A 252,064-nucleotide genomic window follows, 5' to 3' on the forward strand; every position below is an offset into this window, starting at 1 on the left:
TAACCCTTTTTTGGTTACTACATGATTCTATATGTCTTATTTCATAGTTTTGATGCCTTCACTATTCTTCTACATTGTAGAAAATAGTAAACATAAAGAAAAACCCTTGAATGAGTCCAAAATTTTGGTTGGTATTGTACTTCACATGCAGTCCATTGTCCTTTTCAACCTTTGTGTAATGAAGAACTCAATGAACGGCTGATATTCCACTTCTGTTTGGGATAAATGCACGGTTCCATTTTGTCTGGAAGGGAAACCATTTCTAAATCGCCAGTACTACATGCTTTACGATGACTACTGCCAAGTTTATGCTGTTCTAAACTGTCATCCAACACATTCCCTAACTGCATAGATCCACAATTTTAGAGCCACTCAAAATAGTAGGGTAGATCCTCGTAGTTTGAAAATGTAATGGTCCTCAAGTAAATGTATTGGTCCCAAATTGTCAACAAATCATCAAGCCCTAAATGAGTTGAATGAGGTATGCATGTCCCAGGCTACAACAAAAATGTGTGCTGTTGGGGGTACTGGAGAACTGGAGTTGGGAAACACTGCTGTGGAACCCTGTAGAGCACCCGGGGAGAGGAATTATGCACACCCAACATTTGCTCACAAGCTTGATGGAAAAATATGGCTACAGAAACAATGTCTTCTCTCTGTTTGCTGCTTCCAAAAGTGTGTTTTATGAAACATTTCTGGAGCAGGTTGCCCAGCAGAAGGAACCCTCACTGTGGCCAACCCACTCAGAGAGGGAGGGACGGAGGAAGTCGGTGTGGATGGGGGGGGGGGTCTGAGGTCCCATCCTTTAATTCTTCCAGGGCTTTCAGCCACAGATGGGGGAACAAAGCACTCCATGGGGTCAGAAGGTAGAGGAGAGTGTCTTAGACACAAGTAGTCTGTCACGTACAGCCTCCTCTCCTCTCACAGCCTACATACCAGTGGAGGCTGCTGAGGGGAGAACGGCTCACGTCCAGAACGAAGCAAATGCAACGGCATCAAATACATGGAAACCATATGTTTGATACCATTCCACTGATTCCGCTCCAGTCAATAACACGAGCCTCCCCATTTAAGGTGCCACCAACCTGTGATACATACAGTTGGGCCTACATGTACTATACCCAACCGGATGTTACTGCTCCCTCCCTTATCATGTGAAGTAGATGCAGTATGTGACAGGCACTATTCCCAGTAGAATGCTATGGCTACATCCTGGAGTTCTCTGAATTCTCATGTAAAGCACTTGGAGGCGCTCAATGAATGTATTTCAATCCATTATAGTGTATCAATAGCTGTGGCTCCTCTGATCTGAAGGTTGTCTGCCTGAGTAATTCAGTGCATATGGATCCGCATCTCAAGGCTGTATATAGAAATAGGGAGACAGTTGGAGCGGCAGCTACTGCAGTGAAGCTAAAGCCAGGTACTAAGAGCTGCCTGGCGGGTGTATTAGCTGGCTAATAGGAGAGAGATGGAGAGAGAGGCAGAAAGCTAGAAGCTGCTGGATTGAGTTAACATGAATAGCTTAGTGAAATCATGCTGGCAAAGAGTTAGTCTCTCCCAGAAAGAGACCAGCCAATAAGGGCAGAGCTAGAGCCTGTCAATCATCACTGGTCACCTCCCCTCTCCAGGCACTGCTCTATCACTCACTTCCACTGGGATCTCACTGTGACACACACACAGAACCAGTAGTCCCACGTCCACACACATTGGTCATACACACAGTTTCAGGTGATAAACCTCCAGGAACTATGTGTGTGTATGTGTGAGGTGTGCAACACACTGCAAAGTGGGCCTTAAACCTCTCTGAGCCAGACTGCTAGAACATGCTGTACCCTAATGAGTGCACACTCACAAGGGGAGGGAGGGTTTTATTGGGCCCTTACATCATAGTGGAAAGAACATTGTCTTGCCCATATTCCTGTCTGAGGTTAACGGGCAACATCCATCTCTCTCTCTCTCTCTGTGGGAGAGATTGGCTAGCTGTGAGAAGTAGGCCCACTGGGACTTTTTCCTCTCTCCCTGTGCTGCTGTACAGTAGCTGCTGATTATAACCTCATGTGTCCCTGTGAGACAGAGAGGCTGTGTGTGTGTGTGTTCCGCTCCAGCCCCTTGTGAGGTACAGTAGCACTATAAACCAACACTGTGAGAATGCATTTCATAATGTATGTCTTTTAACATATATCCACTATGTCCATCTGTCTCACACGGAACAGGCTGTTTGTAATTCATGACGCCTCAGGTGCAGTTCTGATATTCTACCACCAGACTGCGCAAAGCATCAGTCTTGACCTGAAGTGGTCCGTCACCGTTTGTAGAAACTGCAACATGGCTTTGGGACCATTACCAGAGGAAAATCATCACGACTTTTCAATCCAACGGTGATGTAAGCATGACAGGACTTTCCTTACTGAAACTTAACAACACACCACCTCTGAGTCACACAGAGAGAGAGACACAGAAGATGAACAGCTCCTGTGTTTCTAATTTTAATAGAAAAACAAAAAGTATTGAAAAATCAAATGAAAAAGAAAGGATCCATTAATGATGATGACATAAGCATGATCAGCGCTGTGTCTCCCAGGCAACCATACCTCTTTTCCTTTCAACCCACTTTTCAGTCCATGAAAGGCTGTGTGTGTGTGTGTGTCTGTGTGTGTGTCAACAGAGGGTGACTCCACTCTGCCAGTAAGCTTCAATACTACAGAGTTGAAGAGAAGCGGCGACTGAGCGACCAATGCGGAGGAAAGAGTAATGAACACTGCAGGTGCACATGAATAAGTCCAGCAGCAGGAACCAAACAACCCACGGCTGCTGGTTCCTACATTCATCCAAACCCATCAACACCACAGCCTACCACAGCCTAACACACTTACATAACACTGGGCTAACAAAATGACAGGAATACAATGGCATCTCTGTGTGTTTGTGTCTAGCTGCTTTGGTCTGTACTTATGTGTGTGTGTGAATATATGAGTGCATCTATGAATATGAGGTTGAGTGTGTGGAGATGTGTGTACAGTATGTGTTTCGTCTCACAAAGCCAGGGTCTAGTGTAGTAGTGTTGAGGGTATATTTAAGAGGACAGGTTGTGTAGAGACCCAGGAGCTCTGGCCTATAGAGCTGTAGCCTGCAGGAGGTGATGCATTATGATAGAAGGCATATAAAAAAAAAAACATTACAATTCTAATTAAATTAAAAAAAACTTAACTGGATGAACAGAATTTTAAAAAGAAAAAGGTCCTTCAAAGGGCAGAAGTTCAGAGCTCCAAAAGAACCCACTCACTCTTCTTTCTCTTATTAAAATATCAGGGGTTCTCTCTTTTCCCTCCCTCCCACTCGGCTCACTCTAGCAGCAAGCCTCAGTTCTGTGACGAGGGCTGGTGGGGGTTATGGAAGTGCCCCCCCTCTATCTCCATCCACATCTCTGCTCCTCGCAGGCGAAGCACAACATCCAGAGCCATGGAGGGTGGAAACCAGGAGGGTGTCTCCCAGACAGATTGGACTCCACAGCCACAGCAGACACTGCGCTATGACCTAACACCCAGGCACAAGAAATCTATGGTCTCCCGAGACTGTGATGCCGACGACGAGTCATGAGGTGGTGGTATACACAGAATTGGACCAGGGACCACTGTACAGTTCACTGGGGTGGTAGTTGGGGTAGAGGGGTGGGGGTAGTATCTCTCCATAGTCCTGCAGGGGAGCAGGAACACTGGCCTGGCTGTAGTGAGTCCACATTTCGTCTCTCCCTCCAGCAATCCACTAAGGGACCCAATGTGACGAGGGCCAAGAGGGAGGCAACAGTCTTTGAGGATAGCATTCTCTCTCTCTCACACACAAAATACAAGCTCACACCAACACATACAGAATCACAAGGCAGTCAAACATACACACACAAACACACACAGATTCTCTCACATGCACCCATACACACTCTGGGAGGCTCTTGTAGGGGGTTGAGTCGGGGGCCTGTGTGCTATGTCCCGTCCTCCGCCTCTTCCTCCTCCGAACAGTAGTCCTGTCCCTGTGGACACACCACAGATGAGAGATGAGACCAAGAGAAGAGAGATGATAGAGGGAGGACAGATAGCATCACTGTAGGAGAGATGGAGACGAGAGATAAGACAGGGGTGAAGTGGATAGGAATAATGTAGTGTCTTTTAAAGGCCCAATCTGGATGTAGCTCAAGTTGAAGTATTTCCTGCTAGTCAGATCCAGCCTATAGCAGCTCCCAATCCCACAGGAGACTGTCTCTTTAAATGTTCAGGCCCTGCTGCCCAGTCCCTCCCCTTCCCCCCACCTTCTCAATCTTCTCATCCAGCATCCTGAAGAACTCCTGCTGGCTCTCTGACGTGTGGATGCTGTGAAGGAAAGGGAGAGAGTGAGAATGAGAAAGAGCGAGAGAAAGAAAAAGGAAGTTAGAGGGGGAGGAAACAGGAGGCAACAAACACACCACAAGAATTTTCCATAACACCCCCCCACACAGGAGACACAAACACACACATTTCTAAACCCCTGCTTCGGCGAGAGCCTTTGTGGTTGTGGAGGAATTTGAATAATCATTTTATAGAGAGCTCACCCAGGAGTCTATAATCCAAAGACAAACTAAATACTGATACAGCACCCAATATGTCCACACACAATGTCACCAAACAGGAAATAGAGCCCCATTACACGTTTGGAAACAAGAGACACTAACCACTCAGCTACCAGCGACACTACAATGATAATAAATCACACTGTCTGATAGCATTTACACATGCTGTATAAAACCACCGCAGTGCAGTGATTACGTGATAGGTGATAACGTGTGCACGCATTAGAGGTCTGGCCTGATTAATCGGAATGGCCGATTAATTAGGGCCGATTTCAAGTTTTCACAACAATCGGAAATCGGTATTTTTGGGCGCCGATGTGCAGATTTTTAATATTTTTTATATATACCTTTATTTACCTAGGCAAGTCAGTTAAGAACACATTCTTATTTTCAATGACGGCCTAGGAACGGTGGGGGCAGAACGACAGATTTTCAGGGGCAGAACGACAGATTTTCACATTGTCAGCTCGGGGGATCCAATCTTGCAACCTTACAGTTAACTAGTCCAACGCAATAACGACCTGCCTCTCTCTCGTTGCACTCCACAAGCACCTGCCCGCCCATGACTACTCTGGACGGCTCTGACTTAGAATACGTGGATAACTACAAATATCTAGGTGTCTGGCTAGACTGTAAACTCTCCTTCCAGACTCACATTAAGCATCTCCAATCAAAAATTAAATCTAGAATCGGCTTCCTATTTCGCAACAAAGCTTCCTTCACTCATGCTGCCAAACATACCCTCGTAAAACTGACCATCCTACCGATCCTCGACTTCGGCGATGTCATCTATAAAATAGCCTCCAACACTCTACTCAGCAAACTGGATGTAGTCTGTCACAGTGCCATCTGTTTTGTCACCAAAGCCCCATATACTACTCACCACTGCGACCTGTACGCTCTCGTTGACTGGCCCTCGCTTCATACTCGTCGCCAAACAATCTACAAGTCTCTGCTAGGTAAAGCCCCGCCCTATCTCAGCTCGCTGGTCACCATAGCAGCACCCACTCGTAGCACACGCTCCAGCAGGTATATCTCACTGGTCACCCCCAAAGTCAATTCCTCCTTTGGTCGCCTTTCCTTCCAGTTCTCTGCTGCCACTGACTGGAACGAACTGCAAAAATCACTGAAGCTGGAAATTCCCATCTCCCGCACTAGCTTTAAGAACCAGCTGTCAGAGCAGCTCACAGATCACTGCACCTGTTCATAGCCCATCTGTATACAGCCCATCTATCTACCTCATTCCCATACTGTATTTATTTATTTTGCTCCTTTTGCACCCCAGTATCTCTACTTGCACATCCATCTTTTGCACATCTACCATTCCAGTGTTTAATTGCCATATTGTAATTACTTCACCACTATGGCCTATTTATTGCCTTAACTCCCTTATTTGACCCTATTTGCACTCACTGTATATAGACTTTGTTTTCTTTTTTTCTACTGTATTATTGACTGTATGTTTGTTTTACTCCATGTGTAACTCTGTGTTGTTGTATGTGTCGAACTGCTATGCTTTATCTTGGCCAGGTCGCAGTTGCAAATGAGAACTTGTTCTCAACTAGATTATCTGGTTAAATAAAGGTGAAATAAATCAAATAAAAAAATAAACAAGCATACAAGTATCTAAGTATCTGACTGAGCGGTGGTAGGCAGAAGCAGGAGCGTAAACATTCATTCAAACAGCACTTTTGTGCATTTTGCCAGCAGCTCTTCGTTGTGCGTCAAGCATTGCACTGTTTATGACTTCAAGCCTATCAACTCCCGAGATGAGGCTGGTGTAACCGAAGTGAAATGGCTAGCTAGTTAGCGCGCTAATAGAGTTTCAAAAGTCACTCGCTCTGAGCCTTCTAGTAGTTGTTCCCCTTGCTCTGCATGGAAGCTATACTGTTACACTGGCAATACTAAAGTGCCTATAAGAACATCCAATAGTCAAAGATAATGAAATACAAATGGTATAGAGGGAAATAGTCCTATAATAACTACAACCTAAAACTTCTTACCTGAGAATATTGAAGACTCATGTTAAAAGGAACCACCAGCTTTCATATGTTCTCATGTTCTGAGCAAGGAACTAAAACGTTAGCTTTCTTACATAGCACATATTGCACTTTTACTTTCTTCTCCAACACTTTGTTTTTGCATTATTTAAACCAAATTGAACATGTTTCATTATTTACGTGAGGCTAAATTGATTTTATTGATGTATTATATTAAGTTAAAATAAGTGTTCCTTCAGTATTGTTGTAATTGTCATTATTACAAATAAATAAATAAATATAAAAGAGTTGTCCGGTTAACCGGTATCGACTTTTTTGGTCCCCCAATAATCGGTATCGGCGTCGAAAAATCATAATCGGTCGACCTCTAGCACGCATACAGCGTTATCACACACACAATCTGCCACACACACATTATGACTCACTTTGTCCTGTTGGCGTTGGCTCCAGAGCCTTCTTTCGGCTGTTTGCCCCTGTACTGTACAGAGCTTTTCTCCTAAAAACACACACACATACACAATCAGCTCACAGTTCCTACCCCCCCTGAGACTACACAGAGAGAGCCTCGGGAACCCATGTAGTAGGTTAGAGGCTGGGGAGAGAATAGCTACCTGCCCCCTGCCAGCTTGGGTCCTAAGGATGAATAACCTGGCCCAGCTGTGGCCCTAAGGCTGGGGATAGAGAGGCTGCCTACCCCTGCTTCTTGTGCCTTGGAGCTGGGAAGAGAGATGCTGCCTGTGACTGAGTCATGTAGAGTTAGGCCCTCCCTGTACATGCTGGCAGGGAAGCTAGGAGACTGGTAGGCCAGGGGGCCTGACCGGGGGAAAGACCTCACTGGGCTGGATCATTAGATATGCTGGCTGTGCTCTGGAGGAACAAGACATGCATGCTAACTACAGGCATTTCATGGATATGTAGCATCCACACATAAATCTGTGTGTGTGTGTGCGCACTTTGATTCTGCAGGATTAAATGTGCGTCTGTGAGAAACGGTTCCCTGTGAGTACTTTTTGTTAATCTGTCAAAATGTTTTAAAGGTCACGTCTGAAAATGAGGTTATTTGTTCTGCTGCATGTTTTAAGCCAACTGTGGCATATGAGGAAACTAATGCCCCTATGACGACGGCAGCACAGTCACAACAATGGTGGAATAAAGAGAATGCAATGACAATCAACAGTAGGGTAGGACTTTCATTTCTCTTTGGAGTTTTGATTCCTTTCTTTTTCTTCAATTGTTACCTCATCCAAATGGGTGTGCACTTTTCTGGTTATTTTACAGCATTTGTAGGAAAGACTAAATCATAGATATTGGACCATGAAGGAAGGGGTCAAAACAACCTTATGAAACTCCTACATTCCATACACACCAACACGCTGTCTCTACCTGCTTGGGAGGCACCACGGCTGTGTGTGTTTGCATTCGTGTAGCGTGTGCATCTCTGTGTGTGTGTGTGTGGGGTCTTATGTGGAGGTGTGCATTGAGCACAAACACTGTCTGTTTGTATGTGTTGATGGGCTGTCAAAGAGAACTGTTTGTTGCATGTTGATGGACAGTCCGAGAGACATACATGTGTGTGTGTGTGTGTCTCCTCTCTCACCAGGTTCTCCTGGTTACGTGCATTCACCCGGTCCTCCTCTCCACGCATGTACTTCACCTCCTCCACTCCTTTCATCTTGTACTCGTCTGTACGGAGAGAGAAAAACAGTACAGTTAGACAAATAAATAACTACTCCTGCATATCAGTGGCACTGAAAAGACACACAGAGAGAGAACCCCACCCAACAGTGGACATAACAGGTATCTATATTTTCTGAGTAGCTGCCTAGGTTTTTCTGACAAAGCAGCACTCACCCACCAACACTGACACACACCGCTAATAAAACACACACTGTCTTATCTGCTCCATTCGGTGTATTTCACCCTTTCTCTCAAATACTCATATCAGACTGATAGTGAGACAGTAGGAGGGAGGAAAGGCACCTGCCATGTGCAGCCAGTCTATCTGAAATGTATCATCTGCAGCCAGTATACTGTTCTACTCCTCTTCCTCTCACTGTCCTACTCACTCTCTTCCTCTCCTACTCACTCTCTTCCTCTCACTCTCTTCCTCTCACTCACTGTCCTACTCACTCTCTTCCTCTCACTGTCCTACTCACTCTCTTCCTCTCCTACTCACTCCCTTCCTCTCCTACTCACTCACTGTCCTACTCACTCTCTTTCTCTCACTGTCCTACTCACTCTCTTCCTCTCACTCTCGTCCTCTCTTCCTCTCACTGTCGTACTCACTCTCTTCCTCTCACTGTCGTACTCACTCTCTTCCTCTCACTGTCGTACTCACTCTCTTCCTCTCACTGTTGTACTCACTCTCTCCCTCCCACTGTTGTACTCACTCTCTTCCTCCCACTGTCGTACTCACGCTCTTCCTCCCACTGTCGTACTCACGCTCTTCCTCCCACTGTCGTACTCACGCTCTTCCTCCTTTTTTGCACCCAAAAAAAGTTAGTGCAAAAAGGGTCAATGGACTAACCGGACTAACTATTTAGTAGTCTTGGGGGTAGAAGCTTATCAGGGTCCTGTTGGTTCCAGAGTTGGTGCATCGGTACCACTTGCTGTGCGGTAGCAGAGAGAACAGTCTATGACCTGGGTGGCTGGAGTCTGACAATTGTTAGGGCCTTTCTGACACCGTCCTGGTATAGAGGTCCTGGATGGCAGAGAGCTCAGCGCCATTGATGTACTGGGTCGTACGCCCTACCTTCTGTAGCGCCTTGCAGTCGCATGCCAAGCAGTTGCCATACCAAGCGGTGATGCAGCCAGTCAGGATGCTCTCAATAGAGCAGAAACTTTCGAGGATCTGAGATCCCATAGCAAATCCTTTTAGCCTCCTGAGGGGGAAGAGTTGTTGTCGTGCCTTCTTCACGACTGTGTTTGTGTGTTTGGACCATGATAAATCCTTATTGATGCGAACACCGAGGAACTTGAAGCACTCGACCCACTCCACTTCAGCTCCGTCAATGGGGGCGTGCTCGGCCCTCTGTTTCCTGTACTCCACAACCAGCTCCTTTGTCTTGCTAACATTGAGGGAGAGGCTGTTGTCCTGGCATCACAACTGGTCTCTGACCTCCTCCCAATAGGCCGTCTCATCGTTGATCAGGCCTACCACAATGTTAACCTGTTTAAAGGTCTTACTCACATCGGTTACGGAGAGCGTGATCACACAGTCGTCCGGAACAGCTGGTGCTCTCATGTATGGTTCAGTGTTGCTTGCCTCGAGGCGAGCATAGAAGGCATTTAGCTCATCTGGTAGGCTTGCGTCACTGGGCAGATCGTGGCTGGGTTTCCCTTTGTAATCTGTGATAGTTTGCAAGGCCTGGCACAGAGAGGGGGAGGAGAGATAGAGAGAGAGGGATGTTCTCTACTGCTGCCTGCCTGGGGAATGCAAACATGTCAGAGCAAAGCAGCCTGTCTGCACACGCCGACACACACACACACACAGAATTAAGCCAACCATCAGTCACTGTGGCTTAGTAACAGAGACAGGTAACGGAGGAGAAAAACGACTAACACTGAGCAGACATCAAAGGTACGTAAACACACTGAAGATGAGCCTATAAAAGGAAAAAGAAAAATGACAATATTTCATGGATACAAAAATGGATCTATACAATGGATCGATCTGTCATACCCTGGTCCCAGATCTGTACAGGTATGTGCTTGTATGGCATGACAATAATAATGAAAGTCAGTTGGCAGAAGCACATACAGATCTGGGACCAGGATACATTAGGCCATATTGGAGAGGATGTGCATCAGTGAGTGTGTCTCCATTGGCACTGACTGACAGATGATGGGGTGAAAAAGAGATACTAATTTCCACTGTGGCGACAGGGCTGCTTGCTTCATCATGATGATTTTGGGGCAAAGGACATTTTAGAGACAGGAAAAAGGTCTCTCTGATGTGGACATCTTTATCATTAGGAGCCGGGACCCTGTGTCGACCTTCAGGATATCTCTGTGAAAATCCTCGCTCTCTGTCAGTTGAAAGTAGTGTGTGTGTGTGTCTGAGTCAATTTGAGCATGAGTGTGTGTCCATTTGAGTGCACTACATGCACGGTCAGGCTGAGTGGAGTGGCCAGGGTAGTCTGTGTCATTCTCCCCTTCCTGCAGTCTGTCAATCAGAGCCTCCTGCCTGGCTCCCTTCCAGCCCTGACTCTCTCCAAAAGCCTCAGCAGATATGACATTTACATTGCCACTGCCCCGCCCTGCCTGTGTTAGTGAAATAACAATATACTAAAGTCAGACCAGAAGTCATTATTACTGCCCTGCCCTCAGCCTGCCCGGCCTGGTCCACCGACTCACTAGGACTATGCCAAAGGGGCTTCATTTAATTTCATAGCAGGAAAGATTCGTCTCATATTACATTACAGCTCAAGTCTAAAGATAGTTTTTTATTCACATGTTATCTAAAATCAGTTAGATAAGTTAGATAAGTTCTGAAATACAACTTCTGTTGAAGTTCTGAATGTCGATACAACAATAGCAACATAGCGACTATATTTACACTACAATACAAGCAATACACCCACTCACAACAGTCTGGCCAACTACAAATCAAATCGCAAAACTGCAACAAGACAACAACTGACAAGGTAACACACTCCGTTGTAGCAGACACACACGCTACTACTCTGATTATAAACTAACTTCAAACAGGCTGCAATCAGAAAGTGTTGCTATTTTCTGTCTTCTCCCCTGGTGTTTGGGTAAGGGAGCTCAGCCTTTCCTGTTATTGTGCGAGGGAGCAAAGGAGCATAAGCAGGAGACTGCCGTCACCTCAACACTCCTAACTGCGACACACACACACACACACCAGGCACTCAAACAATGACACATTTTGACTGGCACACAATCTGTTGGATCAGATCACTGTGATTGATATGAGTGTTGCTCATTTTACCAGACACACTAAGCCTCCTGTTCTATCAATAGGAGCCTAATGAGCTGAACTGGGAAGAAGGGATGACGAGCAGAAGGACGTGGGAGAGAAAAAGAAACGAGCGACGGAGAGAATCAACGTGCTGTGGCTGGGCGGTCGGTTGTAATCCACAGGCAGTATCCAGGTCAACAGTTCTCTTCCTCCCTCTCTGTGACCATCAACATCAAACAGACAGTTGATAGAATCATCTATCCAGCACCCTCCATGCCCTGCCCACTAGTGCTGCAGAGAGAGCACAGCCCCATTTAACGTCTACCACCATCTTCTAGTGGGAGGCAGGCTGCAGTCTAGCAGATGAGCTGTCACCAACCATTCACATAACACACTGAGGAAGAGTGATGGAGGAGGGGGACACAAGGCCGTGACCAAATGCTGTGATGAGAGGGAGGGGGAAAAGGGATGGGGAGTGAAAGGGAGAGAGATGGCGAAGTGGCTGGGAAGAATGTGGAAAGGAAGGAGAGATGGTCTAATACGGAGAAAGAGAAAGGAAGGCAAGAAAGTGAGGCCTTGGAAGGGAAAGGGAGGAGGAGATGAAAAAAGGAGGGGGAAAACTTGAATCTTTAACCCACGTCATCATCCTCTCTCAAGGGACATTCCCTCTCCCCCTTCAGGGAGGGAGGGAGGGAGGGGAGGGAGGGGTCAGAGAAGGTCAGAAGGTGAGACAGACAGAGGGACAGACAGAGCGAGAGAGAGAGTGGGAGGGGCACAAATAAGGCCAGACTCATGGGTCTGACAGCCGGTGAGAGAGGGATAAAGAAAAAGAGAGAGAGAGACGGAGGGAGGAAGAGGGAGAGGCAGCAGAGGGAGAACAGAACGAGGCCTCCTGTGGCTCGTCATCTGCCATTTCCTGTGTGGTTATTCCAGCGTGCTGCTCCTAATTCTTAAATCTGTCGCTAATCCCTCATCCTCTCTCTCTCCCAGCCTGTCCAGCAGGCAGCTATAATTGATGCTGTTAACTAGATACACTTTCTCAACCCTCTCTCTATGTCCAAGCTCTAAAACATGAAGTACTAAGAGGACACACAACACCAAAACCACTCAGCTATCCTAGAGGCTACTGCACTAAGTAGTATTCACACAGGGTAGGAGGAATAGATTGGGAAACATGATACAAATATTCCCTAAAAATCTCTGCAGCCCGGTTTGGAAACTTGGCATTGGTTAATAAAATGTATAGCTAATTATAATGTACTTGTAGACTAGAGACTAGACTAGAGACTAGACTTCTTCAGGCAGAAGTTTGCATCCTGTAGCTCCAACTCCAAAAAGTTCTGGGACACTGTGAAGTCCATGGAGAACAAGAGCACCTCCTCCCAGCTGCCCACTGCACTGAGACTAGGTAACATGGTCACCACCGATAAATCCATGATTATCGAAAACTTCAACAAGCATTTCTCAACGGCTGGCCATGCCTTCCGCCTGGCTACTCCAACCTCGGACAACAGCTCCCCCCCCCCCGCAGCTACTCGCCCAAGCCTCTCCAGGTTCTCCTTTACCCAAATCCAGATAGCAGATGTCCTGAAAGAGCTGCAAAACCTGGACCCGTACAAATCAGCTGGGCTGGACAATCTGGACCCTCTATTCCTGAAACTATCCGCCGCCATTGTCGCAACCCCTATTACCAGCCTGTTCAACCTCTCTTTCATATCGTCTGAGATCCCCAAGGATTGGAAAGCTGCCGCAGTCATCCCCCTCTTCAAAGGGGGCGACACCCTGGACCCAAACTGTTACAGACCTATATCCATCCTGCCCTGCCTATCTAAGGTCTTCGAAAGCCAAGTCAACAAACAGGTCACTGACCATCTTGAATCCCACCGTACCTTCTCCGCTGTGCAATCTGGTTTCCGAGCCGGTCACGGGTGTACCTCAGCCACGCTCAAGGTACTAAACGATATCATAACCGCCATCGATAAAAGACAGTACTGTGCAGCCGTCTTCATAGACCTTGCCAAGGCTTTCGACTCTGTCAATCACCGTATTCTTATCGGCAGACTCAGTAGCCTCGGTTTTTCGGATGACTGCCTTGCCTGGTTCACCAATTACTTTGCAGACAGAGTTCAGTGTGTCAAATCGGAGGGCATGCTGTCCGGTCCTCTGGCAGTCTCTATGGGGGTGCCACAGGGTTCAATTCTCGGGCCGACTCTTTTCTCTGTATATATCAATGATGTTTCTCATGCTGCGGGCGATTCCCTGATCCACCTCTACGCAGACGACACCATTCTATATACTTCCGGCCCGTCCTTGGACACTGTGCTATCTAACCTCCAAACGAGCTTCAATGCCATACAGCACTCCTTCCGTGGCCTCCAACTGCTCTTAAACGCTAGTAAAACCAAATGCATGCTTTTCAACCGTTCGCTGCCTGCACCCGCACGCCTGACCAGCATCACCACCCTGGATGGTTCCGACCTTGAATATGTGGACATCTATAAGTACCTAGGTGTCTGGCTAGACTCTAAACTCTCCTTCCAGACCCATATCAAACATCTCCAATCGAAAATCAAATCAAGAGTCGGCTTTCTATTCCGCAACAAAGCCTCCTTCACTCACGCCGCCAAACTTACCCTAGTAAAACTGACTATCCTACCGATCCTCGACTTCGGCGACGTCATCTACAAAATTGCTTCCAACACTCTACTCAGCAAACTGGATGCAGTTTATCACAGTGCCATCCGTTTTGTCACTAAAGCACCTTATACCACCCACCACTGCGACTTGTATGCTCTAGTCGGCTGGCCCTCGCTACATATTCGTCGCCAGACCCACTGGCTCCAGGTCATCTACAAGTCCATGCTAGGTAAAGCTCCGCCTTATCTCAGTTCACTGGTTACGATGGCAACACCCATCCGTAGCACGCGCTCCAGCAGGTGTATCTCACTGATCATCCCTAAAGCCAACACCTCATTTGGCCGCCTTTCGTTCCAGTTCTCTGCTGCCTGTGACTGGAACGAATTGCAAAAATCGCTGAAGTTGGAGACTTTTATCTCCCTCACCAACTTCAAACATCTGCTATCTGAGCAGCTAACCGATCGCTGCAGCTGTACATAGTCTATTGGTAAATAGCCCACCCATTTTCACCTACCTCATCCCCATACTGTTTTTATTTATTTATTTTTATTTTTCTGCTCTTTTGCACACCAATATCTCTACCTGTACATAACCATCTGATCATTTATCACTCCAGTGTTAATCTGCATAATTGTAATTATTTGCCTACCTCATGCCTTTTGCACACAATGTAGATATAGACTCCCCTTTTTTCTACTGTGTTATTGACTTGTTAATTGTTTACTCCATGTGTAACTCTGTGTTGTCTGCTCATACTGCTATGCTTTATCTTGGCCAGGTCGCAGTTGCAAATGAGAACTTGTTCTCAACTAGCCTACCTGGTTAAATAAAGGTGAAATAAAAAAAAGACTGGATATAGAGTGAGACTAGAGGAGAGGTATAACAGGTAACATAGCCAGCGGGCCAGTGTGTGTGGAGTAGACAGGAAGGATATCCTATAGCATCTCACTATATTTCCAAATAATAGCCTTCAGGTGGGAAGGATGTTTTACAGTTGAAAGTAGCCAGGGTTAGAATAGTGGGAGAATATAGGAGTGTGTATAGTGTGTACTGACCGGAGAAGAGGTCTCCGTTGCTGTAGGCCTTGCCCCGGCCTTCCTCATCACTGGGCACGGCCGACACCTGCTTAGCCGAGGTGCAGCCCATCGCCTCACTCTCTGGCTCCTCTCCTCATGGCACTCTCACCTGGAGATAAAAAGAGAGGGAGAGGGAGGTGAGGGGAGAGAGAGATATGGTTAAAATCCATAGCAGCTATTGAGAGAGAACTATATTGGTTAACACAGGCATTGTATTTTAGTGACGACTGGGACAAACCAGCCTCTGAGCCTGTCACTGTGGAGCAGGAGTGTCAGTCACGCACACAGTGTCACAGGCAATACACTGTCACAAGCACAGACTGTCAGTCACACACAGTATTGTTGTCACAGGCACAAAGGAAAACACTGTCACAGGCAGACTGGCAGACAGTCAGTGTTACACCCGCAATAGATTATAACAGACACAGCAAGGCAGCATCAGACACCACCGACACCTCAGAACAAGGCAGTATCAGACACCACCGACACCTCAGAACAAGGCAGTATCAGACACCACCGACACCTCAGAACAAGGCAGTATCAGACACCACCCACACCTCAGAACAAGGCAGTATCAGACACCACCCACACATCAGAACAAGGCAGTATCAGATACCACCCACACCTCAGAACAAGGCAGTATCAGAACACCACCCACACCTCAGAACAAGGCAGTATCAGAACACCACCCACACCTCAGAACAAGGCAGTATCAGAACACCACCCACACCTCAGAACAAGGCAGTATCAGACACCACCCACACCTCAGAACAAGGCAGTATCAGACACCACCCACACCTCAGAACAAGGCAGCATCAGATACCACCCACACCTCAGAACAAGGCAGCATCAGACACCACCGACACCTCAGATCAAGCCACTGGCAGTCCAATAATAGAGGCCCTGAGCCCTGTCGCTGAGACAGCGAGAGGAAGAAATAGAGAGAAACAGGTTGAAGGAGAGGTAGAGTAAAATAGAGAGCGAACAATAAGAGGGCAGAGAATAGATGAGTAGAGAGAAATGTTCCAGAGCATCAACAGGCTGCCGACACTCCTCCTCCCTCCTCTATTTTCCTCCCCTCGTTTGAAGTTGACAGGAGGTCAGTGTCCACTTCAGAGCCAGCCTCCCTATGAGCTGGCTTTCCACTGCACAAAGCAACAGGTGTGCAGAGAGGAGTGTGTGTCTGTGTGTAGACTGAATTTTGAGTGGGAGAGTGTGTGCACTGTGGTGTCTTATGTTTGCATGTGTGTATAAGCGGTTTGTGAAATCTGTGTGTGTAGTTTTGATGTGTGTCTTTCACAGCTTTCTTGGCTAAATAACATGAATCTCCTGATGTGAGCTTACACGGGTCTTTCTTAAAGGTACAGCGAGTGTGAAGGGATTCTTCTGGGGGCTGGCTATGCACGCATGCACACAGACACACGGCTATCTCATTGGCAGGAGCTCAGACAGATCAGGCCAGAACAGCCCGATCCTGCCTGACTACAGAGGATGGGTCGGTGTCTGACAGAGTTATCTGTGGCCTGACGGTGAGGCCTTCCCCTGCAGCCCAGGCTGCTTAGGTACTGTGGACTGCCTGTTCGTGTCAGAGCTGGAGCAACTCAATTATGGCTCAGACCACGGAGTCTGTCTGGACACATCTCTTAGAGTGCAGACGGTGTGTGGGTGAGGGGTAAAATGCTGAAACGTGGCTTGCAGCCTTGCTGATCCTTGAGTGAGCGAGTGAACTTCTTATGACTGAATCATACGGGATAATTCTGAAAATTCCAGTTGCATAAATGGATGTCTAGTTAGGAATCTCTCCGTCTTCTGTGTAGAATCCTAGCCAGGTCAGTGTTAATGGTGTTTGGGCTGTGTGTTAAAGCAGAGAGCGTTGAGTTAGCACAGATGGCATGTGTACAATGCAGGCCTGTCAGCTAGGAACAGATGTGGAAGTGTGTCAATGGGACAAGCTTACGCTACCAGTTAAGACCCTGACACCAGCCGGATCCAGCACTCACTCACACACACACACGATGATATCAATACACAGATACAGGTAACTGCCAAAATAAAGGAAACACTTGAGTAATTGAGGGATACTAAGTATATTGAAAGCAGGTGCTTCCACAGGTGTAGTTCCTGACTTAATTAAACAATGAACATCCCATCATGCTTAGGGTCATGTATAAGAAGTATTTTGGCTAGCATGGCTGGAAGAGATCTCAGGGACTTTGAAAGAGGGGTCTCAAAGGAGCATAGGGGATTTAAAGGGTGTGTGTTTCAGTCACCAGATCTCAACCCAATTTAACACTTAAATTAAGGCACCAAAATATGGAATTTCCTGTGGAAGAATGGTGTTGCATCCCTCTAATAGAGTTCCAGACACTTGTAGAATCTATGCCAAGGTGCATGGGCAGAGATATGCCTAACTAACAAACAAACATGCAAGTTGCAAACCCACTCTAAATATTCTGCCGTTAGGCTTATCCCTACATTATACCAAAAGTCTACAGCTACTGTACACTAAGAAAATACTATTAGATTGCTTACATCATAGATACTTATTTACTCAAGGATCAGCAAAAGGCTGCAAGCCACATTTCAGCATTTTACCACACACACACACACACACACGCACACACACAGGTCTGAGTAGTTGAACTCAGATAACACTGAGGGGATGTGTACATGCACAAGTGTGCTTGCGTAAACACATGCGTAAACAAGCTCCGTAGTGTGTCCACTACGTTCTAAGACACACACAGGCTCAGTAGTGTGAACCTCCTCAAACACACTGCTGTGCCAGAAGCTATCTGAGCCACCGCAGAGCCTGAAAAACTGGCTGTGGGCCCGCCTATCCTGGAAAGGGAATGAGAGAAGGAGGGAGTGAAGGAGAAAGAAGAAAGAGGAAGGGCTAGCCGAGCCTTCCAGGGAAGTCGGGTTCAAAGGCCAGGTCTCTAAGACCCATCGTCAGCCATGATAGTGACAGGGACAGAGCCAGCAATTGGACAAGGGCTGAGACTGATAGACCCTGCATTGTGTCTGTCTCTGACATAACAGGACACTCAGCCAAAGCACCATAATATTTACACTAGCCAGCAGCAACCCCTGTACCTCTTCTCTCTTCCTTGTCCCAGTTTAAACACTACATCAGCCTGACAAGCCGGCAAGCCGTGCCAACACACACACACACACGCGTGCGCTTGGAGCCTTGTACACTCCGACAAGCAAGACCTGTTCTGAGTCTGGTGTTACTGTTCCTTGTGCATGTCTCCACTCTCTTGTGTTGTGCTGTGAGTACCTCTTTCCACTCTCCCTCTGTTGTAGTGGGCACAAGTGGCTGGGGGGAAGGAGGAGGATGTACAAATAACAGCTCCTCTGTTTGGGAGAACTCTGTCATGTGACAATGAGATGGGCAGATAGAGAGAGACACTGAGGCATAGAGATAGTCAGAGTGAGGCAGATACAGACAGGCAGGGAGGGAGTGAGACGAGAGAAGATTCAAGACATGTTGTTACGTACACGTTGGCACCAGGACAGAACTTTGTTTTTTTGTCAGGCCAATTAAGCCAACTGAGTTGGAAATTAGATGTCTGCATGGCTCACTAGATTTCCTGTTCGGTCTCTCCTCTGTGGCTTAGGGCAAGACAGAGGGGGAGAGAGAAGGAATGAGAGAAAGAAGGAAAGAGCCAGAGAGGAAAGTGTGAATGAGTAGAGCTCAGAGGGCCACTGTTACTTTAATTAATCAGAAGGGTAATTGAACCCGAATGTTGAGTTAAAGGGATACTTCGGAATTTTGGCAATGAGATGCCCTTTATCTACTTCCCCAGAGTCAGATGAACTCGTGGATACCATTGTTAGCAGATACCCATAGACTTCCAGTCATTGCGCTAACTCTAGTTAGCATTGGCTCGCAAAACTACCTCTAACTTCCTTCATAATTGACTCAAGCGACATAAAAATGGCATCCATGATTTCAACGGACTCTGGGGAAGTAGATAAAAGGCCTCTTTGCCAAAATCCCCAAGTATCCCTTTAAAGTTTAGATTCATTTAACCTAGTGTTCAGCCACAGCCCCAGGGAGCCATACAAAATACGACTTTGGACATTTTCCTAAGACAGAGGTTCATAAAAGGGAAAACTAGGAGAACCACAATGACAGAGAAAACCATACAGCATTGGTAGTTGCTTCAGCCTCAACTATTCTACAGATGTTCACACAGGGCAGTGTTTAGGATTATGGCCAGGAGTTTTATAGTAGGGACCCAGGGTTTTCCCCTCCTCATGTCACATGGTCAGGGTAACACTCCTGACCCTATTCATTGCCGTATCACAGTGGCCTGGCCTGTGTGTCAGACTGTATCAGTGTCCTGGTACAGTAGTATCTCTGTGTATCTTTCTTTACTCATTCACCATGTTATCACCTTCTCTAGAACCTACTCCCTGCTCCCTCTCAGACATGCCCTCCCAGCTCAACAAACAGCAGAGCTCAGGTCAACCACGCCTGTTGTTCCCCCATCTCGCTCTCTCTGCTTAGCGGACAAATACAGAATTTCTATGAATATTCATTAGCAATCATTACCACTGCACCAAATATATTTTAAAATCAGGATCTAATTGCATCTCTGCTGTAGGATAATTGGTGAAGCACTTTCCTGTGTGTGACTGACCAGGGTTGGTTTGTATTGTATTGGACCTAATTTGCAGAGGAGAAACCCTGAATAATGGAACAGAGTTGGAACATGAGTGAAAACGAGCAAATTCCAGGTCATAATTCATTCGGCAAGAAGATCTTTTCACTGCTTTGCACTGCAAACGAGTACAGACTTTTTCCACCTCTCACTGTACAATGCTGTGTTCTGTGTTCTCTTATCTGGTTGTACTCTGAGATCCATATCTTTGAGTGTGGTCCAGGTTATCTGGCCTTCAACAGAGCAACACCCATCTGCTGTTCTGGGCACCCAATGCAACGCCTCTCTAGCACCACTCTCTGCACTGCTGGTCTCCTGCTTCAGCAGCAAGCAATATGTGCCAAGTCCCTCTGTCCAAAACAAAGTAACATACCCTGGTCTGTCCATATGTACCACTATGTACACACTGACTCAGATTTGGGGAGAGAAACACACACAGCAATGTGAATCACGCAGCCTGCAATGTGTGAGCTTTGTGAGTCAGTACCTAGAGGGATCAGGTTGTGCTGGCCTTGTGCTTTAGACACTGCACCTGACACCTAATGCCACTCAGCAATGCCAATGTGCAGGGACAGACCACCACACTCAGCATGTGCAAAGGTACTAACACACACGCAGTCAGGACACACACACAACCCCAATAATAACACAGTCCCCCCACCATCACACACACACACAGGCCTCCCAGTAACTATGGAAACCCAGCCTCCTCCTCAGAGTGATGTCACATTGACATTGCATCATATCAATCTTAATTAGGGTTGCACTCCCCCTCTGCCAAATACAGGCCAAAATCACAACCTGAGAGCCAGAGACAGTGAGAACATGGAGTGAGAGAGCACAAATGGAGAGATTGAGAGGCAGAGAGATGGACAGATGAGCAAGGACTGGACGGCTAATAATAGATTGATCCCTCTTTCACACGGTGCCTGGAAGACGCTAACTTCAGAGCGAACTGTGCTCTGTCTTAATTCACCGCCAGATCTAAAGCCATAAGCGAGCTGCAAATAATACACATCGCATTTATGGAGGATAGAGAGGGAGAGGGGGTGAGAGGCAGGCAGATAGAGGCAGACAGATATAGCCAGACAGAAATGTAGAATAGAGGAGGAGGGAAGAGGGCAGGCTGATCATCCAACCACAACAGAGTTCAAGGAGTATATTACCCAATGTATAAGAGTTCAACTAGCCAGATATAGTGGCTAAGCAATTACACCCATATTTATGCATGTGCATTGATCCAGCTATTGCAGTAGACCAGCAGCAGGGGATTGAATCTGGCCATTGACCAGCAAATCAGTATAACAGGTGCACAGACTACTGTTATGTTAATGTTAAACAGAAGACTCTATTCTTATGGAGATGTTGATGTAACGTAAACACTGAAAGGTATCCTACGTTGCCCAATACAAGCAAATCAGTGGCCAGATAACATTGAGCTGTCGCTGTCTCGAGGACGAGATATGATAGCCACTGTCATGTAGCCACAGACAGAAGTGGACATGAACAATAACCCCCAATCCACCCTATTGAGTCAACTTTCAGTCTCTCAGAGGAACCGTAAGATCTCGATTCAAGTCATGTGTGTGAATTAAGAACGAACCAAGTGACAGCAGAGCGGGCGACCGAGGTCTAGCCTGTCGGGGCATAGTTGCTGCTATTCTGAACACACAGCTGTGTCCAGCTGCGCTGCAGAGAGACACTGGGCGCATTGTTTCCCGCAGGGAAAGGGAGAGTAGCGGCTCTACGTGTGTACACACAGATACACATAGTATAACAGTTTCTACACTATCGTGTCTGTCTTTATGCCAGCCCAGGTGTTCTCTCTGTTTTTGCTGCTTTTAGTCCAGAAACAAACGGCCTAACAAACGAGAGGGAGGAGAGAAAGAGAAAGCGACGGGGCAAGGGGGGCAGCGCCTCGAGGATTAAAAACATGACATTTTGGTAAACGCATTGAGATCGAACGGTAACCAAAACACGGCTACTACTCCATTTCCACTATTTTCTCCTTGAGTCCACTCCTGACCCATGTAGTAAACACAGACATGTCCGAGAGCCGAACCCAAGACACAGGAAGGAAAGCGCCGGGCAATCACAGCCCGACTCAGGAAACAACAACAAAAGAGAAGACTACGACAGAAATACATTATATGTCAATTATACGCAGCTAATAACCTGTTGAAACTAATAGCGAGTATTTTTTAATGTATCTAGATACTTACTTTACTGAACCGGTTCCGCTCGGTCCACTTTAGATTCGCCGAGCTTCACGCGGACAGTCGGGCGGGAGCTAACGCTGTGGAGTGGCTGGGAACAGTATGACCACCACACTGAACGTAAACTCTGGTTTGCGTCGTTTTACCAGGATGCCACTATTTCGCGCAGTAATGCAGCCATCTTGCTGAGGACTTTACTGTAATGTAAATATCCGGGTTACTTGTTGGCAATAAAAATATAGCAGATATTTTTTGGAACTCAAGATAATATTTATTCGTGGCAACAACAAAAAAACATTAATTTTACAACAGAAGAAATCAGTGGCATATGTGAGTTGGGCTACTTTTCTAGGAAATGACAGATTTACATGTAAATGTTTTTATGTAGTACTGTGTCCAAATTAAAAGTGCTCAAAAATGCATGACATTTGTTTCTCAAAATTGACCAAGATCATGGATGGAGAATTATAGTTCAACCATACAAGCTCAGTAGTTGTTCTCTGGAGAGACAAGTGGAAGCTCTGAGAAAATGGAAGCCATTGACTCTAGTACAGTATAAAATCAATAGACCCATAGGGGCCCCATTTCAATATAGTGGCAGCCCTACAAAATGTTATCCCCCTCACTGGCAGAACGACAGAAACATTCTATTAAATGTGATAATAGGATTACACAGCATGATCCATGCAGATTGAGCCTCAGAAATGATTCATAAATATTGTATAATATTAAAAACATAACATACAGTTGAAGTCAGAAGTTTACATACACTTAGGTTGGAGTCATTAAAACTTGTTTTTCAACCACTCCACAAATGTATTGTTAACAAACTATCATTTTGACAAGTCGGTTAGGACATCTACTTTGTCCATGACACAAGTAATTTTTCCAACAATTGTTTACAGATTATTTCACTTATAATTCACAGTATCACAATTCCAGTGGGTCAGAAGTTTACATACACTAAGTTGACTGTGCATTTAAACAGCTTGGAAAATTTCAGAAAATTATGTAATGGCTTTAGAAGCTTCTGATAAATGTCAATTAGCCTGAGTCAATTATGTACCTGTGGATGTATTCCAAGGCCTACCTTCAAACTCAGTGCCTCTTTGCTTGACATCATGGGAAAATCAAAAGAAAATACCTCAAAAATAAAATTGGAGACCTCCACAAGTCTGATTCATCCTTGGGAGCAATTTCCAAACGCCTGAAGGTACCACGTTCATCTGTACAAACAATAGTACGCAAGTATAAACACCATGGGACCACGCCGCCATCATACTGCTCAGGAAGGAGACGCATGCTGTCTTTTAGAGATAAATGTACATTGGTGCGAAAAGTGCAAATCAATCCCAGAACAACAGCAAAGGACCTTGTGAAGATGCTGGACGAAACTGGTACAAAAGTATCTATAGCCACAGTGAAACAAGTCCTATATCGACATAACTTGAAAGGCCGCTCAGCAAGGAAGAAGCCACTGCTCCAAACCCACCATAAAAAAGCCAGACTACGGTTTGCACATGGGGACACATGTCCCCTACACATGGGGACAACTATCGTACTTTTTGGAGAAATGTCTGGTCTGATGAAACAAAAATAGGACTGTTTGGCTATAATGACCATTGTTATGTTTGGAGGAAAAAGGAGGAGACTTGCAAGTCGGAGAACACCATCCCAACCGTGAAGCACAGGGCTGCCAGCATCATGTTGTGGTGCTGCTTTGCTGCAGGAGGGACTGGTGCACTTCACAAAATAGATGGCATCATGAGGCGGGATAATTATGTGGATATATTGAAGCAACATCTCAAGACATCAGTCTGGAAGTTAAAGCTTGGTCGCAAATGGAACTTCCAAATGGACTATGACCCTAAGCATACTTCCAAAGTTGTGGCAAAATGGTTTTAGGACAACAAAATCAAGATATTGGAGTGGCCATCACAAAGCTCTGACATCAATCACATTGAACATTTGTGGGCAGAACTGAAAAAGTGTGTGCGAGGAGGCCTACAAACCTGACTCAGTTACACCAGCCCTGTCAGGAGGAATGGGACAAAATTCACCCAACTTATTGTGGGAAGCTTGTGGAAGGCTACTCGAAACGTTTGACCCAAGTTAAACAATTTAAAGGCAATGCTACAAAATACTAAATGAGTGTATGTAAACTTCTGACCCACTGGGAATGTGATGAAAGAAATAAAAGCTGAAATAAATCACTCTCCTACTATTCTGACATTTCACATTCTTAAAATAAAGTGGTGATCCTAACTGACCTAAAACAGGGTATTTTTACTAGGATTAAATGTCAGCAATTGTGACAAAGTGAGTTTAAATGTATTTGGCTAAGGTGTATGTAAACTTCCGACTTCAACTGTAGATATTGAAACCACTGATGTATGTCTCCCTAAGCATGAGCAGACCAGCTGGCAGGTGTCTTCACGGACATTTTCAATCTCTCCTTGTCCCAGTCTGTAATCCCAACATGTTTCAAGCTGACCACCATTGTCCCTGTTCCAAAGATCGCCAAGGTAACCTGCCCTAAATGACTATCGCCCTGTAGCACTCACATCTGTAATTAGGAAGTGCATTGAAAGGCTGGTCATGACACACATCAACACCATAATCCCAGACACCCTACCCTAGACCCACTGCAATTTGCAAACCTCCCCTACAGATCCACAGATGACGCAATCTCAATTGCACTTCACACTGCCCTATCCCACCTGGACAAGAGGAAAAATAACTGAAAATGCTGTTCATAGACTATAGCTCAGCATTCAACATCATAGTCCTGTCCAAGCTAGGGACCCTGGGACTGAACCCCTCCCTCTACAACTGGGTCCTGGACTTGCTGACGGGTCAGCTCCAGGTGTTGAGGCTAGGCAACAACACCTCAACCATGTTGACCCTCAACACAGGGGCCCCTCAGATGTGTGTGCTTTAGTCCACTACTGTACTCCCTGTTCACCCACGACTGCATGGCGCGCATGACTCCAACACCATCATTAAGTTTGGTGACGGTGAGATGGTTAGACTTAGCAGTGTGGTACCAGGACAACAACCTCTCCCTTAACGTCAGTAAGACCAATGAGCTGATAGTGGACTACAGGAGAAAGAGGGGGAAGCACACCCCCATCTACAATTGACAGGGCTGTTGTGGATTTGGTTGAGAGCTTTAAGTTCCTTGGCGTCCACAACACTAAGGACTTAACATGGTCCACACACACCTGCACAGTTGAAGAGGGCACGGCAGCGCCCTTTCCCTTCAGGAGGCTGAAAAGATTTGGCATGGGCCCCAGATCCTCAAAAAGTTTTACAGCTGCATCATCAAGGACATCTTGACAGCAAAGAGCTACAAAGGGTGGTGCGGACAGCCCCAATACATGACTGGGGCCGAGCTTCCTGCCATCCATGATCCCTGTATCAGGCGGTGTCAGAGGAAGGCCTGAAAAATTGCCAGACTCCAGCCACAGACGGTTTCACTCTGCTACCGTCCGGAAAACGGTACCGGAGCATTGACTCTTGGACCAACAGGCCCCAAGACAGCTTCTACCCCAAAGCCATAAGACTGCCAAATAGCCAGACTGCTAAATAGTTAATCAATGGTACTCAAACTACCTGCACTGACCCTACGCACACTCACTAGACTTTATATACACACACACACACACCATATACATGCTCACACACACACACAAATTCAAACAATACATATGCACACACTTTTACACTCATTTGCTGCGGCTACTCTGTTCTATATTTTACTTCTATTATTATCATCATCATCATCTATCTGGATGCCTAGTCACTTTACACTGCCTTCATGAACATACAGTACCCTACCTCAAGTACCTCTCTGCACATTGATCTGGTACTGGTTCTCTCTGCACATATCTCCAATCTTGTGTATTATATTCTTCGTGTTAGTTACTATTACATTTTATTAAACTCTGCATTGCTGGGAAAGGTTTGTAAGCAAGCATTTCACTGTAAAGTCTACACCAGTTGTATTCAGCGCATGTGAATTAAAATGTTATTTAATGTCTCTATTCCCTTTTAAATCTTAACCTGAAGGAGGTTATTTTAGGTTATTACCAGACAACTGAAGGACAGGTTATTTTAGGTTATTACCAGACAACTGAAGGACAGGTTATTACCAGACTATGGTAATACTGCTCTGAATATCAACAAAAAGAGAGTGGACTGTATGGTTCCACTAATGTCCAGCCATGTAGCCTAATAGTCTAAAACCAAGAGAAACCTCTAGTCTAATAATCCTATCGCATTATGTTTTTGAGACAGATGACAACACACTTTTCAATTTCCTTATCAATTTAATTAAAGTTCATTATGTTGTTGGCTTTTTTGTTTCCTTGGTCATCCAGTATGTCATCAAGCTCCAGTCAGACCAGTAAGATGTCTCAAACAAGGATCCCCTCTGCTGGTCAGCTGGTGGTACTGTCTGCCCTCTTGGGTAGCCAGTACCTGGTGTCTCTCATACCGACCAGAACCTGAGCAAAGCAGCACTGTATTTCAAACCATCGTGGAAATAACTGACAAATACATATTTACAGTCACATATAACGTCGTCTCTTCCTGGAGAGTGCCAGTGCTAAGTGATTCTCAGCATCAGCCTTTGATAGACTGCAGTCCCTCACAGTCAGGTAGCTTAATATTGACCCCACAAATTAGGCCCACAAAATAAAATAGTCAATGTTCCAACAACTTATCAGTTAATCATTACAGTTAAATAAACCAATCAACCAGTGGATTATAATTCAACCAGCATTTGGAATCTGCTCCCACATGTCAGTGACCTGGAAAAGCATTTGGAGGAAGACAATATGTGAAAATAAGACAAAACCAGAAAATAGTGAATAATCAGAGGTTCATACTGCCAGACAGTAGATATCTGGGCTGTAGAAGAAGTCACTGTATTCCACCCTGGTAACCAACCGTTCCTTATCAAAACATCGCCCCACTAAAACCTTATTCTTTATGAGGCACAGTCCACTGACCCCAGGCCTGTACGGTGGCTGGGACAGACCGGAGGAGGGGGAACGGTGGAAGTTGTCAAAGCTCATCCTCCATCTGCTGAAACGCTTCTAAGTCCTCTCGCCAATCAGCCATCATGGCTTCCACTGATTTTCTGCTAGAGTCCTTGTCAACCTCAGGCTCCTCCTCTGGCTCAGGGTTCCTCTTAATGGCAGGTCCCACATCTTCCTCAGGAGTCACTTCCTCATTGTGGGGAGCTGATTCATCCTGCTCCACAGTCCTCACGTGTGACTGGTCGAGAGTTGCGGCAGGGACAGGTGAAGTTTGGTCTGTTGAACAGTCTTCCTCCTCCTCCTGAACATCCCTCCCTGAGGAAGGACAGAGGGGTGAGCTCAGTCCATTTTCAGACCACTTTCCACCACAATATATGAACTGTGTCCTGCACAGTCATCCATATAGTATCCTACAATACATACACAGCCATACACCGTTTCCTACTCACTATGCATGTACATTTAACACAAGCACCCATCAGTCATTCCCAGACAGAAACAGGGCAGTGTTGCAGTTTACAAGAGGCAGCGAACAATAAACAGAATGGTACTGACGAGTCATGTGCAGAACAGACCAACAGTAATATTCTTCTGAGGGGTTCTGACATTGCCAGCTATATACACACAAGACTAACCTGCACTGAGCTGCTCTACCACACACAGAATAATGGAGGAGAGAGGAAAGAGATGAGGGTGATACTTACTGCTTTCCAGCAGGATGCCAGGGAGAGGTTCACCTTTGAATATAGAGGCTGTTAAACCAAAGGGTGAAGGGAAAAGAAAGATAGAAGAGGAAAGTTACACTGTTACAGTCCACCACGGGGAAGGAGAGGAGGAGGAAGGAAAATGGAAAGAAGGGAGCCGTTTCCTGTATCACACATCAAACTGGGTGCTTACCACCCCCTACCGCCACTAAGGCCAGTACTGTAAAGTGGCCACAGGCCCACTATTTTGGTTCACCACTAAACCCTGAAATACTGGCCATTTTTAGATCTTTACAGAATCAAATATAGTCCCTAAAATCAGCTGAAATCCCACAAAACTATACAGAAGATGGAAAGACACTGTCCTGTCTTTGTTTAGTCACTAATGTCCAACTGCCCCCTCCAGTGGATCTAACCTCTGTCTCTGGCCTTGTCGCTCAGCAGCACCTCCACCTCCCTGTACTCCTTGAGAGCCTCCAACAGGATATTGCCTTCCTTGTAGAAGAGGAAGAGGAGGGGCAAAGTGACGTCGTCTGTGTTGCGGCCGTCGCCGGCCATCTGGAAGAGGGGAGCAGTGTCACTGCTGCTACCCTCGTTGTCATCTGTGGAGGACGGGGGTAATTAGCAAGGTTAAACATGATACTATAATTTAGCAATGAGGCACGAGAACGTGTGGTATATGGCCAATATACCATGGCTAAGGGCTGTTCTTAGGCACACCCTTAGCCATGGTATATTGGCCATATACCACAAACCTCCAAGGTGCCTTATTGCTATTATAAACTGGTTACCAGTGTAATTAGAGCAGTAAAAATAAATGTTTTGTCATTCCCGTGGTATATGGTCTGATATACCACGACTGTCAGTTAATCAGCATTCAGGGCTCAAACCACCCAGTTTATAAATAGTAATGCATCAGTTTATTAAAGGCTATATAAAACATTATGAAAGTGTTATGAATTTATAAAGGTTAGAAAAATGATTATAGTTAGTGCAGCCTTCTTGAAGAAGATTCCTTCAAATTGAGATCAGTTGGTCCTCCTCACCGATGACGATGCCTCCGATGGCCCCAGCCTTCATGATGTGTCTGGCCTTCTCAGCAAACATACATTGGCCCCGCTGCAGCAGAGCAATGCGGCCCTGTACAAAGGCAGCGTTGCTCAGTTCCGCACAGCCACTGTATGGTTCAGCCACTGTCACAAACCCACGAACCTACAGACGAAGAGAAGGTGGGGGTGGACATGTTAAAACATCACTCAGAACGACAAAAATAGAGAACATCTGGCACCTAGGGACAAGACAGGAAAAACCAACAAGCAAAGGTGTCCATCCATTGGAAATTGACACACTGAAGAAACTCACCCCCATGATGCTCTTGGAAAGATCTGTGCCAAACTGCGCTGGGCCAGAAGTCAGCACCACTCTGCCGAAGAAGGGGTGGGAGACTATCTGCACAGCGCGCGGAGGGAGCTGCTCCTTCTGCTGCTGGCTGGACAGCTCCATCATCTCCTGCATGAAGCGCATGCCGTCCTCTGCTGCCACAGCACTGACCGCCTAGAGAGAGACCGAGGGAAGGGGAGAGAGAGGAAAGGAGATGGAGAAAGAAAGGAGAGGGCAGTAGATAGAGTAGGGGAAGAGACTGAGTAACTCATATGGGGGGTTGGCAATGGTCTTATGATATCATTCAAACTCTCCCGGCTTGTCCTGTGAATTAATCATTTACCTGTGTAGCGTGTTGGACCAGCTGCACTCTGCCGTCTTTAAGGTGTATAAGGCTGACTCCCATCCTCCTCAGCAGCTCCAGGTGATCAGGGTTGTTGGCCATGAAGTCCTGAGCCCTCAGAGGTGGGCGACCCATCCCCGGCTCACTGGATGAGAGGGTGAAGGGCATCAAAGTTCACATTCAGTATGGTTGTGACAGGAACAATATTCAGTTTAACATGAACCTCACATTAGACATATACTCCCCTATGTATATAATTGGACAGTGAAGCTAAAATGTACAGTGCCTTGCGAAAGTATTCGGCCCCCTTGAACTTTGCGACCTTTTGCCACGTTTCAGGCTTCAAACATAAAGATATAAAACTGTATTTTTTTGTGAAGAATCAACAACAAGTGGGACACAATCATGAAGTGGAACGACATTTATTGGATATTTCAAACTTTTTTAACAAATCAAAAACTGAAAAATTGGGCGTGCAAAATTATTCAGCCCCTTTACTTTCAGTGCAGCAAACTCTCTCCAGAAGTTCAGTGAGGATCTCTGAATGATCCAATGTTGACCTAAATGACTAATGATGATAAATACAATCCACCTGTGTGTAATCAAGTCTCCGTATAAATGCACCTGCAATGTGATAGTCTCAGAGGTCCGTTAAAAGCGCAGAGAGCATCATGAAGAACAAGGAACACACCAGGCAGGTCCGAGATACTGTTGTGAAGAAGTTTAAAGCCGGATTTGGATACAAAAAGATTTCCCAAGCTTTAAACATCCCAAGGAGCACTGTGCAAGCGATAATATTGAAATGGAAGGAGTATCAGACCACTGCAAATCTACCAAGACCTGGCCGTCCCTCTAAACTTTCAGTTCATACAAGGAGAAGACTGATCAGAGATGCAGCCAAGAGGCCCATGATCACTCTGGATGAACTGCAGAGATCTACAGCTGAGGTGGGAGACTCTGTCCATAGGACAACAATCAGTCATATATTGCACAAATCTGGCCTTTATGGAAGAGTGGCAAGAAGAAAGCCATTTCTTAAAGATATACATAAAAAGTGTCGTTTAAAGTTTGCCACAAGCCACCTGGGAGACACACCAAACATGTGGAAGAAGGTGCTCTGGTCAGATGAAACCAAAATTTAACTTTTTGGCAACAATGCAAAACGTTATGTTTGGCGTAAAAGCAACACAGCTGAACACACCATCCCCACTGTCAAACATGGTGGTGGCAGCATCATGGTTTGGGCCTGCTTTTCTTCAGCAGGGACAGGGAAGATGGTTCAAATTGATGGGAAGATGGATGGAGCCAAATACAGGACCATTCTGGAAGAAAACCTGATGGAGTCTGCAAAAGACCTGAGACTGGGATGGAGATTTGTCTTCCAACAAAACAATGATCCAAAACATAAAGCAAAATCTACAATGGAATGGTTCAAAAATAAACATATCCAGGTGTTAGAATGGCCAAGTCAAAGTCCAGACCTGAATCCAATCGAGAATCTGTGGAAAGAACTGAAAACTGCTGTTCACAAATGCTCTCCATCCAACCTCACTGAGCTCGAGCTGTTTTGCAAGGAGGAATGGGAAAAAATGTCAGTCTCTCGATGTGCAAAACTGATAGAGACATACCCCAAGCGACTTACAGCTGTAATCGCAGCAAAAGGTGGCGCTACAAAGTATTAACTTAAGGGGGCTGAATAATTTTGCACGCCCAATTTTTCAGTTTTTGATTTGTTAAAAAAGTTTGAAATATCCAATAATGTCGTTCCACTTCATGATTGTGTCCCACTTGTTGTTGATTCTTCACAAAAAAATACAGTTTTATATCTTTATGTTTGAAGCCTGAAATGTGGCAAAAGGTCGCAAAGTTCAAGGGGGCCGAATACTTTCGCAAGGCACTGTAATTTCCAGAATTTATTCTAAAAATAGAATGTGTTTCTGAACACTTCTACATTCATGTGGGTAGTACCATGATTACAGATAATCATGAATGAATCGTGAATAATGATGAGTGAGAAAGTTAGAGGCATAAATATCAAATCCCCCCCAAAATGCTAGTGACTCCAAAATGACAACACATTGTCTACCATTCATTTCTATTGGGCACAAAATAACCTGAAAACACAACCAAAACAAAGTTTGTAGTCTCACACGCTTGATATAGTCACTGCATGCTACGAATATGGGACCAAATACTAAACTTTTTACTAAATGTAATACACTATAAGTGAATTTGTCCAAATTCTTATGACACCTTCAAATTGGGAGACTAAACACACTACATGACCAAAGGTATTTGGACACCTGCTCGTCAAACATCTCATTCCAAAATCATGGGCATTAATATGGAGTTGGTCCCCCATTTGCTGCTCTAACAGCCTCCACTCTTCTGGGAAGGCTTTCCACTAGATGTTGGAACATTGCTGCGGGGACTTGCTTCCATTCAGCCACAAGAGCATTAGTAAGGTCGGGCACTGATTTTGGGCGATTAGGCCTGGCTTGCATTCAGTGTTTACAATTCATCCCAAGGGTGTTCGATGGGGTTGAGGTCAGTGCTCTGTGCAGCCAGTCAAGTTCTTCCACACCAATTTCTGTATGGACCTTGCTTTGTGCGCAAGGGCATTGTCATGCTGAAATAGGAGAGGGCCTTCCCCAATCTGTTGCCACAAAGTTGGAATCACAGAATCGTCTAGAATGTCATTGTATGCTATAGCATTAAGATTTCCCTTCACTGGAACTAAGGGGCCTAGCCCAAAGAGAATATTTTCCACAGGTCCAGAATCCAATGACGGCAAGATTCACACCACTCCAGATGGCATTGTGCATGGTGATTTTAGACTTGTGATTTTAGACTGCTCGGCCATGGAACCCCATTTCATGAAGCTCCAGATGAACCGTTCTTGTGTTGACGTTGCTTCCAGAGGCTACGTACTTCAGCACTCGGCGCTCCCCGTTCAAAGAGCATGTGTGGCCTAGCACTTCACGGCTGAACCGTTGTTGCTCCTAGAAGTTTCCACTTCACAATACCAGCACTTACAGTTGACCAGGGCAGCTCTAGCAGGGCAGAAAATTGATGAACTGACTTGTTGGAAAGGTAGCATCCTATGATGGTTGAAAGTCACTGAGCTCTTGTCATTCTACTGTCAATGTTTGTCTATGGAGATTGCATGGCTAAGTGATCAATTTTATACATGTCAACAGGCTGAAATAGCCAAATCCACTCATTTGAAAGAGGTTTCTACATACTTTCGCATATATAGTGTACATAAAGTGCATTCATTAATAAAACGGTAAAACAGATATGTAAGAAGAAAAAAACTAATAAAACATTACATTCGGTACTGTCGTCTCATTAAACATTTGATCTCAATTCCAAAATTCTGGAGTATAGAGCTAAATTGTAGTTTTAGCTTCACTGTCCAAATAAATACATAGGGGATGTATGTATAAATGTCCCTTACTGGTGAATGGCAGGACGGGGACAACTCTTGTCCACAGCACTCCTGATTGGATCTCGGAGGTTCCGTGGAAAGGCGGGGTCGGGGAAAAGGAGGTGTGTGTTGGGACAGGTCCAATCAAAGTTAGAGTCATCCAACTCCTCCTCTGACTAAGACAGAGTGGGAGAGAGCAAACATGACTAACTATCATTTGAATATTATTAGATGTACTATCATTAGAATTCTAGCTGATCACAGCAGGTAATCTTACTACACCCACCCAAAGAGATTTGACATAGGCGGAGAGATGAGGCAGAGATGGAGCCTGTACCGTGGCGTTGGCGGGAGAGGGGGCGTGAGGAGCAGTGGACAGGGACAGGGGCAGAAGGTGTGCCTCGGTGGTGAAGATATAATCCTCAACATTAAACGTCAGATCTTCCTCTTCCGCAAACAGCAGGAACAGGTACTTGAACATCTCTGCCAAGAAGAAGGAGTCCATTCTGAGAGGGGAGGAGTTAGGAAGAGAGAGGATTCGTGATATTTGGGGCAGCAGGCCAACAGAGCAGACACCACATAAACTATTTTGATTGAACTACATGGCTGGCACACTGTTGATCAGCCACTAAAACCATCCACCTCTTAACCGCCCATCATTAAATCCCTCCCTGTCCCCGGGGTATTCCCCTGGGTCTGGGCTCTCACCGGTCCTCGTGGCTCCCGGTGCGAACGTCCTTCATGGCAGCAAAGCCACAGGGGACCCGGGCAAATCGATTCAGGTTGTCCAGCACCGTGCGGCCTACCTCCAGGTAGTAGGGGTCTTTGGTAGCCTAGAGGGGGTACAGTGGGACCAGGGTTAGACACTGTCCTACTGAATCAGGCAATAAGGAAGGCCACTAAGATCAAATGTACAGTGCATTCGGAAAGTATGCAGATCCCTCAACTTTTTCCACCTTTTGTTATTCTAAAATGGATTAAATTGTTCCACCCCCCCTCATCAGTCTACACACAATACCCTATGTTGACAAAGTAAAAAAAAAACAGGTTTCTAAAAGCTGACAATACCACATTTACATAAGTATTCAGACCCTTTACTCAGTAGTTTGTTGAAGCCCCTTTGGCAGCGATTATAGCCTCGAGTCTTCTTGGGTATTTTTAAAAACGTTTTATTTATTTAACTAGGCAAGTCAGTTTACAATGACGGCCTACGGCTGGGCCAATTGTGCGCCTCCCTATGGGACTCCCAATCACGGCTGGTTGTGATACAGCCTGGATTCAAACCAGGGTGTCTGTAGTGACGCCTCTAGCACTGAGATGCAGTGTCTTAGAGCATTGCGCCACTCGGGAGCCCCGGGTAAGAAACTACAAGCTTGGTACACCTGTATTTGGAGAGTTTCTCCCACTCTTCTCTGCAGATTCTCTCAAGCTCTGTGAGGTCGGATGGGGAGCGTCACTACACAGCTATTTTCAGGTCTCTCCAGAGATGCTCGATCGGGTTCAAGTCCGGGCTCTGGCTGGGCCACTCAAGGATATTCAGAGACTTGTCCCGAAGCCACTCCTGCGTTGTCTTGGCTGTGTGCTTAGGGCCGTTGTCCTGTTGGAAGGTGAACCTTCACTCCAGTCTAAGCCAGAGTGCTCTGGAACAGGTTTTCATCAAGGACCTCTCTGTACTTTGATCCGTTCATCTTTCCCCTCGATCCTGACTAGTCTCCCAGTCCCTGAAAAACATCCCCACAGCATGATACGGCTACCATGCTTCACCGTAGGGATGGTGCCAGGTTTCCTCCAGACGTGACGCTTATCATTCAGGCCAATGATTTCAAGCTTGGTTTCATCAGACCAGAGAATCTTGTTTCTCATGGTCTGAGAGTCTTTAGGTGCCTTTCCAAATCACATCCAATCAATTGAATTATCACAGGTGGACTCCAATCAAGTTGTAGAAACATCTCAAGGATGATCAATTGAAACAGGACCATTTCGAGTCTCATAGCAAAGGGTCTGAATAGATGTAAATAAAGTATCCGTTTTTTAATTTAATTTTTTTTTAAATTATCAACAATTTCAACCAACCAATTTTCGCATTGTCATTATGGGGTATTGTGTGTAAATTGATGAGGAAAACATTTCATTTAATCCATTTTAGAATAAGGTTGTAACGTACCAAAATGTGGAAAAAGTGATGTATCGTTATGTCAACTTCTAGACTGCATGTCTCCACAGTCCTTACCTTGTACAGGAAATAGGTGCTCTCTGCAAACTCAGGTCTTAGTGGATGCTGAGCCCAATGTACCCTGAAATCAGTGGTGAATGCCTGGGGAAGACATAGAGAGGGGTGTTAAAGGTTACAGCCTGAGTGAGTACAAAGAAAGAGGTAGAGATGGAGCATAAAAGAGAGCTTACCTCTGGGAGGAAGTTGTGTTTCTTGGTGACTTGATAGAGCATCTCATGGGTCTCAATGGCCGGCCGGATATCTCCCTTCAACACCTGGGGGATTCATTAACAATGTTAGGAGAGTAAAATTCTTAATTGGTCTCCCTAATCTCAGCACCAGGTCTATGTACTAAAACCCCTGCTTAGGCAGCTGGTCTGTTAGTGATGCCAGGCTGAGTGTCTCACCTGCAGCCCAGGGAAGAAGGCCAGGAGGGAGTCCATCCAGGTGCGAGCAGGCAGCAGAGGCTTGTGGATGTGAACGTCCAGCAGGAGAGGAGGCTGGCTGATGTACTTCATTATAGACGCATAGTGCTGGAAACACAAATAATGAGAACATTTGACAAGCTAAGGATGAGAATCGTTAACAGCATACTTTGTGTGGATTGAACAATAAGGGCATAAAAGCATTCCATTATCCAAGCCAGAGTAAGGTTACAGTGTGAGGTCACTCACAATGTTGAAGCGCTGCAGAAACAGGTCATCTCCCAGGAGAATATAGGCCTTGAGCAGGTACTCATAATACGAGTCAATCCCTGCTCCCACTCCGCTGTCTGGAACAATACAACACAACAGTGTACCATTTCATACTGCAGAAACACAAGTACAGAACATCAGCTCCAACCGCCTTGCCTGTTCACTTCTATCACACCCAATACATTGTCCGTCACTGGATAAATCCAAGGAAATCCTCCTTTACAATACAGTAGATAGCAGTTGTGGCCTGGGACTGGTTCCCTCTCTCACCCCTGCGGACCCACTCTCCTGAGTGGATGTTGATGGTTGTTCCCACCAGGTTGCTATTCCTCTGCCTCTTCTCCCACAGGAAGTCGAGGGCTCTCCGTGCATGGACCTGTGTAGAATACAATGAATCAATATCATTCAGACACACTGGCATATAGGATAATCAACAATGAAGGTCTAGTCGTGCCGTCTACTAGTATTAGTCCTGATCTGAACAAGGTTTAAAGTAAGAGATGATTGTCTGTTTTTACCTCAAACACAGGGTCCCCAGTGAAGCGACTCAAGGCAGCGAACTCCAGGATAATTGTGCCAGCACAAGCTGTACAGGTGTCCGTCTCTGTGCCCGTCCGACTCTCAGGACTCCTGAGGCCATGCTTCAAGTTTACCTGTTGAGTGGAATAAAAAGGCTCAATATATTGGTCATAGACTCAAATCCACAGCTGTGTCCAAAGACATTGTTCAGGTGAACTATACAGCCATAGAAAACCAGGCTGCGGAAAACTGTAGCAGCTGTATGCAGAGCACTGAAGCAGATAATACAATTATGCAGTCATAATTGGAGAGGGCTGTGTGTGTGTACACATGAGTGTATATGGTCAGGACATATCCCAACAGCTGTGGTCTTATGTATAGTCTGAGGGCTCACCCTGGGGTAAGGCAGGCCACTGCTGGTGTTGAAGGCAGGCAGGAGTCTGAGACCCACGTCTTTGGCCATGTGGAGCAGCTCATCCTGGTACCACTGCATGTGATACCCTGTATCCTTCAGCATCACCGCCATGGAGTGGCCCCCTAGCAGCCCTCTGGAAACATGAGGAAAGTCACAATGGTCACACAATAGTATGTGGACAACCCTTTAAATTAATGGATTTGGCCATTTCAACCACACTCATTGCTAACAAGTGTATAAAAGAGCACACAGCCATGCAATCTCCATTGACAAACATTGGCAGTAGAATGTTCTTACTGAAGAGCTCACTGACTTTCAACGTGGCACTGTCATAGGATGTCACCTTTCCAACAAATTTCTGCCCTACTAGAGCTGCCCTGGTCAACTGTAAGTGCTGTTATTCTGAAGTGGAAATCGCCTGTCCTCGGTTGCAACACTCACTACCGAGTTCCAAACTGCCTCTGGAAGCAACGTCAGCATAGGAACTGTTCATCAGGAGCTTCACGAAATGGGCTTCCATGGCCGAGCAGCCACACACAGGGCTAAGATCACCATGTGCTATACCAAGCGTCGGCTGGAGTGGTGTAAAGCTTGCAGTCATTGGACTCTGGAGCAGTGGAAACGCGTTCTCTGGAGTGATGAATCACCCTTTACCCTCTGGCAGTCTGACGGACAAATCTGGTTTTGGCAGATGCCAGGAGCACGCTACCTGCCCGATTGCATAGTGCGAACTGTAAAGATTGATGGAGGAGGAATAATGGTCTGGGGCTGTTTTTCATGGTTCGGTCTAGGCCCCTTAGTTCCAGTGAAGTTAAATCTTAACGCTACAACATACAATTACATTGTAGATGATTCTGTGCTTCCAACTTTAGTGGCAACAGTTTGGGGAAGGCCCTTTCCTGTTTCAGCATGACATTACCCCTGTGCACAAAGCGAGGTCCATACAGAAATGGTTTGTCGAGATCGGTGTGGAAGAACTTGACTGGCCTGCACAGAGCTCTGACCGCAACCCCATTGAACACCTCTGGGGTGAATTGGAACGCCGACTGCGAGCCAGACCTAAACGTCCAACATCAGTGCCTGTCCTCATGAATGCTCGTGGCTGAATGAAAGCAAGTCCCTGCAGCAATGTTACATCACACATACACAGTTTGTTTGCTGTTGTATTTGTGCTGTTGCCAGTGTCTTCTGTCTGTATCGTCTGTTTTGTCTTAAATCGTTTTTTTTTTTTTATCCCAGCCCCCATCCCCACAGGAAGCTTCTTGCCAGGCTATTGTAAATAAGAATGTTCTTCTTCACTGACTTGCCTGGTTAAAAAAAAGAATAATAACATTTCCATCCCCTCAATAATTGACTTTATTTTTCTTTTTTCTTACCCCAGCACACGGATGTTGGTCTCAAAGACAGACACCACGATGTCATTGTCCAGTCGCACATCTCTCAACACTCTCCTCACCGCTTCTTCAAACTCTGTCGTCTTATTTAAGAGCTGTAAGTAAACACAGAATTAAATATATGAAAATCATTGTCTACCCAGAGGTTAGATAATCCAACTAATCCAACTAAGGAGGTTGGTAAAACAAACTAAAGATGAAACCTAGGCCTCCCGGGTGGCACAGTAGTTAAGGGCACTGTCCCTGGGTTCGCGCCCAGGCTCTATCGTAACCGGGCGCGACCGGGAGGTCCGTGGGGCGACGCACAATTGGCCTAGCGTCGTCCGGGTTAGGGAGGGATTGGTCGGTAGGGATCTCCTTGTCTCATCGCGCACCAGCGACTCCTGTGGCGGGCCGGGCGCAGTGCACGCTAGCCAAGGTTGCCAGGTGCACGGTGTAGCCTCCGACACATTGGTGCGGCTGGCTTCCGGGTTGGATGCGCGCTGTGTTAAGAAGCAGTATGGTTGGATGCGCGCACCAGCGACTCCTGTGGACTGGAAGCAGTATGGCTTGTGTATCGGAGGACGCATGACATTCAACCTTCGTCTCTCCCGAGCCCGTACGGGAGTTGTAGCAATGAGACAAGATAGTAGCTACAACAATTGGATACCACGAAATTGGGGAGAAAAAGGGGTAAAATTGAAAAAAATAATATTAATAATACAAAAAAATATGAAACCTACCACTAGAGTGTCCAAGGTGTCGATGAGGGTGAGAGAGAACCTTAAAACACACAAAGACAAATCAATCAGCATCAATTATAGTCCCTTATGGCTAGAAGATATCAACAGAGAGTTAGGGTATTCCAATGCCAGCAGGACTGTCTCCAGGCACTCACTTCCCCAGTGCGTCGTCCACGTCTCCCCGACTGGGCTCCTGCCCACGCACCCTCCCCCGACACGTCAGAGGCATCAGCTCATCTGCTGGGTATGCATGGTCCTGGAAAACACAACCAATAATATATATTTTTTTATATTTAACCTTTATTTAACTAGGCAAGTCAGTTCAGAACAATTTCTTATTTTACTGCCTACTCCGGCCAACCCTGGGCGAATGGTGCACCGCCCTATGGGACTCCCAATCACAGCCGGATGTGATGCAGCCTGGATTCGAACCAGGTATTGCAGTGTCTCAGACCACTGCGCCACTCGGGAGCCAATAAAGATCCATGGTAGTGTGTAGAGGTCGACCGCTCATGATTTTTCAACGCCGATAACGAAAATTGGAGGGCCGATACCGATTAATCAGACAATATATATAATAATTACAATAATACTGAATGAACACCTACTTTAACTTAATACATAAATAAAAATCGATTTAATCTCAAATAAATAACGAAACATGTTCAATTTGGTTTAAATAATGCAAAAACACTGTTGGAGAAGTAAAAGTGTAATATGTGCCCAATTAAAAAAGCTAACATTTAAGTTCCTTATTCAGAACATGAGAACATATGAAAGCTGGTGGGTCCTTTTAACATGAGTCTTCAATATTCTCAGGTAAAAAGTTTTAGGTTGTAGTTATTATATGACTATTTCTCTCTATACCATTTGTATTTCATATACCTTTGACTATTGGATGTTCTTATAGGCACGATAGTATTGCCAGCCTAATCTTAGGAGTTGATAGGCTTGAAGTCATTAACAGCGCTGTGCTTGAAGCATTGCGAAAAGCTGCTGGCAAACGGAGGAAAGTGCTGTTTGGATGAATGCTTACGAGACTGCTGCTGCCTACCACCGCTCAGACAGACTGCTATATCAAATCATAAACTTAATTATAATATAATAAAACACAGAAATACGAGCCTTAGATCATTAATATGGTTAAATCAGGAAACTATCATTTCGAAAACAAAACATTTATTCTTTCAGTGAAATATGGAATAGTTCCGTATTTTATTGAACGGGTGGCAACCCTGTCTAATTACTGCTGTTACATTGCACAACCTTCAATGTTACGTCATAATTATGTAAATATCTGGAAAATTAATTACGGTCATTGTCAGTAAGAAATGGTCTTCACACAGTTCGCAACGAGCCAGGCGGCCCAAACTGCTGCATATACCCCGACTCTGGTTGCACAGAACGCAAGAGGAGTGACAATTTCCCCAGTTAATATTGCCCGCTAATATGAATTTCTTTCAAATAAATATGCAGCTTTAATTTTTTTAAACTTGTGTATTGATTTTAAGAAAGGCATTAATGTTTATGGTTAGGTACATTGGTGCAACAACGGTGCTTTTTTCACGAATGCGCTTGTTAAATCACCCATTTGGCGAAGTAGGTTATGATTTGATGATAAATTAACAGGCACCGCATTGATTATTTGCAACGCAGGACAAGCTAGTTAAACTAGTAATATCAACCATGTGTAGTTAACTAGTGATTATGTTAAGATTGTTTTTTTATAAGATAAGTTTAATGCTAGATAGCAACTTACCTTGGCTCCTTGCTGCACTCACGTAACATGTGGTCAGCCTGCCAAGCAGTCTCCTCGTGGAGTGCAGTGTAATCGGCCATAATTGGCATCCAAAAATGAAGATTTCCAACTGTTATGAAAACCTGAAATCGGCACTAATTAAATGGGCCATGCCAATTAATCGGTCAACCTCTAGTAGTTTGTAAACATATGTCATATAGAACGTAACATCTTATTGACATACAGTAGGTCTAAATAAGGTTCAACTATCAAAAAAACTACCACACCAAAATCAAAATCAAGTTCCTGGCAAATAAAGCACACACTCTGCATTCTGTCTGGGCTACACCACCCCACATTCATTTGATTGCATTAATGGGGTTTAGTCTTACACCTTTTAGCACTGTAATAAAAATGATTTACAGATCCAGTTGGCACCACACTTTCAGTGTGTGCTCTGTGCTGACAGACTGTCTCCTGTTACAAAGTTAGAGAGGAGACATGGGTACTCTAGGTAGTTTTGCACATATAGATATAGATTATCTTCCATGTCATAGTAATCTCAATAGGCGATATCCCAGTGTGGATACAACACCCGGTTTTGGGACCACTAATTAGGAAATATTTTGATAACAGTATGGGTTTCCCTGTTCATATAGACAAGGTTTAAAAAATAAATAAAACAGCACTAACCGGTTTCTCTCGTTTGTCTCATTCCCCTGTTTTCTTTTGTTTTCTGTGAATGTGATAGGAGTGTTGTGTGAGTGTGTAAATAAGATAGACATTTGAATAATACGATGACTGAAATTGAGTTAATAAAGGCCTCCCGAGTGGCGCAGTGGTCTAAGGCACTGCATCGCTGTGCCACTAGAGATTCTGGGTTTGAGTCGCAGCCGGGAGACCCATGGAGCGGCACACAATTGGCCCAGTGTTGTCAGGGTTAGGGGAAGGTTTGGCCAACAGGGATATCCTTGTTCCATCGTGCACTAGTGACTCCTGTGGCAGGCTGTGCACACTGACACCGCCAACAGTGATATCCTTGCCCTCCTGTGGCGGGCCGGGCGCAGTGCGCTCTAACCAAGGTTGCCAGGTGCACAGTGTTTCCTCCGACACGTTGGTGCGGCTGGCTTCCGGGTTGGATGCGCGCTGTGTTAAGAAGCAGTGCGGCTTGGTTGGGTTGTGTTTTGGAGGATGCATGGCTTTCGACCTTCGTCTCTTTTGTTGTAGCGATTAGACAAGATAGTAACTACTAACAATTGGATACCACGAAATTGGGGAGAAAACGTTTGTTTTTTTAAGTTAAAAGGAGCCACCAGCTTTCATATGTTCTCATGTTCTGAGCAAGGAACTTAAACAATAGCTTTTTTACATGGCACACTTTTACTTCTCAAACACTGTATTTTTGCATTATTTAAAACAAATTGAACACGTTTCATTATCTGAGACTACATTTATTTTATTTATGTATAATATTAAATTAAAATAAGTGTTCATTGTTCATTCAGTATTGTTGTAATTGTCCTTTAATACAAATAAATAAATAAATAAAATATATATATATAAAATAAGAATAAATAAATTAAATCGGTATTGGCTTTTTTTGGTCCTTCAATAAATCGGTATCGGCATTGAGGTTGTTGCCCTGGCACCACACGGCCCAGTCTCTGACCTCCTCCCTATAGGCTGTCTCATTGGTGATCAGGCCTACCACTGTTGTGGCAAACTTAATGATGGTGTTGGAGTCGCGCCTGGCCGTGCAGTCCCGAGTGAACAGGGAGTACAGGAGGGGGCTGAGCACGCACCCCTGAGGAGCCCGTGTTGAGGATCAGCGTGGCGGATGTGTTGTTACCTACCCTTACCACCTGGGGACTAAATATTTAGTCCCAGGGTCCTTAGGTTATTGATGAGCTTTGAGGGCACTACGGTGTTGAACGCTGAGCTGTCGTGTCAATGAATAGCATCGTCACATAGGTGTTCCTTTTGTCCAGCTGGGAAAGGGCAGTGTGGAGTGCAATAGAGATTGCATCATCTGTGGATCTGTTGGAGCGGTATGCAAATTGGAGTGGGACTAGGGTATCTGGGATAATGGTGTTGATGTGAGCCATGACCAGCCGTTCAAAGCACTTCATGACAACAGACTTGCTACGGGTCGGTCATCATTTAGGCAGGTTACCTTAGTGTTCTTGGGCACAGGCACTATGGTGGTCTGCTTAAAACATGTTAGTATTACAGACTCTGACAGGGAGAGGTTGAAAATATCAGTGAAGACACTTTCCAGTTGGTCAGCACATGCTCAGAGTACAAGTCTTGGTCACCCGTCTGGCCCTGTGTCCTTGTGAATGTTGACCTGTTTAAAGGTCTTACTTACATCGGCTGCGGAGAGCGTGAATACACAGTCTTCCGGAACAGTTGGTGCTCTCATGATAGTTCCGTGTTATTTGCCTCGAAGCGAGCATAGAAGTTGTTAGCTTGTCTGGTAGGCTCGTGTCACTGGGCAGATCTCGGCTGTGCTTCCCTTTGTTATCTGTAATGGTTTGCAAGCCCTGCCACATCCGACGAGCTTCAAAGCCGGTGTAGTATGATTCGATCTTAGTCCTGTATTGACGCTTTGCCTGTTTGATGGTTCGTTGGAGGGCATAGCGGGATTTCTTATAAGCTTCCGGATTTGAGTCCCGCTCCTTGAAAGTGGCAGCTCTAGACTTTAGCTCAGAGCGGATGTTGCCTGCAATCCATGGCATGTACGTACAGTCACTGTGGGGACAACGTCATCGATGCAGTTATTGATGGAGCCAATGACTGATCTGGTGTACTCCTTAATGCCATCGGAGGAATCCCGGAACATATTCTAGTCTGTGATAGCAAAACAGTCCTGTAGCTTAGCATCAGCTTCATCTGACCACTTCTTTATTGACAGAGTCACTGGTGCTTCCTGCTTTTTTTGCTTGTAAGCAGGAATCAGGATAGAATTATGGTCAGATTTGCCAAATGGAGGGCGAGGGAGAGCTTTGTATGCGTCTCTGTGTGTGGAGAAAAGGTGGTCCAGAGTTTTTTCCCCCTCTGGTTGCACATTTAACATGCTGATAGATATTTGGTAAAAACGGATTTAAGTTTCCCTGCATTAAAGTCCCCAGCTACTAGAAGCACCGCTTCTGGGTGAGAGTTCTCTTGTTTGCTTATGGCGGAATACATACAGCTCATTCAATGTTTTCTTAGTGCCAGCCTCTGACTGTGGTGGTGTGTAAACTACGAAAAAACAGATGAAAACTATCTAGGTAGATAGAGTATCTCATAAGCTATAAACCACACTACCTCAGGCGAGCAATAGCTCGAGACTTCCTTAGAAATCGTGCAGCAGCTGTTATTTACAAAAATACATTGTCCACTGCCCCCATTATGGACGGATTGTTTTGATGGCTGTTGTGAACTAAAGATGTTGACACTATTCTCAGCATGCCCTAGTGAATGGAGAGGGTGAACTCTGCTCCTAATCCTTTTGATCTATAGGCATTTCCTTATAAATAGTGGAAACATGATGCTCGTCTTGGGTCATGTTCATTATCCCCAGATTTTAAGGTGGTAGTAGGTGACACAGTAGTTGCAGCAAAATACTAAGTATCTTGGATGTGTGCTAGATAACCATCTGACAGGGGCATGGCACAAAATGTTATTGCCAAAGTGAACCATAAAATTAGGTTCCTGGCTAGAACCTCCAAATGTCTGGATAAGAATGCAATGGGGACATTGGCAGGGGCTATTGTTCAGTGCCACTTTGCATACTCTTCCTGGTACAAAAGTGTCCCCAAGATATAAAAAAAATGAATTGCAGATATCTCTGAACAAATTAGTCAGGATTATTCTTAAACTTCCAGCACTTACGCATCTTGACTATTACCACTTTTAAAGCCTTAGACGGCTTAAAGTGGAGGAGAGTCACTCTGATAGAATTGTGTCTTGAACATAAGATTGTCCACAGTACGGTCTCCAGATACTTATGTAACTACTTTAACTTAGTAAGGGATAACCATAACTATTCAACTAGGAGTGAAACTGACGTTGTTCCTTTAAGATTTATGGGTGGTATGGGTAAAGAAACTTAAAAAAATAAAATAATCAGCTGCCATTCTTTGGAATAATCTTCCAAAGAATTTGAAACTTATAACCTCCATAGGCAGTTTCAAGTTCTCACTGAAAAAATGGCTTCATTAATGTACTTGACAAAAAGCAACATTTGTTGTAGATTTATCAAAGGCCTTAGATTCAGTTGACCATGAATTGTTGCTAGCTAGACTCAGAAACATTGGTCTCAGTGAAGGGGCAGTAAATTGGTTTAGGGACCATCTTTGACAGAACACAATGTGTTCTTACAAGTCTAGCTTTCCTGAGATTAACATAGAGGTGTGCTCCAGAGTTCCATTTTAGCTCCTGTGTTGTTCTCAATTTGTATTAATGATTTGGGAAGGGGATGCAATCAGCAAAGCTATATCTATATGCAGATGTTACAGTCGTATATTAATATGCTCCTTCTCTGGTACAGGCTGTTGAAGAGATCCAGAATGCTTTTCAGTCACTGCAGGAATCCCATTATGGTCTCAAACTGGTCTTGAACTTACAATAATATAAAAATTCATGACCTTTACCAGAGCTAGAACAACTTCGTTGACAAGCTCCATTATTGCATTAATTAATTGAGTGCAATTGTTTGTGAAGAAATCTAAAAGTCTCTCTCCTTTTGATTACAATAATTTCACAACAGAAGCTACAGCGTTAGTCATCCTGGGGCCTGTGACAGCACTTGACCCTGTATAAAACAGTCCAACCAGAAGGCAAATGAGGACATTTATGATATGAGGACATGAACCTTGGGTCTGTGTGCTTGTTTGATTAATGGCTGAGGTAAAAAAGAACTTCTAGGCCAGGCCTAATCATTCGATTTAGGAACAAAAAAGCACTAGGCCAAGTGTCAGTGTTTTGATGAACAGCTAGTGTCAATATATCAGTCACCCAGTTCAAAGCCACACAAGTCCACGATAACAGGACACAGAGGTGAAAGAAGCAAACAGGCATTAGTCTAGCTACCAAAATAGACCCACTGTCCTCAAATTAGATCTAAAGAGACCTAGATGTTTATTATATTTGAAAATAATAAAAAGTATGGGAGCAGAGCAGTGCATTTAGCCTATTACAACAAACCCAGCTGTGCCCTGGACACCATATGTGAATTGATTGCCCCCCCATCTATCTTCAGAGCTTGTGCTGCTAGGTGACCTAAACTGGGACATGCTTAACACCTACAATCTAAGCTTGATGCCCACAATCTCACACAAATGATCAATGAACCTACCAGGTATAACCCCAAATCTATAAACACGGGCACCCTCATAGATTACATCCTAACCAACTTGCCCTCCAAATACACCCCTACAGTCTTTGTAAGGAATAAATGGACTTCACACAGTTCGCCACGAGCCATGCGGCCCAAACTGCTGCATATACCCTGACTGCTTGCACGGAACGCAAGAGAAATGACACAATTTTCCTAGCTTAAAGAAATTCATGTTAGCAGGCAATATTAACAAAATATACACGTTTAAAAATATATACTTGTGTATTGATTTTAAAGAAAGGCATTGATGTTTATGGTTAGGTACACATTTGTGCAACAGTGCTTTTTTCACAAATGCACTTGTTAAATCATCACCCGTTTGGCGAAGTAGACTGTGATTCGATGAGAAATTAACAGGCACCGCATCAATTATATGCAACGCAGGACACACTAGATAAACTAGTAATATCAACCATGTGTAGTTAACTAGTGATTATGTTAAGATTGTTTTTTATAAGATAAGTTTAATGCTAACTAGCAACTTACCTTGGATTCTTGCTGTCCTCGCGTAACAAGCAGTCAGCCTGCCACACAGGCTCCTCATGGAGTGCAATGTAAGACAGGTGGTGAGAGCGTTGGACTAGTAACCGGAAGGTTGCAAAAACTAATCCCCGAGCTGACAAGGTAAAATCTGTCGTTCTGCCCCTGAACAAGGCAGTTAACCAACCGTTCCTAGGCCGTCATTGAAACTAAGAATGTGACCTTAACTGAATTGCCTAGTTAAATAAAGTTGTAAAAAAAAATAATAAGAATAATTAAAAACACAAAAATCAGCCACAATCAGTGTCCAAAAATACCGATTACAGATTGTTATGAAAACTTGAAATCGGCCATTCCGATTAATTGGTCGACCTCTAGTCCGGACCTCTGGCAGTCTCTATGGGGGTGCCACAGGGTTCAATTCTCAGGCCGACTCTCTTCTCTGTATGTATCAATGTCGTCGCTCTTGCTGCTGGTAATTCTCTGATCCACCTCTACGCAGACGACACCATTCTGTATACTTCTGGCCCTTCGTTAGACACTGTGTTAACTAACCTCCAGACAAGCTTCAATGCCATACAACTCTCCTTCCGTGGCCTCCAACTGCTCTTAAATGCAAGTAAAACTAAATGCATGCTCTTCAATCAATCACTGCCTGCACCTGCCCGCCCGTCCAGCATCGCTACTCTGGACGGCTCTGACTTAGAATATGTGGATAACTACAAATACCTAGGTGTCTGGTTAGACTGTAAACTCTCCTTCCAGACTCACATTAAGCATCTCCAATACAAAATTAAATGCAGAATCGGCTTCTTATTTCGCAACAAAGCATCCTTCACTCATGCTGCCAAACATACCCTCGTAAAACTGACCATCCTACCGATCCTCGACTTTGGCGATGTCATTTACAAAATAGCCTCCAACACTCCACTCAACAAATTGGATGCAGTCTATCACAGTGCCATCCGTTTTGTCACCAAAAAGCCCCATAACCTACCCACCAATACGACCTGTACGCTCTCGTTGGCTGGCCCTCGCTTCACTCTCGTCACCAAACCCACAGGCTCCAGGTCATCTACAAGTCTCTGCTAGGTAAAGCCCCGCCTTACCTCAGCTCACTGGTCACCATAGCAGCACCCACTCGTAGCATGCGCTCCAGCAGGTATATCTCACTGGTCACCCCCAAAGTCAATTAATTCTTTGGCCGCCTTTCCTTCCAGTTCTCTGCTGCCAATGACTGAAATTAACTGCAAAAATCACTGAAGCTGGAGACTCATATCTCCCTCACTAGCTTTAAGCACCAGCTGTCAGAGCAGCTCACAGATCACTGCACCTGTACATAGCCAATCTGTAAACAGCCCATCCAACTACCTCATCTCCATACTGTATTTATTCATCTTGCTCCTTTGCACCCCAGTATCTTGCACTTTCATCTTCTGCACAGCTATCATTCCAGTGTTTAATTGCTATATTGTAATTACTTCACCACCATGGCCTATTTATTGCCTTAACTCCCTTATCTTACCTCATTTGCACTCACTGTATGTAGACTTTTTCTTTTCTTTTTTTCTACTGTATTATTGACCGTATGTTTCTTTATTCCATGTGTAACTGTGTTGTATATGTCGAACTGCTATGCTTTATCTTGGCCAGGTCGCAGTTGCAAATGAGAACTCGTTCTCAACTAGCCTACCTGGTTAAATAAAGGTGAAATAAAAAAATAAAAATGAATACCAGTACATCTCAACAGAACATCTAAAATGTTTTGCATTATTAGATTGCTGCTAAACCACTCTCTCAGTTATGTGAAGGGGACAGGTGGTGACGAGACTTACCATATAATTGGAATAAGCATGGTCAAACATCTCAACCACTTGGTTCCTTGAGGGGAAACAAAGAAATAAGTCAGTTTAGCTCAATCTATTTTATCAGTCTGAACTTGCCACACATCTAGCCCAGGAGCAGACATCTTTCTCACTCACCTCAGCTTGAGCTTCTCCTCTCGTGACATAGACTGTCCCAGCCTGCATAAGTTGCTCAGCAATAGCAGCAACAATAGGGTCGACATTGTTGCAGGGCGGAACCACAACACCGTCCACATAACTACAACCTAGCTCTCTCAGTCAAGTACAACTGTAACCTACCATCACATTAATATAGGCCTAGACACCAAAAGTCTCTGATAAACACAAACACACTCAGATCTCATGTGCACATATTCAGAACCAGGGGACATTTCAGGCCCAGTTACTGTCTGGTCCAACGGTTAATGAATGCATCCCAATACCACATGGAGGGAGTGCTGTTTATAAGGCCTACAATACTGTTACTAATCAGCTTGTTAATGCCAATTTAGACACCATCTATGACTCACTTGTCCTCTCCAATGTCATACAGTACAAATCCAGGTTTTGGTTGAGGTGTGACAAGGGGTTGGACAAACAACTGTATCTAAAATCCTAAATCAGGCTAACATAACAAGCAATCTATATATTTGACCATTTGCAGGAATGCTGTAGCTATTATGTAAATTGATAGTGATCTGTCATAGAATGTGTCTCATAATCGAAGACAACGTTCCAGTCGTGTAAAGTACTTAAGTTTTTTTGGGGAGGTATCTGTACTTTACTATTAATACTTTTTACAAATTTTACTTCACTACATTCCTAAAGACAATAATGTACTTTTTACTCGATAGATCGTCACTGACACCCAAAAGGACAGGAAAATTGTCTAATTCACAAACTTATCAAGAGAACATCCCTGGCCATCCCTACTGCCTCTGATCTGGCAGACTCACTAAACACAAATTCTGTTTGTAAATTATGTCGGAGTGTTTTAGTGTGCCCCTGGCTATCCGTAAATTAAAACTATAAAATTGCGCAGTCTGGTTTGCTTATTATAAGGAATGTGAAATGATTTATATTTAAACTTTTGATTCTTAAGTATATTTAAAACCAAATATTTAGACTTTTACTCAAGTAGTATTTTGCTGGGTGACTAACTTTTACTGAGTCATTTTCTATGAACGTATCCTTACTTTACTCAAGTATGACAATTGGGTACTTTTTCCACGACAGCAAAGTTCTACCGGGACCTACAGCAGCGTTAACACATGCTCCTTCCTTAACTGAGTGTCCAGTTCCTTAGAACCATGTTCACCTGCTGGTCACACCCTCTGACACACACGGCACCAGGACCTACAGCAGCTTGTAACACGTTGGCAAAGCTTCAATCAACACAAAACATGATTCACATACTGCTAATACTGCTGTCTAACGTTTCCTAACTAACGGGCAATCACATTACTCAATACTGACAGAATAACGTTATTCCCCAAGCCAATCAAAACAACCTGTCCTTCCTTATTAACGTTTCTTGACATCCGTGACTTTTTGAGTAAGCAGACACCATAAAAGCCTACTGCCAGGAATACTGGCAAGCTGAATAGGTAAATTTGATCGCTTTCTGATTAGACTAACAAATAATTAGCTAAATCATTATATATTTAGTTAATTCATATATATTATCACAACAGTAACGTTAACTGGCTAACGTTATCGTTGCTATCGACAAACAGCGCTAATGGCGCTGGCGCTAGCTATCGGTCTTTCCCTGGAACAATTAGGATTATATTCATGAAGCAAGACTGTTGTTAGATCCTACTCCTTTGACAGCTCTCTTCTTTCGTTAGCCAGTTGTTGGGGCGCATAGCCAGCTACAGTAGCTAGCTGGCCAGCTTGGCCGGTAAACGACAGTCCGAAAACAAGTGAAGTAGGAAAGTCGCCGGGTCGCTTTCGGCCGTTGAGTTAGTGTATTTTGTTCTTCTTGTTAAGCACGAAAATATTGCTTTAATGATGGACCACCAGCTGACCGTCCAAGAAAAGCGAGTAGTGCTGTTTAGAAGATAAATGTCAACATCCGCATCCGGTTAGGTTTTGGTATCCACCCCTCTGCCCGCCCAATATAGTTTTGTTACACTAGTTTTGTTGTACATTTGGGGAGAATATTCTTTATAAAATTAGATGGCATATACATTTGACATTTCCTTGAATATTTGGCAGACATCCGAGTGAATCTCCCACCATTTTTGATATTCACTAAATTTCCCATCTAGCCTAGCGAACCAGACTGGTCTCATAGACTAGACGTAACATAGTAAACGTGAGTCCGAGAAGGTGATTCGTATAATATGTTACGTTTGGTATAGAAGAACAAATTCTTATTTACAATGACAGACGATGCTGCCGCCCTATCAGACTCCCAATCACGGCCAGTTGTGATTCGAACCAGGGTGTCTGTGATGCAGTGCCTTAGACCGCTGCGCCACTTGGGAGCAACTTAATGCCTCAATCACACTGACCGCAACATTGCGCAAACAAATCCAAAATATGTACCATTCAGACTACACTGCAACGCAATGCAAACCCAGCGTTCCATTGTAAATGAATGTACTTTTGAACAGTGGCGATTTTAGCATGCAAATCTTGGTGGGGCAAACAAAACAAAAAAGTGGTATGCATGCCAGCAAAGCCACTACACATTAAAACATAGCTGATATGGCAGACTTGCTTAAACAAATGTGGTTTCTACTGACAATTGAGATGTACAAACTATGGCACGGGGAAAGAGGCATTCCGTAATTTCGATGAAGACATTAATGAGCAAGCGACCACGGACGTAGTCAATATAATTATTTGTTCAGCACGTTGATTGCCATTTGGGTCTTTTCACGTCAAAAAAGATACACGTCATATAACACTATTTGACGCGTTAAATGAGCTTTTAATTTGACACGTCAAATAACGCAATTATATTCTAGAATGTTGTGTGTGCTGAATTTGCATGTGCAAGCCAAGCACCACAACTACTATCAGTAACACTGTCAAAGCTGTACAAAAAAAGTGTTTACAATACCGTGTTGGTGAAAATATACCAAATTATTAGGTTGAGGCACATGGGCTACTAACAGCTTACTACACAATATACACTAAGTATTATTTGATTGGCTACAGTATACATTTCTCCTTTGCATATTACATAATTTATGCAGCAGCATACGATACATTTTTGGACTCACCTTATGAAGGTGGCGTAGTGGTCCTTTGCTGGCAAATTGTGTCATCAAACTTTGTCATCAATGTCTGGCATTCTCGGGATTTATGGTGGGAACACAGCCACCCCATTGAACAGCAGGCTAACGTTAGTGGTTTCTTTGCAGTTAGCCACTGATTCCTTCCAAAAGAGTCATTGTCGAATTTGCGATTTCCAACTTGTTGTGTAATCTTTAAGTACAATGGCCGATGAGCACCGATATGTTTTATCTATAATTTCTCTTCATTATTTATCTTCATAATGACAAGGATTAAAAAGGATTTGCTAGTAGATTGTTGACTTGATGACAACTGATGATGACTGCTAGCTAAGACTTTGAAAGTAAGAGATTGACATGATCAGTCCAATCAAAGCGATTGTAGATATAACGTGATTTGATGTCATTCTATCTGTGGCCAATGACCTTGAGCCTTCTTGGTTGGGCACTTCTAATATAACTCTATGGCAGAACCCAAGGGGCTAAAATTTTCGAGCTCTAACCTTAGAATTGGGGTTGAAGAGACAGAAAACTGAGCCAATCAGGCACAACACTGTATTTTCTGCTGGCTAGCCCCACCACCACAGAAGACACTGAGCTAGGCTGAAACACCTGCATTTTGGAGCTGCCTTACTCAAAAAAGCAAAAAAGATAACATGTTTGTATGTGGCTTTATTAACTCAATGACATTTAAAAAAAACATTGTTTGCAAACTGATATGTGACACGTATTAATGCCAAAATAAGAAGCAAAACTTCCTCTGACACCGCCTGATAGAGAGTTCCTGGATGGCAGGAAACTTGGCCCCAGTGATGTACTGGGCCGTACGCACTACCCTCTGTAGTGCCTTGTGGCCGGAGGCCGAGCAGTTGCCATACCAGGAGGTGATGCAACCAGTCAGGATGCTCTCGATGGTGCAGCTGTAGAATTCTGAGGACCTATGACAAATCTTTTCAGTCTCCTAAGGGGGAATAGGTGTTGTTGTGCCCTCTTCACGACTGTCTTGGTGTGTTTGGACCATGACAGTTTGTTGATGATGTGGACACCAAGGAACTTGAAGCTCTCAACCTGCTCCACCACAGCCCTGTCGATGAAAACCGGGGCGTGCTCGGCCCTCCTTTTCCTGTAGTCCACGATCATCTCCTTTGTCTTGATCACATTGAGGGAGAGATTGTTATCCTGGCACCACACTGCCAGGTCTCTGACCTCCTCCCTATAGGCTGTCTCATCATTGTCGGTGATCAGGCCTACAACTGTTGTGTCATCGGCAAACTTAATGATGGTGTTGGAGTCGTGCCTAGCCAAGCAGTCACGAGTGAACAGGAAGAACAAGAGGGGGCTGAGCACGCACCCCTGAGGGGCCCCCATGTTGAGGATCAACGTGGCGGATGTGTTGTTACCTACCCTTATCACCTGGGGGCAGCCCGTCAGGAAGTCCAGTATCCAGTTGCAGAGGGAAATATTTAGTCCCAGGGTCCTTAGCTTAGTGATGAGCTTTGAGAGCAGTATGGTGTTGAACGCTGAGCTGTAGTGTCAATGAATAGCATTCTCACATAGGTGTTCCTTTTGTCCAGGTGGGAAAGGGCAGTGTGGAGTGCTACACTGGGAAGGGAAACACAGCCTCAAGCTGCCCAGTGACACAAGCCTACCAGACGAGCTAAATTACTTCTATGCTCGTTTCGAGGCAAGTAACACTGAAAAATGCATGAGAGAATCAGCTACGAAGAATATAGATGAACACTCTCTTGGTAAATAGTGTGGTCGACAGCTTATCATGAGATACTCTACCACAGGCGAGCACAACCTTGAGTCTTCCTTAGATATTGTGCACCACATGTTGTTTATATTTCAGAGGTTTTCAAAGCTCCAATATCAACAGTTTTTAATCAACATAAATGTGTTTTCTGCCATGAAGCTCTATACACCCCTAGAAACCCTAATATTTTAACAAGCCATGTCTGGTCGTGGAATCCCCAAAACATATTTTTTTTGTTTTTGGTAGCTCAGACTTGTGGCTTGACACAAAATATATTTGTGGTGAATGAGACATATTTGTGCAATCCCACACCCCTGGTGGCCATGGGGTGCTTCAGTAGCGCCTCCCAAAGATGCAATTTTTCCAAACTTTAATGATTCATAAGTCAAAAACAGATGAATTTATGTAAGTTTTAATGAAGATACACATTCATTTACAGGCATATTATAATGATATCAGTGATTATATTGATACGAATCTGATTAGGGTTAGAAAAATGTACTTCAAACTGTTGTTAAATGTGTCGTTCATAACTTATCCGGTTTAGGAAAGAAAATGTGTCATTATTCTTACATAAATTATAAAAAAAACAGATATTGCATAAGCAAACGTCAACGTGATTCAAATTAAAGACAGATGCCGCTACAGTAATTTATGAATAGTATCAAAAATAAATGGAAATCTGACAGAATCACATGATACCCTTCCTACAAAGAAAGTATCAATGTCACGTGACGTCATGCGACGTAACCTTACTGGAAGAACACAGCAGTGTATCACGCCCTGACCTTAGTATTCTTTGTTTTCTTTATTATTTTGGTTAGGTCAGAGTGTGACATGGGTGATGTATGTGTTTTTGTTCCTGTCTAGGTGTTTTGTATGTCTATGGGTGTTTACTAGTCTAGGTGTTATGTATGTCTATGGTTGCCTAGATTGGTTCTCAATTAGTTGTCTCTGATTGGGAATCATATTTAGGCAGCCATATTCCTTGGGTATTTTGTGGGTTATTGTCTATGTGTTAGTTGCCTGTGTCTGCACTTATCATATATATATATATAGCTTCACGGTCGTTTTGTTGTTTTGTATAGTTTGTTTAAATGTTCTTCGTTTCATTAAATAAGAAGAATGTATTCACATCACGCTGTGCCTTGGTCTCCTCCATTCAACGAACGTGACAGAATAACCCACCAAAAAAGGACCAAGCAGCGTGCCAAAGAGGAGTGGACATCGTGGACCCGGGAGAAAGAGGAGTGGAGGTCATCCTGGACCTGGGAGGAGGTAATGGCAGGGGACAAGACCCTGCCATGGAAGCAGGTGGAGAAAGCACAGGAGGAACGGCGACGTTATGAGGGTACACGGCTAGCACGGAAGCCCGAGAGGCAGCCCCAATATTTTTTTTTGGGGGGGGGGGGGCACAAGAGGAGATTGGCTGAGTGAGGTGGAACGCATGGTGTCTCCAGTGCGCATTTCTGGGCATCCAGCCAGGAAGGAGGGTGCCGGCTCAGCGCTCCTGGTCTTCAGTATACCACCATGGACCAGGATATCCTGCGCCGGCTCTGCGTACTGTGAGTCTGCACAGCCCTGTACGTCCTGTGCCAGCACCCTGCATTTGCAAGGCAAGTATAAACATCCAGCCAGGACGGGTTGTGTCAGCTCTACACTCCTGACCTCCAGTACGCCTCCACAGCCCAGTACGTCCTGTGCCTGCTCCCCGCACTCGCCCTGACGTGTGTGTCTCCAGCCCAGTACCACCAGTGCAAACACCACGCACCAGGCTTCCTGTGCGTCTCCAGAGCCCTCTACGCCCTGTTCCTCCTCCCCGCACTCGCCCTGAAGTGCGTGTCCTCAGCCCGGTACCACCAGTGCCGGTACCACGCACCAGGCCTCCAGTGCATCTCCAGGGTCCAGTGCTCCCTGTTCCTGCTCCTCTCACTCGCCCTGAGGTGCGTGTCCCCAGCCTGGTACCACCAGTGCCGGCACCACGCACCAGGCCTATAGTGTGCCTCGGCAGTCCAGTACGCTCTGTTCCTGCTCCTCGCACTCGCCCTGAGGTGCGTGTCCCCAGCCTGGTACCACCAGTGCCGGCACCACGCACCAGGCCTATAGTGTGCCTCGGCAGTCCAGTACGCCCTGTTCCTGCTCCTCGCACTCGCCCCGAGGTGCGTGTCCTCAGCCCGCTACCACCAGTGCCGGCACCACGCACCAGGCCTACAGTGCGCCTCGCCAGTCCAGAGCGTCCGGCGACAGTACCCAGTCCAGAGCGTCCGGTGACAGTACCCAGTCCAGAGCGTCCGGTGACAGTACCCAGTCCAGAGCTTCCGGCGACAGTACCCAGTCCAGAGCGTCCGGTGACAGTACCCAGTCCAGAGCGTCCGGTGACAGTACCCAGTCCAGAGCGTCCGGCTACAGTACCCAGTCCAGAGCGTCCGGCTACAGTACCCAGTCCAGAGCGTCCGGTTACAGTACCCAGTCCAGAGCGTCCGGCGACGGTACCCAGTCCAGAGCGTCCGGCTACAGTACCCAGTCCAGAGCGTCCGGCGACGGTACCCAGTCCAGAGCGTCCGGTGACAGTACCCAGTCCAGAGCGTCCATCTACAGTACCCAGTCCAGAGCGTCCGGCGACAGTACCCAGTCCAGAGCGTCCGGCTACAGTACCCAGTCCAGAGCGTCCGGCTACAGTACCCAGTCCAAAGCGTCCGGCGACGGTACCCAGTCCAGAGCGTCCGGCGACGGTACCCAGTCCAGAGCGTCCGGTGAGAGTACCCAGTCCAGAGCGTCCATCGACAGTACCCAGTCCAGAGCGTCCATCTACAGTACCCAGTCCAGAGCGTCCATCGACAGTACCCAGTCCAGAGCGTCCATCTACAGTACCCAGTCCAGAGCGTCCATCGACAGTACCCAGTCCAGAGCGTCCGGCTACAGTACCCAGTCCAGAGCGTCCGGCTACAGTACCCAGTCCAGAGCGTCCATCTACAGTACCCAGTCCAGAGCGTCCATCGACAGTACCCAGTCCAGAGCGTCCATCTACAGTACCCAGTCCAGAGCGTCCATCGACAGTACCCAGTCCAGAGTGTCCATCTACAGTACCCAGTCCAGAGCGTCCATCGACAGTACCCAGTCCAGAGCGTCCGGCTACAGTACCCAGTCCAGAGCGTCCGGCGACGGTACCCAGTCCAGAGCGTCCGGTGACAGTACCCAGTCCAGAGCGTCCGGCTACAGTACCCAGTCCAGAGCGTCCAGTGACAGTACCCAGTCCAGAGCGTCCGGTGACAGTACCCAGTCCAGAGCGTCCGACGACAGTACCCAGTCCAGAGCGTCCGGCGACAGTACCCAGTCCAGAGCGTCCGACGACAGTACCCAGTCCAGAGCGTCCGGCTACAGTACCCAGTCCAGAGCGTCCGACGACAGTACCCAGTCCAGAGCGTCCGGTGACAGTACCCAGTCCAGAGCGTCCATCGACAGTACCCAGTCCAGAGCGTCCATCTACAGTACCCAGTCCAGAGCGTCCATCGACAGTACCCAGTCCAGAGTGTCCATCTACAGTACCCAGTCCAGAGCGTCCATCGACAGTACCCAATCCAGAGCGTCCGGCTACAGTACCCAGTCCAGAGCGTCCGGCGACGGTACCCAGTCCAGAGCGTCCGGTGACAGTACCCAGTCCAGAGCGTCCGGCTACAGTACCCAGTCCAGAGCGTCCGACGACAGTACCCAGTCCAGAGCGTCCGGTGACAGTACCCAGTCCAGAGCGTCCATCGACAGTACCCAGTCCAGAGCGTCCATCTACAGTACCCAGTCCAGAGCGTCCATCGACAGTACCCAGTCCAGAGTGTCCATCTACAGTACCCAGTCCAGAGCGTCCATCGACAGTACCCAGTCCAGAGCGTCCGGCTACAGTACCCAGTCCAGAGCGTCCGGCGACGGGACCCAGTCCAGAGCGTCCGGTGACAGTACCCAGTCCAGAGCGTCCGGCTACAGTACCCAGTCCAGAGCGTCCGGTGACAGTACCCAGTCCAGAGCGTCCGGTGACAGTACCCAGTCCAGAGCGTCCATCGACAGTACCCAGTCCAGAGCGTCCGGCGACAGTACCCAGTCCAGAGCGTCCGACGACAGTACCCAGTCCAGAGCGTCCGGCTACAGTACCCAGTCCAGAGCGTCCGACGACAGTACCCAGTCCAGAGCGTCCGGTGACAGTACCCAGTCCAGAGCGTCCGACGACAGTACCCAGTCCAGAGCGTCCGGTGACAGTACCCAGTCCAGAGCGTCCGGCGACGGTACCCAGTCCAGAGCGTCCGGTGACAGTACCCAGACCAGAGCGTCCGGTGACAGTACCCAGTCCGGAACCTCCTACGACGGGCCGCAGACCGGAACCTCCTACGACGGGCCGCAGACGGGAACTTCCTACGACGGGCCGCAGACCGGAACCTCCTACGACGGGTCGCAGTCCGGAACCTACCACGACGGGTCACAGTCCGGATCCGCCAGAGTCTCCCTCTTAGATTTTTCTGAAGGGTCTGGATAGGTATAATTAGGAAAGTGGGAACGGCTGATTCACTATGGGTAAAGCCCAAATCACACGGGGAGCCTTTTTTATACGTGCGTGAACAAGCATGCTTACGTTGGAAATAGAATGCATGGGAGTCAATGAGAGAAAACAGACAGGCTATGAGCGTCAATGGCATAATAAGTATATAGAAAGCCAAATCAGAAAGCTATTTTTCTCGTGGCGCAATGCTGGTAAAATGAGCAGATAAATTCTCAGAAAATAGACTGTTTGTGCCTTGTTACCTAGTCTGGAAATGTGAAGTACAGGTTAGCATTTTTCATCATGAATCTTGTTCTGGAGGCAGCCCTGCAGAGTGGTCACTAGCTGACACAGCCACAAAGTCATCCAACCTGATTTTAAACCCAACCACACTGATAACACTAATGCCTAACCCCAAATTAAGACCAAAAAGCTCATTTTTGTTGTCATGATTTTTTTTTCAATATAGACAGCTGGCCTATCTAAGCGGAAATTGCTCAGTTCTGCCTCCAGGACAAGACTGATGAGAATAAATGTCAACATGCATGTGAAGTTAATTTAAAAAGTGTCTATTTAGTGTAAATAAGTTGAATTGCAAGCCAAAATGTATAGACTAGTGCTTATGAAGCAATGTATGAATGCAATGTTATTCTACATTTCCAAATTGGATTTTGTTTCGGGAACGGTATCAAATCGTCAGTGTGATTTCCTTGACCGCTGTTGCTTAAAAAGCTGATTTGACAGTTCTAACTAAGTGGTTCATATCGATCAAATCTGGTTTAGAGATTGAGTAGGTTGTTTGTAGAAACTTACTCTGTAAGTAAAGTTATATGGTTTAAAAATATATTTGAGCTATTTTCTCACTATCTGATAAATAAATGCACCAGCTACTCCTGTTTATTTAGAGCACAGGGATTTCAATTTTTTTACCTTTAATAACTAGGCAAGTCAGTTAAGAACAAATTCTTACTTTCAATGACAGCCTAGGGGAAGAACGGGAAGAACGACCTTGTCAGCTCAGGGGTTTGAACTTACAACCTTCCGGTTACTAGTCCAACGCTCTAACCACTAGGCTACCCTGTCACCCCAATAACCACGTATGACCACAATGCCTGTGTACAGTAAAATGTGGTTGAAATGTGACTGGCCTACATCATAGAAAATCATAGAAAATCTACATACATCATAGGAATTTGAATGGGTTAAACTGCCTGTTCAGGGGAAGAACGGGAAGAACGACCTTGTCAGCTCAGGGGTTTGAACTTACAACCTTCCGGTTACTAGTCCAACGCTCTAACCACTAGGCTACCCTGTCACCCCAATAACCACGTATGACCACAATGCCTGTGTACAGTACAACCAGGTACAGTAAAATGTGGTTGAAATGTGACTGGCCTACATCATAGAAAATCATAGAAAATCATAGAAAATCTACATACATCATAGGAATTTGAATTACTAGTGATGCCACTGTGTGATTCTGGGAAAAATAAAAAGGCTAAAATGACAAACAGGTCCATAACTGTAGAAGGACTGGCACTCTCCTGGTGCTTACGGTATTACAACAAACATGTCATTTGAGAATCGATTGTTCTTTCATTTGAATGGCAATTGAACAAATTTAAGGGTGGTTCACACCAAAAAAATAGGTACAACTTCAGACAATATTTTCTCACTATAGATTTAATATATTTTGTGTCTTTGTTATAGGTGAGTACATGGTCCATTCCAAAAACATGTGAGAATGTCATCCAACTGTTAATTCACACCTACTATCATTCACACCTGTGTCTATGATTAGAATCTCACTTTCAGAAATAGAAATAGAAATACCCAAATTGCTACATTTAATCCAATCCAATTGCCAAAATCTGATTTGAAAAGTTTTGAAAAACTGTTGTCCTGTTGATTACGATCATTGTTTAACACCAATGAAGGGTGGTTAGTCTTCCACAGGGATGCTAACCCATCAAAAAGAGATCATGATTCACTTGGATTCACCTGGTCAGTCTATGTCATGGAAAGAGCAGGTGTTCTTAATGTTTTGTTCACTCAGTTTATATCAATCAAGTATACTTAGAGTAGAGTAAGGGCAGTGCAAGTCACCGTCTCCTCCTCTGACAGGTCCCTAGAGGTGGTGAGGCCCTTTTTTTTTCTCTTTGTAGGGCTGTGGGGCCCAATTTTTTGCCCTCGCCCCAAGGTTATGGGCACAGTTTGGACGGTCTCTCATTAAGTGCGTACTACATGTACAAATAAGCACAATGTTTATACCTAATGAGAGACTGGGTTGTTAAAAATCTACTCGCTGTTGTTATTATTTATGTAAAAAGACAATGCTGTTGTTTTCTTAGGTCTCTTCCCATGCTATGTTGTTGTCTTAGGTTACTCTTTACATAGTGTTGTGGTGTCTCTCTTGTCGTGAAGTGTGTTTTGTCCCTTTTTATTTTTAATCCCAGCCTCAGTCATTGTAAGTAAGAATTTGTTCTTAACTGTCTTGCCTGGTTAAATAAAGGTTAAGTAAATAAATACAAATAAATATGACCTAATAGCACAAACTTATGGCGCGTCAAACTAATTACACCAGATACCTCTGATGCCACGCCCCTTTTGAATCAGTTTTAACTCGATGTGCTTTAGTACAAATAAATAACTGCTTATTTGGTTGAAGCTAGCTATTTTACAGTGACAATGGGGTGGTTTAAAAATCAACCCATCCTCTCATTAATGATGTACTATAATTAATGAGAGATTAATCAAACCCCCTCAAGGAAACTACAAGGCTTGCATCTATTTGTTCAGGATCTATCGCAGTAGAAAAAAATTGTGATGTGGAAATGAAGCTTCTTGAAGAATTTAGCATTTTCTGCCAATTGTGTCAAAAATAGGTTCAATACTCTCCGCTTTGATCAAGACGTGGTATACTAGTGGCACCTGTTGCTCAAAATAATTTACAACAGCCAAATTATTATAGATGATGTCGGAAACGTCGTAGCGTGTGCACATGGGTAACCTTTTTTTGTCTTCTAACAAATCAATCAGGTGGTTGTTCGACAAAACGAAGCTTCGGACATAATTGATTATGTTTTTCTGATAAGGTCAAACAAGCATCGGAACCCTACTTCGAAGTAAACTGCTTAGCGATTCCAACGCATGCCTCAGAGTTTTGGTAGTAACCAAAACAGGCAATGATAACTTTACTCTATGCCATGCATTATTGACTGATGACTGAATTGACTGATTGACTGAGGCTTACTGATGTTTTCTTATCAAATCAAATTGTATTTGTCACATGCTTCGTAAACAACAGGTGTAGACTAACAGTGAAATGCGTGTGTGTGTGTGTGTGTGTGCGTGCGTGCGTGCGGGCGTGCGTGCGTGTGTGTGTGTGTGCGCGCGTGCATAGTAAGTGCAGCAGAGTTAGTGCAGCAGAGTTAGTGCAAAAAAAGGGTCAATGCAGGTAGTCCAGGTAGCTATTTGGTTAGCTATTAAGCAGTATTATGGCTGGGGGCTAGATGCTGTTCAGGGTCCTGTTGGTTCCAGACTTGTTGCACTGGTACCGCTTAGCATGTTTGTGTCAGTCTTAGGGGAGAGTCACTATAGGAACAGTCAAGTAGTTTAAAGAATCAGACTTGTTCTTAAAGCTTTGAATAAATATTCAGGCAAATGAGAAATAAGTGCACTTCAGGCTTTCCAGAAGGCCAAAGTTAGTTACATTAAGGAACAGTTCTTTCTCTGTGGGTCTAACCCCAAGAAGTTCTGGAAAATGGTTAAAGACCTGGAGAATAAAGCCTCATCCTCACAGCTTCCCATGTCCCTTAATGTTGATGATGTGGTTGTTACTGACAAGAAGCACATGGCTGAGCTCTTTAATCACCACTTCATTAAGTCAGGATTCCTATTTGACTCAGCCATGCCAACTTGCCCGTCCAACATTTCCTCATCTCCCACCCCTTCTAATGCGACTATTCTCAATGCTTCTCCCTCTTTTTCCCCTGCCCGCTACAAAGTTTCTCCTTGCAGGCAGTCACTGAGTCCTTGGTGATAAAGGAGCTCCTTAAACTTGACCCCAAAAAACCATCTGGGTCAGATGGTTTAGACCCTTTCTTCTTTAAGATTGCTGCCCCTATCATCGCCAAGCCTATCTCTAACCTTTTTAACGTGTCTCTCCTTTCTGGGGAAGTTCCCATTGCTTGGAAGGCAACCAGAGTAAGTCCTTTATTTGAAGGGGGAGATCAAGCTAATCCTAACTGTTATAGGCCTATTTCTATTTTGCCGTTTATCAAAAGTGTTGGAAAAACTTGTCAATTATCAACTGACTGGCTTTCTTGATGTCTATAGTATACTCTCTGGTATGCAATCTGGATTCCGCTCAGGTTATGGATGTGTCACTTCTACCTTAAAGGTCCAATGTTACCATTGCCCTTGACGCTAAGCAATATTGTGCTGCTATTTTTATTGACTTGGCCAAAGCGTTTGATACGGTAGACCATTCCATTCTTGTGGGCCGGCTAAGGAATGTTGGTGTCTCTGAGGGGTCTTTGGCCTGGTTTGCTAACTACTTCTCTCAAAGAGTGCAGTGTATAAAGTCAGAACATCTGCTGTCTCAGCCATTGCCTGTCACCAAGGGAGTAACCCAAGGCTCGATCCATGGCCCCAAGCTCTTCTCAGTTTACATTAACAACATAGCTCAGGCAGTAGGAAGCTCTCTCAACCATTTATATGCAGATGAAACAGTCTTATACTCAGCTGGCCCCTCCCAGGATTTTGTGTTAAACGCTCTACAACAAAGCTTTCTTAGTGTCCAACAAGCTTTCTCTGCCCTTAACCTTGTTCTGAACACCTCCAAAACAAAGGTCATGTGGTTTGGTAAGAAGAATGCCCCTCTCCCCACAGGTGTGATTACTACCTCTGAGGGTTTAGAGCTTGAGGTTGTCACCTCATACAAGTACTTGGGAGTATGGCTAGATGGTACACTGTCCTTCTCTCAGCACATATCAAAGCTGCAGGCTAAAGTTAAATCTAGACTTGGTTTCCTCTATCGTAATCGCTCCTATTTCACCCCAGCTGACAAACTAACCCTGATTCAGATGACCATCCTACCCATGCTAGATTACGGAGACGTAATTTATAGATTGGCAGGTAAGGCTAGATGTTCTTTACTATTCACTCATCAGATTTGCCACCAATGCTCCTTATAAGACACATCAATGCACTCTATATTCCTCTGTAAACTGGTCATCACTGTATACCTGTCGCAAGACCCACTGGTTGATGCTTATTTATAAAACCCTCTCAGGCCTCACTTCCCTCTATCTGAGATATCTACTGCAGCCCTCATCCTCCACATACCACATTCTGCCAGTCACATTCTGTTAAAGGTCCCCAAAGCACACACATCTCTGGGTTGCGCCTCTTTTCAGTTCGCTGCAGCTAGTGACTGGAACGAGCTGCAACAAACACTCAAACTGGACAGTTTTATTTCAATCTCTTCATTCAAAGACTCAACCATGGACACTCTTACTGACAGTTGTGGCTGCTTTGTGGGATGTATTGTTATCTCTACCTGTCACGTCCTGACATTAGTTCCTTTTTTATGTCTCTACTTTAGTTTGGGTTGTGGGTAGTTATTTTCTGTTTAGTATCTGTACCAGACAGAACTGTTTCGGTTGCGGTCGTTCACGTTTTTGTATTATTCAGTGTTCTATTAAAATAATTATGAACACGTACCACGCTGCACCTTGGTCCTCACCTTCTTACACCTACGACGATCGTTACACTACCTTCTTGCCCTTTGTGCTGTTGTCTGTGCCCAATAATGTTTGTACCATGTTTTGTATTGCTACCATGTTGTTGTCATGTTGTGTTGCTACCATGTTGTTGTCATGTTGTGTTGCTACCATGCTGTGTTGTCATGTGTTGCTGCCTTGCTATGTTGTCTCTCTTTATGTAGTCTTGTGTTGTCTCTCTTGTCATGATGTGTGTGTTGTCCGATATTTTTATTTAATTTATTTTTAATCCCAGCCCCCATCCCCGCAGGAGGCCTTTGCATTTTGGTAGGCCGTCATTGTAAATAAAAAATTGTTCTTAACTGACTTGCCTAGTTACAGTAAATAAAGGTCAAATGTAAAAAATATCTGTCCTTTTCCCCAACCCCTCCATCAGTCAGCCTAATATAGTTTATATGTGGCAATACTGTCCTTGTGGGGGAATGCGTAAGCCTTCCTGCTGGCTTCTTGGCACACATTGCTATGTCTTCACAGGCTGGAGCAGGTGATAGAGCATGTGGGCTGCATGAGTCTGAAGGACTCCCAGGAGCTGGTGAGTCATCTTTGTCATGACCGCTGGTATTCCTAGCCATACCTAGTTTAAACTAGTCTAAACACAGCACAGGGCCTAAGGTGTCTTACTGTCTCTATTGTGTCCCCTATACAGGCACGCCATGCTGATGAAATCAGAGCTGATGGGATAGCAGTTATCTCCCCCTCTTTCTTTAAACCTGCAACTGCAGGTTCGTGGAGCCTAATTTTCGGTTGTGATGTATACCTGTTTGCTCTTTCCAGTGTGATGTAATGGAGGGTAAACGTCGTATACCAATTTATTTTTCAGTGGGCATACACACTTACTATGTAATCCCCACTGATATGTATAAAAGTAGTGTAGTGGAGGTATACGCCATGTCAATAAGGCTAAAGAAACAGATTAAAATGTTGATAAAATTATTATTTCTTAATATTTTAGCTGCAGCAATGTACATATTGCAGTAGGCCTAGCATGAACGTTCCAAAATGCAATTGCGGCAAAACACTGTTCTAAAATGAGCACCGCACATGCCAGCGGTTTCATGGGCTGAGATCCTTTAGAAATTTAGAAAGTGGGGGGAATTAAATGTGCAACAACTATCATGGGTTGCTAATATGTTTAGGATAATGCCTTTAGCTGCTAGACAATGAAAGACAGTTGAAAGAAAAACAATAGAACAGGAGAACGCATATAAGTAAGTCTTTATAAAAAATAATAGCCACCATCTTTCAATGGCGGGATTTTGGCAATAGGCTACTTTGAAGCAAGCTATGACATGCCTTATAATATGAAGTAAAACGTCCAGGTGTCAAACGATTAAGGAACAGGAAAAATTTAGCGACGCTATTGATGGGCCTAAATGTCTTCTGGTAGATGAAAAGGCTTTCCCAAAAACCTTTGTAAATGTTAACTAGCTAGCCTACAGTGCCTTGCAAAAGTATTCGGCCCCCTTGAACTTTGCGACCTTTTGCCACATTTCAGGCTTCAAACATAAAGATATAAAACTGTATTTTTTTGTGAAGAATCAACAACAAGTGGGACACAATCATGAAGTGGAACGACATTTATTGGATATTTCAAACTTTTTTAACAAATCAAAAACTGAAAAATTGGGCGTGCAAAATTATTCAGCCCCTTTACTTTCAGTGCAGCAAACTCTCTCCAGAAGTTCAGTGAGGATCTCTGAATGATCCAATGTTGACCTAAATGACTAATGATGATAAATACAATCCACCTGTGTGTAATCAAGTCTCCGTATAAATGCACCTGCACTGTGATAGTCTCAGAGGTATGTCAAAAGCGCAGAGAGCATCATGAAGAACAAGGAACACACCAGGCAGGTCCGAGATACTGTTGTGAAGAAGTTTAAAGCCGGATTTGGATACAAAAATATTTCCCAAGCTTTAAACATCCCAAGGAGCACTGTGCAAGCGATAATATTGAAATGGAAGGAGTATCAGACCACTGCAAATCTACCAAGACCTGGCCGTCCCTCTAAACTTTCAGCTCATACAAGGAGAAGACTGATCAGAGATGCAGCCAAGAGGCCCATGATCACTCTGGATGAACTGCAGAGATCTACAGCTGAGCTGGGAGACTCTGTCCATAGGACAACAATCAGTCGTATATTGCACAAATCTGGCCTTTATGGAAGAGTGGCAAGAAGAAAGCCATTTCTTAAAGATATCCATAAAAATTGTCGTTTAAAGTTTGCCACAAGCCACCTGGGAGACACACCAAACATGTGGAGGAAGGTGCTCTGGTTAGATGAAACCAAAATTGAACTTTTTGGCAACAATGCAAGACGTTATGTTTGGCGTAAAAGCAACACAGCTCATCACCCTGAACACACCATCCCCACTGTCAAACATGGTGGTGGCAGCATCATGGTTTGGGCCTGCTTTTCTTCAGCAGGGACAGGGAAGATGGTTAAAATTGATGGGAAGATGGATGGAGCCAAATACAGGACCATTCTGGAAGAAAACCTGATGGAGTCTGCAAAAGACCTGAGACTGGGATGGAGATTTGTCTTCCAACAAAACAATGATCCAAAACATAAAGCAAAATCTACAATGGAATGGTTCAAAAATAAACATATCCAGGTGTTAGAATGGCCAAGTCAAAGTCCAGACCTGAATCCAATCAAGAATCTGTGGAAAGAACTGAAAACTGCTGTTCACAAATGCTCTCCATCCAACCTCACTGAGCTCAAGCTGTTTTGCAAGGAGGAATGGGAAAAAAAATTCAGTCTCTCGATGTGAAAAACTGATAGAGACATACCCCAAGCGACTTACAGCTCTAATCGCAGCAAAAGGTGGCGCTACAAAGTATTAACTTAAGGGGGCTGAATAATTTTGCACGCCCAATTTTTCAGTTTTTGATTTGTTAAAAAAGTTTGAAATATCCAATAAATGTCGTTCCACTTCATGATTGTGTCCCACTTGTTGTTGATTCTTCACAAAAAAAATACAGTTTTATATCTTTATGTTTGAAGCCTGAAATGTGGCAAAAGGTTGCAAAGTTCAAGGGGGCCGAATACTTTCGCAAGGCACTGTATTACTGCATGTATTTAGTCCTCTGTTCCCACCATGTCGTTGTGTGTAATTGTTTATTGTTATGTGGATTTTGTCAGGTGCTATACTTTTGCTATGTTCTGTGTTTTTGGCACATTATTGTTCTTATGTGCTGTCATTTTTGGACCAGAATTAAAGTGCGCCTGTTTATTACACTCTGCTCTCCTGCACCTGACTTCGCCTCCCGTACACACCCCTGACACGTATTTGTATATCAAATGGCATAATGATCTCATCAGAGGTTTGGTCCTTTTGACTGTGTGTGCACACGCACCTCTCAGTCAGACGGAGAAGTGCTTTGTCCCTGTCAGTTCCTCTTGGCTGTGGTGTCTGTGACCTCTGTGTTCTTATCTGCTCCATCCCTCACTACTCGCCTGCCCCCACCCATATCCTCTATTGACTATACTACACATTCCACTGGGAGAAAGGTTATTGTGACAGAGACCTCCCTGTTTACCGGACACAGCCATCGTGCCCCTGGTTGTGGGGTTGCAACTTCAAGGCTGGGGCCTATGACTGCTACTCCCTACATACTTGCCACACTGTCTTCTCTTATCACAGTCTGGACCAATGTCTCAAAACAATGAGAGGTGAGTTGTATAGACTTAGGCGCACATGTATAAGGCACACCCACTTACACACACGCATGATGCATGCACACACAGAAACACACGGATATGGAAGTACTGTAGCTTTTCAATGCTTGCAGAATAAGCACCAACTAGCTGTATGTGCCTTTTGGGTTTTAGGCATGTGATTGAAACTTGGCTGTCTTTTTTTTCCCAGGGATGAGCTCTGGAGTGAGATGAAGGGGAGCAGACGTGTGGAATCGGGCTGTGAGCTGCAGGGAAGCCAGTGTGTGTGTATGGAGAGGAGCTGCTACTCACCCATACCATTACTCTCTGAAGACACCTGTGAAAATCTTTTATGTGAGTGTCACCACAAAAGATCATAACCAACTGTTGAAACACAGTAAAGTAGAACTACATTTGACAAAGTTATTCAAAAACTCAACCTGAATGTCTGTACATTCATCTCTTTTCTCTCCACGTGTCTGTCTGAGAGAGCAAACTGCAGCAATGTGAACTGTCCTGAGGTCCCAGTTCCTTCATATCCTGCTTATTTCTTCCCAACTGAGCCCAACATTCCTCCTGGCCAATGCTGCCCCCTGGTGCCAGCTATCTTCACATGCAACTTTGAGAAATGCCCCCTTGGCACCCAGACGTGTCCTCCTGGACAGCAAGTCCACGATGTGGAGAGCAGGGATGGTAGTCCAGGGGCTTGTTGCCACCGGTACCAGTGTGTGCAAGGTTAGGCACTGCTTAGGCAGCAAAGTGAGAGAAAGAAAAGAGATGGGGTGGACAGAGAAAAGGAAAGTGCCAGGACCTGACACAAAGCTGGACTCCACTGGTTAATAGCGGATGGACTCCATGGGCAATTGTATATGCATTATAACTCACACACTAAGATTAGATTTATTTCTGGAACAATGTCAGCAATTGCTTTTTTTTAGCAACGTAGCCTAAATGTATCTAAAAAACATTGAACCAAATTCCAATACATAGTTGATAATGGTTTGGAAGGACTACTGTGCATATTTCAGTGCATATTTTCACAATAAAGGAAACAACTGATCCCAGTTCATCGTTTCTGTTTAATTTCTTAGACCTGAATCGTGACTTATATTTTACTAGAAGTTCTTATCCAGAGTGTCTTACAGTGGTGAGATAATAAATGTTCATGCTTTTTTTGTACTCCCCGTGGGAATGAAACCCACAACCCTGGCATTGCAAATGCCGTGCATTACCAACTGAGCTACACAGGACTATTGTGTATTTGTTAAGGTTTTCTTCCGTCGAAAGAGAGGAGGACCAAAATGCAGCGTGGTTATTTCGATACATCTTTAATAAAGATAATAACGAACAATACAAAACACTAAACGTAACGTGAAAAAAACAAAACAGCCCTATCTGGTGCAAACAAACACAGAGACAGGAACAATCACCCACGAAACACTCAAAGAATATGACTGCCTAAATATGGTTCCCAATCAGAGACAACGATAAACACCTGCCTCTGATTGAGAACCACTCCAGGTAACCATAGACTTTTCTAGACAACCCCACTAACCACAATCCCATAACCTATAAAAAAAAACCTAGACAAAACACACCACATAAATAACCCATGTCACACCCTGGCCTGACCAAAATAATAAAGAAAACACAAAATACTAAGACCAGGGCGTGACAGTATTGGTACATTTATTTCATCCCAGTTATGTTATTCGATTATAACAGAGATTTGGATATAACAGAGATTTGGAGAAATCTATGTCTAGTTACAATACCTGATTAGTTACAATACAATTGTAAATTAATGTGGAAAGTTACATTTATATTCCTAAAACTGATGCTGTTGCTGCTTCCTGTTGACAAGACATTTTGATAAATAACCCAATGTCTCAAAACAGTTTTAAAGTGTCCAAATCAATAACCAATATGCAGAAACTGGTCGTGATATATTGAAAACAACATAAAATGTACAATATTAATTATATTACTTGTATTTTTTTTAAACAAGCACTTTATAAACTGCACACCCACCAAAGAAACGTTTTGTATGGATTAGGGGGGATATGCACTGTTGAATCTACCACAGCTAAAAAACTGGAGTTATTTTAAATCACTGGTTAGAACAGGGTTTCCCAAACTCAGTCCTGCACGTTTAGGTTTTTGGCCTAGCACTACACAGCTAATTCAGATAATCCAAGCTTGATGATGAGTTCGTTATTTGAATCAGCTGTGTAGTTCTAGGGCAAAAAACAAAACGTGCACCCATAGGGGGGCTCCAGGACCGAGTTTGGGAAACCCTGGGTTAGAGGAAAACCTGCAGAACACAACAACATTTTGTAATGTTGCATTTTGATATGGGGTCACCAAAACAGAAAGAGGAATGCAACACTGTTTTGTTAATCATTCATATCGATGATCACATTGAAATCAATTGCGTGAGGGGTGGGGGTACAGAAGTCCAGAAAGAACATATTAATAACAATTTCCTCTGTTATCTCCTGATCAGGACATGACAAAAGTAGTTCTGTCGAAATCACGATATGAACTATAAATATGAGTGAACGTTTTGATGATAAATTGACAGTAGGCAGATGGCAGAGACAGCAGAGCCCATGGTGGATCAGTGCATATGTTTTTATTGATTGCTACACTAAGGGATGGTACATTTCATGCTAACATCATGCTTTTATTTGTGTTTGGAGCTCATTATCAGTTTATAAGTTAGAGTGTTAGCAAGCTGAATGTCCCTTACCTTAAGCTCAGAACTCGTGGGGAATTTAGGCCATGAACTATGCCTGACAGGCAACACTGTCTCCCTGGCTGTGTGCTATCCCAAAGACCATGGCCAATCGCACGCAAGCAACAACGCAGCTAATCTGGCTAGTCTTGTGAGTGAGCTAGCTAGTTAGCTAGGTATTCTTGTTAGATAGATAGCTAGCTAACTTGTTACCTATGCTGGTTGTTAGTGTGCGTAACTGATGTGCATAATTGTATGGGACACTTCATGTTTTATGGATAATATTTACATTTACAGAGTGGGTGAGCTCCATTCCTGACAGGCTGATCAGAATCAATTTCAGCCTCAGAGCTTGATCAGATTCAATAGTAGCCTCAGAGGCTGATAAGTCAGGATGCTGCCTTGTATGCTGTCTGTAAGAAGCCTTACATATGAAATAGAATAGAGATTTATGTTATTGTGTGATATTCCAAATGCCTGTATCACAAGAAACTAGGTTTTGTAATTGTTCATTTGTATGAGCGTTCATGTCCGCTTGTTCTCATGATGTATTTTTGGTCACATTTTTTTTGCTCCTTCTGTGCTGTGTGCACCTCCCCATTTACACCAAAGATCTGTATATAATGATGAGATGCACATCTCCGCCCTAACAATCATTGTTCCAAAGGAAGGAAGGCAAGCGAGATGCTTAAGTCCAAAATAAGCGGTCACGTGAGAGTTAGCTTGCGTTCCATTGCTTTTCTACAGACAAAGGAATTCTCCGGTTGGAACATTATTGAAGATTTATGTTAGAAACATCCTAAAGATTAGTTCTATACTTTGTTTGACATGTTTCTACGGACTGTAATATGACTTTTGGACTTTTCGTCTGCTCGTGCGTCATGAGGTTGGATTACTGGGCTGAATGCGCTAATAACAAGGAGAAATTTGGTCATAAATGATGGACATTATCGAACAAAACAAACATTTATTGTGGAACTGGGATTCCTGGGAGTGCATTCTGATGAAGATCATCAAAGGTAAGTGAATATTTATAATGCTATTTCTGACTTCTGTTGACTCCAACATGGCGGATATCAATTTGGCTTGATTTGTCTTCTGAGCGCCGTACTCAGAATATTGCAGGGTTTGCTTTTCTGGAAAGTTTTTTTGAAATCTGACACAGCGGTTGCATTAAGGACAAGTATATCTTTAATTCTGTGAATAACACTTGTATCGTTTATCAATGTTTATTATGAGTATTTCTGTAAATTGATGTTTTGGAACTACTGAACATAACGCGCCAATGTAAACTCAGATTTTTGGATATAAATATGAACTTTACCAAACAAAACATACATGTATTGTGTAACATTAAGTCAGTCCTATGAGTGTCATCTGATGAAGATCATCAAAGGTTAGTGATTTATTTTATCTATATTTCTGCTTTTTGTGACTCCTCTCTTTGGCTGGAATAATGTTTTTCTGTGACTTGGCTCTGACCTAACATAATTGTTTGGTTTGCTTTTGTCGTAAAGCCTTTTTGAAATCGGACACTGTGGCTGGATTTACAACAAGTGTATCTTTAAAATGGTGTAAAATACATGTATGTTTGAGGAATTTTAATTATGGGATTTCTGTTGTTTTGAATTTGGCGCCCTGCAGTTTCACTGGCTGTTGACAGGTGGGACGCTTACCATCCCACGTACCCTAGAGAGGTTAAACTAGCTGTCTAGTCTGTGTTTTATATGTTGGAATTGGCAACTCGTTCTCATTCTGAGAAATAAGGTAGGCCACCTGATTCAACATCTGAACAAAGATAACATGCTAACATGCTTTTTAAATAGTTGGAGACAAACAGAAGGGTGTGTTCATAACAATTAAACTGTTCAACCTTGTTAGCTAGCAAATGGATCGAAGTCGGTTGAACTTGAAATATAAAGATTAGCTGGCTAATCTCTAGCATGTAGGCTTGAGATATTAGCCTAATGACTGCTACAATAAGTTAGTCATTATTAGTGAATGTGCATTACGCATGGATCTAGCTACATTTGTAACAAAAAAGGGCATTTTCATAAACGGACTTGAAAGCCAGATCAGTGATTATATGGCCATATCGCCAAGCCCTACATCAACCTATAAAGCACTGACCGCTAATCTGCCTGCAAGGAGCTTTACCTATGAAACAGCCTACGAGGCAGCATCCTGATATCAGCGTCTGAGACTGAAATTGAATCTGATCCGCCTGCTACGACAGAGCTCACCCCCTGGATCAGATATGCATCTGCCTATAAAGAATTTTGATAGCTAATATGCTTGCAAGGAGCCTTACCTATAAAACATCCTACAAGGCAGCATCCTCATTTATGAGCCTCCAAGGCTGCTATTGAATCTGATCAGTCTGTCAGGAATGGAGCTCAGCCCCTATAAATGTAAATGTTATCCATAAAACATGCAGTTATGCACATATCAGTTATGCAAGCTGACAACCAGCATTGATAACAAGCTAAGTTGCTAGATCACAAGTCTAACCAATTTAGCTGTGTTGTTCCTTGCATGCTATTGGCTGTGGTCTTGGGGGCTGCAGACAACCTGGGAGAGAGGCATCGTTCAGGGCTTAAATTCCCCACGAGTGCACAGCCACAAGGCTCCTTGATGAGGCGGTTATCTTGCACTTAAACAAACAAAGAATGGATGATGAGCAGGGGTGGATATCTGATTGGCCACCCCGGGTGCCACACCAAAATTGTATTTGCTACTGGCAGTTTGATGCTGATTGACATCTCATGTCACCTTTAATTTTTATTTTATTAACAGCAAATCAATACAGGACACAAGTATATATAAATAATATACAAAGGACAATTGGGCTAGGGGCGTGGCTGGGGGCGGAGCTAGGGGGTACAATATCACATTACACAAGGACATACATACACTTATTATTCTAATAGCTTGTTTGTTAGTAGAGTATTTAACTGTCTTAAAATACAGTTACATTTATTTTTGTAAGATAAGAAAATGTGGTGTTTTGTTTGTACATTTATGAATATGAAATTTGGTCAAAAGAATAAGGAAATTAATTACATAAAAATGTTTCAGCTTATTCCTATCGTGGGTAAAGAATCCAAGCAGGAGGGAGGAGAGACAGCCTGGTCCTTGGAGGAGGCACAGGATAGACCGGGCCGTGGAGGCGCACTGGAGGTCTCGAACTAAGGGCCTGCACAACCCGACACACGGGAGACAGTGCGCAGCGTCGACGCAGGATATCCTGGCCCGAGGAGACGCACTGGAGGTCTGGAGAGCAGGGCTGGCACCATCCGTCCTGGCTGGATCCTCACCCTAGCCTGGCAGATGCGGGGAGCTGAGATGTAGCGCATCGGGCTAAGAACGCGTACTGGAGACCCCGTGCGCTCCACCGCATAACACGGTGCTTGACCAGTACGATGCCCGCCATGGTAAGCACGTCTTGCCGAGCTGGCACAGGACGTGCAGGGCTAGGGAGGCGCACAGGAGGCCTGGTGCGTGGGGCTAGCACAGTCTTCACCAGAAGGCTAGCATGCACCTCAGGACGAGTAAGGAGAGCTGACTCAGGTGACATCAAATCCCGGACACGCTCCGTCGGGCAGATGTCGTGCTTCATCCACCAACACAGCAACTCCCTCATTACTCTCTCCTCCAATCTCCCCATTAACTCCTTCACCGTCTCTGCTTCGCTTCCGTCGCTCACCTTCAATTCCACCCTGATTGGCTCTGGTTCCATCCTCGGCTCGATACGGTAAGCATGGGGAGTTGGCTCAGGTCTGAATCCTGAATCTGCCACACTCCCCATGTGCCCCCTCCCTCCCCCAAAAAAGGGGGGGGCTGCCTCTCGGGCTTCATTGACAGCCGTGCCAACTCCTCGTAGTGTTGCCCCTCACCCGTAGCTGCCTCCAGTTCCTCCTGTGGATGGCGATACTCCCCTGCCTGTGCCCAGGGTCCCTTGCCTTCCAGGATCTCCTCCCATGTTAATTTCTCCAGATAGCACTGCTCCTCCTTACCATGCTGCTTGGTCCTTTGGTGGTGGGTGATTCTGTAACGAATCTCTTCTTCGTCTGAGGAAGAGTAAGAAAGATCGGACCAATATGCAGCGTGGTAAGTGTTCGTCATAATTTATTGACTGAACGCACAAAACAAAGTGAAATGGCAGACACAAAACAGTTCTGTAAGGTGACATATACTAAACAGAAAACAACTACCCACATAACACAGGTGGGAAAAGGCTACCTAAGTATGGTTCTCAATCAGAGACAACGATAGACAGCTGCCTCTGATTGAGAACCACACCCGGCCAAACACAGAAATCCAAAACATAGAAAATGAACATAGAATGCCCACCCTAGTCACACCCTGGCCTAACCAAAATAGAGGATAAAAGCCTCTCTATGGCCAGGGCGTGACAAAAGGAGCGATTTGAGTTGATGCTTTCCTTAAACTTCTTCATATAGTGGTTGGCAGGATAATATTTATGAATAATTTTAAACTTGCTTAATTTTGTTAACAAGTAGGTTACATGCAAACTTTTTTCCAACAGATATTATCAATAAATCCATTCCAATAAGGCATGACATAAGGTGAAACAACATCCTGCTGAAACAAGGTTTGTATCGCTCTGTTGTTGAATGGACCAAAAGAGAAACTAATCTTTCCTACTGATGAGTCAACAGGGTCAATAGAAGGTAGGCTCGGAGGGTCAGGTCTTGACACGTTCCTGAATAATAAAGAAACACCTGAGGAAATAGCATCTAAGACAACTGCAAAATCTTTAGGTGTTAAAGGAACCGTATAACTGAATAAAAGACCCTCTGCATTTACCAGTTGGCTCACCAATAGGATATTATTTCAGAACCAATATTCTAAAAACAAAGAAGTATTTTTATACAATATATCCCGATTATTCAAACTTTCTGCCGATGAAAAGCAGAAAGTTTCACTGGAACTTTGTCAATATTATAATTGCAAACCAACATGAAGTTAAGGCCACCTGTAAGGGTTTTCCTGTGGTGAAGGAGAGGCGGACCAAAATGCGTGGTGGTTATTCATGTTTTTAATAAAGACATGAACAGACTAAACAAAACAAGAAAAGTGAAATGGTGCAAACACAGAGACAGGAACAATCACCCACAAACACACAGTGAAACCCAGGCTACCTAAGTATGATTCTCAATCAGAGACAACTAATGACACCTGCCTCTGATTGAGAACCTTACTAGGCCGAAACATAGAAATACCCCAAAACATAGAAAAACAAACATAGACTGCCCACCCAACTCACGCCCTGACCATACTAAATAAATACAAAACAAAGGAAATAAAGGTCAGAACGTGACAGTACCCCCCCCCCCCCCCCCCCCAAAGGTGCGGACTCCGGTCGCAAAACCTTAACCTATAGGGAAGGGTCTGGGTGGGCGTCTGTCCGCGGTGGCGGCTCTGGTGCTGGACGTGGCCCCCACTTCACCATAGTCTTAGTCTGACTTATTGTCCGCTTCCGTGGCCTCCCAACCATGGCGACCCTTCTCAATGGACAGAGGGGCAGCTCGGGACAGAGGGGCGGCAGCTCGGGACAGAGGGGCGGAAGCTCTTGGCTGAGGGGCGGAAGCTCTTGGCTGAGGGGCGGAAGCTCTGGACAGAGGTGCGGCTGCTCGGGACAGAGGGGCAGCTCGGGACAGTGGCAGCTCTGGCTGCTCCTTGCAGACTGGCAGCTCTGGCGGCTCCTTGCAGACTGGCAGCTCTGGCAGCTCCTTGCAGACTGGCAGCTCCTTGCAGACTGGCAGCTCTGAACAGGCGGGAGACTCCGTCAGCGCTGTAGAGGCGGAAGGCTCTGGCAGCGCTAAACAGGCGGGAGACTCCGGCAGCGCTATGCCTTACCTGGTTGAATGCTCCCGGTCGCCCTCCCAGTGCGGTGAGGTGGAATAGCCCGCACTGGGCTATGCAGGCGAACCGGGGACACCATGCGCAAGGCTGGTGCCATGTAAGCCGGCCCAAGGAGACGCACTGGAGACCAGCTGCGTAGAGCAGGCTTCATGGCACTTGGCTCAATGCTCACTCTAGCCCGGCCGATACGCGGAGCTGGAATGTACTGCACCGGGGTATGCACCCGCACTGGGGACACCGTGCGCTCCACAGCATAGCATGGTGCCTGCCCGGTCTCTCTAGCCCCCGGTAAGCACAGGAAGTTGGCGTAGGTCTCCTACCTGGCCTCGCCATACTCCCTGTGAGCCCCCCCCCCAAGACATTTTTGGGGCTGACTCTCGGGCTTCCATCCGCGTCACCGCGCTGCCTCCTCATACCAGCGCCTCTCCGCTTTCGCCGCCTCAAGTTCTTCTTTGGGGCGGCGATATTCTCCAGGCTGAGCCCAGGGTCCTTCTCCGTCCAATTCGTCCTCCCATGTCCATTCCTCTCGCTGTTCCTGCTGCCGTTTCTCCTGCTGCACCTTGGGGCGGCGACACTCCCCTGGCTTTGCCCAGGGTCCTCTCCCGTCGAGGATTTCTTCCCAAGTCCAGAAGTCCTTATTACGCTGCTCCTGCTGCTGCCCGTTACCACGCCGCTTGGTCCTGTTGTGGTGGGTGATTCTGTAAGGGTTTCACTGTGTGTTTGTGGGTGTTTGTTCCTGTCTCTGTGTTTTGCACCAGACAGGGCTGTTTTTGGTTTTCCACGTTTGTTGTTTTGTAGTGTTCGTGTTTATCCTTTTTGTAATTAAACATGAATCAATATAATCACGCTGCTTTTTGGTCCGCCTCTACTTCACCACAAGAAGACCGTTACACCACCAAAAGTAGAGAAGACATGATGAGGAATAAAATTCCAGATAGAAGTGGGTCTTCTTAGGAATTGTTTTATCCAGTTGATCTTAAACGTATTATTTAAGGTAGTAAACTCCAGAAAATTCAGCTCACCATTCTCATAAGTGTTCATTACAACAGTTTTCCTAATGTAATGGGTATGGTTTCTCCACAGAAAGTTGAAAAGCATCTGGTCTATCTCCTTGCTTATTTTACTGTCAAGATATCAAGATAGAGCGCCATATGTTAGTCTAGAGATACCTTCAGCCTTGGTTATTAGGACTCTTCCTTTTAAAGATAAGTTCCTCTGTAGCCATTGATTTAGCTTATTCTGGGTTTGTTTAATAAGAGGGTTAAAATTTGTTTCACACAATCTTTGAGTATGAGTTCACATTTATTAATGTTAAGATATAGACCAGACGCTTGTAGGATTGTATCACATTGATCGATATGGGAATTTGGTTAGCATCTTTCTGAAAAAGTGTAGTATCGTCAGCCAGCTGGCTTATAATAATTTCTTTACCAGCTATGGAAATACCTTGTACAGGACTATTATTTAAAGAATTTGTAAGAAGCTGGGTGATTAATAAAAACAGGTACGAAGAGATAGGACAACCTTGCCTATTCCTCTCTTTAACTCAAATCTAGGTGAGGTGCCATATTTCAATTTGATAGAGCTGTTACCATTTGTATAGAGAGTCTTAATAGCCTTACAGAAAAAATCCCCAAAGCCAAGTCTCTCAAGAGAGTGGAAGAGGAACTGATGCTCTACTGTGTCAAATGCTTTATAAAAAAAATAATAATAATATGAAGCTATCCTCAGTTATTAGGTCTGAGTAGTCAAGTATGTCTAATACTAGTCTGACATTGTTAGAAATATGTCTGTTCCTCATGAAGCCAGACTGTTTCATCAAGGATTGCATCCAGGACTTCTTTAATAATTTTTGCAAGTAGTAAGGCTGATATCTTATAGTCATTATTAAGAAGACAAATTGGACGCCAGTTATCGATGAGCACCACTTCTTTTTTAGATTTAGGTATCAGTGTTATTAACCCCTGACTCATTGTAGGAGGGAGACATTTTTTTAAAATAATAAAATACTTCAAATAGGAAGGGCTACTTGTTCAGAAAATATTTTGTAAAATTCACCTGTTATAACACCATCATTGTTTAACTTATGGATAGTGTTATTTGTAGAGTGACATTTCTCAAGTCTTAAGAAATAGGATGAATTCTGTTCTCCCTCCTCAATCCATTTTTTCCTAGCTCTACTAAAGGCTCCGTCTTCTTTTAATCTATATACACTGCTCAAAAAAATAAAGGGAACACGTAATCAACACAATGTAACTCCAAGTCAATCACACTTCTTGTGAAATCAAACTGTCCACTTAGGAAGCAACACTGATTGACAATAAATTTCACATGCTGTTGTGCAAATGGAATAGACAACAGGTGGAAATTCTAGGCAATTAGCAAGACACCCCCAATAAAGGAGTGGTTCTGCAGGTGGTGACCACAGACCACTTCTCAGTTCCTATACTTCCTGGCTGATGTTTTGGTCACTTTTGAATGCTGGCGGTGCTTTCACTCTAGTGGTAGCATGAGACGGAGTCTACAACCCACACAAGTGGCTCAGGTACTGCAGCTCATCCAGGATGGCACATCGATGCGAGCTGTGGCAAGAAGGTTTGCTGTGTCTGTCAGCGTAGTGTCCAGAGCATGCAGGAGAGAGGCAGTACATCAGGAGACGTGGAGGAGGCCGTAGGAGGGCAACAACCCAGCAGCAGGACCGCTATCTCCGCCTTTGTGCAAGGAGGAGCAGGAGAAGAACTGCCAAAGCCCTGCAAAATGACCTCCAGCAGGCCATACATGTGCATGTGTCTGCTCAAACGATCAGAAACAGACTCCATGAGGGTGGTATGAGGGCCTGACGTCCACAGGTGGGGGTTGTGCTTTACAGCCCAACACCGTGCAGGACGTTTGGCATTTGCCAGAGAACACCAAGATTGGCAAATTCGCCACTGGCGCCCTGTGCTCTTCACAGATGAAAGCAGGTTCACACTGAGCACATGTGACAGACGTGACAGAGTCTGGAGATGCCGTGGAGAACGTTCTGCTGCCTGCAACATCCTCCAGCCTGACCGGTTTGGCGGTGGGTCAGTCATGGTGTCGGGTGGCATTTCTTTGGGGGGCCGCACAGCCCTCCATGTGCTCGCCAGAGGTAGCCTGACTGCCATTAGGTACCGAGATGAGATCCTCAGACCCCTTGTGAGACCATATGCTGGTGCGGTTGGCCCTGGGTTCCTCCTAATGCAAGACAATGCTAGACCTCATGTGGCTGGAGTGTGTCAGCAGTTCCTGCAAGAGGAAGGCATTGATGCTATGGACTGGCCCGCCCGTTCCCCAGACCTGAATCCAATTGAGCACATCTGGGACATCATGTCTCGCTCCATGCACCACAGACTGTCCAGGAGTTGGTGGATGCTTTAGTCCAGGTCTGGGAGGAGATCCCTCAGGAGACCATCCGCCACCTCATCAGGAGCATGCCCAAGCGTTGTAGGGAGGTCATACAGGCACGTGGAGGCCACACACACTACTGAGCCTCATTTTGACTTGTTTTAAGGACATTCCATCAAAGTTGGATCAGCCTGTGGTTTTCCACTTTAACTTTGAGTGTGACTCCAAATCCAGACCTCCATGGGTTGATAAATTTGATTTCCAATGATCATTTTTGTGTGATTTTGTTGTCAGCACATTCAACTATGTAAATAAAAAAAGTATTTAATAAGAATATTTCATTCATTCAGATCTAGGATTTGATATTTTATTGTTCCCTTTATTTTTTTGAGCAGTGTATATTATCCAGGTTATTTTGTAACTCAATCAGTTCCATCTTCTCCTCCCCCTAGAGGCCGGCTGGGGACCTCTGAGAAAGGGAAGTTATCTTCATGATCACCTTTTCCTCCTCAGCTCTTCTGGTCTTAGCAAGATTACTACCATATTTTCTAAGGTATTTGGACACCTCAAATTTAAAGAGCTCCCAGTTCTTGCAATAAGATTTTTCTTCACAAGCCCTTTCCCAAAAGTGTGAAAGCAGATCTAGTACCACGCAGAGGCTAAAACAGACTTTCCTCCGTCGAGACGTCCCTTAAGGCCATTCTGCTAGCTTGCTAGCCCCGGCCTGCTAGCTGTCTGAATCGCCGTGTCTCCAGCCAGCCCAACCACTCACTGGACCCGTATGATCGCATGCCTCTCCCGAATATCAATATGCCTTGTCCATTACTGTCCTGGTTAGTGATTATTGTCTTACTTCACTATAGATCCTCTAGCCCTGCTCAATATGTCTTAACCAATTATTTAGTTCCATCTCCCACATATGCGGTGACATCATCTGGTTTAAACGTCTCTAGAGAAAATATCTCTCTCCTCATTACTCAATGCCTAGGTTACCTCCAATGTACTCACATCCTACCATACCCCTGTCTGTACATTATGCCTTGAATCTATTCTATCGCGCCCAGAAACCTGCTCCTTTTACTCTCTGTTCTGAACGTGCTAGACGGCCAGTTTGTATAGCCTTTAGCCGTACCCTTATCCTACTCCTCCTCTGTTCCTCTGGTAATGTAGAGGTTAATCCAGAACCTGCAGGGCCTAGCTCCACTTCTATTCCCCAGGTGCTCTCATTTGTTGACTTCTGCAAACGTAAAAGCCTTGGTTTCATGCATGTTAACATTAGAAGTCTCCTCTCTAAGTTTGTTTTATTTACTGCTCTCGCACACTATGCCAACCCGGATGTCCTAGCCGTGTCTGAATCCTGGCTTTGGAAGACCACCAAAATCCAGGAAATTTCCATCCTTAACTATAAAATTTTCATACAAGATAGAACTGCCAAAGGGGGTGGTGTTGCAATCTACTGCAGAGATAGCCTGCAGAGTTTTGCCTTATACTATCCAGGTCTGTACCCAAACAATTCGAGCTTCTACTTTTAAAAATCCACCTTTCCAGAAACAAGTCTCTCACTGTTGCCGCTTGCTATAGACCACCCTCTGCCCCCACCTGTGCCCTGGACACCATATGTGAATTGATTGGCCCCCATCTATCTTCAGAGCTCGTGCTGCTAGGTGACCTAAACTGGGACATGCTTAACACCCCGGCCATCCTACAATCTAAGCTTGATGCCATCAATCTCACACAAATTATCAATGAACCCACCAGGTACCTTCCCAAATCCGTAAACACGGGCACCCTCATAGATATCCTCCTAACCAACTTGCGCTCCAAATACACCTCTGTTGGTTTCAACCAAGATCTCAGAAATCACTTCCTCATTGCCTGCATCCGTAATGGGTCTGCTGTCAAACGACCACCCCTCATCACTGTCAAACACTCCCTAAGACACTTCAGTGAGCAGGCCTTTCTAATCAACCTGGCCCAGGTATCCTGGAAGGATATTGACCTCATCCCGTCAGTAGGAGATGCCTGGTTATTCTTTAAAAGTGCCTTCTTCACCATCTTAAATAAGCATGCCCCATTCATAGAATGTAGAAGCAGGAACAGATATAGCCCTTGGTTCTCCCCAGACCTGACTACCCTTGACCAGCACAAAAACATCCTGTGGCGTTCTGCATTGGCATCGAATAGCCCCCGTGATATACAACTTTTCAGGGAAGTTAGGAACAAATATACACAGGCAGTTAGGAAAGCTAAGGCTATCTTTTTAAGCAGAAATTTGCATCCTGTAGCACACACTCCAAAAAGTTCTGGGACACTAAAGTCCATGGAGAATAAGAGCACCTCCTCCCAGCTGCCCACTACACTGAGGCTAGGAAACACTGTCACCACCGATAAATCCACTATAATTGAGAATTTCAATAAGCATTTTTCTACAGCTGGCCATGCTTTCCATCTGGCCACCCCTACCCTGGTCAACACCCCTGCACCCCTCACAGCAACATGCCCAAGCCTCCCCATTTCTCCTTCACCCAAATCCAGATAGCTGATGTTCTGAAAGAGCTGCAAAATCTGGACCAACTGCTCTTAAATGCAAGTAAAACTAAATGCATGCTCTTCAACCGATCGCTGCCCGCACCTGCCCGCCCGTCCAGCATCACTACTCTGGACAGTTCTGACTTAGAATATGTGGACAACTACAAATACCTAGGTGTCTGGTTAGACTGTAAACTCTCCTTCCAGACTCACATTAAGCATGTCCACTTCAAAATTAAATCTAGAATCGGCTTCCTATTTCACAACAAAGCATCCTTCACTCATGCTGCCAAACATACCCTCGTAAAACTGACCATCCTACCGATCCTCGACTTCGGTGATGTCATTTACATAATAGCCTCCAACATTCTACTCAACAAATTGGATGCAGTCTATCACAGTGCCATCCATTTTGTCACCAAAGCCCCATAAACTACCCACCAGTGCGACATGTACACTCTCGTTGGCTGGCCCTCGCTTCATACTCATATTCATCGCCAGACGCACTGGCTCCAGGTCATCTTCAAGTCTCTGCTAGGTAAAGCCCTGCCTTATCTCAGCTCACTGGTCACCATAGCAGCACCCACTCGTAGCACGCGCTCCAGCAGGTATATCTCACTGGTCTCCCCCAAAGCCATTTCGTCCTTTGGCCGCCTTTCCTTCAAGTTCTCTGCTGCCAATGACTGAAATGAACTGCAAAAATCACTGAAGCTGGAGACTCATATCTCCCTCGCTAGCTATAAGCACCAGCTGTCAGAGCAGCTCACAGATCACTGCACCTGTACGTAGCCCATATGTAAATAGCCCATCCAACTACCTCATCCCCATACTGTATTTATTTATTTATCTTGCTCCTTTGCACCCCAGTACCTCTACTTGCACATTCATCTTCTGCACGTCTACCATTCCAGTGTTTAATTGATATATTGTAATTACTTCGCCACCATGGCCTATTTATTACCTTACTTCTCTTATCCTCATTTGCACTCGCTGTATATATATTTTTCTACTGTATTATTGATTGTATGTTTGTTTATTCCATGTGTAACTCTGTGTTGTTGTATGTTTTGAACTGCTTTGCTTTATCTTGGCCAGGTCGCAGTTGCAAATGAGAACTTGTTCTCAACTAACCTACCTGGATAAATAAATGTGAAATAAATAAAAAATAATCAAAATAAATACTTTAAGTTTGTAATATTGATGGGCACCAAATATATATATATATATATATATATATATATATATATATATATATATATTTTCAAGTCCATTTCTGCTTGATATGTCAAATTGCAGTGTGTTTTTTTTGTACATTTACTTTTTTGTAAATAACCTATGCAATTCATGTAACACACATGCTATCTTATCTCCTTGGTGCTTGAGATGTATTTTCTGAAAATATTTAGGATGTTCAACACATAGACCCAGATGATATATTCATGGTAACAGAGTGACCCAAGTCTCTCCCGTGTGTGTGTGTGTGTGTGTGTGTGTGTGTGTGTGTGTGTGTGTGTGTGTGTGTGTGTGTGTGTGTAAAATTGAGCTGCAGTTCCGAGGTATTCATAGTATGACTATGTTCAAGAATTCTAGTGAAGTAACCTTTTTGGACCACACTATCTGCCACATTAAAGAACTCCTGGTTAAGTGAATTATCACTTCTACCTCTAATCAGCAATCATAGGATTAATTCATGCTCCTTAGATGCCAGGTTAGGGTTACACACACATTTTCTGTCATGGTCTATGGACCCCCTGAAGTAGCTTTGGCCACCCCATGTATAAAACTCTAGTTCCACCACTGATGATGAGTGGTACTTTTGATTATCTCTTCATCTTGACAAAACAACTTCTGTTATGTTGTGATCATGAGACAATTATCTCATAATCTAGACAAAACAAACGTTATGTGGTGATCATGACATAACGAGGTCATATTTGTTTTATTCATATGTCCTCTCTGGACTTCCATACAATTTGTAGAAGACAGCTAGCTACATTTTTTTTTTTTTTTTGTAAAAAAAATCCAGCAATATTACACTGAAATCAATAGAAGGGGGCAAGTGTTTGGGATGAAGCGGTGTTTCAACTATCACTATTCAAAGACCACACAGAAACTTGGAATATTGTTATATGAGAATTTGTAGAAGGCTTATATCTAATATTTTGGAATGTCGGATGTTGATTTCGGGAGGCTGCCATCAAGGAAAAGGGTACAAACCACACTTTTTATGTTAGTCGACTTCAACTAATCACGACGCGACAAAGGATTTCTACAGTGACAACGGTTGACTGCTATTTAATTGATAGTTTGACTGTCAAATTGGTGTGTGGCCAGTGACTTTTAAATAGAGACCGCCCTGAGTTTTCCGTGCCATTTGAAAGATCGAAAATTAACTTGGCGTTCCTGAACAACCACAGCGCGTGACAAAATCAACAGTACAAAACCAAAGATACTGATCTGTTTTAAGCAATTGATATTGTCATCGTGTTGACTATATACGTTTATACTAACATAACCAATTTGGGGTAAAAACGATGTGTAATTCCACAAAATGTTAAGGGGTGAAAATGCAAGTTTGTGTAAGGCAGTAGTAACAAACAGGGAAATTAGTGCAATATCAAATAATGAATATGTAAAAAATAATTTAACATGATAGTTTGTTGCCCACTACAAAAACGATTACAACAATGACATATTTTTCATTAATTTAACCATTTCGACAGTTTAAAAAGGCTGAGTACTAGAGCCACCATGGTGTCTGCACAGCGGCCTGAACGTTTGACTTCCATACTCTTTGGATTGGTGGTTACATCTCGTTATTTTAAAACATGTTTGAATATTTGATGAGGGGTGTTGACATCCTCCTGTATTCAATGAAGAGAGATGCTACGCTGCTCTGAAAGACAATCCTTTTCCAAAGCGTCTGGACTATATCTTAACATGAATAAATGTGAACTCATGCCTGTCAAAGATTGTGTGACACCTTCATATTATGGTATTCCAGTAAAAGAATAACTTACATATTTAGGCATATCCATTACAAAGGATCAGAAGTCTAGAGGCTTACTAAATTTTAACCCTCTTATTAAAAAAACCCAGAAGAATCTAAGTCAATGGCTACAGAGGGACTTATCTTTAAAAGGAAGAGTCCTAATAACCAAGGCTTTATATCTTGACAGTAAAATAAGCAAGGAGATAGACCAGATGCTTTTCAACTTTCTGTGGAGAAACCATACCCATTACATTAGGATGAATGAACACTTATGTTCTCACTTATGAGAATGGTGGGCTGAATTTTCTGGACTTTACTACCTTAAATAATAATTTTAAGATCAATTGGATAAAACAATTCCTAAGAAGACCCACTTCTATCTGGAATTGTATTCCTCATCATGTCTTCTCTACTTTTGCTGGCCTTAACTTCATGTTATTTTGCAATATGTGTGTTGCCACATGTTAACACTACTTGTTAACAAAATTTAGGAAGTTTCCTTTAAAATGATTCATAAATATTATCCTGCCAACCACTATATGAAGAAGTTTAAGGAAAACATCCATTCAAATTGCTCCTTTTGTAATGACCACCCAGAAACAGTGTTGCATCTTTTTTGGCATTGTATTCATGTAAGAAAACTGTGGCAAGACATCAGTAGATTTATAATTGAACACTTATATGAAGGTCTTACACTATTGTGGAGAGATGTACTGCTTGGATTCTTTAACTAGGATAGGAATAAGCTGAAACATTTTTATGTAATTAATTTCATTATTCTTTTGGACAAATTTCATATTCACAAATGTAAATTTACAAACAAAAAAACACATGACCACCCAGAAACAGTGTTGCATCTTTTTTGGCATTGTAATCATGTAAGACATTTTAGAATTTTTAGACAATTAAAAACTCTACTAACAAAAAAGCTATTAGAATTATAAGTGTATGTATGTCCCTTAAGGTCCTTGTGTAATGTGATATTGTACCCCCTAGCCCAATTGTCCATTGTATATCATCTATATATACACTTCTGTTCCCTCATGTATTTGTTGTCAATAAAAAATAAATGCTAGCATCATGTCATGAATATGCGTAGCTATCTCGAGACAACTCCGATAGAAAGTTTTTTTTCTCAAAGTTTCCGGGATGTCAAGTGTCCTTTTTCACAGTAAACTCATAACAGACTACGAACTACGAAACTTTTATTCAATCAAATAAACCTTACGTAGGAAAAAAATCTATTACATTTTTGTTGACCAAATTCGACACTCATTAAACCACCTTCCAAAACCCCTCGCTTGGTGAGCGAAAAAAAATAAACGACCCCACCTGGCGGAGAAGACAGATTTTTGGCCCCATTATCCCTCTCGCTTCGAGTAACGCGGAACCTTTGAGAATACTGCTGTCTGGGATGGACGGTTAGAGATTTGAGTGACATACCCAACGAACATTTCAGGCCAGTGTAAAGCGTTCGGAGGGTTGTCACTAGTTACCACAGCCACAAAGTTATAATTATGGCTAAACCCCGCCTATTTCTACAATTGATCTTCTTAAAATCTGATTTTAACCATAACCACACTGCTAACCTTATGCCTAACCCTTAACTTTAATTAAGACCAAAAAGCTCATTTTTGTTTTCATGTGGTAACTAGTGACAACCCGTCCGTAATGTTGGGTTGTCAATCAGTTAGTGCAATAAGGAACCCTTGGGACGTCCATACCCTAAACCTAATCTCAAACATTACCCATTTTAAACGTAATCTTCATTGTAGGGACGTCCTAAGGATCCCGGAAAACAGACCTTTGTCAATCTATGGTACCTTCGTAAACTCTCTGTGGCTATCTACTCTGACTTCAGAGCGCTCTCGTTTCAGCATGCCAGAGCGCAGAATAAATTTACGAACGCTCAACATGCGTTGAATATGGCCGGTGTCAGTACACGTTGGCAAAAAAGCGTCATTAAATTGTTGCCAGCAACACAGTCACCAACGCTCTAGATAACATGAAAACAGCCTAACCAGTTCTGCTGGGGCGAGTAATATGGTGAGAGTGAGGTGTTCTCTCATTTTTGTCCGGAAGTAGCTAGCAAGCTAGCAAACTTTAGTTAGTTTGTTTGCCAGTTGTGAGGAACTCTCGGATCAACCCTACCCCTCGTCCAGTGTGCGGTCTGAGCGCTCCGAGAGCGAAACACTGAATTTACGAACGGACAATCTGACAACGCTCTGAATTTACTAACGCCAAGAGCGCACTCTGGCTCTCCAGATTGAATTTACGAACACACCCCTAGCTGCTGTCTGTCATTATAATAGCTTTCACACTGTGGCTAACAACGCTGGTTGAGAACAAGACATTTCAATCCCAAAATGGTGCTGCTGACAATGATCGCTCGGTTGGCTGATGGACTGCCGCTGGCCGCATCAATGCAAGAGGACGAACAGGTTAATATTGATGGTTTTCCCTGTCAATGTCAGACAGCTAACTAGCTAAAATAGCTAATGTTAACACTAGCAATTCAATGTAGCTATCGAACTATTGGAAAATAGCTTGTCAGATAGCTTGCTAGCTAGCTACGTGTGCAATATATATTTTATAATATATTCGGTGTCTATCTATGCAGACCTACTTCATAATAAAACCATATTATTAGCTAGTTGTTTGATTGTGTCTATCATTGAAATCCAGATGGCTTTATTCCAGCTGTCAGAGTAACAGGCAGCTAATCATAATGGACAGATTTAGTCAATTTATGTGATGTAGCTAGAGGAAGAGATGGTTGAGGCGTCACTACAGACACTGGTTCGAATCTAGCCTGTATCCCAACCGGCCGTGATTGGGAGTCCCATAGGGCGGCGCACAATTTGCCCGGTGTAGACCGTGATTGTAAATAAGAATTTGTTCTTAACTGACTTACCTAGTTAAATAAAGGTTATATATACACACAGTTGAAGTTGGACGTTTACAGACACTTCTGTTGGAGTCATTAAAACTCATTTTTCAACCACTCCACAAATTTCTTGTTCACAAACTATAGTTTTGGCAAGTTGGTTAGGACATCTACATAGTGCATGACACAAGTAATTTTTCCAACAATTGTTTACAGACAGATTATTTCATTTATAATTCACTGTATCTCAATTCCAGTGGGTCAGAAGTTTGACTGTGCCTTTTAAACAGCTTGGAAAATTACAGAAAACTATGTCATGGCTTTAGAAGCCTCTGATAGGCTAATTGACATCATTTGAGTCAATTGGGGGTGTACCTGTGGATGTTTTTCAAGGCCTACTGTCAAACTCAGTTTTTTATTTCACCTTTATTTAACCAGGTAGGCTAGTTGAGAACAAGTTCTCATTTATAACTGCGACCTGGCCAAGATAAAGCATAGCAGTGTGAACAGACAACACATGGAGTGAACAATAAACAAGTCAATAACACAGTAGAAAAAAAAGAGTCTATATACATTGTGTGCAAAAGGCATGAGGAGGTAGGCGAATAATTACAATTTAGCAGATTAACACTGGAGTGATAAATGATCAGATGGTCATGTGCAGGTAGAGATACTGGTGTGCAAAAGAGCAGAAAAGTAAATAAATAAAAACAGTATGGGGATGAGGTAGGTATAATGGGTGGGCTATTTACCGATGGGGATGAGGTAGGTGAGTTGGGTGGGCTATTTACCGATGGACTATGTACAGCTGCAGCGATCAGTTAGCTGCTCAGATAGCAGATGTTTAAAGTTGGTGAGGGAGATAAAAGTCTCCAACTTCAGCAATATTTGCAATTCGTTCCAGTCACAGGCAGCAGAGAACTGGAAGCAAAGGCGGTCAAATGAGGTGTTTGCTTTAGGGATGATCAGTGAGATACACCTGCTGGAGCGCGTGCTACGGGTGGGTGTTGCCATTGTGACCAGTGAACTGAGATAAGGCGGAGCTTTACCTAGCAAGGACTTGTAGATGACCTGGAGCCAGTGCGTCTGGCGACGAATATGTAGCGAGGACCAGCCGACTAGAGCATACAGGTCGCAGTGGTGTGTGGTATAAGGTGCTTTAGTAACAAAACGGATGGCACTGTGATAAACTGCATCCAGTTTGCTGAGTAGAGTATTGGAAGCTATTTTGTAGATGACATCGCCGAAGTCGAGGATCGATAGGATAGTCGGTTTTACTAGGGTAAGTTTGGCGGCGTGAGTGAAGGAGGCTTTGTTGCGGAATAGAAAGCAGACTCTAGATTTGATTTTAGATTGGATATGTTTGATATGAGTCTGGAAGGAGAGTTTACAGTCTAGCCAGTCACCTAGGTACTTATAGATGTCCACATATTCTAGGTCGAAACCATCCAGGGTGGTGATGCTAGTCCGGAGTGCGGGTGCAGGCAGCGAACAGTGCCTCTTTGCTTGACATCATCAGAAAATCAAAAGAAATCAGCCAAGACCTCAGAGAAAAAAATGTAGACCTCCACAAGTCTGGTTCATCATTGGGAGCAATTTCCAAACGCCTGAAGGTACCACGTTCATCTGTACAAACAATAGTACGCAAGTATAAACACCATGGGACCACGCAGCCGTCATACCGCTCAGGAAGGAGACGTGTTCTGTCTCCTAGAGATGAACGTACTTTGGTGCAAAAAGTGCAAAACAATCCCAGAACAGCAGCAAAAGACCTTGTGAAGATGCTGGAGGAAACGGGTACAAAAGTATCTATATCCACAGTAAAAGGAGTCCTATATTGACATAACCTGAAAGGCCACTCAGCAAGGAAGAAGCCACTGCTCCAAAACTTCCATAAAAATGCCAGACTATGGTTTTCCAACTGCACATGGGGACAAAGATCGTACTTTTTGGAGAAATGTCCTCTAGTCTGATGAAACAAAAATATAATTGTTTAGCCATAATGACCTTCGTTATGTTTGGAGGAAAAAGGGTGACGCTTGCAAGCCGAAGAACACCATCCCAACCATGAAGCACGGGTGTGGCAGCATCATGTTGTGGGGGTGCTTTGCTGCAAGATGGACTGGTGCACTTCACAAAATAGATGGCATCATAAAGGAAGGAAAATTATGTGGATATATTGAAGCAACATCTCAAGACATCAGTCAGGAAGTTAAAGCTTGGTCGCAAATGGGTCTTCCAAATGAACAATGACCCCAAGCATACTTCCAAAGTTGTGGCAAAATGGCTTAAGGACAACAAAGTCAAGCAATTGAAGTGGCCATCACGAAGCCCTGATCTCAATCCTACAGAAAATGTGTGGGCAGAACTGAAAAAGCGTGTGCGAGCAAGCTATAAAACCTGACTCGGTTACACCAGCCCGGTCAGGAGGAATGGGCCAAAATTCACCCAACTTATTGTGGGAAGCTTGTGGAAGGCTACCTGAAACATTTGACCCAAGTTAAACAATTTAAAGGCAATGCTACCAAAAACTAATTGTGTGTAAGTGAACTTCTGACCAACTGGGAATGTGATGGAAAAAATAAAAGCTGAAAAAAATAATTCTCTCTACCATTATTCTGATATTTCACATTCTTAAAATAATGTGGTGATCCTAACTGATCTAAGACAGGACATTTTTACAAGGATTAAATGTCAGGAATTGTGAAAAACTGAATTTAAATGTATTTGGCTAAGGTGTATGTAAACTTCTGACTTCAACTGTGTGTATATATATACAAAAAGTATGGACACCCCTTCAAATTTGTGAATTTCAGCCACCCGTTGCTGACGGGTGCATAAAATCGAGCGCACAGACATGCAATCTCCATAGGATGTCACCTTTCCAACAAATCAGTTAGTCAAATTCCTGCCCTGCTAGAACTGCCCCGGTCAACTGTAAGCACTGTTATTGTGAAGTGGAAACGTCTAGGAACAACAACGGCTCAGCCGTAAAATGGTAGGCCACACAAGATCACAGAATTGGACTATCAAGTGTTGAAGTGCGTATAAATCGTCTGTCCTCGATTGCAACACTTAGTACCGAGTTCCAAACTGCCTCTGGAAGCAACGTCAGCACAATAACTGTTCGTCGGGAGCTTCATGAAATGGGTTTCCATGGCTGAGCAGCCGCACACAAGCCTAAGATCCCCATCCGCAATGCCAAGCGTCGGCTGAAGTGGTGTAAAGCTTGCCACCATTGGACTCTGGAGCAATGAAAGCACGTTCTCTGGAGTGATGAATCACAGTTCACCATCTGGCGGTCCGGCGGACGAATATGGGTTTGGCGGATGCTAGTGGAGAATGCTACCTGCCCCAATGCATAGTGGCAACTTTAAAGTTTGATGGAGGAGGAATAATGGTCTGGGGCTGTTTTTCATGGTTAGGCTCCGTAATTCCAGTGAAAGGACTTAACGCTGCAGCATACAATGACATTCTAGATGATTCTGTGCTTCCAAATTTGAGGCAACAGTTTGGGGAAGGCCATTTCCTGTTTCAGCATTACAATGCCCCCATGCACAAAGCGAGGTACATAAAGAAATGGTTTGTTGTGATCTGTGTGGAAGAACTTGACTGGTCTGCACAGAGCCCTGACCGCAACCCCACGAACACCTTTGGGCTGAATTGGAACGCCAACTACGAGCCCGGCCTAGTCGCCCAGCATCAGTGCCCAACCTCACTAATGCTCTTGTGGCAGAATGGAAGCAACTCCCTGCAGCAATGTTCCAACAGCTAGTGGAAAGCCTTCCCAGAAAAGTGGAGGCTGTTATAGCGGCAAATGGGGGACCAACTCCATATTAATGCCCATGATTTTGGAATGAGATGTTCAATGTGCATGTGTCCACATACTTGTGATCATGTAGTGTAGGTAGTGAGTCAAAGACCAATGTTCAATGCAGAACAGCCATTTGTGTACTGTGCTGAATGATGTTGTGATAGCGATTTGATTAACCAGAGGAGATACACTAAGTCCATTGAGTAAATTCTGCTCCCTTTAATTAATTTGCAATTTGTGATGGTCTACTTCATTCCTCCTTGTTACTTTCTTGTAGTTGTAGCAAATCAGGCAGCCATGTATTTCTAGGACATGTGTAGTATTTATGAGTTGCAGTAGGCTACATATGAGTCTTGCCACCTGCTTGAAGACCTTTAACACGTTTCCCTTGCTTTCTTATCTGCTCTCCCAAAGGGAAGTGAGAAGGTTGGTCTTTTCTCTGCACTGTAACCAATGTTTGGACATCATACATATTGTTCCTGTGATGTGTTACTGTGTTCACAATACTCAGACCACCCGCTTCTTTGTCGATAACATTTATATTGATCCCAATCATTGGTTCAGTGTCCTCTTAAATATGCTTGGTTGCATAATCTTGCTCTGTCCTCCGTGTTTAGTTGGGTCGGGACCTGCAACAGTACCAGAGCCAGGCTAAACAGCTGTTCAGGAAACTCAATGACCAGAGTCCCACACGTTGCACATTAGAGGCTGGCTCCATGTCCTTCCAGTGAGTTCAAACCAGTTAGAGGAAAGACACCACAGACACTCTCTCTTGGCAAAACACTCATCACAATTAAAATACCATTAACATACTTATACCATGCACTAATAAGCAGGTATCCACTGACCTTTATGCTTCTCAGACACTCCACTCTCATGTTTCCCTCATGGTTCTCCCAACAGCTACGTCATAGAAAAAGGAGTGGTCTACCTAGTGCTGTCTGAAGCAAGCTTTCACAAAAAACTTGCCTTTGCTTACCTGGAAGACCTGCAGGCAGAGTTCCATGAACAGCACGGGAAGAAGGTCCCCACTGTGTCCCGACCGTACTCCTTCATTGAGTTTGGTGAGATTCAATTAAATATATCATCATTAGAATCCTTACTAACAACCCAACGTTGATTAAAGGTCCAATGCAGCCATTCTTATCTCAATATTAAATTATTTCTGGGTAACAATTAACGACCTTACTCTGTTCAATTAAAATGGTCAAAAATAGCTTCTTAGCAAAGAGCAATTTCCCAAGCAAGAATTTTGCTACCACTGTCTGGAGGTGGTCTGAGTGGGGAGGGGAAAAATCTAAACTATCTGTTATTGGCAGACAGGTTTGGAACTCTTTCTTATTGGCATATTAACAAATTTACCACCTGGTGATGTCACCAGGCAGTCCAAAACTCCATCCCACCACAACAGGCTAACATTAAACGCAGTCTTTTCAAACAGCTCTTACACTAAAATGGCATTATCATAATTTTCTGAATTGTACAGTAGTATTCCAACCTCGTAGTGTGGAGATATATAAAACATATGATTTTCCTATTTTTGACTGCGATGAAAAAGGATACCCTAGTATGAATTATGAAAAAATATGCCATAAATTCCTGCAAAGTTTTCCTCTGTCAACAGACACCTACATTCAGAAGACCAAGAAGTCGTACATAGACAGCCGAGCCCGCAGGAACCTGGGCAGCATCAACACAGAGCTGCAGGATGTCCAGAGGATCATGGTGGCCAACATTGAGGAAGTGTTGCAACGAGGGGAGGCCTTGTCTGGTAATGTCGGTTTACTTGTCCTTCTTATAGATTTACAGCAATAATGTAGGTCAGGGGTACTGAACTACTATTTGAGAAGGTCTGGTCACACAAATGTCCTCCGTGGCAAAGGTCCGGATGGATATAGGCATTTATCGGCATAGTAACAATCCCCACCTTGCAACCCATCCGACTGAAAACTGTTCAAAATGTTCACACCCCTCTTGTTGAAGACAACCAAAGTTTGCTAACTTCCAAGATCAAGCTTCTTAGTAACAGCAGAGACAATCAATCCACTCATGGATCAAGTTCACTGTTGCCTAAATGTGTTTTGTTTGTCAATTATTATTATTATTATCGTTACATTTTTTTTGTGGAAAAAAATAGCACCCCTTGTGTTCACTGCTGGTAATACCTTGTACCGCAGTATGGTATGATGCTGCCCAACCCTACTATCTAAGGTCTGTCAGTGAATGACATAACAAGAGGAAAACTGCCCATACACGACCAAATTGCACCTTGGGGGAGGGGGCCCAAGGTCTGTTTTGACCCCGTTCAACCCCGGATCCGGACCACAGTCCGCCAGTTGAGCATGGCTGATGTAGGTCCTCGATGTATAGCTGAAACATCTCTATTACACAAACCTTTATCTATGATTCTCTGATGTCTAACTTGGGCAGGGCTTATTGCATTATCATGAATGCACATCATTGCAGCAAAACACATTGATAAAATGTAAATTATGTTGGGTAGAATTCACTAGGTTAACTAATAAAAGGGAGTGCCACTTCTCAGCTACATACTGTTTGTCAAGTTGTGACAAAGAATAGTGTTTAAGTCACAAGAGGAAGCAGATGTCATTCTCACTTGTGTTAAATGAGGATTTGTTCTGGTTTCTGTTCCCTCTCTTTGCTCACCTGGATCCACTCGCATCACATCCAGCTCTGGACTCCAAGGCCAGTAATCTGTCCAGCCTGTCGAAGAAGTACAGAAGTGACGCCAAGTACCTGAACACTCGCTCCACCTATGCTAAGCTGGCTGCCGGAGGGGTCTTCTTCATCATGCTCATCGTCTATGTCCGCTTCTGGTGGCTCTGAGAAGGGAGAGGAGACAGGAGGGGTTGGAGAAGAAGAGCTGATAGGAGCTTAGCTGTGGTCACACATTCCATCCAATATGGGATCCCTCCTTTTAACACAAGACTGTTGAAGTAGGGACAGACACTGCACGTTATTTTTCCAACTGTCTGTCCATAGATCTATCATGTAATTACAAATGTTATGTTTTATTAACAATTACAGTCATCCTATAGTGGTTATGCCTTGGAGTTGAGTGTTTGTATTGCGTGTGAGTGTGTGACAGAGGACATTTTATTTTCCTGTGTGTGTGTTACCAAAATCTGTATGATAACAATTATTCTCTTATCAATTTAATCGTGTATAACTGTGTAGCAGTACAGAACAAATCTACGTAATTCTATTTACCCAGAGGACATCATAAGGGCTTTGGCGTTAATAACACTACTATTATGTTGGTTTGGTGGAGATTTCTTAAATGTTAACCTGCTTTACTGGGGTGATCAATCACATTACCTGTGGTATTGGCTGCAGAAATAATATGTCTCATTCACCTTCATCTCCACACTGAGGGGACCAGTTTAACACCAGACGATGTCTAAAGGGTTCATTTCTTTTATTTTGGAAAAAGTTTACACAAGTTGAAGGCTCCATGTAAAAAACATGTTTTATCTAGATGAGAACGATAGCTAGCTAATGCTATGTAGCTGGCTTATGCTAATTGTGGCAGGGTTAATGAATTTCAACTTAACTGTTTCATTTGCTATGAATAAAGTGATTTGCACAAAAGTATTTGATTTCTACTAGAGAATACAAAGTTGCTCACAAATCAGGATCAATATAGATCAGTGGAGGCTGCTGAGGGGAGGATGGCTCATAATAATGGCTGAAATGGAGTCAATTTGTTCTTAAATGACTTTCCTAGTTAAATAAATAAAAATAGAATGACAACATAGACATCAAAGATGTGGTTTCCATGTGGTTGATTCCACTCCATTCCAGACATTATATTGCTGTCCTCCCCTCAGCAGCCTCCTGTTGAATTCCTGCCCGGTGCTGTGCTTCTTCATGAACTTTGGACACATAGCCAGTTGTGGTCTTTACTTACCACCAGGTCAAAGTCAGACCTCTAAATGCATAAGAGGAAGATGTGTCAACAGCTCAGTTTTCTAAATAAGGGACCTAAAGTGAGGTGATGCATTCAAATCGTTATGTTTGTTTAACAGGACCAACTACTGGTAGGCCTCCTGGTTCATACATCAGCTCTTCAAGCTATGCCTATCCCAGCCAGCAGCTGGTGTCCTTTGCTTATGATAATCTTGCAACTGAAAATGGCATACTCTTGCAGCTGAAAATGGCATACTCTTGCACCTGAAAATGGCATACTCTTGCAGCTGAAAATGGCATACTCTTGCAGCTGAAAATGGCATACTCTTGCAGCTGAAAATGGCATACTCTTGCACCTGAAAATGGCATACTCTTGCAGCTGAAAATGGCATACTCTTGCACCTGAAAATGGCATACTCTTGCACCTGAAAATGGCATACTCTTGCAGCTGAAAATGGCATACTCTTGCACCTGAAAATGGCATACTCTTGCACCTGAAAATGGCATACTCTTGCAGCTGAAAATGGCATACTCTTGCAGCTGAAAATGGCATACTCTTGCAGCTGAAAATGGCATACTCTTGCAGCTGAAAATGGCATACTCTTGCAGCTGAAAATGGCATACTCTTGCAGCTGAAAATGGCATACTCTTGCAGCTGAAAATGGCATACTCTTGCAGCTTGAAACACTGTTGCGGCAAAGACGTTTGCTGCACATAATCAAAGGGTAGTAAAGGCTGGAACAAATATACTGCTGCTTCTGGGGTAGAAAAAAACACTAAATGCACTACATACATTTAGAAAGTACTGCAGCCTGTTTCTTCTGACATAGTTTGAACAGGAAGTGGGCATAGCAGAAATGAGAAGCAGCAGAGGGTAGCGTCAGCTAAGATGGTTTTGGATAAATGAAGATGTCCCACTCAAGCCGTTTACCACTGAAAAAAAAGCTCACAGTTCCGGTCTGCTTAAAGGGTGGCTCTCCCATAGGCACAAATTGCATTAGCAGCTGGGTCTGGCCTGCTTAGTTCATTGACTGTATATGAACCAGAATAAAGGAGCGAGTGTGATGCCTCGCTTTCTTCTCCGTCTCTGGCATCAATAGCGTGCAGAGCTAACCACAGGGCACAGCCTAACCTTTTCACCTCTCATCTTCAAGGGATACATATCTTCAAGGGAAGTGTGTGTGACTAACCTTGTAGTGACAAACTAGATCTTATCATATCCAAGAGTCTTCACAGGAAGGACACGTCAGATATTTTTATTTATTTAACTAGGCGAGTGAGTTAAGAACAAATTCTTATTTACAATGACGGCCTACCCCAGCCAAACCCTAACCCGGTCGATGCTGGGCCAATTGTGCACCGCTCTATGGGACTCCCAATCCCGGCCAGCCTGGAATCGAACCAGGGTCTGTAGTGACGCCTCTAGCACTGAGATGCAGTGCCTTAGACCGCTGCACCACTCGGGAGCCAAATGATACTGATGTTACTTAATGGACTCAAACTGATAACACAGCCTGCAGTCATCACTATAGTAATCATTATTCTAGTCTGTGTTACATTGCTGGAATCAGCCCATATGCTTTATATGAGCACTTGAGAGAGTAAATGAATGCATTGTTTGGTTTTCGCCAGGCGTAATGGGTCCCATGTCATCCAAAAAATCTCATACCATCGGTCAAGAAAGGTGGTGGTAGTGTGATGATTTGGGGATGCTTTGCTGCCTCAAGATCTGGACGACTTGCCTTAATAGAAGGAACCAGGAATTCTTCTATATCAGAGGATTCTACAAGAGAATGTCAGGCCATCTGTCTGAGCTGAAGCTGAAGTGTAGCTGGGTCATGCAGTAAGACAATGATCCAAAATACACAATCAAGTCTACATGAAAATGCCTATAAAAGCAACAAATTTGAAGTTTTGGAATGGCCTAGTCAAAGTCCAGACCTATTCCCTATTGAGATGTTGTGGCAGGACTTGATACAAGCACTTCATGCTTGAAAACCCACAAATGTCACTGAGTTAAAGCAGTTCCGCATGCAAGACTGGGTCAAGATTCCTCCACAGCGATGTGAGAGTCTGACCAACAACTACAGGAAGCATTTGGTTGCAGTCATTGCAACTTAAAGTGACACAGTTATTGAGTGTAAGGGGGCAATTACTTTTTCACACGGGAATTGGGTGTTGCATGACTTTGTTCATTAAGTAAATAAAATAAGTATACATTTTCTTTGTTATTTGTAAACACAGGTTCCCTTTATCTAATTTTAGGTTTTGGTTGAAGATCTGATAACAACCACTATCATAAACATGCAAAAATAGGGAAAATCAGAAAGGGGGCAAATACTTTTTTATGGTACTGTATGTCACTCAATTAGCCCATGTCAGTAAAAAAAAATTAGATTGGTAAATTATTCTAGTTAGTCTAGCCAGCTATCTAAACTGTAGTAATCATGGCTGAATTACCGACAGTGAGTGCGGAAATTCAGGAAATAAACTTAAATAACAATTCAAAATTTGTGAAAACTGCTTTTATTTTCAATGGCTTCTCAATAAACTGAGGAGTAGAAGCTATTTATTTAAAACGTTTTTCAATTTTTTTATTTTAAATTAGAATCACTTCCTGATTGACTGCCTTCAATTCTAATTGGCCCCAGCCCTGGTGCCCAGGGGCCCTGACCTCACTCTTACTCAGATATCATATTAACATGGCAAAATGTGAAGGGAAATTAGTTTTAAAACGGACCTTTGGTAAATAAAATACTTATTCTGCTAACAGATCCCTATGTACGTTTTAAATGATAGTTTTTAATCCCAGGGGGGAGTTAATGTGAGTTAATGTGTAGCAGCTAATCGTATAGCTAAGAGGCTATGTGTTTGTAGATTGCTGAATGAAGCTACTGTGACATTTAGAGTAAAACAAATCTAATTGTGATGTCGTATGAACATCAAACTCAGCCACAAAACCATGTTATTTGGTTTAGAGATTCTAGAAGAAGAATAGTGCCCACTTATGTAGTTGAGGTTGTTTGGTGAACTACACTGACATAAGTAAACCATCAGGGTGCTAATTTTGGTCTCCAATCTCAAGTTTGTGCATTTATTGTATGTTCAAGGTCCCAGACTTATGCAGAGTGTGTCTCCAGAAGGATCTCTTTGGTATAACGGAGATGAGATTCCTACTGTTCCTAGGTGAGGCTCACTTAAACCCTGCCTTCACCAACTCATTCCAGCTCACCTGTGCTATGGTGGGGGAGTTGGTCAACCAGCTCAATGCTGGCCTCTCAGTGGCAATGCAGACCAGCTCGGGTAGATTCTCCCCCATAATGTTAGATTGTGATGATGCTGGTGGATTAGCAGCAGGCAGGGAGATGGTGCATGTGGTCTCGGTCCAGCTACAGACACTAATGGACAGCTTTGATGGAAAGGCTGAGCCAAGGTAGTGCGTGAACATGATTAAGCCCCTAAGGGACCCTTTGACCAATGAGTTCCTTAATGTCATTGTGGAGAGTATGGACATAATGGCAGAGAACTTCAAAGTTATTTTGGATTTAACCAAGAAGATAAAACTCTTGGGGTCTCATTTTCTATCTAAACTTCAACCTAAACTTGATGTTTCACCTGGAAAAGAAGAGCCCAGTCACTCTCTCAAAGACTCTGGACCTTTTACCAGTGCAGTGTCTAGAAACCTTCAGACTCTCTCTAGCCCTGACTTCCAGTCTAACACCCCTGCAGCGATGAGCACCATACTAATGAAGAAGGTCAGCAGCTCTTCTGGTGTGCTTATTTCCTGAAGGAATTCTTGTGTTGCTCCCATAGTTCTGACTCCTGTAACCTCCACAGCCAAAGGGATTATTAATACATTTATGGGAGACATGGAGGCCATAGCACAGTCATGTGAAGCATGTGTTGAGCCAGCTTCTCTCAATAACCAAGAGACCGAGTTTTCATAGAGGAGTGTCTTCTCTGCAGCCCACAGAGTCTATGGCCGTATGGACTTCCTTACACGTTTTGCTCCAGACCAAGGCATGGCTAAAGATGCTCCTCTTCGGGAGTTTTCAGACACTCTGCAAAAGGACAACATTTCCACTGGTGAGGAGCAATTATCCACCACCCAACTCAATAGAGTTCCCAGTGAGAGCCAACCTTTACCAGCTATCTGTCTTCCTGATCTAGACGACAGCAATCAAGAGGTGCTCAGCAGCCTTGTGAACATCTTTAAGACAGAGGTCTCAAAAGTGGAGAGCAAATCTTCAACAGTAGCAAGTTCCCTTGGGTGGTTTGTGGATGGTGTTCTCACTATTTCCCAGTCCCCCTCAACATTTCAGGACTTGAGACTTCAATTTTCTGAACTGAGCTCGGGAGAGAGTGTAATATTCACACAGTCATCGGCTAGTCTGAGTCAGAGCAATCAAATTCCTCAAGCAAGGAATTCCAGGCAAAAGAGGCTATTATGACATCCAGTAATTTCCTTATTATGCAGGATAGCCATACTAGTCTTCAGGAAGGTCTTCGGACTGACTTGTCATCTGGCTTATCATCAGAGATTGCATTCACATCCTCTCAGGACACAGCCTCTGGAATTATGGGAACCTTTGTCAAAGGGATGTCAACTATTTTCCAGAAAACTGAGTCCACTAAGTGGCCAGCAGAGTCAGTGCTAGGGGGGAGTTTCAGAGACCTCAACAGTGGCCTCCCAGGGATTGACTGTGAAAATATCAGAGGAAAAGCTTTGGTCAATGGCTAAGAACATCTGCACCAATGTGCAGAAGAAGCTTAAGGATTTCCTCACAGGGTTGAAGCCATTACTGTACGTCCTAAACAAACAGCAAAGTCTTTAAATGCCTCTTCCAAAGAGACCCTCGGAAAAATCCTGTTCACTATCCAGAGTGAAATATCCACCTCAGAGAGAATGTAGACATCCAGGGAGCTCCTTTAGATCAACATTGATGTTGAAGAAGGAAGAGAGAAGTGAGGGTAACAGCGAACAAGTCTGTCAAGAGACACCCAGGACCCACTCATCATTGTCTAAATCTTCAAGGAGTCATAGGCCAGCATCCCGGAGTCGCCTATTCACTGTTGAGACTGGTGATTTGAGGGGACTATTTAATGAAGCTGGCAGTTGAGGACATGAGAGGCGTCTGTTTCTCAAACTAGGCACTCTAATGTACTTGTCCTCTTGCTCAGTTGTGCACCGCGGCCTCCCACTACTCTTTCTATTCTGGTTAGAGCCAGTATGTGCTGTTCTGTGAAGAGAGTAGTACACAGCGTTGTATGAGATCTTCCGTTTCTTGGCAATTTCTCACATGGAATAGCCTTCATTTCTCAGAACAAGAATAGACTGAAGAGATTCAGAGGAAAGTTATTTGTTTCTGGCCATTCTGAACCTGTAATCGAACCCACAAATGCTGATACTCGAGATATTCAACTTATCAGGTATGAAGGTAAGACCATGTCAAATAAACAATAGTTTAATATTCCAACAGGTGCAGGCAATAGACAGGTCAGGGTAAGGCAGAGGTCGGTAATCCAGAGGGGGGCAAAAGTACAGTGCCTTGTGAAAGTATTCGGCCCCCTTGAACTTTGCAACCTTTTGCCACATTTCAGGCTTCAAACATAAAGATATAAAACTGTATTTTTTTGTGAAGAATCAACAACAAGTGGGACACAATCATGAAGTGGAACGACATTTATTGGATATTTCAAACTTTTTTAACAAATCAAAAACTGAAAAATTGGGCGTGCAAAATTATTCAGCCCCTTTACTTTCAGTGCAGCAAACTCTCTCCAGAAGTTCCGTGAGGATCTCTGAATGATCCAATGTTGACCTAAATGACTAATGATGATAAATACAATCCACCTGTGTGTAATCAAGTCTCCGTATAAATGCACCTGCACTGTGATAGTCTCAGAGGTCCGTTAAAAGCGCAGAGAGCATCATGAAGAACAAGGAACACACCAGGCAGGTCCGAGATACTGTTGTGAAGAAGTTTAAAGCCGGATTTGGATACAAAAATATTTCCCAAGCTTTAAACATCCCAAGGAGCACTGTGCAAGCAATAATATTGAAATGGAAGGAGTATCAGACCACTGCAAATCTACCAAGACCTGGCCGTCCCTCTAAACTTTCAGCTCATACAAGGAGAAGACTGATCAGAGATGCAGCCAAGAGGCCCATGATCACTCTGGATGAACTGCAGAGATCTACAGCTGAGGTGGGAGACTCTGTCCATAGGACAACAATCAGTCGTATATTGCACAAATCTGGCCTTTATGGAAGAGTGGCAAGAAGAAAGCCATTTCTTAAAGATATCCATAAAAAGTGTTGTTTAAAGTTTGCCACAAGCCACCTGGGAGACACACCAAACATGTGGAAGAAGGTGCTCTGGTCAGATGAAACCAAAATTGAACTTTTTGGCAACAATGCAAAACGTTATGTTTGGCGTAAAAGCAACACAGCTCATCACCCTGAACACACCATCCCCACTGTCAAACATGGTGGTGGCAGCATCATGGTTTGGGCCTGCTTTTCTTCAGCAGGGACAGGGAAGATGGTTAAAATTGATGGGAAGATGGGTGGAGCCAAATACAGGACCATTCTGGAAGAAAACCTGATGGAGTCTGCAAAAGACCTGAGACTGGGACGGAGATTTGTCTTCCAACAAGACAATGATCCAAAACATAAAGCAAAATCTACAATGGAATGGTTCAAAAATAAACATATCCAGGTGTTAGAATGGCCAAGTCAAAGTCCAGACCTGAATCCAATCGAGAATCTGTGGAAAGAACTGAAAACTGCTGTTCACAAATTCTCTCCATCCAACCTCACTGAGCTCGAGCTGTTTTGCAAGGAGGAATGGGAAAAAATGTCAGTCTCTCGATGTGCAAAACTGATAGAGACATACCACAAGCGACTTCCAGCTGTAATCGCAGCAAAAGGTGGCGCTACAAAGTATTAACTTAAGGGGGCTGAATAATTTTGCACGCCCAATTTTTCAGTTTTTGATTTGTTAAAAAAGTTTGAAATATCCAATAAATGTTGTTCCACTTCATGATTGTGTCCCACTTGTTGTTGATTCTTCACAAAAAAATACAGTTTTATATCTTTATGTTTAAAGCCTGAAATGTGGCAAAAGGTCGCAAAGTTCAAGGGGGCCGAATACTTTCGCAAGGCACTGTAAGTCTTTGATATTGAGAGCCTGATCCTATTAAATTTGATTGTGTCCAGTTTTGTGCTTGTTAATATCAGGCACTCTCCTCCTGCTCTTATGCATCAACCTCATTCTCGTCATCTCCACGTGCAAAAAGTGACACGCACAACACTGCATGGCTCCCATTAAATAGCCAATCCACTCCATGTAAGGCTTACCTAGTTGATCACATTATATAGGTCAACTCATGAATTAAAAATACATTTCAATGGCAGCCCCGCCACTTGGTTAACTATAGGCTTAAAGCTGAGGGGTGCTCCTGGAGAAGTGTAGCATAACAACTCTCAAATGATGGAGCCACTTGACCACCATTTAAACATGTTTTAAGATGGGATTTAAATGATAAACATCTGTAAATATCACAGCAGTGGGCCTTCTGTAGCCTATCTGTAGCAATTAAAATCAGCAAAGCAGTGCCTTTTTACGTTCAGTAGGCCTACCTTTTTTGCAGTGGGGTTCCACATTCCCTTTGATTAGGCCAGTGAAACCCAGCTCAGGCGTGGTCCACTTTCCCTTTGATAAGCTCAAAACCTTGACATGGTCAAATAACTCAAGCATAGATTGGTCACTTTTAGTCTAATTTGACACACAGAAACTAGAGGCCTTGAGTAACTTGGTCAAAAATAACTACATGGATTGGCCTATACGTCGCGCTGTTATAAGCAGTCTCGCTTCAACCCTTATATCAAGAACACAGTAGCCTCCATCATTCTTAAATGGAAGCATTTTGGAATCACCAAGACTTCCTAGAGCTAGCCATCTGGCCAAGCTGAGCAATTGGGGGAGAAGGGCCTTGGTCAGGGAGGTGGCCAAGAACCTGATGGTCACTCTAACAGAGCTCCAGAGTTCCTCTGTGGAGATGGGGGAACCTTCCAGAAGGACAACCCTCTCTAAAGCACTCCATCAATCCGGCCAGACAGAAGCCACTCCTCAGTAAAAGGCACATGATAGCCCGCTTGGAGTTTGCCATCTAAAGGACTCTCAGACCATGAGAAACAAGATTGAACTCTTTGGCCTGAACGCCAAGTGTCACATCTGGATGAAACCAGGCACGATCCCTAGGGTGAAGCATGGTGGTGGCAGCATCATGCGGTGGAGATGTTTTTCAGCGGCAGGGACTGGGAGACTAGTCAAGATCAAGGGAAAGATGAACGGAGCAAAGTACAGAGAGATCCTTGATGAAAATCTGCTCCAGAGCGCTCAGGACCTGGGGCGAAGGTTCATCTTCCAACAGGACAACGACCCTAAGCACACAGCCAAGACAACGCAGGAGTGGCTTTGGGACAAGTCTCTGAATGTCCTTGAGTGGCCCAGACAGAGCCCGGACTTGAACCCGATCGAACATTTCTGGAGAGACCTGAAAATAGCTGTGCAGCGACGCTCCCCATCCAACCTGACAGAGCTTGAGAGGATCTGCAAGGAACAATGGGAGAAACTCCCAAAATACAGGTGTGCCAAGCTTGTAGGGTCATACCCAAGAAGACTTGAGGCTGTAATCACTGCCAAAGGTGCTTCAACAATGTACTGAGTGTACATTTGATATTTCCTTTAAGATTTTTTATTAATTTGCTCAAATTTCTAAAAACCTGTTTTGCTTTGTCATTATGTAGTTTTGTGTTTGATAAGTAAAAAAAAAAACAGATTGAATCAATTTTACAATAAGGCTGTAATGTAACAAAATGTAAGAAAAAGTCAAGGGGTCTGAATACTTTTCGAATGCCCTGTAATGAGTTTAAGAATGATTACCTTCTGCATTCAAATATAACCAACCTACAGCACTAGACTAAACTTCACTTGCGTCATCCTTGTGGTATTGAAAGAACAAAATGTTATTTTTTTATCACATGCTTCGTAAACAACAGGTATAGACCAACAGTGAAATGCTTACTTACGGGCCCTTCCCAACATTGCAGAGAGAAAAACATATAAAATAATATAAAAAATAAATAAATACACAGTCAGTATCGATAACTTGGATACTGGGTAAGTACCGAGTCAATATGCAGGGGTAAAAGCCATTGAGGTAGATACTGCATGTTATGATATCTACTATAGTTAGGGATAAAGTGACTAAGGCAACAGTCTAGATAATAAAACGTAACAGCAGCATATGTGACAAGAGTTAGTTCAAAAAGGATCAATGCAGATAGTCCGGGTAGCTATTGATTAACTATTTAACTAGCTATTTAGCAGTCTTATGGCTTGTTCAGGGTCCTGTTGGTTCCAGACATGGTGCATCTGTATCGCTTGCCATGCGGTAGCAGAGAGAACAGTCTATAACTTGTGGCTGGAGTCCATTTTTAGGCCTTTATCTGCCTGGTTTAGAGGTCCTGGATGGCAAGGAGCTCGGTCCCAGTGACGTACTAGGCTGTACACACTACCATCTGTAGCGCCTTGTGGTCAGATGAGAAGCAGTTGCCATACCAAGTGGTGATGCAGCCAGTCAAGATGCTCTCAGTAGTACAGCTGTAGAACTTTTAGAGGATCTGAAGGCCCATGCCTTTCAGCCACCTAAGGGGGAAGAGGTGTTGTCGTGTCCTCTTCACCACTGTGTTGGTGTGTGTGGAACATGATAATTCCTTAATGATGTGGACACAGAGGAACTTGAAGCTCTCAACCTGTTACACTACAGCCCCATTTTTTATTTAGTGTTATTTAACCAGGTAGCCTAGTTAAGAACAAGTTCTTATTTACAACTGCGACCTGACCAAGATAAAGCAAAGCAGTGCGACACAAACAACAACACAGTTGCACATGGAACAAACAAACATACAGTTAATAATACAATAGAGAAAGTCTATATACAGTGTGTGCAAATGCGGTAGCATTTAAAAAAATATATATATATATTTCACCTTTATTTAACCAGGTAGGCTAGTTGAGAACAAGTTCTCATTTGCAACTGCGACCTAGCCAAGTTAAAGCATAGCAGTTCGACACACACAACAACACAGAGTTACACATGGAATAAACAAACATACAGTTAATAATACAGTAGAAAAAAGAAAACAAAAAGTCTATATACAGCGTGTGCAAATGAGGTAAGATAAGGGAGTTAAGGCAATAAATAGGCCATGGTGGCAAAGTAATTACAATATAGCAATTAAACACTGGAATGGTAGATGTGCAGAAGATGAATGTGCAAGTAGAGATTATGGGGTGCAAAGGAGCAAGATAAATAAATAAATACAGTATGGGGATGAGGTAGTTGGATGAGCTGTTTACAGATTGGCTATGTACAGGTGCAGTGATCTGTGAGCTGCTCTGACAGCTGGTGCTTATAGCTAGCGAGGGAGATATGAGTCTCCAGCTTCAGAGATTTTTGCAGTTTGTTCCAGTCATTGGCAGCAGAGAACTGGAAGGAAAGGCGACCAAATGACGAAATGGCTTGTGAGATATACCTGCTGGAGCGCATGCTACGAGTGGGTGCTGCTATGGTGACCAGTGAGCTGAGATAAGGCGGGGCTTTACCTAGCAGAGACTTGTAGATGACCTGGAGCCAGTGGGTTTGGCGACGAGTATGAAGCGAGGGCCAGCTAACAAGAGCGTGCAGGTTGCAGTGGTGGGTAGTATAGTAGTTGGGTAGTAGTTGGTGACAAAACGGATGGCACTATGATAGACTGCATCCAATTTGTTGAGTAGAGTGTTGGAGGCTATTTTGTAAATGACATCGCCGAAGTCAAGGTTCGATGGGATGGTCAGTTTTACGAGGGTATGTTTGGCAGCATGAGTGAAGGATGCTTTGTTGCGAAATAGGAAGCCAATTCTAGATTTAATTTTGGATTGGAGTGTGAGTCTGGAAGGAGAGTTTACAGTCAAACCAGACACCAAGGTATTTGTATTTATCCACATATTCAAAGTCAGAGCCATCCAGAGTAGTGATGCTGGACGGGCGGGCAGGTGCGGGCAGTGATCGGTTGAAGAGCATGCATTTAGTTTTACTTGCATTTAAGAGCAGTTGGAGGCCACGGAAGAAGAGTTGGATGGCATTGAAGCTTGTCTGGAGGTTAGTTAACACAGTGTCCAAAGAAGGGCCAGAGGTATACAGAATGGTGTTGTCTGCATAGAGGTGGATCAGAGAATCACCAGCAGCAAGTGTGACATCATTGATGTATACAGAGAAGAGAGAGTCGGCCTGAGAATTGAACCCTGTGGCACCCTCATCGAGACTGCCAGAGGTCCGGACAACAGGCCCTCCGATTTGACACACTGAACTCTATCAGAGAAGTAGTTGGTAAACCAGGCGAGGCAATCATTTGAGAAACCAAGGCTGTTGAGTCTGCCAATAAGAATGTGGTGATTGACAGAGTCAAAAGCCTTGGCCTGGTCGATGAATACGGTTGCACAGCATTGTCTCTTATCGATGGCGGTTATGATATCATTTAGGACCTTGAGCGTGGCTGAGGTGCACCCATGACCAGCTCGAAAACCAGATTGCATAGCGGAGAAGGTATGGTGGGATTCGAAATGGTTGGTAATCTATTTGTTAACTTGGCTTTCGAAGACCTTAGAAAGGCAGGGTAGGATAGATATAGGTCTGTAGCAGTTTGGGTCTAGAGTGTCTCCCCCTTTGAAGAAGGGGATGACCGCAGCAGCTTTCCAATCTTTGGGGATCTCAGACGATACGAAAGAGAGGTTGAACAAGCTAGTAATAGGGGTTGCAACAATTTCGGCAGATCATTTTAGGATCCTAACTGCCTGTGTATATTGGTTCCTAACTTCCCTGAAAAGTTGCATATAGCGGGGGCTATTAAATGCTAATGCAGTACGCCACAGGATGTTTTTGTGCTGGTCAAGGGCAGTCAGGTCTGGAGTAAACCAAGGGCTATATCTGTTCTTGGTTTTAAATTATTTTAATGGGTCATGCTTATTTAAGATGGTGAGGAAGCACTTTTAAAGAATAACCAGGCATCCTCTACTGACGGAATGAGGTCAATATCATTCCAGGATACCCGGGCCAGGTCGATTAGAAAGGCATGCTCGATGAAGTGTTTTAGGATGGTATCTATGAGGGTGCCCGTGTTTACGGATTTGGGGTTGTACCTGGTGGGTTCATTGATAATTTGTGTGAGATTGAGAGCATCAAGTTTAGATTGTAGGATGGCCGGGGTGTTATGCATGTCCCAGTTTAGGTCACCTAACAGCACGAGCTCTAAAGATCGATGGGGGGCAATCAATTCACATATGGTGTCCAGGGCACAGCTGAGGGCAGAAGGTGGTCTATAGCAAGCGGCACCGCTTGCTATAGCGACTTGTTTCTGGAGAGGTGGATTTTTAAAAGTACAACCTCAAATTGTTTGGGCACAGACCTGGAAAGTAAGACAGAACTCTGCAGGCTACTCTGCACGTTATAGTTAGGGATGGAAATGTCAAGGTTTTTGGTGGTCTTCCTATGCCAGGATTCGGACACGGCTAGGACATCCGGGTTGGCAGAGTTTGCTAGGGCAGTGAATAGAACAAACTTCTAATGGAGTCTAATGTTAACATGCATGAAACCAAGGCTTTTACGGTTACAGAAGTCAACAAATGAGAGCGCCTGGGGAATGGGAGTGGAGCTAGGCACTGCAGGGCCTGGATTAATCTCCACATCACCAGAGGAACAGAGGAGGAGTAGGATAAGGGTACGGCTAAAGGCTATAATAACTGTCCGTCTAGTACGTTCAGAACAGAGAGTAAAAGGAGCACATTTCTGGGCACGGTAGAATAGATTCAAGGCATAATGAACAGACAAAGGTATGGTAGGATGAGAATACAGTGAGTGTAAACCTGTGCATAGAGTGACGATGAAAGAGATATTGTCTCTAGAAATATCATTTAAACCAGGTGATGTCACTGCATGTGTGGGACGTGGAACTTAAGTGTTAACTATGGCGTATTTAGCAGGGCTAGAGGCTCTACAGTGAAGTAAGGCAATAATTACTAACCAAAACAGCAATGGACAAGGCACATTGACGTTAGGGAGAGTCATGCGTAGCCAAGTGATCATAGGAGTCCAGTGAGTGGCTTCAGGCAGCTAGCAAGCTAGCAGAAGGGCCTTCGAGGGACTTTGCGACGGAAGAAAGTCTGTTGTGGCCCCCTCGTGCTGTGATGTCGGGATCAGCAGGGCTCAATGTGGTAAATCAGGCCAATTGGCAAAATAGGCATAGTGGCCAAAGAATTTGTCTGATGGGCCTCTTAAGCTAACAGTCCGATGTGCTCTAGACAGCTAGCGGGCCGCGGCTAGCAGGTGGACATTCAGTGGACGTCGCGACGGAGGAAACCCCCTCGGGTGGAATTACGTCGGTAGTCCAGTCATGATGGGTCTGCGGGGGTCCAGGTATTGTAGCCCAAGGAGTGGCTGATGGGTCTCTTCGGCTAACTGACTACTAGCTAGCAGCCAGTTAGCTGGCTAGCTTTTGATGGGGGTTCCGGTTCTTAGGTATGAAAAATTGCAGCTCCGTGGGTTGCAGGAGAGTATATTCAGTCCGTAGATGGAAAGTGATATTAAAATATATATGAAATATATACGGAAAAATGATATTTACACGGGACAAGACAAAATACAAGTCCAACTGCTATGCCATCTTCGTTCCATTCTCCAATTAATGTGGATAGGGGCGTACTCGGCGTTTCCTGTAGTCTATGATCAACTCCTCTGAGGGAGAGGTTGTTGTCCTGGCACCACACTGTCATTTCTCTGACCTCTTCCCTTTAAGATGGCTCATCGTAGTTGGTGATCAGGTCTACCTGACGTTGTGTCATCTGCAAACTTGATGGTGTTGGAGTCGTGCGCGGCCACGCAATAGTGGGTGAACAGGGAGTACATGAGGGGACTAAACAAGCACTCCTGACGGGCCCCCGTGTTTAGGGTCAGCATGGCAGATATGTTGTTGCCTACCCTCACCACCTGGGGGTGGCCCTTTAGGAAGTTCAGGATCCAGTTGCAGAGGGAGGTGTTTAATCCCAGGGTCCTTAGCTTAGTGATGAGCTTTTAGGGCACAAAGGTGTTGACCACTGAGCTGTAGTCAATGAAAAGCATTCTCACGTAGGTGTTCCTTTTGTCCAGGTGGGAAAGGGCAGTGTGGAGTGCAATAGATAATGCATCATCTTGTGGATCTGTTGGGGTGGTATGCTAATTGGGGTGGGTTTAGGGTGTCTGGGAGGATGGTGTTGATGTGAGCCAGGAACAGCCTTTCAAAGCCTTTCATTGCTACAGATGTGAGTGCTACGGGGCGATAGTCATTTAGACAGGTTACCTTGGCAGTCTGCTTGAAAAATATAGGTGTTACAGACTCGGTCAGAGAGTGGTTGAAAATGTAATTGAAGATACTTGCCAGCTGGTTTGCGCATGCTCTGAGAATGCGTCCTGGTAATCTGTCTGGCCCTGCAGCCTTCTGAATGTTAAAGGTATTACTCACATTGGCTACGGAGTGAGTGATCACACAGTCGTCCGGAAGAGCTGGTGCTTTCACACAGTCTGGAAGAGCTGGTGCTTTCACACAGTCGTCTGGAAGAGCTGGTGCTTTCACACAGTCCGGAAGAGCTGGTGCTTTCACACAGTCGTCTGGAAGAGCTGGTGCTTTCACACAGTCTGGAAGAGCTGGTGCTTTCACACAGTCGTCTGGAAGAGCTGGTGCTTTCACACAGTCGTCTGGAAGAGCTGGTGCTTTCACACAGTCGTCTGGAAGAGCTGGTGCTTTCACACAGTCGTCTGGAAGAGCTGGTGCTTTCACACAGTCGTCTGGAAGAGCTGGTGCTTTCACACAGTCGTCTGGAAGAGCTGGTGCTTTCACACAGTCGTCTGGAAGAGCGTTCTGGGAATGGTGCTGGATAGTTACTTGGCTTTGGAACTTTCTCATCACATTTAAGAATCTTGACAAAATAACATTATTTTCTTGGTATTACTTTAACATAATGTTTCCTAAAAGTTCAAACATGGTTACATTTATTTACATTTTTGGTCATGTTTTAGGAATGTTCTCCATCTGGTTTGACATTGGGAATGTTCTCCAATAGTTCAGAGGATGTTAAGACACAACGTTCTCCTGTGAGAATTTCAAAACTTCAGCAAAACGTTTCCACCAGGTTTCTTCATGGTTCTATTTAAAATCATGTTTTCTCAAATTGTTCTGACAACGTTAAGAAAAAACTTTCTTCTGTGGGAATTTCAGTACTAACGTTTAATTTCAGCATAATGTTTTCTACAAGTTTCCTAATGGTTCTATTTAAAGTCATGTTCTCAGAATGTTTAGAGAACGTTAAGAAACAACTTTCTTCTGTGGGAATTTCAGTACTTCAGCATAACATTTTCTGCAGGTTTCCTCATGGTTCTATTTAAAGTCATGTTCTCAGAACATTAAGAAAACTTTCCATAGAAACCACAAGAAAGCATTAATAACGTTGAAATAACGCTATAAGAATGTTATTTAAAAACGTATACATTCCATTCTCAGCGTCAACAAAACTCTCTCTGTCCTCTATCTTGTTCAGTGTGTTCAGGTGTGTTGGTCACGCCCATTATTTACACTCCTAGAACAAGCAAAATGTTCACTTCTATTCTCAGAATGTTAAAGTTTTACCAGTCAGGAAACGTATGGCTTCGTTCCCAGAACCAATGGGAAAGAAAAAGCATATGTATTCACAACCTCCAAAGAACCAAATGTAGAAGTAGGGCAGGGTTTAAAAAAAACATAACTTCGTAAAAACCGACATAAAAAGCACATTAACTATATTTTTGAGCATATCTTATAGAATCACGTAGGCCTACCTTACTGTCATCCTCCATATCTCAATTATGTTGAAGGAACATCAACATCAACTTCTGTTTCGAGTAACTTTGTTTTAATCAGGCTGCTTCTTCTCCAATAGTGATCTCCTGCCTACTGAAGTTCATACATGGTGTTCACTGCCCCTATCTCCCCTGTTATGTGTCCACATACTGTAAGTTCTCCAAAACTGTAAAAGTGTTATTTGGAAACAAAGTAGAAAATTAGTATGTGATGATTTATGCAATGTCTTCACCTCAGACACATATCTACTATGTAGCATGAGCAGCACAGAAGGGGGAAGGGGGGAGTAGAATTCCACCCCATGGCATGATCCTTACTATGGGAGAGCTGAAATGTCAGGCTGATAAAAAAGACTGAAGGACTTGTGAGAACAATATACTGCTCTACTTTCTGTCCTTTTTCCCTCCTCTGTATGTTACCATGGCAGCAGGGGGTGCGTAGCAGTCATGTGAATAGGAAGCTGATTGGATTAAAATACTTTGTGTGATCAGGGGTCAGGAAAACTGCACACGCACTAAACGCATCATAAACGGATTATATATATATATACAGACACAGGCAGACACACACACAACATACGTACATACACATTCACGTTAAGTTCATAGCTCATAGCATCCAAATTTAGTCCACAGTGACATAGACACAATAGGCAATGCATGCCCCGCTTACTTCATTAAAGACGTTTACTGCAAAAAAGACTTACAAACAGGGGAATAGGTACCCTTAGTCCTTCATGTCTGCTGCACTTCTTACTTTAAAAAGCAGCAGCACCTTGAAATGTATGACATCCGAGCCACAGTCTGTAGTCCTTGTTTGAGTGGAAATTCAATGACAGATGGATATTTCAAGCTTATGAAACATGGATTCAGTCCAGACCAGGAGCCTTACTAGACAGGATGTGATGATATAAAGGCCCACACACACACAACTGTCCTGTGTAAATTACCCTGAGTTTAAATGTGCATGTAACCTTGAAACTTACATGGAGTGGTATCAGTTTTTACTATAGTAGTACAAGGCTCTCTATTGTAGTTCTACAACTTCAATATAATTATATTTACTATAATGGAAAAATATGATTTTAAAAACTATTGTCACCCACTGTTATGGATGATGTATGATGTGACAGTAAATGGGAGTTCCTCCTTTCCCCTGGTCAGTATTGAATAATATCAAAAACAATCAATGTCATGCAACCAGTGTGTCTCCTCCCAGCTGTCTTGATGCTTCCCTGTCCCTTCCTGTTCCTCTTCTCTCACACTCCCTCCCATCCAGGCACATGGAGGCAGCAGCTGTACGGCAGTGGACGGGGTCGTAAAAGCGAGGGCCGAAAGAGGAAGTAAGGGGGACCTTCTGAGTTATTACCCTCCAACGTACACACGGGGGCCTGGGAACTGTCCTCTTCTCACAGAGGACCACGGTGCAGCGTGGAGCAGGGCTGTTCTCCGGCCTGCTTCCCCCATCACCCTCTGTGTACTTTACCACCCCATCACAAGTCCACAGCCGTCATAGTGAGGCATGAGAGTATACAGTATGGACAACAAGACAGCGTTTTCTCCATAATAAAACCATTTGCTTACCATTGCTTTACAACTGATTTGTTCCCACCATGATCACATGCAGCTACTGTGTCTGTTGCTGTGTAGCCCTAAACACACAGCAAAATGGGAGAATTTATGGCAAAGTCACAGGCCTGGCAACAGAAATAGAAAATGTGCACTATGTACTTTATGTCTGAATCTATATTAGGTCACTGTCTGCCATTATATTGGGTACACCGAGATACAGACCATTTACAATTTCACCTGACTGTGGAGGCCTATGGTTCTTGTGTTGAGAGGGTCATGCACCATCTGAGTTTATTAATAGTGTCCTATGTGGATCCCTGGCCTCTTCCCTGAGCTAGAATGGTGAGGTGTGAATACCAGTCATGCCTGTCCTCTAACAACTCCTGAATTTATGATACAATTAACCCCAGCCTGGAGAAACGACAGGCTCACTCACTTTACACTATCTCTAGGCTAGTGGCAAAGCCCCACATTTATTTTTAGATACCCATACCCAAGGTATAACAAAACACAAGCATGTGTGTCCATATCTGTAAGGTCTCTTTGTAAGGTCTCCCATGTACTGCAAAAGTGGTTAAATTGATAGATATTCAGCGCTGTATAGTTCTGCCTGACAAAAATGCATACAGTTACATTGTTTTTGATGTTGTGACTTGTAATTGGCTCTAAGAAAACTAAGTGGGCTCAGACATGTTCCTTAAAGAATTTTTAAAATGTATCCCCTAGTCTTGCAATTAAATCTGATGATCTTCATATTTAGCCTCAAATCCAATATGGTATCCAAAATCCAATATGGCTACCATAACAACTTTGATGGAGGTTAAATCACCTGTAAATATGTTTTTTATTTATTATTGTGTACAACACTCACGCCTATAAATAATGTTGGTGTGAATCATTTTTATTCTGAATCCAATATGTCCAACATGATTACACTCAAACACTGTTGCCTGATTGTAAGTAGCCCATGTTAGTTTTGTATTGTGTTATTCTGTCTTTAAAATGGTTTCGTAAGGCTCTTGGTACATTTTATCTAGAACTATGAGTGGCACTGCCATGACTCTGTTGTGTTTGAATAGCCGAAGCCAACTAGTTTTTCAATGTGTGTTCCTGCTTTAATCTCATTCACACACTTACAGCATATCAACAATGGTACATTTCACAAAATATAATAACAAGCCTTTCATGACACGAGCACACATTAGCGTAACCAAGTTACAGGAAAGCAACCATAGTACAACAGTTAACTACTCTAATAGTTTACATGTATAGCCCTCTTTACCCCACTACAACTAAGTATGCAAGGTTGATTCAAAGTCTTTGAGGTGACCAGGACATGAGTGTGTCCTTAACAGGTGTGGAGACAAAGTAGCCAATGGTGGTTGTAGTTCTGGGGCCTGACCAGCAGCAAGTGGTGGTTGTAGTACTGGGGCCTGACCAGCAGCCAGTGGTGGTTGTAGTTCTGGGGCCTGACCAGCAGCAAGCGGTGGTTGTAGTTTTGGGGCCTGACCAGCAGCCAGTGGTGGTTGTAGTTCTGGGGCCTGATCAGCAGCCAGTGGTGGTTGTAGTTCTGGGGCCTGACCAGCAGCCAGTGGTGGTTGTAGTTCTGGGGCCTGACCAGCAGCAAGCGGTGGTTGTAGTTCTGGGGCCTGACCAGCAGCCAGTGGTGGTTGTAGTTCTGGGGCCTGACCAGCAGCAAGCGGTGGTTGTAGTTTTGGGGCCTGACCAGCAGCCAGTGGTGGTTGTAGTTCTGGGGCCTGATCAGCAGCCAGTGGTGGTTGTAGTTCTGGGGCCTGACCAGCAGCCAGTGGTGGTTGTAGTTCTGGGGCCTGACCAGCAGCCAGTGGTGGTTGTAGTTCTGGGGCCTGACCAGCAGCAAGCGGTGGTTGTAGTTCTGGGGCCTGACCAGCAGCCAGTGGTGGTTGTAGTTCTGGGGCCTGACCAGCAGCCAGTGGTGGTTGTAGTTCTGGGGCCTGACCAGCAGCCAGTGGTGGTTGTAGTTCTGGGGCCTGACCAGCAGCCAGTGGTGGTTGTAGTTCTGGGGCCTGACCAGCAGCCAGTGGTGGTTGTAGTTCTGGGGCCTGACCAGCAGCCAGTGGTGGTTGTAGTTCTGGGGCCTGACCAGCAGCCAGTGGTGGTTGTAGTTCTGGGGCCTGACCAGCAGCCAGTGGTGGTTGTAGTTCTGGGGCCTGACCAGCAGCCAGTGGTGGTTGTAGTTCTGGGGCCTGACCAGCAGCCAGTGGTGGTTGTAGTTCTGGGGCCTGACCAGCAGCCAGTGGTGGTTGTAGTTCTGGGGCCTGACCAGCAGCCAGTGGTGGTTGTAGTTCTGGGGCCTGACCAGCAACCAGTGGTGGTTGTAGTTCTGGGGCCTGACCAGCAGCCAGTGGTGGTTGTAGTTCTGGGGCCTGACCAGCATACCAGCGTATCCTTTCTGTAAAAGTGAAAGGGCTGTCACAAACATGCTTTTTTATGTTGAATGTGGCAAAAAGTCTTGCAGGTCACATCCTACATGTTTCTTTATACTCCTTTGGAAGTCAGATAGGATTAGAATGTGGCTGATATTAACTGTGGGTGGTTGGCATTGATTGCGGACTGGAGCATGCCCAGCAGGAGATGAGGAGAGTAACTGAACCGGTGAGGGTGAACTCAGGTTAATTAGAGGTTACTTGGAGTGTAGGTCATAGATTATGACTAAGAATCGTTGGTTGTGAGGGACGAAGCACAGCTCCACACACATATACATTTGAAGATGATCCCTGGGCTTTGATGAACAGTAAAAGGGTTGCAGAGCAGGTGGATCTGATGAAGCATGGTCCACAAAGACCACTATCTCACAGTCAATACCCAGCCACCATAAATGATCACATACAGCAAGTTTTACCATCCTACATTGCCTCTTGTTTGCCATAAATGGCATGTCCGTACAGGGATGTTGGGATTACTGTAGTTTCCCAAACCAATGCATGAGTCACCCAAGCTTGAAAGCTCATTCTTCACGTGAGTCCAGTTCAAGTGTAACATGGGCTGGCCAGCCAGGGTTGGTAGCAAAATAGGTACATATGAGAACAATGCACGGCAGAACTTTCCAGACAGCATTTTGGCTGTGGAATGGCCTCCTGACATGTGGCAGTCCAGTTCCATGGTGTCTCTGTCTCTAGTAACTGCCTGAGGGGAGGAGTGATGGTGGAGTGGGCCTATCATGGACAGTTCTGGGAGATTCAGGATAACATTGACATTTGGGAGGTGCAAGTCCTATGACATGAAGGCCCAATAAATTGATGGTATTTCTTATCAAATGAGTGTCAGGTTGTGTGTTGGTTCATTGTAGTGAACCATGGCTTGTCATGTGTGGTTGCATCCTCCACATACACCATAACTGTCACCAAGTCAACATATATGGCAACTCCAGGCCAGACAGTCAGGATAGTGGATATGATTGTCTGGAAGAAGCAATGCGGCACATCAACCTGGTCAACCTGCACCGGAACATCCTAATGTACATCACAAATGCAGTGAGCCAGCATAAGGTCATGTTGGATTCAGGCAAAGATGTATTGGACTAGAAATGAATCAAAGCTCACTTCTAAATGATAAGGGAGGTGACTTAAGAGCCCAATCCTGGAGGGGCAAGTTATACCACAGTGGGGGCAAGTTGTAGAGTTAGGGAGAGGATGTTAGAGTCCAGGGTTGGATTTTCTTACCTTTCGTTGGAGCCTCCTAGTTGTTTTATTGATCCTCAAAGAGGCTTGTGACTAAGAATACTTGGTGTTGCCATGCCAAGCTGTCTGCTGCCTTTTTATATATCCAGATAAAGGTGTTTGAGTGTATATGGTGGGCATATTTGATTCTTAACATACAGTAGTTGACACACACAAAAATAGTATTGAGTACAGGTCAGAAGTACAGTACACAAATCTGAAAAATGTCTCTCATTTAAAACATGTACAGATACAGGTGATTAAACAACCATTTAATGGTAATGTGGCAGCCATATTGGATTTGGAGTCAAATCTAGGATAACATAATTGCAAGAGTAGAAGCTAAACATATAACATCCACAGAGGAACCTTTGACTGGGAAAAATGACAATTTTCAGTGTCTGAGCCCACTTGCCTTAGAGCTGGTTACAATGGCCATAACATCAAAAAACATGTATTCCTTTTTCTCAAGCAGGACCATACCACAGTAGGTTGGTGGCACCTTAATTGGGGAGAACGGGCTTGTGGTAATGACTGGAGCGGAATCAGCGGAATGGTATCAAATACATCAAATGGTTTCCAGGTGTTTGATGCCATTCCATTTGCTCCGTTCCGGCAATTATTATGAGCCATTCTCCCCTCAGCAGCCTCCACTGGCACCATACAGCACTGAATGAGAGCAAATTTGAACAGCAACCAAAAAGTGAGGTTTATATTCATCATAAATATTCATAGTTGATATTTCAGACTATTGTATCTGTGTGTTTAACAGGTCTATATTTACAAGATGCATTAAGATATCCTAATGTTGTTGTTTGTGTATGTAGTGCAGACAACTGACTACTTGCTCATTTTTTGCAATATCAGAGCTTGCGATATTGGGTTACATGAGCTTAGGTCACTCACCACCCCTCCAGCCAGGCATTATTCTGCACTGTTTGAGTTAAGGGGGTGTGTCAAAAATATCTATCACTTTCACCATTTTTTAAATATTTGTATTTTAATATGGGAGACCTTAGTGAAAAACATGGCTGTGCTTTGTTATACCTCGGGAAGGGGACTATCAAAAACCAAAGCCCTTTTTGAGCATTGGCTACTAGCCTACTCAGTGTGTCAAACTCGCACACACAAACACGCACAAGTACAAACACACACACATGCACTCATACACACACCATTGCATTCACTTGCACAAGCCTGATAAACACTCGCCACTGACTTACAGCACCGGTACCATTTTATTTTCATTTTTTCTCTCTGTTCCCCCTCACACTCCCTTCCTCTCTCACATTCTCACCCAGTCAGTGTGTTAGTGTGGTTAAAATGTCATGGACTACGGTAAATTAGTTTGACCTCAGTGTACCCTGGGGCTAGAGAGGCAGGGGGAGGGATCTGGCACTATGAACTCCAACTTCAGCCCATATACCAAGTCAAATGACTCCAACATACACATGCATTTGTTATGGTGTATTAAAGAGGTCCTGGCATTGACCTCAGGACTCCCCATATTATTCCTCTAACTAATCTGCTCCAGTCACATCAGCTTCAACCCTACCACCCTACAAGCAGACCTGGACCCTGTGGCAGAAAGTTCCACATTTCATGTCTTTGAGCCTCCGGGTCATAAATATTACTTTGAGAAATAAACCCTGCAGAACCCAGCTCACACTGCTGGGGCCATCATTTTCCCACAGTGCAGTATAAATAGCCCAGGATAGAGTAGGGTGGGGTGACGGCAGGGCCGCTCAGGGAAGATCCCATGCACAGCAGCACATTCTAGCCCACCTGGCCCTGCCAGCACCCAGGTCACCTTTCAGGACCTATTCCTCCTCCACTTCCCCAAAGAACCTCACACCTTCAACGTGCTTCCCCGCCGACCACTGCTTTCTCCACATCCCCCTTAGCAGGACCCATTTGCTCTGAAGGTATCCAGCCTATATCCTGCCTGCCTGGTCACTGGGTCTGCGGTTCGTGCTCACTGACCCTCTAATCCTGACCACTGTGGAACACCATGACTTGGCACGTTGGCGTGCCAATGACAGCACAAGCACAAGCCTCATGCACTGCTAACCAACTTGTTCTGGTGAGGTCTTGAAATAAGCAGATTTGCATGCATGAACATCAAGTGAAATATGATACTGTGTGCTGCTGTAGAACCTGATGGAGTTTTGTATGGTATTTTGTAATAGGTCACTCGCTGCATATCTCAATCAGTGTGTGGAGACAGTACGGAGACCAAGGTCTCAGGTCCTAGACCAAGGTCTCTTATCTAATGGACATTTACACTGCCCCCAATGGACATTCATCATTGTTACAGTTGTAAATATGTATATACAGTATATATATATTATTTTTATTATTGACTTCTGTTTTTGACCTGCACTGTTGGATTTCTGAGCTTATGAGTTCCACTGCGATTACATTTGCGACCCTGTGCATGTGACTAATAAATTAATCTAATCTAAATGTCAAATCTTACAGGAAGGTCAACAAAAACAATGCTATGGTAGCCATCCTGGTTGTGTGCCTTGAATTCTAAATAAATCACAGACAGTATCACCAGCAAAGCACCCCCACACCATCATACCTCCTCCTTCATGCTTCACGGTGGGAACCACACATGTGGAGATCATCCATTCACCTACACTGCGTTCCACAAAGACACGGCGGTTGGAACCAAAAATCTCAAATTTGGACTCATCAGACCAAAGGAAAGATTTTCACCGGTCTAATGTCCATTGCTCGTGTTTGCCCAAGCATTTATTTGGCCTGCAATATCTGAGACTGGTAACTCTAATGAACCAACCCTTGTGATAGAAGCTGTTTTTCAGTCTCTCCAATTTTGATGCACCTGTACTGACCTCGCCTTCTGGATGATAACGGGGTGAACATGCCGTGGTTTGGGTGGTTGATGTCCTTGATGATCTTTTTGGCCTTCCTGTGACATCGGGTGCTGTAGGTGTCCTGGAGGGCAGGTAGTTTTCCCCAGGTAATGCATTGGGCCTCCCGGGTGGCGCAGTGGTTAAGGGCGCTGTACTGCAGCACCAGCTGTGCCACCAGAGACCCTGGGTTTGCGCCCAGGCTCTGTTGTAACTGGCCGCAACCGGGAGGTACGTGGGGCGACGCACAATTGGCATAGCATCGTCCGGGTTAGGGAGGGCTTGGCCAGTAGGGATATCCTTGTCTCATCGTGCACCAGCGACTCCTGTGGTAGGCCGGGAGCAGTGCACACTAACCAAGGTTGCCAGGTGCACGGTGTCTCCTCCGACACATTGGTGAGCCAGCCTTGGTAGTGTTGTGTATCGGTAGGACGCATGACTTTCAACCTTCGTCTCTCCCGAGCCCGTTTGGGAGTTGTAGCGATGAGACAAGATAGTAGCTACTAACAATTGGATACCATGAAATTGGGGAGAAAAATAAATACAATTAAAATAAAATAAATTGTGGGATAGAGTTTTTGCCTGCCTGGTGACAATAGCCCAATACGAAAGACAGTTCCAAAATTCTCTGACAATAACAGTTCGTTTTCAGTTTCCCCCTCCTCACTCAGACCACTCCCAGACAGTCCTAGAAAAAATATTGCTTGAGAAATTGCTCTTGCTAAGAAGGTATTTTTGTTTCTTTTTGACCATTTTTATTGAAAACTATCACAGTAAGGTACTTAATTGTTACCTAGAAATAATTTGATATTGAGATAAAAACGGCTGCATTGGGCTTTTAACATTGGCTGATGTAAGAAAACAGTTGCATCCAATGCAGTGTCCACTCACTAAATATCTGTTCGGTGACAGAGGGCAAATCTTGTCTCTCATCTACTAGGATCTTGAAACTCATCTAGTCCTCTAACTGATAGCCACTGTATATCCACAGTATAGCTGTCTGTAAGTCTAAACAGGTCAGTGACAGGTCGGTGAGAAAAGGGTCATAATCTTCCCTAAATATACCCGTTGCTTCCTGTCACCCGGCTCCCATTTCACTTGAAGCGACATTAAGATGGGTGATGTTTCCGGCATGGTGAGGGGGGGGGCATCGACACTTCAACACTTTAGGTCCACTGTCCTGTGGTCTTTGATCTTTGTTGGTCTCTGTTCTGTCGACCAGTCTAGGATGCCACAATGAGGGGCCATGTTTGATGAATGAGGTTAATTAAATAACGCCAGCTATCACTAACTGTATAACTATTTCTATCCGTTTGTATGTATTCACCTCTGTTTAGTGGATCAGTCCTAGGCGACATGTTTTATAGATGAGTGTAGTGAATTACATGTAAACAACTCCACTAGCCAACTAAGCCCCTACAGAATGTTACTTCCTTCTAGAATGACAACCGGTGATTTGGTTTCCCACGGTTATCAAATCAGGGTGGGGGAGTTGTGGTGTGAGGGGGGGACCAATCCACGGCAATTACTCTGCAGCCCTTTATCTGCCCCCTGACACCAATGTCCATCACTATAAATCTATTGTCTGACAGCTGGAGTATTTCTGATGATCACTACACTGGTGTGAACTGCACTGCTCCAATATCGATTGACAAACACACATGTTGAATCTCCAGTACTATACATACACAGAACTATACAGAACATTTCAATATTTATTGGCCTACATCTTCCTTAATTGAACAGATCAATTTCTTTATCTTAATAGCTTGTATCCTTGTTTTGCCAACCCACATCAGGAAGTGGGTGCTACGGACTCAAAGACAATTTGTTCAGGTCATCCTTTGTGACACTGCACTGTTCAATATAAGACTCTGAAGTGAGTGGGGTAGTTTCCAGCTATATGTCATTGGTTATTAAAAATACTTGAGTTTTTTGTGAGAACAGTACTTAATGAGCATGTGGCAGCCAGACACCAATGCACCAAAAAAGGATTGAAAAAATGTAAGCAGAGAGACATAAAGCAACCCGTATTCTAGTAGTACATCCATTGTTCAGAGTTGATGCTGAGGTATGATGCCATGTGTTATAGCTGACCAAGTAGGGGTTTTCCAACTCTATTATGATGTATTTATTTATTTTATTTATTTTCTCTTAAGTCCCTGCTTCTTTTTCATCAGTGCAATAGTAATGAGGAACTGCAGTAATCGGCTAGTTCTGCACATGGCTAAGCTAGAGGCCCACACTCTCATACACACTTCGGAAGGCCACATCCGGAGTTACATCATATGAATACAGTACACTAGACAGTGACCGTATGTAATGTTTCCTTTTACATTACTTTTGACACATATGACCGCAGACTCCATTGTGAAATGTATATCATAGTACCTGTTTAAGTCTGTGTCATTTTCATGTAACTTGGGATTTTCACATTTGGGATAGAGTGTATTTTCACAAGGCCAATTAAACCATTAAACTCTTTTGATATTTTTTACTTGCAAGAATTGTTTCTACAGCAGTGAATTTGGGTCCTGGCTGTTAAAAGAGAATATATAGTGTTTCATGAATCCAGATGGGAGAACAGAGAGAAAGAGAAATGGATGTTACTGTAAATAAAGGAATGGAAAGCGAGCAAATGTGTGATCAGTTTTGTTCGTTTTTTTGTGCTTTACCTAACATTTACCCTGCAGCCTTAAGGCTTGTCTTGACATTGATTACAGCAACAATAGAGTTAGGTTGAGAGAATCGTGTCGGGTTGTATCACTGCCTGGTACGGCAACTGCAACGCCCACAACCGCAAAACTCTCCAGAGGGTGGTGCGGTCTGCCCAACGCATTACCGGGGGAAAAACTTCCCGCCCTCCCGGACACCTACAGCACCAGATGCCATAGGAAGGCCAAAAAGATCATCAAGGACATCAACCACCCGAGCCACTGCTTGTTCACTCCGCTATCATCCAGAAGGCGAGGTCAGTACAGGTACATCAAAGCTGGGACCAAGAGACTGAAAAACAGCTTCTATCGCAAGGCCATCAGATTGCTAAACAGCCATAATTAGCACATCAGAGGTGGCTGCCTATAGACATAGATTAGGAATCACTGGCCACTTTCAGAAATGGACCACTAGCCACTTTAATAATGTTTCCGTATTTAGCATTACTCATCTCATATGTATAAACTGCACTCCACACTATTCTACGGTATCTTAGTCAGTTTTAAATTGTGTTTACATATTGCATCACCCATTTCATATGAATCTACTGTATTGTATTCTATACTACACCCCTGACTGTTAAAAAGCCATCTCCAGCACATCAGAAGCTGCTGCCTATAGACATAAATTAGGAATCACTGGCCGCTTTAAGGAAATGAAACACGAGCCACTTTAATAATTTTGGGGTGGCAGGTAGCCTAGTGGTTAGAGTGTTGGGCCAGTAACCGAAAGGTTGATGGATCGAATCCCTGAGCTAACAAGGTAAAAATTTGCCCCCGAACAAGGCAGTTGCCCACTGTTTCCCGGTAGGCTATCATTGTAAATAAGAATTTGTTCTGAACTGACTTACCTAGTTAAATAAAAAAATGGAAGATGATCGCAACAGTCAACTAAGAGCTATTTGAAAGATTAAACCATCAAATTGTTTGGGTTGGAGACAACTGAAGGCGATCCTTGGTAAAGATTGCCACTCCCCCACATTTGGAAGATCTGTCTTGCCGAAAAAGGTTATAACCAGAAAGGTTAACATCAGTATTCAAAACACTCTTCCTTAACCATGTCTCAGTGATGACCAACACATCCGGATTGGAGGGGTGAACCCACACTTTCAATTGATCCATTTTTAGGTTATAAGCTTCTGGTGTTAACGTGCAGAAAACCCTGGCTTTTACAGGAGCAGAAATCAGTGAAGCAGATATTAGAGCAGAATTGGAGCTAGCAACAGTAGATGGGCCAGGGTGTACATGCACATTTCCAGATATCATCAACAGTAACACAATCAAGGCACGACATAGGAGAGGGGAGCTCTGCAGTGCTGATTTATGACATCTGAATGTGCATCAGACGGCAACAAGATCATATTGTACAGCAATTTCATCAGGTAACATGAATATAAAGCAGGCGAGAGGTGGTTAGAATGGGATGGGAGGCCAAAAGTCTGTGTAACCAATAGAGAGTCAGAGTCCCGACTGTAAGAACAAACATAGTCTGTCCCACTGGGTAAAGAAAGTTCGTAGTCAACAAAGAAACTCATCTCATATGTATATACTGTATTCTATACTATACTGTATCTTAGTCCAATGCCGCTCTGACATATATGTATATATATTCTCAATCCATTCCTTACTTAGATTTACGTGTTTTTTGGGTATATGTTGTGAAACTGTTAGATATTACTGCACTGTCGGAGCTAAAAGCACAAGCATTTCGCTACACCCGCAATAACATCTGCTAAATGTTGGGTTGTGCCGTGGCGGAGATCTTTGTGGGCTATACTCAGCCTTGTCTCAGGATGGTAAGTTGGTGGTTGAAGATATCCCTCCTGTGGTGTGGTGGCTGTGCTTTGGCAAAGTGGGTGGGGTTATATCCTTCCTGTTTGGCCCTGTCCGGGGGTATCATCGGATGGGGCCACAGTGTCTCCTGACCCCTCCTGTCTCAGCCTCCAGTATTTATGCTGCAGTAGTTTGTGTCGGGGGCTAGGGTCAGTTTGTTATTTCTGGAGTACTTCTCCTGTCTTATCCGGTGTCCTGTGTGAATTTAAGTATGCTCTCTCTAATTCTCTCTTTCTCTCTCTCTCTCGGAGGACCTGAGCCCTAGGACCATGTCTCAGGACTACCTGGCATGATGACTCCTTGCTGTCCCCAGTCCAGCTGGCCGTGCTGCGGCTCTAGTTTCAACTGTTCTGCCTGCGGCTATGGAATCCCGACCTGTTCACCGGACGTGCTACCTGTCCCAGACCTATTATTTGACCATGCTGGTCATTTATGAACATTTTAACATCTTGGCCATGTTCTGTTATAATCTCCACCCGGCACAGCCAGAAGAGGACTGGCCACCCCTCATAGCCTGGTTCCTCTCTAGGTTTCTTCCTAGGTTTTGGCCTTTCTAGGGAGTTTTTCCTAGCCAATGTGCTTCAACACCTGCATTGCTTGCTGTTTGGGGTTTTAGGCTGGGTTTCTGTACAGCACTTTGAGATATCAGGGCTATATAAATAAATGTGATTTTTGATTTGCTAAACACGTGTATGTAACCAATACAATTTGATTTGATTTGATTTAGGTGGAACCCCTGATGAGATCAATTTGCTCCCCCTGGTCCCAGCTCTTTCATGAGGGGTCAATAGGGACAGACGGACGTCCTGGATTTAATGTCTATGGTCCCAACAGCAGGGGTCCTGCAAAGTTTCTCTAACAGGGTGTGAAAACAAACAATGGGATGAGCTCTGTGTTTTCGGTCATGAGTCAGTGATTTACACCTGGATCAGAATGATGTGACCATAATAGCCTGCAATAACTGTTGTTAGTATCTGTGAATATAAAGTAATTCAGTTTATTGTTATATTGGAGGTTAAATGATACCAATAAAGTGCTGCTCTTGTTCTCACACCTCATGATGGAAGTAGGCTATGATATCACAAATCACAAGACAGCCTGTCTTATACTGTATGACAAGGCCTAAAATTATTCAAATGTATAGCCTATCACACCATATAGGGTAGGCTACCAGATTGCACTGTGACTGCACGTTTATTGATGTTGCTTATTTGTTTACTAATCTGGTTATTGAAAGTAATATTGTTCATCAAAACAACATTGACAGTAAACACTATGGTATAGTTATTGAAGGGAAATATTCTGATCACCTTCATGAGTCACAAATACCAGTAAACTGCCAATGAGGGCAACCTGTAGTAGTACAATTAGGAAAGTGTGGGGGTTAAAAGGCTGAACGGAAAAGCGTCAACATCTAGGCCCATGTGGGGAGAGAAAAAAAATCTATGAACGGGTTAAATTTCAGTCATACGAAGCTTTGAGAAGTAGAAAATATGTGAAAATTCCTCCGCCGCGGCGACAGAGAAAAATAAAAGTCGAAAAGTGGAATTCTAAAACAGTTCCACAAGTACAAACACAAAAATATCTCAGTAATCAATTTGTAATGCGATGTTGGTTTGGTGAGTGTCAAAGTGTACTTTCAAATGTGCCGACACTCATATATATATACTGCTCAGATAGATCCTCCTCTGTAACTTCTGCGGATGAATAGATTTTCCTCTGAGTGACTTCAGCGACGAGGTGAGGAGTGAAGAAACGGAATACAGTCTTTTATAGTAAAATAGAAACAAAAACGAAGATTTTAAAGTAAAAACAGACGGGGACGAAACAAGGGGAACGGGGCCTTTATTATTTTAACTCCGTAATAATATTGTTCTTGACGACACATTTAGAAGTTTAGTTCACCTAACTGGAGACAGAGCTCAGCCTCGCGCTGGCGACTCTATGTGGATTTTACAGAAAATATGGGCCAATTACCCGTTTTCTCTTCGGGCAAAGTATTAGTCATCGTCGTCTGCTGTGTTCGTCTTTCTTTGGGTAAGTTACTGAGATAAGTTTTGCTTTTGATACATTTCTATGACCTAAATCGTATGCTCTCGCTAATTACTTAGCATCTGTGCTGGCATGGGGCGAAGCATCTGCACAAGCTTCTGCATAATAACAGGGGCTGATTAGGCGACTTTTGGATCCAAAGTAACACATATAGACGTTAATACTTTGTCACGTGCCTCTTAAGCATCAGTTTAGTAACTTTGTAACAAATAAAGTAGTCAGTAGCAGTTCGCGACAAGGTGAAGAATGGAAAAAAGTTACAGCACAGATGTACTGTTTTATTTGGCAGTTTATTATTTAGAGTACATTGTATACGTCTATCTTAAATCTAGTGTAACCGACAGTACACACACACACTATCAAGTAAGATTTGTGGATGGTGTTTAATTACAAATGATATTTAGTTGCCACAATTTAGTTATTGACACCTATGCTCGATGTCTCGCAGCGCTGCCCAGATGTTAGTTAACCAGCGCGCTCGCCCAATATATTTAGGGTGAAAGGAATTCAAAATGGTTTTGTTGTGTTAGCTACAAATAAATATATATTTTGTAATTTGAGTTTGATGGAGTATAGATTTGACGTTTTTGTTATTTTTTTGTTCGTTTTGGGCGTGTTTTTAATGCTTATTGCTGATTGGCTACTTTTGGCTCATATTTTTTTATGACAACATAACTCATATTGATGATAATCACAATTATCATATTATGATAATTGATAATCACAATTATCATAACTCTAATACAGTACTTTTAATCGTTACACAATGAATAATTGGGCTAATAGCAATGATACCATACTGAAATTGTTACTATTACTATCTGCTCAGCACTATTATTGTTCCTTTGTGATAGTTCGCAAATTCAACAAAGTACTGCTACAGACTCAAAGTCATAGCACAGAAATGGTGGTTAATAATAAAACACATTAATTCCAGCCAGGTAAGGGACATTAACATAAAAGTGATTACATGAGCCATGTTTCTGCCTCGACCTCATGTATGCATGTGACAATCATTTCTCACGTTTGGGACAGAGGCCTGACACAAAAGAACACAAGAAAACGTAAAGCTGCTGCATGCAGGAGAAGAAGTGGGTGGAATGTTCCTGTTGGTGTTTCACATTCCTCCCTCTTTCTCTCTCTCTCTGACCCTCTCATGCTTTCTCTCTCTCTCCCTCTCACACACACTCACTCACTCACCCAGCCACTCTTACAGCATAGAAATTGGCTTTTGCCTCCCTATTGTGTCAGGCAGATGATGTCCCTTGAGGATGAAGCTTCTGACTTTTTGTGGCACATGACTTGGTGCTGCCTGCCTGACTCCACTGCATGGGTCCATGGCTGCATGTATTTACTCAGTCCTGACAGCATGCCTGTGCAATGAAAAGCCCAGTGATTGTGCCTGTTACTGCATTGCTTGTTCTGCAGTCTGACCCATGCTGGAGCCTGGTGTGAAATGTGATTTATCTGTGACATGCTGCGCCCTCCACGTGGAACAGAAGCTTCTGTTTATTGACCTGCCTGCATTACTGAACTGCTGAGCACTGGCTCTCCACAATGCCGGTGGAGGGCACAGTGGTCGGAGCATCAGTTAATCCCAGCTCCGTCTGCCTCCAGACAATTTTAATATTGTTCTATGTTTGTTGATTCTTCTTCCTAACCCATTCTCCTCCTCCAGATAGGTTTTTAGTTGAGTAGAGCGGAGGCGATCTGATGGAAAGGGGGGTTTGGTGTGGTTAATGTGAGGTGCTGCTGTGAAGAGTGGGGGTGATTTACACAGGGTTGTGACTGCACTGTTGAGCAGATTAGCAAATGAACAGAGCATTAAGATGTCCTACATTCCTGCCCCAGCAGAGCTCAATAATCCTGGGGCCATGAGGGCAGAGCGCTGGTGCCCATGTCCACGGCGCTACACTACACCCCAGCACTGCAGTGTGAAGGCCACTCTGCCTGCAGAGGATGGCCCTCTGTATACACAGATTTAGATCAGGGGTGATAATTCTTCTTCCTAATTGTAACAGCAAAGTTATCATCAGGACTTTACTGTTGCGATTGGAACGGGGCAATTTGTAACGTCACCTTCCTTCGCTGTATGTGACATACTAGTCCAAGTACAAACCCAGCTTGTTGTTGATGCTGCTGTTTTTGTGGGCCACAGACATAAGTAACCCTCGGGCAAAGTCGTTTAGCTTAGTTTCTGTGCATGCTAAGTCAACTAGGAGTAGTACTGTTGACCAATCACCGACGAAGGGGCGTAGACTTCAGTTACCGAACTTCGACTTGCCTCAATATGTTTTTTTGTGTGCACAAACTGCTGAAAAACAACTGCCAAAGACAAAAATTAACCAAAATATCACACAATTTTGGCATAATATATATATATATATATATGCGCAAACTGTTTCAATTTGGAAGCATACGGTAAGCTTTAGCCCCAAATATATTAGCCTATGATATTAGTGCACATAAAGACCAGGGAAGTTTCTATATTGATTTTTTTTTTTTAAACGTAAGGTTCTGCAACCCAATATTTATTTATTTATTTATTTATTTAACTTATTTTTTTGTACTTTTAACCTTTTCTTTCCCCAATTTTGTCCAACTTAAAGTTACATTCTTGTCCCATCGCTGAAACTCCCGTAAGGACTCGGGAGGCGAAGGTCAAGAGCCATGTGTCACACTGCTTCTTTGACACACTGCTCGCTTAACCCAGAAGCCAGCTGCACCAATGTGTTGGAGGAAACACCATACAACTGGCAACCGAAGTCAGCTTGCAGGTGCGGGCCCGCCACAAGGAATTGATAGAGCGTGATGGGACAAGGACATCCCGGCCGGCCAAACCCTCCTTAACCCGGACGACGCTGGGCTAATTGTGCGCCGCCTTATGGGTCTCCCGGTCACGGCCAGCTGTGACACAGCCTGGGATTGAACCCGGGTCTGTAGTGATGCCTCAAGCACTGCGATGCAGTATCTTTGACCGCTGTGCCACTCAGGAGACCCCTGCAACACTTTTTAACAATAAAATATAACAACAATAGCTTAATTGTCAACCCAACATGCATGACAATCACTGGATTGGTTGCACATGAGAATATTTAGAATCACAACATGAAAAGATGAAACAACTTATTTCTTGAATACCATCTCAGTAGACTATTTGTGCTTTTTAACAAATCACTGCGAATTATGTTATAAGATGATACTCATTTGTTCTATTTTGTGACGCTGTGGAAAAAAATTGGTGCAACCAAATCATGGGCTGGTGCCACGTACTGAAAAACTTAGTGCCATCAGGGGAAAATGTTAGTCTGGAGCCCTGCCATGGCAACTGTTTGCTTGTCGTCTGTTAGATATGGCTGCACTGTCGGAACTAGAAGAACATGCGTTTCGCTACACTCACAATAACATCTGCTAACCATGTGTATGTGACCAATAAAATTTGATTTGTTTTGCCAACGGATATGGGCTATAGCAATTCCAGGAAACTGGGTTACTTCCTCAGTTGGTGCGAACAACTTCCTGTCCTCTTCAATATGGGACTAGAGCCTGTGCTTGGGGACGCCCATTCTTGTGCACTCTTTGTCAGTCCGTCACTCATTCCCTCTCCGCAATCAGACTCAACTAACAGAGCCTCCCCTCCCCAGGGTTTTGTAGTGGTTTCAGTGACAAAGCAGTGGTGCGTGTTGAGGGAGGAACCAACGTGTGCCAGCCAGCTGTACAGCCAAATGCCAAGGCCCATGACCCTGACTAGACATACTCTTTGTTTGTATGTCCTTGATATGTTCTTAAAATTGATAGAGAACAACAAACATCCACAGAGACCAAACAAGAGAGAGGGAAAGAGAGCGAGCGAGAGATTCACTTCCATTTCTACGAATGTGGGGATTCCATTGTCTAGCCCACACAGTCTTGTCTGACCGCAGTCACACATGCTCCTGCTCACGCCACTACACGTGTGTGTCTGGCCTACTAGCCTGGCCTGAAGGACGATGAGTATGTTTTAGTCATCTCATCTGTGTGTTAAATACCATTTCCCCTTCCTCTTCAACCATCCCCAATTTCCCTGTTTTCCTTAGCCGCCGGGTTCTTATCATGTCTACAATCCCAAGAAAATTCCCCTAAACCAGCTTTCACTGATAGAATAGGAGAGCCTCCATTAGGGAGAAGAAAGAATGTCAGTTGTAGTTACAAATGGCTGGTAAAAGTTATTTGTCAGCGGGGTCTGTGACACGTGGTGGTATTGTTTGTTTGCTTGTTGGGTCTGTGTGTGAGCGGTGGGGCTGAGCTGCGATGGGGGGATCCTCTCCTCCCTCCCACCCCAGCCTCTCCCCCCACCCTCTCCCAGAGCCAGAGCCTGGGCTGGTGGCCTGCTTCAGAATGGAAATTGAGTAATTAGTGTTAGCCTGTCCCAAATCCTGTGAGATCATTACGCCTGGCGTTGTGACAGCGTGCGTGTATGTGGACTGGAGCTCGTCAAACCAGTCAGGGGAAAGAGATTTCTCCTCTGCTTACTCGCTCACTCTCTCACTATCTCCTTCTCACCCTTTCTCTCCCTGTTGCTCTTTTTAGCACTCCTCCTTATACGATTTGGATATCCTTATACTCAGTTGCTCATTGTCTACTGTCTTTATTTACCCCTGTATATTTTGCTTCCTCCTGCTTTCTGTCTATTTCTCTCCTTCGTGTCTAAAAAGTTAAATTGTGTCTGGCTGGAGCAGTTTTTTTTCTGAAGTATTTCCTATTTAATGAGCCAATGTCAGTAGAGAGAGAGTGAAACCCCAGATGCAAACTTCACTGTTCAATCATGTGCATATTTTTGGCACCTCTTTTTAACCACAGTGACCACCAATGAGACGGCATAGGAAAAGTATGTCTGCTTCTAGAGCTTCAAAATACATTTTAGGCCTAAGTACTGTATATATTTTCTTGACATGCATTTTCATGCAAATATCTCATTAATAATCAATGCATAGCCTATTTATGCCAAAAGGCTAAGCTATGTGCATTAACCGCATATCACAAGTTAGCCTTGAATGATATGGAGATGAAAGTGAAGGATCCAGACAGGGAGTGACCTCCGTATGATCTATGATGTCTTACTGTCTCGCAGCATGAGTAATGGGGGGTATTATGTTTGTGGTCAGTCATCATGCAAAGTCACACATGATATCACAGCCTAGCTGTATGCAGCACAGCAGTATATGGTGTGATATGTCAGCTGATATTTACTGGCCTTATGAGATGTGTCTTGCCTCAGGTCTTCCAGGCTCATTCTGTTGCTCTAAATTGTAGTGTGGTTGTGTTTAAAACCATTGTTCCTAAATTTGATTTTAACCAATATCCGCTATGATTGACTGAGTTTATATCTGTGATTCTTGAACCTTGGAGTCTGATTCCAACCAGCACTCGGTTGTTGAAATGACTAGGCTTGTCCTTTACAGTCAAAGTTACTCCAGATGTGTGTGTGTGTGTTCATGTACTTCTTCCTTTCAGAGTGGTGCATACAATATGCGACGGTCTTGTCACAGGAAGTAGTGTTAATGCTGAGCACACTTCCTGTGCATTGATGATGTGGCTGTCATGTGAGGATTGGCGTTGCTGTGAAGTCATTTGACCTGCCCTTTCTTCCAGGAAAGAGCGCTGTGTTTTGGGTTTCCCAAACTCGGTGCTGGGGCCCCCCCTGGTTGATTATGACAGTGAACCCCAGGCTAAGATTCAGACTAAGTTAAATCAAACATCAATGGAAAAAAGAGAACATTTATTTTGTTCTTAAAACAGGCTGGATTGAATGGGCCTTAGTTTACCCCCCCGCCCCCACACACACACCATTCTAGGAGCTAATGATTTTCACAAACACATGTTATTTTCCTTCCTGTTATTCATATATATATTGGAAGCCCATTGAACGTTTCTTACCGTAATGCTAACAAAATGTGCACAAACTAATAGCGAAATCACAAAGTCAACTAACAAACTAATTGCAAAGCCGTGCAAATCCAGCTCATAAAGTTGTACAAGCATAGCTAGTAGCTACCGAATGTTATTTTTAGTGAGTGTGGACATTTTACAAGTGAAAGTGAATGAGAAATTGTACAAATGAACAAGTTGTGATGCATGCTTTTCTGAAGGAATAGCAGCATGTGTACATGGAACAGAGGGGAGAAGAACGGAGGAGGGGGAGATAACGCTAGTAGGAATCACAAGAAAAAAAAATTTAGCTTTCCAGGCAACTCATCCAGAGCTCTTTGACTTCTGGCAGAAAGCCATTATAAGATTGCAAACATTTAGTAGTGAATTTTTTTATTTATTTTTATTTCACCTTTTTTAACCAGGTAGGCTAGTTGAGAACAAGTTCTAATTTACAACTGCGACCTGGCCAAGATAAAGCATAGCAGTGTGAACAGATAACAGAGTTACACATGAAGTAAACAAGTCAATAATACAGTAGAAAAAAAGAGTATCTATATTGTGTGCAAAAGGTATGAGGAGGTAGGCGAATAATGACAATTTAGCAGAGTAACACTGGAGTGATAAATGATCAGACGGTCATGTGCAGGTAGAGATACTGGTGTGCAAAAGATCAGAGAAGTAAATAAATAAAAACAGTATGGGGATGAGGTATGTGAATTGGGTGGGCTATTTACCGATGGGGATGAGGTAGGTGAGTTGGGTGGGCTATTTACCGATGGACTATGTACAGCTGCAGCGATCGGTTAGCTGCTCAGATAGCAGATGTTTAAAGTTGGTGAGGGAGATAAAAGTCTCCAACTTCAGTGATTTTTGCAATTGGTTCCAGTCACAGGCAGCAGAGAACTGGAAGGAAAGGCGGCCAAATGAGGTGTTGGCTTTAGGGATGATCAGTGAGATACACCTGCTGGAGCGCGTGCTACGGGTGGGTCTGGCAACGAATATGTAGCGAGGGCCAGCCAACTAGAGCATACAGGTCGCAGTGGTGGGTGGTATAAGGTGCTTTAGTAACAAAACTGATGGCACTGTGATAAACTGCATCGAGTTTGCTGAGTAGAGTAATGGAAGCTATTTTGTAGATGACATCGCCGAAGTCGAGGATCGGTAGGATAGTCAGATTTACTAGGGTAAGTTTGGCAGCGTGAGTGAAGGAGGCTTTGTTGCGAATAGGAAGCCGATTCTAGATTTGATTTTAGATTGGAGATGTTTGATATGAGTCTGGAAGGAGAGTTTACAGTCTAGCCAGACACCTGGGTACCTATAGATGTCCACATATTCTAGGTTGGAACCATCCAGGGTGGTGATGCTAGTTGGTCGTGCGGGTGCAGGCAGCGAATGGTTGAAAAGCATGCATTTGGTTTTTACTGGTGTTTAAGAGCAGTTGGAGGCAGCGGAAGGAGTGTTGTATGGCATTGAAGCTCGTTTGGAGGTTAGATAGCACAGTGTCCAAGGACGGGCCAGAAGTATACAGAATGGTATTGTCTGCGTAGAGGTGGATCAGGGAATCGCCCGCAGAAAGTCCAACATTGTTATATACAGAGAAAAGAGTCGGCCCAAGAATTGAACCCTGTGGCACCCCCATAGAGATTGCCAGAGGACCAGACAACATGCCCTCCGATTTGACACACTGAACTCTGTCTGCAAAGTAGTTGTTGAACCAGGCGAGGCAGTCATTAGAAAAACCGAGGCTACTGAGTCTGCCGATAAGAATATGATGATTAACAGAGAAAAAAAGCCTTGGCCAGGTCGATGAAGACTGCTGCACAGTACTGTCTTTTATCGATGGCGGTTATGATATCGTTTAGTACCTTGAGCGTGGCTGAGGTGCACCCGTGACCGGCTCGGAAACCAGATTGCACAGCGGGAAAAGGTACGGTGGGATTCGCGATGGTCAGTGATCTGTTTGTTGACTAGGTTTTCGAAGACCTTAGATAGCAGGATGGATATAGGTCTGTAGCAGTTTGGGTCCAGGGTGTCTCCCCCTTTGAAGAGCGGGATGACCGCGGCAGCTTTCCAATCCTTGGGGATCTCAGACGATACGAAAGATCGGATGAACAGGCTGGTAATAGGGGTTGCGACAATGGCGTCGGATAGTTTCTGAAATAGAGGGTCCAGATTGTCAAACCCAGCTGATTTGTATGGGTCCAGGTTTTGCAGCTCTTTCAGAACATCTGCTAACTGGATTTGGGTAAAGGAGAAGCTGGGGAGGTAGCTGCGGGGAGGGGGGGGAGCTGTTGGCCGAGGTTCCTGTTAGAGCTACAGGAAAAAAGCTGAAAAAGCTGGCCTTTGCTTTCCTGACTGACTGCGTGTATTGGGTCCTGACTTCCCTGAACAGTTGCATATCGCGGGGACTATTTGATGCTATTGCAGTCCGCCACAGGATGTTTCTGTGCTGGTCGAGGGCAGTCAGGTCTGGAGTGAACCAAGGGCTATATCTGTTCTTAGTTCTGCATTTTTTTGAACGGAGCATGCTTATCTAAGATGGTGACGAAGTTACTTTTAAAGAATGACCAGGCATCCTCAACTGACGGGATGAGGTCAATATCCTTCCAGGATACCCGGGCCAGGTCGATTAGAAAGGCCTGCTCGCAGAAGTGTTTTAGGGAGCGATTGACAGTGATGAGGGGTGGTCGTTTGACCGCGGACCCGTAGCGGATACAGGCAATGAGGCAGTTATCGCTGAGATCCTGATTGAAGACAGAGGAGGTGTATTTGGAGGGCCAGTTGGTCAGGATAATGTCTATGAGGGTGACCATGTTTACAGATTTAGGGTTTTACCTGGTACGTTCATTTATGATTTGTGTGAGATTGAGGGCATCTAGCTTAGATTGTACGACTGCCGGGGTGTTAAGCATATCCCAGTTTAGGTCACCTAACAGAACAAACTCTGAAGCTAGATGGGGGGCGATCAATTCACAAATGGTGTCCAGGGCACAGCTGGGAGCTGAGGGGGGTCGGTAGCAGGCGGCAATAGTGAGAGACTTATTTCTGGAAAGATTCATTTTTAAAATTAGAAGTTCGAACTGTTTGGGTATGGACCTGGAAAGTATGACATTACTTTGCAGGCTATCTCTGCAGTAGACTGCAACTCCTCCCCCTTTGGCAATTCTATCTTGATGGAAAATGTTATAGTTGGGTATGGAAGTCTCAGAATTTTTGGTGGCCTTCCTAAGCCAGGATTCAGACACGGCAAGGACATCAGGGTTGGCAGAGTGTGCTAAAGCAGTGAGTAAAACAAACTTAGGGAGGAGGCTTCTGATGTTGACATGCATGAAACCAAGGCTTTTTCGATCACAGAAGTCAACAAATGAAGGTGCCTGGGGACATACAGGGCCTGGGTTTACCTCCAAATCACCCGAAATCACCCGTGGAACAGAGGAGGAGTAGGATGAGGGTGCGGCTAAAGGCTATCAAAACTGGTTGCCTAGAGCGTTGAGGACAAAGAATAAAAGGGGCAGATTTCTGGGCATGGTATAATATATTCAGGGCATAATGCGCAGACAGGGGTATGGTGGGGTGCGGGTAGAGCGGAGGTAAGCCCAGGCACTGGGTGATGATAAGAGAGGTTGTATCTCTGGACATGCTGGTTATAATGGGTGAGGTCACCGCATGTGTGGGAGGTGGGACAAAGGAGGTTTCAGAGGTATGAAGAGTGGAACTAGGGGCTCCATTGTAAACTAAAACAATGATAACTAACCTGAACAACAGTATACAAGGCATATTGACATTTGAGACATACAGCCAGGCATAAAGTAATCGCAGGTGTTGATTGGGAGAGGTTGCTAAAACAACAGGTGAGACAACAACAGTTAATCAGCTAACACAACAACAGCAGGTAAAATGGCGATGACTAGGTAGAGTGGGTCAGATTAACTACACACAGAGCCTGAGTTTGTGGCTGGGGCCGACAGATTAAATAAACAGAATGGAGTACCGTGATTAATGGACAGTCCAGCAGGCATCAGCTATGTAGCCAAGTGATCATAGTGTCCAGGGGGCAGCAGTAGATGGAACAGGGAAGCCACCACTACGCTATCACGCGGGCGACACAGTGTTTAAAGTTAGTAGCCCGGGGCTAGTAGGAGCGTCTGCTCAGACGGAGGACGGTTGAAGGCACAGCGGATGGAGTATTCGTCGGCAGACCAGTCGTGGTGGTGCGGCGGAGGGCCGTGTCGACAGATAATCCAAGCCAGATGGCGAAAGTTTGCTAGCCGGAAGATGCGCCTGGCTCACGGCTAACTGGTGCTAGCTTCGTGGCAGTGGCGTTAGCCACAATAGCCAATCGGTAGCAGCGGTGATCCGGTGCCAAGGTCCAGAGTTTACAATAAGGATCCGGTGGAGTATGTGACGGGTGAAATGAAGTACACAATCTGCTTTATCTCCTAATGTTCTCCACAAATTACTGCAGGTATTCATTAATAAAGTAGATACAAAAACTTAAAATAAATAGTTTTGACGGTATTAATAAAAACATCCCTGTGGCTTTTTTTATACGATATACCGCCCAAGCCTAACTACCACCTGGTATGCATCAGGAGCACTTGAGTGCCGTCTCTGGTTGCATCCTCCCCACACAATAGAGGAAGTGTTTATTTTTTGAATCATATTTTTCTTAACCTTTATTTTGACAGGGAAGTCACGCTGAGCCTGAGTGCCTGACTAGCAGCCCCCCCCCCCCGGGTGCACGTATATATTGTTTTTTGCCCTAGTACTACACAGCTGATTCAAATCATCAAAGCTTGATGAAGAGTTGGTTTGAATCAGCTGTGTAGTGCTAGGGAAAAGACCAAAAGGTGCAACCGGAGGGGCAGCACTGAGTTTGGGAAACCCTGACGTAGATGAGCATTGTGGTCTCTATCAAGGCTCACTGATGTCTCTGTCTGCTGCATGTTCACTGGCTGGCCAATGTGGCTCTTGTAGTTTCCTATATTAATATGATCACCTGGGGTTGGGTGGCAGGAGTGGTAAGATGTGCTTGGCATAAGACTGAAAATATATTAGGATTTTTTTTAAATGCATGTTTTCAAGAGGATTCTGAATAAACAGATTGATCAAGGCCTATTGGAAATAATCACTAAAGTCATCAGGTTGTGTGTTCTTGACTGATGTGTTGTATTCCTGTCTGTTGCAGCTCTCCAGTGTCTGGATGCTGTTAAGCCGTGTGTCAACAATGCTACATGTGCCACCTTCACCAACGGGACAGGATACTGCAGGTAAGACTGGCTTGGCCGAGGAGAAACCCCTCATATGGTTGTTGGGTCCAGTGCCAACCCAAGGATCACTGAGTAATAACAATACTGGCAGCCCCACCAAAGAATACTTCCACCTCCAAGCTGTTTTTTTGTAGACATTGCGGGGGATCTCCCAAGTCGTACATTTTCAAAGGGGTCTTAATCAAGGGGTCTTAATCAAATGAATCAAGACTCTTCCACTGTATTCAATGGCAATGGTTCACTGTCTAAATCCAGATTGGGTATAGCTTTTTAATGTTCTGTAAATGTCTGCCGTTATTTCGGTTTGTCATGATATATGCCTAGTGCTTTTGACAGTGCTTGTAATTATACTTAGCATAGAAAGAACGGACACTCCCAATCTATACATCAATTATAGAAACACACAGCTGGGTCATGAACCTATCACGTTGCATGTAATGGGGTGTGAGTCACACTCTGTTTCTGTTCCCAGACCTGTGGAATCTGAAAAGTTTGCTGCTTCCGAAATAAATAGAAAACATCTAGGCTATAGTCAATGTTTTCAATTCAACTATAAAGCAAATATGTTTCCCTACAGGTGTATGGAGTCCATTATTAGGGCCCTATAAAGTCTGCTTTATTTTTTTCCAAATTCTGTTGTATCCATTTTTGTTTTTCCAGGTTTCATTTTTTTTTTGGGGGGGGGGGTTCGCTCTCAAAATCACACCCTTTGGATGTTTTAAGTGCTTAAACTCCAACAGGAGACCGCTTTTGGGGTCTGGGAAAAATCTAATAAATGTAGATGCTCTTTAATTCAACTGAGCACCAGCAAGAGACTTGTTTGGTTAGCCGTGTTTCTGTACCACACATGTAATTGCAGAGTTTGCTAAATAAATCGGCACTGGATAATCACATTTTATTGGCTACATGGACCGAATACAGCAGTTGTAGACTTTACCGTGAAATGCTTACTTACCAGCTCATCCACAACAACACAGAGTTAAAAAGTAAGACAAATATTTGCTAAATAAAATCATAGTAACAAAATAAGTAATCAATGCACAGGCATTCCTGTGCGTTGCCTCTTCAGAAAGTTGAAGGAAATACGAATCACTGAATCATTTTTGAATGTCTTGGGCAAATGTAATACATGTTGTAGTAAGTTGAATACATTATTTGATTTCATACTAAGCTGAATACATTTTTGAATGTTTTTGAATTCCGTTTTAATGTCTAGATTCCGTGATTCCGTCTGCGTTCTCCGCTTGATGTATTTTATAGGATCCTACATTGTGTGTGCCTCTGGTGTAGAACAAGACACTGACCTAAGCTAGGCCTAGCTTTCACAGTCAGTGGTTGTAATGAGAGCGAGTAGGAGGACAAGTGAGCCCAAGACAAAGAACACTGAACAGACCGCTTGAGTCACACACTGGTTTTAACAGTGACTTGTGTAACTGGCTGACTGCCCCAGAAGGACGTTTCAACATTTGAGTTTGTCCCTCGTCTCTATTATCTATTTGAATTAATTTAGTCCTTTGTCCCATATCGGGCAGAGGGTTGCTCCTCTTGAAGAGAGGAGTCTTTCTCTCTCCCTCCTGCCCGCCCGCTGGCTGACCTTAAAAGAGTCATTGTGTGAAAATCCCATTGTGTTTATTAGACTTCCAACATATTAAGGCAAGCAGTGAAAAAACAGTGCCTGGTCCATCCCTCTCAAGACATGTGCAATTATGGACTGTGCAGCAACCCAGGGGTCAGAGTTAATTGTAAAGACTACTGTTGTGTTGATATTCTGTCTTTAGGACAATGCTGAACACTGCCGGGGGACAAGGGAGGCAGGCTGAAATGTGCTCCAAAACAGATTGATGGCTGCCTGTTGGCTTTTGTGCAAAGGGAACAGGAGGATACAGAGAAGGAATTAGGGGAACATTCAGCTGATGCTTAGTAATGCTTTTTTTGTGGAGGTGACACCCAAGCACTCATTTCTGTCTGTCTTTTTGCTTACTTTGAACCTAATGAGAGAATTATGAGTCTGGGAGGGAGAGGCTGGCTGGCAGAGCAGGGTGTGTTTAAGCTGTTGAACCGGTGGGACTACAAGCCTTCAGCCAGGGTGTGAGAACGAGGCGTGTGTCACCACTGTGTGTTTGTGTGTCACTGTCTGTTGAGCCTGGGCTTTCGTTAGTGCCCAAGTGTACTGGTAAGTCACAGCAAAGTGTGTTGATCTTTATTTATTATTTGACATATTTGATGTGATAAACCCACAGAGGGCCAGGGAGACACGTGTGATAATCTGAAGGACACAAAAGGGCCACTTGATGTCTTGAGAGAAATTACATCAAATCCTTGAGTTATCAAAATTCTAGTAGTTTACTGGTAAACTTAAAAGGTTTCCAATAAAACATTTATCTATCTATCTATCTCTCTCTTGCTCTCTCTCTCTCGCTCAGGATAGATTTAGAGTTGGGCCTAGTACCTCATCACAGCAACCCTAGGGCAAGAGTAATGACATCCAAACCTTTTTTTCCCCTGAACAAGATCCCTTTGTCTACTGCAGTGCCATGGTGCAAACTGATTAATTTTCTCTCTCTTGACTGAACAGAGAAGGGGAGAGAGAGTTTGGTGTGTAGTAGTTGGTTTGATCTGACAGAGAGAATTTAGCTTGGGGCAGAGAGAGGAAAAAAGAGGGAGTAAAGAAAGGAGGATGCCTCTTTAGCAGTAATTTGAGGAGAGTATCTCAGAGGTGACTTGTCACTGATGAGAGGTGTGGGAGGGGAGGAGAAAGGAGAGGGACAGAAATGACCTGTCACTGCTCCTTCCGCATCACTCTATCAATCATCCCTCATTCCGCCGAGCTAAATGCCTCTGGACACATCTCACCTGGCGTCTTAATCCTTCGCTCTCTCTCTTGCTCTCTCTCCCTCACTTTATCCCCCTTTTCATTATTTCCACCATCTCTTTCTCTTCATTTAAACCCTCCACCCTACTTTTAGTCTCTCAGACCCTCAAATCCTCTGTTACCCCTTGCCTTTGCCCCACTGACTTAACCTCACCCCCTTTCTACTCATGTCTATATGTCAGTTCTCTTTCATCATGAGCTTGCCCTACAGAGAGCCATAATGTGATTTCCTATCCCCATTGAGCCTCCCATAGCCTCAGGTGAAACAGGAGAGAACCAGAAACTCCAGCACAAGGGAGGAGGGAAAGCTGAGTGGAGAAGCACTGCGTTAGCTTAATCTCTCCCTCACTCCTTTCACTGTAACCACTCCGTCTCCTCTACTCCAGCAGACCAGCACACACAACCACAGTAGCTCATAACACACACTGAGTGGCCAGGCAAACCCATGACCAAAACCTGAGTTAACAAAACCCTGTGATTTTGAAGAAACAAACCCAGGGTGTTGATTTTCCACCCAGTCCACTTGCCCACCACAGCTCAATGAGATGTACTGACAGAATGAAACCACACAGATAAGAGACTAAAGACAGGCCCAGGGGCACCTTGAGACAAGATAGTGGCTGGCCTGGCCCTGGGACAGTGGGGCAGGGAAAGAGCTGAAGTGTGGCTGGAACAGAGGGCTAAGAAAGGGGTCTGCCGTTGGGGGTGTTGGTGGATGTTCGAGTGGGGTATGACTAGGCCTGTGTGTATGGTCTATGGCAGGGGTCTTGACGGGGTGGAGACGAGACCATTCATCATTGTCAACTCACTAGATAGGGTCAACATGGCCTGCTGGCCAAGAGGGACTGTCCCTTTTTGTGTGTTTCACCCCTACACCCACTCAATCTGAAAGGGAGGAAGCCCTACAGAATAGTGGGGAATGTAACAACCAGATTCTAAACCCACAAGACACTGCAGTGACGAGCTGTGGTGATAATGACAACAAAGTAGGCTAACCCTGTGAAGTTCAAATGCCCAGTGGTTACATGCCAACATCTTTCATTGAAGTCCTCAGGCCTCCTAGAGATTCATAACTAATTGACACCACACAACAGAGGAAAGCAGATGGCGCATACAGAATCAAAATGGATTCCTTATTCCATCTGTCAGATCTGGATTACTTTGGAGTATTCTTTTAAATATAGTGTGCTATGTTACCACAGCCAAAGTCAGTCTCCACTCTCCGACAGTCTCTTTTTCTACCCTCTCCTGCCTTTCATTCCTTCTCCCTCATCTCTCTACAAGCCACACATTTTCTCTTCATTTCTTGCTGTTCGCAACTTCGCACCCCCCCCATCTCTTGTTTTTGCAGCCTTTCTTCTCTTTATGAAAGTGTTTGCTTCCAAAAATACTACTAACATTTCCTCTGAGTAAAGAGCATAGAAGGTATTGAGCAAAAAGGAGAGAAATTGCTTTATTGTAAAGAAACCAAGGAAGACTTTTCCTATTATACTGTGTCATATAGCCTAGATCTCATAAGACACACATCTCAAAATCTTCTCCACCTACAACATTATTTTTGGTTTTGAATTGAAACTTTCTACTGTAGAATATAGAGCACTATATTACATACTTGCACCAGAGAGACCACCTCCAGTCCAACCAGCCAAAGCGAATGTGGCAAGTGTGAAATGTGAGCAGGAGCACCTTGTTTATGCAGCCTGGTCTATGTGTGATGGCCGGAGGGAGAGGAGGAGATATGGCTGTCCTTGACTAAAAACAATCTATTGGTCGAAATTTTAAACGTTTATTTTTCTATAAATAGACACACCCTATGTGTTTTAATAAAATCAATGATATGCATTGAGCTTGTCTGATGCTTTAAGCTTACTTGTTGATAAATAAGACATGCCTCAAAAGGGTGCCAGAGATCTAGATAACCAGAAGAAAAAAACCTGGCCCAACTATTCTCCTCCTGCTCCTGTTGGCTTTCAGATTCTGCCATCACTCTCCTAAAATTGCTGGTTGTCGGCAACCTTTCTCATGTGGAATGCCAATTTATCCTACCATTTCTACCCATCTGCGTGCCAGTTATGGTTTTCATATGCACATTTTCGTGAAACAGTTTCATTTAATTTATAACTTCTTCATATCTAAATATCATTGGCATGTGGTTAATCAAAATTCTATCCAGATCTAAATTAAAATTATACAAACCTAAAAAGTAACTTCCATTGCCATTTCCAACAATGTAAAATTAGCCTACATAAAGCCAACAAATAAAAACATTGCAACCTGCAGGTAGAAAATATCCTGATTTTAAAAATAAATATCCTATAAATCACATTGGTTACACATGGCCTGTCTGCAACAAACTTGAAACATTGTATCAACTATTTAACTTCTTGATGCACCCATCCCGTTAGCGGGATCATTTTCGTCAACATCCGCTGAATTGCAGAGCGCCAAATTCAAATTAAATTACTAAAAATATTACATTTTCATGAAATCACAAATGCAATATAGCAAAACACAGTTTAGCTTGTTGTCAATCCACCTGGCGTGTCAGATTTCAATAAAGCTTTTCGGCGAAAGCATACCAAGCGTTTATGTAAGGACATCTCTCTCAGTAGACAAAATATTACAAACCGCTAGCAGCCAAGTAGATAGGTCACGAAAGTCAGAAAAGCAATAAATTAAATCGCTTACCTTTGATGATCTTCAGATGTTTGCACTCACGAGACTCCTAGTTACACAATACATTTTCATTTTGTTCCATAAAGATTTATTTAATATCCAAAATACCTCCATTTGATTTGGCGCGTTATGTTCAGAAATCCCCAGCTCGAGCGGTCACGACATCGCAGACGAAAATTCCAAATAGTATCCGTAAAGTTCATAGAAACATGTCAAATGTTTTTTATAATCAATCCTCAGGTTGTTTTTAAAATATATAATCGATAATATTTCTACCGGGACTAGCTTCTTCAATAGGAGAGAGAAATGTCTCCTCCAAGCTGTTCCGCATGCAAAACGCTGCTGGCACCCAGCCATCCACTGACGCAATGTGATCTTTCTCGCTCATTTTTCAAAATAAAAGCCTGAAACTATGTCTAAAGACTGTTCACACCATGGGGAAGCCATAGGAAAAGGTTGATATCCCTTTAAATGGAGCGAAGGCAGGCAATGGAACAGAGAGCTTTCAGGAAAAACAGCACTTCCTAGTTAGTTTCTAGTAATCTCTCCTCCTTCAGTCATCTTCTGGCGGTTGGCAACCAACTTTAAGGTGCATTACCACCACTAGCTGGACTGGAGTGTGGACCTCAGTACAGTTTTCTATCACCCATGTGGGTATATGTTCCTAAAAACCAATGAAGAGATGGGAGTGTGGACTTGCAGCACATCAAGTGTAAACATTTATTTATTTTAGAACCCCAGGGTATGCAGTCGCGCGTGAGCAGTTTGGATGAAATGCTTGAATAACATGGACACTACCGGTCAAAAGTTCTAGAACACCTAAGGTGTTCAAGGTTTTTTCTTTTCTTTTTAAAAAAAAAACTATTTTCTACATTGAGGACATCAAAACTGTGAAAAAACACCTGGAATCATGTAGAGACCACAAATCCAAATGTATTTTATATTTGAGATTCTTCAAATAGCCACCCATTGCCTTGATGACAGCTTTGCACACTCTTGGCATTCTCTCAACCAGCTTCACCTGGAATGCTTTTCCAACAGTCTTGAAGGAGTTCTCACATATGCTGAGCACTTGTTGGCTGCTTTTCCTTCACTCTGCGGTCCAACTCATCCCAAACCATCTCAATTTGGTTGATGTCGGGGGATTGTGGAGGCCAGGTCATCTGATGCAGCACACCATCATTCTCCTTCTTGGTAAAATAGCCCTTACACAGCCTGGAGGTGTGTTGGGTAATTGTCCTGTTGAAAAACAAATTATAATCTCACGGCATCCCATCTGGCTTGGGTTTAGTATCACTGCAGAATGCTGTGGTAGCCATGCTGGTTAAGTGTGCCTTGAATTCTAAATAAATTACAGACCATATCACCAGCAAAGCACCCCCAACCCATCACACCACCCCCTCCATGCTTTACGGTGGGAAATCGCATGCGGAGTTCCTCCGTTCACCTTTTGGTTGGAACCAAAAATCTCAAATTTGGATTCCAGATCAAAGGACAAATTTCCACCGGTCTAATGTCCATTGCTTTTGTTTCTTGGCCCAATCAAGTCTCCTCTTCTTATTGGTGTCCTTTTAGTAGTGGTTTCGTGGCAGCAATTTGACCATGTAAGCATGATTCACAGTCTCCTCTGAACAGTTGATGTTGAGATGTGTCTGTTACTTGAACTCTGAAGCATTTATTTGGGCTGCAATTTCTGAGTCTGGTAACTTAGAGAACTCTGGGTCTTCCATTCCTGTGGCGGTCCTCATGAGATCCAGGTTCATCATAGTGCTTGATGTTTTTTGTGACTGCACTTGAAGAAACTTTAAAAGTTTGTGAAACTTTATGGATTGACTGACCTTCATGTCTTAAAGTAATGATGGACTGCCATTTCTCTCTGCTTATTTGAGCTGTTTTTGCCATAATATGGACTTGGTCTTTACCAAATAGGGCTATCTTCTGTATACCACCCCTACCTTGTCACAACACAACTGATTAGCTCAAAAGCATTAAGAAGGAAATAAATTCCACAAATGAACTTTTAAGAAGGCACACCTGTTCATTTAAATGCATTCCAGGTGACCTCATGAAACTGGTTGACATAATGCCAAGTGTTTGCAAAGCTGTCGTCAATTTTGGCTACTTTGAATAATCTCAAATATAACATATTTTGATTTTAACACTTTTTTTGGTTACTATATGATTCCATGTGTTATGTCATAGTTTTGATGTCTTCACAATTATTCTACAATGTAAAAAAAAAAAGGAAAACCCTTGAATGAGTAGGCGTTCTAAAAGTTTTGACCGGTAGTGTATGTCTACATTTATTTTACGTAATGGGAGCGGTGTGGTCAGCATGTTACTCAAGATTGACAGTAGCGCTCCAAACAAAAGACAATTAATAAATTGACAACTCTTAAAAGGAATTAAATAAGTGTAGCCTAGGTTGTGCGCTCTGCAAACATGTCCACTCCTACAATGACAACAATAAGACTGTAACAATAATATATTGAATGCAATTAACAGAAAGTACCGTAACCAAACAAACATTGTAAATGTGTGAATCAGACAGGTGTCTCGTGTGCCATAATTGTTTTGTTGATATATTTGCCACTGCTCAACTAAAAAAATCTCTATCGACCAACAGCCTATCGACAAAACAATTAACCAGTCGACTAAATGGGGTCAGCCCTACATCCAATCAAATTTTATTGGTCACAGATTTGCAGATGTTATCACTGGTGCAGCGAAATGCTTCTGTTTCTAGCTCTCACAGTGCTGCAATTTCTAGCAATACAATGACAGTAAAAAAATAATCAAAAGAGCAAGAAATTAGACATCAGAATATATGGACAGTATATGAATAGAAAAGGTGTGTACAGCAGTAGTTCTATAGGATGTCCATGACTAGAATACAGTACATGCATATCAAGTGGGTAAAACCGGATGTAAACATTATTAAATTGACCAGTGGTCAATGACTATGTACAGTGCATTCGGATAGTTTTCGGACCGCTTTACTTTTTCCACATTTTGTTATGTAACAGCATATTCTAAATGGATTAAATTGTTTTTTTCCCTCATCAATCTACACACAATAACCCATAATGATAAAGCAAAAACAGGCTTTTAAAAAACAAATATCACATTTTACATAGGTTTTCAGACCCTTTACTCAGTACTTTGTTGAAGCACCTTTGGCAGAGATTACAGCCTCAAGTCTTCTTGGGTATGACGCTACAAGCTTGGCACACCTGTATTTGGGGAGTTTCTCCCATTCTTCTCTGCAGATCCTCTCAAGCTCCCTCAGGTTGGATGGTGAGAGTTGCTGCACAGCTATTTTCAGGTCTCTCCAGAGATGTTCGATCAGGTTCAATTCCGGGCTCTGGCTGGGCCACTCAAGGACATTCAGAGACTTGTTCCGAAGCCACTGCTGCATTGTCTTGGTGTGCTTAGGGTCGTTGTCCTGTTGGAAGGTGAACCTTCACCCCAGTCTGAGGTCCTGGGTGCTCTGGAGCAGGTTTTCGTCAAAGATCTCTCAGTACTTTGCTCCGTTCATCTTTCCCTCGATCCTGACTAGTCTCCCAGTCACTGCCTCTGAAAAACATGCCCACAGCAGGATGCTGCCACCACCATGCTTCCCCATAAGGATGGTGTCTGGTTTCCTACATATGTGATGCTTGGCATTCAGGCCAAAGAGTTCAATCTTGGTTTCATCAGGCCAGAGAATCTTTTTTCTCATTGTCTGAGAGCCTGTAAGGCGCCTGTTGGCAAACTCCAAGTGAGCTTTACTGAAGAGTGGCTTCCATCTGGCCACTCTACCATAAAGGCCTGATTGGTGGAGTGCTGCAGAGAGTTTTCCTTCTGGAAGTTTTTCCCATCTTTACAGAGGAGCTCTGAAGCTCTGTCAGTGACCCAATTACTCATTCTAGGAAGAGTCTTGGTGGTTCCAAACTTCTTCCATTTAAGAATGATGTAGGCCACTGCATTCTTGATGACCTTCAATGCTGCAGAAATGTTTTGGTACCCTTCCCCAGTTCTGTGCCTCGACACAATCCTGTCTATTGGAGCTCTACTGACAATTCCTTTGATCTCTTGGTTTTTACTCTGACATGCACTGTCAATTGAATTTACCACAGGTGGACTCCAATCAAGTTTTAGAAACATCAAGGACGATCGATGGAAACAGGACGCACCGGAGCTCAATTTTGAGTCTCAGCAAAATGCGGGGGGGGCTATGTTCAAAAAGTGCTGTAATTTCTAAACGGTACCTCAAGGATGATCAAGGGGAACAGGATGCACCTGAGCTCAATTTGAGTGTCATAGCAAAGGGTCTGAATACTTAAGGAAGGTATTTCAGTTATGTTGAATACATTTGCAAAAATGTCTTAACCTGTTTTCACTTTGTCATTGTGGAGTATTGTTTGTAAATTGATGAGGATTTTTATTTGATACATTTTAGAATATGCTGTAACGTAACAAAATGTGTAAAAGGTAATGGGGTCTGTATACTTCCCGAAAGCACTGCATAGGACAGTAGTCTCTAACGTGCAGGGTAGAGTACCAATGATGGAGTTTAGGCATCAGTGAGCATGCGGGGGTCCATGAGAGAGTTGGAGAGGCAATCCCCAAGCCCTAACCCACGCTCCCATTGACAGGACAGGGAGAGGTCAGCAATCAGAGAGTCGAGGGAGAGGAGGTGCATTGACGGGACCGGGGCTCTCTAATGTGATCCAGCTGTAGAAACCTGACACCCCGAGAAGGGAGGGAGAGGAAAGCTGCTGCAAACTGCACTTAGAGAAGGACAGGGAAGAAGGTTGAGCGGGAGGGAGGGAATGAAAAATCCCACATGGAGGATAACAAAGAATCCTATAGATGAGTTTGGCTGCAGAGCCACTGAGTTCTTCCTGAGTGTAGAGCTGACTACTGGGTGGTGACTACTGGGTGGTGAGGAGCAGTATGGACTGTATTTGACTGTAGGGCCTTGTGCACTGCTTTGTCCAATTTCTTTTCTTGTTAATGTGTTTTATTAGTTTCTTTCAACATGCTTCAGCACATTGTAGCAAACAGACTACACAGGCCAACATGGTTTGTCTTATAAGTCATATTAGGTCCTCCTGTTTTCACCTAGAACCGCCCTGGGAATAATAATGCTGTGTGTCTTTCACAGCCTTGTTCTTTAGCTGTAGGGTGATTTTGGTTAGGGGCAATATTATATTAAATAGAGCATAACAAGCTGAAGGACAAGACATTTCTTCATGTCAACAGAAATAGAAATGATACAGAAATGATAAACCCAATTAAATGAAATCAAACTTATGTCATTTTTTTCTTTCAACACAGTTGAATTCAAGAGATTGTATTTTTTTGTTAAATATCATGTTCCCCTTTACTCATACATTATAGGTCTTCTGAAATATAAAACGATTACCTACATGGACATGGTCAGCTTTATTTGACAGGCTGCTAATGTGATCTATGTCAGGGGCCATGTCATCATTCTTTCAGAGGGTTGAGAGGTTGCCTTGGAGTAGAGTAGAGGGGAGTGTAAATTCCCAGGGTAGCACATATTGTTGTGATATCATTGACAGGCTGTGCTTAGTTGTGTGTGTTTTTGGGTGGGGTGAAGGCATAGTGTAACCAAAGACGAGGAGAGGAGTGCTGAGACGGAGAGGAGGGATGGAGGGATGAGATGGTATTATAGGGAAGTAGCCTAGTCATGCCTGTGGAGCATGTCCAATCGGAGAGAGGTGAGGAGGTCTGTGTTACAGCTCTTTGAAGATCTGTTTTTTTAAGGTTGTTTGTGTGTGTGTGAAACAAGCATGTTAAATAAAACGGGTATGTGAATCCTCTGAAGCCTGGGACGATGTGATAAATATTAGGGTTACACTTATACACTTTCAATCGATCTACTCTGGAATTCTCACTGTCATGAATCATGACAGCCAGAGTTTCCCATGCTCTCTCAACCTAATATTTTCAAGCTGTATTTGGGTGTAGTGCAGAATATTTATAGTACATGTGAGACTACATTTAAAAATGATTCCCATCTCCATTTCAAAAGATACAAATTATTCCCGTTTGTCATTCAATGATCTGTGAAATAAAAATGTATTCCTTTTTGAGAAAATTAAGTGTGTGTGTGTGGGAGGGAGGGAGGGAGGGAGGGGGGACGTGTGTCAGGGAATGGAATTTATTCAGTTCCAGCCATTACTATGAGCCTGTCCTCCCCAATTAAGATGTCACCATCCGCCTACGCTGAGCCCCTCTGGGGAGGCAGGTGTGAAGACCTATATCTGATAGTCAGCAGTTTACTCTATGGCTGAGAGTCTCTTGATAGTGTATTGGCAGTGTGCCAGACACACACTCCGGTGTGCTGAGAAGCATTAGAGCCCTGAGACCGTGTCTGTCTAGAGCAGCGTGACCACTGATCATGCTTCAACCTCGATCGGTCTGTGACCACAACCAGTAGACAGAACTTAAGAAAATAGACAATACAAAATACAATATACACAGACTTCGAGCTGACTACAGTACAAAATGACAATGTCAAACTGAGAGGGACATGTGAAGAAACAGTGAAAGTATGGGGCAGAGTGGGGGTTTTCATTTGTCCTTTTGTGCAATATTGTAATTTCCATTCTGCTGTTAGTCAAGTCGTTAAATCACTTTACATAGGGCATTTCTTTTTCTGTTCTTTTCTCTATGTCTTGTGACTATCTAGTGATGGTGAGCTGGCCTTATGTCCTTGTTTTTATGTTTACAAGTATTTGTGCAACTTCACATAAGATTGTTCTTGTTTTTTGTTTTTGCCACTTGGCCAACTTCCGTTTAACACCACATCGTTGCATCCTTCTGCATTTAAAAAAAAAAAAACTTTACCTTGCTGTCACCCTTTCTGCTGCTCAGCTCTATTCAAATGATTTACAGTAGCTCCAGTGACATGAACATGAATAGTCCAACTATTCTGAACAAAAATATAAACGCAACATGTAAAGTGTTGGTCCCATGTTTCATGAGCTGAAATAAAAAATCACAGAAATGTTCCATATGTACAAAAAATGTATTTCTCTCAGGTGCACCTTGTGCTGGGGGACAACAAAAGGCCACTCAAATGTTTTGTCACACAACAACATGCCACAAATGTCTCAAGTTTTGAGGGATTGTGCAGTTGTCATGCTGACTGCAGGAATGTCAACGAGAACTGTTGCCAGAGAATTGAATGTTCAGTTCTCTACCATAAGCCACCTCCAATATCGATTTAGAATTTGGCAGTATTTCCAACGTGCCTTACAAACACAGACCACGTGTAACCACGCCAGCCCAGGACCTCCATCCGGCTTCTTGCTCACAAATGCTGGCATGCTGGAGAAATGTGCTCTTCACGGATGAATCCCGGTTTCAACTGTACCGGGCAGATGGTGGGGTTATGGTATGGGCGGGCATTAGATATGGAAAACAAACACAATTGCATTTTATCTATGGCAATTTGAATGCACAGAAATACTATGACGAGATCCTGAGGCCCATTGTTGTCCCATTCCTTTGCCGCCGCTGTCTCATGTTTCAGCATGATGATGCATGGACCCATGTCTCAAGGATCTGTACACAATTCCTGGAAGCTGAAAATGTCCCAGTTCTTCCATGGCCTGTATATTCACCCGATATGTATATTGGCCTGTATATTCACCTGATACCCATTGAGCATGTTTGGGATGCACTGGATCGATGTGTACGACAGCGTGTTCCTGTTCCCGCCAATATCCAGCAACTTTGCACAGCCATTGAAGAGGAGTGGGACAACGTTCCACAGGCCACAATCAACAGCATGATCAACTCTGTATTCCCAGTCATGTGAAATCCATAGATTAGGGCCTAAGGAATTTATTTCAGTAGACTGATTTCCTTAAGTTAACTGTACCTCAGTCTTTGAAATTGTTGCATGTTGCCTTTATTTTTGTTCAGTGTAGTATTTTCCCTGTATTCATTACATTATCCCACATACCCTCTCTGACTTAATGAGCTCCAGAAGTATTGGGACAGTGACAATTTTATTGTTGTTTTGGCTCTGTACTCAAGCACGTTGGATTTGAAATGATACAATGACTGAGGCTAAAGTGCAGACTGTCAGCTTTAATTTTAGGGTACCGTTTAGAAATTACAGCACTTTTTGAACATAGCCCCCCCCGCATTTTGCTGAGACTCAAAATTGAGCTCCGGTGCGTCCTGTTTCCATCGATCGTCCTTGATGTTTCTACAACTTCATTGGAGTCCACCTGTGGTAAATTGCCACTTCCATCTAACACCACCTCGTCGCATCCTTCTGCTTTTAAAAATTTTGAGAACTTGACCTTGCTGTCAACCTTTACCCCGCACAAAATAATCCAAAACACCAAAACAAATGACACATGCATCCAACAAGTTTGCAGAGTCACACGCTTGATGTAATCGTTGTGTGCTATGACTATGGGACCAAATACTAAACTTTTGACTACTTTAATACACGTATCAGTGAATTTGTCCCAATACTTTTGGTAACCTAAAATGTGGGGACAATTTCTAAACGATTCACCCAATATGGATGGTTATATCCTCAAATTAAAGCTGACAGTCTGTACTTTAACCTCATAAGATTTGAAATGATACAATGACTAAGTGCTGGAGTACAGAGTCAAAACAACAACAAGTGTGTCACTGTCCCAATACATTTGGAGCTCGCTGTAAGATTCTTACGCTATGACTGATTTGTACTGTTGTCCACTATTGCTGCTCCTGTTCCTCTTTATAGTGTTTATAGTGTAATGTCCTGTCTGTGATGGATTGATGAGACAACTTTTATTGTCCTTTGTCTATAGGTGTGCCGCAGGTTTCCTGGGTGATTACTGCCATCACAAAGACCCGTGTCACCCTGGTTACTGTCTGAATGGGGGGAATTGCTCTGTGGCTGTGTCGGGCATCCCGGGCAGCCCTACCTGCTCCTGTCCCCTGGGCTACACTGGGCAGCACTGCCAGACCCCCCAGAACTCCACCTGCTACCCCAACAACCCATGTGCCAAACAAGGAGTCTGCACCCTGCTCTCCCTCGACAAGTACAAGTGCCAGTGTGCCCACGGGTGGACAGGTCAGCTTCTCTCTGACTCAAACTGTTGCTTAATACTGTACAAGCGCTCCTGATACGTGCTAAGTGCTGTGCAGTTCACTAGTCCAAATCCATTCTTTCCACTATGTTGTCATTTGTTTGGTGCATGTATTCAGGACAGTCCTTAGCTTTTGCATTGATCAGAAGTCTGTTTTGTATGTTATGGCCATGATAAGTAACCAAGGACATGAGGCACTGTAGCCTAGCTGTTAAGAGCGTTTGCCTGCTCCCCAGGCACCGATAACGTGGACGTCGATTAAGGCAGCCCCCTACACCTCTGATTTAGTTGAGCAACCGACTAGGTATCCCCTTCCCCATTATTTCCTATTTCTCTGTTATATAACCTTGGCTCACTCATCTCTTTTTCCACTACCTCTCTCCCTGTGTGTCCAGGCATGCGCTGTAATCGTGAGGACAGCTGTCTGTCAGGACCCTGTGCTAATGGAGGCACCTGCAGCTCTCTGTCTGGGGGCAAGTTCAGCTGTACCTGTCCTCCAGGTTACTGGGGTCCTCGCTGCCTCAACGACACTGACGAGTGTGCTGCTTCTGCCCCGGTGTGTCAGAACCAAGGGGCGTGTGTCAACACCCCCGGCTCCTACAGGTGTAACTGCGCCCCCGGGTTCACTGGCCGCCAATGTGAGACCCCCTACATCCCCTGCTCCCCCTCGCCCTGCCTCAACGGGGGCACGTGTCGCCCAACCTCTGAGACCAGCTACTGGTGCCACTGCCTGCCAGGTAAGAGAGAGAGAGAGAGAGAAAGAAAGATGGAGAAAGGCCTAGTGAGAGCAGCTTGTTGCTTGTTGCAATCAATGTTTGATTGAGGTCCAAGCACTAGAATCCTACTGGCGCTATAACACTAGACACTATATGTATTAAATCTCTACTGTTCCCAATGGCTCTTTGTGGGCACAACAATCAACTGTCAACCCTAGCTCATGTTATCTGTTTACAATATAACTTGTCATCACTATGTAAATGATACATTATATGACAGATTGCCAGCAAGATTGATAGTAGTGAAATACACTATATATACAAAAGTATGTGGAGACCCTTTCAAATTTGTGGATTCACCCATTGCTGACAGGTGTATAAAATCGAGCACACCGCCATGCAATCTCCATAGACAAACATTGGCAGTAGAATGGCCCGTACTGAAGAGCTCAGTGACTTTCAATGTGGCACCGTCATAGGATGCTACCTTTCCAGCAAGTCAGTTTGTAAAATTTCTGCCCTGCTGGAGCTGCCCCAGGCAACAAGCACTGTTATTGTGAAATTGAAACGTCTAGGAGCAACATCGGCTCAGCCGAGAAGTGGTAGGTCACACAAGCTCACAGAACGGGACCAGCGAGTGCTGAAGTGCGGAGCGCGTAAAATTCCTCTGTCCTTGGTTGCAACACTCACTACCGAGTTCCAAACTGCCTCTGGAAGCAACGTCAGCGTAAGAACTGTTCGTCAGGAGCTTCATGAAATGGGTTTCCATGGCCGAGCAGCCGCACACAAGCCTAAGAGCACCATGTGCAATGGCAAGTGTCGGTTGGAGTGGTGTAAGGCTCGCTGCTGTTGGACTCTGGAGCAGTGGAAACGTGTTTTTAGTTTATTAATTCGACCATTTAAAAAAAAAAAACTTAAAAGCCATACATGCACATGAATAAAATCATCGAGGATAACACACAATAAAGTCTGGGACTAATTTCCATTGTGGTCCTCTTGAGACAAGATGGCTATACAAGATCGAACACAGTATGGCAGTGAAATAATAAAACAAAAACATAAAAGAAGAACATCTATCTCATCATTCCAGTTACATCATAGGGGTTATTCATATGGGCACAGAGGACATCAAACATATTTTTTCTTTATTTTAAAAGCTGCCCAGAGAGGACGTTGTTTTTATAGGCAGTGGCAACTCATTCCATTCTGAGGCTCCAGTATACAAGAAATTACCTTTCCCAGCATTCCTCCTGAACCTGTATAAGCACACATCAGCAACACCTGATCTGGTGCTGTGATTGTGTGCATCCCTAACACGAGGAAAGTAATCACTTAAATATCTGGGCGCAGGACCATAAATACTCCTGTAAACCAAACCTAGTCTAATCTGGGACACCCTAGCCTCAACAGGCAGCCAGTTTAGTTCCTGAAAGCAGCTCCTGCCTATGTGCGTACGTGGACTCACATAGGCAGGAGTGATGAATCACGCTTCACCATCTGGCAGTCCGGAGAATTCCAGGAGAATGCTATCTGCCCGAATGCATAGTGCCAACCAATGTTCCCTCAAAATGTTTGGCACTGGGCAAATTTCAGGTCTGTTGAGCGCAAGCTTTTAGCTTTGTTAGGATAGTTGCATTAAAAGTGACTAATTACGCTGATTCGATCCCATTTGCCACAGTAAAGGGAAATGTTGATAGTGTTAACAGGGAAAGCTCTACTGGTCACCAACCTTTTCTGAGTCGAGATCACTTTCTGAGTCAAAATGCAAGCCTAGGTCTACTGCTCAGATTTGTTTTTAACATAAAAAATGTACGCCTGTGCAACATTAACAAATTAAAAACAGTTCTGTAGCAATGATGTTTGTGCAGTAAGCTATAGACCCAATACATTATCACTGCATTCTGGCTTTGCTTGAATTGCCCTGTACGGACCATTTAAAAATATATATATTTCAAAATTTGAGGTATTCTATATGATCACACTAGTAATAAATACGTTGTTGTATTACTTGTGAGGCACAACTGAGTGAGCGTTTTAAATCATTTGCTTTTCATTTTACTGGGCTGATGATGCCTGCATCTGATGGTCGGTCAGTCTCCTCTCTCTTTTCTCCACTGACTCTCACCAAAAAGGGACACCAATCTCCAGCGGATGATGACAACTCCAGTCACACCTCATTATTTCTGCATGGACAAGTTCATGGTACTTTTATGAACAAAGAAAGTGAAATATTCCTAAAGATGAAAAAAGACCCAAGCTGCTAATAACAACTAGAACGCAAGCCTATCGATTTACACTTTCATACTCATTCATTACTGCTGCAGTGCTTGTTGTAGCGCTGAGTGGAAATGGGAAGAATGTGCATTTTTTGGCTTATAAAAGTCTTGAATACAAAGTGTTGACAGTAGAGGTCGACTGATTATGATTTTTCAGCGCCGATACCGATTATTTGAGGACCAAAAAAGACGATACCGGTTAACCGGACAATTTTCTATATATAATGACAATTAAAACAATACTGAAGGAACACTTTTATATTAACTTAATATAATACATAAATAAAATCAATTTAGTCTCAAATAAATAATGAAACATAAACATTAAATAATGCAAAAACAAGGTGTTGGAGAAGAAAGTAAGTGCAATATGTGCCATGTAAAAAATCTAACTTTTAAGTTCCTTGCTCAGAACAAGTTTTAGGTTGTAGTTATTACAGGACTATTTCTCTCTATACCATTTGTATTTCGTATACCTTTGACTATTGTATGTTCTTATAGGCGCTATAGTATTGCCTGCTTAATCTCGGGAGTTGATAGGCTTGAAGTCATAAACAGAGCTGTGCTTCAAGCATTGCAAAGAGCTGCTGGCAAACGCAGTAAAGTGCTGTTTGAATGAACGGTTACGGGTCTGCTGCTGTCTACCACTGCTCAGTCAGACTGCACTCTCAAATATCAAATCATAGACTTAATTATAATATAATAAACACACAGAAATATGAGCCATGGGTCATTAATATGGTCAAATCTGGAAACCTATCATTTATCGAAAGGGTGGAATCCCTAAAATTCTGAATTCTTGAATCAGCCCTAATTAATTGGACCACCTCTAGTTGACAGTGCTCAGTAAGAACTTAAACATGAAGTCATAAAAACAGCAGCTCTTTGCTGTATTCGTTGACAGTTTCTCTCTAGTCATGGTTTTAAACATTTTGAAATCTCACAGTATCAACTTTGCTGTAGATTTCTTATACCTGCTACATTACTGCAGACATGGTAACCTGAGCAATCCGATTGGCGAGAGGTAGGTCTAGAGTGCACAAGGCTTTATCGATGGGTTATTTACAGAAATGTTTGGCGATCGACTAGGAATGCTTTGGAGATATAAAAGCGTAAATAAATAAAAACAGTATGGGGAAGAGGTAGGTAAAATTATGTGGGCTATTTACCGATAGACTATGTACAGCTGCAGCGATCGGTTAGCTGCTCAGATAGCAGATGTTTGAAGTTGGTGAGGGAGATAAAAGTCTCCAACTTCAGCGATTTTTGCAATTCGTTCCAGTCACAGGCAGCAGAGAACTGGAACGAAAGGCGGCCAAATGAGGTGTTGGCTTTAGGGATGATCAGTGAGATACACCTGCTGGAGCGCGTGCTACGGGTGGGTGTTGCCATCCGTGAACTGAGATAAGGCGGAGCTTTACCTAGCATGGACTTGTAGATGACCTGGAGCCAGTGGGTCTGGCGACGAATATGTAGCGAGGGCCAGCCGACTAGAGCATACAGGTCGCAGTGGTGGGTGGTATAAGGTGCTTTAGTAACAAAACGGATGGCACTGTGATGAACTGCATCCAGTTTGCTGAGTAGAGTGTTGGAAGCTATTTTGTAGATGACATCGCCGAAGTCGAGGATCGGTAGGATAGTCGGTTTTACTAGGGTAAGTTTGGCGGCGTGAGTGAAGGAGGCTTTGTTGCGGAATAGAAAGCCGACTCTAGATTTTTAATTTTAGATTGGAGATGTTTGATATGAGTCTGGAAGGAGAGTTTACAGTCTAGCCAGACACCTAGGTACTTATAGATGTCCACATATTCTAGGTCGGAAACATCCAGGGTGGTGATGCTAGTCGGGCGTGCGGGTGCAGGCAGCGAACGGTTGAAAAGCATGCATTTGGTTTTACTAGCGTTTTAAGAGCAGTTGGAGGCCACGGAAGGAGTGTTGTATGGCATTGAAGCTTGTTTGGAGGTTAGATAGCACAGTGTCCAAGGACGGGCCGGAAGTATACAGAATGGTGTCGTCTGCGTAGAGGTGGATCAGGGAATCGCCCGCAGCAAGCGCAACATCATTGATATATACAGAGAAAAGAGTCGGCCCGAGAATTTAACCCTGTGGCACCCCCATAGAGACTGCCAGAGGACCGGACAGCATGCCCTCCGATTTGACACACTGAACTCTGTCTGCAAAGTAGTTGTTGAACCAGGCAATGCAGTCATCAGAAAAACCGAGGCTACTGAGTCTGCCGATAAGAATATGGTGATTGACAGAGTCGAACGCCTTGGCAAGGTCGATGAAGACTGCTGCACAGTACTGTCTTTTATCGATGGCGGTTATGATATCGCTTAGTACCTTGAGCGTGGCTGAGGTGCACCCGTGACCGGCTCGGAAACCAGATTGCACAGCGGAGAAGGTACGGTGGGATTCGAGATGGTCAGTGACCTGTTTGTTAACTTGGCTTTCGAAGATCTTAGATAGGCAGGGCAGGATGGATATAGGTCTGTAACAGTTTGGGTCCAGGGTGTCTCCCCCTTTGAAGAGGGGGATGACTGCGGCAGCTTTCCAATCCTTGGGGATCTCAGACGATATGAAAGAGAGGTTGAACAGGCTGGTAATAGGGGTTGCGACAATGGCGTCGGATAGTTTCAGAAATAGAGGGTCCAGATTGTCAAGCCCAGCTGATTTGTACGGGTCCAGGTTTTGCAGCTCTTTCAGAACATCTGCTATCTAGATTTGGGTAAAGGAGAACGGGCGAGTAGCTGTGTGTGTGGGGGGAGGCCGAGGCCGAGGTTGGAGTAGCCAGGAGGAAGGCATGGCCAGCCGTTGAGAAATGCTTGTTGAAGTTTTCGATAATCATGGATTTATCGGTGGTCACCGTGTTACCTAGCCTCAGTGCAGTGGGCAGCTGGGAGGAGGTGCTCTTGTTCTCCATGGACTTCACAGTGTCCCAGCCTGCAGCTAAGAGGGAACATTGGTGCCAACTGAAAAATGGTCTGTGGTTGTTTTTCATGGTTCGGCTTTCATGTAGTGTAATTAGCCTAAGTATCATATCTGTCTTTGTCTCTCTCATCGCAGGCTTCAATGGTACTAACTGTGAGAACAACATTGACGACTGCCCCGACCATCAATGCCGAAATGGAGGGACCTGCATGGACGGTGTCAATACTTACAACTGCCAATGCCCCCCAGAATGGACTGGTAAGGATAAAGAATAGTCCATGGTTTTGTGTCTGTCTGGTTGGCTTTACTTCTTTGTTTCAGTTTTTCGTTCAGTGTCTGTGTTTCTTTGTTTGTCTGTGGTTTCTCTCTGTGTCCAAATTGGGGGAGTTTTTTTCGTCTGGAATGTTCAACTGTTTTCCCCCTACAGGTCAGTTCTGTACTGAGGATGTGGATGAGTGTCGCCTGCAGCCCAACACATGTCAGAACGGGGGGACCTGCAGCAACATCCAGGGCAGCTACACCTGTGTATGTGTCAACGGCTGGAGTGGCCTGGACTGCTCTGAGAACATAGATGACTGTGCTACGGCTGCCTGCACCAATGGCTCCACCTGTATTGACCGTGTGGCATCCTTCCTTTGTGTCTGCCCCTATGGAAAAACAGGTGTGGGACAAAGCCTGTCTATAGTATAGATATATACAGATATCTCTTATGGACAGACTGATGGATAAATAGAAACAGAGTGTATTAATCCCAAGGGTTTATCTATAAGCACAGAAAACACACAGGCTGACTGACTGTTGAGTATTCCCTACCAGGTTTGCTCTGCCACGTGAACGATGCCTGCATCAGTAGCCCGTGCCGGGACGGGGCGCAGTGCGACACCAACCCCATCAACGGCATGTTCAACTGCAACTGTGCCCCAGGCTACATAGGAAGCACCTGCAATGACGACATCAATGAGTGCATCATAGGTGAGGAGGGACAGATCAGAACACATGATACCTAGAGTGCTTTTGTAATTTGACTTATTCTTTAAGAAAAATCCTTCCTTTCCCTTTGGTACTTTCGTTACTCCTTTATAGTTATGTGTATCTAACCTCTCTCAGGCTTCCCCTCAGGTCCAAACCCCTGTGAGCATGGAGGATCGTGTGTGAACACAGATGGCTCGTTCACATGTAACTGTGCGAGAGGTTATGGTGGGCCGCGCTGTGAGACAGACATCAATGAGTGTGCGTCCAGCCCCTGCCAGAATGACGGCACCTGTCTGGACCGCATAGGAGACTACAGCTGCATCTGTATGGAAGGTGTGTGTGATCAGTGATTCCCTATCTCTTTATAATTACACACACACAGTACTGTTGTGTAATATTCTCTCTCTGTTTCAAGGATTTGAGGGAACACACTGTGAGATTGACATCAACGAGTGTGCCAGCTCTCCATGTCTGAACCAAGGGACCTGTCTGGATCAAGTCAAACGCTACGTCTGCCAGTGCCCTCTAGGTTCGTCTGCCTTTTTTTAATCAAATTAATTTGTCATAGTGTTTCAGAAGGTTTGTATCTACAGTATTTGAAGCTGGGTTCCGTCCCTGGCCTTTAGGATTCAGTGGGGAGATGTGTCAGATCGACATTGACGAGTGTTCCAGCACACCATGTCTCAACGGGGCTAAGTGTATCGACCGTCCCAACGGCTACGAGTGTGAATGTGCTGAAGGTACTAGACCGCCTTCACTATCTCAACTTTAATTAACGTACCTTTCTCGCGTTTTTAAACATGATGTCTAAACTAAAGCATTAATACAAGGAATCTTTAACTGTTACTCAATGTTTGGTTTCTCTCGCCAGGCTTCTCGGGGCCGTTGTGTAATGAGAACATAGATGACTGTGACCCAGAGCCCTGTCACCACGGGGTTTGTCGTGACGGCATCGCAACCTTCTCCTGTGACTGTGACCCGGGCTACACCGGCTCTATCTGCAACGTCCAGTTCATGGAGTGCCACAGCAACCCCTGCCAGAACCGTGGACGCTGCATCGACCTGGTCAACAAGTACCAGTGCAACTGTCTGCCTGGCACCTCGGGTGAGCAGAGACACAGAATGGGTGGACTATTTTCATTTTATTGAACAAAAACTTTGTAATAAGAGGAAGGCAACAAGAGAATGTTTGGACAAACAGAAAAATAAACTTACATCTGCTAAACCATTGCCTCTCCCAAAAATATTAAGTAAAATAATAGGGGGAAAACGATCTCGAATGGCATTGAAATGACTATATACAAAAGTATGTGGACACCCCTTAAAATGAGTGGATTTGGCTATTTCAGTGACACCCATTGCTGACAGGTGTATAAAATCTAACACAAAGCTATGCCATCTCCAAAGACAAACATTGGTACAAGAATGGCCTTACTGAAGAGCTCAGTGACTTTCAATGTGGCATGTTATAGGATGCCACCTTCCCAACAAGTCAGCTCATCAAATTTTTGCCCTGCAAGAGCTGCCCCGGTCAACTTTAAGTGCTGTTATTGTGAAGTGGAAATGTCTAGGAGCAACAACTACTCAACTGCGAAGTGGTAGGCCACACAAGCTCACGTAGAAATTGTCTGTCCAAACTGTTCCAAACTGCAACGTCAGCATAAGAACTGTTCGTCAGGAATTTCATGAAATGGGTTTCCATGGACGCACAGCCGCACACTTGCCTAAGATCACCATGCACATTGCCAAGCGTCAGCCAGAGTGGTGTAAAGCTCGCCGCCATTGGACTCTGGAGCAGTGGATGGCAGTCCGATGGACAAATCTGAGTTTACTGCCAACTGTAAAGGTTGGATGAGGAATAATGGCTGTTTTACATGGTTCGGGCTAGGCCCCTTAGTGTAATCGCCCCTTAGTTCCAAAACATTTTTTTGTTGTTGAATTTTACCCCCTTTTTTCTCCCCAATTTCATGGTAGCTACTATCTTGTTTCATCGCTACAACTCCCATACGGGCTCCGGAGAGACGAAGGTTGAAAGTCATGCGTCCTCCGATACACAACCCAACCAAGCCGCACTGCTTCTTAACACAGCGCGCATCCAACCCGGAAGCCAGCCGCACCAATGTGTCGGAGGAAACACTGTGCACCTGGCAACCTTGGTTAGCGTGCACTGCGCACGGCCCGCCACAGGAGTTGCTGGTGCGCGATAAGACAAGGATATCCCTACCGGCCAATCCCTCCCTAACCCAGACGACCCTATGCCAATTGTGCGTCACCCCACGGACCTCCCGGTCGCGGCCGGTTACTGGGCGCAAACCCAGAGTCTCTGGTGGCACAGCTGCAGCGCCCCTAACCGCTGCGCCACCCGGAAGGCACCGTGAAGGGGCATCTTTTTAAAAGGGGCATCTTAACGCTATACCATACAATGACATTCTATTCGATTCTGTGCTTCCAACTTTGGGGCTACAGTTTGGGGAAGGCCCTTTCCTGTTTCAGCATGACAATGCTCCCATGCACAAAGCGAGGTCTATACAGAAATGGTTTGTTGAGATCGGTGTGGAAGAACTTGATTGGCTTGCACAGAGCCCTGACCTCAACCCCACCCAACACATTTGGACTGAATTGGAACACCGACTGCGAGCCAGGCCTAATCACCCAACATCAGTGTCCGACCTCATTAATGCTCTAGTGGCTGAATGGAAGCAAGTCCCCGAGGCAATGTTCCAGTGGAAAGCCTTCCCAGAAGAGTGGAGGCTGTTTGGGCAGCTAAAGGGTGGACCAACTCCATATGAATGGTCCAATGAGATGTTCAATGAGCAGGTGTCCACATACGTTTGGTAATGTAGTGTACTTACATTTATAGTTCCTTCACTCTGACCTGTTTGCTAACAGTCATCGAAACAAAAGCTAGACAGTCAGGGAGTGTAAAAAATGCCAAAAGTGATGTATAGAGCAGGTGCATTCAACCGGCGGTCTGCAATGCATGGGGGTCTGCATAACAAAACAAAAAAATGTTGTTGATGTGAAAAACGTGTTTATTTAAAATGTTCTATAAATATCTCTAGCAACAATAGAAAAACAAACGTAATTACATACAGTAGAAAATATATTTTATTTCTAATTACTTTTTTTCTCAACAAATTACATTCACTGGAGTATTTGACTGGATCACTGGAGTAAAGTCTACACCCACTGTATTAGGCGCATTTGACAAATAACATTTTATAACACTGCTGGTTAGCTCTCCTGACCAAGCCATGTGTTGGCAAAAATGTATGTCTAACCTTTGATTAACCAGCTAAATAGCTGATCTTAGTGAAAATGTGTTTAGTTACCTTTTTACCTTATTGGCTCTGTTAGTTTACACTTCCTCTTCCAATTACGTATGGACATCAAAACAATCTACCAAATCTATTCATTTTTAAATGTTGATCACTTCCCCTTTCCATTATCATTCACCTGATAATAAGACAAGACCTGTTAACTTATTCTATGATGGGGTTCCCTGGGTCGCCGGTTTGCCTGGGAGGGTTCCCTGGGTAAGAAAAGGTTGAAGACCTCTTGGGCTTCCGGACCTCAGTGAATACCCGAATGTGACCCGTGCTGCAAAATGAGTGTGACACCCCTGGGCACAGAGAAGGGAGAGAGGAGCAGCAGAGCACACCTTTAAGTTCATACGTTTTAAATTGTCACCAGAAGTGGCCTCGCAGTCATTCTACCAAAACAATCTCCTGGTGGGGTATCCCCAACCCCATTACCTTAGCCACCGCTGCTGAAAAAAGTCCCAGGGAAAACACTTATGTGTAAAACTCTGGTCTGTCTTGACCATGACCAAACTATAGTTTGTAAACTTTAGTAGACCATGACTTCATTGGTGTCATGTAGCCCCAACTTACACTGCTGCTCAGAAGGTGCTCTCAGCCCCAAAGCACTGTGCTGTGCTGCTCTGAACCTGAAACACCAGCAGTTCCTACTCCGTTCTGTTGTGTTCTGTGGTGTGGAAGGGGCTTCCTGCAGCTCTCAGCACAATGCACTCAGACAGGAGTGGAACAGTCATAAGGGTCGTCTGATCTCTGCCCTGCTGTGCCCAGCACGCTGCCGTGGCCTGGGGGGGATTAGTGCGGCCAGAGCACTGGTGCTTTACAGACACATACAGCCAGTCAGCCATCCAGTTAGCTAGCTTAGGTCACACACACTTTCACTCGCTCAGCTCTCTTTGGAACACACCTGTTAAGCATGATCAGCTAGTCCACAGCTCCCCCTGATGGAGGCCATTAGAACTGCATCTACCTTGTGTAATGGAGAGCCTTATTCAAGTAACTTCAAAATGCATCCTTCATTTCTTACATTAGACTCAAGACTAAATGGTTTTCTTCTCAGGGGTGAACTGCGAGTTCAATGTTGACGACTGTGCCAGTAACCCCTGTGAATACGGAGAGTGCCAGGACGGGATCAATGAATACAAGTGTGTCTGTGCTCCAGGATACACAGGTAAACACACACTTCTCCCTCTCATCTAATCAGAAGCATTTCCATGTTAATGACAGCCTGATTTTTTCCCAGTGAATTAATTTACTTTCTGAATTCCTTCTCTCACAGGTGCAAAATGTGATGTGGACATCCATGAGTGTAACTCCAGCCCGTGTATGAGTGGGGGTACGTGTGTGGACAAGGTAAACGGCTTCATCTGCCAGTGTCCCCCTGGCACCCACGGCCCCTTGTGCCACTCTGGCACCAACCACTGTGCCCCCCAGCCCTGTGTACACGGAGACTGTGTAGAGCAGCAGAGCGGGTACGCTTCTCCTCACCTTATCTCTCTATCTATCTCTTTCTTGAGTTACGTACTTCATGTAAAATAATATTCCTACCCCTCCCCTGGTCTCTATGTAGGTACAACTGTGAGTGTGATTCTGGCTGGGTGGGGCAGCACTGTGACCAGGAGAAGGATGAGTGCCAGTCCAGCCCCTGCCAGTATAGCAGCACCTGTGTGGACAGACTCAACGGATACTCTTGCCAGTGTCGCCCCGGATTCACAGGTCTGAATCGGGGTTTAATTTATCCTTTATTAATATACAGATGATCCCATTAAACTGCAGTACCTAACAGATACACGTGTTTTTCTGTTCACCATTTTAGTTAACATCCCTCTCCCCTCAGGTGTGAACTGCGAGTTCAACATGGAGGAGTGTGCATCAAGCCCGTGTGAGAACCATGGTACCTGTGTGGATGGAGTCAACACCTACAGCTGCCTGTGTGATCCTCCATACTCCGGTAACAACACCAGTCACACTACTGTACTATCCAGGATACATTCCCTCTGTTGGAGCTGAGTTGATTTGTACCGTGGCCATTTGGGATATTACCAATATTGCTATGTGTGTCCACAGGAAAACACTGTGAGGAGGAGTTGGTTCCCTGTGCGTCTCATCCATGTGAGAGGGGAGGTGTGTGTCAGCCAACCCCAGACTACACCTTTTACACCTGTCGATGTCCCAGTGGCTGGCAAGGTGAGTAATTCATAGAAAGAGAGAAAAGGTTTGTTTGTGTGTGTCTGTGTGTTGGGGGACATTTTCTACCATTCAGTCATTGCGTTGATGTTAATTGCAATGGAATGTTTGTGAATAGGCCCCCGCTGCACTGAGGATGTGGATGAGTGCAGGAAGAACCCATGTCAGAACAGGGCCCGTTGCATCAACAGCCAGGGCAGCTACGTGTGCAAGTGTCGACCAGGCTACAGCGGTCTCAACTGCCAGACCAACATCGATGACTGCTCCCCCCGTGAGTTATCACACATTTCTCTTTTACTTAAATGTTTGACTTAATTTGTATCAACACGTATACTGCTGCATATTGGGTACTCTCCATGAGCACCTTGTACACTCTCATCTCAGTAGTTAGTTACTATTCTGGGTCTTTTAAACTTCTTGTCCGACTCCAACCCTTTCTTTTTATGTCTCTCTCCCTCCGTCTCCCTCTCAGACCCGTGTCTGAACGGCGGTTCCTGTGTGGACGAAGTGGGAGGGTTCTCCTGTGACTGCCGGCAAGGGTTTGATGGTGAGCGGTGTGAGGCAGAAGTGGACGAGTGTGCCAGTCAGCCGTGTCAGAATGGAGCTGTGTGCCGGGACTACGTCAACAGCTTTGTCTGTGTGTGCCGGCCAGGTTTCGATGGAATCCTCTGTGAACACAACATCCCAGAATGCACTGAGAGGTGGGTTAAAAAGGACTGTAACTATAGTCAATATTGTAAAGGGTTTAACGTTGAGACGCACTCAGAATTATTCTTCAATGAGTTTCCTTTTTGATATGTGGATTGGGACGCATTTAGATGTATAGAACATGTATTGAAAATGAATTTCCTTTGCAACGCACAAGGAATTCCTATCTACCTACATATGTTCGACTTTTCATCATGCTTGACTACATCTCTTTCTCAATTTGTTTCTCCCTTCCTCTAGTTCCTGTCTGAATAACGGGACCTGTGTTGATGACATCAACACCTTCTCGTGTCGTTGTCGTCCTGGCTTCTACGGCACCTTCTGTGAGTATGAGCAGAATGAGTGTGACTCTCAGCCCTGCAAGCATGGAGGAACCTGCACTGACGGCCTGGGCTCCTACCGCTGCACCTGCCCTGTGGGCTACAATGGACAGAACTGCCAGGTAGAGTGTGTGTAGTATGGTTCTTGCCTAGTTCTTCATTTTAAAATCAATGCTAACATTTTATACTCACTTTTCTCTCCTTGCAGAACTTTGTGAACCTGTGTAGCCAGCCACTGTGCCAAAATGGAGGGTCTTGTTCCCAGTCAGAGACCACCTGGTTGTGTCACTGTCCTGTGGGGTGGACTGGCATGTACTGTGATGTCCCCAACATGTCCTGTCAGGACTATGCTGCTCGGAACGGTGAGCAGGCCTCTATAGTACCATTTCTTCATTCTGTCACCAGTGAAATATGAAACTTATATAGGTAAAGATAATGACCATTTGATGAAGATATATTACGCATAATGCGTCTCTGGTTAACGTGTCTTTGTGTGTGTCTTTGTCTCGGCCAGGTATCCAAGTGGAGTTAGTGTGCAAGCACTCGGGTCGCTGCGTGAACGTGGGTAATGCCCACCAGTGTCAGTGCTTGCCTGGTTACACGGGCAGCTACTGTAACGAGATGGTGGATGAGTGCCTTTCCAACCCCTGCCGCAACGGGGCCACCTGCATGGACTACCAGGGCACATATGAGTGTATGGTAAGTTGTGTATGAATGTGTGTCTGCGTGTGGGATCTAAGTATTCCACTGACTGTACTGCACCCGGGGAAACATCTAAAAATGTATTTTTCTGTTCCAGTGCAAGGCTGGCTACCAGGGGGTGAACTGTGAATATGATGTGGATGAGTGTCACTCTAATCCTTGTCACCACGGAGGAACCTGCATCAACCTCATAAACCGCTTTTCCTGCGCCTGCCCACCTGGCACTAATGGTAAGCAGATACCGGAAGATTCTCTTCCTTTATCTATCTCTTTCTGGCCCATTGGTTTTGCGTAATGTACAACTATAATTCTGACCTCTGAACTGATGGTCTTCACTCCCACTCTCCTCTCTCTCTCTTCTCCCCCTCTCTGTAGGTGTTCAGTGTGAGGTGAATGTGGACGACTGTGCTCCCAAGCCTGGCTCCTGGGAGCTTCGCTGTCTGAATGGGGGCCAGTGTGTAGACGGGGTGGGACGCTACACCTGCTCCTGCCCCCCTGGCTTTGCTGGGGAACACTGTGAGGGGGACGTCAACGAGTGTCTCTCTGGTCCCTGCCAGTCTCCTGGCAGCCTGGACTGTGTACAACTGGCCAATGACTACCAGTGCCGCTGTCGCTTGGGCTACACAGGTAGAGTGCCCCTCTGTATATGTTAGACAGTATCAAGTTACCTAGCTTACCCCACATTCATGCTGTATAACATGACATGTCTGTCTGTTGTCCTAGGACGCCGCTGTGAGTCCATGGTGGACCTGTGCCAGTCGAAGCCGTGCCATAACAGTGGCACCTGCTCCATGAACATGAGCTCAGTGCATGGATACACATGCATCTGTCAACCAGTAAGTCATATAACGTTACTCTACCCTTTTCAATGTTCGTTTTCCAACTGCCAGACTGCTGTGTTACTAAGTACTCCGTGTGCCAGCTTGCTGATCTTTCTCTCTTTGTTTTGAATGGATTTACAACTGCATAGAAATTGCATTGTGTTGTATAAAATGTATTTACCTCTAATGTAGATATGGAGTGAGTTTTTTTTCCTACTGCAGGGTTTCCAAACACGGTGCATGTTTTGGTTTTTGCCCTAGCACTACACAGCTGATTTAAGTAATCAACTCATCATCAAGCTTTGATCATTTGAATCAACTATGTAGTGTTAAGGCAAAAACCAAAATGTGCACCCATTGGGTTTCCGAGGACCGAGTTTGGGAAACGCTGACCTGCTGGCTTGTTTTCCAAACCACTAACCACTTCCTTCTCCTTATTGTCACGCTTGCTTCAGAGGGTGAAACAACACAGGTCAGGTATGACTGAGAACAGCAGTGTTCTAGGAAGATACCGAACTTAGTAGATTCTCCCAGCTTTTCTGACTAGTCAACTGCAGTAATGCATGTTAGAGATGTAAAACGGAGACCACAGGTATCTGTCTAGCCAGTCTGTTCACATGTCTGATGCCCACTCTGTCCCGACCCCTCAGGGCTTCACTGGCTTCAACTGTGGAGAGGTGGAGGGCTACAACTGTGCCAAGCTGCGTTGCCAGAACGGCGGGCATTGCCAGGAGTCTCAGGTTGGTCGTCCGCACTGCCGTTGCCAGCCAGGCTTCAGTGGGCCCCGCTGCGAGACCGTTCACAGCTGCCAGAACCGGCCCTGTCTGAACGGAGGCACCTGTATGAAGGACCCACTCTACCAGTACAGCTGTCACTGCCCAGCCCACTTCTCAGGCAGGCACTGTGAGAATGTCATCTTCGATCCGTCTTCCAGCACCCCCGCCTCCTGCCCCCACGTAGAGTGTGAGCAGCATTCTGGGGATAAGGTGTGTGACCCGCAGTGCAACAGCCATGAGTGCCAATGGGACGGAGGGGACTGTTCTCTACATTGGCGCCAGCCATGGGTCAACTGCACCGCCCCGGTGCCCTGCTGGGAGCTGTTCCGCAACGGCCGATGTGACCCCGAGTGTGATAACTCTGGCTGCCTCTTCGACAGCTTTGAGTGTCAGGAGAGCGCACAGTCTTACTGCAAGTAGGTACAAGAATGTGCAACAACATAAAGACATCAAATACACATGTACACTGAGTATACCAAACATTTAAGAACATTTATGAGTTGCACGCCCCCTTTTGCCATCAGAACGGCCTCAATTCGTCAGGGCATGGAATCTGCAAGGTGTTGAAAGCGTTCCACAGGGATGCTGGCCCATGTTGACTCCAATGCTTCCCACAGTTGTGTCAAGTTGACTGGATGTCCTTTGGGTCGTGGACCATTCTTGATACACCCAGGAAATTGTTGAGCGTGAAAAACCCAGCAGTGTTGCAGTTCTTGACACAAACTGGTGCGCCTGGCACCTACTACCATATCCCGTTCAAAGGCACTTCCATTTGTTGTCTTGCCCATTCACCCTCTGAATGACACACATACACAATCCATGTCTTAAAGCTTAAAAATATATTTTTAACCTGTCTCCTCCCTTTCATCTACACTGACTGAAGTGGATTTAACAAGTGACATCAATAAGGGATCATAGCTTTCCCCTGGATTCACCAATCTGTCATGAAAGAGCAGGTGTTCTTAATGTTTTGTACACTCAGTGTGTATGTCTTATTAATTACATTCAAATTTCAAAGTTTATTAACCCATAGGAACTTCTAGAGTCTTCTGAATTCCCTAACCCTCTCCCTTGTCCTGTATACAGGTATGATAAGTACTGTGCGGCTCACTATGCCAACAAGATCTGTGATAAGGGCTGTAACACGGAGGCATGTGGCTGGGACGGCCTGGACTGCTCTGGAGACACCCCTGCTGTGGTGGCTGACGGAACGCTGGTGATCGTAGTGTTACTGCAGCCTGAGGAGCTAATGGGAGACATGAGAGGCTTCCTGCGCTCCCTGGGAACCCTGCTGCACACCAACCTCCGTGTCAAGATGGACGACCAGCAGAAACCTATGTTGTATCCGTACTACGGCCTCGAGCACGACGGCGCCAATGAAGGACAGCCTTCTACCATGAAGCTTAGAGGCAAACGGGAGCTAGACAAGGAGGTTGTCGGGTAAGGAGATGTGTATTTATCCTGTCTCTCCCTCTTTCTCTGTCTCTCTCTCTTTCTCTACAAGATAAGATGAGGTGTGTGTATAGTCTTCCATGTTGGGAAGTAAGACTAACGGAATTTGTGTTTGCTGCAGGTCTAAGGTGTACCTGGTGATCGATAACCGTAAGTGTTCTGAGCGCTCCATGGACTGCTTCTCCAGCACAGAGCTGGCTGCATCCTTCATCGCTGCTGAGTACTTGAAATCTGAGCTGCCCTACCCTGTGGTCTCTGTCAACAGTAAGTCCCTCTCCTTTCTTCCCAGTGTGATTTCTGAGACACCTTTAAAACACCCTAATGGTTGTTACATCAGCACACAATTATCTTTGATCACAGACCTGATTAAACCCACTTATCATGTTCTTTGGTAAGAAATGGACACTCTGTTCCATGCTCTGAATGCAGAGCCCATTTCAGATAGCATCACCTACTTAAGAGTTCCATGTCTCCTCCACCACCAGGTGACCCTACGGAACCCCATAAGCCCCCCTTCCTGCTCTACCTGGCTGTGGGAGCAGCCGTCATCATCCTGCTCATCTTGGTGCTGGGCGTGCTGGCCGCCAAGAGGAAACGCAAACACGGCATCCTCTGGCGCCCCGATGGCTTCCTGGCCAAGAAGGATGACAAGAGGCGAGAACCCGTGGGCCAGGACGACTTCGGCATGAAGTGAGTGGAGAAAAGACAGAAGTTGCGTCTGAAATGGCACCCTATTCCGTGTATAGTGCACTACATTTGACCAGGGCCTGCATACGGTCAATATATATTTATTGTTTTATTAAATTACTGCACTACACCGGGAATAAAGACAAATGTGTACCTCTATTCTGTACCATACTCTAGTATGTTCAGAATGATTCAGAATGGAACTGAGACAAATGTTTGACTGGTGTACCATCATGTAGGGTGTAATTCTCCTGAGCCACACACTGACCTCTTTTTCCTCTCCTCCCTGCAGGAACTTCAAGACCCAGGATGGAGGGATGATAGATGGAGGCCAGAGGTGGATGGAAGAGGAGGCTCCGCCAAAGAAAGTAAGGGTGAGCGAGAAGAGGAACCCTTCTTGGCAGCCATTTTGGGTCAGAACGCTCACCAGCTACTGAGTCGTTCCAGGAAATAAGTGACTTTTGCCTCCCTTTGATATTTTAAGTAGAAATGTTGGACAAATATTGAAATCTGAAAGCCTTGTATATTAAAGGAAGTGCCCTTTTTAATATAGACTATATGTAAAATTAAATAAATCCGGGACATTTTGACATGTCCCTCTAAGCATCCTCTGACTTCTAAGAAGATTTTTAACCCTAAGCCCTAGTTATTTAGTTGTTTTAAAATAGTCATTTCTACAGGTTATTATTAATTTCATGTGATACGTGATTAATTTTAAGGTCAACCTTTTTATGTGAACTGAACTCTTGTTTCCATATGGTGAAAATATTCATTTATTTTTTTTTTTAAATCAAAAGAGACATTGAACAGTCAATGTCCTAGTGTAAAAGCAGGTGAACTGGTTGTACTCTTTTTGTGGTGGAAAATTGAGCAAGTTGAGCATAACACGTCAACCATGTTACCCAGAGTTAGGTTTTATTTAACCTCTTGAGATTGGAAAACACTTTTTTTTATGTGGTCTTTGACAGAAAGGTAGAATTAGGTGAAATCCACAAAGTTACACTACTCTAAAGGCACCTAATTGGCAGAACAACCTACTATACAGTGCCTTGCGAAAGTATTCGGCCCCCTTGAACTTTGCGACCTTTTGCCACATTTCAGGCTTCAAACATAAAGATATAAAACTGTATTTTTTTGTGAAGAATCAACAACAAGTGGGACACAATCATGAAGTGAAACGACATTTATTGGATATTTCAAACTTTTTTAACAAATCAAAAACTGAAAAATTGGGCGTGCAAAATTATTCAGCCCCTTTACTTTCAGTGCAGCAAACTCTCTCCAGAAGTTCAGTGAGGATCTCTGAATGATCCAATGTTGACCTAAATGACTAATGATGATAAATACAATCAAGTAATGTAATCAAGTCTCCGTATAAATGCACCTGCACTGTGATAGTCTCAGAGGTCCGTTAAAAGCGCAGAGAGCATCATGAAGAACAAGGAACACACCAGGCAGGCCCGAGATACTGTTGTGAAGAAGTTTAAAGCCGGATTTGGATACAAAAAGATTTCCCAAGCTTTAAACATCCCAAGGAGCACCGTGCAAGCGATAATATTGAAATGGAAGGAGTATCAGACCACTGCCAATCTACCAAGACCTGGCCGTCCCTCTAAACTTTCAGCTCATACAAGGAGAAGACTAATCAGAGATGCAGCCAAGAGGCCCATGATCACTCTGGATGAACTGCAGAGATCTACAGCTGAGGTGGGAGACTTTGTCCATAGGACAACAATCAGTCGTATATTGCACAAATCTGGCCTTTATGGAAGAGTGGCAAGAAGAAAGCCATTTCTTAAAGATATCCATAAAAAGTGTCGTTTAAAGTTTGCCACAAGCCACCTGGGAGACACACCAAACATGTGGAAGAAGGTGCTCTGGTCAGATGAAACCAAAATTGAACTTTTTGGCAACAATGCAAAACGTTATGTTTGGCGTAAAAGCAACACAGCTGAACACAACATCCCCACTGTCAAACATGGTGGTGGCAGCAGCATCATGGTTTGGGCCTGCTTTTCTTCAGCAGGGACAGGGAAGATGGTTAAAATTGATGGGAAGATGGATGGAGCCAAATACAGGACCATTCTGGAAGAAAACCTGATGGAGTCTGCAAAAGACCTGAGGCTGGGATGGAGATTTGTCTTCCAACAAGACAATGATCCAAAACATAAAGCAAAATCTACAATGGAATGGTTCAAAAATAAACATATCCAGGTGTTAGAATGGCCAAGTCAAAGTCCAGACCTGAATCCAATCGAGAATCTGTGGAAAGAACTGAAAACTGCTGTTCACAAATGCTCTCCATCCAACCTCACTGAGCTCGAGCTGTTTTGCAAGGAGGAATGGGAAAAAATCTCTCTATGTGCAAAACTGATAGAGACATACCCCAAGCGACTTACAGCTGTAATCGCAGCAAAAGGTGGCGCTACAAAGTTTGAAATATCCAATAAATGTCGTTCCACTTCATGATTGTGTCCCACCAAAAAATACAGTTTTATATCTTTATGTTTGAAGCCTGAAATGTGGCAAAAGGTCGCAAAGTTCAAGGGGGCCGAATACTTTCGCAAGGCACTGTACATAATGGCATTGAGTCAGTGTCTAAAAATCTCTCCTCCTTTGCCTCCCTCTCCCCCAGACTGAGGACAAGCCCCTGCTGCCCATGGGTGTGGATGGAGGAGTGGACAGACGGGAGTGGACCCTGCAGCACCACAAGGCTGCTGACATCTCTCTCACTCCACCACAGACTGATCTGGAGGCAGACTGCCTGGATGTCAATGTCAAAGGACCAGGTAGAGTTTAAGATTGAATATGATTGGTGTCAATCAAGTGTAAGGATACCTAACTGAGAAGTGATTGCTGTGTGTTTTTTGACTGACCAAATGGCAAACAATATTTTCCAGATGGTTTTACCCCCCTGATGCTGGCCTCTCTACGAAACGGAGGGGCATCTGATTGCGGCCTGCAGGCGGAGGAGGAGGAAGAGAGCGGGGGAGATGAGCCGGGACCCAACGCCATCTCAGACCTCATCACCCAGGGTGCAACAGTCATGGCCCAGACAGACCGCACCGGGGAGACGGCACTCCACCTGGCTGCTCGCTACGCCCGGGCCGACGCCGCCAAGAGGCTGCTGGACGCTGGGGCAGACGCCAACGCTCACGACAACATGGGTCGCACCCCTCTCCACGCTGCTGTGGCAGCCGATGCCCAGGGAGTGTTCCAGGTGAGAGGCTAGAAAAATACTCATTGGAGCAGCTGAAAACTATTCCTCGTACTGCGCTCACATGGGCACCAGTTCAAAAATCTTATTGCAGTCTTTTAAATGTTATTTTGAAATCATCACTGTATGTTTAATGTGGGTTTATTTAATGGAAAATAACTTGAAATATACTGAATAAAAATATAAACGCAACATGCAACAATTTCAAAGATTTTTACTATGTTACATATAAGGAAATCATTCAATTTAAATAAATGATTTAGGCCCTAATCTATGGATTTCACTTTACTGGGCATAGGTGCAGCCGTTGGTGGGTCTGGTCAGAATAATCAGATTGTGATGTCATTCTGTGGGCCAAAAGCTCTATCCCACCTGAACAGATTGAAATTCCAGGTGTTTTTATATTTAAAAAAATGTTTTGGCTCTTACAATAAAAGGGCATTTTCATCATTTTTGTTTTAAAATTCATTGTTATTACAACTTCAGTGTGGAAATATCATTAATATGCAATATTCAGAAATCGTTTCGCCATATCCTGGTTGCTAAATTTCGAATAGTTTGCCTAATTTCAGTTTGTGACAAAACAAGAAATGTATAGTGTAGAGAATCATTGTACCATCTAAACCACTGTTAAATATATACTGAGTGTACAAAACATGACAGAGGGAAAAAAGTTTGACTGCACTGCCCCTTTAACACGGTTCCCCTCTCAGATCCTGATCCGTAACCGGGCCACGGAGTTGGATGCCAGGATGAATGATGGCACCACACCTCTGATCCTGGCTGCCAGGCTGGCTGTGGAAGGCATGGTGGAGGAACTGGTACATTGCCACGCTGACATCAACGCTGTCGACGACCACGGTGAGCACTGGCATTGTTTTTACATGTATATTGTATGATTTTACGTTGGTTTTATACAGGTAACCCATTGGGATTAGAGATTTGTTCTAAACTGAGATTACGTTGAGAGCAAACAACAAGCTGCACAAGAACTCACTACTGTAATGGTCCAGGTTACAGAGTGGCTCAGTGACTCGTGTTTGCATCTCAATGTGAAAAAAACTGTTTGCATGTTCTTTACAAAGAGGGCAACAGATGCTACTGAACCAGATGTCTGTGTCAGGGGAGAAGCTCCAGGTGGTATCTGATTTGAAGTACCTTGGCATCATACTTGATTCCAACCTCTCTTTTAAAAAGCATGTGAAAAAGGTCATTCAGATAACCAAATTCAACCTAGCTAATTTCCGATTTATACGAAATTGTTTGACTACAGAGGTAGCAAAACTGTACTTCAAATCTATGATACTTCCCCACTTAACATACTGCTTGACTAGTTGGGCCCAAGCTTGCTGTACAACATTAAGACCTATTCAGTCTGTCTACAAACAGGCTCTCAAAGGGCTTGATAGGAAGCCCAATAGCCATCATCACTGTTACATCCTCAGAAAGCATGAGCTCCTGAGTTGGGAAAATCTTGTGCAATACACCGACACATCTTGTATTCAAGATCCTAAATGGCCTGGCTCCCCCTCCACTCAGTATTTTTGTTAAACAGAAAACCCAAACAAATGGCAGCAGATCCACAAGGTCCGCCATGAGAGGTGACTGTATAGTTAGTTCCCTTAAGGAAAAGCACCTTTAGTAAATCCGCTTTCTCTGTGAGAGCTTCCCATGTCTGGAATACACTGCCATCAGACACACATAACTGCACCACCTATCATACTTTCACAAAATGTATGAATACATGGCTAAAGGTCAATCATATTTGTGAACATGGTCCCTAGCTGTGTATTGCCGCTTTCCATGTTGTCTGTAGCTTGTGAGGTGTGGAAACACTTTGTTGCTTTTATGAATTTTGTCTTGCTGCTTTTTGTTCTATGTTGCTCTGTCTGTATGCTACGTCTTGCTTGTCCTATGTTGCTCTGCATGTGCTCACTGCTCAATGATTGTCTATATTGTAATTGTTTTTAATAACCTGCCCAGGGACTGCGGTCGAAAATTAGCCGGCTGGCTAAAACCGGCACTTTTACTGAAACGTTGATTAATGTGCACTGTCCCTGTAAAAATAAAATAAACTCAAACTGTTCAGTAATACTTAAATAGGAAATGTTGTTTTAGTGATTTTCTCATTGAGCACTGCCATACAGGGCAATAATTAGGAAAGACCTTAGAACCTTACAGTCCCATCTGTGCAAAACATAGTTCTGAGATGTTTTTATTTTTTTTAACCTTTATTTAACTAGGCAAGTCAGTTAAGAACAAATTCTTATTTACAATGACTGCCTAGGAACAGTGGGTTAACTGCCTTGTTCAGGGGCAGAACAACAGATTTGTACCTTGTCAGCTCAGGGATTTGATCTAGCAACCTTTCGTTTACTGGCCCAACTCTCTAAACACTAGGCTACCTGCCCCCCCTATTAAGTATTGTTTTCAGATCTCAGAACTGTTTTGTAGTGAATTCTTCTTTCATAACCCATTAAGGTCCTCACCTTTTATAGGTACCTAAAGTGCAGATTATCAAAATCCTGAGACATTTGAAGATCTGTTTTTTTCAGGGGGATGCAATTGAACCTAAATAGAACCTTATGGCTATGACATGTCAATCTGGGTTCAGCCACAAGGTTCTTTCTGAATTAGACAGAAAACTGTAGCTATTTGAATACATGATACATTATAGAATAGCATTATTTTACCAAGACAGTCAAGACACATCAAATACATCAAGAAATGTAATATGATAATCAGACAAATGACTGTCATTACTGAATGACTATGTGACAACGTCATTTACTTGTTTTTTTGCTTACGTGCCATTATTGCTGACTAGACTAGCCCATACATGGAGAAAGATGGCAAGAACGTGTGCTGATTGGTCTGTCTATTTGTTCAGGCTTGTGATTGGATTGCAGATAGAACCTTATAGTGGCAAGATAACTTTTTAGTTTTTCATTTTTCTCACTTAAAATTAACTATCAAACATTTGACGTCACAGACATATGAAGAACCATCTAAAGATGAATTGTGTGATTTTAACTATAAAAAAAAAAAAACTAAAAGTCAACCTTATAGTCCCATTGTTTCAATCTTGCTCTCAATGGAGCCCAGTTACCATTACAATTCCATTAAAGCTGGGTCATGAGTTTGTTGCGGTTTTGTCATTTGCATTTCGGTCATGCCATTACTTGAGGACCAACCTTCTCAAAAAAATAAAAAGTGGGCAGTCAAAATAGTTTTGTGCCATAACAGAGCAATTTGCATGTCTGTCTTTGACTCATATTCCTCTCTCTCTCAGGTAAATCTGCTCTGCACTGGGCAGCTGCTGTGAACAATGTGGAGGCCACTCTGGTGCTGCTGAAGAATGGAGCCAACAGAGACATGCAGGACAACAAGGTTTGTACTACCTCAGTTTGCATTTCACTTCTACCTTGTATTGCACATGTTTTCAAACCTCAAAAGTAGTCTTTAAGTCAAGCTACAGTGCATTCAGAAAGTATTCAGACCCCTTCACTTTTTCTATATATTTTTAAGTTTCAGCCTTATTCTAAAATTGATTGAATACATTTTTTCCTTCATCAATCTACACACAATAATACCACATAATGACAAAGTGAAAACTGGGTTTTAGAATATTTTGGGAAAAAATCATTACAAAAATAACTTATTACTAAATTATTCAGACCCTTTGCTATGAGACTCGAAATTGAGCTCAGGTGCATTCTGTTTCCATTGATCATCCTTGATGTTTCTACAACTTGACTGGAGTCCACCTGTGATAAATTCAATTGATTGGACATGATTTGGAAAGGCACACACCTGTCTATATAAGGTCCCACCGTTGACAGTGCACGTCAGAGCAAAAACCAAGCCATGAGGTCTAAAGAATTGTCCGTAGAGCTCTGAGACAGGATTGTGTCGTGGCACAGATCTGAGGAATAGTACCAAAACATTTCTGCAGCATTGAAGATCCCCAAGAACACAGTGGCCTCCATTCTTAAATGGAAGAAGTTTGGAACCACCAAGAATCTTCCTAGAGCTGGCCGTCAGGGAGGTGACCAAGAACCCGATGGTCACTCTGACAGAGCTTCAGCGTTCTTCTGTGGAGATGGGAGAACCTTCCAGAAGGACAACCATCTCTGTAGCACTCCACCAATCAGGCCTTTGTGGTAGAGTGTCCAGATGGAAGCCACTCCTCAGTAAAAGGAACATGACAGCCCGCTTGGAGTTTGCCAAAAGGCACCTAAAGTATTTTCAGACCAAGAGAAACAAGATTCTCTGGTCTGATGAAACCAAGATTGAACTGAATGTCAAGTGTCACGTCTGGAGGAAACCAGGCACTGCTCATCACCTGGCCAATACCTTCCCTACGGTGATGCATGGTGGTGGCAGCATCATGTTGTGGGGATTTTCTTCAGCGGCGGGGACTGGGAGACTAGTCAGGATTGAGGGGTAAGATGAATGGAGTAAAGTACAGAGAGGTCCTTGACAAAAACCTGCTCCAGGGCGCTCAGGACCTCAGACTGGGGCGAAGTTCCACCTTCCAACAGGACAACAACCCTAAGAGCACAGCCAAGAAAACGCAGGCGTGGCTTTGGGACAAGTCTTTGAATGTCCTTGAGTGGCCCAGCCAGAGCCCGGACTTGAACCCGATAGAACATCACTGGAGAGACCTGAAAATAGCTGTGCAGCGACGCTCCCCATCCAACCTGGCAGCGCTTGAGATGATCTGCAGAGAAGAATGGTAGAAACTCCCAAAATACAGGTGTGCCAAGCCTGTAATGTCATACCCAAGAAGACTCGACGTTGTAATCGCTGCCAAAGGTGCTTCAACAAAGTACTGAGTAAAGGGTCTGACTACTTCTGTAAATGTGATATTTACGTTGTTATGGGGTATTGGTAGATTTCAGAAGAGGCGGAAAAAGTATTTATTCCATTTTAGAATAAGGCTGTAATGTAACAAAATGTGGAAAAAGTGAAGTGGTCTGAATACTTTTTGAATGCACTGTATGTCCCATATTCTATCACGAGGATGATCTTTTATTTGCTTGGTACATGCCTTCATGGCTTGTTTCTCCTGTTGTGTTCCTTCAGGAGCAGACCCCGTTGTTCCTGGCAGCCAGAGAGGGTAGTTTTGAGGCAGCCCAGGTTCTGCTGGACCACTACTCTAATAGGGACATCACAGACCACCTGGACCGGCTGCCCCGCGACACCGCACAGGAGCGCATGCACCATGACATCGTACGTCTGCTTGACCAGTACAACCTGGTCCACAGCCCTCACAATGGCCCCAACCACATGGGCGGGGGACACTCTTCCTTGGTCTGTGGAGGCAATGGCGCTGGCTACATGGGCATGCGCCCCGGACCCCAGAGCAAGAAGAGCAGGCGCGGCGGGGCAAAGGTTGGAGGGGTGGGTGGGGCTACAGCAAAAGAGCTGAAAGACATGAAGGCCAAGCGGAGAAAGAAGCCAACGGGAGGAGAAGGGCCTGCAGTGGGAGGAGCCAGTGGCAACGGCACTAAAGCTGCAGGAGGGCTGTCGGAGAGCTCAGTCACCATGTCCCCTGTCGACTCCCTGGAGTCTCCACACTCATACATAGGAGATGCTGCCTCCAAAACGACCAACTCTCCTCTCCTGGGCAGCCCCTCCTCCAGGCCCCTGCTGCCCCCAGTCAGCCACATGCTGGGCCAGCAGCAGAGCTGGGTGGGCTCGAAGCATGGCTACGGTGGCCACATGTTCAACCTCCTCCCCCAGCAGATGGGCAGTGGCCACCCTAGCATGTCCCAGCACCATGGCCAAGGCATGCTTACCCCTATGAATGTCACCATGAGCCGTGAGCAGCTGCCTCCCATTGTTACCTTCCAGATGATGGCGCCGGGGGGCGGGCAGGCCCTGCTGAAGCAGCCCCAGCCTGGGCAGGTGCAGTCCCAGGGGCAAAACCAGGGCCAGCCCCAATCTCAGCAGGGCCCTACTCACCTCCACTGCACCCAGGGCATGTTGTACCAGATGACCAACATGAGCCTCCAGCACAGCCTGTCTCACAGCCTCCCTCACCCCCACTCCCATGGCCTGGCCCACGGCCACGGCATGGTGCAGGATGGCCAGTCCCGCCAACAGCTCCCTCCCTATCAGGCTATGCAGAGCCCCGTGGATAAGTACCCAACCCCTCCTTCTCAGCACAGCTACGTAACTGCTGGCTCGGAGGGCACCACCCCGGGGTATCCGGCTCACCCGCCCAGCGAGCACCCTTACCTCACCCCCTCCCCTGAGTCCCCTGACCCCTGGTCCTCCTCCTCCCCCCACTCCAACTCAGACTGGTCTGACGTCACCACCAGCCCCACCCCCCTGGGGAACCCCCATGCACTGCCGCCTCTCCGCCACACACACATTCCGGAGCAGCTGCAGCCGCAGTCCCAGCAGACACAACAGAACCCCCAGCAGCCTCAGCGTGGCAACATGCAGGTGTTTGCATAGACAAGAGGACTCTATTAAAGTGCCCAACTCTTAAATGCTTTGTTGATCTTTGTAGTTACAACACTTAAACTCTTATCCATCACTTGTTTTTGTCTTATCGTCTCTCTGGTTACTGTAATCACTTTTACACTTCATTGTCACACGATTTTCTTCAATTTTGCACTTAAAGATAGTGTATAGTCTTGTATGTGTATTGTCAACTAAAACCAAAAACTGTTTAAGTACCTTTGACATTTAAAAGTGACGGATCGTCAGAAATCAAACAAGGAACCAGAGCCAAACGGTGATCATGTAAGGAAAATGGACTGTTCAAGAAGACACCAAGACAGAATCGACATTGGATATTGCCTAACTCTGCTTCTTATTGTCATCCCTCTTGGGACGTTTCTTTGGGCTGAGACTTATTTTATTTAAAAAATTAAGGAAATAATTGCTCATTTAACATGCCTTCATTTTCATTCACTGTTTTATGTAGACTTCTGCCAAGGACATAGGGTTTCATTGAAAATTAACTTGGCTTTTTATATGATGGGTAATGTTCGCTTATGTTAAGATGTGTTCACTAAGCGAAGACTGCCTTATGGATTCGTATTATGGAATGTATCTGATTAGGATGTGGTGATGCTATTTGAGGGACTATTGTGTGGTTAGAAACACACACACAAGCTAAAAACATGCAGATACATCTCTTCAATGTGTGGTTCTAAGCTAAACTGTGGTGTAAATAGTTGTCATGTACACTGAGTATACCAAACATTAGGAACACGTTCCTAATATTGAGATGCACCCCTTTTGCCCTAAGAACAGACTTCTTGATACACACAGGAAACTGTTGAGCATGAAAAACCCAGCAGCATTGCAGTTCTTGGCACAAACTGGTGCACCTGGCACCTATTACCATACCCTGTTCAAGGACATTTGCATTTTTTGTTTTGCCCAATTCACCCTCTAAATGACACACATACACAATATGTCTCGAGGCTTAAAAATCCTTCTTTAACCGGTCTCCTCCCAGCTACACTGATTTAAAAATATATTTTTTTAAGTGATCATAGCTTTCACTTGGATTCACCTAGTCAGTCTATGTCATGGAAAGCAGGAGTTCTTAATGTTTTGTACACTCAGTGTAAGTTCCTGTATTCTTTTTCATTATTGCCTTTGTTACAGTGTAGCCTCTGTCTCTCCCCTACACTTTAGGGAGGATGTCAGTTAGTGGGGGCTGTGGTGTTCTGTGTCAGGAGAATCTGTGTTACTGAAGAGTTTAAGATGTATGGTACAGTTATGGATACAAAAGAAAAGATTGACTGAAATACCAAATTAAAGAAAAAGGCATTGTTTGATGTTGCACTGTCACTCTCCATGTTCTCTCACCATGGGGGTTTCACTCTGGTGTGTGAAATAAGACGAGGACAAAGATGCTTTACATTATGTTACTAAGTCAATCACTTTGATAGAACAGTTGAGCGTTGAGGTACAGTATTTCTTCCAAAATCATGTAATCACTTTTTTGCTTAATTACAATCAGTGTATTTGTGTATCTTTTTTGTGATTCATAAACCAAGTCGTTTAAGATAAAAAACAATTGTATAATGAGTTTTTGTCGTCCTAATGTTTCTCATATGACCACAGCCTTATGTGAATGCTCTGTGATTACAGACAATCATTGATTGTTTCTATTTTGTAAATGAAACATCAATGTCTCCAAGACCAAAGTGATTCATTGCAAATCCATGACATTGGTGACTGTTGAAAGTGTTCTTTGGAAATGTTGCATTTTGGAGGTATTGTCTAATCAAAGTGGATTATTGTTACAATGTATTTGAAAGATTAATATGGCTTTGACAGAGCAAAATCCAAATACAGTCAATGATTATTGTTATACCTTTTATTTAACTAGGCAAGTCAGTTAAGAACAAATTCTTATTGTCAATGACGGCCTAGTGTTAACGACAGCCGTGGGTTACCTGCCTTGTTCAGGGGCAGAAAGACATTTTTACCTAGTCGGCTCTGGGATTCGATGTTGCAACCTTTCGGTTACTAGTCCAACGCTCTAACCACTAGGCTACCTGCCGCCCCGTCACACATGGTAAGGTATCATTTGAGTGCCTTTATGAGAACTACATACTAAAGTCCTTTCCCATTCCCCCTATCTGGCACTTAATATCCCCCACTACAAATGACTTCTGATGTACTATCCACATAATCAAATCAGCAGAGCTCGTGAAGCATGGTATTTACACCTAAATGCCGCATTATGCAAGGCTATGTTTTTTACGTGCTGTATATAAACAAGTTTTGTATGTTTATACTTTTTCTGCTAACCAAATACATACACGTTATATGAAGTAGCTTCCCCTCATATTTGTATGATGAGGAAAATATGCCTGTTTATAAAGAACAAAACCTGTCTGATTTGAAATAAACTAAACAAATGATACATATTATAGATCTAAAATGTCTGACTTTATTTCTGTATATCTGCCTATTGTGCACGTATGTGCCATTCTCATGGTAAAACACAGGAATTGTTTTTCGAAATAAATGAATAAATTGTTCAAAACAATGCAACCGATTTGTTTTCTGTATTACACTATGACATTGAACCAATTCCCTGATAAAGCAAATCAAGGGCATTAATATGGAGTTGGTGCCCCCCTTTGCTGCTATAACTTCTGGGAAGGCGTTCAACTATATGTTGGAACATTGCTGTGCGGACTTGCTTCCATTTGCCACAAGAGCATTAGTGAGGTCGGGTGCTGATGTTCCCACAAAGTTGCAGTCACACATCGTCTAGAATGTCATTGTATGCTGTAGCGTTAAGATTTCCCTTCATTGGAACTAAGGGGCCTAGCCCGAATCATGAAAAATAGATCCAAACCATTTTTCTTCCTCCACCAAAGTTTACAATTGGCATTGGGGCAGGTAGCGTTCTCCTGGTGTCCGTCGGACTGCCAGATGGTGAAGCGTGATTCATCACTCCAGAGAACACTTTTCCACTTGGCAGCGAGTCCAATGGTGGCGAGCTTTACACCACTCCAGCCGACGCTTGGCATTGCGCATGATGTTTTTAGGCTTGTGTGCGGCTGCTCGGCCTTAAAAACCCATTTTATGAAGCTCCTGACAAATAGTTTTTATGCTGACGTTGCTTCCAGAAGCAGTTTGGAACTCGGTAGTGAGTGTTGCAAATGAGGACAGACGATTGTTACGCACTACGCTCTTCAGCACTCGCCGGTCCCGTTCTGTGTGCTTGTGTGGCCTTACACTTTGTGGCTGAGCTATTGTTGCTCCAAGACGTTTCCACATCACAATTACAGTACTTGTTAACCGGTGCAGCTCCAGCAGGGCAGAAATTTGATGAACTGACTTGTTTGAAAGGTAGCATCCTATGACGGTGCCACATTAAGTCACTGACCTCTTCAGTAAGGCCATTCTACTTCGAATGCTTGTCCATGGAGATTGCATGGCTGTGTGCTCGATTTTACACACCTGTCAGCAACAGGTGTGGCTGAAATAGCCGAATCCACTCATTTGAAAGGTTGTCCGCATACTTTTAGTGTAGCATAGCCGCTTCATGTAAAAGTGGAGAACACAGTAAAGACCTAATTAATCCAAGTATGTATACAGTAACTGCATACGTGGAATGTGTATGAAAGTGGGCATTGCGAAACAAGTGGGAGGCTCAACACCAGTGGGTGTGTCAAACTAACAGCTAATTGGGCAGATTGGTTGCCACTCAAGACTGTTTTATGTGGCTGCTTCCTTCCTTGTATCCTTTTAGCTAAGCAGGTTAGGATCATTAACGTGGCAGGTTAGGAATACTAACATGGCAGGTTAGGAGAATTAGGGTAGCAGGTTAGGAGAACTACCCTGGCAGGTTATAAGAATGAGGTTAAGGTTAGGAAAAGCATCTGCCCAATTAGCTGTTAGTTTTCAATAGACCCACTTGTCACTTATGGGCATGTGGCAGCACTGTAGGATGTAGATTCCAAGATGTGGGACGTGTGCAGGAGGACACGGGACAGAGAAATGCATAGTTTCGGTGAGAAAAGTTGTGTGTGTCATCTGTACAGGTGCCCATGTTGCTGGGGATCTGCGATGTCTGGTGCGAGGGAGGCAGGTTGAGGTGGCCAGGGTCAGAGTAGTGCAGAAGATGTCGTATGCCGAGACAGTGAATATAGTAGAGGAGTGTGGATCAAGGGTGAGGGATTCTGAGAGGATCCCTGTGAATAGTAGATATGTGCCAGAACAAAGAGGGATAGGCCAATGGGTGATACATTTCAGTAAGGTTGGCTTCCTGGTGTTCATAGCAATGGTCATCAACTGCCGCAGAGATGGAACGTAGTCACAGAAAATAGATGTTGTGGTGGCAGCTGCAGAGAAGTACTTGGAAGTACGAGGTTTGTATTCAGGAAAAAAAATATATATTTACAGAGTGTGTTGAGTGGTATTGTACCATCCTCTCATGTTGTTGGCCTGGGGTAGGGTCAGATAGGGTTACTGTCCTCTCAGGTCTTTGGCCTGGGGTAGGGTCAGATAGGGTTACCGTCCTCTCAGGTCTTTGGCCTGGGGTAGGGTCAGATAGGGTTACCGTCCTCTCATGTTGTTGGCCTGGGGTAGGATCAGATAGGGTTACCGTCCTCGCAGATTGTTGGCCTGGGGTAGGGTCAGATAGGGTTACCATCCTCTCAGGTTGTTGGCCTGGGGTAGGGTCAGATAGGGTTACCGTCCTCTCAGATCGTTGGTCTGGAGTAGGGTCAGATAGGGTTACCGTCCTCTCAGGTCGTTGGCCTGGAGTAGGGTCAGATAGGGTTACCGTCCTCTCAGGTCGTTGGCCTGGGGTAGGGTCAGATAAGGTTACCATCCTCTCAGGTCGTTGGCCTGGGGTAGAGTCAGATAGGGTTACCATCCTCTCAGGTCGTTGGTCTGGGGTAGAGTCAGATAAGGTTACCATCCTCTCAGGTCTTTGGCCTGGGGTAGGGTCAGATAGGGTTACCATCCTCTCAGGTCGTTGGCCTGGGGTAGGGTCAGATAGGGTTACCATCCTCTCAGGTTGTTGGCCTGGGGTAGGGTCAGATAAGGTTACCGTCCTCTCAGGCCTGGGGTAGGGTCAGATAGGGTTACCGTCCTCTCAGGTCGTTGGCCTGGGGTAGGGTCAGATAGGGTTACTGTCCTCTCAGGTCGTTAGCCTGGGTTAGGGTCAGATAGGGTTACTGTCCTCTCAGGTCGTTGGCCTGGGGTAGGGTCAGATAGGGTTACCATCCTCTCAGGTCGTTGGCCTGGGGTAGGGTCAGATAGGGTTAAAGTAGTGGAATAAGGGGGTGGGTTTTATTGTTTGCCCTTTTCTCATTTTGTATCAAAAAGTGTAAAGGATTTATCAAATCAAAATCAAAATTTATCTGTCACATGCGCCAAATGCAACAGGTGTAGTAGACCTTACAGTAAGGTGACCAGATTTGTGAAATGAAAACCGGGGACATTTCCAGTTCGGTGGTTAATATATCATTAAAATATCCAATGTAAAAAAGGGGGACAATTCCGGTTTCATGTATTTAGTCTAACAGGCACATTGTGATAGAGAAAACAACTATATTACAGAAACACTAGACAAGACAGAACTGTCCGATCTGAACAGCCATTCAGTGGTCCTGCTAGAATAAGAGCAGAAGACAACATGAGCAAAATGTAAAAAACAGACAATAGTATATGTGAAATACTTAACATAATAAAGAAAAAAGATGCTGATGAGATTGGTAACTACATAATATACTTATACCAACCTAATCTGTATATTTCTCAGAAGAATGTATTTTCTTCAGGATTGCTCTGTCTTTGGCCAGCTTCTTCATGGACTCCTGGCAGGGGAGGTTAAAGTTTGTCTTCACAATAAGCATGGCCTTGATGGTAGGAACAGTGAATCTATTTCTTGCTGCTGTCCTTAGATCATTCATTTGGGAGAACACTCTCTCGACTGGTGCATTACTTCCAGGTAAGCACATGACAACAGATGCTAATCAAGCCAGGTTAGTGTGTGGGATGTCGTTCTCTTTGAAGTGGGTAACCACCGTGCTCCATCTCTGACTAAGCGGTGTCTCAGATGTTTTCCATTCTTCAAGCGATCCCCCCTTTAGGAACTCTTGCAGGCCAGTAACTTCGTCACATCCTCATTGATGGTCACATTGGGGCATTTTTCCTGCAGTGTGGCTGCTGCCTTCTGGATTTCTTCACGCAGAGGTTGCCTTTTTAAAAGGAGACCATGTAAATCTTTTAGATGATCTGTGTGCTTTCCCCATGCTTGCAAGTAGTTCACAGCCATAGTGAAGAATGATTGGGATGTTTTGAGAAAGCTTTCTTTTTGACATGGCTCCATTTTCCTCTGCCTCTCTCAGAAATCCTCTGACCAAAACTGGAATGAAGTTTTCATCACGTCTTGCAGTCAATTTTGCCTCAACGTTTCTCAAAATTGCAGCGGAGTTCACAGCACAGTGGTCCTGGCCTCCAAGCATCTTGATCGTGTTACTGAATGCAGTCAAGTTTCCATCGACAAAGGCCAGCCAAAGTTCAGTCAGTGGATCTTCGAACATTGTTCGCAGGACAACAGGGCATTTGTCTTCAGAAATAAAAAGGATTTCAATGGCACATTTTCAGCACTCTTTCTAGAGCAGAGAGCATGGACATCCAGCGAACATTGCTGTGACCTAAAATATTATGGTACTCCTGGCCAACAAACTCACAAAAGCCCTTCAGTCTTTCTACTCTGACGGTGAAAATATGAACATATTCAAATATCTTTGTGAGCAGATACTCAACATCATATCCAAAGCTGTTCTGGCCGTGTTATGAATGAAAACCTAAGCCAATCACCTCCCACTGCAGAGCATTTTTGGTATTTGTTGTCTTCAGAGAATGTTTTCCAGGTTACATTTTTGGATGACCACCAGGACCTCAGCTGCAATTTCCTCTGCTGTTTCTCCATTCAATTCAACAAAATCAAGCAGTTTTGTTTCCACAGATGTGCTGCCATCATATATCTTATAATATCTGACTACTATTGGCAGCAGTTTTACATGTCCATGATTGGACGCATCAATGGACAGGGACACAAATTCAACCTGGTCTAGGTCCTGTGTTACCAAAGTAGTTGCCCATGGTGCTAACACGTTACTCACTATGGCGTCACATTTTGTTATAAGAATAACAAATGCTTAAAAAGTAGCAGTAAATAACATTACTTTAGTTCATTTGGTGGCAGTAATGCAACATATTGGATGTCAACCGTCATTAAACTCCACAGAAGAAAAATAAGTCACTCTGCCAGTCTCCGACACTGACGAACAAGCCTGTCATCATGGGTTTTCAGTAGAACCCTGTCCACCCATCCAGCAGGTGGCAGTAAAGGGCGAGCGGAAGGTTAGTTCTTGATGTTCTTCTAATCAGATGAGGAAGTCAACAATACTGTACAAGTCGTGTTAGAATACTCATACTAACATACTGTATACTACATACTTAATGAGTATATACTACATACTATTAGTTCATTTTAGTATACTGTAAACGAATGGTATCGTTCATGTGTTGAGCGGACTAGAGCTTCGCCTGTCTATCAGAAGTTGATGCTGTTGCTATGCAACCTCTTGCTAGCTTGTTAGCATGACAAATGACTAGCCAGACATTTTACGATTTTGGGTGTGTTGGTAAATTCAATCTGGAGTGCCAGAGTGCGCTCTGGGCGTTCATAAATCATTGTCAGATTGTCAGTTCATAAATTCAGTGTTTTGCTCTCGGAACGCACACTGGGAGCTCTGGCCAAGGGGGGTGGATCGAGCGTTCAACGGCAGTCAAGCACCCAAGCGTTTCAAGGCTGTGTTCAAACAATGATTTTTCAATGACCAGCTCAATTAATCCTTACCAATGTGACAATGAGTCGTCATAATGCTGCATAAACTGTACATTAGCCCAGGGGCGTTGGCAGACACAATGTAAGTAACTTCAATTATGTCCCCCTAATTTCCCTGAATACCTCTGTTGATCGTACAGCTGTTGCATGCAGTAATCATGAGCCTATGAACCAGAGTTATACCAAATATGTTCTATGTATGCGGAGGACTCAACACTATAGACGTCAGCTACTACAGCAACTGAAAAGACTGCAACATTGAACAAAGAGCTGCAGTTAGTTTTGGGAATGGGTGGCAAGGAATAAGTTGGTCCTAAATATTTCAAAAACTAAAAGCATTTATTTGGGACAAATCATTCACTAAGCCCTAAACCTCAACTACATCTCGTAATGATGTGAAAATTGAGTAAGTTGAGGTGACTAAACTGCTTGGAGTAACCCTGGATTGTAAACTGTCATGGTCAAAACAGTAGCTAAAATGGGGAGAAGTATGTCCATAATAAAGCGCTGCTCTGCCTTAACACTATCAACAAGGCAAGTCCTACAGGCCCCAGTTTTGTCGCATCTAGACTAGTATTCAGTAGTGTGGTTAGGTGCCACAAAGTGGGACTTAGGAAAATTGCAGTTGGCTCAGACCAGGGCAGCACACCTTTAACATATTATCATGATAAAACATTAATGACATGCATGTCAATCTCTCATGGCTCAAAGTGGAAGAGAGATCGACTTCATCACTACTTGTTTTTGTAAGAGGTGTTGACAAACTGAATGTACCGAACTGTCTGTTTGAACTACTGGCACACAGCTCGGACACCCATGCCACCAGAGGTCTCTTCACAGTCCCCAAGTCCAGAACAGACTATGGGAGGCACACTGTACTACATAGAGCCATAACTACATGGAACTCTATTCCACATCAGGTAACTCATGCAAGCAGTAGAATCAGATTTAAAAAACAGGTAAAAATACACCTTATGGAACAGCGGGGAATGTGAAGAGACACACACAAAGGTACAGACACACGCATTGGGATATTGTTGTATAGTGGTATCAAAGATTTTGTATTGTATATGTAGTACTGTAATGTTATATGATGTACTGTTTTATCTTTATAATTATATGTAATGCAAGTGCTTTAATATGTTTGGACCCCATGAAGAGGGATCGCTAATAAACGTTGGTTAGCTACTTACAGACACAAATGAGAGAACACTTCACTCTGACCATTTTACTCGGCCTAAGCAGGGCTGGTTCGGCAGTTTTCCTGTTATCCAGAGCGTTGGTGACTAACTGTGTTGCTGGCAACAATATAATTCCGCTTTTTTTGCCGACGTTTACTGACACCGGCCATATTCAACCGGTATTCACCAGTTATTCTGGCTCTGCCACACTCAGATGAGAGCACTCTGAAATTGGAGTAGATAGCCGGAATTAACAATGTCCATTGAAACGAGCAATGGCTATACCACTTAACCTAAACTCACCCCATTCCGTACAAATGTGCGCAACCGCAACATTCAAATGAGGCTACAAAGAAAACTAATGGGACTGAAGAGACTGTGTTGACTTCAAAATCGGGAGTGTGAACTAGGTTTCTATTCAAGCGTTGATCGACATGGTAATGGATCTAAAGTTGAAAGAACTTTACATGACCTACACACTGTCCGTTACATCGTGGCGTGTCATGTCGTAACGTCTGTCTTACAATCTCTCTCCACCAGGTGTAGCACTTCTCTCATCCTTTAAAAACGAGACATGGACAGTGACGGGGTAAGGGGAGGTTACCTAGTCATTTTTTGCGTCATCATTGCATGTGATCATCATTCTCAAAGCCGCTGTTTACTTCTAAGATCACTTTAGCACCCTAAAGACTCAATAAAATCAATTGGCACAAACCTTCAAATAGATATGTAATGACACATTATATAAACTCTTTATAGTGTTTTATTTACATTTTAGAGGCGATAAGGTGATAAGTTGGACAGATCGAGTGAAAAAAAGCAATTTTCCCACACGACATCTCTCCTTCTTACTATCACGCATTAGTTTCACTTCCCCACCCGCCATTTTTAAAAAGACCCGACGGGGCTCATTGCCTGCTTGAATTATGCAGAAACGGGCAGTGTGTAGGTCATGTAATTGATTCTGTTGGAAAGGGGAGAAATTGTGCTTTACAGTGGTATTGACATTACCGTTGATCTGGAAGTATTACGTTTTTGGGGCTCTAAAATAAAGCAATTGTATGGACCAAGGCGATGTACGAGTTTACGTTAGCTAATAATGTGAATAATCACGTCAATAAACGTTGGGTAGTAAGATAGCAGATAGTTAATATACTGCCTGGCAAGTTTGATGTAACATTATTAGTAGCCAACTAGAGTTAGGTAACTAGCTAACATAAGCGGTAAGGATAGCATTGCTAACAAATTGTCAGCCAACGTAACTTATTTGAAAAATTGCTCAACATTTGTCATAATTAGTTAAAGCAATTCATTTGTATCCGCTCTCGTCGGACTTTGCCTGCATATTTTTCCTCCATTTTCTTCAAATTTGAAAACGTTGAAGCCACGTCCATTTTCGGAAGACTTGCATTATGGTCCGTAAAAGCACGGAAATGGTGTCCACTGCTTTTTTTTCTTATTAACAACAAATCAATACAGAAAGTACACGAGGGAACAAGTATATATAGATTATATACAATGGACATCGAGCTAGGGGGTACAATATCACATTACAATTACACAAGGACCTTAAGGGACATACATACACTTACAATTCTAACCGCTTTTTTGTTAGAAGAGTATTTAACTGCCTTAAAATAGTTCAATTTCTTTTTGTAGGGTAAGAAAATGTTTTTTTTGTTTGTAAATTTACATTTGTGTATATGAAATGTGGCCAAAAGAATAATGAAATTAATTACATAAAAATGTTTCAGCTTATTTATATTGTATGTAAAGAATCTAAGCAGTACATCTCTCCACAATAGTGTAAAATCTTCATAAATGTGTTCAATTATAAATCTACTGATGTCTTGACACAGTTTTCTTACATGAATACAATGCCAAAAAAGATGCAACACTGTTTCTGGGTGGTCATTACAAAAGGAGCAATTTAAGTTGTTTTCCTTAAACTTCTTCATATAGTGGTTGGCAGGATAATATTTGTGAATAAAAACATTTTTACATTTTGTTAACAAGTAGGTATGTGTGTGGCAACATCCAAACTTTTTTCCAACAGATATTATCAATAAATCCATTCTAATAAGGCATGACATAAGGTATAGATAGATACAACATCCTGCTGAAACAAGGTTCGTATCACTGTTGTTGAATGGACCAAAAGAGAAACAAATCTTTCCTACTGATGAGTCAACAGGGTCAATAGAAGGTAGGCTCGGAGGGTCACTCTGAATAACAGAGCAACACCTGAGGGAATAGCATCTAAAACAATTGCAAAATCTTTAGGTGTTACAGGGACCTTGTAAGAATTCCTTATAACTGAGTAAAATACCCTCTGCATTTACCAGTTGGCTCCCCAATAGGATATTATTTTGGAACCAATATTCTAAAAACAAAGAAGTATTTTTATACAATATATCCCGATTATTCCATATTATATCTGTGTGGAGAAAAATTGTGTTTATAAATTAAGGACCATGACAAGAAAACCTGCCGATGAAAAGCAGAAAGTTTCACTGGAATTTTGTCAATATTATAATTGCAAAACATGAAGTTAAGGCCACCAAAAGTAGAGAAGACATGATGAGGACATGGTGTCCACTGCTTGTATACTTCGTATTTTGGCGAATTTAGTACACATCCGGGAACTTTTGGCATACTAACTATATCCATATTATGACCAATAAGCATACGATATACTCACGTCACAAATAGTACGATTAGTATGAGTAATCGAACACACCTCAGTAAAATTATACGAAATGTTTTTGATTTAGCTAGCGATGTCTTTGCACCTTTAGAATAGTTACCGTAATAACACAGACAACAATTATGGTATTATGGACAATTACGTCGGTATGAAGGGGCAATGGTAGAATACCGTTGCTGTGAGCCAGCCTGGGTAAATGGACGAGAGGACTTGAACTAAGACAGTACAATATGGTTTAGAAACTCTGCTTGAAATGTGTGGCTAACAGACCTCTGAGGTAATTAGCTACTCAGGGCAGCTAACGTTAGATAGCTTGCACTACAACCCACACTTCAAGAATTACGGCTCAAGTTAAACTTTTGTATAACCCAGCTAGCTTCTTCCGGTGCCACCAGGTAGGTATGCAATCATTGCATTTTAAAACTGGGTGAGAATGATGAGTCAGTGGCGCTGGTGATGAACGTGAGAAGACGCCTGTATAAACTAGCTAGTCAACTTTATAGGAAGGTGTCACTTGTTTTGACTGTAATTAAACGGAATAAACAAAAGTTGAATTATTAATTTAGTCATTGTTGACTTTCTGTCATTATGCATGTTGCCTGACTTTTGTCTTTAAAATCATTGAAAAGGTGATTCTACAATCATGGGAATGCCGAACGGACCTTACCTCACTACAATTAAAAGTAAGTTTATCTTTGATGAACTAGGAAACTGTCATATATGGTATCTGCTGGTGCCCCTGGTCTTGCGGACAAATAGAGCATTGTGTTGCTGTTTTTGAGCCAGTAGGAGGCCAGCATGTTTGTCTGGCCACAGTGTCAGTGTAAGCTAATTGTTCTTCACACCACTGAAGCTTGTCTCCAGTGCCCAACCACAGGAGCAAGAGTTGCAGCCATTTGGCCCATTGGTCCTTCCTTTGAATGTTTTAAGACTGCCCCCTCACCTTGCAGTGCCTAACTATTATCTCCTCTCCCTGCAGACCAGAGTGACCCTGCTGTCCTCAACATGGTGTCGTCCAGGCTGAAGTACCTGTCTCTGTGGGTGCTGGTGTTCCAGACCACCTTCCTGGTGCTGACCATGCGCTACTCCCGCACACTACAGGGGGACGGCCCCCGCTACCTGGCCTCCTCTGCTGTGGTGGTGGCTGAGCTCATGAAGATCCTCACCTGTGTGCTGCTCATATTCAAGGAGCACAGTGAGTGTCCTCACAGAAAATACAACTGTTTAAAAATATATGTGCAAGTATACATTTAGGGAAGCTGACCCTCCTTTTGTCTCCCTCTCAAGTTTCAAGTTGTATTAGTCATATATGTACATGATACACATGGCATACACTGTCCAATGAAATGCTTTCTTCTCTCACTCTCCTGCCTGGCTGTGTTTCTCAGGCTACAATGTTCGGGCTCTGAACAGTATTCTGAGGCAAGAGATCACTCACAAGCCGAAAGAGACCCTGAAGCTGGCCATTCCTTCTGGGATCTACACCCTACAGAACAACCTGCTCTATGTGGCTCTGTCTAACCTGGACGCTGCCACCTACCAGGTAAGACAACCTGTTATGGAGTGTGTGCACAGGAGGTTGGTGGCAACTTTAATTTGGGAGGACAGGCTCATAGTAATGACTGGAGCGGAATGAGTGAAATGTTTTCCATGTGTTTGATGCCATTCCATTTGCTCCGTTCCAGCCATTATTATGAGCCATTCTCCCCTCAGCAGCCTCCACCGAGTGTGTGTGTGTCTGTTTTGTAATTGTGTGGACACACGCATATGTTTCTGTGTGGGATATCTACTTGTGTCTGGGGTAGTGTACTTTTTATGGTCTCTAATTGGTGTCCCCTGCTTTCCCCTTGTCTCTCTCCACCAGGTGACGTACCAGCTGAAGATCCTCACCACAGCCCTGTTCTCAGTGTCCATGCTGGGCCGGAGGCTGGGTGTGTACCAGTGGCTCTCCCTGCTCATCCTCATGGCTGGGGTCGCACTTGTGCAGGTAAACTCTACTCTAACTCCTTTACAATCCACTTTTTTGAAACCTGCATTTACACACTTCAGTGCCTAAATTGTTTTAGTGCAAGTGTGTGTGTTTTTGTGTGTCCGATGTCTAGTGGCCCTCTGAATCCCTCGGGGCCCCTGAGAAGGAGCAGATGTCTGAAGGGTCCCAGTTTGTGGGCGTGGTGGCGGTGCTGGTGGCCTGCTGCTCCAGTGGCTTCGCTGGGGTTTATTTTGAGAAGATCCTCAAAGAGACCAAACAGAGCGTCTGGGTCCGCAACATCCAACTGGGTCAGCATGAAAGGTTTCTACTATAGTAGGGTTTTCTTGCTATAAGGGCATTTTTCATCCCAGAATTACCCCATTATTTTTAAAGGTATGTTGTTTATGACAGAGCTCCAGTATCTCTACCGGGTCCTTGAAAGGAGGTTTTACAGTGTTTTTTTCCTTTTCACTGCACAGAAACCCTGTTTGTCTCTCAGCTCCTTTTCTGCCAAATGAGTCTTCCTGCTGAGTTTATTTTTACCTCTGAACGTGTGAAGCGTGTGTTAATTCTCCTGTGATTCATTTCCTGGTGTGAACTTGTGCTAGTTTCCTGTATCAAGTGTATGTACAGAGAAGAGACTTGATTCATCCTCATAAGGAATGGATGAGTGTAGTGTTTTTGGCATGAATGTATTCATGTCTATGCATGTAGACATGATTTGTCTTTGATTTCCAGTCAAGCACCACAGGTTATTGTTTTTTTGATTAATGCGGGCAGGGTAATGCTAAATCTGCTTTCCTATCAATCCTACATCAGTTCAAACTGCCATATCATCTGACCTGTGTGTCTGGCTGTAGGAATGTTTGGCCTGGTGTTTGGTCTGATGGGGATGTTTGCATACGATGGGGTGAGAGTCCGAGAATCTGGGATGTTCAAGGGATACAACACAATCACCTGGACAGTGGTGGTTCTGCAGGTACATCTCACTATTCACTTCACCTATCAGCTTTAGGTCAAATTTAGCCAAATGCAATACTAATTCGCAAGCTACCAATGAGGAGAAATAATGTTCCGTTTTTTATAAGTATATGGTTTCAGAGGCGAGAGTGTTACCCACTTAACCAGACTCCGGTCAAATAGTATTCTGTTTTCAGTGAAAAAGCTTGTTCTGTTAATATTGCAGAATGAATATTGCCATGCCTCTTTACTAAGGGAATATTGCTTGATCTGATTCCAAATGTATAAGCCTAGCAGTATTATAGTGTCCGTTTTGCCCAAACTACCCCACTCTGCTCATCCAGTCCATGTCTGGTGTGTGTTTCTCTAGGCACTAGGAGGGCTGGTTATAGCAGCTGTCATCAAGTATGCAGACAACATCCTGAAGGGCTTTGCCACGTCACTCTCCATCATCCTGTCAACACTCATATCCTACTTCTGGCTTGAGGACTTTGAACCCACAAGGTACACACATTCTAGCCAGGTTATTTCAATTTCCTATTTTAATGTCCCTTGGCTCTGACACGTGTAATGCTGTGTTTTTAATTTATTTGTGTCCTCTCCAGTGTGTTCTTCCTTGGTGCAGTACTGGTCATCGTGGCCACCTTCCTGTATGGCTACGAGGATAAGCCATCCCCCAACTCCAGCCGTGCCTAGAGGACATCACCGAGGACCGAAGGGGATGTCAGGGAAGAGAAAAGAAGAGGAGAAGAAAACAGTGGAGCAGAAGAGAGAAAGGAGGAGCGAAGGACACGAGCCTAGAGGCATTGTTGACATGGGCCTCAGACACTGTGGCCGTGTTTTCACAGGCAGCCCAATTCTGATATTTTTCCCACTAATTGGTCTTTTGACCAATCACATCAGATCTTTTTCAGAGCTGATCTGATTGGTCAAAAGACCAATTAGTGAAAAAAATATCAGAATTGGGCTGCCTGTGAAAACGCGGCTATATGTAAACGCCGGTACGATGCCTGTGTAAACGCAGCCCAATAAGTTCCTTGACTAAAAAAGTGTGATCAGGAAGTTGCCACCACAGAGAAATAGACTCATGAGTCATGACCAAGCTCAGCAGTGTACTGGACACACCTGCCAGGCAGGTTATTGCACTGGGTCAAAACTGGTTGGGTAGGGGCCCTGTCTTTATATTATTGTCATCATCTTAATAATGAAGATGGATAAAACAAAGACACAGGCAGGGAAGTTTTCTGACTTGTGCATTTCCCTGAAGGCCATAATGTTCACTCATGACTTGTGACAATAGTCCGGATGTGTTAGACTCCACAGACATACTGATGAACTATGTTACTGCTTCACTGCTGTAGACCTCTGTACTTTTCCACGCATTGGCGTAATGTGATTTGTGTGTTATTTGGGGAAGTGGGGAAGGTTGACTTTATTACTGTATTTACCAATCATTAGGAACACGAAGTCCATAAAGGAAATGTTTCCTACGTCAAAGACGAGTGTATCATTCTATATCACGACTCGGTTGTAACATTGTGCGTCATATAATGCTCCCTTGTAGAAGTTTTACAAGTGCTCTGAGCCATGATATGAACACACACAGTCAAACGGATGCACTCCCTATTGTTTTTGCCACTAATACATTTTCTGATTGAGCGCATATTGTACATAACACCCATGAACTGTCAATGTGCAACTGAGGGGGGAAATGATTAGGTTTGCAGAGGGATTTAAATAGGTTCTATAAAAAAGACACATTTTACTTGAATAATTTTATTGAATTAAAAACACTGCTTGCATGCAAAAGCTCCCACCCATCCATTCTGAAACCCTGTAAAGTACCACCCCATGTTGTCCCACTACATCCTCCAGTCCGAGTCATTCTGTTTTCAGGCACATCTGTTACTGTGAGTGACTGGCTCTCAATGGACGTTTGTCACCATACAGTGGCCACCATACACGGTATGTGATATGACCTCCAATCTAAACAAATGGTTTGTAACATCCCACTCGTCCCTCTTATGATAATGACTTGGGTGTAGTCACAGAGGGGATGTGTGCATAAGTGTGTGTCTGCATGTGTGTTTAGTCACAGAGGGGATGTGTGTGTCAGTGTAAAGGCTAGTATGGTTTGCACCTCAGTAATGAGCAGCATGAGGAGTTCATATTGGTTGCATTCTCCTGTTCAGACGTTGCATGCATCAACCAATGGTTGCGTGCCACGTCATTAACTGTGTCATCGACTGACAGATTGCTATAACGTAGGGAGCGTTCCTCTGCCCTGGCTTTGCTGACGCCTGCTAGAACTTACGTTTAGATAGGTATTTTACGTATCAGCTAACCATATACTGTCTGTTATGGCAATCTGTCAGTCAATGACACAGTTGATGATGTGGCATGCAACCATTGGTTGATGATGCATGCAACATTTGAACAGGGGAACGCAACCATAATGCTGTGGTTAGCTGAAACTTAAAATATTCACACGTTGTAAGATCTGGCATGCGTCAGCAAAACCTGGGCAGAGGAACACGCCCATTACATTCTCAGTCTCCTCTTCATCTACTACCTGTCCTGGCCCACTAAGTATCCTCTTCATCTACTACCTGGCCTGGCCCACTAAGTCTCCTCTTCATCTACTACCTGGCCTGGCCCACTAAGTCTCCTCTTCATCTACTACCTGGCCTGGCCCACTAAGTCTCCTCTTCATCTACTACCTGGCCTGGCCCACTAAGTCTCCTCTTCATCTACTACCTGGCCTGGCCCACTAAGTCTCCTCTTCATCTACTACCTGGCCTGGCCCACTCAGTCTGCTCTTCATCTACTACCTGGCCTGGCCCACTAAGTCTCCTCTTCATCTACTACCTGGCCTGGCCCACTAAGTCTCCCCTTCATCTACTACCTGGCCTGGCCCACTTAGTCTCCTCTTCATCTACTACCTGGCCTGGCCCACTAAGTCTCCTCTTCATCTACTACCTGGTCTGGCCCACTAAGTCTGCTCTTCACCTACTACCTGGCCTGGCCCACTAAGTCTCCTCTTCATCTACTACCTGGCCTGGCCCACTAAGTCTCCTCTTCATCTACTACCTGGCCTGGCCCACTAAGTCTCCTCTTCATCTACTACCTGGCCTGGCCCACTAAGTCTCCTCTTCATCTACTACCTGGCCTGGCCCACTCAGTCTCCTTTCTGCATCTGAAAAATTGATTTCCAAAACGCTATATCCACCAATTTTTTACATTTGTATTTTTTCACCAGAAATGATTTTTCACCTTCATGTGTGTATAAAATATAACTTTTCTCATATTTTTTATTCATAGATTTTGGATATGTATGAAAATGTTTTTTGGGGGGAAAACGCTATATATCCATTGTTTAGCTCGAATGGAATGTTTCTATCCTGTATATTTGACTGTGATATGTGGTTGTCTCACCTAGCTATCTTAAGATGAATGCACTTACTGTAAGTAGCTCTGGATAAGAGCATCTACTAAATTACTAAAATGTCAAATGTAAATGTTTTACATATAGATCTCATATTACTGTGTTGAATTATTTTTTTTAAATAAAATATATAAAGATATCACATATGTATCATTTGTACATTTCTTTATTAAAAATGTAGCTATTTGTTACATTTCATTCTATAAAACCTAGCGTAACTACTTATTTCTCAGAGAGTGAGGTGGATATATAGCATTTTGCACAACAAAAATATAATTTGTCTCTCTGAAATGAAACCATCAAGTGATAGATTTAAACAAATGCATGTCTGTCATTGAACATGCCATGATTAGATAGTGAAAAAACACATAAATCTCTTTCAATATTTCTTTAAACAATAAAAGCTCACTTACCAACATTTCTGAAAATGAATATAATAGCGTTTGTAATGAAACTCATCTACTACCTGGCCTGGCCTGGCCTACACTGCTGTTCTCATTGGGGCTGCTGTAGATTGCTTTAGAGACCCTGTCTTTCCCCTCTCCCAGTAACACATCCATCCCTTTCTGTAACTGTACTGAGCATGAAGGCTGACTTTAAATGTACCACAATCTTTGTTCTTACATATAAAATACATTATACACCTCAATACCACCTGTATTATACCCATAAAGCCACATACATGTACTCTTGTGCCTCTCACACCTTGGGCTAGTCTCACATGGCAACGCATTCTCCACATACTGCATTACCTTTAACCAGAGCCAAAGAGTAATGGGGCTCCAGTTTGAGATACAGCCCTCTACATCACTGTCATAGACCCAGAGCAATCTGTGATTAAAGATGGCTGCTCTGTCATCTCGGTGAGGCAGTATGGTGTGCGATAGGTTACGGGCTGCTCCCCTGGAGTGTAGCCTACTCTGAAGCCTGCTGGGCCTGGCACACCCACAAGTCGTCCTTGCTTCTCGAGCCAAATTACTTTATTAAGGCAGGGATCCGTCTGTGGGTCTGTCCTGTATTTATACCCGATCCAGGCAATGGTCTTCTCCCGCTCTACTCAAAGGCAGTGGTGGAGATTTAAGGCAGCTGTCCATATTGATCTCATCATGGCTGGATGTCCGGACCCATAGTTCCACCTCCCCTCCCTCTCTCCTTCCTTCTCTACTTAGGAGGGATGACCACCAGAGGCGGGCCCTTCCTGGGCCTCCACATCAGCACCTGGGCATCGTTGGCGTTGGGCCTCCCCAGGGCGTTGGGGGGGATAGGCTCCATGCGGGTTAGGACGCGGGGCTGGTCCTGGTGCGTCCGACCCATCAGGGTGGCTCTGGAGCCCAGGGGCATGGAGGGGTCCACCAAGATGTCCACCCTCATCCGCCACTTGACCGTCTGCAGCAGGATCTTCTCCCGCGTGGCCGTGTTGAGGGCCACCAGCCATGTGGTGAAGCTCTGGTCCCTCTTGATGCGGGTGAGCAGGGGAAGGTTGCTGTCGCTGATGGGCACTGCCCAGGTCACACTGGGGTAGAAATTATCGTTCATGCTGACGGTAAAGCGAGAGGGCTTGGAGGTGGGCCCCGTCAGGGTGACCGTCTCGGTGGTGTTGCCGTACCAGGGGTAGCTCACCCCATCTGAGTCACTGATGGCCCTCACAAGACCCTCACACAGCTCTGGTAGCTCCCAGCTAGACCTGCAGGAGGACAAAGGGTCAGATTACAGTTTAACAGATGGTGGGTTGGAGCCTGTTCTTAGTTGGTCCCGGATTGACATTGTGTTGTGGCTTGTAACACTGTAGGGTCACAAGAAGTTTCAAAAGGCTTTAGGTGTCTCACACAAACACATTTGGGAATTAGACATTCTCGAAGAGAACAGAGGAAGACAAACAAATGCATACTGTATGTGTGATAAATGGAATCAGCATGTCCATCTCTATTCTACCTCAGGGCTCCATACTGTATGTGTTCAGTGCGTCAGTAGTAGATTCATATCTCATTTGTTTGTTGGCCAATGAGGGGGTGTCAGCTGGTGTGACCTGATGCCACTGTCTCCCCCTCAGAATAACTCCATCTGTCTGTACGCTGTGTTTTTCTGCACCCCCAGACACCCCACCTCCAGCCAGGGTTAAACATCCCCTCACATATGCCTCCTCCAGTGAAAAATACCCCCAGGCAGTGCTGGAGGCGGAGGTATGTGTTGCTCGTCAGTGGGTGTGTGATTGTGTCTCCGGTAGAGGAGGGAGCGTGGGAGTGTCAGTGCATCTATCTCTCCCTCCATTGTTTCAGTGAACACAATGTGTCTAGAAGCAGTTGTTTAGCTCCTCAGTTGTTTCTATTTTGATGCTGAAATCACAGGAACAGAATCAATTGGTGGGCGTTTGAATGAAAGATGGTGACAGCATAGTTACCCTGCTGTGTGCACAAATGCTCTGCAACACATGTACCCACACAGCCATACATCAACTATTGCATTGCATTCACGTCATTTTTGATGCCTCACAAAACCGATTTAAAGATTTATGGCATTTAAGATGGCTCTCTCTCTCTCTCTCTCTCTCTCACACACACACACACAAACACACACACACACACACACACACACACACACACACACACACACACACACACACACACACACACACACACACACACACACACACACACACACACACACACACACACACACACACACACACACACACACACACACACACACACTGGAACAATGACTAAGGTCTGTTCCTTTGCTTTGGCACCTGCCCAATGCACCAAAGAGGTGACAGTTTAGGACATATCATCAGGGGGAGGGTGGAGCATCAGTCCCCTGTGACAGAGGACAGTCAGCAGCTAGCCTCCTGATGGGGGAATTCAAAACAGGAGGAGAACTCAACTTACATGCCGATGTCGTTGTAGGTGTTGTAGAATTCCATCTGGGTGCATGCCTGGATCCAACCCACCACCCAAGTCTCATTACGGGGAATAGGGGGCATCACTATCCGTGCAGAGGCCTTGAAATAGGGCGTCTTGTAGCGCAACACTATAGGCGAGTTCTCCTCAATGATTGTTGGGCAGTGGTCGATAGTGGCGGAAACGTCGTAGACCACTATGTTTTCACGTTTGATGCGCGACTTACAGGTGATGCTCTGTATGCAGCCCATGATGAGGTTAGGGTTCTAGTCAGGGTGACTTGACGGGATGATAACACTGTGGACTTGGGATAAATGTGTCATCAATCTCTGTCACGTCCCATTGAATCCAGACGCTATAGTTAAAATGGCACATTAGTCAATGCATTTTATCCAAAAACGCAATCAGTTCCATCCACATTTACGCACGAAGACAAAACAGATAGGTGGCCTGATCTTGGAATAGGGGAACAGATGAAATAACAGCAGTTGGTGATATGGGATCCTCTCTATGTCTCGTATCGCAGGTGTAGCCTGTCGGTGTCTGTGTGGCACTGCCCTCTCTTGCAGTCCGGGCTTCCGTGGGCTCCAGCCCCTCAAAATGATTGTTACCCGCGGCCTTTGTATTCAAATCCACACGTCCGCTTTGCAGGTCTGTGCCGCTTGATCCTCTTCTTTCTTCCCCGGGCTGTCATGTCACAAGCCGGAGGAGAGCAGCGGACTCAGAGGCGTCGTGTCGATGTCCCCGTCGGGTGGTGGTCGTGATGCTTGTTGATGCGGCGCTGGCGGCTCACAAGGTGCACTTGATCGGAGCGATGACATTGACAATCTACACCACTCGGCATTCCTCACTATGACAGTAAAACGATGGATAAAAACAAGGCCAAAGCGGAGAATTCCCGCATTTTTCATTGAACGCTTGCTTCCTCTCTGCAGAATTGGCTGAACAACAGCGTATTGCCTCGATAAATCAGCAGGTGAAAAATAATTGTTTAAGAAAAGAGAAATTATATAGCCTACCACAGTTATATCCAATCAGACAATCAATGTATCGAATTGTCGCCGCATGGCTTGATGAAGTCAGACACATTAAGGATTCATTAGGGATTCTGTCTTGTCTCCTTTTTTCTCCGAAAGCTACGCGTCCTCTGGCGCTGTTCAGCTTCCCTGGTGCTGATGATGATGAGTGAACCAATGAAAAGCAGAGGTATACTGAGCGCGTGGTAGTGCCGGGGTCCATTATTTGGCAGTAACAGTCTGTACATTTCCTCCATAGCTTGAATGGCTATAGCGTATGCCTGAACAATTGATGGTTTCATTTTTTATGAGCGACATACTCCACACCAATTATACAATGGCAGGCTTTTGTCTACTCTATAGCCATTATTTGAAGGCAGCGCAATCAATAAGATTAGGCAATAATTGTATGATTATATCATATAATTTTAGGGCAAATTTAAATCGATTTTTGCAGGAGAGCTTGATATTCTTAAAAAATAAATAGCACTTACTAATCTTTGTTTGACATGATGATGAACCACAGTCGAGTTCTTTACATGAATAAAGGTAGGCGTGGCATTCTGAGCAGAAGGATGCCCAATTTCAGTTAACTACGACAAATGGGAGGTTCTACACTTGTAGCGACATTTGACATGGCCTTTCAGTTCATGGGATTGCCCCTGCCAGTGAATCTGATGTAGACGGTAATAACAAAGCACCCCCCATTATTGGCACGCTGGGACTTTAATGTCATCCTACAGTGATCCCTTTGCCAACACGCTGACATTGGTTTGGTTAGTATTTTCCCTGAAATGCACAAGGTCCTCTACTCCGACAATGAATCCACAGATAAAAGAGTAAACTGAGTTTGTTTCTAGTTATCTCTCCTCCTTCAGGCTTCTTCTTCTTTTCTGGACTTTATATGGCGGTTGGCAACCAACTTCAAGGTGCATTACCACCACCAACTGGACTGGAGAGTGGACCTCAGTTCATCTTTCAATCACCCACGTGGGTATATGCTCCTAAAAAATGAGGAAAAAAGAGAGGCGGGACTTGCAGCGTGTCAACCATCACAAATAGAACCAAGTTATATTTTAGCCCCTGGCTACACAGACGCTCGTTGACGTGCACGAGCAGTGTGGGTGCAATGATTGAATAACATGTACATGTATTTTGCAATGCTTGCGCACGCGACGCAAGCAGTGTGTTCAGTGTAACCGATGTGAAATGGCTGGCTAGTTAGTGGCGGTGCGCGCTAATAGCATTTCAATCGGTGACGTTACTCGCTTTGAGACCTTGAGGTAGTGGTTCCCCTTGCTCTGCAAGGGCCGCGGCTTTTGTGGAGCGATGGGTAATGATGCTTCGTGAGTGACTGTGGTTGATGTGTGCAGAGGAGCCCAGGTTGGGGCGAGGAGCGGGACGGAGGCTGTACTGTTACATCAGCATAGAGTTGGTAAAAGATTACTCCTGCCTTCAAGTACTTTTATAAAATAATTTGACTGTGATCAGTGGTGGAAAAAGTACCCAATTGTCATACTCAAGTTACTCAAGTAAAAGTGAAAATCACCCAGAAAAATACTACTTGAGTAAAAGTAAAAAAGTATTTGGTTCTACCCATTCTATACCCATCAAAAGTAAATGTAATTGCTAAAATATGCCTAAATCAAACGCCCTTAATCAACAATGCAGTTTTTAATTATTTACATTTTTATACTCCCTTTTTTCTCCCCAATTGGTAGCTACAGTCTTGTCTCATCGCTGCATCTCCCGTACAGACTGGTAGTAGTTACAGTCTTGTCTCATCGCTGCATCTCCCGTACAGACTGGTAGTAGTTACAGTCTTGTCTCATCGCTGCATCTCCCGTACAGACTGGTAGTAGTTACAGTCTTGTCTCATCGCTGCATCTCCCGTACAGACTCGGGAGTGGCGAAGGTCAAGAGCCATGTGTCCCCCGAAACACAACCCAACCAAGACACACTGCTTCTTGACACAATGCACATCCAACCCGGAAGCCAGCCGCACCAATGTGTTGAAGGAAACACCGTACACCTGGTGACCTGGTCAGCGTACACTGCACCCGGCCCACCACAGGAGTCACTAGTGCAAGATGAGACAAGGATATCCCTGCCGGCTAAACCCTCCCTAACACAGACGACGCTGGGCCAATTGTGCACCGCCCCATGGGCCTCCCGGTCGCGAACCCATAATCTCTGGTGGCACAGGTGAAGTGTCTTAGACCACTGCACCACCCAGGAGGCCCTCAACAATACAGTTTTAAGAAAAATAAGTGTTAACTAAAAAATATAAATAAAAATAACATTTAATTAAAGAGCAGCAGTAAAATAACAGTAGCGAAGCTATATATAGGGGGTACCGGTATAGAGTCAATGTGCGGGGGCACCAGTTAGTCAAGGTAATTGAGGTAATATATACATGTAGGTAGAGGTAAAGTGTCTATCCATAGATAATAAACAGAGAGTAGCATCAGGGTAAAAAGGGGGGGCAATCAAATAGCCATTTGATTAGCTGTTCAGGAGTCTTATGGCTTGGTGGTAGTAGCTGTTAAGAAGCCTTTTGGACCTAGACTTCCTGACAGCCGCCCCCAGGTGCTAAGGGTAGGTAACAACACATCCGCCACGCTGATCCTCAACACAGGGGCCCCTCAGGGGTGTGTGCTCAGCTCCCTCCTTTACTCCCTGTTCACTCATGACTGCATGGCCGGGCACGACTCCAACACCATCATTACATTTGCCGATGACACAACAGTGGTAGGCCTGATCACCGACAACAACGAGACAGCCTATAGGGAGGAGGTCAGAGACCAGGCCGTGTGGTGCCAGGACAACAAACTCTCCCTCAGTGTGATCAAGACAAAGGAGATTATTGTGGACTACAGGAAAAAGAGGACCGAGCACGCCCCATTCTCATCGATGGGGCTGTAGTGGAGCAGGTTGAGAGCTTCAAGTTCCTTGATGTCCACATCACCTTCAAACTAACATGGTCCAAGCACACCAAGACCGTTGTGAAGCGTGCACGACAAAATCTATTCCGCCTCAGCAGACTAAAAAGAATTGGCATGGGTCCTCAGATCCTCAAAAGGTTCTACAGCTGCACCATCGAGAGCATCCTGACAGGCTGTGTCACTGCCTGGTATGGCAACTGCTCGGCCTCCGACTGCTCGGCCTTGTGGTCACAAGGCACTTACAGAGAGTAGTGCGAACGGCGGTACCGGAGCGCCAAGTCTAGGTCCACGAGGCTTCTAAAACAGCTTCCACCCCAAGTCATAAGACTCCTGAACATCTAGTCAAATAGCCACCCAGACTATTTGCATTGCCCCCCCCCCCCTCTCCACACCACTGCCACTCTCTGTTGTCATCTATGCAGTCACTTTAATGAATTCTACATACATGTACATACTACCTCATCTAACTGGTGCCCCCACACATTGACTCTGTACCGGCACCCCCCCTGTGTTGTATTATTTGTTACTTTTATCTCTTATTCTTATCCATAATTTTTGAAACTGCACTGTTGGTTAGGGGCTTGTAACATTTTCCTGTCCTGCTAAGCAATATGTAACCAGTACATTTGGGTGTCAGGGAAAATGTATGAAGTAAAAAGTACATTATTTTCTTTAGGAATGTAGTGAAGTAAAAGTAAAAGTAGTCAAAAATATAAATAGTAAAGTAAAGTACAAATACTCAAAAAATGACTAATGAAGTACTTCAAAGTATTTTTACTTAAGTAGTTTACACCACTGACTGTGATCATGATGAATCCACAAGTTGTGTCTGTACTTGGAGGACCAGGCGCAGGGAAAGGAACCCATCGTGCCAAAATTTGGAGGCATGTGAACATTTGACATTTTGGTCAGGATGGAGATATTTTATATTTTAAGCAGTGGAGGCTCCACAGAGGAGGAATAGAAGGTCCATCCTCCTCTTTGAATTTCATGAAACAATTGTAAAACATTTAAAAAGTTATCCTTTTTAGATAAAACTATACTTAATATATTCACTTCCCCAAATCATTGATTAAAACACACTATTTTGCTAAGGTCTACAGTAGCCTCATCAGAAGGGTAGCACCATTGTGTAGCTGGAGGACAGCTAGCTTCCGTCCTCCTCTGGGTACATTGACTTCAATACAAAATCTAGGAGGCTCATGGTTCTCACCCCCTTCCATAGACTTACACAGTAATTATGACAACTTCCGGAGGATGCCCTCCAATCTATTAGAGCTCTTGCACCATGAACTGACATGTTGTCCACCCAATCAAAGGATCAGAGAATTAATCTTGTACTGAAAGCATAAGCTACAGCTAGCTAGCACAGCAATGCATAAAATGTGGTGAGCAGTTTGATTTGATTTGATTTTTTTATTAGGATCTCTTTTAGTCCCCATTTGGACTAATCTTCCAAGAGTCCAGTAGGTTGACTCAAAGATAGAGAAAGACAATAGTTGATCGTTTTGGATAAACTAATTTCTTCCAAAATGAAGGAGATGCAAGAGAGAAATAGCGAGAGAGATTTCGTAATTTTATTTTCAGTTTCACTTACTTAGCTAGCAAATGCAGCTTGCTAGTTTAGCCTACTGAAACACCCTTCTCAAACAGAGGGATGCTGTGTTAGCTAGCTGGCTATGACTATCCAACACAACACTAGAACTTTTCCAAGTCAAGGTAATCTTTTGGGTTTACAAATGTATTGCCACCGGGGCCCGCCGGTATAACTGCTTACTGACTGTACACAGTAATGTTACTGCATGATTGCAGCGGGTTTACTAATGCATTAATTCTATTAGCTATGCTGACTATGATGTTACTTTCGCTAACATGGTGACAACGATGTAGGCTGTGTGTAGCTGTTTGGCTTGGAAAGGTTTTTTCGCCTGGTCACATTCAGCTGATGTGTTGTACTTTGAAGTCCACATGCGAAGGTGAGAGGACGAGAGAGCATAGATTCGAGAAGGAATACAACGTGGCTGCTATGAAAGTGAATTGTGTTTACGCTTGATCAGTGGTGTATTCATCCCTCCGATTCTGTTGAAAAACGTTTCTTAAATAGATGCAAACTGAACAAAACAGGGATAAATATACCTGATTTTGTCCAATAGAAACTCTTGTTTGCAACTGTTGGACTAATGATTACATCCTATATCAGCTAGATGCAGGCAAGAGTGTGCATGACACTGTTGAATATCATTGTATGCCCATGTGTCACTGTCTGTCACCTCAAATTTGTCTCTTGACCTGTGTGCCCCTAACTTGGTAACTTAGGTTGTAGCAAACTCATAAGTGTAGGGAAAATGTAGTAGCCTAAAACTATGGCTGTTACACTGAACTGGGTGAATGGAGTATGAATGACAGTCATCCATTATGGTGTAATAGAAATACACCATAATGTAGTATGTACATGTATGTAGAGTTAAAGTGACTATGCATAGATGACAACAGAGAGTGGCAGTGGTGTGGAGAGGGGAGGGGGGGGGGGCAATGCAAATAGTCTGGGTAGCCATTTGACTAGATGTTCAGGAGTCTTATGACTTGGGGGTAGAAGTAAATTGAGTAAACCTCACCATGCTCATTAAAAAATTAATCGTCCCTAATCTTAAATGGCACTGACCGCAACTGATTTTAAGTCATAGGTGTCCTCCTGACAGGACTGGAACTCTGTAATACCTACAATTTATATAAGTTTATAACCCTGGGAGCCAATAGGGGTTTCCCGTGGGGTTTATGTTCTACACTGACCTGGGTTGACCTGGGCTGGAATGTAGACATGTCAACATTGAGGTTCAAAGGGCATAAGCACTCACATAAACACCAGTCATATCGGTCATACACGGTCCCTCCCTTTATTGACATCCAACAGAGGATAACCTAGTTTGAAAAGTCACAGTGCATGTGTTAACTATTCACTGCATTCCAATGACTTCCTTAATGAAACAATTCACTGCTTTGACTTGTGTATTTTCCTTATTTTATTAGGTCTTCCCTTGTTCAAGTATTCCAGGCTTATGGCTGCACTCACCTGTCTGCAGGCAACCTCTTGCGGGCCGAGAGGGGTCAGGAGGCATTGAATATGGACAGCTGATCGGAAGCTACATCAAGGATGGCAAGATTGTTCCTGTGGAGATCACAATCAACTTACTGAGGAAGGTACCTCATCATCTTGTTTGCAGTTAATTGAGTAAACCCTGCCTTATTGTTTTTTCCTTTTTCAAATTTGCTCCTGGGCCGAGTAGAAAGGCTGGACGAGGCATTATTTTAGAAGGAATTGAGTGACACCTACATACAGTAATCAGATCCTGTTTGTACCCTCCCAACTCCCCTGCTCCCATCCTTCTCCCAGGCGATGGAGGAAACGATGCAGCTGGACCAGTCAAAGTTCCGCTTCCTAATTGATGGCTTTCTGCGTAACCAAGCCCACTTCCAGGGCTGGACCTGTGTCATGGAGGGGAATGCTGATGTCCAATTCATCCTCTTCTTTGACTACAGCAATCAGGCGGGAGGCAACTAACTACATCTCCTGGAATAGCAGGGAAAGAGCTGTGTGATCTCTGATACGTTTCTTCTAAATGCTTCTATATGAAGAAATGATCTGACCCAAGACAAAGGGGTCAGTCTCTATTGTGAATGGTAAAGTCAGCAGGGTTGCTGTGTGTGTGTGTGTGTGTGTGTGTGTGTGTGTGTGTGTGTGTGTGTGTGTGTGTGTGTGTGTGTGTGTGTGTGTGTGTGTGTGTGTGTGTGTGTGTGCAGGTGTGCAGGTGTGTGTGTGCAGGTGTGTGTGTGCAGGTGTGTGTGTGCAGGTGTGTTTTGACAGGTGTCTGGATTGAGGGAAGAGCAGTGGACGCTAAGACGACAACAGAGGGTGTCTAGAGAAGCGGTAGGGCCTCACCTACAACAAGCCACCAGGCATTTATTGTTGTGGTACTGAGATGTCTTGTCTTATGGATATGCCAGGATGTGTGTCTCATGTATGTTCCTGGTCTGCGTTCAAGGGTCCAGACATACCCGCAGTCAACACGGCCTGTCATAGAGCTGAATGAACAACAGAGGAAAGTATGCACCGTGGATGCCTCTCGCAGTGTGTGGAGGAGGTCAGTAAGGTCATGTACACACACAAACACACACACACTATATACTGTATATAGTCAAAATGTAATACTGTATATTACATGCAGAGTAATATGTTCCCAGGCTGTTCACAGTCACACAGACAGTGTCACATATCTGTTGCACTGTCTTCCTATGACCACATGTGGATCGCCACTTCACTATGAGCTGCTGGGGCAACTCAGCAGGCCACCCCAGCTGTCCGAACATGTGTGGCTGACAAGTGAAACAATCCTCTCATTCTTTCTATTTACAGTGTTGTGTGATTGTGGTGTTGTTAATTGAAAATAATTATTTTCCTCTAAAAGCTTAATTAATCATATCCTGTCTCCTCCAGGTATTTGCTGAAGTCAAGAGAATTTTGCAGCTTCCTGTCTATCCACCGATGCAATTAACCCTGCACTAACAGCAAGTTGGGTCTTTTGAGGTTATCACGTGCTTTGTAAATAACAGGTGTGGACTAACAACGAAATGCTGACTTATGGGCCCTTCCCAACAAGAAAGAAAATTGAGAAATAATAGAAAACTTAAACACTTAATAATAATAATAGATACACAATGACTAGCGATAACTTGGCTATATACAAGGTTTTACAGTACTGAGTGGCTGTACAGAGGTACGAGGTAATAACTTGACTATATACAAGGTTTTACAGTACTGAGTGGCTGTGCAGGGGTACGAGGTAATAACTCGGCTATATACAAGGTTTTACAGTACTGAGTGGCTGTACAGAGGTACGAGGTAATAACTCGGCTATATACAAGGTGTTACAGTACTGAGTGGATGTACAGGGGTATGAGGTAATAACTTGGCTATATACAAGGTGTTACAGTACTGAGTGGATGTACAGAGGTATGAGGTAATAACTTGGCTATATACAAGGGGTTACAGTACTGAGTGGATGTACAGAGGTATGAGGTAATAACTTGGCTATATACAAGGGGTTACAGTACTGAGTGGATGTACAGAGGTATGAGGTAATAACTTGGCTATATACAAGGTGTTACAGTACTGAGTGGATGTACAGGGGTACGAGGTAATAACTTGGCTATATACAAGGTGTTACAGTACTGAGTGGATGTGCAGGGGTACGAGGTAATAACTTGGCTATATACAAGGTGTTACAGTACTGAGTGGATGTGCAGGGGTACGAGGTAATAACTTGGCTATATACAAGGTGTTACAGTACTGAGTGGATGTGCAGGGGCACGAGGTAATAACTTGGCTATATACAAGGGGTTACAGTACTGAGTGGATGTGCAGGGGTATGAGGTAATAACTTGGCTATATACAAGGAGTTACAGTACTGAGTGGATGTGCAGGGGTATGAGGTAATAACTTGACTATATACAAGGGGTTACAGTACTGAGTGGATGTGCAGGGGTACGAGGTAATAACTTGGCTATATACAAGGAGTTACAGTACTGAGTGGATGTGCAGGGGTACGAGGTAATAACTTGGCTATATACAAGGAGTTACAGTACTGAGTGGATGTGCAGGGGTACGAGGTAATAACTTGGCTATATACAAGGAGTTAAAGTACTGAGTGGATGTGCAGGGGTACGAGGTAATAACTCGGCTATATACAAGGAGTTACAGTACTGAGTGGATGTGCAGGGGTACGAGGTAATAACTTGGCTATATACAAGGAGTTAAAGTACTGAGTGGATGTGCAGGGGTACGAGGTAATAACTCGTCTATATACAAGGAGTTTCAGGTACTGAGTGGATGTACAGGGGTACGAGGTAGTTGAGGTAGATATGTAACTAGGAATAATGAGACAGGTAGTAAACAGTAGCAGCAGAATACGTAATGCGTCCATAAAAGTCCTTGTAAAAAGGGTCAATGCAGATAGTCCGGGTAGCTATTTGGTTGACTATTTAACTAACTATTGCCTTGGGGGTAGAAGCTGTTCAGGGTCCTGTTGGTTCCAGACTTGGTGCATCAGTACCGCTTGCCTTGCGGTAGCAGAGAGAACAGTCTATAACAAGCCAATAATGATTATTTTGAATGAGTCTGTTATGCAAAGGGGTTTAATTATGAGGATTGTTGTAAAGCAGTGGCCATTGGTGTGCGGGGCACTGCAGCCTGTTGTGTCAAGATATAGTTAGTTATTGCACATATTGTTTATCTATATAAAGTTCCATAGCAAATAGGAACCACATGTTTTCATTTTTATTTGACATACTGTACATTACATGACCAAAAGTATGTGGACACCTGCTCGTCGAACATCTTATTCCAAAATCATGGGCATTAATATGGAGTTGGTCCCCCCTTTCCTGCTATTACAGCCTCCACTCTTCTGGGAGGGCTTTCCACTAGATGTTTGAACATTGTTGCAGGGACCTTTGGAATACATTCCAATACATTCCAAAGGTGTTCGACGAGGTTGAGGTCAGGGCTCTGCGCAGGCCAGTCAAGTTCTTCCTCACCGATCTTGACAAACCTTTTCTGGAAGAACCTCGCTTTGTGCATGGGAGCATTGTCATGCTGGAACAGAAAAGGGCCTTCCCCAAACTGTTGTCACAAATTTGGAAGCACAGAATCGTCTAGAATATAATTGTATGTTGTAGCGTTAAGATTTCCATTCACTGGAACTGAGGGGCCTAGTTCGAACCATGTAAAACAGCCCACAGACCATTATTCCTCCTCCACCAAAGTTTACAGTTGGCACTATGCAGGTAGCATTCTCCTGGCATCCGCAAAACCCAGATTTGTCAGTCAGACTGCCAGATGGTGAAGCGTGATTCATCACTCCAGAGAACGCGTTTCCACTGCTCCATAGTCCAATGGTGGTGAGCTTTACCCCACTCCAGTCGACGCTTGGCATTGTGCATGGTGATCTTAGACTTTTGTGTGGCTGCTCGGCCATGGAAACCCATTTCAAGAAGCTCCCAACAAAAGTTATTGTGCTGACTGATGATGCTTCTAGAGGCAGTTTGGAACTCGGTAGTGAGTGTTGCAACCGAGGACAGATTATAATTTTTTCTACCCACTTCAGCCCTCGCGGTCACGGTCTGTGGGCTTGTGTGGCCTACCACTTGGCTGAGCCGTTGTTGCTCCTAGACGTTTCTACTTTACAATAGCAGCACTTACAGTTGACCGGGGCAGCTCTAGCAGGGAAGACATTTGACGAACTGACTTGTTTAAAAGGTGTCATCCTATGACGGTGCCATGTTGAAAGTCACTGAGCTCTTCAATAAGGCCATTCTACTGCCAATGTTTGTCTATGGAGATTGTGTGCTCGATTTTATACATCTGTCACCAACGGGTGTGGCTGAAATAGCCGAATCCACTCATTTGAAGGGGTGTCCACATACTTATGTATATATAGTGAGTCTTACTGTGCACTGTTAACTCTATTACTACAGAATCTCTGTTATAGTTGCAACTCTGCAATCTAAGCAGCGAATAATTACTTCATATAATAAACCACCTTGGATCAAAGTAAACGTGTTTAATTGACGTGGCCAGTGAAGTGCTCCTCTGCACTGCCTACAACAGTCCAATAGAGGGTAGTATGGGTGTCTTTTTACTATCCATTGTCTCCATGTACAGCCTGTCTGCTGACATCTTTCTAATGAGTCCTAGTTTTGACATCCTGATCTGACGTCTGTCATATAATGCTTACCTTTTTTTTATTCCCAATCTCATTGTTTGATGGTCCTCCTGACCAAAAATACATTGACATTACAATTAACCCTAAGAACTCATTCATCTATTTTGTAATCCACATTTCTGTGTGAATAAAGTGATAGTAAGGAAGTGAGCTATATGAGTGCAGTCTACAATCCCATAATTCCTGGGGTTTCGCAGAGTTTTAGGATTGAATGCTTCGCTACTTTGGAACCTTGCACCTCAGGAAGTGAAGTCTCCCCATTCCAGATATGACCGGATGGCTGTCTCAGACTGGGATGACATGCACCAGCGAAACAGAACTTCTGACACTGCACTAATGAGGGGTGTGTGCTGGTGGCTAGCTAGGTGTCTACCAGGTGAATGGACATTTGTGTGCCTAAAGTCTTGTGGAACATAATGGGTGCTGATCCCAGCTCTTTGAGCTGGGCTTGGGCTCTTAAAGGACAATGGAATGACAGGGCGAGGGGTGTGGGGGAGGGAGATCTTTACTGGCTGTTAAGGAGATGTTAAAATGACCATAATCTTGTGCAGGGGACAAATTTAATTTATACCAACATTTTAAATATTTAACCTAAAATAGTTTGAAATCTATTTTTAATATAGTTTTTTTTGTATCAACAAAAAGTTTTTTTCAAAACTTTAAATACATTTTAAATTGACAAAGTACAACACACAAAGTCCCACAGTAACTATTTCACCAATCAGTTTTCATCTAGAAATATCTTTCATATAACATTATTGCCTTTCACAATGCAATGCTCACAATACTTTTCATATGATTCTCTTCTCATTTGTTTAAATACATTTGACCATCACTTAATCCAACTGTGCTTTAATGGTTAATCACTTAACCGCTTGGTAAACCTATAGATTTTAAACAGGTTGTCTACTATATATGGATTTTGAGAACTACAGAAATAAAATGTGTGTTTGTAAAGTATAAACATCTAAATGACCTGTATGATACATGATAACCATACATAATGACTACTGGTTATTATAAACATCTAAATGACATGTATGATACATGATAACCATACATAATGACTACTGTAAAGTATAAACATCTAAATGACATGTATGATACATGATAACCATACATAATGACTACTGTAAAGTATAAACATCTAAATGACATGTATGATACATGATAACCACACATAATGACTACTGGTTATTATAAACATCTAAATGACATGTATGATACATGATAACCATACATAATGACTACTGTAAAGTATAAACATCTAAATGACATGTATGATACATGATAACCATACATAATGACTACTGTAAAGTATAAACATCTAAATGACATGTATGATACATGATAACCATACATAATGACTACTGGTTATTATAAACATCTAAATGACATGTATGATACATGATAACCACACATAATGACTACTGGTTATTATAAACATCTAAATGACATGTATGATACATGATAACCATGCATAATGACTACTGTAAAGTATAAACATCTAATGACATGTATGATACATGATAACCATACATAATGACTACTGTAAAGTATAAACATCTAAATGACATGTATGATACATGATAACCACACATAATGACTACTGGTTATTATAAACATCTAAATGACATGTATGATACATGATAACCATACATAATGACTACTGGTTATTATAAACATCTAAATGACATGTGTGATACATGATAGCCATACATAATGACTACTGGTTATTATAAACATCTAAATGACATGTATGATACATGATAACCATACATAATGACTACTGGTTATTATAAACATCTAAATGACATGTATGATACATGATAACCATACATAATGACTACTGGTTATTATAAACATCTAAATGACATGTATGATACATGATAACCATACATAATGACTACTGTAAAGTATAAACATCTAAATGACATGTATGATACATGATAACCATGCATAATGACTACTGTAAAGTATAAACATCTAAATGACATGTATGATACATGATAACCATGCATAATGACTACTGGTTATTATAAACATCTAAATGACATGTATGATACATGATAACCATACATAATGACTACTGGTTATTATAAACATCTAAATGACATGTATGATACATGATAACCATACATAATGACTACTGGTTATTATAAACATCTAAATGACATGTATGATACATGATAACCATACATAATGACTACTGTAAAGTATAAACATCTAAATGACATGTATGATACATGATAACCATACATAATGACTACTGTAAAGTATAAACATCTAAATGACATGTATGATACATGATAACCATACATAATGACTACTGGTTATTATAAACATCTAAATGACATGTATGATACATGATAACCACACATAATGACTACTGGTTATTATAAACATCTAAATGACATGTATGATACATGATAACCATACATAATGACTACTGGTTATTATAAACATCTAAATGACATGTATGATACATGATAACCATACATAATGACTACTGGTTATTATAAACATCTAAATGACATGTATGATACATGATAACCACACATAATGACTACTGTAAAGTATAAACATCTAAATGACATGTATGATACATGATAACCATACATAATGACTACTGGTTATTATAAACATCTAAATGACATGTATGATACATAATAACCATACATAATGACTACTGTAAAGTATAAACATCTAAATGACATGTATGATACATGATAACCATACATAATGACTACTGGTTATTATAAACATCTAAATGACATGTATGATACATGATAACCATGCATAATGACTACTGTAAAGTATAAACATCTAAATGACATGTATGATACATGATAACCATACATAATGACTACTGGTTATTATAAACATCTAAATGACACGTATGATACATGATAACCACACATAATGACTACTGGTTATTATAAACATCTAAATGACATGTATGATACATGATAACCATACATAATGACTACTGGTTATTATAAACATCTAAATGACATGTATGATACATGATAACCATACATAATGACTACTGGTTATTATAAACATCTAAATGACATGTATGATACATGATAACCATGCATAATGACTACTGTAAAGTATAAACATCTAAATGACATGTATGATACATGATAACCATACATAATGACTACTGGTTATTATAAACATCTAAATGACACGTATGATACATGATAACCACACATAATGACTACTGGTTATTATAAACATCTAAATGACATGTATGATACATGATAACCATACATAATGACTACTGGTTATTATAAACATCTAAATGACATGTATGATACATGATAACCATACATAATGACTACTGGTTATTATAAACATCTAAATGACATGTATGATACATGATAACCACACATAATGACTACTGGTTATTATAAACATCTAAATGACATGTATGATACATGATAACCATACATAATGACTACTGGTTATTATAAACATCTAAATGACATGTATGATACATGATAACCATACATAATGACTACTGGTTATTATAAACATCTAAATGACCTGTATGATACATGATAACCATACATAATGACTACTGGTTATTATAAACATCTAAATGACATGTATGATACATGATAACCATGCATAATGACTACTGTAAAGTATAAACATCTAATGACATGTATGATACATGATAACCATGCATAATGACTACTGTAAAGTATAAACATCTAAATGACATGTATGATACATGATAACCATACATAATGACTACTGGTTATTATAAACATCTAAATGACATGTATGATACATGATAACCATGCATAATGACTACTGTAAAGTATAAACATCTAAATGACATGTATGATACATGATAACCACACATAATGACTACTGGTTATTATAAACATCTAAATGACATGTATGATACATGATAACCATACATAATGACTACTGGTTATTATAAACATCTAAATGACATGTATGATACATGATAACCATACATAATGACTACTGGTTATTATAAACATCTAAATGACATGTATGATACATGATAACCATGCATAATGACTACTGTAAAGTATAAACATCTAAATGACATGTATGATACATGATAACCATACATAATGACTACTGGTTATTGCTAATTGATTTCACATAGTGGTAAGCACAGTTGGTCTCCATATGAAAGGGGATGTATGAACACTTGCCATTTCTTTCAACATGGAGCAGATAGACAGCAAGGGAGAGGAAGAAATTAAAGAGCCAGTGGACAAGGGACTCGTCAAAGAGGTTAAAGAGGTGGGCATGTTCCCCGTCAAAGAGGTCAAAGAGGTGGGCATGTTCCCCGTCAAAGAGTTCAAAGAGGTGGGCATGTTCACCGTTAAAGAGGTCAAAGAGGTGGGCATGTTCCCCGTCAAAGAGGTTAAAGAGGTGGGCATGTTCCCCGTCAAAGAGGTCAAAGAGGTGGGCATGTTCCCCGTCAAAGAGGTCAAAGAGGTGGGCATGTTCCCCGTCAAAGAGGTCAAAGAGGTGGGCATGTTCCCCGACAAAGAGGTCAAAGAGGTGGGCATGTTCCCCGTCAAAGAGGTCAAAAAGGTGGGCATGTTCCCCGACAAAGAGGTCACCATTTTTTGCATGAATGGTTATAAAGGATGATCACACTTTTGATTACACATTGGATAGATATATTTTAGATAGATAACTGCATCGTGTGAAAACTGTGTAATCTACTTTCAGCACTTTTCAGGGGGATTTGAAGCACGTATTTTGCATGGTTTGCTACTCGATTAACTGGTAGTTAGAACAAATTGAAAAGACACTATTATGTTGTTCGGATTAAACCAATGTTCTCATTACATTTCACAAAAAATATAGATTTTGAATCAATGGTTGTGTGGTGAGCGATGTTTACAATCCAAATGAATTTTTATTTATCTAGGCAAGTCAGTTAAGTACAAATTCTTACATTCAATGACAGCCTAGGAACACTGGGTTAACTGCCTTGTTCAGGGGTAGAATGACAGATTTTGATATTCTCAGCTCGGGGATTTGATCTTGCAACCTTCCCGTTACTAGTCCAACGCTCTAACCACTAGGCTACCTGCCGTCCCTAACCACTAGGGTATCTGCCGCCCCTAACCACTAGGGTATCTGCCGCCCCTAACCACTAGGGTATCTGCCGCCCCTAACCACTAGGTTATCTGCCGCTCCTAACCACTAGGTTATCTGCCGCCCCTAACCACTAGGTTATCTGCCGCCCCTAACCACTAGGTTATCTGCCGCCCCTAACCACTAGGTTATCTGCCGCCCCTAACCACTAGGGTATCTGCCGCCCCCTAATCACTAGGGTATCTGCCGCCCCCTAATCACTAGGGTATCTGCCGCCCCTAACCACTAGGGTATCTGCCGCCCCTAACCACTAGGGTATCTGCCGCTCCTAACCACTAGGTTATCTGCCGCCCCTAACCACTAGGTTATCTGCCGCCCCTAACCACTAGGTTATCTGCCGCCCCTAACCACTAGGTTATCTGCCGCTCCTAACCACTAGGTTATCTGCCGCCCCTAACCACTAGGTTATCTGCCGCCCCTAACCACTAGGGTATCTGCCGCCCCTAACCACTAGGGTATCTGCCGCCCCTAACCACTAGGTTATCTGCCGCCCCTAACCACTAGGGTATCTGCCGCCCCTAACCACTAGGGTATCTGCCGCCCCTAACCACTAGGTTATCTGCCGCCCCTAACCACTAGGGTATCTGCCGCCCCTAACCACTAGGTTATCTGCCGCCCCTAACCACTAGGGTATCTGCCGCCCCTAACCACTAGGGTATCTGCCGCCCCTAACCACTAGGTTATCTGCCGCCCCTAACCACTAGGGTATCTGCCGCCCCTAACCACTAGGTTATCTGCCGCTCCTAACCACTAGGTTATCTGCCGCCCCTAACCACTAGGTTATCTGCCGCCCCTAACCACTAGGGTATCTGCCGCCCCTAACCACTAGGGTATCTGCCGCCCCTAACCACTAGGTTATCTGCCGCCCCTAACCACTAGGGTATCTGCCGCCCCTAACCACTAGGGTATCTGCCGCCCCTAACCACTAGGTTATCTGCCGCCCCTAACCACTAGGGTATCTGCCGCCCCTAACCACTAGGTTATCTGCCGCCCCTAACCACTAGGGTATCTGCCGCCCCTAACCACTAGGGTATCTGCCGCCCCTAACCACTAGGTTATCTGCCGCCCCTAACCACTAGGGTATCTGCCGCCCCTAACCACTAGGGTATCTGCCGCCCCTAACCACTAGGTTATCTGCCGCCCCTAACCACTAGGGTATCTGCCGCCCCTAACCACTAGGGTATCTGCCGCCCCTAACCACTAGGTTATCTGCCGCCCCTAACCACTAGGGTATCTGCCGCCCCTAACCACTAGGTTATCTGCCGCCCCTAACCACTAGGGTATCTGCCGCCCCTAACCACTAGGTTATCTGCCGCCCCTAACCACTAGGGTATCTGCCGCCCCTAACCACTAGGTTATCTGCCGCCCCTAACCACTAGGGTATCTGCCGCCCCTAACCACTAGGGTATCTGCCGCCCCTAACCACTAGGTTATCTGCCGCCCCTAACCACTAGGGTATCTGCCGCCCCTAACCACTAGGGTATCTGCCGCCCCTAACCACTAGGTTATCTGCCGCCCCTAACCACTAGGTTATCTGCCGCCCCTAACCACTAGGGTACCTGCCGCCCCTAACCACTAGGTTATCTGCCGCCCCTAACCACTAGGGTATCTGCCGCCCCTAACCACTAGGTTATCTGCGCCCCTAACCACTAGGGTATCTGCCGCCCCTAACCACTAGGTTATCTGCCGCCCCTAACCACTAGGTTATCTGCCGCCCCTAACCACTAGGTTATCTGCCGCCCCTAACCACTAGGTTATCTGCCGCCCCTAACCACTAGGGTATCTGCCGCCCCTAACCACTAGGGTATCTGCCGCCCCTAACCACTAGGGTATCTGCCGCCCATAACCACTAGGGTACCTGCCGCCCATAACCACTAGGGTACTTGCCGCCCATAACCACTAGGGTACCTGCCGCCCATAACCACTAGGGTACCTGCCGCCCATAACCACTAGGGTACCTGCCGCCCATAACCACTAGGGTATCTGCCGCCCCAAATGCACAATGGCAGGTTATAAATGAAAGACTGGCCGCATTACAAGTGTGACAAGTTTGGAGTTTTGTACTAAGAGTTGTGAAAATAGTATCAAAGCAACAAAAAAAATTGTAATAGGTCTGTAGATTGTACACCCCACCTCCCTAGTACACAGGTACTGAGTGTAATCACCTAGCCTGTCTGTGTACTAGGGAGGTGGGGTGTACAGAGTGTAATCACCTAGCCTGTCTGTGTACTAGGGAGGTGGGGTATACAGAGTGTAATCACCTAGCCTGTCTGTGTACTAGGGAGGTGGGGTGTACAGAGTGTAATCACCTAGCCTGTCTGTGTACTAGGGAGGTGGGGTGTTCAGAGTGTAATCACCTAGCCTGTCTATGTACTAGGGAGGTGGGGTGCACAGAGTGTAATCACCTAGCCTGCCTACCTGTGAAACTTGTTTGCTACTGACCTTTCTGCTTTAATGAAGTTTCATGGAGATAAAGGTTGAACTCTGGGACTGGAGCCCTCAGTGTGTGTATGTGTGTGTGCGTGTGTGTCTGTCTGTGTGTTTGCGAGCACACACGTGCTTGTGCGCTCCTCTCCTTGCTCATGTGGGGTGACCCTGTGTGCGTTTGCACAAGCATACATGTGTAGGCTGAGATGGGACATTGTGATTGCTTATGTACGTGTGTGTAGCTCTCCCTATCTTGTCTGTCTGAGTCTGTGTGTGTAGCTCTCCCTATCTTGTCTGTCGGAGTCTGTGTGTGTAGCTCTCCCTATCTTGTCTGTCTGCGTCTGTGTGTGTAGCTCTCCCTATCTTGTCTGTCTGAGTCTGTGTGTGTAAAGGCCGTGTTTTATCACTGCTCTTCGCTCTCTCTGGGGAATAAAGGATCAGGGCTGCTGGGTGTCTGCCGGTGGACTGTCTGTCTGTCTGTCTGTTTGTCATCACCAGGTAATGCCAGGGCCAAAAGGTGCTTTGAGGTGAACAGCTAGTGCTGCTGCTGATGTCTAGGGTGATAACAGTAGGCTAGATTAGCACTCATTCAATCAATTAGGCCTTGGATTTAATGCATATATTTGCATGCGGAATATACTGTAGCAATGACAGGAGACAACTTTCTGTATGCTTTTTGTATGATGCACTGCCATATACAGATATAGGGTCTTAATTTGATCACCCTGTTGCAGGACAACTTTCCTGCAATGCTGGAAAGATAAAATGTGTATCGTGTTTGAGGTTTAAAAAAGTTTGTAATTTCCACTTTGACATTTCAGACTTGATTTTCCTTTACGAAAAACCTGTCAACTGCTACAAAAATGTCCATTAGTTATAATCCACATAATAATTCATATTTCCTGTTGCTGGAGGATTATTTTCCTGTAAACTGGCTCAAATTAAGCTCCTACATCTGTACTGTAGTGTTAACCATGCAATATAATGATTTCATTTGTGTTGAGATGCTTTGGATATGTTGACAGGTTGAGATGCTTTGGTATGCATGAAATATTGGATGGTATGATAGAACAACTCTTAGTTGTTACCCCCTTTTCAGTGGAGAACAGAGTGGAATTCAGTCTAGTGCGTTGAAGAGAGAGGGAGCGAATGAGAAGTACCTGTTGACAGCTAGCACTATGAAAAGAGATGGTGAGGAGACTTTGAAAGGATCTCCTTGTCCCCTCTCACAGAGCGTGATTCTCTCTCACCCCTCTGTCCTCTGAAACTCTGACGTCTAACGTAGTGTCTGCCTGCGTCACCTCACTGATACCTAATTTAGTTCCGCAGAACAATATTTCTTGATAAAATGGGGGGGGGGGGGGGGGATAACTCCCATCTTCAGAACCTTGTGTTCTGACATTTGAAAGGTAGATTAGGCTGCTTTCATAGATCTTCAGTCGACAACCCCTCCCCATCTCTACACATGCACACGCACACACCCACAAAGACTACCCAGACACCCGATCCAAACCTCATCCCCTCCACTCCTGCCAAAAGCCGCAACTCACCCTCCTCCAGTCTGGGCCACATAGCCCCCCAGGAATGCTCCACACAGACTTATTTAGCTCCTTTAGCTTGTAGAAACATTCTGGGAGTTTTCATCTCACAGAAAAGGAGAAAATCGTATTTTAAGATCTAAACAACCTGTTCTTCTTCTTCCCCCAGAAACTCTCTGATGCAGTATGATCCTCTTGTTTGTCTTTCTCCTTGGTGGCCCTATGAATAGCAGGTAGGCCTACGAGACCCACCCTGTCAGACAGGAGCTCAGAGCATTAAGTTATTAGGCCTTCTTTGCTGGTGTGTGCCAAGTTAAAGCTAGTGTCCTTATTGTAAAAATAACAAAGCAATTACCCCACCTCTGTTTGGGTAAAAATATGGGGGATGGGAGAAATGTAACCACTCTCAAATTCATATACAGAGCTATGGATGCAAGGACTGACCATCCATTAAATCAAAAGTATAGTTTAAAACATGTTTTTGTTACCTTTATTTAACTAGGCAAGTCAGTTAAGAACAAATTCTTATTTTCAATGACAGCCTAGGAACAGGAACACTGCCTGTTCAGGGGCAGAACGACAGATTTGTACCTTGTCAGCTTGGGGATTTGAACTTGCAACCTTCTGGTTACTAGTCCAACGCTCTAACCACTAGGCTACCCTAGATCACTATTTTTTGGCTATTCCATGACCTTCACATGAAAGGCTGTTGAAATGCATGGGAGGCTTTCTATTTAAAAAACTTTTACAAACGTTATTTTGCACATGCATTATTCACATGAATAATAACTTTGGGTGATAACATAAGCTAGGCCTACATTAGGCCTATAACTAGCAGTTAGAGTGTTGGGACCATAGTTTGAATCCCCGAGCCAACAAGGTGACAAATCAGATTTGTCGATGTGCCCTTGAGTCTAATTGTTCCTGGGTCACCGTTGATAATGGCAGACCCTGGCCGTGACCCCACTCTCCGAGTTGGGATATACAAAAAACACATTTCCAATTCACACATGTGTATTAATACACACTTGTACATATGTGAAATAGGACATATATAAACACCCATCAAATTATTATCATTATTAGTTATTGGGTAGACTACATTAGGAAAAACCTAATATGTTGACAAAATCAGTCTATTTTCATACAGACCTAAGTAAATGTACTTCTTGATTACATTGATGATCTTCATGACTGAACGTTTGAGTTCATCCTGTCACAGATAAAAGGAATCATAAGAATAACAATGTCACATGACCAATTTTCCAAACGCTTATTGGGTGTGCAATAACTAAGCGGCGCGTGTCACAGGTGCAAAATACCGGAAGTATTGTGGAGCTAGATGATCAGCTAAACATTTTTTGTCCATGCAGGGGGGTCAGTTGGGCTCACTTAGGGTGACAATGTTTCATCATGATTTTCTTCAAGGTCTATGACCCTAGAGTTGGAAAATGTGTGATAACAGTGCTGCAATGACAGCTTTCTCTGTGTTATCACTCTTTCTTTCATCCTTCCATCACATTCATTTTACCCCATGACAATGCTCATGTTATAAAACTAATAACTAACCTACTGATTTTGTTGCACTCGCTAAGTCTAGGGGTCTTAGGCCTAGTTAACCTGATTTAACATATGAATCTGTACCCAAGAGACAGCAAACATTCCGAGTTCTGGGTCAGCTCCGTCTTGACCTCTTGGTTTGCCAGTCCAAGCAGATGATTTTTATATTAATGGTGACAAAATAAATACATGCAAAAAACGAAACTAAGGCATGACCAACTAAAGAGGCTTAACTAACACAAGGAAACAAGCAACGGCTGACTGAGAAGCTTCTGGCCTCCTATCTCTCCCGGACTGATAATCATCCTGATTGCCCACACCTGAGTGATTATCAAGGCTTCCTGGCAGAGCACATCATCCTAACCGGTTGCTGCTGCCCCCAGGGGATGGAGTATAGAAGTGGTAGTGTCTAATCATTCTCCTAACACCTGACCCACCTAACCTATTCCATAACACTCATATATACCCTTTAATCATATATCATTTCTGGAATGCTCAGGTCAACAGAACTTTGACATTTGACCTCTAGAGTACAAATGATCTCCAATCAATGATCATAACATATTCAAAAATCATTGATTCAGACAGTTTTTTTGTGGCACATTCTTAACACAATTCTGTGAATAATTTAACATATTTATATACTCGGCACACCTGTCTTGTTTGGTTGTGTATTCTACATCACTATGAACATGTTAACATATTATTGGGCATACTACAATTATATTTCATACAGGTATGGTCATGTTGATTTGATCCATTAAGTTGGTTGGTGGTTGTGGGGTTAATGCTTGGATCTTGTGATGCTCCTCTATCTACAAATCTTTTTTAAAACCCTGTTCTAGCTGTGTGTGTCTGTAATGTGCTGCCTGTATCATCAAAGTTGCATTTCCAAAACAAAGCTGCACCACTAGATGGAATTCTATGGCTAAGCTTCCAGCATTCTAATGTCGATGGCACAAATAGTTACAAATGAATCAGGGTTTCCTTTTTCAAAGCAATTTATACAGGTCATTCTGATATGTAACCTAGAGGTCAACGTTCAAACTTCTGTTGACCTGAACATTCCGAAAAGGTGCCTGATGGATAGTTGTGAATCTAAGCTTTCCAATGATATATGATTAAAGGGTATAGGTGAGCAATAACTTGTTGAATACTGACATTGTCTTGGGGTAAAATCCTTATGGGAAAATAAATGTGATGGAGGGATGAAAGAATCGAGTGATAACACAGAGAAAGCTGTCATTGCTGCACTGTTATCACACATTTCCAACTCTAGGGTCATAGACCTTGAAGAAAATTATTATGAGACATTGGTGAGCCCGACAGCCCAAATGTGGGGGTCTGGCTCATGGCCTAATGTAAACAGCACACAATTTTGCGGTAGAGGTTTGTGACATGTAACAAAAAAATGTGCAAACAAATGTATGCCTTAAGTACTTAATTGCAAAGTAGGCCAAGTAAGCAGGTTTACTTTGCAAACATGCACTTTGGCTATTGCCACCTGCTTATTTCAAAGATGGTATGTGGGAGCATGTTGCCTGTGATGGTAGGAGCATGTTGCCTGTTATGGTGGGAGCATGTTGCCTGTGAGTGGTAGGAGCATGTTGCCTGTTATGGTGGGAGCATGTTGCCTGTTATGGTGGGAGCATGTTGCCTGTGAGTGGTAGGAGCATGTTGCCTGTGAGTGGTGGGAGCATGTTGCCTGTGAGTGGTAGGAGCATGTTGCCTGTGAGTGGTGGGAGCATGTTGCCTGTGAGTGGTAGGAGCATGTTGCCTGTTATGGTGGGAGCATGTTGCCTGGGAGTGGTAGGAGCATGTTGCCTGTGAGTGGTGGGAGCATGTTGCCTGTGAGTGGTAGGAGCATGTTGCCTGTTATGGTGGGAGCATGTTGCCTGTGAGTGGTGGGAGCATGTTGCCTGTGAGTGGTAGGAGCATGTTGCCTGTTATGGTGGGAGCATGTTGCCTGTGAGTGGTGGGAGCATGTTGCCTGTGAATGGTGGGAGCATGTTGCCTGTGAGTGGTGGGAGCATGTTGCCTGTGAGTGGTGGGAGCATGTTGCCTGTGAGTGGTGGGAGCATGTTGCCTGTGAGTGGTGGGAGCATGTTGCCTGTGAGTGGTGGGAGCATGTTGCCTGTGAGTGGTAGGAGCATGTTGCCTGTTATGGTGGGAGCATGTTGCCTGTGAGTGGTGGGAGCATGTTGCCTGTGAGTGGTGGGAGCATGTTGCCTGTGATGGTGGGAGCATGTTGCCTGTGAGTGGTGGGAGCATGTTGCCTGTGAGTGGTAGGAGCATGTTGCCTGTTATGGTGGGAGCATGTTGCCTGTGAGTGGTGGGAGCATGTTGCCTGTGAGTGGTGGGAGCATGTTGCCTGTGAGTGGTAGGAGCATGTTGCCTGTTATGGTGGGAGCATGTTGCCTGTGAGTGGTGGGAGCATGTTGCCTGTTATGGTGGGAGCATGTTGCCTGTGAGTGGTAGGAGCATGTTGCCTGTGAGTGGTGGGAGCATGTTGCCTGTGAGTGGTAGGAGCATGTTGCCTGTTATGGTGGGAGCATGTTGCCTGTGAGAGGTGGGAGCATGTTGCCTGTGAGTGGTTGGAGCATGTTGCCTGTGAGTGGTGGGAGCATGTTGCCTGTGAGTGGTGGGAGCATGTTGCCTGTGAGTGGTAGGAGCATGTTGCCTGTTATGGTGGGAGCATGTTGCCTGTGAGTGGTGGGAGCATGTTGCCTGTGATGGTGGGACATGTTGCCTGTGAGTGGTGGGAGCATGTTGCCTGTGAGTGGTAGGAGCATGTTGCCTGTGAGTGGTGGGAGCATGTTGCCTGTGAGTGGTGGGAGCATGTTGCCTGTTATGGTGGGAGCATGTTGCCTGTGAGTGGTGGGAGCATGTTGCCTGTGAGTGGTGGGAGCATGTTGCCTGTGAGTGGTGGGAGCATGTTGCCTGTGAGTGGTAGGAGCATGTTGCCTGTTATGGTGGGAGCATGTTGCCTGTGAGTGGTGGGAGCATGTTGCCTGTGAGTGGTGGGAGCATGTTGCCTGTGAGTGGTGGGAGCATGTTGCCTGTGAGTGGTGGGAGCATGTTGCCTGTGAGTGGTGGGAGCATGTTGCCTGTTATGGTGGGAGCATGTTGCCTGTGAGTGGTGGGAGCATGTTGCCTGTGAGTGGTGGGAGCATGTTGCCTGTTATGGTGGGAGCATGTTGCCTGTGAGTGGTGGGAGCATGTTGCCTGTGAGTGGTGGGAGCATGTTGCCTGTGAGTGGTGGGAGCATGTTGCCTGTGAGTGGTGGGAGCATGTTGCCTGTGAGTGGTGGGAGCATGTTGCCTGTTATGGTGGGAGCATGTTGCCTGTTATGGTGGGAGCATGTTGCCTGTGAGTGGTAGGAGCATGTTGCCTGTGAGTGGTGGGAGCATGTTGCCTGTGAGTGGTGGGAGCATGTTGCCTGTGAGTGGTAGGAGCATGTTGCCTGTTATGGTGGGAGCATGTTGCCCGTGAGTGGTGGGAGCATGTTGCCTGTGAGTGGTGGGAGCATGTTGCCTGTGAGTGGTGGGAGCATGTTGCCTGTGAGTGGTGGGAGCATGTTGCCTGTTATGGTGGGAGCATGTTGCCTGTGAGTGGTGGGAGCATGTTGCCTGTGAGTGGTGGGAGCATGTTGCCTGTGAGTGGTGGGAGCATGTTGCCTGTGAGTGGTGGGAGCATGTTGCCTGTGAGTGGTGGGAGCATGTTGCCTGTTATGGTGGGAGCATGTTGCCTGTTATGGTGGGAGCATGTTGCCTGTGAGTGGTAGGAGCATGTTGCCTGTTATGGTGGGAGCATGTTGCCTGTGAGTGGTGGGAGCATGTTGCCTGTTATGGTGGGAGCATGTTGCCTGTTATGGTGGGAGCATGTTGCCTGTGAGTGGTGGGAGCATGTTGCCTGTTATGGTGGGAGCATGTTGCCTGTGAGTGGTGGGAGCATGTTGCCTGTGAGTGGTGGGAGCATGTTGCCTGTGAGTGGTGGGAGCATGTTGCCTGTGAGTGGTGGGAGCATGTTGCCTGTTATGGTGGGAGCATGTTGCCTGTGAGTGGTGGGAGCATGTTGCCTGTGAGTGGTGGGAGCATGTTGCCTGTTATGGTGGGAGCATGTTGCCTGTGAGTGGTGGGAGCATGTTGCCTGTGAGTGGTGGGAGCATGTTGCCTGTGAGTGGTGGGAGCATGTTGCCTGTGAGTGGTGGGAGCATGTTGCCTGTGAGTGGTGGGAGCATGTTGCCTGTTATGGTGGGAGCATGTTGCCTGTTATGGTGGGAGCATGTTGCCTGTGAGTGTTAGGAGCATGTTGCCTGTGAGTGGTGGGAGCATGTTGCCTGTGAGTGGTGGGAGCATGTTGCCTGTGAGTGGTAGGAGCATGTTGCCTGTGAGTGGTGGGAGCATGTTGCCTGTGAGTGGTGGGAGCATGTTGCCTGTTATGGTGGGAGCATGTTGCCTGTGAGTGGTGGGAGCATGTTGCCTGTGAGTGGTGGGAGCATGTTGCCTGTGAGTGGTGGGAGCATGTTGCCTGTTATGGTGGGAGCATGTTGCCTGTTATGGTGGGAGCATGTTGCCTGTGAGTGGTAGGACCATGTTGCCTGTGAGTGGTGGGAGCATGTTGCCTTTGAGTGGTGGGAGCATGTTGCCTGTGAGTGGTAGGAGCATGTTGCCTGTTATGGTGGGAGCATGTTGCCTGTGAGTGGTGGGAGCATGTTGCCTGTGAGTGGTGGGAGCATGTTGCCTGTGAGTGGTGGGAGCATGTTGCCTGTGAGTGGTGGGAGCATGTTGCCTGTGAGTGGTGGGAGCATGTTGCCTGTTATGGTGGGAGCATGTTGCCTGTGAGTGGTGGGAGCATGTTGCCTGTGAGTGGTGGGAGCATGTTGCCTGTGAGTGGTAGGAGCATGTTGCCTGTTATGGTGGGAGCATGTTGCCTGTGAGTGGTGGGAGCATGTTGCCTGTGAGTGGTGGGAGCATGTTGCCTGTGAGTGGTGGGAGCATGTTGCCTGTGAGTGGTGGGAGCATGTTGCCTGTGAGTGGTGGGAGCATGTTGCCTGTTATGGTGGGAGCATGTTGCCTGTGAGTGGTGGGAGCATGTTGCCTGTGAGTGGTAGGAGCATGTTGCCTGTGAGTGGTGGGAGCATGTTGCCTGTGAGTGGTGGGAGCATGTTGCCTGTGAGTGGTGGGAGCATGTTGCCTGTGAGTGGTGGGAGCATGTTGCCTGTGAGTGGTGGGAGCATGTTGCCTGTTATGGTGGGAGCATGTTGCCTGTTATGGTGGGAGCATGTTGCCTGTGAGTGGTGGGAGCATGTTGCCTGTGAGTGGTGGGAGCATGTTGCCTGTGAGTGGTGGGAGCATGTTGCCTGTTATGGTGGGAGCATGTTGCCTGTGATGGTGGGAGCATGTTGCCTGTTATGGTGGGAGCATGTTGCCTGTGAGTGGTGGGAGCATGTTGCCTGTTATGGTGGGAGCATGTTGCCTGTGAGTGGTGGGAGCATGTTGCCTGTGAGTGGTGGGAGCATGTTGCCTGTGAGTGGTGGGAGCATGTTGCCTGTGAGTGGTGGGAGCATGTTGCCTGTGAGTGGTGGGAGCATGTTGCCTGTGAGTGGTAGGAGCATGTTGCCTGTGATGGTGGGAGCATGTTGCCTGTGAGTGGTGGGAGCATGTTGCCTGTGAGTGGTGGGAGCATGTTGCCTGTGAGTGGTGGGAGCATGTTGCCTGTGAGTGGTAGGAGCATGTTGCCTGTGAGTGGTGGGAGCATGTTGCCTGTGAGTGGTGGAAGCATGTTGCCTGTGAGTGGTAGGAGCATGTTGCCTGTGAGTGGTGGGAGCATGTTGCCTGTGAGTGGTGGGAACATGTTGCCTGTGAGTGGTGGGAACATGTTGCCTGTGAGTGGTGGGCCTATCACTAGCTCTCCAATCCTGCCAGTAGATTGATTTGACTGGGAAAGAACTGTTCACTCGACAAGGTGTGTATTTAGCTTTGATATAGTCCACAAAAACACAGTCATTATTTAATTTTATGCCAATTGAAACCGTATTTCCTTTCAGACCAAATGAAAGGAGAGGATGAAGGGTTATAAGGAGAGGATGAAGGGTTGTAAGGAGAGGATGAAGGGTTATAAGGAGAGGATGAAGGGTTATAAGGTAAATGGATAAGTAATGAAGAGCTGGGGCCACGGTTGGTAAGTCAATTAGGCCTACATATGCTCCACTCAGAATTGGAAACAATGACAACACTAAAACACATAATCTGTTATTGCTTGTATTGCTTGTATTGCTTGCTAACTAGCTAGGCTTTATAGGTAGGAAAGGGAGAGTGAGAATGACCCAAAAGCATTACAAAGTAAAACATGGCCAACAGGGCTTGGCCAGTTCTTCAGTAATCCTGGCGTCTCAACATCTTCCACCTCGTCACCTGATTGTTGAACTGCTCTGCGTATCTGAAAACAGGACGTCACCTCCTTTTTGGTGTCAGTAGTTCATTCCTGAGGCATGAGCGCAGCGCTGCAGGGTGTGTTGCTCATACCTGTTAGAGAGGGTTTCCTGACCTGACAGAGACCTAGGGGACTAAGTCTGAATAAACCAGTGAGAGCTGCTGTGGCCATTATAAAAATAATTAACAGTGGAATTATATTTCAGTACATCATAGGTTTCATAGAGGTTTCATAATCTTTGTTAGCATTTGTTTGATTTCTATATTACCTATGACCCCAAATAACCCAGTTCTTTAGCCGTTGGACTTGGCGCTGAGGCAGTAACAGTGAAGTTGAGTAACAGAACAAGTCCTTTGTCTCACTTTCTGACTCTGTGTGCACTCTGTACATTCAGTTATTTTGGTGTCTGATCTCCACAATGTATGTGTGTTAGAGTGAGAGGTTGTGTGTGTGTGTGTGTGTGTGTGTGTGTGTGTGTGTGTGTGTGTGTGTGTGTGTGTGTGTGTGTGTGTGTGTGTGTGTGTGTGTGTGTGTGTGTGTGCGTGTGTGTGTGTGTGTGTGTGTGAGAACCATATGCGGTGCTATAGCAGGGCAGTGAGGCGTGCAGTGCAGGAGCGAGCAGGGCCTAGCCGGCCCAATAGAGCCCCAGTACTCTGATAATCCCTGTGTTTTCAGGAGCCCTGGCCCGTACTTGATTAGCTTGGGCAAGAAAAGGGTAGAGTTCTCTCTAGCGCGTTTCTCTCTCTTTCTCTCTGTCCCACTTTCATTCCCCCTATTTTTCTCATGCTTCCCCCCCTCCACCCCTGGAGCCACTTCGTGAATGAATGGGTTTTAAGTGTTTACTCAGCAACTCTCTCTTTCCCCTTTTTCTCTTTCTCTCTTTCCCTCTCCCCTTTTCTCTCTTTCCTTCTTTCCCCTTTTCTCTCTTTCTCTCTTTCCCTCTTTCCCTCTTTCCTTCTTTTTCTCTCTCCCTTTTTCTCTCTTTCTCTCTTTCCTTCTTTCCCCTTTTCTCTCTTTCCCTCTTTCCCCTTTTCTCTCTTTCTCTCTTTCACTCCTTCCCTCCTGACCTCTTTCTCTCTTTCCCTTTCTTCTTTTTCTCTTTTTCTCCCAAAGAGAGGAAGAGAGACAGATGTGGTAATGCTAAACATGTACCCACAGAGAGAGAAACAGAGGAGAGATTATTATTCTCTTTCTAGCTGTGAAAATTCTAAATGTCTCTGTGTAGTCTGTGAGTTGATGTAGTAAGAACTTCAAAGTGGTATTCATACATGCTTGGAGATATCTGACACCTTGAATTCTTCTTAGCTGTACATTAATTATAAACAGCATCTCAGAGGTTTCTTAACAGAACTATCAATATTCATGTTAATGTGTCATATTGTAAATTAGTGACCAATTGAATAATTAAATGTAGATAAACACTTGCATGTTGCATATACCATACATGTGTTGCTCCCTCACAGTGCCTGGAGTGCACTGGTGCAATGTGTTGGTGAAGGGGGAATAGTTACTGGGGAGAGGAGGGGAGATGAATGAGCCACTTGGATGCTGGGGATGATTAGGTGGCCATGATGGTATGAGGGCCAGATTGGGAATTTAGCCAGGCCACCGTGGTTAACACCCCTACTCTTATGATAAGTGCCATGGGATCTCTAGTGATCACAGAGAATCAGGACACTCATTTAATGTCCCATCCGAAAGACGGCATTTTACACAGTTTAGGGGTTAGGTTTAGGATTACGGTTAGGGGTTAGGTTTAGGGTTAAGTGTTAGGGAAAATAAGATTGTGTGTGTGTGTGTGTGTGTGTGTGTGTGTGTGTGTGTGTGTGTGTGTGTGTGTGTGTGTGTGTGTGTGTGTGTGTGTGTGTGTGTGTGTGTGTGTGTGTGTGTGTGTGTGTGCGTGCGTGCGTGTGCGTGCATATTTGTGTGTGTGTGTCTGTGTGTCCGTGTGTCTGTGTGTTCGTGTGTGTGTGTGTGTGTGAGCACTGGGAGGTGGGAGGGTACTGGGATTACAGTGAGGCCGTAGGCCCCAGGGCAGAGGGGCTGTTTCCTGGCCATAGCCTCTGTTTGTCCTGCCTGACCTGGCAGCTCTGGGGGCAGATCCTGCTTGGATTCACCCCTGCTCCCACGCCTGTCTGAAGCTGTTAGCCACTGGCTGAGAGTGGCTAGCTGGCTTAGTGAGTCTGAGCTGTGGGAGGGGTGGGTGCTGGGGGGGGGGGGGGATTTGTGTTGGGAATGCTTAGTGGGGAGTGGAGAAGTGTAGAAGGGAGGGCGTTTATGGTTTATGACTTTGGTTTGATTCATTACACCATTTCTTTCATATCAGCCTGTGAGAGAGCCCTGTTGGTTTAACCTTTGCTTTGAACACAGTGTCTCGCTGCCCCTCGTTCACACACACTCTGACTGTCCCCCCTCTCTCTCACACACACACACGCATGCACACACACCTACTAACACTGTCACACTCAGATTAACAAACCTTTAGAATATTCTTTTCACTGGCAAAATGCATGTCCTCCATTTGATGCAATTCAAATAGTTTTTTAAATAAAGCCATTGAAGCTATTTCAGATCATTTTTATGTTGAAAACGTTTATCAAAATATTTGTCTTGGTACATTATCTTCTGTGTCTTTTATTGGGTTATTAATGTAACACCCCCAATTTGACAAAATAATCCATTAGGAGTGCTATCATGTGATAGTGTTTTAATAGCTTGTCTGTATGGCGACGTTGTGCAATATGCTGTTCCTTATTACAATGTCCCAAAACATAACCCTCCCCTCTGCTTTGAGGAAAGTTTAATTATCAATTTCCAAACATCCTAATGAAATAGAGGGATATTTTTATTTTCTTCCCCAAAAGCTTTCACAGCGTAATTGCTTGTTTTTAATGGATTGTTATTATTTTTCAATTGGTGGATTGAGCGTTGGGTTTGGAATCCCATAGAGCAGCTCTGTCCATGTTGTTTCTGGCCTAGATATACACTGCAGTCCAGAGCAAACCCACAGCGACTCAGACACACGGAGAGAACAGAGAGGGAGGGAGAGCTCCCTGGTCCTTCACTTATCACTCACATAATAACTTGTGATTGGAGCACTTAAACTGACTGTGTGTGCTTGTGTCAATTTAACACAATCACAACGTTTTACAGTCACCCGGTATTTAAATATTTTAGTAGCGTCTAACATGTTTGATTGGTTATTTGAATGCAATGTTGCCTATATGCATTCCAACTTCAGAATATGTCATAAAAAAAATGTGTTTTAGCTGTTTTAATGTAACTGACATAGGTCACAAGAAAAAAAACGAGGATGTGGGCATATCTATAAAAAAAGAGGCAAACTTCATCCTACTCTGGGAATTAAATGGTCAAGTATCATTACGTTATTTATCCTAGAGTTACAGTGCAACATCCTTACCACATATAATTTAGAAAGTAGATATACCGGTATCTGAAAATCATGTTCTGTCAGGGGGCAGTACCCCCCCCCCCCCCCACCCTTTCTATCGCCAGTGCCGTCACTCGACCCCTGGTTTATAAAACTGTCCACGCCACTCACCTGGCAAGAGAGAATGCTCACTGACGGCGAGGTGGACAGGGTTCAAATTAACATAGGGAAGGACCCAAAACGCACGCACCGTCTCTGTGCAAAACAATAGCAGACATCCCTCTCACTTTATGGTGCCTGCATTTTTTCAGGGGCAATTTGAATATAACTTTTTTTACATTTCAAGCATACATTAACCATAATTTTTTATGAATCTTGCAAATTTCTCTTACTTTTCGGGCATGTGTAACATGACTGCTGAGTCCCAGCAGTCGCCAGCCGATGCGGCCAGCCCGCTGGTCATGTCGCCTAACGTGAGTCTGGACTCCCCGATACCGCCACCACCACTGAAACTGCCGGCCCGGACGAAGGACGGGGTTCTGATCAAGTCTGAGCCCCGGGGACCTAGTCCAAACACGGACCGAGAGGAGGGAGCTGCTCTGGGTCAAACCGAGGAGCTCATGCCCACCGGGAGTCGACGGAGGAAGAGGCCCGTTCAGAGAGGGAAACCACCCTACAGTTACATCGCTCTCATAGCCATGGCCATCGCCAACTCCCCCGAGAGAAAACTCACACTTGGTGGTATTTATAAATTCATCATGGAACGTTTTCCCTTTTATCGAGAGAACTCAAAGAAGTGGCAAAACTCCATCCGCCACAACCTTACCCTCAACGACTGCTTTGTCAAGATTCCCCGGGAACCTGGAAGGCCTGGTAAGGGAAACTATTGGACTTTGGACCCCGCCGCTGAAGACATGTTCGACAACGGGAGTTTTCTGCGGAGGAGGAAAAGATTCAAGCGCACTGACGTAAGCACGTATCCTGGTTATTTGCAGAGCTCTAGCGCGTTCACCTCGACCTCCATGGGCAGAGCGGCATACCCCAACACCCTGTACCCAGGAATAGGATCGGGTTACGGATCACAGCTGGCAGCTTCCCCCCACCCGGGGATGCTGCATCATTATCAGACCTCTGCCGGGGTTAGTCAAGGGCAGCCAAGAATGTTCAGCATCGACAACATCATCAGCCAGGAGTCGGTGATGCAGGGAGGAGAGCTCAACCCCCTGGGGTTAGGCGGTGGAGACCTGGGCACCATGTCAGCTAGCTGCTCCCTCACTGGCACTGACCCCTCCAATTGCTTCCAGATGCAGACTGTCAATCCCTCAGGGAATTCACTGGGCAGAGGCGGTGGAGGACTGTCATCAAACCTGACACACGGGTATCCATACTCTTCCTCAGCATCTCCTCCCCACCTGCCTTCCATGACGCAGTCCAGTTTCTCTCCAGGTACTTCTCAGGCGTACAGCACCGGGAACCGGATGTCTCTACCAACCGTGCGCTCCGGGTCTTGCGCCGAACACACTGAGCAACTATTGGGTCTCTCCAGCCCAATGAACTCTTACAACAACTCTTACATGAGGCAAGCCAACTTTGCGTCAGGACTAGATCGGTATATGTGAGAAACTGATTTTTATAGAGACAAACAACAATAGAGCCTCAAAATACATTCCATTCGAAATAGGTGTGACACCTCTTCTTTGTTTGAAATGCCAAAATACATTCCATTCGAAATAGGTGTGACACCTCTTCTTTGTTTGAAATGCCAAAATACATTCCATTATTGTTCATTTCTCAGTGCTTTTGGTTCGTTTACCTTACGTGTCTTATTAAATTAATATGAATGTGTTCTTAAGATGTCGTGTAGCCTATCTGCGTGTACTTGTTTTGTCCAACAATTCCAGTCATGTCAGATAGAAGACTTCGTAAACAGTATCATTAGCCACATAAACTGTTATATTTTGTGAAAAGTAAATCGTTTATTTGTTTGTGAATTATGTTGAATAGGCCTACATTGCTATTTACCGTTTTTGGTTCGTGTAATAAATACATTTTTTGATAAGCATGGTCTTGTTCCTTGCATCTGTTGAACTGAATATGCCTATGATCTGCACGTACTCCTCTGATTTAAATTAGGCCTACTTTAAATTAATATTTGATTGCTCATTATAATACTTTTATTCCAATTCCCATAAACCATATTGGTTTTTCCTGTGTACCCAATAGCCTATACAATTAAATTACCCAAACAAAATATTTTCTATTAATATTTCAGATATAGGCCTGCAAGGGAATTTCCACGTTCATTCTGAAATATAGGCTACATACTTACTTTATAACTTCGTTAATGGTGTTGATATAATTCGTTTCCTGCGTGTAAATAAAAATGACCAAATCAGGAATCGTGGGCCAAATGTATCGTGTTGAATTAGGCCTACCGAACTGTCTCATAATTTAACCTTTTGTTTTATTACAAACTTCTAGGGAATATAGGCAGTATTGTATTTGCATGACTTGTAAGATCATTTGTATGGGTTGTTATAGTAAGACAGAAACGTCATGCTTTAAGGTTATTTGAAGTAATGTCACAGCATCATTTTTGTAGTTCTATCATCATGTATCCGTGTTTACGCACACGTTTCAGACTTGACCAAGAAGATCGTAGGCCAAACGGGCTTCTTGGTCTAGACATATTAACGCCTAAATAATATAGTGTTGCTGTTATTGTCAGTTTATGTAGATTTTTTTGTATAATGTTGCCAAATCTATCGACCACATATAGCCTGCTGGCACTGCCACAATTGTCCCTCTCCCCCAACTGCATTGTTGAGGGAGCTGGCACACAAGCATTTCGTTGCACCTTTATACCTGCTGTAAACTGTGTACATGACGAATACAATTTGATTTAATTCGATTTTTTACAATATGATGTATTTTACATGACCACGAGATACAGTGCCTTGCGAAAGTATTCGGCCCCCTTGAACTTTGCGACCTTTTGCCACATTTCAGGCTTCAAACATAAAGATATAAAACTGTATTTTTTGTGAAGAATCAACAACAAGTGGGACACAATCATGAAGTGGAACGACATTTATTGGATATTTCAAACTTTTTTAACAAATCAAAAACTGAAAAATTGGGCGTGCAAAATTATTCAGCCCCCTTAAGTTAATACTTTGTAGCGCCACCTTTTGCTGAGATTACAGCTGTAAGTGGCTTGGGGTATGTCTCTATCAGTTTTGCACATCGAGAGACTGACATTTTTTCCCATTCCTCCTTGCAAAACAGCTCGAGCTCAGTGAGGTTGGATGGAGAGCATTTGTGAACAGCAGTTTTCAGTTCTTTCCACAGATTCTCGATTGGATTCAGGTCTGGACTTTGACTTGGCCATTCTAACACCTGGATATGTTTATTTTTGAACCATTCCATTGTAGATTTTGCTTTATGTTTTGGATCATTGTCTTGTTGGAAGACAAATCTCCGTCCCAGTCTCAGGTCTTTTGCAGACTCCATCAGGGTTTCTTCCAGAATGGTCCTGTATTTGGCTCCATCCATCTTCCCATAAATTTTAACCATCTTCCCTGTCCCTGCTGAAGAAAAGCAGGCCCAAACCATGATGCTGCCACCACCATGTTTGACAGTGGGGATGGTGTGTTCAGCTGTGTTGCTTTTACGCCAAACATAACATTTTGCATTGTTGCCAAAAAGTTCCATTTTGGTTTCATCTGACCAGAGCACCTTCTTCCACATGTTTGGTGTGTCTCCCAGGTGGCTTGTGGCAAACTTTAAATGACACTTTTTATGGATATCTTTAAGAAATGGCTTTCTTCTTGCCACTCTTCCATAAAGGCCAGATTTGTGCAATATACGACTGATTGTTGTCCTATGGACAGAGTCTCCCACCTCAGCTGTAGATCTCTGCAGTTCATCCAGAGTGATCATGGGCCTCTTGGCTGCATCTCTGATCAGTCTTCTCCTTGTATGAGCTGAAAGTTTAGAGGGACGGCCAGGTCTTGGTAGATTTGCAGTGGTCTGATACTCCTTCCATTTCAATATTATCGCTTGCACAGTGCTCCTTGGGATGTTTAAAGCTTGGGAAATCTTTTTGTATCCAAATCCGGCTTTAAACTTCTTCACAACAGTATCTCGGACCTGCCTGGTGTGTTCCTTGTTCTTCATGATGCTCTCTGCGCTTTTAACGGACCTCTGAGACTATCACAGTGCAGGTGCATTTATACGGAGACTTGATTACACACAGGTGGATTGTATTTACCATCATTAGTCATTTAGGTCAACATTGGATCATTCAGAGATCCTCACTGAACTTCTGGAGAGAGTTTGCTGCACTGAAAGTAAAGGGGCTGAATAATTTTGCAAGCCCAATTTTTCAGTTTTTGATTTGTTAAAAAAGTTTGAAATATCCAATAAATATCGTTCCACTTCACTATTGTGTCCCACTTATTGTTGATTCTTCACAAAAAAATACAGTTTTATATCTTTATGTTTGAAGCCTGAAATGTGGCAAAAGGTCGCAAAGTTCAAGGGGACCGAATACTTTCGCAAGGCACTGTATATTGGCTCACCTGTAGGCCAATGGTAGATAGCCTAGCTAATAGGCATATTTGAGTTATAGGGCCTATCTATGCACAACTTGGCAAGGACATAACATACATAAATCTATTTGTAATTGAATTCATGCACCTTTGCTATTCTAGCTGTCGAACGGTACCTCTGGCGAGTCTGTACATCATTGGTCTGCAGCCTAATAGATTATAATTTACCCATAGTTGGAGCGACACCTGGCGGTCTCTATCAAAAGTTTGTCTGGAGTGATTTTTTGTATTGGAATTGGTGCCGGATTCTACAGTTTGTCCACTAGGTGTCATGCAATACAAATAAGTCACAAACTGAAAAACAGAGTAGCCTAAAAAGGAAAAATTACGTATGGTAATGTGACGTTGTTGAGCTTGACATGTTTCCGGTCCAAAGTCCAATATGGATGAAAGTAAAATATGTTCTCATCCCTTGAGGAAAATGTAATATTTTGAGGCAATAACAAAAAACATTTAGGCTACCAATTCCACCACTATAAAGGCTGCACAAACCATTATTTTGAAGTTGGCAGTCCAAATGCTACAGGCCATTACAGACTGGTTTGTTTCTTCGTGTGATTTTGAAATAGCCCTAGGTTTATTACATGCCTCCTAAGTCATTCGTTCTTGCATTCGAAATGCAGACCCATGAGATTGCCAAATCTTGGTTTGGAAGATGATCAATTGTAATTGTGTATCTATAATCAATGGCAGGGTTGGGTAGGTTACTTTCTAAATGTAAGCCGTTACAGTTACGAGTTACCTGTCCAAAATTGTAATCAGTAATGTAATTTTGGATTACCAAAAGTCATTAATGTAATCTGATTACTTTTAGAAGTTTTAGAAGAAGACCAAAAGGATCCATCAAATGTATTTGGTGTGCCATCATAGTAGTCTCTGGCTTGTGGTCAGACTTGCTCAGCTGGAACAAACTTAAACTTGTGCCTTTTTTCAATGCTGAATTGAATGTCATTGAGAAAACAGAAAGGTGTCATTATGTATTTTTTTTCCTCAAACATCCTTTCAATTTTTTAAAGTAATCCAAGAGGTAATCATCTAGTTTTTTAAAAAGTAGGTTATCTGTTATCTGATTACAATATTTTTGCTGTTAACGTTACTGATTACAGTTACAGTTTTTTTGTAACCAGATTACATGTAATCAGTTACTCCCAAACCTTGAATAATAGGCAAAGGCTACATAATGTTATTTCTCGCCAAATCAACTCAAGTCTAAGATGGCGAGATAGCGTCTAGCTTCTTGAGAGAACAATTATGAATTGAGATTTGGCCTTTCTCCCATGCAGCTGTCTGGTTCCTCAACTCAGCGATGTGAGCAATGCAACCTCTACCAGTCGACCTGCCCTGCCCTGGGCTGGGAAGGATTGGGAAAGGGGTCTGTGACGGACTTGCTGACTGAGTGAGTGTGTTTAGATAAATTACAATTGAGAGGACCTCATGGTCGACTCCGGACACTTTCACTTCCGCACGGTTAGGCTAGGCTATACCTTCAACCGCTCTCCACCTCTTTAACAACTGAACTTGAGAGTCATGCATCAGATGTAAAATGAATTCAATTGAGTTGGCATGAATTGACGATATTTTCTATTCGAATTCAGGTAAATGAAATGTAGTTTATCATTGCTGTGCGATAACTTGCTTTTGCAGGTGGGGATCGCCTAAAATCTATTTTCCCTTTTTTTTCATGATATTTGGGCCTGTATAGGGAAAATCTTAAAGGTTCGTTGAAATATTTGAATTTGAATTGAATAGTATATGTATAAAAAAGAAAGCCATGTTAACCCACACAAACGTTGCCAATGAAGTTGCTGTGGTGTTTTGGGCAGGAGAAGCCTGTGTTAACATGAAGGGTCCTGTTAGCTGATGGTCCTGTACAGAGACGGATGAGGTGCTGATGTGTATTACAATAACGCCATGTTTCTGCAACATAATGAATTGTAATGCGAGCGCTGCTCCCCTGCTGTCATGAAACACACAGACCCATCATCTGTTCTGTCCATAGCATACATAGCGTACTCTGACGAAGACGAATTAGAGCAGGTTGCAGGCGCATATGTGTTTGTCTATATGTGAATGATGTAGAAAATGTAGATGGATAATGTAATGACTTTTGACAAGTTAAACATAAAACCCGTGAGAAGTGATCGGAGAATTAATGGAGGACATGTTCATGGAATTCCTTAGCTAGTGCTGCCTTTCTCCTCTGAAAATAAATAATGACAGGGCATATTATTATTAAACCTTGTTATTGTTTGCCGTATAATTAGGCCTATCATTATTATTACACAGTAGTAGGCTAATTATCTTATTTTATCATTCACGAAGGATTCTTTCCATGGAAAAATTACCCCGTAGTCTCAATTCTGAAAAATATTGCTTTCAATTGTTAAACTTGCACTGTGGAGTTATATATTATTTACCTGTCAGTTTCGGCTGTGAATTACTATATCAGCTCCATGTTTCAAATGAATAATCAGAATATATATCTGTATTCTATATATATCTCCCTTTTGATAACAGTTTCATGTTGGCTTCCATTCTCCTTAACTCTGAGAGGACAGAAGTAAGAAGTCATACGTTTGTTTAAACCCAATGGACTCAATAATAATAGTAATAATAATATGATTAATAATAATAGTCTAATACAAATAATACATTCTAATAATAACACATTTGTACAGTTTAATAACACAATTATACTGTTTATAACATATGTCGTGATTTGACTGAATTAGGGTTTCAATATTGTAAAATGTTACAATACAATGACTGTGTACAATGACTGTGTATTATCAATGACTGTGTATTATCAATGCCTGTGTATTATCAATGGTTAATAACATATGTGGTAATCAAAGTCAAAATGGTAGGCCAATAATATGGGATAATATTAGACCCAAACGCATAACGTCATAGAAAACAAAATAACCACTTATTTAATTAACCGCAACGATAATAAGCAATTATTGGAGCACATTTAATTCGATTTAAAGCCATCGTGGATATTTGTATTGCAATATTTTTGTTTTGTTTAGAAGGGAATGATAGCGTGCATAATTGCAAATTGAATAACGAAATATTTAGGATATTTTACAACGCATTTTGAAATTGAGTAGGCCATAATTGGAATCATGTTGTAAATCAGATTCAAGTGACAAATGAATTATTTCACTGACTAACAAACAAATACACGAATATGTTTTAACCTTGAAATCATTGTTCATAAATATTCAAATTGTCTGGTATTGGACCTGGGCTGTGTTATGTAGACTATTTATTATCCAATCAACTAACTCCGATTCTTAAGAATTGAACCCTATGAGGTTTCAATACCCCTGATACTATGGACACGTCCATCCTGTTTGTCTTTTGATAAAGCTACAATTCATTCCAACAACATAAAACCAATACTTTTGATGATATTCCATATTTAGAAGATGTGTGTGTATTTGAGTATCGTTAACCCAAGAGAAGGTGTAAAGTAGTGCACTCACCATCTCCTCCCCGTGTCCGTCTTCCCTTCCCTTTTCCCTTTCCTTCAATTCCTGGTAACAGTGACACCGTGACCACGTGATTTGGACGGCTGAATAAATAGCTTTTGAGAGCTATGAATGGGAATAGTATGAAGCTCACGCAGGATACTTGCTTCGTGCCTGTGGGTAAAGATATTCATACAGATATGCAACAGTAAACTAACGACCTAAAACACAAATGAGTGCAAGGAAGAAACATTATTATTGTATAAATGCTTGTAGTGGTCTTCAAGTAAATAGCTTGGCTGAATTTTCCATTCCAGTTTTGTTTTCCTGCGCTTGAATTCAGAAGAGTTTCATCCTCGGTGAAAGACACCACAGCCTCCATACCAACTGGTTGGAGTGGCGTTACACCTGGATCCAAGCGTAGTCTTGCTATCTTCTAGATTCCACTAATGTTTCTATGCAGCTTGGAGAAGTAAACAGGAGTTCGCTTTGGTCCTCTGAAGAGCGGTTGAGTGCTTTACGCACGGACTGAGTACACCCAGCTTGGGAGCTGAAAAGACTCGGTACGGAACGAGAGGAAGGAAGATAACCAGTCTCTCCAAGGATGACTCTAGGTACGGATATGTCCGACAACTCTGCTTTGTCTGAAGATGTGGACATAGATGTGGTTGGGGGAGACATCTCGGTTGGCAAGGATGGGAAATACCTTCATCACGATTTCCTGGACAATGACTCGGACGATAATTTGTCTCAGAACGCGGGAGAGAGGGGTTCCTCCCCCAGCCTCAGCAGCTCCGAGTGTCCGGTTGACCAGGTTGGAGTTGGTATAGATTCAGGGACCATGATAGGTGATAAGCCTGGTAAGAACGCTCTAGTCAAGCCCCCGTACTCCTACATAGCCCTGATAACCATGTCTATCCTCCAGAGTCCCAAGAAACGTCTCACTCTCAGCGAGATCTGTGAGTTTATTAGCAACAGGTTCCCGTATTATCGGGAGAAATTCCCCGCTTGGCAAAACTCCATTCGTCACAATCTTTCTCTCAATGACTGCTTTGTCAAAATCCCACGTGAGCCTGGCAACCCCGGAAAAGGCAACTACTGGACCCTCGACCCGGAGTCCGCAGATATGTTCGACAACGGGAGTTTTTTACGCAGGAGGAAGCGCTTCAAGAGGCACCAAGCCAACGAAATCCTCAGGGACGCCGGGGGGTTCCTGCCCGGGTTTGGATACGGCCCTTATGGGTACAACTACGGACTCCAGCTGCAGAACTTCCATGCACATAACCCCTATCATCCGCACCTCCCAGCAGGCGCTTTCCCTTTCCAGAATACATCTTGTGGATTCCCCTCGCCAGCCTCAATATTCCCCACGCCACATCCCCTGCCCTCTCTATTAGGGGCTGATTTACGAAAGCCATTCTACCCTCAACTAAGCCCGACTTTGCCCGGCCTGGCGCCTCTCAAGACGGACACTAACACTCCGATTCGGCCCTCTTTCTCCATAGACAATATAATCGGTGCAGCTAACTCCGTGGCCTCCCCGTACAGCGCACAGTCGGGCAGCCACAGTCAGGCTCAGATCCTGGCCATGTTAAACCCTGCACTCGCCTCAGCTTCGAACCACTTGAACCTCTCGCAGGAAGCAATGATTCAGCCTGGCTCACAGACATTCTCCAGCAAAACTACAAATCTAAACATGTGTCATTTCTAAACAGGCAGCAAAAGCACAACTTGCAGAAATCCTATTAATCCATTATGGTTCTATTCGTCTTATGTGAAGGTAGGATAAACATTCATTGAGAAATAGAGTGTTGCTCTTCCTCTTATGTTTCTTAGATCTGATCGGAGAGAGGAAAGTGAAACGGTGGCTATATTTATGGATTGTAAATATGTATAGGATACATTAAATGGAAGATTCATGATGAAGTCAGAAAACAAATTCTAAGACAATGTTGAGTGTATTCGTTGGCCTACATTGGCCTAGGCCCTCACCTATCGTGAGCAAAGATCCAGCTATTTTAACGCAAGTTAAATTTCATGTAATCTCACGGTGGAGAAGATTTAATTGTTTCTTAACTATAATTTAGATTTTTATTATGGTTTATATTGTTTTATATATATTGTGTGCGTTGTGAAATAAAGCACTGTTAATAGGCTACCGAGACGCAAACTCAGGTTTTAATTGTTAGAAAGCACATTGAGACAAGGGGGGTTATTTAAACAAATCGAAACTTTTCCCACTACCCCTCGTTCTCTTAACACCGGTGTTGTGGTGAATTTGTATGGACAGTGTTTCATGTTGTCAGTGGACAGATATGTGGTTTTGGTGTAAAGCGCATTACCTCTCATCCTGTTAAACTGTTGTACTTTCGTTCCTGTCTATTTCATTGAAATCAATCAGTGAAACGTATGTTATGTGTACAGACAGACACTTAATGTTCATAGGTCATTTTTTGTTGTAATGAAAATAATAATAAATGTTTGTGAATTTTAAAATACTTTCGTTAACTTGTTTATTGGAACGTTTTATTGACCCTATGCCTGCACACATAGGTCTACTCAAACATTTGAATACCCATTAAGACTTCAAAGCCTAAAATCCCACAAGGAAATAGAAAATATGCTTACGTTTTTATTTATCTAGCTCCGAGGTCAAACTTCAATCTGTATGAGTAGGCCCAGTTTGAACGCTATACGCAGGTCTTTGATTGTCCGACTACGAGCCGCTTTCTGAAACGATTATGAGCGTTCATAGTCATTTATGCAATAGTGCCATAGGTTTAAGTCTCAGTTAAATCTTGCGTGCAACGATAGGAGTATTTATTACTTCTCTATTATCAATTTTACATTTTCAAAAAGTAGCCCATTTATTAGCCTATATACCACTACAGCCAACAAGCGCTAAAATCCAGATTTGTGATGTCTGAACTCCCACATTTTGCTGTGAGATATATTCTGGAAGAGTGGGCATGTATTCATTCCTCTTATGTGGCTCTCAGGGCGTTTATAATGGACTCTTTTTTGGCAAGTAACAACAGGCTAAATGAATGGGAACATCGGGTTTTGGAGGCCTGTAATTGAATGTGAACGTTCTACATGGATACCCACGATCTCTTGGGGTTTCGTTGCTAATTTGTAGCAGCGTTTTTCATCAGGATCCTAATCCACGATCATTCCGGCGTTTTGCCCGTTTGTTGATGTTGTCACTGAAGACCCATGCTCAATGCGCTCCCAGCGAGGGGTTCTCTCGGAGACAACCCACACACATTTGCCTTTGAAAAGCGATTTTCTCAAAAGGCGCGCGGTTGTTCGCTTTCATGTCGTCTGTGTTGTCTCCGGACAGATACAAAGGAGGTAGCGGGACAGGACTCGTCTCAGTGCAGAAAACAGACCGATTATTCCATTTCGAAGTTGGCCAAGCACATGTTCCGAGGCAGAGGGGGGCGTAAGAAGCCTCTTTTATTTACCAGATCTGTGTGCAAATGGTTAAATTACTCGGTGGGGTGTTTTTGACAGTTGATTATTAGGGATAAAGGGTGGGAGGGCTGACTCCTCTCTTCCACTTTCCCCTTCAGCTCACCCTAAGCCTTTGAAGAGAACGCAAACATGATAGTCATACTTTTATGAAGTCTCTTGCACTCCTTTTGTTGATGTCGTGTTAATGAAAGCCCTTGGAGTATACCTTTTATAGGATTTTCTTTCAATTCAGGTTCTGTGTCATAGCGCAACATCAGAAAACGAATTAAACCAAATCCGTTTTGACAGTAGAGGAGAAGCTCACTTTAAGCATGGTGCCAAAAATCGCACTAAACTTAGGCTGTCACACACACGCACACACAACTTTGTCATAACTTTGATCATGCACTGAAAGGGTAAGATTGTTGTTTTAGTTTATATTATATCGACCTATGGGCTATCTCTGTCAAACGTAGATAACGGGCCCTGTTCACCCCGTGGCCATATTGAATGTTAGGTATTGTATCACATATTATATTCAATATATTTTTGTGTCAAATATTCACTATAACACATGGACATGAAGAGATCAATTGCCTGCACCACTGTCGATACCCTCCAGTATCACAGGCTGCTGCAATCCAAACAAGACTGTGCCTCGTTAAAATCATCATTAGAACCTTCTTATGATGTGTCTTTTGTAGCCGAGCTGTTTTCCAGAGCCTTCGTTAGTAACGTGGCTCTTAAAAACCTTTGCACATCTACGAGTGATACAGACCATTCCTAGAGCAGCCAACGTGCATAGTTAGATGCCTTTTAGCCCTTCACGTCACTTTATTTACAGAAGATCTCCGCTCAACATTTAATAATCAAGATATGTCTGGCTGTGACTGCCGATAACTTCAAAACGAAGTTGACTAAATACAAAGTGCCAAAGTATTTGCAATTGGTACAAACAAGTGAAGGATAAAAATGCTGCTTAATATGAAAACCGAGATAACAGAATTAAAAGATATACAGGCCTAAATACTATTTAATCATATTGAAATCAATTTCATGTTCAATTGAGTTCTATTTTACGACTAGGTTACTGTCTGTCATTTTTGCCTCAATGTGTTTCATGATGTGTGACAACATGTGCGCAATCTGTGATGTTGTTAATGTAAATGTATGCAATAGCCTATTTGCAGCCATAGGTGGTAATATCTCTTTAGGAGATTATCCTTTGTCAGTAGTCTATTGTGGAATAATTATAATGTTAAAGTAAGATTTGAATGGAGATAGTGAGCGTTCTCTCTATGCGTGCTTGTTTGGGAAACACTATTAAAAAGTTGTCTCGTAAATAATGATGCATCTAGGCCTGCTGTCCTAGGAACGACCATCGTAATGCTTAAAGTGACCCACAATAAGAATAAAAACATGGATTACTAATTATACGTCTTTCACGGGTCACAAATCACACAAATATAATTTAATCCAATTATATCCAAATCAACTGTTTATCGTTTTAATTGCATGTTCATTCTGCTTTCATTTTCTCAATATGCCGTGTACTTGTCACAGGAGGACCACCCACAGTCTCGGGACAGAATGTGTTTCTTTATTTGTCTCTGCAGCAGTCGTCTGTCCTAGTCCTACAGTCGTCTGTCCTACGGCTTGGCTCACTAAAATTAGTTTGAAATGCTTTGAGTATATTTTAAACATGACAACATTATGACTAGACCAACTCCTAGCCTTTCCGAATGAAAGAAATGTAGCCTATGCTTTGACATGGATTTGCTTTTGATTGGCATATTTCTCTCACTATGGCACCACACCAGTTTCCTTGATCGAAGGGTGCTGTCGATAGTTCTGCTTCTATTAAATTAGGCTACTGTAACAGGATTTCTTTGATTATGGAAAAGTATATTAGATTATGCATTTTTACTTCGTTATATTGAATATCTTTAAAATATTTAGTTTGAGGAAACCTGTTAGGCTATGACTTGACCGAACTCTACAATATAATTTGTCACCTTGCTCCAAACCATCGCCTCATCACATTTCCTCCGCGCGCGGGCAGGGGATTACATGAAATCGTTGTGCTTAAACCATGCATATCCTACTCTGGCTCATATGCTAATTACACCACCAGTCAATTTGTCACTGCTAGTTACGCTGTGAAGGACACTAACGACTTGTTAATTAGGTGGCAGCAAGATGTGTATCTCAAATTCTAAGAAAAAGTAATATTATCTCGTAATTTAAATGATTCAAGGTAGCTACTGCTCGACAACGCCCAGTTTGGATTTTTTTATTTAAAAAAAAAAGTATTTATACTGCAGACCTAATGAGATATTCCGAGGAGTCAATATGTCTTTGTAGGACAGGCCTACCTCCAGGGAAATGATAGGGACATGATATTAGGGCATTAGGCTTCTTGTTCAAAATATTAATAGCATCTACATTTACAAAAACAACAGTATTATAGGCTATACTTTTCAGATGATAAAACGTTATAATAATACATTAACAATTATTATTATTATTATTATTTGGCATATATTCAAAACGTCGGTTTTCTTTTATTAATGTAAGTATCTGTAAAATAAATAGATATTGAGGGAGTTGCATAAAATAACCTTTAATGTCAAAGTGTAATCCTATTGAAACCTACGTTGATAAAAACCTATGGATATACAAGGTCTGCATTTACTATCATGTCTTGAAATGTATCGTATAGGCAAGCATCTTTACTATAAAAATAGTTGTGGTCAGCTCTACGTTTCAAACAAATACATCCCAGCAGCACCACAGTGAGAGGCAGTGTATTGGTGTGTTTAACAACACAAACAAACAGTTGCCATATCATCATGGCTTTGGCTAAAGTCTTTATGAGAAGGTCTTAAAGTTCCATTTCAGCTTTGTCAAAACATTAACGTCGGTCTATTAAATAGAGAATGGTCACCTGAGATGAACTATGATGGACGGACACCTGTTGCAGCCGGAGGCCAGACAGTTCTGTTTTTCTTTGTCATGGACTCCATATCAAACCGGCATTGCGAAGTGAGTTCAGCCATGGATAGGGCTACACGTTTCACTCCAAGTTTAGGCACCATTAGGCTCTAGCAATATATACATAGGGGGCGATTGGGAGCAGAGAATATATATATATATATATGGTCGATGCAGGTTTCATTCAAGGATTGTTCTATCAAACCTGCATTCCAGTATAGACTATTGAAGCAGCAACACAATTTCCAGTGGACAAATTAAATCGCAGAACGGAATAAATCAACAACGTAAAATATTGGCCCAGTTCAAAATGAGGACTCTTGTTTTACTGGTACTAAAGATTGTATTTGAGGTTTTGCTATTGCACTCTCGGGCCTTGCCTGCAAAAAACGTTGGCTGTGTGGCGGTAGCCTGTAGGCTGAGGCTGGGAAATAGGCAGGCAGAGAAGGTCATTTTCGCGCACACAGTACAGGAATGCGATGACCGTGTCCCAGGGCACATCGAGGCCTGTAGGAGAGTAGCCGCGGGCTACAATAAATCAAAACCTCCCTTCTCTACTGGTTAGTGCTATCCGGATCCTTGGGACTTCCATACCCTACTAAACCCTAACCATAACCTTAACCCCTTACATGAACCATAACCCGTACCGTAACCTTTTTAGATGTCAACTTCAATGGGATAGGGACGTCCGAATAGCAACTCGCTCTGCTCCAATAAGACAACAACAACTCGAAGGAACGTCCCACTCCAAAAGAAAAACAGAAGTGGCTAGGTTTTCCAGTCAATTTGTCACTGCTAGTTGCGCTGTGATGGACACTAACGACTTGTTAATTAGGGGCATTCTCTGCTCCCAATCGCCCCCTCCGTGTTTTTGCAGCGGACAGAGGAATATTCTGCTTAATTCATTTAGAATGTGTAAATAAAGCAAATACAGCGAACTGCCCTCATCTCTAGCAAAATATTTAATTTGGAAGCGCTCGCTTATCGACTTTGACACAATGTGACACACTGACGGACACCTGCTGCTGGCCAGTCATCCCACACACAGAGAACATGGGGATTAATTACAGTGGATATTCAACTGCCCTGGTTACCAGACTGTGATAACAGCTGATCTAGCCCGCCGTTCACTTGCGTGTCTTTGGCACTGCTCGTTCATGTACGTCAGAGAGCACGCACAGGGTGAGGGGAGGGATGTATGCATTTCTATGGATGTATGATCCTTTAATATGAACCCATAAGAGTCTAAGCCCTGCCTAAGGGGGGGGGTTCTACTAAGCTATATGGAATACCAAGGATCATTTTGCTATTTGATTTTGAATTTTAAGACACCTTTAAGTATGAAAAAAATATACAATATACAAAAAAATATTTGATGAAAAATACGTTTTGGCCTTACTGCTATTAGCCCGTACAAACGCAAAGAATAACAGATTCATAACCTGGAACATAAGATTTTTTTAAATATAAAAAGGAAGTTTGTTCTGAAGTGTCTGTCCTACATCCGAGAGATATAACAAAGATCAGGAAACATTTTTTGTACTTAAAAAAAAAATAGTTTTTACATTTACTTAACCCCTTATTTTTGGAACTAAACAGTCTCTGTATATACTTCCATACATTTGTTCAACTGGTGCAGGGGACCTTCAGACGAGTCTTGTGAGGCCTGTGGGCGTCTTAGAGCAAAACAACTGACATGGACGTGTTCGTGAGAGTCTCACCTTTCCACAAGGGGTGTACAAAAACACTAATATTATAGCCCAAACTGTTCGGTGGCTACACCAAAACAGAGAAATCCATCTTGTTCATGAGAGTCTCATCTTTCCATAGAGGGGTCATAATAGTTTGTAGGACAAACGTTCGGATGCTACATAGGATTTTGTGAGAATACCGATTTTCCGGATTTTTCATGGTCTGACAAACACCTCTCTAGCTCTATCACCATTCACTTCAGATGCAGAAGTGTAACATAGGCGGATGTGGTGGATTGAGATGCATCCAATGCAAAAAAAACAGATGTCTCTATCTTAAATAAATTGATTTCTATGGGGATGTTTTTATTATGCTAATTCGATTTCCGCGGGGGGCACGGACATCGAACTTAGGGTTTTGTTAATATGATTATTAACTCCATGACAACCTAGGCACTCCTGTCTTTCTTTTGGAGTAGGATGTTCCGAGTTGTTGTTGGCTTATTGGAGCAACGCGTGGACTTAACGGTAACATAATGAAAAGGCAAGGGTTTTGTGTGACTTTCCCCGCTATTGCTTTGATAGAAAGGCACAGCTGGTGGCCTTTCTCGAACACACTGATATTGCTAACAGAAGTAGACACTAACAGACGGTAGGAGAGTATGTCCATTTCATGCTGGGACACTGATAGGGTATAGCCTATGTTCCTTGGTACTTCGATGAGTGTGCATGGAACAAACAAGAATCAAATTGATTCTGGAAAACGGCGCGTCTCATGAGTTGGAATGAAAAGCCCTCCAAAAACTCGTAGTAGGCCTACCACAAATGAGTTAACCTCTATATTATGAGGGGCAATGAGGCCTTTTATTATCCTTGAGGTTAACTGTTAATCCCTATGTTTTCCCCATAACTGCTGTTGGCCTATTTGTCAACCTATTACGCAGGAAAGATAGGCCTGTTACTCATGGAGGATAGGCCTAATTACACATCGGCCTATTTCACGACATGTCTTATAATTGCCCATAGAGCCTATTCATTAATCAGTGTTTTTATTTCATTAGGTGAATTCCCTTTCTAATTATTAAGGCTTGATCCCCCGAGCTCTCCAAACACAATTATATTTTACGCACAATGTAACATTTCAATCTACTGCGTATCACAGGAAAATGAATGGTGACGACATACCAAAACACGAACATGTGCACTTGTTAGTGTGTTGATCAACTTTCTCCTGAAATGTCTACTCCTTTAAATCGGGCGCATATGTCTTCCTCTGTGGTCTGCGTCCAATTGTTGCATAGCCTACTACCCTGCAGTTTACTATATGAATGTTATATCTTATTAACGTTTATTTACTTGGGTATGTGTTCTGTTTCAGTTTTAGGAACATTAAGGTGAAAAATATGACAACTAGAATATATAGTCTCAAAATAGGGTTACTCGACTAGGGAACATGTTATATCGTTTGGCAAACTAAAGAAAACTGTTTTTAAACTCAAGGACATTATCTCCCCAAGAAAGGTGAAAAATAAACTTTCGTTTCGAATGTGAGTCGGTTTTCGGAAAGAAGGGGAAAACCTCGCGATAAAAATGAAGTTTACTATCCAGAGTGAAATCCGATCATGCTGAGGTCGAGGGGCCAAACTTTTTAAGACTAATGTTTATTTAGAGAAGTGAGCGCTGTCTATGCGACTCCCTGTTCTCCCAGAATGTAGCACTAATGTATTTAGCAGCGTAGTGCAGCCCACCGCCCGAGCAGCCCACTGCGGCTACAAGGCTCTGCTGGCCACCACTCTGTGGCCGCACGTGGGGACTGCAGTGTCAAAACAGCGAGCTGTAGACCTACACGCAAAATCAATTGTAAACTATATAACTTTGAAGAAGTTCCATTAATTTGAGTTAGTTACTTTTCAGAATCCATAACGTGCCTACTCGTAACTGAACCAAGAACGCGCCAGATGCTGATGACCCTCTCTCATTCCATTTGAGAAGAAACTCGTCTGTAGTGGCTACTCTGTTGAGCCCCGTTTTTTCTTACAGTTTGTGAAATTGAATTAGTTACGGTGGGGAATCTGACCTTACCAGACCCACACATTTTTCCAACCCCTCAGCTTTGTGGTGTTTCTGGGGTTTTTTGTTTGCTCAGCTGGAATCTCCATCAGACACTGTGTCCGAGTCGTCCAAGTCTAGCCTATCTCTCTTATATCTCCCTCTCTCCTCTCCTCAGCTGCCCTCTCACCCTAGGTCCCTCCGAGCTCCACTCACGGGAGAACGCTGCGTCTGAACTCGCTGAGGAGGAAGCGTTTGCGGGAATTGTGCTTCGCCCCTCACGCGCTCCGGTTGGGCTTTGCCAACAACATGGATCTGAGGGAGGACAGATGTGGAAGAACACACACACACACACACACACACACACACACACACGGAATAATGGTACTTTACCCTTCACTTATATTTAATTCATTTTATTTAGCCTTTACACTTTTATTTATGTATTATTCTAAATATTATATATAACTATTTGGCTAAACTGAAATAAAGACAATAATTATTTACGTAGCACTATAATAACACTGCTACTACCACTAGCTACAAGCTACTACTAATTGTATTGTTATTATTAGGGGTCCTATTATTTCAAATACATTATTTGTAATATCATTCTAGTAGAGGCAATTGCCAAAGTAACTGTTCCTAGCCCCACTATCTTATTATTATTATTTATTTAACTTGATTAACGTTTTTCAAGGAATGTCAAAGTGCATAAAAAGTAAAACAACAAACAAAACATGTATATGAGGAAGATTAAAACGTGTCAGTACGTTGAAGCAGTTTGGGCTGGAAAACACTGACACTAAATATGTAACAC

At 44.0% G+C, this 252,064-nt stretch overlaps 8 protein-coding genes and 1 pseudogene across 18 annotated transcripts; 6 read left to right on the forward strand and 3 right to left on the reverse strand.

Annotated features, from left to right (window-relative positions):
• Positions 1–2,436: 2,436 nt before the first annotated feature.
• On the reverse strand, positions 2,437–22,212 carry LOC110521490 (uncharacterized protein C1orf21 homolog). The gene is made up of 6 exons (XM_021599074.3): positions 22,130–22,212; positions 15,214–15,343; positions 8,195–8,280; positions 7,023–7,093; positions 4,301–4,361; positions 2,437–4,024 (listed from the first exon to the last, which is right to left on the reverse strand). Exons 2-6 carry the CDS (start codon positions 15,302–15,304, stop codon positions 3,977–3,979), a joined length of 357 nt encoding a protein of 118 aa, XP_021454749.1. The 5' UTR covers positions 15,305–15,343; positions 22,130–22,212; the 3' UTR covers positions 2,437–3,976.
• A 4,222-nt stretch (positions 22,213–26,434) lies between these two features.
• LOC110521491 (ER degradation-enhancing alpha-mannosidase-like protein 3) lies at positions 26,435–52,032 on the reverse strand. Of its 4 annotated transcripts, none has more exons than XM_036968674.2 (21): positions 51,664–52,032; positions 48,419–48,464; positions 39,138–39,238; positions 38,983–39,022; positions 38,243–38,355; positions 36,846–36,999; positions 36,451–36,585; positions 36,203–36,308; positions 35,912–36,009; positions 35,645–35,770; positions 35,429–35,512; positions 35,256–35,339; positions 33,734–33,858; positions 33,312–33,531; positions 33,056–33,201; positions 29,596–29,740; positions 29,235–29,426; positions 28,919–29,084; positions 28,289–28,474; positions 27,873–27,920; positions 26,435–27,483 (listed from the first exon to the last, which is right to left on the reverse strand). In XM_036968674.2, exons 2-21 carry the CDS (start codon positions 48,446–48,448, stop codon positions 27,194–27,196), a joined length of 2,589 nt encoding a protein of 862 aa, XP_036824569.2. In that variant the 5' UTR covers positions 48,449–48,464; positions 51,664–52,032; the 3' UTR covers positions 26,435–27,193. The 4 variants fall into 4 exon arrangements, with proteins under 4 accessions (XP_036824569.2, XP_021454750.3, XP_090087588.1 ...); XM_021599075.3 differs by lacking the exon at positions 51,664–52,032 and adding an exon at positions 48,566–51,277; XM_090231462.1 differs by lacking the exon at positions 27,873–27,920 and having other exon boundaries at positions 51,664–52,021.
• Positions 52,033–86,660: 34,628 nt separating this feature from the next.
• On the forward strand, positions 86,661–95,227 carry LOC110521492 (vesicle-trafficking protein SEC22b-B). The gene is made up of 5 exons (XM_021599077.3): positions 86,661–87,355; positions 92,233–92,342; positions 92,519–92,679; positions 93,240–93,386; positions 94,308–95,227. The coding sequence occupies exons 1-5, from the start codon at positions 87,281–87,283 to the stop codon at positions 94,460–94,462; spliced, it is 648 nt and encodes a 215-aa protein (XP_021454752.1). The 5' UTR covers positions 86,661–87,280; the 3' UTR covers positions 94,463–95,227.
• Positions 95,228–125,607: 30,380 nt separating this feature from the next.
• LOC110521493 (uncharacterized) lies at positions 125,608–182,219 on the forward strand. Of its 4 annotated transcripts, none has more exons than XM_021599078.3 (34): positions 125,608–126,250; positions 137,364–137,445; positions 151,828–152,093; positions 152,505–152,846; positions 158,165–158,287; positions 158,457–158,690; positions 158,846–159,001; positions 159,137–159,334; positions 159,417–159,530; positions 159,628–159,741; positions 159,873–160,106; positions 163,379–163,489; positions 163,598–163,790; positions 163,889–164,034; positions 164,156–164,269; positions 164,386–164,505; positions 164,624–164,776; positions 164,978–165,206; positions 165,454–165,655; positions 165,742–165,895; positions 166,048–166,232; positions 166,333–166,465; positions 166,611–166,862; positions 166,959–167,071; positions 167,707–168,248; positions 168,919–169,272; positions 169,406–169,548; positions 169,770–169,974; positions 170,264–170,345; positions 172,607–172,760; positions 172,872–173,191; positions 173,902–174,049; positions 176,481–176,578; positions 178,277–182,219. In XM_021599078.3, the coding sequence occupies exons 1-34, from the start codon at positions 126,178–126,180 to the stop codon at positions 179,654–179,656; spliced, it is 7,467 nt and encodes a 2,488-aa protein (XP_021454753.3). In that variant the 5' UTR covers positions 125,608–126,177; the 3' UTR covers positions 179,657–182,219. The 4 variants fall into 4 exon arrangements, with proteins under 4 accessions (XP_021454753.3, XP_021454754.3, XP_021454755.3 ...); XM_021599079.3 differs by having other exon boundaries at positions 170,264–170,339; XM_021599080.3 differs by having other exon boundaries at positions 159,149–159,334.
• Positions 182,220–187,070: 4,851 nt separating this feature from the next.
• LOC110521496 (UDP-N-acetylglucosamine transporter) lies at positions 187,071–196,176 on the forward strand. Of its 5 annotated transcripts, none has more exons than XM_021599084.3 (9): positions 187,071–187,632; positions 192,068–192,121; positions 192,418–192,633; positions 192,827–192,981; positions 193,303–193,425; positions 193,541–193,715; positions 194,268–194,386; positions 194,738–194,871; positions 194,973–196,176. In XM_021599084.3, exons 2-9 carry the CDS (start codon positions 192,082–192,084, stop codon positions 195,061–195,063), a joined length of 1,053 nt encoding a protein of 350 aa, XP_021454759.2. In that variant the 5' UTR covers positions 187,071–187,632; positions 192,068–192,081; the 3' UTR covers positions 195,064–196,176. The 5 variants fall into 5 exon arrangements, with proteins under 5 accessions (XP_021454759.2, XP_090087592.1, XP_021454758.2 ...); XM_021599083.3 differs by lacking the exon at positions 187,071–187,632 and adding an exon at positions 191,427–191,833 and having other exon boundaries at positions 194,973–195,864; XM_090231466.1 differs by lacking the exon at positions 192,068–192,121 and having other exon boundaries at positions 194,973–195,864.
• A 1,784-nt stretch (positions 196,177–197,960) lies between these two features.
• On the reverse strand, positions 197,961–202,382 carry LOC110522759 (protein FAM78B). The gene is made up of 2 exons (XM_036969039.2): positions 200,698–202,382; positions 197,961–199,496 (listed from the first exon to the last, which is right to left on the reverse strand). Exons 1-2 carry the CDS (start codon positions 200,958–200,960, stop codon positions 198,974–198,976), a joined length of 786 nt encoding a protein of 261 aa, XP_036824934.2. The 5' UTR covers positions 200,961–202,382; the 3' UTR covers positions 197,961–198,973.
• A 2,898-nt stretch (positions 202,383–205,280) lies between these two features.
• LOC110522760 (UMP-CMP kinase-like) lies at positions 205,281–209,220 on the forward strand (annotated as a pseudogene).
• Positions 209,221–233,201: 23,981 nt separating this feature from the next.
• On the forward strand, positions 233,202–235,024 carry LOC110520950 (forkhead box protein E4-like). The gene has a single exon (XM_021598403.3). The coding sequence runs from the start codon at positions 233,334–233,336 to the stop codon at positions 234,582–234,584; it is 1,251 nt and encodes a 416-aa protein (XP_021454078.2). The 5' UTR covers positions 233,202–233,333; the 3' UTR covers positions 234,585–235,024.
• Positions 235,025–241,120: 6,096 nt separating this feature from the next.
• On the forward strand, positions 241,121–243,550 carry LOC110521497 (forkhead box protein D2). The gene has a single exon (XM_021599087.3). It carries the CDS (start codon positions 241,659–241,661, stop codon positions 242,763–242,765), a length of 1,107 nt encoding a protein of 368 aa, XP_021454762.3. The 5' UTR covers positions 241,121–241,658; the 3' UTR covers positions 242,766–243,550.
• The last annotated feature ends 8,514 nt before the right edge of the window (positions 243,551–252,064 follow it).

This window comes from Oncorhynchus mykiss, chromosome 4, assembly GCF_057628025.1.
Source record: "Oncorhynchus mykiss isolate SJ-2025 chromosome 4, ASM5762802v1, whole genome shotgun sequence".
NCBI lineage: Eukaryota > Metazoa > Chordata > Actinopteri > Salmoniformes > Salmonidae > Oncorhynchus > Oncorhynchus mykiss.

Bases quoted from the DNA above. Each gene is read 5' to 3' on its own strand.
- LOC110521490 (XM_021599074.3), bottom strand. From the start codon at position 15,304: ATGGGCTGCACCTCGGCTAAGCAGGTGTCGGCCGTGCCCAGTGATGAG. The intron at 8,281-15,213 runs GTCAGTACACAC...CTCTCCGTACAG, and splicing joins CAACGGAGACCTCTTCTCCG to ACGAGTACAAGATGAAAGGA. The intron at 4,025-4,300 runs GTGGGGGGAAGG...GTGTGTCCACAG, and splicing joins TGGATGAGAAGATTGAGAAG to GGACAGGACTACTGTTCGGA.
- LOC110521491 (XM_021599075.3), bottom strand. From the start codon at position 48,684: ATGTGGACGGTGTTGTGGTTCCGCCCTGCAACAATGTCGACCCTATTG. The intron at 27,921-28,288 runs GTTAGATCCACT...TTGGTTTAACAG, and splicing joins CGACAAGGCCAGAGACAGAG to CCTCTATATTCAAAGGTGAA. The intron at 27,484-27,872 runs GTAAGTATCACC...GTCCTTCCTCAG, and splicing joins TGGCATCCTGCTGGAAAGCA to GGAGGGATGTTCAGGAGGAG.
- LOC110521492 (XM_021599077.3), top strand. From the start codon at position 87,281: ATGGTGCTGCTGACAATGATCGCTCGGTTGGCTGATGGACTGCCGCTG. The intron at 92,680-93,239 runs GTGAGATTCAAT...CTCTGTCAACAG, and splicing joins GTACTCCTTCATTGAGTTTG to ACACCTACATTCAGAAGACC. The intron at 93,387-94,307 runs GTAATGTCGGTT...CATCACATCCAG, and splicing joins ACGAGGGGAGGCCTTGTCTG to CTCTGGACTCCAAGGCCAGT.
- LOC110521493 (XM_021599078.3), top strand. From the start codon at position 126,178: ATGGGCCAATTACCCGTTTTCTCTTCGGGCAAAGTATTAGTCATCGTC. The intron at 163,791-163,888 runs GTACGCTTCTCC...GTCTCTATGTAG, and splicing joins TGTGTAGAGCAGCAGAGCGG to GTACAACTGTGAGTGTGATT. The intron at 164,777-164,977 runs GTGAGTTATCAC...TCTCCCTCTCAG, and splicing joins CATCGATGACTGCTCCCCCC to ACCCGTGTCTGAACGGCGGT.
- LOC110521496 (XM_021599084.3), top strand. From the start codon at position 192,082: ATGGGAATGCCGAACGGACCTTACCTCACTACAATTAAAA. The intron at 192,122-192,417 runs GTAAGTTTATCT...CTCTCCCTGCAG, and splicing joins TTACCTCACTACAATTAAAA to ACCAGAGTGACCCTGCTGTC. The intron at 194,387-194,737 runs GTACATCTCACT...GTGTTTCTCTAG, and splicing joins GGACAGTGGTGGTTCTGCAG to GCACTAGGAGGGCTGGTTAT.
- LOC110522759 (XM_036969039.2), bottom strand. From the start codon at position 200,960: ATGGGCTGCATACAGAGCATCACCTGTAAGTCGCGCATCAAACGTGAA. The intron at 199,497-200,697 runs GTAAGTTGAGTT...GTCCTCCTGCAG, and splicing joins ACCTACAACGACATCGGCAT to GTCTAGCTGGGAGCTACCAG.
- LOC110520950 (XM_021598403.3), top strand. From the start codon at position 233,334: ATGAATCTTGCAAATTTCTCTTACTTTTCGGGCATGTGTAACATGACT.
- LOC110521497 (XM_021599087.3), top strand. From the start codon at position 241,659: ATGACTCTAGGTACGGATATGTCCGACAACTCTGCTTTGTCTGAAGAT.